General features: G+C 43.2%; 2 protein-coding genes across 2 annotated transcripts; one reads left to right on the plus strand and one right to left on the minus strand.

Annotated features, from left to right (window-relative positions):
* Nucleotides 1–22326: 22326 nt before the first annotated feature.
* Nucleotides 22327–162113, plus strand: tdrd12 (tudor domain containing 12). Its single transcript, XM_085991576.1, has 42 exons — nucleotides 22327–22503; nucleotides 32054–32134; nucleotides 32805–32969; nucleotides 33738–33874; nucleotides 35513–35632; nucleotides 41853–41908; nucleotides 42296–42381; nucleotides 44233–44446; nucleotides 45193–45373; nucleotides 48646–48728; nucleotides 49562–49650; nucleotides 57495–57608; nucleotides 59293–59478; nucleotides 79173–79329; nucleotides 85664–85791; nucleotides 88841–89032; nucleotides 95598–95726; nucleotides 98250–98367; nucleotides 98900–99036; nucleotides 100634–100836; nucleotides 102063–102165; nucleotides 106795–107009; nucleotides 111160–111370; nucleotides 112204–112296; nucleotides 113203–113375; nucleotides 117396–117521; nucleotides 117682–117801; nucleotides 120086–120227; nucleotides 123572–123707; nucleotides 129802–130017; nucleotides 131842–132025; nucleotides 140604–140662; nucleotides 140804–140996; nucleotides 144686–144761; nucleotides 146455–146552; nucleotides 146755–146882; nucleotides 153398–153452; nucleotides 153587–153700; nucleotides 153784–153937; nucleotides 158266–158338; nucleotides 160094–160199; nucleotides 161923–162113. The coding sequence occupies exons 2-41, from the start codon at nucleotides 32111–32113 to the stop codon at nucleotides 160189–160191; spliced, it is 5286 nt and encodes a 1761-aa protein (XP_085847702.1). The 5' UTR covers nucleotides 22327–22503; nucleotides 32054–32110; the 3' UTR covers nucleotides 160192–160199; nucleotides 161923–162113.
* A 9415-nt stretch (nucleotides 162114–171528) lies between these two features.
* Nucleotides 171529–280566, minus strand: slc7a9 (solute carrier family 7 member 9). Its single transcript, XM_085991577.1, has 13 exons — nucleotides 280379–280566; nucleotides 264215–264383; nucleotides 239987–240134; nucleotides 230297–230539; nucleotides 229687–229812; nucleotides 209135–209234; nucleotides 208835–208879; nucleotides 198765–198888; nucleotides 192861–192964; nucleotides 189333–189429; nucleotides 183811–183960; nucleotides 180077–180251; nucleotides 171529–178187 (listed from the first exon to the last, which is right to left on the minus strand). Exons 2-13 carry the CDS (start codon nucleotides 264341–264343, stop codon nucleotides 178126–178128), a joined length of 1503 nt encoding a protein of 500 aa, XP_085847703.1. The 5' UTR covers nucleotides 264344–264383; nucleotides 280379–280566; the 3' UTR covers nucleotides 171529–178125.
* Between the last annotated feature and the right edge of the window lie 7792 nt (nucleotides 280567–288358).

Here is a 288358-nt window from a genome sequence, read left to right on the forward strand (position 1 = left end):
GAAGATATAGATAGGTGGCAGATGTAATGTGTGGATAAGTGTCAGGTAATACATTGTTTGAGGTAAAACAATGAATGGAGATATACATTTAATGGAAAGACACTAAAAGGTGTTGATGAGTACAGACACCTGTACAGATACATAATGCCATGAAAGTGTGAGTGCAGGTATAGAAAACTATAAGAACATAAGAAATAGGAGCAGGAGTAGGCCATTTGGCCCCTCAGGCAAGCTCCGCTATTCAATAAGATCATGGTTGATCTTCTACCTCAACTCCACCTTCCTGCCCGATCCCCATATCCCTTAATATCCAAAAATCTATCGATCTCTGTCTTAAATATACTCAACGCCTGAGCCTTCACAGCCTCTGGGGTAGAGAATTCCAAAGATTCACCGCCCTCTGAGTGAAGAAATTTCTCCTCATCTCAGTCCTAAATAGCCGACTCCTTATTCTGAGACTGGGACCCCTGGTTCTAGACTCCCCAGCCAGGGGAAACATCCTCTCTGCATCTACCCTGTCAAGCCCTGTAAGAATTTTATATGTTTCAATGAGATCACCTCTCATTCTTCTAAACACTAAAAAGGGCTAACAGAAATTTGGGTTTTATAAATAGTAGGCTACAGTATTAATTGGGTCCTCCATTATAGAAAGTACATTAAAATCAAAGAAAGTGTTCAATGTTGCTTGACTGGTATCATGCCAGGCATAAGAAACTATAGTTACAAGGACAGTTACTGGGACCATTTCTACTGAATCAGAGAAGGGTAAGTGGGGATTTATTAGAGATCCTTAAAATTGAGAACATTGAGAAGATTTGAGAGAGTGAATAGGGAACAATTATTTCCTCTGGTTGGGAAGGTAGCCATAAGTGGCCATGAATTTAAAATATCACCAAGTTACTGAGGAGAAATATTAAGCTAAATCTCTTTACATGGAGAGCTGTTGGAGGATAGATTGTTTGTCCACAGGGAGTGATTGAGGTAAAGATCATTCCATCTTTTAAGGCAAAACTGCATATTTGAAGCAGAGAAATATTCAAGGCTATGGGGAGAGACTGGGGCAGTGGCATTAATTTTGGATTTCTCCAACAAAGCCATCACAGATATAATGGGCCGAATTGCCTCCTTCTGTGCTGTAAACTTCTGGTTCAATGATCTGTTCTTAATGATTCCTGCTGTGCATCCTGAACTTTGTTGTGACGTGCTATCTTCAAAACACAAATTTTGTTACATTTTTTGTAAACTATAGAGCATTTAATAACTTTGGAGTGCAGCTTGGCACAGAGTGAACAACTGGTAGTCTGGTAAGTGTGGGAGTGAATCTTAAGGGTAATCTCTTTTTGATAAAATCTAGTCTTATGTGCTTGCAATTAGCATTTAACTTAAATTTACTGTTTTAAATTTTAAGTTTCTTCCAGGCTTGGGCAGGGCTAAACAAGCTCTGCACTGGAGAGTGGGTGGGGCTAGTTAATTAATTAACTGGTCTAATCTGGTTCTGCAACTGCCAGAGAGCTGACTCATAAATCTCAGCAGTATAGATAAGGGAGGTTGGAGTGCAGTTTGTCACGAGTGCAGCTTGGCACAGAGTGAAAAACTGGGAGTTTGGTAAGTGTGGGAGTTCGCTGAAGTGGGGGAAGGAGGTGCTTGCTTTTCCTAACTTCTCCGCAGAGCGGCGGTGGACCTGAGCGGGCGCGGGAGGCCGAGGCCTGAGAGCGGGGATAAAAGCATCAGCAGACCTGCATCAACAAGAGAAAATGGCAGTGTGACGTCACAGGTAAGTGATTGGTAGCGACTGTGGGCTAAGTGTTAAGTTAACATATAGCATATAACTAAATTTAATTCAATTAATTTAAGAAACTAAATTAGGTAAATAATTTGATTAACACTAAATGAATTAATTAAATAAATTAAATAATGAGAGAACAGGAGATGTGTTGCTGCTGCAATATGTGGGAGCTTGTGGACATTTTTGTCCTGGGCGACTACATCTTCAGTAAGTGTCTGAGGCTCGAGCAACTTCGGCTCCGAGTTGAGGAGCTGGAGTCCGAGCTGCAGACATTGCGAGACATCAGGGAGGGAGAAAGTTACCTGGACCTTTTGCTCCAGGAGGCGGCCACACCCCTTAGATTAAATACTTTAGAATTGACACGTGGTCAGGGACAGGAGGGTGTGACTGCGAGTGAGGCAGGTACGGGGATCCAGGAGGTAGTATTGCAGGAGCCTCAGTCCCTGCACTTGTCCAATAGATTTGAGGTTCTTGCAACCCTTGTGGACAAGTGTGGGGACTGCGGGGAGGATGAGCAAACTGACCACGGCACCATGGTACAGGAAGCCGTTCAAGTGGGGGGAGAAAAAAGGAAGGCGGTTTGTACTAGGCGACATTTTAGTTAGGGGAATAGACACTGTTCTCTGCAGCCAGGAGCGCGAGTCCCGAAGGCTATGTTGCCTACCTGGTGCCAGGGTAAAGGACATCTCCTCGCAGCTGGAGAAGTACTTGGAGTGGGAGGGGAGGATCCAGTTGCCGTGGTCCATGTAGGTACCAATGACATAGGTAGGACAAAAAAAGAGGTTCTGCTGAGAGTTTGAGCAGCTAGGGACTAAATTAAAAAGCAGAACCACAAAGGTTATAATCTCTGGATTATTACCGGAGCCAAGAGCAAATTGGCATAGGGTCAATAGGATCAGGGAGATGAATGCGCGGCTGGGAGAAGTGGGTTTCGATTCGCGGGTCACCGGCACCAGTACTGGGGAAAGAGAGCTGTTCCGTTGGGATGGACTACACCTGAACCATGCTGGGACCAGAGTTCTAGCGAATCGAATAACTAGGGAGGTAGATAGGGCTTTAAACTAAATAAGGGGGGGGGGTTCCCGGTGGAGAGAAATCTAGAATGCTAAAGAGAAAAGACAAGAGAGCAGTACAGGAAAGTGACTGGGTTAAGGAAAACCAGATTATGTCAGGAAGGGACAGAGTGTACAAACAAAGGAGTGCACTAACAAATAGGGTCCGGGTAAGAAAAATTGGTAATAAGACAAATAGGGCCATAGTACAAAAAATGTTAAGATGTCTAAAAATGTTAAAAAGACAAATCTAAAGGCACTGTATCTGAATGCATGAAGCATTCGTAATAAGGTAGACGAATTAACAGCGCAAATAGATGTAAATGGATATGATATAGTTGCAATTACGGAGACATGGCTGCAGGGTGACCAAGCCTGGGAGCTGAATATCAAAGGATATTCGATATTTACGATGGACAGGCAAAAAGGAAAAGGAGGTGGGGTAGCATTGTTAGTAAAGGATGAAATCAGAGCAATAGTGAGAAAGGATATTGGCTCAGAAAATCAAGATGTAGAATCAGTCTGGGTGGAGCTAAGAAGCACCAAGGGGCAGAAAACATTGGTGGGAGTTGTCTATAGGCCTTCAAACAGTAGTGGTAATGTAGGGGACGGCATCAAACAGGAAATTAGAGATTCATGTAACAAGGGTACTACAGTAATCATGGGTGACTTTAATCTACATATAGACTGGCCAAACCAAATTAGCAATAATACTGTGGAGGATGAATTCCTGGAGTGTGTACGAGATGGTTTTTTAGACCAGTACATTGAGGAGCCAACTAGGGAACAGGCTATCCTAGATTGGGTATTGTGCAATGAGAAGGGGTTAATTAATAATCTTGTTGTGCGGGGTCCTTTAGGGAAGAGGGACCATAACATGATAGAATTCTTCATTAAGATGGAAACTGAAGTAGTCCAATCTGAAACTAGGGCCCTAAATCTAAACAAAGGAAACTATGAAGGTATGAGGAGTGAGTTGGCTATGATAGATTGGGGAGCTTCATTAAAAGGCATGATGGTGGATAGGCAATGGCTAACATTTAAGGAACGAATGCATGAATTGCAACAGTTATACATTCCTTTCTGGCACAAAAACACAAAAGGAAAAGCGGCCCAACCATGGCTAACAAAAGAAATTAAGGATAGTATTAGATCCAAAGAGGAGTCATAAAAAGTTGCCAGAAAAAGTAGCAAGCCTGAGGATTGGGAGCAGTTTAGAGTTCAGCAAAAAAGGACCAAGAGATTGATTAAGAGAGGAAAAATAAGAGTATGAGAATAAACTTGCAAGGAACATAAAAGCGGATTGTAAAAGCTTCTACAAGTATGTAAAAAGAAAAAGATTAGTGAAGACAAATGTAGGTTCCTTACAGTCAGAAATGGGAGAATTTATAATGGGGAACAAGGAAATGGCAGAGCAACTAAACAAACACTTTGGTTCTGTCTTCACGGAAGAGGACACAAATAACTTCCCAGAAATGCTAGGGAACCAAGGGTCTAGTGAGAAGGAGCAATTAAAGGAAATTAGTATTAGTAAAAAAATAGTGCTGGAGAAATTAATGGGACTGAAAGCTGATAAATCCTCAGGGCCTGATAATCTGCATCCCAGAGTACTAAAAGAGGTAGCCAGGGAAATAGTGGATGCATTGGTTGTCATCTTCCAAAATTCTATAGATTATGGAACAGTTCCTGCAGATTGGAGGGTGGCAAATGTATCCCCACTATTTAAAAAAAGAGGGAGAGAAAACCGGGAACTACAGACCGGTTAGCCTAACATCAGTAGTAGGGAAAATGCTCGAGTCCATTATAAAGGATGTGATAACGGGATTAGACAAAGTCAACATGGATTTATGAAAGGGAAATCGTGTTTGACAAACCTACTGGAGTTTTTTGAGGATGCAACTGGTAGAATAGACAAGGGAGAACCAGTGGATGTGGTGTATTTGGATTTTCAGAAGGCCTTTGATAAAGTCCCACATAAGAGGTTAGTGTGCAAAATTAAAGCACATGGGATTGGGGGTATTATACTGGCATGGATTGAAAATTGGTTAACAGACAGGAAACAGAGAGTAGGAATAAATGGGTCTTTTTTGGGTTGGCAGGCGGTGACTAGTGGGGTACCACAGGGATCAGTGCTTGGGCCCCAGCTATTCACAATATATATCAATGATTTGGATGAGGGAACCAAATGTAATATTTCCAAGTTTGCTGACGACACAAAACTAGGTGGGATTGTGAGTTGTGAGAAGGATGCAAAGAGACTTCAAGGCGATTTAGACAAGTTGAGTGAGTGGGCAAATACATGGCGGATGCAGTATAACGTGGATCAATGTGAAGTTATCCACTTCGGTAGGAAAAACAGAAAGGCAGAGTATTATTTAAATGGTAATAGATTGGGAAATGTTGATGTACAAAGGGACCTGGGTGTCCTTGTACACCAATCACTGAAAGCAAACATGCAGGTGCAGCAAGCAGTTAGGAAGGCAAATGGCATGTTGGCCTTCATTGCAAGAGGATTTGTGTACAGGAGCAAGGATGTCTTACTACAGTTATACAGGGCCTTGGTGAGACCACACCTGGAGTACTGTGTGCAGTTTTGGTCTCCTTACCTAAGAAAGGATATACTTGCCATAGAGGGAGTGCAGCGAAGGTTCACCAGACTGATTCCTGGGATGGCAGGACTGTCGTATGAGGAGAGATTGGGTTGACTAGGCCTGTATTCACTAGAGTTTAGAAGAATGAGAGGGGATCTCGTGGAAATGTATAAAATTCTGACAGGGCTAGACAGACAGGGAGGATGTTTCCCTTGGCTGGGGGGTTCTAGAACGAGGGGTCACAGTCTCAGGCTATGGGGTAGGACAAATAGGACTGAGATGAGGAGAAATTTCTTCACCCAGAGGGTGGTGAACCTGTGGAATTCTCTACCACAGAAGGCTGTGGAGGCCAAGTCATTGAGTATATTCAAGAAGGAGATAGATAGATTTCTAAACACAAAAGGCATCAAGGGGTATGGGGGAGAGCAGGAATATGGTATTTAGATAGAGGATCAGCCATGATCATATTGAATGGCGGAGCAGGCTCGAAGGGCTGAATAGCCTACTCCTGCTCCTATTTTTCTATGTTTCTATGAAGTCATGAAACAAATCATTAAGATTCATATAAGTGTGCTGCTGCTTTTTGCATTTACTCCTCTGCTTCCCTATTTTGTTCCTTCACCCAAAATTAGTCACTCCTGACAAGATCACCTGATGTGAGCGGCAGGACCACCAGTTTTGAGTCAGCAGCAGGAATTTGACTAGTAAGGCTGTGGGGCTATGTTATGGAAGGAGCATGAGCAGAGAGGCCTGGGCTGGCTGTAGGAATTGGAACAGAAAAACAGCAGGACCTCAGCAAGGCACGCAACATTAAATACAAGAATAATTTTGAAAAGACCAACTTTAAAAACAAGCCATTTACCTGCAGTAACTAAGACAGAAATCTCATCTGAAAGAAAATGTCAGGCTTGCATTTGTGAGAAAAGGCTTATTTCAATCGTTTGCTAATCTGGAGCAATCATCAGTGCCCAATGGGGAAAGTAAAACAACTCAATTCAAGTATTATATGGAGTAGCTGAGAGAAGACTGGAATGGCATACTGGACCATTCTCTGCCACTTTAACCCCTTTAATAATATAATAAAAGCAAAGTTTAACAATCTTCATAACTGAACTTTAAAAATAACTCAATACTGCTGAATGTACAAAATTAATTTTGTATGCGAGTAAAAAAAAATGTAAATAAGCCAGAATCCACACTCTTTGCTCTAAAGTCTAGATTGTTCTTGTTATTTAAATGTGTGTTGCAACTAATATATAAAAACATTTTATGGTAGTCCTAAAATCCACAGTAAAATTTTTACTGAAACATCTTGAAATAATAAAAAGATTTTTGAATTGGAAATGCCATTTACTGTGATAATTTCACTGATTACACAAATTCTAAATATACTGTTCTACCAACTGAACTGTTGATAACTGCTTAGGAGGTACTCATAAGGCAAGGGGATTGTCCTGAGGAGACCGGTTTTATCCTGAAGAAGAAGTAATTAGCAAGTCTAATAAAAAAGCCATGTCGGACCATAACATCTAAAGCTATTGACGATCCAGCAAATGCTAAAAAAAAATCATAGTGAACAAGATCAGTGGAAATATGAAGATTTTGCGAGGGACAGTTTTAGGAATATAAGATCATAAGCGTGTACAAGACAGGAAGATATGATTGTGGTAGAGTTTGAAAAATACCATACGTTACCCCTCAATCTTTCTCTGCCATATATTTACCCAGTTCTCCTTTGAATTTGCCATCCCACTGGTACCACGTATTCACCACTTCCTGTGTTGATCAGTTAAACCTAAACTGCATATTCACCTTCCCTCTTCTGAACTTGAGCCCAATGTTGGCAACTAATCAGTTAAAATCAATGTGGTTTGCTGTAAAGAGTACATATACTGTGCTCATGCTGAGCACATGATGGAAATGTACTGAGTACTGTTAGGCTATAGTAGTTACGAATCATTAACTCTCATCTATAAAAGGAATGAGCAAATAAATAAAAACAGAAAATGCTGGAAATACTCAGCAGGTCAGGCAGCATCTGCGGAGAGAGAAACAGAGTTAAGGGCTGGAATTTTCACTTTGAAATGAGTGTGGGTTTGTGAGCGGGCGGGCAGTTAAAAGCGCTGAAATTGACAGCACGTCAGGAAGCTGCCTTCATCCCACCAATTTCCACCTTTAACTCCGGCGCGTTTCTCAGCATGCCAGAGACCTGCTCGGGAGAGGTGGGCGACCTAATTCAAGTATTTCAGAGCTTGTTAACAGACTATTAACAAGCTTTTTAACATGATGTTATAGCTTTTACTGGGTGTGCACGGGATTCACAGGCTTCCTGAAACTCACCTGTCACAGCAAGGCGAGAGCTGAGCGGCCATTGTGTGAGTTGAACAACTGACAGTTGAAATAATCACATAAATATTCACACCTCACACTTGCTTCCTTGCCTAAGGGAAAGGCTCTTGCTGACATTATTGGTACAGAGAATTTGCTTTCAGGAGTTTGCAGATGATTTCTGCAACCTCGGAAGCCACTCTCACTACATTGGAGGATTGTGCCTCTGATCTCCACCTTACCTGGCACCTATCAGATCAGCATGGGTGCCGCTTATGCTGTTTCACCTTGGGCCTCAGATTCGGACCAAGATGAGCCCCAGCAGCAACAACGGCAGCAGCAGCCTTCTCCTCACTGACTTGCTGCTCCACAAGGGAGAAGGGATGAGCACAGGGGTGCACCTCGCCGGAGACGATACCCCAAAACAGGATAAATAGTCAGAGGATGAGCTTCCTGGACATGACTGAACAGCAGTGCCTCAGGAGGCTCAGACTATCACGTCAGGTCATGGCAGACATTTGTAGCTTGCTGGAAGAGGACCTGCTGCCAAGTAGACCTGGTGGACACACCTTACCACTGGCTATCAAAGTCACCACTGCCCTCAACTTCTTCACCTCAGGCTCCTTCCAGGATCTCGCAGTCAGCCGCACACAGATGCATCACCCAGGTGACCAATGCCAAGTTTCACAAGTCAGGCACTTGTGTGCACTTTGCCACTGATGAAGCCAATGTGACTGAGCGGGCACTCGGTTCTGCGGCTCTGGCTGGCTTCCCACAAGTGCAGGGCATCATCGACTGCACATGTGCCCATCAAGGCATCTCCCGATCACCCACGAGTGTTCGTAAACCATAAGGGCTTCCATCAATGTGCAGCTCGTCTGCAACCACAAAAAGATCATCATGCATGTGTGTGTCAGATTCCCAGGGAGCTGTCATGACTCTTTCGTCCTGTGCCAGTCCACCCTCCCTCAGCTCTACGCACCTCCGACCAGACTTACTGGCTGGCTGTTTGGAGACAAGGGCTATCCACTGAAGACGCGGCAGATGACACCCTTGAGGAGGCCAAGCAATGAGGACGAGGAGCGCTAGAATCAAAGCCACAGCACAGCCAGATGTGTAATAGAGCAAGCAATTGGGATGCTGAAGATGCGTTTCAGTTGCCTGGACAGTTCTGGAGGAGCCCTTCAGTACGCACCAGCCAGAGTCTCCAGAATGATCGTCGTATGCTGTGCGCTGCACAACATAGCACAGCAGCGAGGATTGGAGCTGCAGGAGGAGCAAGGCACAGAGCCTCGTCGGAGGAGGATGAGCAGGTGGAACATGAGGAGGAGGAGGAGGAACCTGAGAGGCAGATGGCACCAGCAGCAGCACACATTGCAGCGCGGAAGGCCCGGGATGGACTGATAATGGCACGACTTAGTTAAGTTGCACCAGTACACCCATATGGCACCCAGATGGTGAACCAAATTACCCCCCCCCACCCCAAACCTCCCCCAAAACCACACAGCAGTTCTAAAATGACCAAACCATTCCTGTCACACACACACCCATTGCTCGAGGTTAAGTAATGTCTTAACATTTCCTCTAACTGACAAGGCCACTTCACAGGTAGAAGGCAAAAATGGACAAGACGGGAAAGTGATGCAAATAAATGAATTTATGTGGCTCAAAAATACAACTGAAACTTAACCGTCTAACATTTTGAAACACACCCATGTGCATCTACAATTATGGCATTTTTCTTTTCCTAATACTTCTATGACGTGCACTCCCTGTGGCTTCAGCAGAGATAGAGGCAGGCTGCTCACTTCCCTGCTCTGACTGCTTAGATGCCTGTGATAAAAATGATAACTTCCGGGAAGTTATGTCATCACTTCCTGTGAACTATGAACTGTGTACATACCTCACTTCCTGTCATATGTCACTTCCTGTTGGACTGGTATAAATACTGGTCTGTTCAGTATTGTAAGAGGCTTCTACCAGAGGCATGGTAAAGACCTCTCTTGTGTATATAGTGTGTTTATAAGTTACTTAAAGCTTACTTTAAAGTTACTTGATGGTAAGTCTCCTTTTTCTTACATCAATTTAAGTAACTTAAATATTTACACTGACAAATACTAGACCTTCAGACAAACTCGGAAGTTAAGGATCCAGGGAACCACCCATCATGGAGAAAATCCTTAGACCTATTCGTCTGGACTTGGACCCGAATACACCAGCAGCTGGCAGGGTATGGAAGCATTGGTATCGTACTTTTGAGAATTTTCTGGATGAATGTAAAGCGGATGCTCCTGCTAAATTGAAGATACTTGTCAATTATGTGACCCCAAAAGTGTTCGAATATGTTGATGACTGGGATAATTACGAAGAGGTGATTCGGGCACTTAAGAAACTGTATGCGAAGACCCCAAATGAGGTCTATGCTAGACATCTACTGGCCACAGCCCGACAAGGGCCAGGGGAATCAATTGACGAATTCCTGCAAGAACTTCGCAGGCTCAGCGTAGATTGTAACTTTCAGGCAGCCTCAGCTGAGCTGTACCGCCAAGAAATGATTCGTGATGCTTTCATCTGCGGGATTGCCTCTCCATTTATACGCCAGCGTCTACTAGAAAGTAAAACACTTGAGCTACAAAAAGCTTTTGACCTAGCTTGTTCACTGGATTTGGCAAAGAGAAATGCAGACCTCTATCAGCTGCCCAGATCTCGATCTGCTGCTGTAGCTGCAACCAGACAATTCAAGCGGTCTCAGGTGAGCCCGATCATGGGGGAATCTAATTCTGATAATTCTGATGAAGAGGAGGACGACCCCACTTTAGCAGCCTCTTGGCAATCTAGGAAGGAATGCTTCTTTTGTGGAGATGCTTTTCACCCTAGGAAAACCTGCCCTGCTCGCAATGCAATCTGCAGTTATTGCGGGAAAAAAGGACACTTTGCTAAAGTTTGCCTATCAAGGGCCTCTATGAGGGCCAATCCAGCTAAGGCCTACCAAACTGCCCCAATTAGGGCCTATCAAGATGCTCCAGCTAGGACCTATCAAGCTTCCTCTCGAGCTCTCTCCCGAAGAAGCACACCGAGAGTTTTAGCCACTCTCTGTGCAACGACACCAATTACAGCTGCTTGCCCACAGAACCTGTCTCATGCAGCCACAAAAATTTCAATTAAAGGGCATACCTTGGATGCCTTAATTGACTCAGGAAGTACTGATAGTTTCATTAAGGAACAGATTGTTGCGAAATTGAAACTACATGTCTTCCCATTGGACCAGGCAATTGCGATGGCCCAGTCATCACTTAATACCAGAATCTCCGGCTTTTGTGTTGTTGATATGACACTTCATGGTCGTATGTATCCCTCCACCCGACTTTCGGTGCTCAAGGACTTATGTAGTGATCTCCTCTTAGGGCTGGACTTCCAAAAACAGCATAAGAAACTCACCATTGAGTTTGGTGGATCCAAACCCGGACTTACTATTTCTAATATACCGTCTAAATTACCATTTTGTGCATTATCAGCAGCTTCACTTGATGAACCCTCATTATTTGCCAGTATTCCGCCTCAATGCAAACCGATAATAACGAAATCGCGGCGCTTTAATCAGGAAGACCAATCTTTTATTGCGGCTGAAATCTCTCGACTTCTAGCAGAGGATATCATTGAACCATGTTCGTCGCCCTGGCGGGCTCAAGTCGTCATTGTCAAGAACCCTCTAAAACCTCACAAACAGCGACTATGCATCGATTATTCGCAAACCATCAATCAATATACCGACTTGGACGCCTACCCATTGCCACGCATTGATGATATGGTTAATAAACTGGCCGAATACAAAGTGTTCTCAACTTACGATTTAAAAAGTGCCTATCATCAGTTACCCTTGAAGGTCTCAGATAAGCAGTACACAGCCTTTGAGGCTAATGGACGGCTGTACCAATTTTGTCGCCTCCCATTCGGGGTTACTAATGGAGTGGCTGTCTTTCAACGGGCAATGGATGGCCTGGTTAAGCAGGAAAACCTAAGGGACACTTTTCCCTATCTTGATAACATTACCATTGCAGGTCACGATCAACAGGAACACGACTCCAACCTCCAAAAATTTCAGGATGCCCTCCATCGCCGTAATTTGACCCTGAATGAATCCAAATCTGTTGAGTCGCAACCGACCATCAACATCCTTGGCTACTGCGTAGGCAATGGTATCATTAAGCCAGACCCAGAAAGACTTCGCCCGCTCCAAGAGCTCCCGTCACCTAAGAATCCGGCTTCTTTACGTCGGGCTCTCGGTCTGTTTGCATACTACGCTAAATGGATTCCTCATTTTTCGGACAAAATCCAACCCTTGCTGCATGCTAGATCATTTCCACTGGGAACAGCGGCTGTTGCAGCCTTTAACCTTCTCAAAAAACAGTTGGAGAAAGCGGCTCTTCACTCCATTGATGAGAATCTCCCTTTCATGGTTGAATGTGATGCCTCGGAGGTGGCGATCTCGGCTACTCTGAATCAGGAAGGTCGTCCTGTAGCATTTATGTCCAGGACCTTACAAGGTGCCGAGCTACATTATCCTCTGGTTGAGAAAGAAGCCACAGCCATCATAGAGGCAGTACGGAAGTGGAACCATTTTCTAGCTCGCCAGCACTTTACATTGATCACGGACCAACGATCAGTCGCCTTCATGCTCGATAATCGAAAACGAACCAAAATTAAGAATAATAAAATACAACTTTGGAGGATGGAACTGGCCTCTTTTGGTTATACCATTCTCTATCGGCCTGGCAAGGAGAATGTGGCCCCGGACACCCTCACACGGGCATTCTGCTCCACTATGTCATCCTCCACTCTCATGGATGTCCACAATGGTTTGTGTCATCCTGGCGTTACGCGCATGCTACATTTCGTACGATCACGGAATCTCCCTTTTTCCACTGGAGATGTAAAGAAAATATGCTCAGAATGCCGGCTTTGTGCGGAATTAACACCTCAGTTCTTCCGCCCCTCAGATGGTATACTCATACATGCAACCCAACCGATGCAACGACTTAGCATCGATTTTAAGGGCCCAGTGCCCTCTTCAACTCGGAACACATATTTGCTCACCATGATCGAATATTCACGTTTTCCGTTTGCCTTCCCCTGCTCCAATATGCTGGCGTCCACAGTAATCTGCTGCCTTGAGCAGGTATTTTCTCTCTCTGGCATGCCGGCTTATATTCACTCAGATCGGGGTCCATCCTTTATGTCAAGGGAACTCAAGGACTACCTCTCAGAACGGGGAATTGCTACAAGCAAAACAACACCATACCATCCCATCGGAAATGGGCAGGTAGAGAGGTATAACGGTATCATCTGGAATTCCATACGTCTCGCTTTAAGATCTCGGGGCCTACCAGACCAGCAATGGGAAACAGTGCTTCTGGATGCATTGCACTCTATACGGTCCCTGCTTTCTACAGCCACAAATACTACACCTCATGAGCGGTTCTTTGGATTCCAGCGTCGCTCATTTCATGGGACATCACTCCCGTCATGGCTAACTACTCCTGGACCTGTATTACTCCGAAGATACGTTCGGACGTCTAAAAATGACCCTCTTGTAGATGAGGTCGAACTAACCGATGCCAACCCCACCTATGCAAACATACGATATTCCGACGGCCGAGAATCTACCGTATCATTACGGGATCTGGCTCCCTGCCCACCAGGACCTAGTGGGACATCGGGTGATGGCATTTCACCAGGAAACTCTTGGGACCTATCGGGTACCCCTCTCCAGGATCCTGATCGGACACCAACTAGCTTGGTGCCGGTAGAACCCCGTGCTCAAGGTTGCGACCCTCCCAGTACCGCGCATGAAAGTACTGATCCGCCACAGACCAGCTCTGCACCTCCCTCTGAACAGAGGCAGTCCGACTTTGAACCTATTGGGGCTCGTACTCGAAGCCATGATCTCCCCGACCCTTCACAGGGCAATCCAGGCCACAGACTCTGACCAATGGCCAACTGCATGTAAGCGGACCAGCGACCCTCTACGACGGGAATCCAAACGGGTGCGACTCTTCCTTGTTCGGCGGCTGCGGACCAAAAGGTAGACCACAGCCTCCTAATCCTGCAGGAGGGAAGAATGTGATAAAAATGATAACTTCCGGGAAGTTATGTCATCACTTCATGTGAACTATGAACTATGAACTGTGTACATACCTCACTTCCTGTCAAATGTCACTTCCTGTTGGACTGGTATAAATACTGGTCTGTTCAGTATTGTAAGAGGCTTCTACCAGAGGCATGGTAAAGACCTCTCTTGTGTATATAGTGTGTTTATAAGTTACTTAAAGCTTACTTTAAAGTTACTTGATGGTAAGTCTCCTTTTTCTTACATCAATGCCTTTGGAGGACGTCCTCTGGGTTTTGAAGCCTGTGAGGGCCCCGCCAAAGACTGCTTCTCCTGCACTTGTGCCGGAGCAGATTCGGCCATTGGGCTCAGAGGCAACATGTGGGGCTCTGACTGAGGGGGAGGCAACGGGGGAGAAGTGGGAGTGCTTTGAGCAGAGCCCCCACATCCATGTCCCTTCTCACCATCATCCCTCTTGTGGACCACCCACCCATCCCGGCTAGCATGGAGCTGGAGAGCACCTTGCTGTACATCAGTGGGGCAATGAACGCCAAAGTCTAGGTTTGTATCCCTCCTCGATATGCAATAAGAGCCTGAAAGCTGTTGTTCACAGCAAACATGTTCTCATTTGACTGGTGCATTTGCTGCTCCATGCAGGTGGCCATCCTTTCCATGGAACAGCACATCGTCGCCATCGCCTGCGACATGGTGCTGCTCATGTTGGAGATGGACTCCTCCATTCTCCCTACAATTGCACACATCACAGCTGAAAAGCTGCCAGAGCCTCCCGCATTTTTTTTGCTGCTCCTCCAAGATCATCCTCTTTGTCGACGCCCCCCCCGAGGTTCAGCATCGGCATCCAGCTGAGCAGAGCTCGGAGCGTCCTGCGCACTCCAACGAGGACTCTGCACTGCTGTCCCTGTCTTCACCATCTGTTCTTGCTCACTTGTGATCTGTGAGACACCAGTTGACAATGCTACTCTCCCTCTCACAGGACCCACCGACATGCGGGTATCTGCGCTGGTGCTGGGTGAGCATGGGTCATGTGATGGTGCACCCTCAGAGACTGGAGCTTCCTTTGAGGAGTCATCTTCCTCCTCTGGCTCGACAGTGGGGGGGGGGGCACTTGATGAACCTGTGGGAGAGTAAAGACATGAATTGGAATTGTTATGATAAGAATGTCTTAAGTTACCATTATGCACATGATCATATTTCACTTGCTGCTGACATCAAGTCATCATGAGTGACTGTTGTATGCCATGTGTCTATATATTTAATTCTGTCACCAGGTTGCTGGGAGGTCCGCCTCTCTCCATCGCCCACCGCTAGCAGCTCCGCAACTCCACTTATTTCCAGCGCCTCCTCCTCTGCTGCCGTCAATGGAGTGGTAATTGGAGGGCCACATCCGGTTCTCTACCTCTCCCTGGTGTTCTGCGCTCTCTTCTCCTGCAAGGAGGGAAACAAGAAAACTTTAAGTGAGAGTCATGAATGAGTGTAAGGGATGTATACATTACATCTGTAGAGGATGACTATGAGGGAGTGGTGTGACATTGCCGAATGGCCTCCTTCTGTGAGGTTAATTTCTAAGATTCTATGATTGCATTAGGATGAGGGTGAGTGTCAGTGGTGGATAGTCAGATGGGGATGTGAGTAGATGCAAAGACAGTGAGGGATGGGTGCATCTGCAAGGTAGGTTGGTGTGATTAGTGATGTGCAGTAGTAGGCTTGGGAAGGCAGAGTGATGGGGTTGGGGTGACACGCACATCAGGATGTAGTTGAATGTGACATTGTACTCACCTTTCCTGTCCTCAATAAATCATTAAATCAAAAGTCATTAAATCTCTTCCTGCACTGTATCCATGACCTGGTGGCAACAATCCTGCTGCTCACTTCATCGGCGATCTCCAGCCATGCTCTCTTGGTCTCTGCGGCTGGCCTCTTCCTCCTGTCACCAGGGAAGAGGACCTCCCTGGAGCAGGATTTTCAGGGAGGCATCACTGAATTTTGGCGCAGCCTTTTGGCGCTGAGCCTGCATTTTTCTTTACAAATCTTTAAACCTTTAGAATCAAACCACTTCCTTACTCTGACACCAACCACTGTCTCCCCCACCAATCTCTCCAGCACCTCCACCAACCTTCAACTGTCATCTGTGCAATGCTCCTTTAAATAGATGATATGAAGTTGAGCCGTCATCAGACCCGCTCCACTTAATTGGCCGGGAAAGCCGCATGACTTCAATTGGAGTACTTAAGTTAAAAAGGCACTGCAGAGTGCTAAAAGAACGTCCAGGAGAGCGATCTGCTACACAGCACCCCCGCACCCAACCCCACGGAAAAGTAAAGAGTCAGCCCAACGTTTCAGGTCGATGACTTTTCATCAGAACTTGTCAGACTTTATATCAGATTTCCAGCATCCGCAGTATTTTGTTTTTGTGTAGGGATGAGCACATACTTGAAGGATCGAGAAGTCAGAGCCAATGAAAAATGCTTAAGAATGTGAAAAACAAGGTAAAACCCAAGGATGGTACAAGAAACAGACTTATGAACGAGAATTGACTGGTTTTGGCAAAGGAGGAGACATAAGAACATAAGAACCAGTAGCTGGAGTTAACATTCATGTGAGCTATTGAATAATGCTAATGTATGCATTTCTGTACTAACTATAAATATGGGGCGGGGGGGGGGGAAGGGTTACAAGATCCTTATTCCAAGGAACCTTGCAATTACGTGCGTAGAGGTTCCGTGCAGAGCGTCATTATCACGTGCACGTGCCCCAATGGGAATCTTTTTTGTAAGTGAATGGACCTGATGTGCAAATGTCTTATTGCTGAACTACTAATAAAGTGCTAATTAGCCCACTCTCGGTGTCTGAATCTCATTTGAAATTATGCATTCCAAGAGTCCATATCGCCGTGTAAAGTTTATGATTAGGTCCAACGTGTTTGCTTCAATTTATGTAGCTTTTACAATCTTTAACACCTCCCTTGAGTCACTTTTTCACCAGTGTACACATGTCCAATTAGTAGCCTCCTCTGACAAAAATTACGTATTTTTGGCTGTAGTTTATAAGCTTTCTGTGTATTATGTGACATACCGTTTAAAAAAAATAATTTGAGAGGTATCACCTTCAAACTTGCTTCTGGATCTGAATTCTGGGAAATTGTGATGTTGCTTGAGGCATGCCTGAAACGTATCAGTAAAGCTGTAGACATAGCATCTGTGGAAAATATTACCCAAGTGCTAGAAATAGGGCATTTAATCAGTATCATAATATATTCAGAACATTAGCTTCTATGGATCTCATCAAGCCCCACCCCGAGACAGCTTTAACATACCTTTATATATGTGTTAATGTAGATGACCATCCATTGTACTAGCAATTGTTCGTGTTGCAGTGTGGCTTCTCAATGGAAACGACTGCAGATCAATGAATACAAGAAGTATAAGTTTTGACTATTTCCTTCCAATGTGCAATACTTTACACTTGTCTATATTAAATTTAATTTGCCAATGTTCTGCCCACTTACATATTTTGTAAGTTGAAAATGTTGTCTCCTACCTGAAACAGCAATTTGGTCAGGTCACCCTTCTTAATACTCCTTCTTTAGCCTGTTTTCCTTTTCTATGTTAAAAGTGCTATATAAATGCATGTTGTTGTTGAAATAAGAGTCCGTGTAATTGACAAGTAAAAGATATTTGGGTTTCAGTAAGTGAATAGATTTTTGATCCAAATTTTGCATGATCCAATGCATTTGAGGCTCGCATTAGAAGAAGAAACATTTTTCTCTGGATTTATTAATTTTCTATAATGAACAGAGACCCACTAAATATTAATATCTCTGACTTTTTGTTACTGGAATTTTTGATAAAAGATAAACTACATCTGTTCTGATGTAGGGTATCCATCTGAAACAATAGCCATTTTTGAAGAAGGGTTCGACCCGAAACGTCAACTCAAATTTCTCTCCACGGATGTTGCCTGACCTGCTGAGTTTTTCCAGCATTTTCTGTTGTTATTTTAGCCTTTCTTCATTTATGGGTGCTGAAGGATCTAGTATATAACGCATTTTCTTTTTATTTTATAAATTGTATCTCACTGTTTATAATATATGGCTTTCATTTATTTGTACCAAATGCTGTAATATGTCTAAACAAATTGGTCTTTAGTTACCGGTTAACTGATCCGTCAGAAGATTCCCTGTTTGCTCAAGCACAAGTTTACATGCCAAATTGCTGTTCTGGGTCGGAGACTACATTTTCAACTGCCAAAACAACTTTTTCTGCAAAATGAATTTTCCTTTTGACATTGTAGTTACAATATAACCACAAAATTAGCATTTTATTTTCACACAGACATAAACTAAGATTTGTTGTCTGTGGCATTTATATCTTAATATGGTTACTGTTAGTGCTGTGTGAGTCAACTTCTGTTGAGGAACTTTAGAGAGGTGTGCTGGACCAATATTACACTACATGCAGGCCACGCATAGTTTCTGGATTGATTTTCATTTGGTGCAGGAAGATTGCAGATCTTTACAGTTGATATTAAAGGGGCATATTTCAATAAAATCTATTTGGTGAGAGATCAAACATACAAACTGATTCTATTATAATAGCAAAATACTGCGGATGCTGGAAATCTGAAATAACAACCGAAAATGCTGGAAATACTCAGCAGGCCAGGCAGCATCCGTGGAGAGAGAAACAGAGTTAACGTTTCAGGTCTGGGACCCTTCATCAGGACTGGAAATGTAACAGATATTAAGCAGGTGCAGAGACGGGGGGGGCGCGGGGGGGGGCGCGGGGGGGGGGTGGGGTGGAAGGAATTGAAAGAACATGCTGTGAAAATATTGCAAATGGGAATGGCAAAATCATACTGCATGAAAAATGGGGGCAGGGATTATTATCTGAAATTGTTGAACTCTATGTTGAGTCCGGCAGGCTGTAAAGTGCCTAATCGAAAGATGAGGTGCTGTTCCTCGAGCTTACATTGAGCTTCATTGGAACAATATAGTAGGCCGAGGACAGAGAGGTCAGAGTGGGAGTGAAGTGGAGAATTAAAGTGACAGGCGACCGGAAGCTCAGGGTCACCCTTATGGACTGAGCAGAGGTGTGTAAGATTCGCAATTTTCAGCAAAAATCACGCAAGAAAACTGGATAAAATAAGACTGTTTATTGACCAAAGTAAGCTTGCACAGAAAAACCTTTGATAAAAGGGCATACAAAATGGCCGCCAGGCCCCGTGATCAGTTTCTGAACCATTTTATTTCTGTTACTGCAAGCCAGACAGGCTTGTGGATTGAAGACAGTAAGCCCGCGAAAGCCAGTATCTGGGAACTGAAACTCCGAGAAACAGCATACATATTCAATGGATTCTAAGTACAGGATGGGGCCCATCAAGATATGGGCGGACAATGCAAAAACACTTATACCCATTTATTGTACAAAGGAAAAACCGTTTAGCAGCCATCAAGGAAAATCTCCGGACCGATCAATATGCGAACCGAGCCACGGTGACAATGCAAAAGACATTGAAAGACATTATCGGCCAGGAAGGCCAGTTTAAGTTATCACCGGCTCCGTTACAAGACAAAACGCCCCTGCAGAGATTTCTGCCCGCCAAAATTAATACAAAGACAGGACTATGATTTGGCGGGAGATAAGACTGTCCCAAAAGAGTATAACTATGGATTGAAAGTCCATCTAAGTTACTTGGGATTTCGGGTTACTTGAGCAACTTCGCTTGACTGAACGACGGCTGCTTCTTCTTCTTGGACGACTTCAGATTTTCTCTTCAGGGACTTCTCCCATAAGGAACGAACGAAGGACGGACGGTGCCAGGATCGGCGCCTCTTCCACTTCGGCAGATGCGGCATCGATGAAAACGTTTTCGTCTTTTTAAAGACGGACGGTTTCGGTAAAAGGACACCGTGGTCGGTGTTCAGCCAAACAAGGCTCGGCCACGACGAGAAGACGACGAGGGTGGCCCGGGTACTGAGGTCGGGAGATCATCGACGACCCAGGCCGACGGAGAAGAAACCCTCTGGAAAACCGGCGATCCAGGCCGGCAAGATTCTTCCATGTGCATGCACTTCTTCAACAGCCTGCATCTAGGTCTGCTAAATGAACCCAATTAGTGGATCTCAACCTTGACGAGCGCTCATCGAGGCTGTGTCTACCCCACCACCTCGAGGGAAAGAAAACATCGACTGCGCCAGAAGTTTCCAAATCCACGTGACGACGGAAAGCGGTGCCAAAAGGCTGCGAACCCCCTTCTTCGCGATTTCGAGAGTGGTGAGCATGATCCCAGGTTCCCCAGGTCGAAACTTAGTTTAGGTATAGGGGAGGGAGTTAAGGGTAATTCGTAATGTGTTTCCCCTTTTACGATGTGCCGTGTGTTCCCCATTTCCATAGAGTCAAGTTCATAAATTTGTGCATGATTGTAGTTACTTTAATCTGTGCCTATGACATGTATTTTGTAATGCTTCAAACTGTTTAAAAATAAAAGCATCTATTTCGTGCTATTCAACCTGGTCTATTGAGTTCTTTCTCTGCACTACTGTTCTCTGCATCTAAGTCCAAGGTCTAGAACCGTAGGGGGAGTGGGTCGAACCACTCAAGGGTAATTATTGCACGAAACCTGGCAGGAGACCAGAACGAGCAAGAGAAACCCCCTACAGGTGTTCCGCAAAGCGGTCGCCCAATCTGCGTTTGGTCTCCCCTTATCCTCACCTTTCACCCCACCAGCCTCCACATTCAACGGATCATCCTCCACCATTTCCGCCACCTCCAACGTGAGCCCACCACCAAATACATCTTCCCCTCACCTCCCCTTTTAGCATTCCGAAGGGACCGCTCCCTCCGCGACACCCTGGTCCACTCCTCAATCACCCCCAACAGCCCTTCTCCTTCACCTGGCACCTTCCCGTGCAAGCGCAGGAGATGCAACACATGCCCTTTTACCTCCTCCCTTCCCACTGTCCAGGGCCCCAAACATCCCTTCCACGTGAAACAGCGATTTACTTGTACTACTTGCAATTTAATATACTGTATTCGCTGCTCACGATGCGGTCTCCTCTACATTGGGGAGATCAAACGCAGATTGGGCGACTGCTTTGCGGAACACTTCCGTTCAGTCCGTAAGGGTCACCCTGAGCTTCCGGTCGCCTGTCACTTTAATTCTCCACTTCACTCCCACTCTGACCTCTCTGTCCTCGGCCTATTACATTGTTCCAATGAAGCTCAACATAAGCTCAAGGAACAGCACCTCATCTTTCGATTAGGCACTTTACAGCCTGCCGGACTCAACATAGAGTTCAACAATTTCAGATAATAATCCCTGCCCCCATTTTTCATGCAGTATGATTTTGCCATTCCCATTTGCAATATTTTCACAGCATGTTCTTTCAATTCCTTCCACCTCACCCCCCCATCTCTGCACCTGCTTAATATCTGTTACATTTCCAGCTTTTTCCAGTTCTGATGAAGGGTCCCAGACCTGAAACGTTAACTCTCCACAGATGCTGCCTGGCTTGCTGAGTATTTCCAGCATTTTCTGTTGTTATTACAAACTGATTCTGTTCCTCTTGGAACCTAAATATTTTTTTAAAAACATACAGTATATCAGTATAAATTACTGAAATCAAGGCAATTATTCAACATGCCTTCCATCCAACATGCTCATGATTTCCCACAAAAGTCATCCTTATGGCCTCCTTGAATGAGATTTCTCAATTATTGTCACACTGTGGGTAGATTTGTGTTGTAGTCCCATGATCCCCCAGAACTGAACAGGGCTGTCTTATCTAATTCTTTATGCCTGACTTTGGTGGCAAGGATCGGGGCTTTGGTTTCCTTATGAGCTAAATTTGGTCCCAGCACCAAAAAATTCTGTTCTAGCCCACTGTAATACCTAATCACTTTATGGGAGCTAGAGAATAAAATTGTTTCCTGTACTAAATTAGATAATACGTACAATTATGTAGACGGACAGCAACGTCTTTTTTGTTTTACATTTATTGTGCAGCAAACATCATAGCTAGGAGTGCTGATTTGTTATTCAGAATTAGATCCACAGAGAAAGTGGCATTTTCACAGCATTTGGGCCTGCTTGTTGAAAACTGCAGTACTTTAACCAGTAAATTGTGCCACACGAGGTAAATGTAAAATTTGCAGGATGTCAGATTTTCTCACCAAATCAATTGCCCCAATCATAATAGAATATCGTTATAGCCTTGTATTTCCATGCATACTGCTTTTGAGTTGGTTTCAAGGTCTCGAAAATTCAAAATGAATTTTAAAAAAAATAAAGCAACAGCCTCACAATATACCACACGTGTTGGGAGCCAGGCAAATGCTGCAGTACAATGAAGAGAATGGAGATTCCTATTGAAGCAGTGGAGATTATTTCGATCTGTTAAGAGAAGTATTTTCCCCACATCAAAGTCCTACAGCCACTCTCGCACCAGCCAGATTGCATTAACCGGTTAGCAGTACCTGTCAACGAACCTAAAAGGCCACACAACATGGTCGAAGATCCTTTGAGAAACAGCGCAGGCGCATAGGGAGTCAGGTGCGGCGCTCGGACTCAGTTGGTGGTAGCGAGGTGGGGGGAAGCGACCGAGTATCTTCAAGGTACAAGGTGAGTTTCATTGGATGAAGGGACGATGGGGGTTTAAAATTGATTGGGAAAAAAACATTAATTTGATCATTTGTACTGTAAAGCGTCGGTTTTATTGTGAACTTTTCCCTCTGGGGGAGGTGAGTGAGCTGCCCTAGTCTGTAAAGTGGGCGGATGGATGGATAGGCCCGCGGGGCAGAGGCATTGGGATAAAGTGAGGAGGACGAGGGGCCCGGTAACTTACTTGAATTTGTTTTTGCCCAAATGGGCAACTTATTTCAAGTAGTTTGTAATATGTTCGATTTTGTTTTAAAAATGGAAAAAAAGCCTCTTCATTGGTCTTTACTTGATGGGGTTCTCAGATTCTATGTTGATAAGTGCTGGACTTTTTGTGGGATGCTGCTGTTTTTTTTGTTAGAAAACGATGCAAGTGAATATGGCCGTTGCCTGTGCTCTTGCTTAAAATGTGAAAACTCGATACTTTTTAAATAAATGACGAGCCAACCTCCAGTGGCATTGAACAGGCGGAATCAAGACCAAGTGTCGTCTTCCAGTGAGGTTAAAGGGTGGGAATAATTGGATCAGGATGTGCAGATGTCATTGTCGCCATTTTAAAGTCCTATATTCGGTCCTTGTATATTTACATATAAAATCAAAGTGTTATTATATATTATTTATAGTGAAATAGCAAAACTTAGCAATTTGAGAAGTAGAGTTGGCTGAAGCTTAGAAGTTTGTGTGTGTGCAGTATAGGTTAAGGAGCTGGGGAACACAAAAGTACAGTAGCACCACAGGTCACAAGTTTGCATAGGTAGTTTGTATAATAAATGGGGATATAGAATTTATAATGAAAAAGTTGACACAGGAATTGAGTACAGACATAAAGGCCTGGATTTTTGTGCTCAGCGATGAACAAATGCTTGCAGCTGGCCACAGACTTTTTGTAGGCTTTTGCGCCGCAACTTACGGTAGTTAGAGATCCTTTTCAGCGTGGCGCCATCAATGGGGGATCTGGGACCTGTGTGAGCAGGGTAAACAACTGCGTGTCTCTTCAACCAACTGGATTGAAGAAACCTTACTGAGACATGCAGAGTCTAAACCAGGAAGTGTAAGTTAATTCAATGTAAAATCATGTACAGAAAGTGAAATAAAGAGAAGGAAAGAAAGATGGGATTAAGAGAGATAAGAGACAGAAATTTAAAAAAAAATCTCCAACAATAACTAAAATTTTAAGGAATGAGACTCCACACTTGTAAAAGTAAACTTTCAGTGCCAGAGAGATTTACTTGTTTTAATGCCGAATTTGTTGGCGAGATACCGGAGTAGTGAAGCTTCTGGAGGAGCCGGGCAACTTGGACAGCAACTTCCTGATTTCCGCATTTAACTGCATGTGCGGACGCTGGAAGTTGCTGCCCGATTTATTGCATAATAAGGGTGAGGCTATCTCGCTGTATTCTTACCACAAAATCCGGGCCAATACCTTTTGATCTATATTAGTAGATAAAATAACGCTGTAATCCGATATATGAACTTGCTCAAACATAGAAACATAGAAGATAGGAGCAGGAGTAGGCCATTCGGCTCCTCGAGCCTGCTCTGCCATTCAATGCAATCACGGCTGATCATCCAAATTCAGTACCCTGTCCCTGTCTTCTCCCCATATCCCTTGATCCCCTTAGCCTTAAGAAATATATCTAACTCCTTGAATATACTTAATGAATTGGCCTCCACTGCCTTCTGTGGTAGAGAATTCCACAGGTTCACCACTCTCTGGGTGAAGAAATTCCTCCTCATTTCTGTCCTAAATAGCTTACCCCTTATCCTTAGACTGTGACCCCTGGTTCTGGACTCCCCGACCGTCGGGAACATCCTTCCTGCATCTAGTCTGTCTAGTCCTGTTAGAATTTTATATGTTTCAATGAGATCCCCTCTCATTCTTCTAAACTCCAGCGAGTATAAGCCCAATCGACCCAATCTCTCCTCATACGTCATTCCTGCCATCCCAGGTATCAGTCTGGTGAATCTTCGCTGCACTCCCTCCATGGCAAGAACATCCTTCCTCAGATAAGGCAACCAAAACTGCACATATTTGAATCCTAAATCACAGAAGGAGGCCATTCGGTTCATCGTACCTGTGCCGGCTCTTTTTAACAGCTATCCAAACAATCCCACTCCTCCGCTCTTTCTCTATAATTTTTTGCCTTTTCCAAGTATAAACTCCTTTTGAATGTTACTATTGAATCTGCTTCCAGTGCCCTTTCAAGCTGTGCATTCCAGATCATAATCACTGGCTGCATGAAAAAAATTCTCATCGTCCCCTGATTATTTTGCAAATGATCTTAAATCTGTGTGTCCTCTGGTGACCGCCGCTCCTGCCAGTGGAAACAGTTTCTCCCCATCTACTTTATTGAAACCCCCTCTCACTAACTTTGAACACCTCTCTTAAATCTCCCCTTAACCTTTCCTGCTCGAAGGAGAACCATCTTGTAGTGATCAATAGCATGTCATTCTATAGTGGACACTAGGTGGAGCTGTGTAGAGCTGTATATAGCTGTATGTTTAAGACTACATTACCCATGAGGCACTAGGCTACCCAGAAGGCAACAGTCAAGATGGCAGCCTGCACACATGGAAGCCTCTACAGATACTGTACCTAGAGAACGTGTACTGAATAAATGACTAGCTAGAAGCTAGCTGTGTTCATAATAAGAATGTAGTTATTAATGAACATAACATGGTACCAGGGTGGTGAAGATCTGCTGAACATTGTGAAAAGCGACATGGAGAATTTGAAGCCACCAGGAGGTTTGAATCTCGAGGGAAATGTCGACTACAATTGGCGGATTTTTAAACAACAATTTGAACTCTACATTGCAGCCATCGGATTCGGTACGAAGCCAGACGCAAGGAAGATAGCGTTGCTGCTTACGGTTGCAGGCCCACAGGCGATAGAGGTATTTAATACATTTGTATTTAATCCAGCGGAGAACAGAGAAAAATTAGAAGATGTGCTAAAAAAATTTGATGCACATTGCTCTCCCAAAAAGAATGAGACGTATGAAAGATACATCTTCCGTTCTCGGACACAGCAACAAAATGAGACTTTTGTTAGCTTTATAACTGATCTGAAACTGAAAGCACAGACATGTAATTTCTCTGAGCTCAAAGCATCCATGATTCGTGACCAGATTGTGTTTGGTATTCATGATAAAAAAGTCAGGGAACGTCTGTTGAGAGAAACCGAACTAAATTTGGAAAATGCAGTGAAAATATGCAAAGCCAGCGAGCTAGCTCGAAATCACGCGAAGACTTTCAGTGAAATCAATAATGATGCGAATGTAATGAGTGATAATGCTGCTGTCGGTGCTGTGTCCTACAAGGGGAAGAAACGTGGGCAGAACAGAAATGAAAAGCAATCGGAGGATGACATTTTTAATTGTAAACGCTGTGGTTACAAACACCAGTTAAGACAATGCCCAGCGTTTGGAAAAATGTGCACAAAGTGTAATGGAAAGAATCACTTTGCCAAACAATGCTTTTCAAAAGTAAAAACGACGAAAGGGCAACGAGTTAATGTGATTGAGGACACTGATGTAAGTGAGAGATTTTTTGTAGGAATGGTGTCATGTGACGATATCAAAAAAGATACAGAAAATGTGCAGCCCTCCGAAATAGACAATGCTGAACATAAAGTTAATGCAGTAAAAGGGGACAAATGGATGACCCCACTGCAGATAAATGGAGCATTAGTTACATTGAAACTGGACACTGGGGCAAAAGCAAACTTAATCAGTATGAGTGACATTAACAATATGAAAGAAAAGCCCAAAATACAGAAAAAGTCAGTACTACTGAAGGACTATAATGGACAGAAAATAGATAGCTTAGGTGTATGCAGACTTAAAGTGACAGTCAAAGACAAAGTGCATCATCTCATGTTTTCTGTTGTGGCTGAAAGGCTTGATTCACTACTGGGTGACAAAGCTTGTGAGGACTTAGAACTGGTTAAAAGAGTCTACCGTATAAACTGTGCCATAAGCAGACCAGATGACTCGGTGGATTCTGTAGTGAATAATTTCCAGGATGTGTTCAAAGGATTTGGAGTTCTACCATTCATTTACAAGATCCAGCTAAAGTAGGATGCTCAGCCAGTGGTACATGCTCGACGAAGAGTTCCAGCACCCCTGCATGACCGGCTCAAGAATGAACTGGACAGAATGACCACACTAGGAGTCATCAGGAAAGTCAAAGAGCCAACAGACTGGGTTAACTCTATGGTATGTGTGAAGAAAAAGAACAATGATCTAAGAATATGCATGGATCCAAAGGACTTAAATGCAAACATAAAACGTGAACACTACCAGATTCCCAAGCGAGAAGAAATCACCAGTGAAATGTCAGGTGCCAGATACTTTACAAAGCTCGATGCCTCACAAGGATTTTGGCAACTAAAACTGGATGAAGAGAGCACCAAATACTGTACCTTCAACACACCATTTGGCAGGTATTGTTTCCTCAGAATGCCTTTCGGGATAATATCTGCATCTGAAATCTTTCATAGAGCGATGGAACACATAATTGAAGGTCTGGAAGGAGTCCGGGTCTATATTGATGACATCATCATCTGGGGCTCCACACTGAAAGAACACAATGAGCGACTGACTAAAGTGCTACAGAGCATACGCCGGAATGGACTGAAGCTCAACAAAGCCAAGTGTCAGTTTGGCGTCCAGGAAGTCACTTTCCTAGGAGATAATCTATCTGGTAAAGGAATAGAGCCAGATATGGAAAAAGTAAACGCCATACTCAAAATGCCCCGACCCACTGACAAAAAAAGAGTGCTACACATCATGGGGATGATAAACTTCATTGGAAAGTTCATTCCTAACTTGTCAGCCAAGACAGCCTGTCTGCGAGACCTGCTACATAAAACAAATGAGTTCGCATGGACAGAAAGACATGAACAAGAGTGGATAAACCTCAAAACAGTGCTGACAACCACACCTGTACTCGCCTTCTTTGACCCAACCAAAAGAATCAGCGTCAACGGATGCATCAAAAGATGGCCTAGGTGCGGTCTTGCTACAAGCAGATGGTGAAGATTGGAAGCCTGTTGCCTATGCCTCCAGGCCCATGACTGATACTGAGTGTCGATACGCCCAGATTGAAAAGGAATGTCTAGGCTTGGTAGTTGGACTAGAAAAGTTTCATGGCTACATATATGGACTTCCCACCTTCACAGCTGAGACAGACCACAGCCCTCTGGTTGCCATCATAAAAAAAAAAACCTGAATGAGATGGCTCCAAGGATTCAACGACTCATGATGAAGCTGCAAAGATATGACTTTGAACTGATCTACACACCAGGCAAATACATAGCGTTAGCAGATGCACTATCCCGAGCACCCACAATGAGTCATGTGAGCTCTACTGAAGAAGACGTGGATGTTCATGTGAGTATGGTCACTGCTGCGCTGCCCGTGTCAGACACAAAATCAAAGCAACTAGCAGAAGAAACAGTAAAAGATACAGTATTACAAACAGTAATAGAGAACATTCATCATGGTTGGCCAAAAGGTTCCTGTCCAAAATACTTTCACAAGGTCAGAATTGAGTGTCGCAAGTGGACTATTACTAAAACAGAACAGAATAGTCATTCCACAGGCTCTACGTCAAGACATGCTCAAAAGGATTCATGAGGGACACCTCGGAATTGAAAAATGCAAAAGGAGAGCAAGAGACACTGTTTATTGGCCTGGCATAAATAAGGACATTGAGAACATGATCGGCAAATGTGAGACATGTCAGAAACACCAAAACAAACAAGCAAAGGAACCAATGATAGTAGCTGACTTACCAACAGCACCATGGCAAAAGGTTGGTATGGACCTTTTTCATTTAAATGGTAAAGACTATCTAATAGTAATTGACTACTATTCTAACTATCCTGAGATGGCGCTGCTCTCGAGCACCACAGCAAGCAGTGTCATAATGCATGTGAAATCCATCTTCGCCAGACATGGAATTCCCAGGATTGCCATTAGCGACAATGGTCCGTGCTTCAACTGTAAGGAGTGGCAACAGTTTGCAGCACATTATGACTTTCAGCACATCACATCCAGTCCTTTGTATGCTCAGTCAAATGGTAAGGCAGAGAAAGGTGTTCAAGTTCTCAAGCAGCTACTGAAGAAAGCAAGTCTGATCCTTATCTCGCCCTGCTGAGCTACCGAGCCTCACCTTTAGACTGGTTCTTCACCTGCTGAACTACTAATGGGTCGCAAGTTGCGCACCACGCTACCCTGCTGTGCAAAAGAACAGCAAAGTGAGGAACTGAGACAGAGACTTCAACTGTTAAGGCTGAAACAGAAATCATACTATGACAAGTCATCCAAAACTCTAAAACCATTGACAAAGGATGATGTTGTCAGGATTGAGGATCCAGATGCATGGAACAGGAAAGCTATAGTTCTTGAGGAAGTAGGACCAAGGTCATACACTGTTCGAAGTGAGGAAGGACAGATTTTCAGGAGGAACCGCCGTTCCCTCCTAAAAACACAAGAGACTATTCAAGACCAGATTGATGACAATGCCGCAACTGCATCTTGTCATTCACCGCCAGAACAATCTCATGAAGACACATCAGACTTACCCGTGTTGAGAAGATCCACATGTGAAGTAAAAGAGCCTGATAGACTTAATCTTTGAGTACAATGTAAAGCTTTGAAAATGTGTTGACTGTTTTGAAAATGTTTGTTTATAGAGCACTAACAAAAGTGTTACTGATATTATCTTTATTGTTTTCTTGAAAGTTGATTGATATTGATTTTGTTAAACCTCAAAGAAAGGGGGATGTAGTGATCAATAGCATGTCATTCTATAGTGGACACTAGGTGGAGCTGTGTAGAGCTGTATATAGCTGTATGTTTAAGACTACATTACCCTTGAGGCACTAGGCTACCCAGAAGGCAACAGTCAAGATGGCAGCCTGCACACACGAGCACACATGGAAGCCTCTACAGATACTGTACCTAGAGAACGTGTACTGAATAAATGACTAGCTAGAAGCTAGCTGTGTTCATAATAAGAATGTCTAGTTATTAATGAACACTGAAGTCCCTCCCCACAACCATTTTGGTAAATCTTCCTCTGCCCCTTCTTCCCAGCCCTTGACATCTTCACCAGTGATGCCGGTTCAAATAATGACTGCCATCTTTAACAAGACAGAGGAGGAAGGAGGAAGATGCAATACAAAGTGAAGACTTTGCAAAATTAGGAACATCAATGAATTTTTATTTTTTCGATCTCCTCTCGAAGTAAAAGTTAGATTTTCGACAGCAAAGGCGGGAAAAATCACACATCCTTCCCACGGCTCTTTAACGACGGAAGGGGGGGGGGCGGCTGGAATCTTTGTATTTTAAAATCTAATGAAAGGGGGAACAGCAGCCACCTTCAGAAAACAGAAACCCTGTTCAGATTTTAACCCGAACACTTTAATGAGACAACCGAGCCGAATTTAAAGCGAGGGGAGTAACAAATTAACATTTTTTCCAAAAAAAACTGTATTCACTCTTAAGGGACTCGAAGCAAGATCTGAAGCCATAGTTTCAAACAAGGATATTAAAAACTGAGGAAAATTTTATTTTTTTGTATGGGTGTTTAAAATTTAAAAAAAAGGATGTGAAGGAAAGAGCAGCACACCAGCCTGCGCCGACCAGTGAGGCAATATTATCATGTTTTTTGGAGATTGCTGTTTTTGTCAATGAGCTCTCCTGGCAGCTTTTTGCTGTTGCTTTTTTTTGCATACACCTGGCAGCTTTTGTTTTTGCATTCATTTAAGGTTTTGAAGTTCATTTGTGTTTATATTAATGTTGCATATTTCACCAAATTCCACTCCTTTCACGACACCTACATTATGAAATCAACTTCACAGTGATCATAAAATTATGGATGAGAAAAGTCATTTGGCCTGTATTAGTTCATCCGTCCAAAATGATCCTGAAGTCCCATGATTGCAGCATTCAATTGGTTTTTAAATGATTCCAGGATTTTTGCTTCCGCTGCTCTATCTTGGAGTTCATTCCATGTATTGATCACTCTTTGTAATTTTCTGGATTTACATTTTCCATACTGTTTGCTATCTTATACCTCTGAGATCACCTTCGACGACTTCTTTTCAGGCTGAAAAGCCCACGTTTTTCCAGTCTTTCATCCGAACTCTGATCTCTAAAACTTGGGATCAGTCTTGCGGCCCTTATACAATGCTTGAATGCCTCCCTTGTGTCTTGGTGGCCAGAAATGGGCAGACACATGGCAGATGAAATTTAATGTAGATAAGTTTTGGTGATGCATTTTGGAAGGAAGAATGAGGAGAGGCAATATTAACTAAATGTTACAATTTTAAAGGGGTTGCAGACCTCGGGTTCACACATACAAATCTTTGAAGGTGACAGGACAAGTTAATAAGGCTGTGATCCTGGGCTTTATAAATAGGGTACAACAGCAAGGAAGTTATGCCAAACCTTTATAAATCACTAGTTAGGCCTCAGCTGGAGTATTTTGTCAAATTCTGGGCACCACATTTAGAAAGGATGTCAAGGCCTTGGAGAGGGTGCAGAGGAAATTTACCAGACTAAAACCAGGGATGAGGGTCTTCAGTTATGTGGAGAGATCAGAGAAGTTTTCCTTAGAGCAGAGGTTAAGGTTATGGAGAGATTTAAAAGTGGTGCTCAAAATTATGAGGGGTTTTGATAAGAGTAAATAAGGATAAACTGTGTCCACTGGCAGGTGGGTCGTTAACACAGATTTAAAATAATTGGCAAAAGGAAGATGAGAATTTTTTTTTTTACGCTGTGAGGTGTTATGATCTGGAATGCACTGTTTGAAAGGGTGGTGGAAGTAGTAACTTTCAAAAAGGAATTGCATATATACTTGAGGAAAAAATATTCAGGGCTGTGGGGAATGAACAGGGGAGTGAGACTAATTTTATAGCTCTTTCAAAAAGCTGGCACAGTCCCTATCGGCTGTATAATTCTGGTATGCAAGGGATGGTATAACCAGAGAATTATACAGTTTGAGCATGATTTCTGACTTGTATTTTACTGTTTTGGTTATATAAACATTCTGTTGGCTTTGTTGATTGCTGCTCTGCATTGGTTGATCATGTTTCTTTCAACTTCACCCTGAGATATTTCAACACCATTTAAGGAGTATGCTGCACTCAAATCTGATGGCAGTTTGGCGGTGGGGTGGGGTGGGGTGGGTGGGGGAAAAAGAGTAAAAACATTGGAGGTTGGCAACCTCACTGGAGATGTGCGGATGGCTGCTGTATAAAGTCAACGTTGGATGCTGGCAGAGGGGTGCCATTGAAGTCGCCATAAAGCTGAGCTGACCAGTTGTGTTAATCTCTCTGGCAGGTCCAATGTTGTATGCTTACCCAAACTGAACAGAATATCTCCATTCACAGCTGTAACAGTATGTGCTGTCCTATTCGCTCTGTTGAATTACATTTCTAACATTTTAAGAGGTAAAACAAATGTGATAAATGATGTGACTACATTTTTTTTGTTTTCAGAACAGGATCCTTTTTTTCTTAAAGAAGCATTTGAAATTTTGTAGTATTACACAGAAGATGATTGAAATTTTCATTATAAAGGTAACCATAACTATTGTATAGATCATGTCTATATCTCCTTGTATTGGAAGACTGAAGTTCAATTTTAACTCATTTTAGGATTGAATTCTCCAGTCCTGCCTGAGATGGCTGGGACAGGATTACCCCTACAGTACTTGTATGCAGTGTGTTGACATTTTAATCTCATTAATTATATTTTGATGCCTCCATGGATTTTTTGGGGGGGAGGAATAAGTAATAAAAGTGCAGTATACACTTATGAGAATCAATGTTATAACGTTGATATCTGTTTCTCATAACTAATGCACCATATGGGGTAATGTTTTGTTTGCATGCGCTCCTGGTTCAAAGCCTTGTCTGCTGGGAGCCCATGTTGGGAAACTGTATTTGTGTAACCCATGATTTTCAGTCCCATGTACCTTTTTGTCAGTTAATTTAGTGTTTGGAAATGGCTTATTCTGCAAACAACATAATTTTCAGTCTATCATCCTGATGTTAGGCCCTAGTAAAAATATAAGCTAACTGATGCTAATATACACGTTGCTCCAGTGTGATCTGACGGGAATAATTGATCACCAGTAGGTGTACATCCAATGTCAACTTATTTGCAGTAAATCAATTTTTTGTTTAAAGTTAGTAACTTTAGATGCATACTGAAAGTTAATAGTACACTAATTTTGTGTGTGCTTAGGTGGAAGATCCTGGCTGTTTCTGGGGGAGAATAACAAATGGCTTCAGTGACCTGGTAGAAAATGCAAATCAGTATCAAAGATTGGAGGAAAAGATGAACCAGCTCTACCACAGAAGCCACGAAGAACTGGAAGAATTTGAACTTCCTGTTCTAGAACAAGGACAGGTAATTGTTGATTGCTTTTGTATGCTTTGCCTAAGAATATTATAAGCAAGAGAAAATGGATATCTCAATTTTCATACCAGTAAATTTTCTGCTGCATAATCTATGCTGACAGTTCAGTGCACTACTGAAGGAGTGTTGCAATGTCAGAGGTGCTATCTTCAGATGAGATGTTAAACTGACGCTTTGTCTGCCTGCTCAAATTGATGTTATAGATCTCATGGTATTATTCGAAGAACAGAATTCTCCTGGTGTCCTAGTCAAAATCTTCAATCAAGCAACACCACCAAAACTGATTATCCAGTCATTCATCTCATTTACTGTTTGTGGGGCCTTGTTGTATGCAACCTTGGCTGACATGTTTACCTACATAACAGTGACTGACTTTCAAAAAGTTATTCATTGGTTGCAAAGCACTTTGGGACTTCCTGAGGGCGTGATAAGATGCAAGTTCTTTCTTTACTTTTAAAGGAACTTTTTATACTTGTATATATTCTAACTAACTGTAAGTTAGAATCTATTAAAAAGAACTTCCATTATGTTCTGGGCTGCCTTTTGATTCCTTCCAGTGAGCAAATGATGAGATTTCAAGACAGTTCTCATCAGCGGATTATGGTGTTCAAAAATAGTAAGGATAAGTAAAGCTCCAGTAGCATTATTTTAACTCCATCAAATTTAAGCTTAAATGTGTAATTACTTGAATAATCCATACAAAATGATGGTGCTTATGTCTCTTCTAATTGCATAATGACTTTTTTTCTTTCGTTGCAGATTTGTGCTATTTACTGCCATGAACTGCAATGCTGGTGCAGGGCAATACTAGAATCTCTTGTATCAAGTGGAAGTACTTATCTTGCAGAGTGCTTCCTAGTTGATTACGCAAAGCACATTTTGGTGAAAGCAAAGGAGTAAGCATTAACTATCCACTATACGCTTGCACTGTTGCTTGATTAAAAGCACACATATTTTACTAAAGCAATGGTCTATTAATAAAACATTCCAATTTTTAAAATTAATTTTGATATTTATCAAGGTGAGACTTGTTAGTGCTGAGGAATAGAGCAAGCACTTCCTGACCAGTGGAGGGGCTTCTTTAAGTGGGAAGGAGTGCGCATAAAAATTGACACAAATAAAGCTTATAAAGGCTGTAACTGTTCAAGTTGATCAAATCAAGGGCCTAATGAATACATTTTGTGAAAATTGTATGGTATACATTTTGTTCTTGGGTATTTTAGATGACTTAAAATAATTCTGGTATGGGGATATCGCTGCATATTTACAACCTAACTTGTTTCTAATGCTCTGAAGAGCTAACTAAATTGAGGGTTACACAAGCAGTAACTTCTTTCATGTCTAATTTAGAGCATAACCAACTGGTTTAAACTCCCACAAGTAAAACTCACCCAAAAAATTAGTTATTTTTGGAAGCTACTCTTGCCCTATATATTGGTACAGTTGAATTCTGCACAATTCAATAAAGTATTGGTACCTGCTGGACTAAATGCACTGATCTCTTCAGAGCCTTTCATCCAAGAGATGAAGCGAAAGAATGTGATGTGGTGTGCATTTATATATGGTGCAAGTTTGGGCATGGAACTAAACATTTATTAAAACAATAGGATCTTGTGACTTTCCTTCTTCTTAGGCAGTCCCTCGGAACCGAGGATGACTTGCTTCCACATTAAAAATGAGTTCTCAGGTGACTGCTGAGTCCAATGCGGGACCTACAGTCTCTGTCACAGGTGGGGCAAACGGTGGTTGAAGGGGCGGGTGGGTGGGGTGCTTGGGTTGACGTGCGTTCCTTGCGCTTGGCTTCCGCTTGCTCCCGGCGAAGAGACTCGAGGTGTTCGGCGTCTTCCCGGATGCTTCTCCTCCACTTTGTGCGGTCTTGGGCCAGGGATTCCCAGGTGTCAGTGGGGATGTTACACCTTTTTCAAGGAGGCTTTGAGGGTGTCCTTGAAGCGTTTCCTCTGCCCACCTGGGGCTCTCTTGCCGTGCCGGAGCTCCGAGTAGAGCGCTTGTTTTGGGAGTCTCTTATCGGGCATGCGGACAATGTGACCCGTCCATCGGAGCTGATCGAGCGTGGTCAAAGCTTCGATGCTGGACATACAATTTGCCCATACTATGTAAGGTATAACCAGTGAAGTTGTGTGGGAATATTCAGGAATTTTATTTTGTTTTATGTCCATTACTAATAAAGGATCTAAACAAAATGTAGCCCCTAATTTGCCTTTATATGTCTACCAAAACCATTGCAAAGAGGTCTTTTTCTTTTGTAGTTAACATACCGATCTTTTTCAGATTACTATCTGCCAAAGTTAGCTTCAAACACTGATAGGAAGTAGTCTCTAAGATTGTCACTAATTTTGTGCAGCTAGATGGAAGTAGTATATATTCATCTGCTGTGACACTTATTGTTCCCTTTGGTACATGAATTGTCTTTTAAACCACAGTTTGAGTTGTTTTAAATTGAAATGTTAACTTATATGTCATTCCCCCCCCCCCCCCCCCCCCCCACAATCAACACGTTCTATGTTTCTGTTCAGTGTGCGAAGAGCAGTTGATGCTTTTTGGAAGCTGCCATATCGTGCTAAAAAGTTCACATTGTTTGGTATACAGCCAATGACATTGCACATTGATGTTTGTGAGGAGAAAGCAAACATTGGGTGAGTGTGAACATTGCAAAATATTAACTAATCTATGCATTTTTATATACGGTGAAACCCGCATCCAAATGTACAGTTTTAAGTTAAAATGTTAACTTAGTTGTAGTAACCAGTTAATTAATCCACTTGAGCCTTTTTTAAAATCAACTGATGTCCATTATTGGAAGATGTTGATGGACTGTGTATGTTAATTCTTCAGTTTATTTAGCTGATCTCATGACCTTGCTCATGGGTAGTCTGGTATCTAGTGTTTCCTCTAATTTTTTTTTGTACTGAGCGGACCACGACCTCCTTTTTTCGTTCGTGAGCAAATTTTAAAACAACAACAACTTTTACAACAACCGCAACCACTTAAAAGCATATATACAGAAATGCCATATTACCATCCTACTGTCTCAAATCATGAGACATCGGACAACGTTCTATACAAGTTTAACATAACTTCTCTGCTTTTGAATTCTATTCCTCTAGAAATGAACCCCAGTGCTTTATTTGCACTTTTATGGCATGTGTTGCTATTTTTAATGATTTGTGAATCTATACCCCTAGATCCCTTTGCACCTCTACCCCATTTAGACTCTTTATTTTCCAAGGAGCAGGTCGCCTCCTTATTCCTCCTACCAAAATTTACCACCTTACACTTACCTATATTGAAATTCATTTGTCATTTACATGCCCATTCTGCAAGTTTGTTTACGGTAGGATTAATTAAAAGCTTTTAGTTCGTCATGTACAAACACTATTTAATATAAAATTGCTCGTCAGAAATGACTGGGATATAAAAGAACTGCATAATAATGCATTAGCACTTCAGAAACGCCACTCAGTTACACGGTTATGCATCGACAAACAATCCAAAAGCCCAAGGTGAGCTGAAAGAGGCGTATCTATTCGTGCAATCTGTATTAATTTTAAAGTTTTCAACGTATTAGCCCATTCCTCATGTCACTATAGCAATGGCTGCACAAGCAGCAGGAGCAGCGGCTTTCCTATGGCGCTGACGTGCTGTACGTCCACATAAGTAATTAGAATACTAATCACAATGCAACCAGACAACCAAGTATTAAAAAGAATTGAACAGAAACGGGTATTTGTATTTCCAACTTCAATCACTTTATTAGTAAACGTTGACTTATTGAACCAGCACACCCCCATGTAACATGTCTCTGTCTTTCTCAATAAACAAACAGTAGTTTCTTCTGAAGTAACTTCCTGCAATTTTTATATATCATTACATAACTCGTGTTTCTACAGGTAGACTATCCTTTATCCGAACTTCCGAAAACCTCTCAAAACCGAAAGTTTTTTCGTTCAGCGTAAGTCGTGCGCATGACATGACCAGAGTGGCGCACGACTTACGCTGAGCAGGGCAGAGGGTCACAGAGTTCCCTCCTGGGCAGGAGATTGCAGGCCGAGCCGGGCAGTGTGAAGGAGGTACCGGGAGAGTGAACCCAACAATACAGCGGCCCGTCCGATAGCTGCAGCGGCCTGTCCGATATTCTTTTCTCCCCCCGCCGACCCCCCCACCGACGCCCACCCCCGACAAATTTCCCAGTCTTATAAAATACCTTCTGAAATCCGAAATTTTCCGAAAACCGAAACACGGCTGGTCCCAAGGTTTTCGGATAAAGGATAGTCTACCTGTATTAACACTCCACTAAACGTTTAATAGGAAATTTATGTTTACATTATTCATAGTTGAAACTTGTTTAGATGAGGGGAAAAATTGATTTTTGTTTCTGTTTCTTCCAAAATCATATTCAAAACTTCGGGGGGGTGGGGGGAAGGTGTTTTTAACATTCATTTTTGGTGAACAGTTCATTAAGAATCTTTAAATTCTGACAGAAGAAGTAGCTCCAAGTTTCTCTTACCCTCTTCAACGCTGTCATTAAACATACAACAAAAAATAATAAAATAAACTCTAATTCCAAATGGAGCTCAAATAAGAAAGTGAATGAAGTGGTTAAACTTCATAAAAAGGCAGTGAGGTTATCTATCCTTAGCCTTGGCGATGACTTGCTTAGTTTTGGAGAAGTTGTTTCCTCTTTTTCTGCTGCCGTTTCCTGCATCTCTCTCAGACTCAGGTCTTCTTCTTGGGCAGTCCCTCGGAACCGAGGATGACTTGCTTCCACATTAAAAATGAGTTCTCAGGTGACTGCTGAGTCCAATGCGGGACCTACAGTCTCTGTCACAGGTGGGGCAGACGGTGGTTGCAGGGGCGGGTGGGTGGGGTGCTTGGGTTGACGTGCACTCCTTGAGCTGCCTGCGCTTGGCTTCCGCTTGCTCCCGGCGAAGAGACTCGGTATTCAGCGCCTTCCCGGATGCTTCTCCTCCACTTTGTGCGAACTTGGGCCAGGGATTCCCAGGTGTCGATGGGGATGTTACACTTTTTCAAGGAGGCTTTGAGGGTGTCCTTGAAGCGTTTCCTCTGCCCACCTGGGGCTCTCTTGCCATGTCGGAGCTCTGAGTAGAGCGCTTGTTTTGGGAGTCTCGTATCGGGCATGCGCACATGCGCACAATGTGACCCGCCCATCGGAGCTGATCGAACGTGGTCAAAGCTTCGATACTGGGGATGTTGGCCTGAGCATTAACACCGACGTTGGTGCGCCTATCCAGCCAATGGATTTGCAGGATCTTGCAGAGGCAGCGTTGCTGATACCTCTCTAGTGCTTTGAGGTGCCTGCTGTACATGGTCCATGTCTGAGGCATACAGCAGGGCGGGTATCACTGCTGCTCTGTAGCCCATGAGCTTAGTGCCGGGTTTGAGGTCCTGGTCTTCAAACACTCTCTTCCTTAGGTGACCGAAGGCTGCACTGGCACACTGAAGGTGGTGTTGGACTTCGTCGTTGACGTCTGCCCTTGTTGACAGTAGGCTCCCGAGGTATGGGAAGTGGTCCACGTTATCCAAGGCCTTGTTGTGGATTTTGATAATTGGGGGGCAGTACTGTGTGGCGGGGGCAGGTTGGTAGAGGACCTTTGTCTTACGGATGTTTAGTGTAAGGCCCAGGCTCTCTTATGCTTCGGTGAAGGTGTTGACGATGGTTTGGAGTTCGACCTCCGAGTGAGCGCAGACGCAAGTGTTGTCTGCATACTGTAATTCGACGACAGAGGATGGAACAACCTTGGATCTGGACTGGAGACGACGGAGGTTGAACAGTTTCCTGTTTGTTCTGTAAATTAGCTCCACTCCACCGGGGAGCTTACTGAGGGTGAGGTGGGGCATTGCAGCAAGGAAGATCGAGAAGAGCGTTGGTGCAATGACACACAGCCTTGCTTGACCCCGGTTCGTACGTGAATTGGGTCTGTGGTGGAATCGTTGGTCAGGATCATGGCTTGCATGTTGTCGTGAAGCAGGCGGAGGATGGTGACAAACTTTTGAGGGCAGCCGAATTTGAGGAGGACACTCCATAATCCCTCACGGTTGACAGTGTCGAAGGCCTTTGTGAGATCAAAGAAGGCCATGTACAGTGGTTGGTGCTGTTCCCTGCATTTCTCTTGTAATTGACGTGCGGTGAAGATCATATCCATTGTGCCCCTTAGTGGGCGCAATCTGCATTGTGACTCTGGGAGGAGCTCTTTGGCCAGTGGGAGAAGGCGATTGAGGAGGATTCTTGCGATGACTTTCCCTGTGGCAGACAGCAGGGAAACTCCTCTGTAATTACCACAATTGGACTTGTCACCTTTCTTGAAGATGGTCACAATTGCGGCGTCTCTGAGATCCCCTGGCATGCTCTCCTCCTTCCAGATAAGAGAAATGAGTTCATTTTTTTAACTCTTGAGGTACAAACAGGGGCACAAACTTTTCCCCTCTCATAACAACATGATTTAAATAACCCTGATACTCTTTCAAAAAGGGGGCTAACACCTCATAAAATTTAACTGGAACGTACCGCCGGACAGTCAACATCACTTGCCTGTATTTTTTCTGAATTTATAAACAGAATATTCTCATTCTTGTTTCTCCAGGGGACTCTCTCTTTCTTTCCCCCCCCCCCCCAAAAACCGGCCACCAGCAGATCCCCTGACCTCCGCAAGGAGCGCACAAAAGCATAGCCCAACTGGATACTGCGTATGTGCAGCTCCAGTATACCGTGAGCCGGCACCGAAGGCTGCAAAGGCAAATGATCACAGCACGGGGAAATGTCCTGCTGAAAGGTCAAAGTTCGAGGGAGAAAACCAAACCCCTCCCAGCATTACACAGCAACCATCGGAACACAATCTTCAAGAGCTGCAGTTGGGTTCTGAGGTCACAAGACTCGCAAATGACTGTCTGGATTCCCGGGGCCATTGTGTATTGGGCCCCTCCCCTGCTGTAACTGCTGTCCAGTTCGCTGTGCAGCATTTTAATTGAAGTGCGCGGGAGCTCGGGGATCAGCGCACGTATGCGCACCCGCCCACCTTGGAGGAAACAGTACTGGTATCTGGAGCATGGTTGTAATGTTATTGGATAAATTGGCCTGTTGCGTTAAGGCCACTGCTCAGAACCTTCTAAGGAAGTGTTTAAATAGTTTAATCAGAACTTAATTATTGGTGTTGGAAATTGGCCAAGACTGGCAGCTATTTGGCTCCTCTTTGTTATCTCAACAATTTGCCCAGGCCATTGTGGGGTTAAAAAAAAGCAAGAAATAACTGAGAAAATTAAAGGAAAACTGCAGATCTGAAATAAAATTAAAAAAATATATTCTGGAAATACATCAGTCAGCATCTGTAAAGGAAAAGGTCTGTTGTTATTTCAGGTCTTCAACTTGCCCTTTTCCCTCCACGTCTCCATGAGAAGCAATAAAAATATGGTTTCTAACATGAAAGCAGAAATTAAATAATTCACAACATATCAAGCTGACCTGTGCACATGATTTTTGTGTTTGAAATGTTTCTTGTGATTTCTATATTAAAAGCTTGGGGCTTGTTTTTCACTGCTTCCCCAAGTGCCTCAATGAAGAGACTAAAGCCAACTAGCTGACTCTCAAAATGCACCAATGTCTCAGCCTCACAATTCCCATTCTTTGGATAAACAAAAACATATCTTCTGATTAGAGATCGGATCAGAAGGGAATTCTTTTGAGCATGTGCCATCACAATTTGCTGAGTTCTTATTACTATTAAACAAGTGAACCCTGCTCTGCGCTGTAGTCTTGTTTCCTCCCGCCCCCAGCTTTGTTCTTCCAAAGTTATTAAATGGGTAAATTCTTAATTCTTCTCGCAGTATATAAATTTTAATTTTAAGATTCTGGCCCCCACTCCATGCCCTTTCTCCTCTGTGTTGCTTCCCAGCCTATTGTACTTTGCACTCCAGCTGAAAATGAGACCATGCTAACCATTGCAGCTGCACTCTGGATCAACTGTAAGCAGTGCAGTGGGCAAAATCTGAATGTTCAAAAAAGAAAAGTTGGTACCTTGATACCTTCAGAGAGCAGCTAATTATTTATATGGCAGGTAGTGCTTTGGGCTAGATTGGTATTGAGCATGACTAGGTGAGGGGCACTGGGAACACTTGAGACAATTTGGAGGAGCTGATGCCTTGAAAAGTTGGAGAAGAGCCTGTTGGGAAGAGCTCCACCTAAGAGCGGCTACAAAGATATCCTCAGTCATGATGTCTTAAGTGTATTTCGTGGTTTCATTCCATCAAGGCTTTGGGACCAATGCAAAAGATTATCTCATTGGCTCACTCTATCCCCCTCACAACCCCATGGAAACGGGACAGGGGTTATGATTTTGATAAGAGATGGCAGCGGAACAGTAAGAAAACTGAAAGAAGCAGGACTGATGATTTTTCGTTCCTACAAGGAATTGTATCCCCTTTCCAAAGATTATGCTGGATCATTCATATATGGACCTAATTTCCTCTTTCTAAACAGCATGCTGCCATAATCAGACAATTTATTATTGGTATATGACTTTCATGGTATGAATTTGACATGTTTCTGGGAGACAGCAATTCTCACCACTGAGTATCTTATTAATCCAGAATCATCTCAAATGTTTTTGCACAATTTGAATCTTCTCAAGAATCTATAGTAATGTAGACTATTATACAAGAATGTTTTCATCAACTTTTTACATCTTATTTCTAAAGTGCAACACCATGTCAAAAATCTAATTTAGGAAATAGGATTTTATTGGCATCTTTTTCTAAAAACGTTTCCCCTCCTTCCTATATTTTGACTCATGGTCTCATTGTTGTTCTAAAAATGCAAATTGGATTTTTTTTGTGACTTTACAGCCCAGCAGTAAAATGGGATAGTGCTGCAGTACAGTATTTCCAAAAAATGTCTCGAGGTAAGGTTTTTTCTTTTTCTGTTAAAACTGTGATCAAACATTAAGATCCTTAGATGAAGTAGAGAGTGTGTTGTAATTGAGTATTCTGCTAATCGTTGGTGACCCAATGCAAGCAAATTTTGTATTCAGAGGGTGTTTTAAAAAGCTATTCCAAAATGGCCTTTATCCCAATTATCCATATCGCAGTCCACAAAACTGAAACATTGAAATATATAATTGCGAGCATTTTGCTAAGAAATACAAGGGGGCCCGAGTGTGGTAGTAAACATAGTTTTAAAAATTAGTTTTGGCTTTACAGCTCTGGTGCATTATACAACGTGGATAGATTTAAATATGATTGTTACCTTGTGGGAATTTCCTAGTATAATTTTTTTATTGTCTTAACAGAATCTGAAATTGGTGAGGCAAAATTACACGGTGTTGCTGGGGATACCTTGGCAGTTCAATTATATCTCACTCTAAATGATGAAAAGGTAAACTGTTAATTTATACAAATGGCTGTGCAATAAAAGTTGGATTTCCTAATTGAAGGAAATTATTATTGACAAGCAATTAATTATGCCGCACCTCCATTTTAATAACATTTGGAATATTTTATTCACTTTTTTGTTCTGTAAATGCTGAAATTACGTCACTCTTGTGATTACAGCCTCCACTGTTTATATCGGGTGCGTTGGTGTCAACGTGATTTCCCCGCTATACGTGGTGGACGCTGTAACCGAGAAAATGAAAGAGCACTCGCCTGTTTCTAAGCGTGGGGCCCAGTGTCCTCGAGTACCTGACGGCTGAGATTATGCAGCTCGCAGGCATTGTGATTCTTATGTTCATTAATAAATAGACATTCTTATTATGAACACAGCTAGCTTTTGCTAGACACTTTTATTGAGCACATGTGGACTAGGTACAGTATCTATAGAGGCATCCATCTTGACTGCTGCCTTGTGGGTAGCCTAGTGCCTCATGGGTAATGTAGTCTTAATATACATACAGCTGGGTAGTGTAGTCTTATATATAGCTCTACACAGCTCTACGGCTCCACCTAGTGTCCACTATAGAATGACATGTTATTGATCATTACAGTGATGTGGGACAACATGTCGTCATTCATCATCCACTGTAATGAAGGGGAGCTCAATAAAGTGGCAAGAAGGGCTCTCAGGAGTTTTAGTGGTCCCAGGGAAAACTGGAGGCAGCGATGCTGCTGTTGCTTATTTGAAAGAGTACAAGCAGTTCCAATTATGCAGTCATTATAAATGAGCAATCAATTTCTTCTCTTGTCCTTAAATAATGTGAAAGGACTTAATGGGAATCCCACTTTAAAAAGGTGCGAACAGCTGAGGCGAAAAAGTATTCTGCTTGAAATGCCGGAAATAGTCGGCACACGTAATACGTTTTAAGCGGCACCTTTGTAATTGACATCTATGGCAATGGCAAATGGTTAGCGCCATTTGCACGATATAGGCGGCTGTCCAAGATAAGCGCGGACGGTGTAAATGGCGGGGACTATATCTCAATTGTAATGGCTAATTCAACACAGGATTTGCCCATTATATTGGTTATTCAGTAACTGGAGACTGTTTTAGATTGGTTTCAAGTAGACCTTGCACAGAAAATAGACTTTAAAAAACATGTATTTTCACTTTCTCAATCCATTGGGATTGGGGAGGGAAGGTTACAAAATTAATGTAATTTGGGGTAAAATGTTTTACTGAATTGGAAAAATGGACTTATTTCTGGGACAGCCGAGACTCTTGACATGTGTATCTCTTTTCAGCCTCAGTCTAGGATTTAATGACTACAGCATAAAACTGTCCATGATTTGATATGGCAGCAGGGTGAATAATGTCACTCTAGTATATTATGAAAATGCTCTCCAAGTTGCTGTGAAAGCACATTATTGTGACAAAATAGGAGCTTTACTTCCATCTAAACTAGGCTTGCTGAGTGCAAGATATGGCACAAAACAAAAAAACTGATAAGCACTGGTTTGACTCGGCCTCATTTTTCACATTATACAACACATACCATTAAATCACTGCTTTAGAATTAATGAATAGGGGATGCACTTCCTGTCAAATTTTGAAAACTGGAAGGTTTGTGGACAGGAAGTGCATGCCCTATACAAGATTTTTTTTTTTTAGCAATGAGCTAAACTTCATCCCACGCATATGACTTTGATCAATATTTGGTGTATTTTTCATGCCTTTTGCAATGATTGTAATCTGAATTTATGCTTTTGCAATGATTGTAATCTGAATTTATGAGCTGGATTTCTTTGAAATTCAAGTTTTTTTGGACGATGTTAAAAATGTTCCTTTTTATAGGTGTGTCTGAATGATGATCTAGTAGCAAAATTATTTGCATGTTACATTTCACCAAAAAAGCAAAATCTGGTGAAAAGCCTGAATTCATCATCAGAAGTCTCTTCAGTACCGTGCCTGAAGAACGTAGCACCAGATAAGAAGACTGTTGGCCATGCAGCTTTAGCTCTTTGGTCTGAAATTGTGCAAGGGACTGCATTTACAATATTAAACCAAGGTGAGACCAATCTCTTGACTCTTCTATTACTTTCTTGTTTTTCATACCTTCTGTCCCCGTTTTGAAATATTTTTAAAAATCATATTTCGTCAATTGTAAGAAATTTCTAAATGTCTTTTTGCTTGAAGTCACTATTTGTTTTAAAACTACATTCTACTTATGCAGGTTATGCAGCTTCACTTCTGTCATCAGACTTTTTTTTACTGGTCACTTGGTATGTGCACTTAATCGTTAATGCTTACCACTTTAACATTACATTGCCTTCTTGCAATACTAGGTCCTTGGTAACTGGTGTGGTATACTGCCTGATATCTTGTAGATGGACTAGTATGAGGCGTGAATTTATGTCCAACTGCCTTTCTCAGTGATAGGCTTATATTTTCCCTTTTTTAATATTTAGTGGAGGTGTCACTGTCTCTTCCAGGCTTTTTTCCACAATGGCACTGTCACATCAGACAAGCTCCCATTCCCTATCTGGTGTACTCTTTACTGGCACCATGGATGTATACTCGAAACCACAGGCACCCTGTTTCCGTTAGGACATGATATGTCAAAATTTATTTCATTTAAGTGACTGCACTGTCTGAAATGGCTGTGGACTCTAGCTTGTTGCAATTTATATGAAGAAAATCACCAAGGAAATCATTGGGAGCTCACCCTCCTGATATTTTGGAGTTCCATAGTAAGTTTACCTTGTATCTTTATTGTGAGTTAAATATATTTGGACTTCCTAACTGTTTCTGTAGGTTCTGCTGGCCAAGAACCAGTTGCTCAATGTCTACAACCCCAAGAAAGCATATCCTGGGAAAATGCAAATAAACAATGCTGCAAGACACCTGCTTCATTATACAGCAGAAGTTCAGTAGAGCCACTCAGAAGTTTTGCCCTTTGCCCTTTGGAAAAACAATCAGTTTACAAGAAAACAAGGTATTTGTATGTATATTTCAATTCAGCTTTCCTCTGCTAATAAGGATAATTGCATAATAGTTATATGCTCCATGAAAATGTATATTGTGCATCCTGTGGTACTGCTCATGGTAAAACAGAACATGTATTTTATAAGGGCAGGGACATTATCCTTTGCAAAATGTAGTGTATTATTCTGTTTCTAAGTGTAGGTGTGTGCTTTATTATTGTTATATAAAGCCTTACTAATGGGGTCCTTGTACTTTTTTCAAGTGTGACAAATTTGCATCAGTGTGGTGCAATAGAAATTCACGCGTATGCAGAGTTTTTATTATAATAGCAGATATTCCATTGAATTGCTCACAGTAAGTTAAATGGTATGTTGTCCGCTACTATATGTATGCTGATGACACCCACCTCTATCTCTCCACCACTTCCCTCGATCCCATGACATTAAGCTATGGATGAGTGAAAATCTTCTCCAAGTGAACATTCGGAACATGGAAACCATCATATTTGGTTTTTGCCGTGTGTGCAATATGTATAAGTCACATCTTAATATATATTGAAGGCAATTTTAACCTTTAACCTTAAGATCTGCTTAGAGTAAACAGCCTCTAATTGAGCTGAGCCAGGTCCACCAATTACAGCCTGTTGCCAAGTTGCATGTAGGTGCACTTGAGCAGACAAATAATACATGAAGCATGATATACTGATTCTGTATTTATAAAATATTCCTTCCAACTTGCTATGAGTAATGCCATGAGAAATCGGTTACATATGGTGTAATGTATTAAAAGTTTTTAGACTTTCTGTTTGTATCATGCTTTCTTCGTGTGTAGTGATTTGTCTGTCATGCAGATACTGTCATGCCATTGGTGTTTTTTTAGATGTAAGCTAACATTATACTTGCCTATTTCAGTCCTTCAAAACCTAGGTTGTGCTATGTACCACAACTGCGGCCCTGACTAGATCCTTTCTCTTTTCCCAAACCCCCAGTGTGTGTGTGTGTGTGTGTGTGTGTGTGTGTGTGTGTGTGTGTGTGTGTGTGTGAGATATGGCTTTCTTTATGTATCTGTCTCTCGTCATGTGTGTGTGTGTGAGATATGGCTTTCTTTATGTATCTGTCTCTCGTCACAGGTGTCAGCTATTGGAATGCTTTTATTTTCTAAATATTAAAATATGGGTGATTGCCCCAATCTTCACATAAGTAGATAAACTCCTTTTCCCACCTGCATTCTCTTCACTTCTCTTCATTTAACAAATTGCTCTAAACTTAATGGCAGCACGGTGGCATAGTGGTTAGCACTGTTGCCTCACAGCGCCAGGGACCCGGGTTCGAATCCGGCCTTGGGTGACTGTCTGTGTGGAGTTTGCACATTCTCCCCGTGTTTGCGTGGGTTTTCTCCGGGTGCTCCGGTTTCCTCCCACAGTCCAAAGATGTGCGGGTTAGGTTGATTGGCTATGATAAAAATTAAAAAAAATTGACCCTTATTAGGGGGATTAAATACGTGGGGTTACAGGGATCGGGTGGGATATGTGTCGGTGCAGGCTCGATGGGCCGAAATGGCCTCTATCTGTACTGTGAGGTTTCTGTGATCAGTTTCATTCCCAGTACTGGCCCTTAATAAATAAATTTGCCTTGATAACCTCCTATCCTTAAAATATCATCCTCATGTGCATGGGAAATTCACTCATGCTTTATAAATGACAGATGGTGTATAAAGCAAAGCTACACATGAGATGGTTCCTCGTCCTTTTTAAAAAAAACTTAATTGGGTTGAATTTTGAAAGTTTATATTTAAAATATATATAAGAGTCTGTCTCTCTGGCTATACAATCAAAAGTTATAGAGCGTACCTACACATATGTTATCAAAAGAAAGCTCACCATTAGGGGACTCTTGTAGGCGTATTTACTTTTTGGTCGGACAAAAATTGTTCGCACATTATACAAAAAACCTTCAAAATTCCACTCATTATCCACTCATTAGCATTGACTGACGTCAAGGTCGACCAATCCTGTGCTGTGATGATTGACCAATCCTACAGTTCAGCCACCTGATGGTTGACCAATCTGTGTGTGTGTGGGCGGGACTAACCATTCTCAGCTCAGGGATCTGGCAGCCATTGCCTCAAGCTGAAAACCCCATTGCCTCAACCTAAAAATATGCTCATCGAGGTTAGTATCTTTTTTTGAAAAAGATTTACCAAAAATGTTTTATAAGTACTTTAACTTTCATCTTTGAAGGTATTAAAAGCTACAAATGTTTAGGTTAAAAAACACTGGAAAATACCCCAGCCCCGGGGCCTAGGCTTCTCCAACTGCCGACAGCCCAAATCCAGTCCCAGGCTCCCAGCCCACACGTCGACCAGGCCCAAAAAAGCCCTGCAACGCGGGGCTCCCCTGCTAGTTTAAAATAAATTCCCATATCCTTTAAAATTTTTCTTGGTCAAATATTCAAAGCTATTATTGATTTTGGTTCCTTCACATTTCCTGGTAGCAGAATAACTTTCTGCATGAAGAATAATTCTCTTAACCTTTCCCATTGTTCATTTAGTACGGATCTTAAATTTAAGCCCTCAAGTTGATCATTTTCAATGACCAGCTAAAATAGGTTTTCGCTAATTACCTTTTTCAAAACCCCTCATACTTTTGAACACACCCAAATCCCCTATTAGTCTTCTCGGTTCCAGTGGAAAGAGCCCCAGTTTCACTAGTTTCCCCTCATTACTGAAGTTTCTCATCTCTGGCATCATCTTAGTAAATCTCTTTTACACCCTCTCCACCTTTCCTAAAGTAGGGCATCCCAAACTGGAGACAGTATTCTACCTGTAGCTTACTCAGTGATTTGTATAGTTTGAGCATGACATCTTTATTTTGTACTCTGTACTCCTTTTTATAAAACCTTACCAGAGTCCCATGTTTTTTTTAACAGCTTTATCAACTTGTTCCCTCCACTTTTAAAGATTTATGTATCTGAATCACCAAGTCTCTGTACTTTAAAAAAAAAAAAAAAAGTTTTACCATTTAGTGTATATTTCCTTCTCATTTTTCACCCAAAATGTATTGCTTCACATTAAATTTTATTCAATACCTAGCTGCCTAATCTAATAAACCTGTCTGTCCTCTTGAAGTTGTTCACTGTCCTCTTCACCGTGCGCTCTCATTTTGTTTTCATTTCCAGCTATCGTGGTATGAATTTAGGTGAATCTGCTGCCATGTATTGTTCACCTCTCACCCCCCCCCCCCCCACTGAACAGAAAAAAAATAACATTCCTTTTTAAACTTAGGTTTTACCTTGGTGATGAAATACGAAAGGACAGGAACTCCTCCACAGTAATGCAGACATGTGATGAACCATCAGCTTCTACAAGTTATGTATTTATCACTGTAATGTTAATTCAGTTGAAAATAAATCTTTGTGCAATAAAATAAACTCTTTTTCAGAACTAATACACTGTATAAACTTAATTTTGGTTGAGGTTTTACTGTAAAAAGATATAGTTCATCATTTAAAATTTACTATCTGCTTCCGTATTGGACAAGGGAGTTTATTGAACAAGGGAGTTTATCCATTGAACAGCTGAGCCATGAACAGGAAACTCCCAGCTCTGTGCTAAGTACACTGGGGCAGCAGGAAGGCTGCTATAGTTGACTTCACTGCCATGGAGTTAGGGAGTGGAACATTGGCTGGGGTTCCTGCTCCTGAAAGCCATGCAGCAGTCGCTGCTGGATGTGTGCATGTGTTGATGTTGAGAGAGGATCAGAATTGTATTGTGCTGTGTTTAAATATCCTGACAACACACTCTGTCAAGACATATGCAAAAATGATGGCCACTCTGACAGGGTAATGGAGGGTGACCAACATATATGGAACGCAAAACCAGCAACGAGTCCGTACCCTTTGGAAAGCAAGGAAGTAAATTGGTGAGAGAAGGGGCACTGCACCACAAAAAAAAATGTAAATGCTAAAATATTGAGAGAGTACATTGGTTCTAATGTCTATTATTCCCTGCATCTTTTATTTGTGATGGAAAAAGTAAATTGTATATAAGAAAGATTTATAAAAGCAGCCTAGGAATATTCATGCTAATTACTTTGTTCATTTTGTCACCCACATGCATTAAGATTTAATGGGGGGTGAGATATTTTTTATTAACATATATATATATATATGCATTGTTCATTAAGTGTGTCCATTATAAGCATTTATACAATTGTTTTACAGACTCCTACAGTTTCTAAACCCAGATCCATTGAACTCAAAAGGTGAACTTGAATTTCATGTACAGCAGGTAATTTTTAATGCAGTGAAGATTATCCACATGCTCACTCAAGAGCTTCAATTTACAGGAAATTTTCGAATAACCGGAACGCTCTATCCACTGGCAAAATTCAGGAGTTGGTTCAGATAACTTTTTTTTACTTTTAGTTACTTTTTTTCTCCATTTGTGGCTGTGCAAGCGTGTAGCTGAAGCTGTTGCTAAGCTACAGAGACGCTTGCAACTTGTGCCGATTGTTTTGAAGCTGCAACAGGGTTTGTTGCTTTACAGAGCTCTGTATCTTTTACTATAGCGTTCTGTTATCCGGCATTGTTGATGGACCGGCACCAGGTTGGTCCCGTCCGTGCTGGATACCAGAAAGATTCCTGCAGTTGATTTTTTTGAGGCTATTGGTAAGCACAGTCTTGTATGTTTCATGTATTTGATCAGAGATGATGTCTACACTGAAGGACTAATGATTGTAATTGTGGAAAGTTTATTGAGTGATCCACAGCTGACTACTGAAAGATAAGTGTATATTATTTGATGGAGAAACTTTTGACCTTTCTTGTACCCCGCCCCCCCCCCTCCCCCATCACCTAAGGCTTTAGGATGGTACATATTACTGCTGTGAAATATTGAGAGTGGCTCTCGCCGTTATTTCTTTATTTAAAAGGTACATTTATGCTTCTATTTTGCGTTCTACCAATTATGTTTTCTTTCTTTGTTCCTGGGATATGGGCATTGCTGGCAAAGCTAGCATTTATTTCCCATCCCTAATTGCCCATGAGAAGGTGGTGGTGAGCTGCCACATTGAACCGCTGCAGTCTGTGTGGTGAAGGTACTCCCACAATGCTGTTAGGGAGGGAGTTCCAGGATTTTAGCCCAGTGACGATGAAGGAATGGTGATATATTTCCAAGTTAGGATGATGTGTGACTTGGAGGTGATGGTGTTCCCATGCGTCTGCTGCCCTTGTCCTTCGAGGCAGTACAGGTCACGGGTTTGGGAGGTGCTGTCGAAGAAGCCTTAGAGAGTTCCTGCAGTGCATCTTATAGATGTTACACACTGCAGCCACGCTGCGCCAGTGGTGGAGGGAGTGTAATGTTTAAGGTGGTGGATGGGGTGCCAATCGTGCGGGCTGCTTTGTCCTGGATCGTGTCGAGCTTCTTGTGTTGATGGAGCTGCACTCATCCAGGCAATTGGAGAGTATTCCATCACACTCCTTACTTGTGCCTTGTAGATGGTGGAAAGGCTTTGGGGAGTTGGGAGGTGAGACACTCGCCGCTGAATATCCAGCCTCTGACCTGCTCTTGTAGCTGCAGTATTTATGTGGCTGGTCCAGTTAAGTTTCAGGTCAATGGTAACCCCCGGGATGTTGATGGTGGGGGATCTGGCGATGGTAATGCCGTTGAATGTCGAGGAGTGGTGGTTAGACGCTCGCTTGTGTTGGAGATCGTCATTGCCTGGCACTTGTGTGGCGCAAATGTTACTTGCCACTTCTCCGCCCAAGCCTGAATGTCGTCGAGGTCTTGCTGCATGAGGACGTGGACTGCTTCAATATCTGAGGAATTGGGAATTGAACTGAACACTGCAATCATCAGCGAACATTGCCACTTCTGACCTTTATAATGGAGAAAAGGTCATTGATGAAGCAGCTGAAGATGGCTGGGCCTAGGACACTGCCCTGAGGAGCTCCTGCAGCGACGTCCTGGGGCTGAGATGATTGACCTCCAACAACCACAACCATCTTCCTTTGTATGACTCTAGCCAATGGAAAGTTTTCCCCCTGATTCCCATTGACTTCAGTTTTACTAGGGCTCCTTGATGCCACACTAGGTTAAATGTTGCCTTGATGTCAAGGGCAGTCACTCCCACCTCACCTCTGGAATTCTGCTCTTGTCCATGTTTGAACCAAGGCTGTAATGAGGTCTGGAGCCGAGTGGTCCTGGCGGAACCCAAACTGAGCATTGGTGAACAAGTTATTGGTTAATAAGTGCTGCTTGATAGCACTGTCGACGACACTTTCCATCACTTTGGTGATGATTGAGAGTGGACTGCTAGGGTGATAATTGGCCGGATTGGATTTATCCTGCTTTTTGTGGACAGGACACACCTGGGCAGTTCTCCACATTGTTGGATAGATGCCAGTGTTGTAGCTGTACTGGAACAGCTTGGCTAGAGGCGTGGCTAGCTCTGGAGCATAAGTCTTCAGCACGACAGCCGGGATATTGTCGGGGCCCATAGCCTTTGCTGTATCGAATGCACTCAGCCATTTCTTGATATCACGTGGAGTGAATCGAATTGGCTGAAGACTGGCTTCTGTGATGGTGGGGACCTCGGGAGGAGACCAATATGGCTCATCCACTCGGCACTTCTACCTGAAGATGGTTGCAAACACTTCAGCCTTGTCTTTTGCACTTGCCTGCTGGGCTCCGCCATCATTGAGGATAGGGATATTCATGGAACCTCCTCCTCCCGTTAGTTGTTTAATTGTCCACCACCACTCACAACGGGATGTGGCAGGTCTGCAGAGCTTTGATCTGATCCGTTGGTTGTAGGATCGCTTAGCTCTGTCTATAGCATGCCGCTTCCGCTGTCTAGCATGCATGTAGTCCTGTGTTGGAGTTTCCCCAGGTTGGTATCTCATTTTTAGGTATGCCTGCTGCTGCACCTGGCATGCTCTTCTGCACTCCTCATTGAACCAGGGTTGATCCCCTGGCTTGATGGTAATGGTAGAGTGAGGGATATGCCGGGCCATGAGGTTACAGATTGTGGTGGAATACAATTCTGCTGCTGATGGCCCACAGCGCCTCATGGATGCCCAGTTTTGAGCTGCTAGCTCTGTTCTGAATCTATCCCATTTAGCACGGTGGTAGTGCCACACAATATCATGGAGGGTGTCCTCAGTGTGAAGACAGGACTTTGTCTCCACAAGGACTGTGCTATCAATACTGTCAATGACCGATGCATCTGCGACAGGTAGATTAGTGAGGACGAGGTCAAGTAGGTTTTTCCCCACGTGTTGGTTCTCTCGCCACCTGCCGCAGGCCCAGTCTGGCAGCTATGTCGTTCAGGACTCGGCCAGTACCGAGCCACTCTTGGTGATGGACATTGAAGTCCCCCACCCAGAGTACATTCTGTGCTCTTGCTACCCTCAGTGCTTCTTCCAAGTGGTGCTCAACATGGAGGTGTACTGATTCATTAGCTGAGGGAGGGCGATAGGAGGTAATCAGCAGGAGGTTTCTTTGCCCATGCTTGACCCAAAGCAATGAGAGCTCATGGGGTCCAGAGTCAATGTTGAGGACTCCCAGGGTCACTCCCTCCCCACTGTATACCACTGTGCACCACCTCTGGTGTCCTGTTGGTGGTACAAGACATACCCAGGGATGGTGATGATGGAGTCTGAGACATTGGCTGAAAGGTATGATTCTGTGAGTATGACTTATGTCAGGCTGTTGCTTGACTAGTCTATGGAACAGCTTTCCCAATTTTGGCACAAGTCCCCAGATGTTGGTGAGGAGGACTTTGCAAGCGCGACTGGGCTGGGTGTGCCGTTGTCGTGACCAAAGTCGATGCCGGGCGGTCCATCCGGTTTTATTATAATTGTTTTCCGTAGCAATTTTGTACAACTGAGTGGCTTGCTAGGCCATTTTAGAGGACAGTTAAGAGTCAACCACATTGCTGTGGGTCTGGAGTCCAATATAGGCCAGATCAGGTAAGGACGGCAGATTTCCTTCCCTAACAAACCAGATGGGTTTGTAACGACAATCTGGTAGTTTCATGGTCACCATTACTGATCCTAGCTTTTTATTCCAGATTTGTTTAATTAATTGAATTCCCCAGCTGCTGTGATGGGAACTCGCATCTCTGGATCATTAGTCCAGGCCTCTGGATTACTAGTCCAGTAAGATAACCACAATGCTACCGTACCTGTACAGTGCTTATGTAATAAATTGTGATGTAATTACAATGGGGTTAACAAAATATCTTTGCTTCCTTCATGCTGTTAAAAACTAGAACTACATGATCTTTCCTTTTACACCACGTAAATTAAAGTAACTGACCCTGTTCGTTTGTGATTGAGTGTCCAGTGGTTGAACTAAACATACTGATCTCTGAAGGGCTCCATCCCAGATGTGGAAGTAGAAGGAGCTGTAGTTAAATGTCCTGTTGTGATTGGAGTAGAGGCTTGAGAAGCAGGGGAAGGAAAGATTGCTAATACTGTGGCTAATGTCTCGTGTTGCAGAGCTGTGTAAAGATTAAGAGAGATGTGAAGAGGAGTCTTGCATTGGCAATCCTGGTAAGGCCATCAAATTTGTTCCAGCATTACATTTAGTTCTAGGAACTATGCTGCTGGCATTGACCTGTTCAACCATCTGCCTTCACTGCTGCTGGTTAAATCTCCGGGGCACCTATCGCCCATCTGAAGGAATGGGGACGTCACGGCAGTCTTGGTGAATCGGGGTGCTTTGGCCTGCTGCCTCAGTGACGAGCTGTCCACTGACCGTCTCCCCTTTTTAAGGACTGTAGGTTGCCTTTAAGTGGCAGCAAGCCCGCAGGATTCCCCGTCCCTCAAACAGCAAACTGCCAATAAGCAGTATGATTAAAAATAAAAACAGAAAATGCTGGAAATACTCAGCAGGTCAGGCAGCATGTGTGGAGAGAGAAACAGAGTTAACGTTTCAGGTCGATGACCCTTCGTCAGAACCTGATCATCCACCTGAAACGTTAACTCTGTTTCTCTCTCCACAGATGCTGTCTGACCTGCTGAGTATTTCCAGCATTTTCTGTTTTTATTTCAGATTTCCAGCATCTGCAGTATTTTGCTTTTGAGTTGTTGTAGTAGTATGATTAACGTTGGCAGCTTGCCTGTTTTAGTTAAATGAGGCCCAACCACTGAAATTGATTGGGCCTCTTACCAATGTTATCGGGTAGGAAGAGCAGTCACCCTGCCCACCATCCAACGAATATGTGCCAGAAATAAATTTCAGTCCGATAGTGTGTGTATAGCATAGATGCACTAGGATGATACCAGGGATGGTAAACTATAGTTATTAGGAGAGATTTCCGATACTAGGAATATTTCCACTGGAGTAGAGAATTGTAAGAGGAGCTCTAATACAGGTCTATAGCAGAAAGTATATCACCTACTCCACCCTGGATAGAAGTGTGCCTCTTGATGTTACGTGATAGGTCTGTTCCCTTCCTGCTGGGTGTTTCATAGAAACATAGAAGATAGGAGCAGGAGTAGGCCCTTCGAGCCTGCTCTGCCACTCAATGAGATCATGGCTGATCATCCAAATTCAGTACCCTGTCCCTGCCTTCTCCCCATATCCCTTGATCCCTTTAGCCTTAAGAAATATATCCAACTCCTTTTTGAATATATTTAATAAACTGGCCTCCACCGCCCTCTGTGGCAGAGAATTCCACAGGTTCACCACTCTCTGGGTGAAGAAATTCCTCCTCATTTCAGTCCTAAATGGCTTACCCCTTATATCCTTAGACTATGACCCCTGGTTCTGGACTCCCCAGCCATCATAAACATCCTTCCTGCATCTAGTCTGTCCAGGCCTGACAGAATTTTATAGGTTTCGATGAGATCCCCCCTCAATCTTCTAAACTCCAGTGAGTATAAGCCCAATCGACACAATCTCTCCTCATACGTCATTCCTGCCATCCCAGGTATCAGCCTGGTGAATCTTCGCTGTACTCCTTCCATGGCAAGAACGTCCTTCCTCAGGTAAGGCGACCAAAACTGCGCACAATACTCAAGGTGCGGTCTCACCAAGGCCCTGTACAGCTGTAGCAAGACGTCCTTGTTCCTGTACTCGAACCCTCTTGCTATGAAGGCCAACATACGATTTGCCTTCTTAACCGCCTGCTGCACCTGCATGCTTACCTTCAGCGACTGGTGCACAAGAACACCCAGGTCTCTTTGCACTTCCCCTTCGCCTCTCGCCTCAATTCTTCTACACTAAACAGCCTGAGCGCTCATCCTTTACACACCAGAAAGCGGAACTACACACAGCCTAATCCAATCAGCACGTACCACACTTACTTCCCTTGTCCCCCTTAATGTCCCTGTTCTTGATCACACCACCACTGTGCATGCAAGCCTGCATCAGTCAGATTCCTGATCATGTCCTGTCTTCCTCGCATTGTAACTGAGGTTTGTTCCGGCTTCCATAGCAGGATAGTTTGCTGACTCTGCTGTTCTCTATACATTAGCTGCTCACTATGTTCGTTAAGTATAAATGCTATCACCAAGCTTTTGAGCAGATTAATCCTTTCTTACACTCTTGCCACAATAATGATGCCAGCTTATCTAAAAGCATGCAAGGGGATCAAGATCTCCCTGCAAGATGTTTTTGGTCCAACATTACAAATAGAGTTTTGAGGGACAGGAACTGGAAGAGTTCTGACATGGTGATAGTACAGGCATAGTAGGGAGATTTATTAAGGGTACCTCATGATATATCTATCAGACATTGCGGGGTTAAATACATGAAGGGGAAATTGTTGTAGTACTTTATTGGCCCAGTATGTCCAAGACCATGTTTGGGGTTTATAGGACATTACTACCGTCAGAAATGAGTAAACTGGGGAATCGCAACGAAACACTGATGCATTCCCTACCTATTATCAAATCTTGCAAGTATATCAGTGCCAAATAACATAATCTTGATCCACCCATATTATCCTCAGATGAATGCACTGGTAGTGCAGTTGAATGGCATATTAACTCATGTGCTGTGTGCATACATTGAGCAGAATCCCAAGTACTGGGATAAAATATTTATTTGCTTACAGGTATCCCAAATATCTACAGGATTCTGGTCATTTAAATTGCTATACAGGTGCCATGCTTGTGGTTTGTTAACTCTACACAGAGAGGCATGATCAGGGAATATCTACTAATTGCAGAAGTGTAAAATATGTCCTTAAATTGAGGGATGACCTGACTAGATTGACTAAATACAGCAGAGAATCCAGATTTCACATAGGGCTGCCAGCAAAGCTGGTATTGCGCAGTGACACAGATGGAAGTCCAAATAGGCCAGAGCATACTAATTCTGCTGCCAGTGAGATATATCAAATTACAGGCCCACTGGGCAAGTCCTTTTATACAGTGGTGTTGTTTTTTCTTTTTATATTCTTAATTCTCCACTGTGTATCCCCATTTTAAGAAATTGAACAAATGTGAATTTTGCATAATTTCATAAAGACTGAAGCCAATTAAGATTCTGGTTTTTGGGGAGAGTCCTTTGCACTTCTAACGGCTGGTTGCTTTTATTTTCTGCAAAGTTATCCCAGGTTTTTCAGAGTGAAAGGGTGCTTAGAATCCTCATTGTGTGACACTTTTCCACACTATATATGCTTAGAATACTAATCAGTTTGTGAATATTACTAGTGATGTATCATGGATTTCTTTAGAATGTGAGCTTTGTTCCTATAGTTCTTCCTAGTGCCAGGAGTTTATCTGACTTGCATTCTTTAGCCTGGTATTTGATCTCTTCTTGTGTAGACCAAGTTTAGTTGTATAGTCAGATTATTCGTGAAGTACATTTTTTAAAGGTGATGCAAAATAATTGAGTCATATGGCTCTTGGAGCAGCACAGATTGATCAGCACTATCCGGGTCTGCTTCTGAATAAAATAAGTGGTATTGTTGTCCATGTAAACTGGTAGTTGTGTCCTTCAGCAATGAGAAATGTTTTGTCTTTTCTATTTATAAAAAAAAAAAAAAAAAATACTGCAATGACTTCTCATTGAACCAATATATTTTCACTGTTGAATGTTGATTTCTGTATTTTACTTAATTTAAGTTTGAGTAAAACCTTAGTTTTATTAGATTCAATGTTGTTAATTCTTTTTAGCAATCCCAGAAAATGACTTTTGACCCATGGAATGGAGTCTTGGTGCATTCAGTCATCAAACTGAATCCCTGTAGAAGCATGGAAATGGCACCTCTTTCTCTGGATTTGAAAAAGGTACAGTTTAACACCACTAAATGCAAATTAGTTTGTACAGAAATTTAACAACTTTTAAATTGGAATAAATCCTAAACTTAGTTAAGATGTACAAGTATTAACGCAATACAGGACCCATACTGCACCAAGTTTTTTTTCTCTCTGCCAAAAGTTAGTGCATGTAATATCTCTCTCAACATTCTCCTTTATTCCACCTTAGCTTGGCAAGTTCTCAACTATTACCTGTAAATGCGTTTTTATGTTGAGTTATGCAAGTTTGGCAATTTATTTAGGCTAACTCCAATCCAAACACACAACAGGACTAATTATTTAGTGATATCAGATTGAGACACTTGCTTTTCACTTCCATACAATTTAAATAAGGGCTTCTTTGTCTATATCACCAATTGGTATTTATTCCAGAAACCCTGAATTTGAACCAAATTATTTTTTTAATGTGTTGTGTGCTTAATATATAGCAACTATGTTTGGGCAAGTTCATCCCCTCCCTGGCTGCTCATTCAGACTTCAAACAACGTTGGCATTATGTTTAGCCCCGGGTTGAGCTTCAAATCAAGTATCCTATCCATTACGAAGGCCACTTATTTCCACCTCCACATCATTGTTCATCTCTGCTTCTCCCGTGTCTCCACTACTGCTGAAACCTTTGTCTGCATCTTTGTCACTACTCAACTTGACCTCCATCCTTCATGAACTTCAAATTGTTCGCATTCTGCATCCTGTCCTGCACGAAGCCCTGCTCACTTCTCACCCTGCATGTTTGTTGACCTACATTGATTTCTCATTCCCCCCAATGGTTCATCCACCTTTACAAATCCCTCCATTGCTTCATTCTACAATACCTCTGCAATCTTCTCCAGGCTTAAATCCCCTCGCATGACCTTTGATTCTTTGACTCTGGCCTCTTGTGCATCTGTGTTTAGCACTGCTCTATCTTTGATGGAAGAGTCTTCAGTGTACATTAAGACTCCTTCCCCAAGCCTATCTGCTTCTCCACCTCTGCCCCACGTTTAATAGCCTTCCCAAAATGCATCTCTTTTGACTAAGCTTTTGGTTACCTCTCCAAACTGTCCCGAAAGCCTCAGTGCCCATTCCTTTGTTCCCCTGTGAAGTGCTTTGAGATGTTTTTCTACATTAATGGAACTATTTAAATGGTTGTACTTGCCATCACCAGTGTAAACCTCTAACTACCTTGACTGTACAATGACACCAGGAAATATATTTATGTACTCAGTTGTGAACATATAAGTTCTCTTGCAGTTTATGCTAATAGTCAAAAATAACAAAGTGTTTGCCTTGGGCTAACAGAATTTCACTATTAAAGGCTTTCCATTGTTATTAAACTGCACATCTTGTTTTAAAAAAAAATTATGGACTTTTTCTTTCAAGTTACAGTTTTTTTCTTTATATTTATGCAAAATGTGTTTTTTACATTTCCCTTTGATCCAAATTGCCTTGCATCCCTCTGTAGTGTCCCAGGTCAGTTAATTGTCACAAATGTGTGCCTCCTATAGCTTATTTCAGTGTACCATGCACTGCCTGGGAAATGTTTTAACTGGTGAGTGAGATTGTGTAGCTGCAGAGTAAATTGACAGATTATTTGTAGAATTAGTTATTTTACCCATCATAACAAATCATGGAATGTGGCTCCTTTACACAATTACCTGCTTTGTTTTATCTCAAGGAACTGTGCAAGAACAAATTTGTTGGTCCAAATATTGTGCAAGCTTACTGTTGGCCTGCTATAGGTCGTGGTTGTGACTTAGTTGCCGTATCACAGAAAGGAGGTGATCCTCTTTTATACATCCCTCCATTGTTGACGTTTCTACAGTTACCATCCATGTACAGCTTCCAACCCAGACGAAATTTGGTAAGGACCTTAGTGGATTGCATGTTTGTCTGTCTTTTTTGTTTTAATGTTAGTGCTTTCGATTTGTTTTGCATCCTGTCCAGAAATATTGACACTAGGTTATACTTAAAATTCAATTTATAGAATTTAATGCAAAATATGGATCTTCCAGTAGTTAATATATGGTATTTAACTAGGATTAATAAAGCAGCCTCACCGTCATGCCTACTCCCACCCTTTCCCCAGGTGTGTTTCTCTTCTCACCTAAAAGCTGAGGTTAGTTATCAGAGCTACTTTGCCTATTAATATAGAAACATAGAAGATAGGAGCAGGAGTAGGCCATTCGGCCCCTCGAGCCTGCTCCGCCATTCAATGCGATCATGGCTGATCATCCAAATTCAGTACCCAGTCCCTGCTTTCTCCCCATACCCCTTGATCCCTTTAGCCTTAAGAAATATATCCAACTCCTTCTTGAATATATTTAATGTATTGGTCTCTACTGCCTTCTGTGGTAGAGAATTCCACAGGTTCACCACTCTCTGGGTAAAGAAATTCCTCCTCATCTCTGTCCTAAATGGCTTACCCCTTATCCTTAGACTGTGACCCCTGGTTCTGGACTCCCCGACCATCGGGAACATCCTTCCTGCATCTAGTCTGTCCAGTCCTGTCAGAATTTTATAAGTTTCAATGAGATCCCCTCTCATTCTTCTAAACTCCAGCGAGTACAAGCCCAATCGACCCAATCTCTCCTCATACGTCATTCCTGCCATCCCAGGTATCAGTATTCAAGGATACTTTTCATAATATTTTTGTAATTGTTAATAAAACCCATTTAAATTCAAGTTGATGTAAAAGAACGAAGATGATTTCCTGGATGGAGTGGAACATAAGAGCACGAGTGAGTCAATCCATGCCAATCTTTATTAGTGCTGGTATAATGGAATAGGAAATGCGAGGTATAAAATAGTAAAAACAGCTAGCTAATTAAATAACCTTCAAACATTTATAGTCAACAAATTCCATAGTGTCAACAATACCAGTTTCTTTCAAATGTTGGATTTCATCATCTTGAAATTGTTCAATTTAGTTTTTTGGCATACTTGTCCTGGACCTGGCTTTGTAAAAATGATCAGGTCCTTTTGGCTTTGTATAAAGATCTTCCTTTATAGTGTTAGAACACTGTAGTCTTCTATTTACTGTATCTTTGAAGCAAATACTGTGGCCCTGAATTTCAGATCTGAGGCTTCCTGCAGGCGGATGCCTCCAATCAGCAAAAAATCTACGAATCTAACTGCTGGTCCAGGAGATACAGAGGCTTCTGATCCTGGGCCTCTCCTCTTGGAAAGGCACACGGAACTGTCAAAAGTATGAATGGGGATGACTACAAAAATGCACCAACACACTGAAATAAATAAATAAAAACCATTACATATATAAAATTAATTAAAATGGCATTTAATTAAATATGTTAAACAAATTTAAGTTTTTGCATTTTTAAAAAAATGTTTTAACAGAGCTCAATATAAACTTACCTTATTGGACAGGGTTTTTAATTTATAAATGAGTGATAAAATCTTATTTTTCTATTTTTTAAAAACTCTTATGCTGGTAAAAGCAAGCTTTACACCTGCTTTTACCAGGCGTAAGAATTCTATGGCTTTTCAGTGGGCGAAGTTGAGCAAATAGCGCAGCTCTCCACCCGCAGAGGCACTTTTCCTGGGCGTGCGTTGGATCTGTCGAGAATTCTTGACAGATCGCAAGTTCCGGGTTTCAGCGCATGCGCTTTGCATGCCCAAACCTGGAACTTGCGCGGCCCCTATGGGCGCGTACGCACCCATGGGGGTCGGAAAATATGGGCCACTATGTCACTCTTGTGGCACAAGGCATAGTTGGAAATTTTACCCCATACTAAAGTTTCTGTAGATATGATACTTTCGATTTGTGGACTTAACACACCCCTGGTTTTCACAGATTCTTCTGTCATCATCTTTGATTCTTTTAAAGTTCTGTATTTGTAGAGAGCAATTTTGCTTCATTTAATTATCCTTCCTATTCTGATAGATTACAGGAGAAATCAGCAGCCCCATTTTTTTTAGAAGTACATATTAATGCATAGAAGTTACAATGCAGAAACAGACATTGGACAAAACCAGTCCATGTCTGCATTTACCCTTCATGCAAACAGCTATATCTTCATGCCCTTTTTATTCATCTATCTATCTATCCAATCCAGTCTAAAATATTGACACGGGTTGATATTAACCCCCCCCCCCCCCCCCAAAAGACGGGCGGGAGGAAGTCTGGGGTGAGGAGGGTTTAAACCCTAAAAAATGGGGATGTGTGTGAGGTGTGCGTGTGTCCTGTTTTGGAGAGGTGGGACACGTCAATGTCATTTGAATCAAGCTCGCACCGTGCAGCTAGGAGCCTGATTTAAATTTAACAGCTAGCGGGCGGGTTTTCTAGGGCTCTGGAAACCCGACAGTGAAAGGGATGCGGGAGCTGCCGGCTCAGGAAGGTAAGTGCTTTTTATAGCACTCCCTGTGGGTCAGGAGGAGCAGGAGTGCTCTCCGGCCTGCTCCGCGATCAACCTCCCAACCCCGATCTCCGACCTGCCCCGCAATCGACCTTCCCTTCAACCTCCGACCGATTTGCCTGTAATAGTGTGAGACTGTGGAATTCACTTCTAGGGTTAGCGATTGCCAGGGTCCGTCTCCAAGCAGCCCAGCTGTGAGCTCCTGCCGCTGGTTTTCATAGCCAACTACCCTGTCCAGTTTGGCTGACTGCCGGGCAGGAAACGGAAGAAAAAAATTGAGGTCCTGGCGTTAAATTCGGCAGGACCTCTGCGTCCCCGGCCTTGTCAGATTTCCCCTCCGGTACCGCGCTCCTCGTACCCTCCCAACCTTTCCTGTATATAGCAGGGCCATAGGTTCTACCTCAACCAGTAACCCTAGAAGTGAATTCCGCAGCCTCTCAGCTCTCTGTGTAAATATGTTTCTCTTGCTCTCTGTTCTAAACCTCTTGTATTTAATCTTGTAATCATGCCCCTCTTTCTAGACTCCAACTATGGACTTTTTGAGACTTTAAAACAGAGTAAGCATTGTGAGTGACATAGAAACATAGAAAAATAGGAGCAGGAGTAGGTCATTCGGCCCTTCGAGCCTGCTCCGCCATTCAATATGATCATGGCTGTGATCCCCTCTCTCTATCATATTCCCGCTCTCTCCCCATACCATTTGATGCCCCTTGTGTCTAGAAATCTTATCTATCTCTTTGTTAAATATATTCGGTGACTTGGCCTCCACAGCCTTCTGTGGTAGAGAATTCCACAGGTTCACCACCCTCTGAGTGAAGAAATTTCTCCTCATCTCAGTCCTAAATGTCCTACCCTGTATCCTGAGACTGTGACCCCTCATTCTATATCCAGTCTGTTTAGCCCTGTCAGAATTTTATACGTTTCCACGAGATCCCCTCTCATTCTTCTAAACTCTAGTGAGTGCAGGCCTAGTCAACCCAATCTCTCATACGACAGTCATGCCATCCCAGGAATCAGTCTGGTGAACCTTCGCTGCACTCCCTCTATGGCAAGTATATCCTTTCTTGGGTAAGGAGACCAAAAACTGCACACAGTACTCCAGGTGTGGTCTCACCAAGGCTCTGTATAACTGTAGTAAATAAATGGTAACATTATTTCCCTCCACTTCATTTGGGGGGACTTTAATTACCCAAATATTGATTGGAATAATGCTAGGGTAAAGGGAAAGGAGGGGGAGGATTTTCTGAAATGTGTTCAAGAGAATTTCCTTGACCAGTATGCTCTTGGCCCAACAAGAAAGGAGGCATTGCTGGATCTGGTGCTGGAGAATGAGGTGGGCCAGGTCGACCAAGTGTCTGTGGGAGAACACTTGGATACGAGTGATCCGCGTATCATTAGATTAACAATGGAGAGGAGCAAGGAACAATCTAGAGTGGAACTTCTAAACTAGAATAGGGCTAACTTCAATAGGATGCGAAAGGATAAAATGCCAGGGTAAAATGGAACCAAAGACTTGCAGGAAAAACTGTAACAGAATAATGGGTGATCTTTAAGGAGGAGATGTTCCAAGTACAGGCTAGGTACAGTCCAACAAAAGGGAAGGGTAAGGGAACCAAAGAAAGGGCTCCTTGGATGTCGAGGGAGATAGAGAAGATGATGAAACAAAAAAAGAGGGTGTATGATGCATGTCAGATGAATCCTTCAAGAGAGAACCAGACCAAATACAATTAGTTGAGAGGGGAAGTGAAAATGAAAATAAGATTGGCAGAGAGAGAATATGAGAGTAGAATGGCATTTAACATAAAAGGGAATCCAAAAATCTTCTACCAGAAAGTAAACAGTAAGCAGGTAGTAAGAGGCGGGTTGGGGCCTATTCAAGACAAAGAAGGTGATATATGATTAGAGGCGCAGGGCAAGGCTAGAATACTCAATCAATACTTTGTATCGGTGTTTACTAAGGCGGTGGATGCTGACAAAATATCGGTAGAAGCGGAAAAGGTAGAAGCAATGGAAGGGGTGAAAATTGATAGACAGGATGTACTAGAAAGGCTGGGTATGCTTAGAGTGGACAAGTCACCTGGTCCAGATGGCTTGCATCCCAGGTTGCTAAGGGAATTGGGGGAGGAGCTAGCGGAAGAGCTTGCCATAATTTTCCAATCTTTCCTAGATGTGGGGGAGGTGCCTGAGGATTGGAAAGTGGAAAATGTGACCCCATTGTTCAAGGAAGGGTATAAGGACAATCCTAGTAACTAAAGTTTTAGAAACAATAATCAAGGAAAAATTAGTGTGCACTTGGAGAGGTTTAAGCTAATTAAGGAGAGCCAACACGGATTTGTAAAAGACAGATCGTGTTTGACTAATCTAATTGATTTTTTTGATGAAGTAACAGAGGATTGATGAAGGGAATGCAATGGATGTTGTCTACATGGATTTTTGGAAGACGTTTGACAAAGTACCACATAGAAGGCTGGTTAACAAATTTGAGGCTCATGGAATAGGTGCGTCAGTGGCAGCTTGGATAAGGAATTGGCTTAAGGACAGAAAACAGCGAGTTGTGGTAAATGGCTATTTTTCAGACTGGAGGATGGTAGACAGTGGCGTTCCTCAAGGGTCAGTGCTGGGGCCACTGCCTTTTTTGGTATATATAAATGACCTGGATATTGGAATACAAAGTAGAATTTCTGAATTTGCCGATGACACCAAACTTAGGGATGTGACAAACAGTGAGGATGATAGCAATTGACTGCAACAGGACATATAAAGGCTAGCAGAATGGGCAGACAAGTGGCAGATGGAATTTAATACAGAGACGTGTAAGGTGATGCATTTTGGCAGAAGGAACAGGGAGAGGCAATATACACTTAATGGCACAGTTTTAAAGGGTGTGCAAGGACAGCGGGACCTGAGAGTTAATGTGCATAGATTCCTGAAGGTGGCAGGACATATTGAGAGATTGGTTAGCAAAGCATATGGGATCTTGGGCTTCATAAATAGAGGTGTTAAGTACAAAAGTAGAGAAGTTATGCTGAAATTTTATAAAGCGCTGGTTAGGCCACAACTGGAGTATTGCATCCAGTTCTGGTCACCACACTTTAGGAAGGATGTGAAGGCCCTTGAGAGGGTGCAGAGGAGATTTACCAGAACGGTTCCAGGGATGGGGGATCGTCGCTACAAGAACAGGTTGGAGAAGCTGGATTTGTTTTTATTTGAACAAAGGAGGTTGCGGGGTGATTTGATAGAGGTGTTTGAGATTCTGACGGGTTTGGATAGGCTAGACAGGGAAAGGCTGTTCCCACTAGTTGATGGTACAAGGACAAGGGGACACAGATTTAAGGTTTTGGGCATTAGATACAGGGGGGATGTGAGAGAGAACTTTTTTACGCAGCGAGTGGTGAGAACCTGGAATTCGCTGCCGACAGAAGTGGTGGAAGCGGAGACACTCAATGTTTTCAAGGGGAGACTGGATAGGCACTTGAGGGAAATAAACTTGCAGAGCTACGGGGGTAGAACAGGGGAATGGGACTGACAGGATTGCTCTACAGAGAGCCGGCACAAACTCGATGGGCCAAATTGTAGTGTCCGTGTGTAGATAAAGACACTGAAGACAGGAGTTGGTTCATAGGTACTTACTAAGCAAGTCTGGGGGGGGTTCTAAAGGATATACACAATACACAGGCTTATATAGCCCAAGTGGCAATTACCGGCATTACGCACACCTGGGGCTCTTAAAGGCACATACACCACAATTGCTCTTAAAGGCACATACACCACAATTCCTCCCCTTCTAGCTAACTAGTACATCATATTTTAAGTAATTATTAATTACATGTTATATGCAAAATAATATACGTTGCTGTATTAATTAATTATAAGTTAGTCTCTCAGGAGGCTTCCTGACTCGGTCCGGATAACGCCTCGGGGGTGTAGTAGTTTCTGGTGGTGTAGTAGGTTCTTCTGGCAAGGCTGATTCGGCTTGAAGGCCAGTGTCGGGTTCATTGGGTTCCAGTATCACCGGATCGGAGGTAGATATGGGTATCTCCACTTCATCGTTACAGGTATAGCGTGGTGGTGTAGGTTGTCCCTTTTCGGATGACTTGATGATTTGGTCAGCATGGCGCCTTATTATGCTTTCTCCGATGTCCACGGTATACATCAGTGGTCCTAGTCGTGTGCAGATAGTTCCAGGCTGCCATTTCTCGGTACGGTAGTCCCGGGCCAAAACCGGTTGGCCTATCTGGAAGGCCCTAGTTGGCCTTTCATTCATGCCCTGAAACTGCCGGTTCTCCACGTCCCTTCGGATGTTGGGCTTGACCAAATCCAGCCGGCATCTTAGGTTTCTATTGTAGAACATCATGGCGGGAGTTTGGTTTGTAACCATATGTGTTGCATTCCTATATGCAAATAAGAAGTTATCCACCTTGTGCTGAAGTTTTATGTCTTCATTACCCATGGCCTTTATGGCCTTCTTAAAGGTCTGGACAAACCTTTCAGCCAATCCATTGGTGGCGGGATGGTATGGGGCGGACGTGTAGTGCTTTACCCCATTGTTCTTTAAGAACTTTCTGAATTCTTCGGACACAAATTGCGGTCCATTATCAGAACATATCTGTTCCGGCAGCCCATTCCTGGCAAATATGGTCCTTAATACTGTGATGGTTTTTTCCGTGGTGGTGGAGGACATCTTTATTACCTCCGGCCACTTGGAGTGTGCATCAACTGCGATTAAGAACATTGAGTCCATAAATGGACCAGCAAAGTCGATGTGCACCCTTTGCCAGGGAGATGAGGGCCACTCCCATGGATGTAGAGGGGCCTGTGGCAGAGCATTTTGGACCTTCTGGCATCCTAGGCAGCTCTTGGTCATGTCTTCGATGTCTCCATCGATACCTGGCCACCATACAAACGCCCTAGCTAGGTTCTTCATTTTCACTCCACCCAGATGCCCCTCGTGAAGCTCCTTTAGCACTTTATCCTGGAGTTTGGGTGGAATCACCACTCTGGATCCACACATCAAGGTTCCTCGGCACACTGACAGCTGTTCTCTTCTTTGCGAGAATGCTGGCAACAGTGGTTCGCCATGTGCTGGCCATCCCTTCATTGTTAAATCGTAGACCCGTGAGAGAGAGTAGGGTCATTTCTTGTCTCCCTTTCAATGGCAGAATTTGTCACCGGTAGACATTCCACTATGGTAGAGTGGAATATCTCTACTGGGTCTACTGTAGGTGCCTCTTCTATCGTTGGCAACGGCAGGCGCGATAAACCGTCAGCATTCCCATGCTGTTTTGACCCTTTGTATTCAATGTTGTATTGGTGTGCCCCTAGAAAAAGGGACCACCTCTGTAGTCTTTGTGCCGTCATAATGGGGACACCTTTCTTAGGGTTGAATATGGAGATGAGGGGTTGATGGTCAGTCAGCAAGGTAAATTTTTGTCCGTGTAGGTAATGGTTGAATTTCTTCACTCCCCATACCAGGCTGAGTGCTTCCCTGTCTATCTGGGAATAGTTACGCTCAGCTGAGTTCAATGAGCGTGACGCAAAAGCTATCGGCCGTTCCGAGCCATCAGGGAATCTATGGGACAATACCGCTCCTATGCCGTAAGGGGATGCATCGCACGCCAGTCTGATTGGTAGTGATGGGTTGTAATGAGCCAAAACTTTCTCGGATGTGATTAAGTCTTTACATTTATGGAAGGCACGTTTACAGTCTTCGTTCCATTTCCAAATCACTCCTGTGTGTAGAAGATCATTAAGAGGGTGTAGAATAGTTGATAAGTTCGGTAAAAATTTATGATAGTAATTTATTAATCCCAGGAATGACCTCAATTGTGAAACATTTTCAGGTGCTGGGGCTTTTATAACTGCTTCAATTTTTTCAGGTGACTTATGCAACCCTTCCTTATTAATTATGTGGCCACAATATGATATCTGATTTTGGAAAAATTCGCACTTGGGGCGATTTGCTCGTAGGCCCCGTTCTTTCAGCCTAGTGAGCACCTGCTCCAAATTGGCAAGGTGCTCGTTGTCGTTTTCTCCTGTTATAAGGATGTCGTCTAGGTAGCACTGAGTCCCCGGAATCCCTTGCAGGACTTGCTCCATAGCTCTTTGCCAGATAGCTGGAGCTGATGCTACTCCAAAAACCAGTCGATTGTACTGGTACAGGCCTTTGTGTGTGTTTATTGTGAGATACTTTTTAGAGGTCTCCTCAACCTCCATCTGTAGATATGCCTGTGCCAAGTCAATTTTTGTGAAACGTTTTCCTCCGGATAGTGAGGCGAAAATATCTTCTATCCTCGGAAGAGGATACTGTACTGTGTGAAGGACCGGGTTTACAGTCACCTTAAAGTCTCCACAGATGCGAATTTTTCTCTGTTCCTCAGAGTTATTTTTCAATGCTTTTTTCATGACTGGAACGATGGGTGTTGCCCATTCACTCCAATCTATTTTGGATAATACGCCTGCCTTTTCCAAATTCTTCAGCTCTGCCTCGACTGCCGGACGTATTGCGTATGGCACCGGTCTTGCCTTAAAAAATTTTGGAATTGCTGCATCTTCCACTTTTATTGAGGCGGTGATGCCTTTCAAGGTTCCTAGTTTCTCTTGAAACACTTCTTTGGCGTTGGCCAAGATGTCTTTTAATCGTTCAGGTATGATGTCATCATTGTTTTTTTCCTTACTGGTCACCGTCAGTGCCTGAATGGAGTGCCAGTCTAAACGTATCTTCCTTATCCATTCACGTCCCAACAACGGTGGACCACCATCTTGTAGAATGTATAAATACAACTTTTGTATTTCTTTGCCGTTGTATACCACAGGCACCTTTATTTTTCCTTTGGGGTATACTTTCTGCCCCGTATATGTTTTTAAGATAATGGATGTGTCTTTTAGAGGTATATGCGAAAATAGCCTCTCGTAATCTCGTCGATTTATTACGGTTAGAGCTGATCCTGTATCTAGCTCCATTTTAACTGGGGACCCTGCTATTATGAGGGTAACCCAAATGGTCTGGTAATCTTCATTGGCAATTACATTATGTAATTTGAGAGAGCTTAGTCTCTTGTTCCCGGAGTCGCTATCGCTCTTCTGGTCTTTGGAGCTACTGTCCGTCATCATTTGTACCTTTCTGTGCTTTTCCTTATTGATTCTTTTCCCGTTAGTGGATTTTTTATTTTCAGATCGGCATACACGTGGAATGTGTCCCATCTTTCTGCATCGCCTGCATGCTTTTTCTTTGAACCAGCAATCCCTCTGGTCATGGTTGGATCTGTCGCAGCGATAACATCTCTTGAAACCCCGTGTCATTTCATGGGTGCCGAAGTCCTGTGGCCTTTGCTGTATATTTGCTGCTCGTATTGCACTGAAAGCCTTGTCCAGTGTTAAATCTTTTCCAGAAGATACCTTTTTTTTGTGTTTCTACACTTAGGGGATCGCAGATGAATTTGTCTTGCAGAGAATCTGCCAGTCCTGCCTCGAATTGGCAGTGTAGGGTATCAACAATCTCCTCAAAATTCTTGTCCATCGGTTCGGCTGGAGTGATTAAGTTGCGTAACAGCTTGTATGTTTCTACGCCCATTAGATCCAGAAGCACTGAAGTTTTTTTTTCATCTTCTATTCCATTTGCGGTGCAAAACACCTCCACCCTTTCTACATATGTGGTCCAATCCTCTATCTTGTTATCAAAAACATCAATATTGCCAAAGTTAGGCTCTGTTTCGTTATCAAAAGCATCAATATTGCCAGACTTAGGCATTTCAAAAAAAGATATGGCGCTTTCCACGCTTTTTTTTTTTCTCTGCAGCAACGATATGGCGCTTCCTGCGCTTTCCCGCCGCTGCTACCGATAACAACGCTGTTTTACTGTGGTTTCCGTTTATTCACTGTTGGAGACTCGTTCCCGACGGAGGTCTAAACGCTGACCTGCTTGCCGCGCCGGCCGTCTCCCGAGTGCACCCTCCCAGTCCGTTATTGCTTGCCTCCGATTTCGCTGCTTGTCTCAGCTGTAGAGCCCGCCGCTGGAGCCCCAGCCTGACGCCCAGGAAGGATTAGCGCAGTACCTGCCACCAGCTTGGCCAGCTGGTGAAACCACAGTTTCTATTACTTCCTTGAGTCTTCTGGACGCTGGAGGAATCGATGTCCTTGAGGTGCTGCCGAATTGCAGGTAAGTCCGTTTCCACTTCGTCGCCACTGTAGTGTCCGTGTGTAGATAAAGACACTGAAGACAGGAGTTGGTTCATAGGTATTTACTAAGCAAGTCTGGGGGGGGGGGGGTTCTAAAGGATATACACAATACACAGGCTTATATAGCCCAAGTGGCAATTACCGGCATTACGCACACCTGGGGCTCTTAAAGGCACATACACCACAATTGCTCTTAAAGGCACATACACCACACAAATGGCCTCCTTCTGTGCTGTATGACTAATTGTCTCCTGCAGTATAAATACTATGTCCGAGGGTTCTTGCCAGAGTTCTTTGCTTCCTTTTTGCTGTTTTCACTCCTGAAACTTTTGTTAGTTAACTTTGTGTTCATCTGTTTTTGGACGTTTAATACAGTAAAAAATGAGAAATTTGACTTCAACTTCTGTCTTAGTGTAACCTTTCTCTGTGCAAGCTGAACTTTTGTAATCTTTGTAACTTTGCTGCCAGAACAGTTTATTTTGCTTCATTGCAGTCTTGACTTCCCTAATCTATTGAGGTATTACATAAGAACATAAGAAATAGGAGCAGGCCATACGGCCCCTCAAGCCTGTTCTGCCATTCGATAAGATCATGACTGATCTTCTACCTCAACTCCACTTTCCTGCCCTATCCCTTGATTCCCTTAGTATCCAAAAATCTATTGATCTTATTCTTGAATATATTCAATGACTGAGCACCCACAGCCCTCTGGAGTACAGAATTCCAAAGATTCACAACCCCCCTGAATGAAGAAATTTCTCCTCATCGCAGTCCTAAATGGCTGACCCCTAGTTCTAGACTCTCCAGCCATGGGAAACAGCCTCTCAGCATCACCCTGTCAAGCCCTCTAAGAATTTTACACGTTTCAGTGAGATTAGCTGAAACCCAAGCACTGTTCCTTGCGGCACCCCACCAGTTACAACCTGCCAACCTGAAAATGACCCGTTTACTCTTGCTCTCTGTTTTCGTCCGTTAACCAATCCTCAATCCATGCTGATATATTGCTCCCAATCCCATGAGCCCTAATCTTGTGTAACAACCTCTGGTGTGGCACCTTATCGAATTCCTTCTAAAAATCCAATTCTACTTCATTCACTGATTTTCCCCTTATCAACCCTGTTCATTACACCCCCCAAAAAACTCATAGATTTGTCAAACATGATTTCCCCAGCAACTGAAGGCCCTGAACACTACCTTCATAATCTGCATAACAAGAGCAATTCTGGGTCAGCAAATGCTAACTTAATTTTTTGAAGTGGTCAACACATTATTATCCTTTGTTCCATGTAGTGGTATTTGTTTTATCTCCAGTAGTAAAATCTGCATCAGTTATTCTTTATTTACTGCTCTATTACTCCCAAGTAATTATGATTTGTAAGTATATTGTAAAATATACATTCCCTTTTGAGCTAACCTCAGCTTTCAGTGCTTGTCAGTTTGACTGCAGTGCCTTTAATATCTGTCCCTTTCAAGGCAACAGTTTATTTGTGTTTCATAGAATCATAGAAATTTACGGCACAGAAGGAGGCCATTCGGCCTATCGTGTCTGTGCCGGCCGAAAAAGCTATCCAGCTCTTGGACTGTAGCCTTGTAGGTTACGGCACTTCAAGTGCATATCCAAGTACTTTTTAAATGTGATGAGGGTTTCTGCCTCTACCACCCTTTCAGGCAGTGAGTTCCAGATCCCTCACCACCTTCTGGGTGAAATAATTCTCAACGCCCATCTAATCCTTCTACCAATTACTTTAAATCTATGCCCCCTGGTTATTGACCTCTGTGCTAAGGGAAATAGGTCCTTTCTATCTAGGCCCCTCATAATTTTATACACCTAATTTTAAGTCTCCCCTCCAAACAAAATAACCCCAGCCTATCCAATCTTTCCTAATAGCTAACATTCTCCAGTCCTAGCAACAACTTCGTAAATCTCCTCTGTAACCCCTCTAGTGCAATCACATCTTTCCTGTAATGTTGTGACCAGAACTGTATGCAGTACTCTACCTAGCTGTGGCCTAACCAGTGTTTCATACAGTTCAAGCATAATCTCCCTGCTCTTATATTCTGTGCCTTGGCTAATAAAGGAAGGTATCCCGTATGCTTTCTTAACCACTTTATCTACCTGTCCTGCTACTTTCAGGGATCTGTGGACATGCACTCCAAGGTCCTGCTGTTCTTCTACACGTCTCAGTATTCTACCATTTATTGTGTATTCCCTGCCTTGTAAGCCCTCCCCAAATGCATTGCCTCACACTTCTCCAGATTGAATTCCATTTGCCACTTTTCTGCCCCCCTGACCAGTCCATTGATATCTTCCTGCATTCTACAGCTTTCTTCCTCACTATCAACCACATGGCCAATTTTTGTATCATCTGCAAACTTCTTAATCATGCCCCCTATGTTGAAGTTTATATCATTGATATGTACCACAAAAAGCAAGGGACCTAGTACTGAGTCATGCGGAACCCCACTGGTAACAGCCTTCCAGTCACAAAAACACCTGTCAACTATTACCCTTTGCTTCCTGCCACTGAGCCAATTTTGGATCCACTTTCCCTTGGATCCCATGGGCTTTTACTTTCCTGACCGGTCTGCATGTGGGACCTTGTCAAAAGCCTTGCTAAAATTCATGTAGATTACATCAAACACACTGCCTTCATTGACCCTCCTGTTACCTCCTCAAAAAGTTCCATCAAGTTAGTCAGACACGACCTTCCCTTAACAAATCCATGCTGACTGCCCTTGATTAATCCGTGCCTGTCTGACTCACGAATAATACTGTCCCTCAGAATTTTTTCCAATATTTTGCCACCACCAAGGTTAGACGGACTGGCCTGTAATTACTCTGTCTGTCCTTTTCTCCCTTTTTAAACAACGGTACAACATTAGCAGTCCTCCAGTCCTCTGGCACCACACCTGTAGCCAGAAAGGTTTGGAAAATGATGGTCACTCGGAGCCTCCGCTATTTCCTCCCTTGCTTCTCTTAACAGCCTAGGATACATTTCATCCAGGCCTGGTGATTTATTTACTTTCAAAGATGCTAAACCCTTTAATATTTCCCCTCTCACTATGTTTTTCCTCATCTAATATTTCACACTCCTCCTCCTTAACTACACTGTCTGCATCGTCGCTCTCCTGTGAAGACAGACGCAAAATATTCATTAAGAACCATACCCACGTCTTCTGCCCTCACACACAGGTTACCTTTTTGGTCTCTAATAGGCCCTACTCTTTCTTTAGTTATCCTCTTGCTCTTTATGTATTTATAAAACATCTAAGGCATCTGTAGTCCAAAAAATCTTGACATTGAAGAAGCTGGGTTCATAATCAAAATGAATTATTCCCTGATTGAAACTTTTTGTACCATTTTTAAAGATTGCTCAACTGGAGATCTACTTCCTGGCACCACTGTACGATTTCAATGGGATATTGTTTGAGTTCCAGGGGTTATAGCAGTGTGAAACATCCGCGAAGCTGAGATCTTTGTGGATAGCACATTAACGAGATGGTCACACCGCAGGAAAAGCGTGCACAGGCAGACAGGAAATGGGTGACCGCCAGACAGAGTAAAAGAACTAGGAAGGTAGTGCAGGAGTTCCCTGGGTCAATCTCCCTCTCCAACAGATTTTCCGTTTTGGATACTGATGGGGGAGATGGTTTCTCAGGGGAATGCAGCAAGAGCCAAGTCCATGGCACTACGAGTGGCTCAGCTGCACAGGAGGGGAGGAAAAAGAGTGGGAGAGCAGTAGTGATAGGGAATTCTATCGTGAGGGGAACAGATAGATGTTTCTGTGGCTGCAGACGTGACTCCAGGATGGTATGTTGCCTCCCTGGTGCCAGGGTCAAGGATGTCACTGAATGGCTGCAGGGCATTCTGAAGGGGGAGGGCGAACAGTCAGAGGTCGTGGTTCACATTGGTACTAACGACATGGATAGAAAGGGATGAGGTCCTGCAACAAGAATTTAGGGAGCTAGGTAGCAGATTAAAATGCAGAACCTCAAAGGTTGTAATCCCTGGATTACTCCCGGTGCCACATGGTAGTGAATATAGGAATAGGAGGATAGAGCAGATGAATGCATGGCTAAAGAGTTGGTGCAGGAGGGAGGGCTTCGTTTCCTGGATCACTGGGTCTGTTTCTAGGGAAAGTGGGACCTGTACAAGTCGGACGGGTTGCACCTGAACCGGAACGGGACCAAAATCCTTGCGGGGAGGTTTGCTAGTACTGTTGGGGGGTTTTAAACTAACTTGGCAGGGGGATGGGATACGGAGTGGAGCTATAGTAGGGGGTGATGCATAGCCAAATATAGAGGAAAAAACAAGTCGGCCTGGAAGGCAGAGCAAATATGTAACTGCACAAGGGAGTATGGCAAGGCTGGATGGCATTTATTTTAATGCAAGGAGTCTTGCGAGGAAGGCAGATGAATTGAAGGTGTTGATGAACACATGAGTATGATATTGTTGCTCTCACAGAGACATGGTTGAGGGAGGGGCAGAACTGGCAGCTCAATGGGTATAGAATCTTCAGGCGAGACAGAGGGGGGTGTAAAAGAGGAGGGGGTGTCGCAATATTAATCAAGGAGTCAATTACTGCTGTAAGGAGGGATGATATATTAGCGGGTTCCTCTAATGAGGCCATATGGGTAGAACTTAAAAACAAAAAGGGGGCAAGCACTTTGCTGGGAGTGTACTATAGGCCCCCTAACAGTCAGGGGGAGATGGAGGAACAGATATGTAGGCAAATCTCAGAGAAATGTAGAAATAATAGGGCAATAATAGTAGGGGATTTCAACTTCTCCAATATTAACTGGGATAGTCAGAGTATGAAAGACTTAAAGGGTGCGGAATTCTTAAAGTGTATCCAGGAGAGCTTTTTGAGCCAGCATGTAGAAAGTCCTACAAGAGAGGGGGTGGTATTGGACCTAATTCTAGGGAATGTAGCTGGGCAAGTGGTAGAAGTGTCAGTAGGAGAGCATTTTGGTGACAGTGACCATAATTCAGTGAGATTTAAGGTAGTCGTGGAAAAGGACAAAGAAGGAACGGAAATAAAGGTTTTTTGGGGGAAGGCCGATTTTTAACATGATAAGGCGGGATCTGGCCAAAGTGGACTGGGATCAGCTACTTGTAGGAAAATTCACATCAGAGCAGTGGGAGTCTTTCAGAAAGGAAATAGAGAGAGTACAATGCCAACATGTTCCCATAAAGGTCAAGGGTGGGACCAACAAACCCAGGGAACCCTGGATGTCAAGGGAGATACAAGAATGGATTAGGGAAAAAAGGGCGGCTTTTGGCAGATACAAAGGACTAACACATTCTCCCCGTGTTTGCGTGGGTTTTCTCCGGGCGCTCCGGTTTCCTCCCACAGTCCAAAGATGTGCGGGTTAGGTTGATTGGCTATGATAAATTGACCCTTAGTGTTAGGGGGGATTAAATACGTGGGGTTACGGGGATAGGGTGGGATATGTGTTGGTGTAGGGGTTACGGGGATCGGGTGGGATATGTGTCGGTGCAGGCTCGATGGGCCGAAATGGCCTCTATCTGCACTGTGGGGTTTCTGTGATTTCTGTGAAAAACAGTGGAAGCCCTAGAGGATTATAAAAAGTGCAGGGGGGTACTTAAAGAAATTAGGAGAGCGAAGAGGGGGCATGAAAAAACACTGGTGGGCAAATTAAAGGAAAATCCCAAGGTGTTTTAGAAGTATATTAAGGGCAAGAGGGTAACCAGGGAAAGAGTAGGGCCCATTAGGGACCAAAGTGGCAATCTTTGTGTAGAGCCGGAAGATGTAGGTGAGGTTTTAAATGAATATTTTGCATCTGTGTTCACTATGGAGGACAATGTAGGCATAGAAATCAGGCAGGGGGATTGTGATATAATTTAACAAATTAGTATTGAGAGAGAGGAGGTACTAGCGGTTTTAGCGGGCTTGAAAGTGGATAAATCCCCAGGCCCAGATGAGACATATCCCAGGCTGCTGTGTGAGGCAAGGGAGGAGATTGCAGGGGCTCTGACACAAAGTTTCAGAACCTCTCTGGCCACAGGGGAGGTGCCAGAGGACAGCTAACGTAGTACCATTATTCAAGAAGGGTAGTAGGGTAAACCAGGGAATTACAGGCCAGTGAGCCTAACATCAGTGGTAGGGAAATTATTGGAAAAAATTCTGAGGGACAGAATTAGTCACCACTTGGAGAGGCAAGGATCAATCAAGGATAGTCAGCATGGCTTTGTCAGGGGGAGATCATGTCTAACCAATTTGATTGAATTTTTCGAGGGGGTGACTAGGTGTGTGGATGAGGGTAGTGCAGTTGATGTAGTCTCAGGATCAGAATCTCGGCCGATCATCTCGTTTGGTGAATTGCCCACTTGCTGTCTAGTGTGGGACATCTAATTTAGGGTCCTGGTTTCTTGGTCATATCCATACCCTTTAATGTGATGTGATAGACGTCACGGGTTTGGGAGGTGTTGTCAAGAAGTTTTTGCTTTTTAATTTACCAGTTTTTGTAACATTTTAAAATTTACGCTTATATACTTCTGGCATGAGTTCAAAAGCAGTGAGAATAGCTTGTTTTACTGCATCATAAGCTGCATTGCACATCAGATCTATTGAAGAAAACTCTGCTAATTTCCTCATCATTAAGTAATGGTATTACCTATCTCCCCATACTTCAATCTCCCACCTATGATGGCTTCAGTTTCCTTAAATATCACTCTACATACCAGTTATGATTTGAGTGCAATACTTTTTCTTGTGCGAAGGTCTGCTTCAACAGACCAGGCTAATCAACTTGAATCTGATAATGTTAGGGTCACGTACGCAGGTGTTCTCCATCATGGTGATCTGGTTCCATCCCAAGATCGCTGAAGATGAAGTCTAGTAAATAATTTTCCTTGGTATTCTCTAGCATGTGGTGTGATAAAATAATCATTAATAATATCCACAAATATTTCAATTCAGCCCCACTCAATACTTTTCTGTTCTCTAAGACGATTGAATGATTGGTTAATTAAAATCCTCCCATTACAGGTACAGTACCTAATTCTGTAGCCCTTTTTAATTTGTGCACAAAGTGCTCCCTCCTGGGTTAGCCCCCTAACCTGGAGGCCTATACCAGGTGTCAGTGATCAATTTAGGACCAACTACTTAAACCAGCTGTGCCCAAATTGCTTCAGCTCCTCCCTGGAGAACTGTTTTAGCCAGATATCTGGTGAGACCAGGTGGACCTGTGCTGATGCTTACCTTTATCCCAACTGAGCTCTGAGGTGAATGAACTTTTAACCAAGGGAGACCCACCTCTCGCCCCTTTATGTTGATGATCTTGTAGGGATCTGCCATATTTGGGTTGCGGCCGTTAGGCAGACACCTATTGAACTTATTGCGGGAGTTCACTGGAACAGTTAAACAATTTCAGGGCCCTAATGTTTGTGATTGGAAATAACAGGTCTCTAATCTGTCATGATCCTCTTCATTAAAATTTTGAATAAGTTTAGATTTACTCAAGTTATTTTATTCAGAGTTGGGTGTTTAATTGTCTGGGACCCCACTCAGCACGTAAACACCTCTCTCTGCAGGCTCAAATGATACTGATCTCTTCAGCTTCCACCTTGAGTTTGCACCATTGCTTTTCAATCTCCAGTTTAAGCACTTCTAACTGGTTTGCGTGGAGCCTGGTTGCTAGCGAATTCTAACTTTGTTTTGGCTTCCAGTTTGATTACTATGGTCCTAGGATTGATGTAGAACATAGTTCCAATTAGAACAAAGAGAATTCTGTGGCTGTTTGTCAAATGAAATGTAATTACCCTGTAGGTGCAGAACAAAGGAATTTCTCACCAGTGAGCATGACAAGTAATGATTGAGTACATTGCATTTATTTCTAAAATGTTAATTTTGCCTTGTGGACGAATGACATGGCCTTTCCATCAATTCTGAGCTTAGGGGCTACTGTATTGCAGTTAATTTCCATGATGTTATACAAGGACTTTGAATGATCAAAATCCTTATGGACCACTACTGGATAAAACTAAATTGTTTTGTCAACAGTTGTTCAGAGGCATGACTTGAGATTTTTCTCTAATTGGGTTTGTAGTCAAAAGTGCCACTGTAATCCTCTCTTGCAAGTTAGTGGGACTTTGGGACCCCACCTTTTTGGAAGCTGCTAGTATTTGTTGGATGAGCCACAATTTCTTCCAGTTAAACATTAGAAAGGCCAAAGCTGTCGTCTTTGGCCCCAGCCACAAACTCCGTACCCTTACCACCATTTCCACCCCCCTCAGGCACTGTATTTGGCCAAACAAGACTGTTCGTAACCTCAGCGACCTGGTCGACCCCCAGCTGAGCTTCCGACCACAAAGTTCTTCAATCCTGACTGCCATAAAATAGGCCAAGATTTTAAAACTACATTTGCCAGTGAGATTAGGTAATGATTTCTGCACAGTAAGTTTCTTTCTCACATTTGCTAATGCAGAGATCAGAGCACTACTGACTGACTGACTGACTTTTGATAGCTTTCCTACTGATTTTACCTAATTGAACTGACACATCTATTCTTTTACAATCTAAATTAGAAACTTTCAATAGAATTATACTGCAAAACTGTATAACCTTTGTGATTTTCTTGCCTGCATTTCTTTTTACACGCTTCCTAGTGGACTGCTCCAGACATTTAGAAGGGTAGGAAATGGAATGGAGGCAGGCAAGTAAAAGATTAAAATGTGCAGGGAGGAAGAGGAAGGAAAATTCTCCCTGTCCATTGGGCAAGTTCTTGAGGGCTCCAGAGATTTACTGGATTCTGGGATGTGTAATAGTAAGTTGCGTTTCTAGTGTTAACATCAGTGTTAATTTTGGGGTTCTCATCTAAGGGAGTAAAGGTTAAGTAAGCTTTAAGGCAGATAGATGAGTTTTGATACCTGGGGTAAAGCATTAACCTGTAGTTTTGTTTAAATTTAAAAAAAAAAAAATTAAAAAAAATGTTTTATGCAAGTACTGTTAACTGAACAATATTTTTTTTTTTTGCATGGTAGCCATTAGCAATAATTGTATGCCCTGGACAACAGAAGGCCCATTTTGTATGCCAGATCTTAATGGACTTAACAAGGTTTTCTCGACCTCTTTATCTATCGTTGGTTTTGGTTGGACAAGATCCAGAAGAAACTAAGAAAATAAAGCTTGTCAAAGGATGTAAGTGTACCATTTATAGCAGATTGATTCTAAGCAACTACGGGTCTTTGACGAGAAATAATACTATGCAAAATCTAATGGCTCAGATTTTGCGGTGGTAATAACGACGAAACTGTCAACATTCACTGTCATCACCCCTCTGAAACTGACCGTAGCTTCAGGATTTGCGCAAGCGCAGATAAATACAGAAATCCTGAGGTTGCAGGTAGCCATTTGCTACTCTGCCACGTGCTGAGCTGTGGAACTCCCCGTATACTGCAATCGGTGAAATCAGTTAAACTGACAAATGTAAGCTTTTCCGATCTAATATTGCTGTTAAACACCCCATAAAAAGTTAATCCTTGTTGGAATAGTTGTAACTGGGGTTGTAACTGTGTATTAACTGCTGAACAACTGTTCTGGTCCTGAAAATCTAATTTTATATTTGTGGAATGTCACATTTCTCAATTACTAGATTTTTAAAATAATTTTTATTTTTTGTAAAGTTTGTTTGTTATTTCAGCTTCTACCTTAACCCAATGTGTGTGTCCCAATCTTTATTTCGCTCTCTTGTCAATTCACTTAAAAAAAAATTTATAATCGCTGCTTTTTATTTCCTGGTTTGCTGTCTGAGAATTCTTCAAAGTAATTGGCTGGTTAGACAGCTGGATGACATCACTGCTGCAGTACGCTAGGGATCCCCTTTTGACAGCGCTACAATCAAATTAAGGTCGATAAAGCTCAGGTTTTCGCCACACAGATCGCGAGGTCTTTGTGGGCAGCTTTCTTCAAGGTCAGCGGCAAGCGCCATCGCTTCGCCACTGACCGCAAATTCCGGGCCAGTATATTCTATTTTCTGTTAGTGAGTAATTCCTTTCTATATGGACTCTTGTAATGGCATCACTTCAACTGGAGTACCATTTGGTCAACTGTAGTAATGGTCTTTTCGAGGACTTTTCTCTTCCTCCTGTGCTTTAGCCAATCTATTTGAAATTTTACACTTCCTTCTTTAGTTTCTGTCCCTTGGTCCCAATTACATTGTTTTAAAGACAATAATTGACATTTTATATCATTTTATTCAAATCAGTCTCAAAAATCCCAGTTAATTTTCCAGTGTGTTGACTTTTTGTTTAAAGGTACATGGTAGTGTAGTGTAATGTCACTGGGCTAGTAATCCAGAGGCCTGGACTAATGATCGAGACGTGAGTTCAAATCCTACCATGGCAGCTGGGGAATTTAAATTCAGTTAATTAAATAAATCTGGAATAAAAAGCTAGTATTAGTAATGGTAACCATGAAACTATTGGATTGTCGTAAAATCCCATCTGGTTCACTAATGTCCTTTCGGGAAGGAAATCTGCCGTCCTTATGTGGTCTAGCCTATATGTGACTCCAGACCCACAGCAATGTGGTTGTCTCTTAACTGCCCTCTGAAATGGCCGAGCAAGCTACTCAGTTGTAACTAACCGCTGCAAAACATAATAAGAATGAAACCGGACGGACCACCTGGCATCGACCTCAGCACCGGCTACGGACAACGTAACAGTACACCCAGCCCAGTCAACCCTGCAAAGTCCTCCTCGCCAACACCTGGGGAACTGTGCCAAAATTGGGAGAGCTGTCCCATAGACTAGTCAAGCAACAGACTGACATAGTCATACTCACAGAATCATACCTTTCAGCCAGTTTCCCAAACTCCAGGGGTGGTGGCACAGTGGTATACAGTTGGGAGGGAGTGGTCCTGGGAGTCCACAACATTGACCCCAGACCCCATGAAGTCTCATGGCTTCAGGTCAAGCATGGACAAGGAAACCTCCTGCTGATTACCACCTACCGCCCTCCCTCAGCTGATGAATCAGTACTCCTCCATGTTGAACACTACTTGGAAGAAGCACTGAGAGTAGCAAGAGCACAGAATGTACTCTGGGTGGGGGACTTCAATGTCCATCACCAAGAGTGGCTCAGTAGCACCACTACTGACCGAGCTGGCCGAGTCCTGAAGGACATAACTGCCAGTCAGCGCCTGCGACAGGTGGTGTGAGAACCAACACGAGGGAAAAAACTACTTCACCTCGTCCTCACCAATCTACCTATCGCAGATGCCATGACAGTATTGGTAGCAGTGACCACCGCACATTCATTGCGGAGACAAAATCCCGTCTTCACACCGAGGACACCCTCCATCGTGCTGTGTGGCACTACCACCGTGCTTAAATGGGATAGATTCAGAACAGATCTAGCAGCTCAAAACTGGGCATCCATGAGGCGCTGTGGGCCATCAGCAGCAGCAGAATTGTATTCCACCGGAATCTGTAACTTCATGGCCCGGCATATCACTCACTCTACCATTACCACCAAACCAGGGGACCAACCCTAGTTCAATAAGGAGTGTCGAACAGCATGCCAGGAGCAGCACCAGGTGTACCTAAAAATGAGGTGCCAACCTGGGGAAGTTGCAACACAGGACTACATGCGTGCTAAAAAGCAGAAGCAGCATGCTATAGACTGGGCTAAGCGATCGCTCAATCAACAGATCAGATCAAAGCTCTGCTGTCCTGCCACATCTCGTCATGAATGGTGGTGGACCATTAAACAGCTAACGGGAGAAGGAGGCTCCAGGAATATCCCCATCCTCAATGATGGTGGCGCCCAGCACATGAGTGCAAAAGACAAGGCTGAAGCATTTGCAACCATCTTCAGCCAGAAGTGCTGAGTGGATGATCTATATCGGCCTACTCCTGAGGTCCCCAACATCACAGAAGCCAGTCTTCAGCCAATTCAATTCACTCCGCATGATATCAAGAAACGGCTGAGTGCACTGGATACAGCAAAGGCTATGGGCCCTGACAACATCCCAGCTATCGTGCTGAAGACTTTTGCTCCAAAACTAGCCACACCTCTAGCCAAGCTGTTCCAGTACAGCTACAACACTGGCATCTATCCGACACTGGAAAACTGCCCAGGTATGTCCTGTCCACAAAAAGCAGGACAAATCCAACCCGGCCAATTACCGCCCCATAAGTCTACTCTCAATCATCAGCAAAGTGATGGAAGGTGTCATCGACAGTGCTATAAGCGGCACTTACCAAAAACCTGCTCACTGATGCCCAGTTTGGGCTCCGCCAAGACCACTGCTCCTGACCTCATTACAGCCTTAGTCCAAATATGGACAAAGGAGCTGAATTCCAGAGGTAAGGTGAGAGTGACTGCCCTTGACATCAAGGCAGCATTTGACCAAGTGTGGCATCAAGGAGCCCTAGTAAAACTGAAGTCAATGGGAATCAGTTGGGGCGGGGGGGTGGAAACGCTCCACTGGCTGGAGTCATACCTAGCACAAAGGAAGATAGTTGTGGTGGTTGGAGGTCAATCATCACAGCCCCAGGACATCCCTGCAGGAGTTCCTCAGGACAGTGTCCTAGGCCCAACCATTATCAGCTGCTTCATCAATGACCTTCCCTCCAACATAAGGTCAGAAATGGGGATGTTTGCTGATGACTGCACAGTGTTCAGCGCCATTCACAACTCCTCAGATAATGAAGCAGTCCATGCCCACATGCAACAAGACCTGGACCAGGTTCAGGCTTGGGCTGATAAGTGGCAGGTAACATTCGCGCCTTAGAAGTGTCAGGCAATGACTGTCTCCAACAAGTGAGAGTCTAACCACCTCCCCTTGACATTCAACGGCATTACTATCGCCGAATCCCCCACCATCAACATCCTGCAGGTCACCATTGACCAGAAACATAACTGGACCAACCACATAAATACTGTGGCAACAAGAGCAGGTCAGAGGCTAGGTATTCTGCGGCGAGCATCTCGTCTCGCCTGACTCCCCAAAGCCTTTCCACCATCTACAAGGCACAAGTAAGGAGTGTGATGGAATACTCTCCACTTGCCTGGATGAGTGCAGCTCCAACAACACACGAAACTCAACACCATCCAGGACAAAGCAGCCCGCTTGATTGGCACCCTATCCACCACCTTAAACATTCACTCCCTCCACCACCACCACCATCTACAAGATGCACTGCAGCAACTCGCCAAGACTTCTTCAGCAGCACCTCCCAAACCCGCGACCTCTTCCACCTAGAAGGACAAGGGCAGCAGGTGCATGGGAACACCACCACCTCCAAGTTCCCCTCCAAGTCACACACCATCCTGACTTAGAATTATATCGCCGGTCCTTCATCGTCAAAATCCTGGAACGGCCTACCCAACAGCACTGTTGGGAGTACCTTCACCACATAGACTGCAGGCTGCTCACCACCACCTTCTCGAGGGCAATTAGGGATGGGCAATAAATGCTGGCCTTGCCAGCGATGCCCACATCCCATAAATGAATAAAAAAAAGTCTACACTGTATGTAACCATTAATCTCGGCTAATAAAACGTTGTAATGTAACAAACAATTTCCCGTTATAAAGAAAAGGCCAAAGAAAAAGCATGAAATTCATAGAATGTTTGCAGATATTCTGTTTTTAATGCTTCGCCTTCTAATTGGTATTTGGCAGTGCACTCATTGCATCTAAAATAAAATAGCTAAAATTGCATTAAAATTTTTTTGTTTAAAGTGAAACTATGGCACTGATATTTACTGGGGCGAGATTTCCAAGTGTGGGGGAGGGGTTCTGGTCGGGCGTGGAGTTTTAATTCCACGGCATGCGTGTTTGTTTTTAACAGGTTCCCCGCTCGGAAGCCAGCCTGATTGTCAGGCTTGGCTCCCTGTCGGGCAGGGAATGTTGCAGAAGAGGCTGCAGCCGAGAGAGCAGGTAGGTTTCGTGCTGCTCGGGGAAGTGATTGCAAGGAGTGGGTACAGTGTGGTTTGGAGGGTCGGGGGATGATCGCAGGGGGCGTTGGAGAGAAATCGAGGGCAGAGATGCGGGGGGGGGGTCAGGGAGAGATTTTGGAGGGAGAGATGGGGGGGTCATGTGGGGGTATCGGTGATCGCACTGGGGGGGGGGTGCAATTTTCACTGGGTAGCTCGTTGGGCTGGGGGGGGAAACTCTCCTGCTCCTCCTGGCCCACAAGCAATGCTTTAAAGGCACTTAACTGATGGATCCGGCCTTCCTTGCCTCCTTTTACCTGCTGTGTCTCCTGAGGCCCGGGAAACCTGGCTGACTGTGGTTAAAAATAAAAATACTGTTAAATTGGAGGCTCCTTTAAAGGTTTCAATGACCAGCCCTTCTCCTGGAAGCGGATCAATTGCCCATCCCTTGTCCCACCTCCGTTAAAACCGGAATTGGATGGGTTCAAGGCAGGTTGGGGACCTGTTTCTAATTTTTAGCATTTTAACTTCCCATCTGTTTTTGGGGGTTAAACTTACCCCCAGATATATGAATATTGGATAACCCACTTAAGTATATTCTGCTCAGAAATATAAAATATTCTGTGGTTGGCTCTTTTTCTGTGAAGTTATTAATTCTGATCCAAATGTGCAGTTGTTTTGCTGAACTTAGTTAAATGTTTGAGGTATTTAGATGGGGAATGACAGAGATGAAAAACTTTAAAGAAAACAGATGGAGAGTTATATAACCTCAATTTGAGGCTTACAGGCTTGGTGCCAAGGCAGTAGGGAAATGAAAATGATGCTGGGAACCTGAATATGGGCATCATAGTGAGGCAAGCAGGAAGAGGTGAATAGTTTTTTAAAACAAAATATTATTCTGAATATTGAAAATACAATATAATTATTCCTATAATTTTGGCACCCTTTGTAAGTGTATTTTTCTAATGAGTAATTTAGAAAGTACTGATAGAAATTAGAGTATAGAATAATGTTTTATGTGTGTGATATATATCTTGTATGTGTGTAAAACTTTAGTTATGTACAATTTTTTGAGTTCTGTTGGACAGACTGCTGGCTAAAAAAAAAGGTAGAATCTGAATGAGACGTCTGAGTAATCTGTTGTACTTTTGTAGATTTTACCCGTTTAAAGGCTACTTATCCATATCTGTTAATATAATAATCAGTTCCTGATATAAGCATTATCTTGGTAAACTGAATTTGCTGTTAACAGAAAATTATAATCTAGTACAGGTATTACATTTCATTGAATAAGCAAAATGGTTCCAGCAGAGCAATAGATTGATTTTTGGAGTTGTATTTTGCTAAACTTTTTTAAACTAAATTTTGTACAGTTCATTTTAAATAAATTATGAACAGCTACTTAAATCACAAAACTGATGTTAGTAAACAAATCTATTGATAGCACCACATTTTAGTGATTACAAAATAATACTTTGGTCGAATATGGATTTTTCCTCATAATAACAATTATTCATGGTGCAGTACTTAATGTCTCATTGTTGCTGAAAATTTTTCAATCTTAACTTTAAAACATAAATTTAATTGCAGGTGATGTAGTTGTTACTACTCCGCACAGTCTTGTACGGGTCCTTCAAAGACACTGCCTATTTTTCATTAGACTCAGCCATTTGGTATTGGATGGAGTTGATATGCTATTTGATGAAGCAATGGATGAAGTGAGTAGTGTTTTATTCAAATAGGTAGACTATTAGTCAAAATTCTTAATGTTGATTTGATTATTTGGTTGCAGCATCATTGTTATTGAGGCTAAACTTTTACAGGTTTAAGATTTTATAATTTCCTTGTAAACCCACCAGAGGACCTGAATTAAGCAGTGTGGGGCACATGATCTAAGGATAGATTTTTTTGACTTTGTGTTTAGTAAAAAGATGTATATTAAGAGGTACATTAGTTGAAAGACCAATGTGAGAAGCCATGGAGCAGTGGGCATCTGGGTTCATGCCTGTGACTCTAGATGTTAGACATAACTGCACTCCTGATTGCAGCCTCTCCTCTGTGTAGAGGTGCTGAAGAGAAGGTAGGCACATTTCTGCAGAAAGAAAAGTTGTAGAGTGCTCCCTATATTGTGCACATCCTCTTAATTGGCACAAAGCTCCACCGTGGTTGTTTTTGGCCACTATTGGTGCATGGCTTAGAGGGACAGAAGAAAAAAATCATGGGTCCTCATTGAACATAGATGTAGACATTTCCTGCATGATGAATTTTTAACATTGGTGTGGTATTGACAGGTCATAGGCTTGTTTTCCACTGTGGAAAATGGAAATTTGGACTGCTTCTAAAATCCCGGAATAGACATCTGCCTCAGACAGTGAAGCCCTACCAGTTTTTCTGGGAAATTAAGCTCACACTGATAGGCATCTGGAATTGTAATTTCTGTTGTGATTCCGGGATTCAATCCTGCATAACTTGGTGTAGGAAATGGGATCATTATTTACTTTGGTAGGGTACGGAAGTATGCCCGGTCGGTACACATTAAAACTTGGAGGTGGGGAAGACCAAAGTATTTAAGATGGATCAGAACTGCTGCTTTCTGTTTCTCTTTAACTCACCGTCATTGACATTGTTGATGGTAGCATTTTTGACTCAGAGATTCAAAGTAAAAATGAAAGAACCAACCACTATAACAATAAAATATGCAAACTTTTTGTAACAACATATGGAGGGAATAATTTTTTTGGGCTGCGACCTTGTTTAATGAAGCAATTTGTGTATTCTGCAGTTAATAGAATGGGTCACTTCTGTTATTAAACCAGTCTTGAGCACTTTTATCCTGTTATGACTGAAGCAACTGCTTTTCCAATACGTATATTCAGGGCATCGAAGTAACTGACTATAAATAAAAACAAAAAATGCTGGAAATACTCAGCAGGTCAGGCAACATCTGTGGAGAGAGAAACAGAGTTAACGTTTCAGGTTGATGGCCTTTTGTCAGGATGGTGCTGCCTGACCTGAGTATTTCCAGCATTTTCTGTTTTTATTTCAGACTTCCAGCATCTGCAGTATTTTGCTTTTGCATAACTGACTATACATATCATTTCATTAGTCATGAGAAACCTCTACATTCAATTTGATTGTAATGCAGCCACTAGTTTTACAATCTGATTAAACCTTTCAGAAGTTAGGATCATGTCCATGCATTTCAGATCAATAACAGTTTTCCTGAATGGAGATTTTTTTGGGCTGGTATATGTTCCAACCTAGAAGGTTGTTTCATCATGTCCTACAATTCAGAATTGTACTATGATCTTGTCCACATCCTCTCTGGCATTTCTCTGACCTGTCACTTTTCACATCTTCTGAGACGGACAAAGTAAAAAGTACAAGCTCTACAATCTTGTACCAGTACAGTAATGTCAGACGAAGGATTTAGGGCCTGCTATCTTCAGTATCTGGGCAACTTGTGGATGGAATGGGGATCACGCTTTTAGTTCCCTCCGTTCTTCAGTCGGGGGGAGTGCAGCTTCTTGGTGATGGCAGCAAAATTTATGCAAATCTGCCAGGCATTTCTCAAAATCCCAGGGAGCTGGTCTACCAGATGGGAAGGTAAATGTGTAAATGAGAGCAGGAAGTTACAAAAGGTACTTGGACAGTCTAGGTGAGTGGGCAAAACTATGGAGTACTGTGCTCAGTTTTGTGTGTTGAACCTCAGGAAAGATAGTTGCATAACCTTGGTTTGTATTCCCTAGTTTTTAGAAGATTGAGGAGTGATGTAATTGAGGTAGTTAACATGATAAAATGATTTGATGGGGAAGAAGCAGAGAAACGATTTCCTCCAATGGAGGAATCCAGACCAAGGGGGCATAATCTTAAACTTGAAGCTAGGCCATTTAGGAGTAAAATCAAAAAGCACTTTTCCCCACCAAAGGTAGTAGAAATCTGAAACACTTTCTTCTTCCCTGCCCACAAAGGATGCTAGGTCAGTTGACATTTTCAAGACTGAGATCAATAAAATTTTGTTAGCTAAGGGTATCAAGTGATATGGAGCAAAAGTGGGTAAATGGTGTTGGGGTACAGCTCAGCCATGATCTAATTCAATGGTGGAGTAGGCTAAAGGGGCTGAATGGCATATTCCTGTTCCTCTGGAAGGGGATCTCAGTGGTAGACATGACTTTTGTGGCAATCCACTTTAACAAATATCTGTTTAAATTTTAGCATGGTTTCAAAAGTTGTCACTTCAATCCCTAATGTGGTTATTATATGTTAGTGGTTGACATCTCCATGCTTTGGGGGCTTATGTGCAAAAATTGGCTTGCTTCTCAATAAACCACATCCAGTATAAACAATAGCAGTTTCCAAGTCTTTTTCACCGGTAGTCATGTCTAGTTATAGAATTACATTTTGCTCCTTTAAAAAGTTGCATGTAAGTGTAACTTGCTTGTATCACTCCTCTTGCGTTACTTACTTGTATCACTTTTCTCCTGTTCCCTATCCCAGCGAGGGACTTAACCAAGTTATTTTACCATTGGTGAAACTTCTACATTTTTACAGAAGGAAAGTTAATTTAATTTCTCTCTAGTGCAAGTGCACTGTTAGTTGTTAGTAACTTGTGTCACAATTAGATTTGTTTATTTTGCTTTGGGCTTCATGTTTCTAGATGGCCATTGGCAATGTGCAATTTCATTGTGAATATAAACAGGTAAATTATAGAAAAATAATTTTCCAGATACATAATGGAAACCTAATCCTGATGTATTTTAAACATAGATGACTACTATCTTGCAATGCTTCAGGGAAGCTACTAATGTTCCAGAGAGGCGGTCGACCCCACAACAGCTCATAGCTGTTGGAAAGCATTGGACAAAGCAAATGAAAAATTTAGTAAAAGAAAATCAAAGTGATCCTTATGTTGTTATAACAGCCATGGAAGAAGCTGCACTGTATGGAAATGTGCATCAGGTTTGTACTTGTGAAACCCGAGTAGGTCTGAGATGGTTTGATTTTAATGCTGTGTTCATCTGACTGTAGTTAGATGAGAGTTTATATTTTTAAAATGTAGATCTTTGTTTTTAAGTCATTACAGTAGATTAAAATGTTGTGTACTCCAACATATTAAAGAACCACGGTAAAATTAGGTTGACTTTTTTTAACTCTTTTTTCTTTATAGAACATGTAATATTAATTCTTGCCTTAATTTCTCACACAATAGGAGGTTCGTATGTATCTTTCATCATGTTTTAACTCTTCAAAATATGTTAACCCCCATACAAGCTTGATCTTATCTGTATTCTTGCCTTCAGTTTATTGTCAATGCAATTATTATTCTCGCCCTCGGTATTCTCTGGGATCATCTTAGTCATTTGCCCAATTACACAAGCTCTTATTCAGTCTAGTTATTTAGCGGGGTTTATAACTCGAAGAAAAAAATCAAATGGAAGCAGTATCCAACCCCGCCGCCCCCCCCCCCCCCCCCCAATTCTTTTCTACCATAATTATACCTGCACACACAGAATGGGTGGAACTTGCAACTTGGCAGTGGCATAAAAACTGGCTATATTTGATCGACCACTCATTATACACACTGCCTGATTATCTTTTCACTGGTTTTACATCCCCGCCTTATTTTGAAAATTCCATTTATTTACTTTTAGCTGAGCTTATTTTTCCTTGGTGCTTAATTCTCCCTGAACTGTTAGTCTCTTCCTTTCCCAGGACCTCAAAACGGTGGAACTGCTTAACTCCTTGCAGCTTCCCTTGCTATTATTTACAGACTATCAAAACCCTTTGGCATCACTTGAGAGCTGCTACTTCATTTTACATTATTTTCTCCTTTACTTTCTGGAGAAGGGCTTTGACTCTTCATGTAGGTTTCTGAATATTTTTTGAAAAAGATGTCTTCTGTCAGTTGAGATCTTGGGGCCCTTCGGTGTATGTTGAAAGACAAATTGAATTCTGTTTTTAACAGTCCAATTTGATAAAAGTATTGGGTACCTCTAAGATCCAATGACACTCTGCCAGCTGAGCTAGTAGTTAAAAAGGGGCTTGTTGCTTAACTAGGTTTCTTATTGCAAACTCTTGTTGATGAGGGTTATAGAAGCTTGATTCTTCGAATAAGTTTCTGAAATTTTAAGAGTTATTTAGCCCATTATTAACATTCTATAATAATTATGTTGAAGCATCTTCCCAGTTAGGTCCAAGTTCCTTGACTGTTGAAATAGAGCCTTTTCTGTCCGTCCAATTCTGTATCTTGTAATGGTATTCCAGTACTATTGTAAATGTCCAGTGATGCAGAGACACAGAGTGTCCACAGCGCCTGGTCTGCACTTGAGGCCTCCATAATCAGCACCTGTGAAGAGACGCTCAGTCACTCGACCAGGAAACACCAAGACTGGTTCGATGAGAATGTCCAGGAGCTAATAAGCCACAAGCGCAGGGCATTCCTGATCTGGAAACAGCAACAGAACTCGAGCAAGAAAGCAGCTGTACAGACTCCTGAAGGCCGAGGTCCAACAAAAAACTTGTGACCTAAAGAACAGATAGTGGGTGGAGAAAGCGCAGGAGATCCAGCAGCTAGCCGACAACCACGACGTGCGTGGATTCTTTAGCGCAGTCAAGACCACCTACGGCCCAAGTACCCAAGATCCTACCCCACTGCAGGCCAAGAACGGAGAGGTACTCATCAAGGACAGAGAGGCAGTCAGTGCCCGCTGGAAGGAGCACTTCGAAGATCTCCTTAACCAAGACTCTGTCTTCGACGCGAGTGTCCTCAACTCCATCCCGCAGCATGCTACCCGCCACCACCTCAGCACAACCCCAGCCCGGCATGAGGTTGAAAAGGCCATCCGACAACTGAAGAACAACAAGGCCTCCGGAGCAGATGGAATCCCCGTCGAGGCACTAAAGCATGGTGGAGAAGCACTATTGGCGCGAATACATGAACTTATTTCTCTTATTTGGAAGGAGGGGAACATGCCAGGGGTGATGAGTCCGATTGCAGTAATTAAGGAGGAGTTTCCCTACTGTCTGCCACAGGGAAAGTAATCGCAAGAATCCTCCTCGATCGCCTTCTCCCAGTGACTGAAGAGCTCCTCCCAACATCCCAATGCGGATTCGGCCCACTAAGGGGCACAATGGACGTGATCTTCACTGCGCGTCAAGTACAAGAGAAATGCAGGGAACAGCACCAACCGCTGCACATGGCCTTCTTTGACCTCACAAAGACCTTCGACACTGTCAACCGTGAGGGATTATGGAGTGTCCTCAAATTCGGCTGCCCTCAAATGTTTGTCACGATCCTCCGCCTGCTTCGGTGACATGCAAGTCATGATCCTGACCAACGGACCCACCACAGACCCAATTCACGTATGGACCGGGGTTAAGCAAGGCTGTGTCATCGCACCAATGCTCTTCTCGATCTTCCTTGCTGCAATGCTCCATCTTGCCCTCAGTAAGCTCCCCGCTGAAGTGGAGCTAATCTACAGAACAAACGGGGAACTGTTCAACCTCCATCGCCTCCAATCCAGATCCAAGGTTGTCCCATTCTCTGCCATCGAATTATAGAATGCAGACGACGCTTGCGTCTGCGCACACTCTGAGGTCGAACTCCAAACCATTGTCAACACCTTCATCGAAGCGTACGAGAGCATGGGCCTCACACTAAACATCCGTAAGACAAAGGTCCTCTACCAACCTGCCCCCGCCACACAGTACTGCTCCCCGATTATCAAAATCCATGACGAGGCCTTGGACAACGTGGACCACTTTCCATACCTCGGGAGTCTACTGTCAACAAGGGCAGACGTCGATGACGAAGTCCAACACCGCCTTCAGTGTGCCAGTGCAGCCTTCGGTCGCCTGAGGAAGAGAGTGTTTGAAGACCAGGATCTCAAACCCAGCACCAAGCTCACGGCCTACAGAGCAGTAGTGATACCCGCCCTCCTGTATGCTCAGAGACATGGACCATGTACAGCAGGCACCTTAAAGCACTGGAGAGGTACTACCAATGCTGCCTCCGCAGGATCCTGCAAATCTATTGGCAGGCTAGGCGCACCAACGTCGGTGTTCTCGCTCAGGCCAACATCTCCAGCATCGAAGCTTTGACCGTGCTCGATTAGCTCCGATGGAGGGGCCACATTGCCCGCATGCCCGATACGCGACTCCCAAAGCAAGCACTCTACTCGGAGTTCCGACACGGCAAGAGATCCCCAGGTGGGCAGAGGAAACGCTTCAAGGACACCCTCAAAGCCTCCTTGAAAAAGTGCAACATCCCCACCGACACCTGGGAATCCCTGGCCCAAGACTGCACAAAGTGGAGGAGAAGCATCCGGGAAGGCGCCGAACACCTTGAGTCTCTTTGCCGGGAGCAAGCGGAAGCCAAGCGCAAACAGCGGAAGGAGCGCATGTCAACCCAAGAACCCCACCCACCCGCCCCTTCAACCACCGTCTGCCCCACCTGTAACAGAGACTAGGTCCCGCATTGGACTCCTCAGTCACCTGAGAACTCATTTTTAGTGTGGAAGCAAGTCATCCTCGGTTCCGAGGGGCTGCCTAAGAAGAGAAGAAATGTCCAGATGACTTGCACCTAAAATGAGATGAATTTTACTTCCATTTAAACAGGTCAACTTTTCAGGCTTGTTTCGGGTATCAGTTAGACAGAGGTTTCCTGAATGGTCCCAAAAGGATGCAGTTCCAAGCCTGGGTATGTGCATTGGGAGAAGGGGTTACTCTTTCCTCCCCTGCTTCAGAATTATCAATACTGCAATAATCTTACAAATCTTAAGCTGGATCCTGTGATTGTCACTATTTGGTTTATTGCTCTATAAGATTTATTTACATTTAATAGCTGTAATAAGCCTGATGCTAGTTTCGCATTTAAAGCACATGATATTGGAGTGTGAAAGCTTTTTTCATGGTTTGATATCCCACTTTGAAATTTAATTTTGTCATTCCTCACCTTTTGAATGGTATGGCTACCTCCTTAGAGCCATAAGAAATTGAATTTAATTTTGGATATTTCGGGTATTCTTGAGATAATGTCCACATCTTTTACCAAGATTGCCATGTTAAAAAAAAAAAAAATCAACGACTCTTGACCAGGAAGCATTACCAACAGTAGTAACTTGATCAAATCAAAGCTATGCTCCCCTTTCCAGTGAGTGTCGTAGAAAGATACTGCAGGGCTTGAGAAAGTTGGTGGGTTAGTGACATTATCAATCTGCTACCCAATGTTTGCCTGTAGTCTGACATAATGGGCAGTGAAGATGAGACTATTTAAAAGCTGACCTTTTCTTCCTCATTAGTATATGCTTGATACTTCTTGCACTTTATATAGGTGCAGTTCTGTTGTATTTTGGGAAATAGTGTAGAAGAGGTGATTTTGTTTGTGATATTTTGTGTTTTGACGAATAGTCCCGTAAAAGTCAAGGATGGGACCAACAAGCCCAGGGAACCTTGGATGTCAAGGGATATACGAGAATGGATTAGGAAAAAAAGGGGGGCTTTTGGCAGGTACAAAGGACTAAAGACAGAGGAAGCCCTAGAGGAGTATAAAAAGTGCAGGGGGATACTTAAAAAAGAAATTAGGAGAGCGAGGAGGGGCCATGAAATAACACTGGCGAGCAAAATAAAGGAAAATCCTACGGTGTTTTATAAGTATATTAAGGGCAAGAGGATAACTAGGGAAAGAGTAGGGCCCATTAGGGACCAAAGTGGCAAGCTGTGTGTAGAGCCAGAAGATGTAGGTGGGGTTTTAAATGAATTTTTTGCATCTGTGCTCACTATGGAGAAGGACGATGTGGACATAGAAATCGGACAGGGGGACTGTGATATACTTGAACATATTAGCATCGAGAGGGAGGAGGTACTAGCGGTTTTAGCAGGCTTAAAAGTGGATAAATCCCCAGGCCCGGACGAGATGTATCCCAGGCTGCTATGTGAGGCAAAGGAGGAGATTGCAGGGGCTCTGACACAAATTTTCAGAACCTCTCTGGCCACAGGGGATGTGCCAGAGGACTGGAGAACAGCTAATGTAGTACCATTATTCAAGAAGGGTAGCAGGGATAAACCAGGGAATTACAGGCCAGTGAGCCTAACATCAGTGGTAGGGAAATTATTGGAAAAAATTCTGAGGGACAGAATTAGTCTCCACTTGGAGAGGCAAGGATTAATTAGGGATAGCCAGCATGGCTTTGTCAAGGGAAGATCATGTCTGATCAATTTGAATTTTTCGAGGGGGTGACTAGGTGTGTGGATGAGGGTAGTGCAGTGGATGTGGTTTACATGGATTTCAGTAAGGCTTTTGATAAAGTCCCGCATAGGAGACTGGTCAGGAAGGTAAGAGCCCATGGGATCCAGGGTGCCTTGGCACATTGGATCCAAAACTGGCTTAGTGGCAGAAGGCAGAGGGTGATGGTGGAAGGTTGTTTTTGTGACTGGAAGCCTGTGTCCAGTGGGGTACCGCAGGGATCAGTGCTGGGCCCCTTGCTGTTTGTGGTCTACATTAATGATTTGGATGTGAATGTAAAAGGTATGATCAGTAAGTTCGCAGATGACACGAAAATTGGTGGGGTGGTAAATAGCGAGGAGGGAAGCCTCGGGCTACAGGACGATATAGATGGGTTGGTCAGATGGGCGGAACAGTGGCAAATGGAATTTAACCCTGAAAAGTGTGAGGTGATGCATTTTGGAGGGACTAACAAGGCAAGGGAATACACAATGAATGGTAAGACCCTAGGAAAGACAGAGGATCAGAGGGACCTTGGTGTGCATGTACATAGATCCCTGAAGGCAGCAGAACAGGTGGATAAGGTGGTTAAAAAGGCATATGGGATACTTGCCTTCATTAGCCGAGGCATAGAATATAAGAGCAGGGAGGTTATGATGGAGCTGTACAAAACGTTGGTAAGGCCACAGCTGGAGTACTGTGCAGTTCTGGTCGCCACACTATAGGAAGGATGTGCTTGCTTTGGAGAGGGTGCAGAGGAGATTTACCAGGATGTTACCTGGGCTGGAGCGCTTCAGCTATGAAGAAAGACTGGACAGACTGGGGTTGTTTTCCTTGGAGCAGAGAAGGCTGAGGGGGGACCTGATTGAGGTGTACAAAATTATGAGGGGCATAGATAGGGTAGATAGAAAGGAACTTTTCCCCTTAGTAGAGGGGTCAATAACAAGGGGGCATAGATTCAAGGTAAGGGGCAGGAGGTTTAATGGGGATTTGAGGAAAAACTTTTTCACCCAGAAGGTGGTTGGAATCTGGAACTCACTGCCTGAAAGGGTGGTAGAGGCAGGAACCCTCACAACATTCAAGAAGCATTTGGATGAGCACTTGAAATGCCATTGCATACAAGGCTACGGACCAAATGCTGGAAAATGGGATTAGATTAGACAGGGCTTGATGGCCAGCGTGGACGCGATGGGCCGAAAGGCCTCTTTCTGTGCTGTATAACTCTGAATGTAATCCAACAGCAGAATATTTGAGAATTATTTTTGCAATAACAATTTGTTGATAAAATGTCTTCATTATTAGGTCGTGCAGCTTTGTTTGGACTGTGAGAAAACATCATTGTTGCTGACCTTGTTGGATTTCACCTCTGAGATTTTGCAAAAGACTATAATCTTTACTAATTGCGCTGAGGATGTGGATCATGTGTTTAAAGTAGGTAGTTATGGTTAAGATGTGCGTTCACTTCTTTGGGAGCTCACAAGTTAAGATTAAATGTATGCTTCTGTCAATGGGGTGGAATCCTGTTCTTGGGCAGTAAAGTGCCACTGTGTACATAAGTGTTGTGCAAACCTTTTCAGTTTAGACTTAATGCAATGATGTAAATTGTGTTGAGCCACTTGTGTGTAATAGTCATGACAAAAATAATGCATGGTTCTTCCGCCCCTTGTCTCTCTGTGAGCACTTTGGACTGAAGGCTGCTTTGACAACATTAAAATTGCAAATATATTTTTGCTGCTTACTAGTTCAATTTTAAATTGCAAAAATATTCTTTATGCCACTTATTTAAATTTTAAATATGTATAATGCTAAAGGGAATACTATGTTTTGTATTTACTAAATACAAATTTTAATGATACAAATCAAGGCTGGAATATATTGGTGAATGATCTGATCAGTCATTAAAAACAATATTTATAAAATATTTTACTACTACTGAAAATTAATTGTAGCTGTCCGTTCCAATACTGCGTGCTACATAACGTCAAGTAAACTACAATTATCATCCTCATTGGAAAGAATACAAAAATATAAAATGCACATAATCTCATTATATGCCATGTAGCACTAAGTAATCTGTCACCAGCATGGGGAAGAAAGGTGACATAAGACACTTTTTTTGAGTTGACATTGAAAGCACTTGGGTTCCCCATCCCTACTTTATATAGTGCATAGTTCTGCAAACAAAGCTCAGTTAATTTTCTTCTACTGACAAAGTGCTGTAGAAGAGTTCTTGCCACCGCCCCCCCCCCCCCCCCCCCCCCCCATATTAAGAAAACAATTATCTGGGGCAAGTACAGGGGACTAGGACTGAGTAAACATGTGTTTTGAGAACCAGCACAATGGGCCAGATGGATTTCTTCTGTGCTGTAAAATCTGATTTCTATCTAATTATACTGGCCCAGAATTTGCAGTTGTAATGATGAAACTGTCAGCGCCCGCTGTCATTACTGTGTAAAACTAACAGCAACTACTGGTGTCCGCACATGCACAGTTAATCGTAGGAATCCAGAAGTTGCTATCAGTGATACCCTGCTCCTCCACAGGGTGCGCTGTTGCAGTCTTTGCAGGTGCAATCAACACAGAATCAGTGATTTGATATGAACGTCAACTTTTTACACACTATTCTCGCTGTAAAAACCATTGAAAATGTTGAGCCTTGTTGAATGAGGTGTAACTGAATTTTTAGCACCATACTAAGTCATAATTACTGCTCAACAACCTCTCTGGCCCTGAAAAACTAATTTTATAAGCGTGGAGTGTCATTCCCTCTAGCATTTAAAAATTCCATGATTTTTAAAATAATTTTTATTTTAAAGTTTGATATTTCAGCTTCTACCTTAATCCCATGTGCATGTCCCAATGTTTATTTCACTTTCTGTAAAATGATTAAAAAGTGGATTATAATCCGTGCTTTTTACTTCCTGGTTTGCTCGCTGTGAGAATTCTTCAGTCTGATTGGCTGATCAGCCTGCTTAATGACTTCACCGTTGCTGGACACCACAGATCCCCTATAGATGGCACGAGATTGAAATTATTTTCGGAATAGGGGAAGTCGATGCTCTAGAACCTGCTAAATCTTTGGGGGCAGCTTTTTTTCAAGATCAGTGGCGAGCGCCGTCCCTTTGCCACTGACCACAAAATCCAGGCCATTATCTTCATTTTAAATTAAGACTTCAGTGGATTTAAAGAATCCCATGGCACTATTTGAAGAAGAGCAGGGAAGTTCTCCAACAAATTGGCCAACATTTATCCTTCAACCAACACCACCAGAACAGATTAACTGGTCATTGATCTTTATTGCTGTTTGTGGGACTTTGCGCTGCACACACATTTGCTTCCATGTTGGCCTGCATATCGGTGACTACATTTCAAATGCAGTTCATCGATTGTGAAATGCAATCTACACAAAACCAGAAAATACTGAAGTATAATTTATATTTTATAACCAAATTAAGGGGAAGCTAGATATGTACATGAGAAAGAAAGGAATAGTAGGATATGCTGACCGGGTTAGATTTAGTTGGGTGGGAGGAGGCTCGTGTGGAGCATTATCACCGGCATAGACCAGTTGGGCTGGATGACCTGTTACTGTACTGTAAATTCTATGCAAGTTCATTCTTTTTCTTTTTTTAAAAATTTCTCTTTCAATGTTTTCTTTTTGTCATTCGCTGGCTTTCTGTGCATTAAAAAAAATATAATAAAGGCGTATGGATTTCTGGACATGTAGAGACTCATTTTTTGCTATAGTAAATATGGTACAAGGCAAAACATCTCACCTGGTACTCTAGCTGAGGGAATATGAAATTTGTGAGGTGTAGTTTAGCTGCCAGATAGCTGAATCTAAGACTGTCATAACTATAAGTAAACTTCTGTGCTACTGGGTAATTTAAAAATTGTTGAACTTAATTAAAAATATAGCCTATTGAGCATCTTTTGGTCACAACTCTCTTCTAGGCTTTGGACAGTAATTCAAATTTCTGCATGAAAGCCCATGAAGGGATGAGCTTACAGGTTAGCAATGTAATGGAAGAGTGGAGTAAGAAATTCAGCCCTGGCACACATGTAATATTAGGTGAGTATTTTAAATACTGAAGTTTTAAAATATGCACAGAATATACACAGTTTAAACGTATGCATTAATAGAAATGTTTGTATTTTACAAGTTGCAGGAAAAATTATTCTTTTTGTACAAATTTCCATAAAACCAGACTACAAATGGGAATATAAGTCCCAGATCAGTGGTTACCATGTACAGGATGTTCTACAGGTTTAAAAAATAACCCATTCACTAACAGGAATACATGTGGTTGGGTTAAGGAATCTTTATTCCAGTCTTGGAGCCAGTTTTCCATGAAAGCATTGTGAAACCTGAATATTTAAAAATATTTTTTTGTTTGGTACTTGTTACCGTGAAAGTGGAATGGTACATGACAATCAAATATTGCTATGCCACATTGTTAACCCTCTAGGAGGCCCACACATCATAATATTATTGGTTGTTCAATGTTGGATTCAGGGTGCACTTTGCATAATAATACACCATACATTTTCTAATTCATATATCCCAAATAGAACTTTGTTTTAAATATTTATTTCCCTAACAGTTACAACTGATGACTGCCTCAAAGCCTTGGGAATTACAGATGCCACCTGTGTAATCCATTATGGTTTTCCTCGTTCTCGGAAGATATTTGGAGCTCGCCTATGTTGCATGGTTGACAATTTTGATAATATTGTGGAGGTACAGTGAATTGAGGAAAAATGTATTTTTTAATTTAAAATGCAGAAAAATATCTGCAGATTTTATCATTGCTGAGAGAATTAAGATTCAGCAGTGTTTTGTGGGATGTTCTGTTTATTTTGTGTACTAGTTCTAGTTGACTCTTAAACCTTCGCGGTGTTTTGGCTTGAAGACTACTGTACTATGAACCAACAGGTGATTGTAGAAGTAGACAATTTGAAGTGTTAAGTATGAAACTTTGCCTTGTTTCTATTTTTTATTCTGCTGGCAAAATTTGAAATTCTGAGCTTTTATAAATACTCAGGTTTGTCTTGAACAATTTCAGTCTACATATTTTGCAAGACAATTTAGTGTTTACCAGTCCAAGTCACTGCCATATTTACTGTTGCCACCACAATGTGTTGTAACATTGTAGGGGCCTAATTTATGTTCCTGTTTTTCTCGAAGTCGGCACAATTTTGACAACTGCTTCTGTTGTACAATTTCAAATCTTAAACTGAGAGAGCTTCTCAAGTCCCTGTATCCTTATCACATTCTATATAAGGCTCCTATCCAAATGACACTAGTAGTAAATTAGTGTCTATGCTGCTTTGTGCCACACCTCACTCTACACAGCCACTAAAAAATTATCTTAGGCTCAGACAATTCTTTTTATGAATTTTGTTCGTGTTGGACTCTTTCCCATTGGATACATTTATCAGAATCTCAGAGGTGAGGATGTGGTTCCAGAAAAGTTAACTGTTCCACATCTTTTGTAGCGACCAGCTGAAACCCCAAAATATGAAGGAAAGCAGACTTTGTAACCACCCCATACTAGTCACCTACCCACTACCAACTCTAGTACCTACAACGTGCCAGTTCCCTTCCTCCATCATTCCTCAGCTGGAAGAGGGCTCAGTAAAAGTAGCTTAGCTCTTTAGCTGACCGTGTTATATCTGCCTTGGGAGTTCTTGATGCGTTCCCTTTCTCAACCAACATCCCTCGCCTTAATGAGCACAAAAATTCAGCAATATTTTTAATGAAAATTGTCCACTAACTAGTTGCTCCTGTTAAAATATTAATTGGGCAGTTATTTGTATGAACTGACACCTTTTTTCCAAAATGTAATTGTACAGATCACTTGAAACTTCCATGTTTGCAGAACAAAACCATGTGAGAGACATCTCATTGCACAGCCTGCTAATATTCATCTTCTCCTGTCTGACGTACCTCAGAGTCCAACATAGCTTACATTCAAATTGTTATTTTTATTGTACTTAATTTCCATGCCTCAGTATCATCAGTGCTACTCTGAAATTGGCTGGGAAGGTGCACAAGAGGTTATAATGGGTTACTCTTTTTTTGTGGGTTGAAATTTCTTGGTAGTTAATATAACTACAGTTTATACATTATCCGTGTTAGTAAACTGGTTATGGGAGAATTGAGTGGGGATGATGTGGATTTCATAAGTTCACATCAGACTCTTAAGTAATTTTTGGCACGTGTACTGTGAAGTGTTTAGTTTTGGCTAGCACCTTAAAGCAATGTGTAGAATCTTTAGTGCAAATTAAACTTTTTTTAAAAATTATAAGATACAAAAATGTTCTCTTAACACTAGGGATCAACTCTTCAAAGTCAGTCAATCATACTAATGACTGACAAAAATGCACTGCAGACAGCTTCCATTCTGCACTACCTGGAAAGAACAGAAGCTAAAATTCCTACAGAACTATATAAATTTATTTCTGACTTGAATAAAGAAGATGACATTTGCTATGACAAATCTTTATGTAAATACCTTAAAGCACATGGAATCTGCAGGTAAGCACTTAGCAATAGTTTGCTTTGTAGATTTAAGGGTAGTGGGGAAAAAATCTAGGGAGCTACAGTGACCAGGCTGCTTCTTCATTGTTTGGGCAGAGATTTCCAGTTGCACTAATATATCATTTTTTGTGGGAAAGATCAACAAATTAATTGGTTTACAGCAGATGTATGGCTGTGGACCAGACTAACCTGAAAATCCAAGAGTTATTTAAGCTATCAAATAGTTAGTATAAAAATTGTATATTTGATTCGGGATATTTTTCACTTTGTTGACTTAGGCGTGATTCCTGGTATGGGAATGAAAACTTGTTAAACACAGTTATAATCCTCTCTCATTTTCCACTGAAAGTGATCGACTGGTCAAGTGGTGAGAGCTGGGGCAGGGTTTGCTGTGGATTTCTGCTGTATGCTCAATTGACAATTATATGAAAGAGGGACTTTGATGAATTCTATCAAATTTGAAATTCAGTGGCAACAGTATATATTAAGTGGATAAACTAGGAAATCGCATATGGTATTTGTTGTAAATAACTTCAAATTCAGATTGGTACAGGACAAAATTAAATATGTGTACACAAATGACTTCATTGGAAAATGTGCAAAAGCATTCACTGACAATGTTCAGTTACTGTGAGCCCATTCTTAACAGGGCAAATCATTTAGGTACAGGGATGGAAAATGCATTTATCCCCAATTAACCTCCCTAATGCTAATAAGCACAAAAATTCACCAAGAATTCATTTTTTTTGAGACGTGCATTCTCCATAGCTGCATGTGGTAGAGTATTAATTCTTAAGCCGGTTGTTCAAAATGCTATACCGTATGCTCCAGTATCACAGCAGAAGTTTACTACTGATACACTTTTGGCCTTCAGTAAGAAGCTTTACTGTAACAGGTGGAAGCTAATTTGTCCTGATGCCACAAAGCAAATGGAGGATTCCACTCCGTGTAGCATCCTCACTTGAATCTTAAATTACCATCTTTTTGATTAACGATTCTAACCCAGTTGCATCAGAGTACACATATCCACATCATGAATTTTTTTTACCCCCCTCCAAAGGATTTCCTACCATTGCACTCATCATGCTGATACATCAATGTGATGTACACCGGAATTCTCTTCACGGGCAGCTACATGATATAATAGCCAACTTTGACCATCTGTATCAAATTGATAAAATTGTGTAAATACTTTTACTTTAATGTGTCAATGTTCATTTCAGGGATAATAAAACTTGTACAAGTCGTCATAAGCTTCACCTAGATGTAGACAAACCACGGTGCCTTTCAGGTGAAAAGAAATTGCCTTCTACAGGATACATTGAGGTAAAATTGCTTGTGATTTATTTCAGTGCCTTGTCTTGCCGGTTTTAAAATTTTGCTTCTTTGAACAGTTTTCACCTTTTTGTTTAGGATTTGTTTATCTGCCATTAGAAATATGAGGATTATCTCTACAATATAATAGTGTAACAATTAATGACTACCTTCACAGTAGTAGTACAGCTGCATCTTTAAATCCAGTTAGAAGCTAATATTTTGTAATTCATATGATATGTGCTTCATCCTATCTAAGCCAGGCAGCTAAAGAAACTTAGATTTAATGATTTTTTGATGTGCAAAACAAACTTTCCACATCTTCTTGATGTAGTGAATTTCTTCAATGATCAGTATGGTCCTTTACATCCGCACAGTTGCAATAGGCGGGTTTACCTTAATGAAATTTACGTTATATTTGAGATAATACACTTTTATGAATGCCATAAACACTTCCACTAGTGTAATTGTAGATGTTGACTATAAAGACCTTTTTATGCAGCAGTATTTTATTCCTTTGTTTGCAACCATGAGAACTACCAATCCTATTCTCAACCTCTGTTGATGTCTCTTTTACCCGTTAAGGTTTGCATAAGGGACTTAAGTTGCTTCAGCCTCTATCTTTATGTTTAACAAAAAATACTAAGATCTCACCCCATTAGCTCAACCCTCTGGGAATATTATAAATAATAGTCATGTTTGCTTAATTCATATTCGGCCTTTTTTTGGGGGGGAGGGGGAAGAAAAGATTTACAATCCAAGGGAGACATTGTTACCAACATTTAAAAGGAGTGTGTCTTCTTTAATCATGTCTGTTGGCAATGTGGATTTACTGCTGTGGTACGTGTTTAAACATTTTTTAAAAATACTTCATTTGGAAAAGTGAAGATCCTTTTGTTGCAGTTCAGACTTTTCCAAATTCAGTTATTTATTGGGCAAATGGCCTGGCAGTTGTTGTAATTATCCTATTTAACTGTACTACAGCACACTTGAACTTTAGTATTCCCACCCTGTCTCCTGACAATTAGAAGACGAAAAATAACAAATTATGGGGGAGAAATTGGGTGAGTAGCGCCACCTGTTAGCACCTAAAGAGGCAGTCAGTGGCTGTAGCGCCACTGGCTGCGTCTCCCGCGATATTCAGTAGGGGCGCTAATGGTGGCGTTGGGCATTTGCGCTGCGCCGCCACCGATGACGTCATCGGTGTGCGCAGCGCCCCATTCGTGCCCCGTTCGCGATATTTGGTAGCGAACGGCGCAGTTGCGCCGTTCGCTACCTGCGCCCGGTTCACGGGGCCTTACTGTGCCGGCAGCGGCGCAAGTTAAGGTGGAGGTGCGGGGCGGCCGCTTTTTCGGCGGCCGCCTGCCAGCACCTCCGTCCCCGGCCTCCTAACCAACCCCCTCCCCCCCCCGCGGCATTGCCGGCTGTTTCCCGAGAGCCCGGCACTTCTCCTTGGTGCCGGGCTCATTTGCCGGCACTCGCGAGCGGGGATCGCGCTGTTGCAGGCACCTCCCCCTTAACAGTGGGAGGAAGGCCTGCAGTACCGCAGTGTGCCGTGCCGCAGCATGTGGCGCTGCGGCACGTTGCGCTGCGATAATCAGTTTCAGCGCCCTAAGAGGGACGCGGAGCGCCTCGAGCCTCGCCCCATGTCCCTCGAGGGGCACTGAAACTGAATTTCTGGCGATCGGTATTACTCCGATTGCTGCGCTAAATCCTGCGCTCAGGCGACTTTTGCGCCACTTTGGCGCCCCAACCCAATTTCTAGGCCTATGTGCCTACTTCGTATAGGCTAAAACTATTAATTGAATTTATTTACAATTGATGATTTATATAAGCAGATATCAATACATACTATATATCACAATTAGCAATTTAAAATGATCTCATAGAATTTGTCTCAAACAGGAAATTTTCTGTATTTTTAAGTTGTGAAATTGAATTCAATAAATCCGGTAATACGTGGGCTAGCACCAGAAAGTGCCATTTACCCCAACAACAACAACTTGCAATTATATAGAGCCTTTAACATAGTAAAACCTCTCAAGGCACTTCACAGGAGCGTTATCAGACAATATATGACACGGAGCCACATAAGGAGATATTGGGACATGTTGCCAAAAGCTTTTAAGTAGGTTTTAAGGAGTGTCTTAAAGGAGTAGAGCAAGGCGGAGAGGTTTAGGGAGGGAATTGCAGAGTTTAGGGCCTAGACAACTGAAGGCACGCCCACCAATCGAGGGGCGAAGGAAATCGGGGATGCATAAGAAGCCAGAATCAGAAGAATGAAGAGTTCTCTTGAGGGTTGAAGGGCTAGAGGAGGCTAGAGTTAGCGAGGGGCAATTCCATGGAGGATTTGAAAACCAAAAATAGATTATCTGGTCATTATCTCGTTGCATTTTGTGGGACCTAGCTGTGCCAAATTTGCTGTTGCGCTTGCCTGTTACAACAATGACTACAATTCAAAAGAACTTCATTGGCTTTTAAGTGCTTTGGGAGGTCCTGGGTTGTGAAAGGCTTTTAATGTCTATTCCTGCCTTCCTTCCTCTCTCCCTCCGAAGCATGAAGTAGTTATCCTTTGTCAATAGCAGGTAGATGTGCCAAGGCTTGTAGATATCATTGGTGGTCTAATGATAGGAGTTGTCAATATAGCTCAAATATCTGCTGGTCTCCCTGACATGCCTTTTTTCATCTTGTACTACCTGAATCATGAAATACTGTATTTGGGATATAGACGACCAACTCCTATCGTTAAATGTACCTTCACTTGGGTCGCATCATAGGACTCTGCATCTTGCACTTAAATAGCTTGTGGATCCCTAAGCTCTCTTGAAAGTTGGTATTGAAAGAGCTCCTTTTCATGTGTCCTATTTATCACCTGTTGTACTGATTAAGTCCGTAATAATGAACATTTAGGGGTGGTTGTGGGGGGGGGGGGGGGGGTGGATTATGACAATACAACAACAACTGATGGGTGAGCGGGACTTGGTGCGAGTTAGGGTACGGGCAGCAGAGTTTTGGATGAGATCAAGTTTACGGAGGATGGTAGGTGGGAAGCTGGCCAGGAGAGCATTGGAATAGTCGAGTTTAGAGGTAAAAAAGACATGGATCAGGGTTTCAGCAGCAGATGGGCTGAAGCAGGGGCAGAGTCGGGTGATACGGAGATGGAAGTACGTGGTCTTGGTAATGGAGAGGATATGGGGTTGCAAGCTCAGCTCGGGGTCAGATAGGACGCCAAGGTTGTGAACTGTCTGGTTCAGCCTCAGACAGTGGCCCGGGAGGGAGATGGAGTTGGTTGCTAGGGAATGGAGTTTATGACAGGGACAGAAGACAATGGCTGCGGTCTTCCAAATATTTAATTGGAGGAAATTTATGCTCATCCCAAATAAGTAACATGAGAAGTCCGAGACAGTGGAGGGGTCGAGAGAGATGGTGGTGAAGCAGAGCTGGGTGTTGGCAGCGTACATGTGGAATGTCCTGTTGTTTTTTTCGGATGATGATGCTGAGGGGCATCATGTAGATGAGAAATAGGAGGGGGCTAAGGTTAGATCCTTGGAAGACTTCAGAGATAACGGTGCGGGAGTGGGAAGAAAAGGCATTGCAGGAGATTCTCTGGCTATGACTGGATAGATAGGAATGGAACCCGGCGAGGGCAGTCCCACCCAGCTGGACAACAGAGGAGAGAGGCGTTGGAGGAGGATGGTGTGGTCAACTGTTTCAAAGCCTGCAGACAGGTCTAGGAGGATAAGAAGAGAGTTCACCACAGTCACACTCGCATAGGATGTAATTTGTGACTTTGATCAGATCAGTGCTGTGGCAAGGGCGTAAACCTGATTGGAGGGGCTCAAACATGGAGTTGCGGGAAAGATGGCCATGGATTTGAGAGGTGACGACACATTCAAAACCTCCTATAGTGAGTTAATAAAAATTGTCCAAAAATATATTCCAAAAAATCTCTAAATAGAAACAGGACAGTGCTTAAAAAGTAAATGCTACAAAAGCATAAACACCCAAAGGTCTGTTATTTCCCCCTCCCTATTTAAGAGCTTCCCTTCTCATTCAAAACCAGCTTTGAAGCCTGGTGCAAAAGCTGGAAAATAGTTCCTGCGATTCATTTAAATATTTTTGCAAGCATCCTGGAGCCTTAATGAGACAATAACATGAAATGTCCACTAGTTATCTCTTCTTCTTAGGCAGTCCCTCGGAACCGAGGATGACTTGCTTCCACATTAAAAATGAGTTCGTAGGTGACTGCTGAGTCCAATGCGGGACCTACAGTCTCTGTCACAGGTGGGGCAGACGGTGGTTGAAGGGGCGGGTGGGTGGGGTGCTTGGGTTGACTACTAGTTCTCTACTGCACAAAGTGCAGCTGGCCAGAAAATCACAAGCAGAAGAAATCTGGTGCAAAACATCCCTAAATCTGCTTTCCCAATTTTCTAAACCCCAGCATCAATTCTGCCCCTGCATACCTGACATAGCTATTAGGAAAATCTACTATATATTTTGAAGTTACCAAAGACAAAAATTTCTATATTGGTCACACTCTTGCAAGGTATATGGTTGGTCTCTTGACTGCAATCTTTATATTGAGGTATAATTGTGTAACAAAATAATTTACTCATATATGTGGAATTGAAACTTCTCTAGATTATTGCAACATGTGTCCGTGATGCTTCGAGCTATTATGGTAGAATAATACATCACAAAAATAAATGGGAGAATCCTCCCGTTTCAATGGAAGAGGACTATCTGAGGCTTTTGAAAGACATGGCTGATTACTACACAGAGGAGAACAACAGGAAACCAGTAGAGCAATTAGAAGTGTCTTCTCTATATGGACTAGAGGAAGAAATATATAGCAGGTAAGGCAGCAAATTTTATTTTTGTAGATGGCAGTAAAACTCAAAGTAAATTAACAAGGGAATAATAATTGTTCAGATTAGAACATTTTTACATCGGGTATTTCAAGAATATGTTATGGCTTCTGAGATTTGGTGAAATAATTATCTAAAATTATGGTGCCTGAATATAGTTTATGTCGTGTAATTTGAAGATAAGCGTGTTGGATTAAATTTATTAAGATTAAATCTGTCAAACTACAGGTAGACTATCCTTTATCCGAAAACCTCGGGACCAGCCGTGTTTCGGTTTTAGGAAAATTTCGGAAGGTGCGCGAAAACACTTCGGTTTTCAGAGGTAATTCGGTTTTCGGGAGTGCGGATAAAGGATACACTATCCCTTATCCAAAAATAACGACTATAAATACTGTAGTTACAGGGATAAATACTGTAGTACAGTTTATTTGTAAGGAAAACATTCAGTAAAACTTCAAACATGTACAGGTACAAACTAAGCTAAATACCTGTACATAAACATGCAATAAAGGTACATTACATCTGGCTTGAGGATCTTGGAGACGATGGTACATCAGCGTTGTCATCATTGTCATCAGGTTGGAGTTGGACATCTGAAGATGGGCCAGGAACAGGATTCTCAAGTGATGAAGCAGCATTACATCTGGCTTGAGGATCTTGGAGAAGAGGGTACATCAGTGTTGGCATCATTGTCATCAGGTTGGAGTTGGACATCTGAAGATGGGCCAGGAACAGGATTCTCAAGTGATGAAGCATGACTACGACAGACGGCCTTTTTAAAGACTTCTTCCAGTGTCGTCTGTCTCATTAACATTGGTTTCTGTCTAAGCAGTCTCTCTTTAATTGAGTAAACTTGCATAATCTCTTGCTCACTGATAAATGCACGTTTTTCAAGGCCAGCAATTAACTGATCACACATTGTCACCATATCGTCTATGGGGATTTTTTCACCTGTGTTCACAATGTCATCATCATCATCACTACTGTCCTCATGCTTGTCTTTATTTAACACCATTTCAGCAATTTCCCCATCACTCAATGAATTCACAACAGGTGCATCATTGTCGATGTTCAGCACTTCTTCGATGTCAGCTTCCTCTAACGTATTTACACTTTCGGATGATAAACCTTTGGCGTAAGTGAGGAGGTTTGATATCATCATCTTCTCCTGACTGACAGGAAATCCTTCAAACTCGTCATCTGCAGGTCCATCTTCATGAAACATCGTTGAAGGCCAAAGTCTGTGCCAAGCATTTGTTAATGTTGGTTTGTCAACATCGTTCCAAGCATTAGCAACTGCATAAATGGCATCCTTAACATTGAATTCTTTCAGGAAGCTTTGGATTCCTTTGCCTCTGTTGATTGCATCAAGCATAGAGTTCAAAAAAACGTCTTTATACTTGCTCTTCATGGAGCGTAAAATTCCTTGGTCACAAGGCTGTATTAAAGATGTCACATTAGGGGGAAAGTTAATGCCGAAAACATAACTTTTCACAAGAAGTTCAGGAGGGGGATGTGCGGAGCAGTTGTCCAGGAACAATAAAATTTTGCAGTTTTCTTCCAGTCCAACTTGCCTGCAATGAGCTCGTGTCGCTGGTACGAAGTGGTTATTGAACCAGTGAGAAAATATTCCTCTGGTTACCCATGCTTTCCTGCTCGCATAATAATGCACAGGTAAATTGCATACACCTTTCAAACATCTCGGATGTTGGCTTTTTCCAATCACTACCAACTTTAACTTGTGTGTGCCTGCAGCATTGGCACACCCAAGAACAGTCAACCTGTCCTTAGCATCCTTAAAACCTGCTGGTGCACTCTCATCAGCCGTTGCTAATGTTTTTCTAGGAACGTAGCGCCAGAACAGAGCTGTTTCATCAGCATTGTAAATTTGTTCAGGACCGAGGTTTTCATCCGATATTATTTTTGCAAACTGATCTATGTAATTTTCAGCTGCTTCATGATCAGCAGAAGCTTTTTCACCACAGATTTTCAGATATTTTACACCATGACGCTTCTTAAATTTATGCAGCCAACCTTCTGAATATTCACACTCAACTTCAATGTTCAGTTCTTCATGGTATATTCTAGCTTGCTTCATGACCATCAAACCAGTCAGTGGCACACGTTCACCTCTGCGTTGTCGAATCCACTCAATCAGCACACGGTCAAGATCTTCATTTTTTGCCCTATGCAATGTTTTCCTAATTTTCATTAGTTTATGGTCATCACTGTCAGTGTAAAATTTCAACAACTTGTCTTTCTGTTTCTTTAAGTCATATACGGTGGTACTTCCCACACCATATTCTTCAGTAAGATGTCGCACAGACACACCACGATCAAGCTTCTGCAATAACTCCACTTTCTGCGATATCGATAATGAGTGATGCTTCCTTCTCTGCTTCTCACTGTTATCCATTGGGGTATCTGCAGCTCTTTTTAGCATTTTCACAAATTGTTAAAAGCCAGCAAATATCTAAGAGAGCAGCAAATATCACACAGAGCAGCATAACACCTGCGTGGGTCAAGCATCGGCAGCGTCGGGTCATGCTTTGCGCCACTTTCGGCTGTCAGAGGTTTTCTGGTTTCGGATGTGCGGATAAAGGCTGGTACACTATCTCTTATCCGAAATGGGGTGGGGTTCGGCGGGGGTGGGGTACGGCGTGGGGGTCGGGTTCGGTCGGGGGTGGGGGTCGGCGGGGGTCGTGGTCGTGCGCATTTCGGTTTTCAGAAGTCATGCTTTGCTCCTCTTTCGGCTTTCAGAGGTTTTCTGGTTTCGGATGTGCGGATAAAGGCTGGTACACTTACGCTGAGCGATTTCGGTTTTCAGAAGTGCGGAAAAATGCTACACTATCCCTTATCCGGCTAGGCCTGTAAGTCGTGCGCCACTCTGGTCATGTCGTGCGCACGACTTACGCTGACCGAAAAAGTCTTCGGTTTTTAGAGGTTTTCGGTTTTCGGAAGTCCGGATAAAGGGTAGTCTACCTGTATTGATATTCTCAAACAACTTTTTTTTAAATGTTTCTTAAAAATTGTAATTTATATCATAATGGAGAAATTTCACACTCCACAAAGTTAAAATTAGTTTTTCAGGGCCATAACGTTTATTTAGCAGTCAATACGCTGTTAAAACCCCAGTTACACCTAAGCCAGCAAGGCCTAACATTTAATAGGGTATTAACCGTGATATTACCACGGAAATGCCCAAGTTTTCATCAGTTTCACTGATTGCCGGCCATGGCGGGGGGGGGTCGGTTTCAAAGGGGTAATAACTGCGAAGGCTATTAGTTCGCCGTTATTACCCACTGTAAATTACGGCCTTATATATTTGTCCCAGTATGAGTTTAGTGCTTGTACAGGATTGTTGTTTAACAGCTGAGTGTAAAGCACCACAAAGATGAGTCACTGGGAAGAAAGCTCCCAGGGAGCAGGATGGCTGCAGTTCGTCGGGGGAGAGGAATCCGGGGGCTGCAAGGTCAGGGGTCAGATCTGGAGGGAATGAGGTCTGACCGCTACTAATGAGGATATGAAATGAGGGAGGGCAAGGGAGAGAATGGTGTGCAGTGGAGATGGCAGATGGTTACCCTGCCAGCCTGGGTTAGGCAGGTGGGTCTGATCACTAAGCTTGAGGCCAGAACACATGGAGTGGGTAATCCAAAGCCCTCAAATCAAAATTGGGCAACCTCAAATGGGTTGTGAGCAGGGGTAACTGCTGCAAATATCTGAGGTTCTAAGCGCCTCAATAATTTAATTTAAAATACTTGAAAATGCTGGGGAATACAACCCAAAAATCAGGTGAAAAATTAGTGGGTGGATCTGGGTGATTTATGATGTAGTGCCACCTGAGGGAAAGAATTCTGGAATTACAGTATTACAGATAAATTATTTTTATGATGATGCTGACAGTGTTGACGTAGGGTTTTGTCATTATAAAATGTTGACATAAAGTGTGACTCCAGAAATGTGACGCAAGAAATAAGCCGAATGTGGACTAGAAGTGTGCATATCACACTCAACGCTCTAATATATTAAATATAAAAGATTCCTCGGTCACTGCCTCTCTGAAACAAGTAGCTTTAATTATTTTCAAATTCAGAACAATTATTTTATGATCAGTGATATGTTCTGTTATGCTTTTAAGGGTGCAGTTAATAGCATTGCCACCGAAAGCTGAAAGTGCCCTTCTCAGTAATGCAGGAGTGAAATACATCGACAGTGGTCAAACTGGGCAAGTGATGCAGAAAAAGCTGCTCGAGCTACCTGCCAAATTTCAGGTTCTACCACCACAGGCTGTCGAAATTATTATATGTAGAGTGAAACCGATTGACAATGAAATGGATTGGAATCCACAGGTAAGCAGTCAAAGTTTCAAAGTTTGAAAAACTGCTTTACAACATTTATAGGTCCATAATTTTCACTTGATGCTCAAAACATTTTGTTGGGCAATTTTTAGTAGAAATAGTGATTCCCTGCTGATAACATCATCGTGTCTTGATGTTTTGTACCACAGAGTGATGTAATGTGATTTAATGACAGCAGTTCTCCAAAGGAGAAGTCCTTCATTCCACTGAACTGTCTGTAGCAAACACTTTTGCCGGGTGATGGGAATAGCATCTACTTGGTGGAATTGACAGATACTTAGAAATGGTTGCCTACCCATTAACTGCCTTGGTTGCAGTTGGGTGTGTTACATAAAGCGAGCTAAAGGGGAGGAAAATACTAAATGTGAAAGGCAAGAAAATAGTTTTTTTTTTATAATATTGTTAAAAATACTGCTAATACTGGCTAATTGCTGTAGTTGCTAATGGTCTTGAACAAGCAATCAGTAATACAAACTGAAGAAGTTTAAAGCTATTGAAGAATTTAAAAAAATTAAAGTCATTCACACTAGGAGACTGAAGGCAGAATGGGTTAGCACATTGGCCTGGAATTTGTGATCAGCGGTGAAGCAAAGGTGCTCACCGCTGGCCCCGAAGAAAGCATTGATTTTGGAAAATGAGAAATTAAAGAATTAACCCATTCAAACTGCAAGCATTTTGGATGTCCACAATGAATGTTTGATTTGTTTTCTTGGTATGCAAGTAGTTTGGGACACAATTGCCTACTGTATGAATTAGCCAGCGGCAGAGAAGGGTTTGATTCTGTGTGTAGTATTTGACTTAAAACTTTGTCTGATTTTTAACAGGTTTCCAGATTTATTAAACAAAAGATCAGCAATAAATCACATGAAGCCAAAATTGTTCTTGCACTTGGTAATACGCTGTGGCTGAATCCTGTGGTAAGTATGAGAAATCTCAATACTAAATGTACTGTTCCAAATGTAAACTTATTTTATTGTTTAAATGAATGGCTGATGGCTTTTTCCTCATTCCTACTTAACTTGTACACATATCAGAGCAATTATGTTTACTTCAAATGCTTAATGGAAAGTGTAATTATATAGAACCATAGAATTTGAACAGAAGTCTTGGAAGTCAATCAGGTGTTGAAAAAACTAGTTTGAAAGATTTAATCTTTAATGATTGGGAAGTGGAACTGATGAATTTAAAAAAATTGCAGCAATGGATGGTGGGAGTCCAATGGAGATGGCTGGCGCTGACAATTAGAAGACAGGAGGCACTGGCCAGATGATAGAACATCATAGGGGACCAGGAAGTAAGAAGGATAGCCAGTAAAAAGAAAAACAAAAAGTAAACATTTGACTGCAGCAAACTCTCAAAATTTGAAGAAACAAATATATAATAAAAGGAAAATGACTGATGAAGTTGGGTGGGAAGAAGAGAGAGTTCAGAGAATGGCACCACAGTATCACCTACCTAGTGCTGAGAGTCTACAAGTACACTTTGACGGACAACTGTTGACATTGAAATTGCCATTATAAATGTTTACATATTGTAAATGTTGACATAAAAGCCTTACTCAAAAATTGTGGCAACGAAAAAGTTCCGAGACGGGAAGTGTTCGACAGACGCAATATCTTTTTTATATTTGTGTGTACATGTGCTTGTAAAATGTGTTCAGTGTAGCAGGTAACCTCTACTGTATGCTTTAGCTACTGAAATAAATCACAGTAGATAAAGTTTGATATAGTATTGCAACTTTATCAAAACGAAATGATGTATTTTTGCAACCATTGTGCAAATCAAAGGAGTTTTTATGGTTGATGTTAATATTTCCTGTTAAGGTACACTTGACTAAACTAGCTGATCTGAAAACTACAATATTAGAATATAACATTCGCTCAGAAATCATTACTTCTGGATTTGGAACTGATAATGCAGAGCACATTGAACGGCTGAAAGATCTCTGCAGGACAGCTGGACTTAGTTTACCCGATGAGAATTCTCCCCAGAAGGAGTAAGTTTTTTACAACATTAAAAATGTCTTCCCAATCAATCTAGTTGTACTCTAGTATTTTAGAATGAATTACAATCATTCAATTTAACATGGGAAACATAGTTCTTCATTCAGCATCTTCTGCACCAGGAATGTCGAACCCAATTTACATGGTGGGCTCGATCTGACATCCAGGCACTTGACATGGACCACATTCAGCAAAAGTTATTTGGACATACTGGGGTAGAAATTAGTATGTGTTTCGCCCATTTCTTGGGCGTAAAATGGATGCAATGTATACCAATTTCTGGGCGTGAGGTTTGTAGACAGACCTGGTGGCTGCCTGAAATCAGCGTATGGATCAAGTTAAATATGCACAGAAGGGTCCTGCACCTATTTCAGGACCCTCCTGCCAAATGTGTGAAAAACTAGGTGGAGCATGCGTTATGCAAGTTCCGACTAGTTTTTCCAATTCTACAGTGGGCTAAACTGCGGTCCTTAAAGGCCACTGAAGTATTGGTTGAAATTTTTTTTTGCTTCTCCTTCTGTGGAGTATGATGGGGCAGGAGTGCTCCTCCCAGCTGCACAGCACCATTGTGGGCCACTGCCAGCCCGTACCCGGCCCTTCAGCTAGTCATGCTTCCTGAGCACAGTGAGAATCCTCAGTCTCCGTCCCCTTGTTCTCCATTTGCCCACCAGTGGAAACGATCCTACACTATTTACCCACAATAAGGACCCCAGATTTCACTCACCCCTTTACTGGCTGCACCGCTCCTACTCGCCACGTTGCTGCTGAGGCTCCTGAGTGAAGATCCATCCAGAACTAGTCCAGCGCAGTTTTAGAAATTGGAGGCAGCTGTAGATGGGCCTGGTTGTCCGGCAAGGCAAAGATCAGCACCCATCTTTCTGTTCAAAGACAGAGGCTATGCCCATTTGCAGTAAGAGCTGCAAAAAGGAATACGAAAGGAAACTTGAGAGGGATATTAAGATTAACACACAGTTTTTACACTTGTACTCGAAGAAAAACGGTAGTCACGGGTAATGTGAGCCCTTTAAAAACAGATGCGGGTAATATTACAAATGAAAATAAGGAAATGGCGTACTTGTTCAATAATGACTTGTCAGTCTTCACAGTAGAGGAAGAGCATAATGTACCTGACATTCCAGGGAAATTAATTAAAGATTGGCACTCACTAAAGTTAACGTAAGCAAGGAAACCATATAGGAAAAAATAATGGCACTAAAGACTGACAAATCCCCAAGACCTGATGATTTCCACCCCAGGGTTTTAAAGAAAGTAGGTGAGGAAATTGCAGATGTTTCAGCTATAATCTTCCAAAGCTTTCTCGATTTCAGGAATTGTTTGTTTAAATCGGAAAATTGTAAATGTAACTCCCATTATTTAATGAGAGAGAGAAACCAGGAAATTGTAGACCTGTTAGCCTAATGATCTGTTGTGAGGAAGTTATTGTAATCTATAATTAAGGACAGAGTGACTGAGCACTTGAGCTGATTAGAGAGAGCCAACGTGGATTTGTAAAGGGTAGATCATTTCTAACGAACCTAATTGAATTTTTTGACAAAGTAACTAAAGTAGTAGACAGGGAATGTCTATGGATGTAGTTTATATGGACTTCCAGAAGGCATTTGATATGGTTCCACATAAGAGACTGTTAACTAAAATTAAAGCTCCAGGAATTGAAGGCAAAATTATTGACCTGGTTTGGAGATTGGTTAGGCAATCGCAGACAGATAGTAGGAAAAATGGCCAGGTACTCCAACTGGAAGGAAGTGACTAGTGGCAACCTACTAGGATCTGTGCTAGGGCATCAACAATTCACTATATTTATTAATTAATGACTTGGATATTAGAGAGCCATATATCATAGATTGGTGGTATAGTATTGTAGACTGGAGCATAAAATTACAAAAGTACGTTGATCGAATAAGTGTGTGGGCGAATCTGTGGCAGATGGATTTGAACACAGATAAGTGTGAGGTCATCAATTTTAGACCAAAAAAGGATAGACCTGAGTTATTTTAATGGTGAAAAGCTAGGAATAGTGGAGGTCCACATAGATTCAGGGGTCCATGTACATGGATTAATAAAATGTAGTAGTCCGGTACAAAAAATAATCAAAAAGGCTAATGTAATGTTAGCCTTTATAACTAGAAGGCTAGAATATAAAGGGGAGGAAGTTTTGCTACAGCTGTACAAAGCCCTGGTTAGACCACATCTGGAGTACTGTATACAGTTCTGGACACCGCAACTTAGAAAGGATATATTGGCCTTGGAAGAAGTGCAGCGCAGATTCACCAGAATGTTTCCAGGGCTCCAAGGGTTAGATTATGTGGAGAGATTACATAAACTAGTCTTGTATTCCCTGGAATGTAGAAGGTTAAGGGGTAATTTGTTTGAGGTTTTTTAGGATTTTGAAAGGAATTGATAAGGCAGATAGAGAGAAACTTTTTCTGCTGGTGGGGAAAGTCTAGGGTAAGGGGACAGAACCTTAAAATCAGAGCCAAGCCATTCAGGAGAGAAGTTAGGAAACGCTTCTTCCTGCAAAGTGTGGCACTCCATCCCACAAAGAGCAGTAGATGCTACCTCAATTAAATCTGAGATCGATAGATTTGTATTAAACAAGTGTATAAAAGGATATGGAGCCTAGGCAGGTGGATGGATTTAAGATACAGATCAGCCATGATCTCATTGAATGGTGAAACAGGCTCAGGAGGCTGACTGGCCTACTCCTGTTCCTATGTCAATCTGGAAGTTGGATGTTCTCTCCTCTTCCTGGACATGAAGCTTTTTGTAAGTATTTCCTCTTTCTGATTCAATATGTAGCTCAAAAGATATGAGCTGACTGAACAAAAGTATATAGATAACCCTCTATTAGTTACAAAAATTCACAAGGGATGTCATAGCCCTGAGCAGAGCAGGATCCTTCTGTCTCATAGGAGGGAATCTCATCACAATTGGATGAAACCCAGAGATGTTCTGGTTGACTAGGTTATTGAAACATGACAACTATTCAATCAAACTAAACATTCCATTTTGTCCTCGTACAAGACCTTGGTTAGGCCTCAGTTAAAGTCTAAACTGTGGCACCGGTCTTCATATTGTATAGCAATAGGAAATCACATGCAGCATTACCCAACTGAAAAAGTCATGATGTCTTTTCATGTGTGTGCTCGTAAATGGTTTCCCCAGAATCTATCAAACTAGGCTATCATCCATAGTGTGCATGGAGGATGGATGTAGGTTTTTTTTGAAGTTGATATATTTTGTTAGGATGACCTATTAAATTTTTGCTCTCATTTTTTGCAAATTATTTTCTCTTGAATTTTTGTGAGACATTAGCCATTGCCTAACCAAGAAAGTAATTTTAAAAAAACTTGTTACCTGGTCTTTCTCGATGCTGCTTTTGCACCAGCTGCAAGAAGGTGTATGAGTGTGGCATAAGTTCATTAATTTTTATTCTTTTAAAATCTCCAACACTTGGGGAAAACACCTCCACAACAACTCAGCTGAGATCAGAAACTCACTGTGAAGGAGGAATCATTCGATAAAACCCACATCCTAACGTGACCATGCTGCACTATCTGGTGAGATTAGCTCAGTTGGTAGTGCGCCCATCACCTTAGGATCAGAAGATGTGTTCAAGATTTTGTGCTCGTAATCCAAACGGAAACTCCAATGCAGTGATGAGGTAGTGTTGCATTATTGGAGGTGCGATGTAAAGCCAAAGTCCTCTTTTGCTGTTCCAGTAGGTCAGACAGACGTGACACGGTGCCAATTGTCCTGGTCAGTGTTCCTCCCTCAGCCAATACCAACAAAAAGCATTAGTGTCACCTCACAACTGTTTACAGGACATTGGTGAACAGAATGGCTACCATGTTTGCCTACATAAGTAACTGCAGTTAATAAGAATGTGCTGCTTCAAGAATTTTTTTTTAGTCAGGGAATAAACTGATCAAATGATTTCTAATAGTACATCTGTGAAACAAAACTTGGTGCAAATGTTCCAATTTGTTTTATAGGCTACTTTGTGGTAAAGATTTAAAACATGCCATTCTCAAGAATGATGGAAATTACCATTCAGTCGTCATTTCAGAATTTTCTAGTCCGAAGCACTTCTATGTGCAGTTAGTAGCAACTCGGGAAGAGTGAGTAAACAAGTCTTGTATTACTACAGATAATTAAGAATTTGTAAAAATAGTTTTCCATATACTGTGTATATATTTTTATATATATATATTACATGCACACACATCACTGTTTCTGAAATTGAACAAATGGCTAAAGATTATTTTTCTCTACTATCAGACTGTGTGCTTTAGAGGATGAAATTAACCGAAAAGCAATGGAAACGGAAACATTCATTTCAGGCAGTTATGTGCCAGCTGTTGGTGACGTATGCTTGGCACTTAGTGAAACAGAGAACAGGTACTATCTGATGTCTTTATTATAAACCTTTCTACTGTAGCTTTTTTTTGTCTTGCCAACAAGTGAATGGGTCTAGTGTTCTGCTTTATTCTTCAATCATTATAGTTCACATCATAAAGGTAGCATTACCCAACCCAACAGGAGAATCACAGGGATGTGTTTAGTCCTTTATGAATTTTATAAGAAAACCCTGAAACTTAAAAAAAAAAAAAAAAAACCTTTAATGGATTTACAGATTATTTTAGGATCCATTCATATAAGGTATTTTGAGGCGAAGATGAAATTGAATTTTTTTTTTAAATCTCCCAGTGACCGATTGAGGATACAAACATGGGTCTTGGCTATTTGTGTAGTTCCTTATTCACCATCAAAGGATTCTTTTATGCTGGAGGGAGACAAACATGGGAGAAACAAGTCCCAGATGTGAGTCTGAATTCTTCTAAAGAGGAGCAAAATAGATCACTTGGGAGTTGTTTTAAGAGCCAAGCCAGAACAACATTCTACAACATTCTGACCCGATTTCACAACTACTGCGAGAAATGCCCAGTGTTACTGAAGCGCAAATCAAATTTGGCTTGTGCTTCCTTTTGTTGCTTTTTTCCTTCCTCTTTTCCCTCTTCCCCCACCCATCCTTAATTTATTTTTGTACTTTGCTATTTTTCTTCCAGTTTAATGCATGTGGACAATTTCATTTTGTTCAATGATTCTTTTCTGTTTCTTATCTCAATTTCTGTAGATGTTTCAATTTTCCTTCTACCAATTTTACCTTTTTGCCTCTTCCTGTGTCATGTACCTTCATTACATTTTATGCCACTCTGCATCATGGAAATTGTTGCGTCTCCAGCCTAGCATTTGGGTGGCTGCAGGAGCCAGAAGAAAGGCTAGGATAGTGGATCATGCCTTTTCTTGAGTCACTGAGCATTCCAGCTTTCTTTTTGTAGGTTACAGTACAGACACATATCACTGAATTCACAAGATCAAATTTATGGACTTCCAAATCTGGTAACGATAAAAGATTGTACGTTACCAGCCTACAAAGTAGTACTTCCCTTGGATCAAGATGTCCTGCAAGCCATCCTTTATCTCTTAAAGGCATTATCTGAAAATAGGCTTTCCTTAAAACAGTCTTGCATTAATATGGATTGTGCCCTTTCTCAAGATTCTTGACAATACACAGTATTTGGTATCCGATTTCCCTTTCAGGGGGTTGGAGATAACAACAAATCGTGCCTTTAATGTAGTAAAGCATCCCAGGGCACTTCACAGGAATGTAATGACAAAAATTGACTTCAAATAAAAGGAGGAGATATTAGGAAGAGGTAGGCTTTAAGGAGTGTCTTAAAGGAGGAAGAGTGGTGAAGAGGATTAGACAGGGAATGTCAGAGCTTAGGGCTTTGACCGCTGAAGGCACAGCTGTCATTGGTGGGCTGAAGAAAGTGGGGGATACACCAGAAGCCAGAATTGGAAGAATGCAGAGATCTTGCAGGGTTGTAGAGCTGGAGGAGATTACAGAGATAGGGAGGGACGATGCCATGGAGAGATTTAAACATGAGGATGAGAATTTTAAAATCGGGCCTTGGTGAATCAGTGGGATCCTCTTTAAGTGTGCTGGTCTGGCTCCACTTACATAATCAACTGCCATTTCAACTTGAGGCCTGAATAGGGGAGCTGTGGTGGCTTCTCTGCCAGGCCAAACCTGCCGGGAACAGCAGCCAGGGCCAAAAGTTTTTTTTTTTTTTTTTTTTTAAAAAGGGGGTTTTTGGTTTCCTTATGGGGCAAGAGGAGCAGGAGTGCTCCTCCGAGTCCCACAAGGTAACCTGAATCTCCACTACCCCGGACTTCCTCCCCTGACTGGGATTTCCCTCCCAGAACACTTGCCTCGTGTCGGTAGGTTGCCCATGATCTCGGGTGGCGGGCTCCTGCCACCAGATTTTAATAGCCCGATGGGTGATTCCCAATGAGTTCCTTGCCATTTTGGTTGGTAAGTCAGCATGCTGATAAGGCCCAGCCCTTAAAATTGGCCAAGCTTGCCTATTGCCCCACCTGGTCAGGCCAGCTGCTCTCCTGGCCATGTTCCTCCCCAGTAGTTAAAATCGAGCCTATTGTCTCAGTCCAAGTCCACCCACTGTCCTGAAAGTTGATATGGGCCTCAAAAACTTGATTTTTTTCTGAAAGAATAATGCCTTGATATGATACAGATGCCGAAAAGTGAACATTTTTGCAGTGTCTTGTACTTTCTCTTCATTTGGAAAAACTAATCGTCAAGTTTTCCTTAAAATTTCAGGTGGCATAGAGTGAAAATCTTGTCAGTTGTCGATTCTAACAGGAATTATCAAGTGTTCTTTGTGGATTTTGGGTCATGCAGCTGGATTTCTCTGAACAAAATTCAGCCTTTAGTAAAAGATGCCCTTAAGCTTCCTTTTCAGGTCAGTTTAATTGTTAATTAAAAGGCATTTAACAAAGGATGAATTGTTAAAAATAAATTGCAGCTAAACGTAAATTATAATGTTGGAGCAAGTAAAAGGTACTTTTAAGCATCAAAGCTTTACACAAAAGTGTGAATGTAATCGGAGAGTCCAGCATTACTTAGCACATTTTAACCTTTTGGAGATGGTGATGTAATTGATTTTAAATGGTGCCTTGCTATATATGAATCTTTGTTTTTAAAATGAGTCCAGTATTAATGTGCCAGAGTTTCTTAAATATGTTTTTCATTTTTCTCCCCTTTCCCCCTCCCCCCATTTTATCAATCCTATCCAGGTCCTTTTGGATCTTGTATTATCACGATTCTCTTCTCTTTAGTTTAAAGAACTAGTAAATGTTCATTTCATTTGGCCTCTTCCTTGCCTTCCCCATCTCAATCCTTTCTAAATTATTCCATTTGTTTATCTGCCTTCTGTCTTATCTAAGCTCAGTACTGCTTTAACCAATTATACCTAGCCCATCTGAACACAGCAAATGGCATTTCACAAAACTGAAATGAGTAACTCCTAACATTTTGAAATCATGCAGTCTTTCTCTTTCTGACGTGTATTTAACTTGTACTTTCCTTGAGCGTTGATTAAAGTTGACTAAAGTACTTCCATTTTAAGTATTTAGCTGATCAATATAGCTGCAGTGAAAATGACTTGACTCACCGTTTGTGTTTTTCTTAAAATATCAGCTATTTTAGGAGGAAAATTTCTGTTGGATTCCATACCATATTGGGAACAAATGCTCTTATCTACAATGTTTTTATTTTGTACACATTGAAATGTTGTTCAATTATTTTTATGCATAAAAATATTTAAAGAAAAATGGAAGAAAACATCACAAATGAACGTCTGACTATTGTGCTCTGTTTTATCATCATTCCTTCAATGAAGGCGTTTCCCTGCTCGTAATCCCTTCCCATTTAATTATTAGCTGTGCAGTGATGTAATATAAGTGCTAAGAGGAGGGTTTGGACCTTTGAATCCTACATGCTAAGTTTTTGGTTCTGGTGATAGTCTGTGGAAGTGAATGTTCCCATGAATCTCCATTCGACTGGCTACAGAGCAAACGTGTGTGACTTGTAAATGATGCATAGTATGTATAAGGAGGAGAAACCTAAATACTGTACATTAAACAAAATGGTAAAACAAGAATGTAAAATTTTAAATTTGTGCACCTACATTTGACACTTTTACAATATTAATCAAATTCTATTTTTAAAGAAATAAATATATTTTGGTCAGCCAGAAGTATGACGAGCATGGAAACTGATTATCATGTTTAAGAGTCTCCAATTTTAAATGACTGCAAAATCTAGTCCCCATAGTGTAGGGATTCTGTTTGCCCAATGTAGAGTGTATATAACCTTTTCCCTGTACGGACACATCCCACTTACCCACGACCAGAGGGCTCCGGCACAGGTTGGCAGAGCCAAAGCTAAGAAATTCCCAAGTGTGCAGAAGAACTGCTAGAGTTTAACCAGCTAAAACTGTGCAGCTTACCAGAGCAGTTTCCCACTGCTTGCCTAGCTAGGACCACACTACCTGTTAGAACTTTAGGCTGCAAGACTATCTAGAGCTAAGTAGGAAGAATCCTAGCCGTATACATTGAAAAGTCTACACTTCCGATTCTATTAGTGAGCCAGTCAGGCCGGACTGTTACCAAAGTGCCCTGGAGTTCTAAGGACCTGCCAACTCGGATATCTGATTCCAAGTCTGCCATTGAAAATTCCCTTGGTGTAACAAATATTAAGCAATTTTTTTTCTTGGGTTAGCATGGTAGTGAATCCTTCCAATTCAGCCACAATTCTTAAGGATTTAAGAACCAGCTTCATTCAGAATTATGTCGGTTTACTGTACATGACTGCTATGTGGTTGCTTCCTGTTGCAGACAGAAGTTTTGATTTTGAAGTGACTGTTGGATAGAGCTCCTTCCTCATTGTGTTTCTTTAGGCATGATCACGGAAAATCATGAATAACTCAATGGTATAATGGTTGTACTTCTATCTATCCAGTCATAGCCAGAGAATCACCTGCATTGGCTTCTCTTCAGCTCCTGCAATGTTACCTCTGGAGTCCCCCAAAGATCTATACTTGTCTCTCTTTCTCCACCCCCCCCCCCCCCCCCTCCCCAAATCATTTCTCACCTACATGCTGCCCCTCGACGACGACATCTGAAAACACATCGGGTTCCATATATCTGCTGATGACACCCAACTCTCTCACCACCATCTCTCTTGACCCCTCCACAGCCTCTGATTTGTCATGCTGCTTGTCTGAAATCCAGTATTGGATGAGCAGAAATTTTCTCCAATTAAATATTGGGAAGACTGAAGCAATTGTCATCATTCCCCGTCACAAACTCTGTTCCCTCGCTACTGAATCCATCCCCTTCTCTGACTACTGTCTGAGGCTGAACTAGACTGTTCGCAACCTTGGCATCCTATTTGACCCTGTCCCTGATCTGAGCTTTGGACCCCATATCCCCTCAATCACCAAGACTACCTACTTTCACCTCCGTAACATCGCCTGTCTCCGCCCCTACCACAGTTCATCTGCTGCTGAAACCCTCATCCATGCCTAGACTCGACTATTCGAATGTTCTCTTGGCTGACCTCCCACTTTGAACCCTCCGTAAACTTGAGCTCATCTAAATATTTGCTGCCCATATCCTAACTCTCACCAAGTCCTGTTCAGCCATCACCCCTATGCTCGCTGACCTACATTGGCTCGGTCTGGCAACACCTCGATTTTAAATTTTCATCCTTGTTTTCAAATCCCTCCAGGGCCTCGCACCTCCCTATCTCTGTAACCTCATCCAGCCCTACAACCCTCTGAGATCGCTGCATTCCTCCAATTCGGGCTGCTTGCACATCCCAGATTTTCTACGCTCCACAATTGGCGGCCGTACCTTCAGCTGTCTAGACCCTGAGCTCTAGAATTCCTTCCCTAACCTATCCATCTCTCTCCTCCTTAAGATGCCCCTTAAAACCTATTTGACTAAGCACCATATCCTTTTAGTTTCTTATGTGGCTCGGTGTCAAATTTTGTTCGATAATTGCTCCTGTGAAGCGCTTTGGGATGTTTTACTACATTAAAATTGCTATAAAAATGCAAGTTATACAGACAAATTTTAAAAGCAACTAAATGTCCTGTATATTGAATTCTTTTAACCTTTTTATCTATTTGAAGTGCTAATCTTGAAGCCATTAAATTGTTTAACTGTGGCCATTTAGTTTTATATAGATGATCATGATTGTAGATTAATGTAGCTGCACTTGATTATCTTGGTATTGCAGGCGATCTGCTGTTCACTATTTGGTGTAGAGCCTGTGGAAGAAAACTGGAACCCAGAGATTAAAAAGTTGGTATGGAATACTTTTCAGGACAAGGAACTCCAAGCTAAAGTCATTGAACAAAATAAAAATGATCCAAGTGAGTTGTATTGAATTGTTGCACCTGAAAATATACAAAATTATAATTTAGGCAGATGAAGTTTCTTCAAAAATTTTCAAATTGGATTTAGTACCATTATTGGTGAAACTTCACGAAACAATGGTTACTAATGGGTTGAATTTGTTATTTCCCCCCCCCCCGTAGTTAATTTTGAATCTTGGATTTCTTTTCTGAAAATGTGCACAAGGACCAGAATTTTGACTTTTGGACCGGTGGGAGGTGTGGCTGGGGGGCAGTTTTAACTCCACAGCGTGTGTGTGACATCACGGACAGGCTCCCCGCCCGGAAGTCAGTCTGATTGACAGGCTGGCTTCCAGTCGGGCGGGGAACGCTGGACAAGAGGCCGCAACCTCAGATAGATGCGAGCCTCGACCTGGGGGGGGCAGGGGTGGTGGGAAGGGGAATCAGATCCCTAATCCTCCTGTATTAACTACAGCCCAAATTGGGTGTAATCTGCAAATTTTGAAATTGTACTTGATTCCCGAGTCCAAATCATTCCTATAAATGGTGAACAAGAGTGGCCCAGCACCGATTCTTGTGGAACACCACTTCCCACCTTTTGCCAGTCTAAGTAATTACCTTTTAACCCCTACTTTCTGTTTTGTAGCCAGCTTGCTATCCCCTCTACAACAAAAAGAAAATACTGCAGATGCTGGAAATCTGAAATAAAAACAGAAAATGCTGGAGATATTCAGCAGGTCAGGCAGCATCTGTGAAAAGCGAAACAGAGTTAACTTTTCAGGTCGATGACCTTTCGTCAGAACTCTGAGTTCTGATGAAAGGTCATCGACCTGAAAAGTTAACTCTGTTTCTCTCTTCACAGATGCTGCCTGACCTGCTGAGTATCTACAACATTTTCTGTTTTTATTATTGCTATCCCCTCTGCTACTTGTCCCCTGACTCCACATGTTTTGACCTTAGTCATGAGTCTACTATGCAGCACTTTATCGAAGGCATTTTGAAAATCCAAATTTATTCCGTCTACTGCATTACCCTTATCTACCCTTTTTATTACTACTTCAAAGAATTTGATAAGGTTGGTCAAGTATGACCTGTCCCTTTGAAATCCATGCTGACTACTCTTTATTATATTTTTAGTTTCTAGATGTTTTCCGAATAAGGATTCCATTATCTTTCCTACCACCAACATTAAGCTAATTGGCCTATAGTTCCCTGGACTTGTTCTATCTCCCCTTTTAAATATAAAAATCACATTAGCTCTCTGCCAGTCCTCTGTTACTATTCCCTTTTTTTGATTTTTTAAAAATATATGTAATAGTGCCTCTGCTATCTCTTTCCTAACTTCTCTTAATATGCGTGGATGCAATCCAGGGGTTTTATCCTCTCTAAATTTGATTAGTTTATCAGTAATCTCCCCCCTTTCGATCTAAAATGTCTTTATATATTTTTTGATCTCTTCTAATGTCATGTCCACTATGTTAGTCTCCCTGGTAAATATCGAGGCAAAGTAATTATTTAATATTTATGCCATTTTGCTGTCTGTACCTGAGAGTTTATCGTGTGTATCATTTAGTGGCCCTATCCCCTATCCTGAGTTTTCTTTTGTTATTTGTGTCTGTAGAATACTTTAGTATTTCTTTTTATATTCCTAAATAATTTAATTTCCAAGTTTCTCTTTGCCTTCCGAATTGATATTTTGATTTTCCTAACCATTTCGTATTCCCTCTTGTCATATCCTTTGTTGTCTATGTACTTAGTGTATGCCTTTTTCTTTTGTTTAATTTTGCCATTATTTCTTTATTCATCCATGGTGTGTCATTACTGGCTAGTTTGTTCTTGCTTTTTAGTGGGATATATTTCTCCTGGACCCTCTTGATCACTGTTTAAAAATGTTTCCCACTGCTGTTCTATCTCTGTTTGTCAGTAATTTTTTCCAGTTTATTTTCCCTAGTTCCATTCTCATCCCCTTTAAAATCAACTTTTTTCCAGTTTATTAATTTGCGTGAATGCTAGTTAGACCACAGCTAGAGTACTGTGTACAGTTCTGGTCACCATATTACAGGAAAGATGTGATTGCACTAGAAAGGGTACAGAGGAGATTTATGAGGATGTCTAAGAGCGTTAAAAAAACAAGCCTGAAGGCTTTGTGTCTTAATGCGAGGAGCATTTGTAATAAGGTGGATGAATTGGCTGTGCAAATAGAAGTAAACAAATACGATTTGGTTGGGATTACGGAAACATGGCTCAAGGAAGGCCAGGACTGGGAACTCAACATCCAGGGGTATTCGATATTCAGGAAAGATAGGCAAAAAGGAAAGGGAGGTGGGGTAGCATTACTGGTTAAAAAAGGGATTAACACAATTGTAATGAAGGACATTAGCTCTGATGAGGTGGAATCTGTATGGGTAGAATTGAGAAATACTAAGGGGAAAAAAACGTTAGTGGGAGTGGTTTATAGACCTCCAAACAGTAAGGCTGGAGATGGCATTAAAAGTGAAATTAAAGAAGCGTGCAATAAGGGCACAGCAGTCATCATGGGTGACTTTAATCTACATAGATTGGGCCAACCAAATTAGTAACAATACTGTGGAGGAGGAATTCCTGGAGTGTTTACGGGATGGTTTCCTGGACCAATATGTCGAGGAACCAACCAGAGATCAGGCCATCTTAGACTGGGTATTATGTAACGAGGAAGGATTAATTGGCAATCTTGTTGTACGAGGCCCCTTGGGTCGGAGTGATCATAATATGATCGAATTCTTCATTAAGATGGAGAATGAAGTAGTTGACTCGGAGACTAGGGTCCTCAATTTAAATAAAGGAAACTACGATGGTCTGAGGAGCGAGTTGGGTAGGATTGATTGGGGAATGGCACTCAAAGGGTTGACGGTGGATAGGCAATGGCAAACATTCAAAGACCAAATGGATGAACTACAGAATTTGTTCATCCCAGTTTGACATAAAAATAAAACAAAAAAGGTGACCCAACCGTGGCTAACAAGGGAAATTAGGGATAGCATAAGGTCCAAGGAGAGGGCATATAAATTGGCCAGAAAAAGCAATAATCCTGAAGATTGGGAGCAGTTTAGGATTCAACAAAGGAGGACAAAGGGATTAATTAAGAAAGGGAAAATAGAATATGAGAGTAAGCTTGCAGGGAACATAAAAATTGACTGTAAAAGCTTTTATAGATATGTGAAGAGAAAAAGATTGGTGAAGTCAAGCATAGGTCCCTTGCAGTCAGAATCGGGGGAATTTATAATGGGGAACAAAGAAATGGCGACCAACTAAATACATATTTTGGTTCTGTCTTCACAAAGGAGGACACAAATAACCTCCCAGAGATGTCGGGGAACATAGGGTCTGATGAAAGGGTGGAACTGAAAGAAATCAGTATTTGTAGGGAAATGGTGTTAGGAAAATTGATGGGACTGAAGGCCAATAAATCCCCAGGGCCTGATAATCTACATCCCAGGGTACTTAAGGAAGTGGCCCTAGAAATAGTAGATGCATTGCTGGTCATCTTCCAGAACTCGATAGACTCTGGAACGGTACCCATGGATTGGCGGGTAGCTAATGTCACCCCACTATTCAAAAAAGGTGGTAGAGAAAAGGCGGGGAATTATAGACCAGTAAGCTTGACATCGGTAGTGGGGAAAATGCTAGAGTCCATTATAAAAGATGTAATAGCAGAGCACTTGGAAAGCAGTGACTGGATCGGACAAAGTCAACATGGATTTACAAAAGGTAAATCATGCTTGACTAATCTACTGGAATTTTTTGAGGATGTAACTGGTAAAATAGATAAGGGAGAACCAGTGGATGTGGTGTATTTGGACTTTCAGAAGGCTTTCGATAAGGTCCCGCATAAGAGATTAGCGTGCAAAATTAAGGCACATGGGATTGGGGGCAAAGTATTGACTTGGATAGAGAACTGGTTGGCGGACAGAAAGCAAAGAGTTGGAATAAACGGGTCATTTTCCGAGTGGCAGGCAGTGACTAGTGGGGTACCGCAAGGATCGGTCCTAGGACCCCAGCTGTTCACTATATATTAATGATCTGGATGAGGGAATTGGATGTAATATCTCCAAATTTGCAGACGACACAAAGCTGGGTGGGAGGGTATGCTGTGAGGAGGATGTCGTGAAACTCCAGTACGATTTGGACAGGTTGGGCGATTGGGCAGAAACATGGCAAATGCACTATAATGTGGATAAATGTGAGGTTATCCACTTTGGTGGCAAAAACAGGAAGGCAGATCATTATTTGAATGGCAATAGATTGGGAGAAGGGGAAGTGCAAAGAGACCTGGGTGTTCTTGTGCACCAGTCGCTGAAGGTAAGCATGACGGTGCAGCAGGCGGTTAAGAAGGCAAATGGTATGTTGGCCTTCATAGCAAGAGGATTCGAGTACAAGAACAAGGATGTCTTGCTGCAGTTGTACAGGGTTTGGTGAGACCGCACCTTGAGTATTGTGTGCAGTTTTGGTCGCCTTACCTGAGGAAGGACGTTCTTGCCATGGAAGGAGTGCAGCGAAGATTCACCAGGCTGATAGCTGGGATGGCAGGAATGACGCATGAGGAAAGATTGTGTCGATTGGGCTTATACTCACTGGAGTTTAGAAATTGAGAGGGGATCTCATCGAAACCTATAAAATTCTGTCAGGCCTGGACAGACTAGATGCAGGAAGGATGTTTCTGATGGCCGGGGAGTCCAGAACCAGGGGTCATAGTCTAAGGATAAGGGGTAAGCCATTTAGGACTGAAATGAGGAGGAATTTCTTCACCCAGAGAGTGGTGAACCTGTGGAATTCTCTGCCACAGAGGGCGGTGGAGGCCAGTTCATTAAATATATTCAAGAAAGAGTTGGATATATTTCTTAAGGCTAAAGGGATCAAGGGATATGGGGAGAAGGCAGGGACAGGGTACTGAATTTGGATGATCAGCCATGATCTCATTGAATGGCGGAGCAGGCTCGAAGGGCCGAATGGCCTACTCCTGCTCCTATCTTCTATGTTTCTATGTTTGCAAGGACTGGAGAATTTTAGCAATGAGGATAGGCTGGGTCTATTTTCTTTGTAACAGAGGAGGCTGAGGGGAAATTTAATTGAGGTGTATAAAATTATATGGGGCCTAGATAGAGTGGATAGAAAGGACCTATTTCCCTTAAGAGAGAGGATCAATAACCAGGGGGCATAGATTTAAAATAACTGGTAGAAGGATTAGAGGGGAGTTGAGAACCTTTTTCACCCAAAGGGTGGTGGGGGTCTGGAACTCATTGCTTGCAAGGGTGGTAGAGGCAGAAATCCTCCTCACATTTTAAAAAATACTTGGATATGCACTTGAAGTGCCGTAACCTGCAAGGCTATGGAACAAGAGCTGGAAAGTGGGATTAGGCTGGATAGCTCTTTTTCGGCCGGTATGGACACAGTGGGCCAAATGGCGGCCTCCTGTGCCATAAATTCCTTTGATTCTAAGATAGCTCATAGAGCCTTTTTAAATGATAACGAACTAGAAGGTAGTCTATTCTCCAGCCATCACAGTCTTTATCTTGCTATCAAGATAGACTTAAAATTAGTTGGGCCTCCTTCCTTTGGCCTTTCATACCGGACAAGTTGGTTTTTCTGCTTGTATATAAAGTATATACGGTATATGCAACCTCCTGAATGATGTAAGTAAGTAACAAATCTTTTCGGTTATTTGTCAAAATGTTTAATCCTTCTCAGAGTACCTTTCCTGTCTCCCTCTGAATCTTTTGATTTGAATATACTTTTATATCTGTTTTTCCTATTCAATGGTGCATGCACTTACAAAGCCTAGAAATTATAATTTTGCAATATTAATGGACAAATGCTTAATATGTTTGTATGAAATTCCTTTATTCACTTTTAGCACTGGTTAACCAGTTTATTTTAAATGAGATAACGCCTCCGCTAAAATAACAGACAGAGGAATGCCATATTAATGTATTAAGCATCCATCTGCTAATATCAACTATTTCTAGGCTATACTTCATAAAATTATTGGGTTTGTTCATTATAATAAAGGTTATGTCAATTCTATTATGTTGGCATGCTCCCCTTGTATTTTCAAGAGCTTTCTTTTTCTTTGCAGCTAGTGCTGGATGCTACCATGTCGATTTGCAAGATCCCTCTAATGCATGCTTTGTGAAACAGTCAAAATGCATTATATCTAAAGAACAAGGACAAGGTCGAGGGACACGTGCAGCTTTAAACCAATTGTTTCCAGTGGAAGCTGTAAAAAATAGTCAAAGCAGCTCCATTTCATGCCTCTGTTCTTTTGTCTGTGCACTTTTAGGAGATCAAAATTGTAAGTGTTGATGCCCATAGGAACATAAAGTTAGTAAACTGCTCTGGGTTTTTCTTAAAGCTGAAAATGTCAAAATGTTGGCCAAATGTAATTTACCTAAGATGTAATTTAACATATACTACAGGAAACTCTTTTTACCAGCACCTAAATATCCGGAAATCTCTCTTAACCGGCAAAATTCAGGAGTAGGTTCAGGTAAGTTTTACTATATATTAGTGGCCGTGTAACCGGGGTTCCTGCACCTGCCGTGTACAGTGCTCTCGTACCTTGGTAAGTATACCTCTCTGTAATCCGGACTTTTTGATCAACCGGCACCACGCCGGTCCCGTCGGTGCCAGATAAAAAAGAGTTTCCTGTATTATGGTATCAGCATAGTGTATGGTAATATTGAGACTGAAAACAATAGTAATTTTAAGAGGAAGTTGAACAGACATTTGGTGAGAAAATCAACTCTGCCCCTGCCTAAGCTCATCTGCAGCTGAAACCCTCTACCATGCCTTTGTTACCTCTAGACTTGACTATTCCAACACTCTCCTGGCTGGTCTGCCAGCTTCCACCCTCCATAAACTTGAGCTCATCCAAATCTTTGCTACCCGTATCCTAACTCGCACCAAGTCTCGTTCACCCATCATCCCTGTGCTTGCTGACCAAAATTGGCTCCCAGTTTGGCAACGCCTCGATTTTAAAATTCTCATCCTTGATTTTCATCGCTCCACCATTGGCAGCCGTGCCTTCAGCTGCTTGGGCCCTAAGCTCTGGAATTCTCTCCCTAAACCCCTCCGCCTCTCTTCCGCTGTCTCCTCCGCCCTCCTCTCCTTTAAGACGCTCCTTAAAACCTACCCCTTTGACCAACCTGTCCTTGTATCACTATGTGGCATGTTGTCAGATTTTGTCTGATAACAGTCCTGTGAAGCCCTTGGGATGTTTTACTACGTTAAAGGCACTATATAAATGTAAGTTCTTGTTATGTATTCTTAGTTTGAACTCTGAATAATCTTCAAGTCTGTGCAAGAAAAACTTTTAAAAGAATTAGTAAATCAGGCAAAAGTTGTGTTTGTAGTGCTATTTTCCAGTCATCTCCTGTGGCATTGCTCAGTGTGGTTCAATTTGGAAATTAGGAACAGGAGTAGGCCATTCAACCCCTCAAGACTGTTCTGCCATTGTTACATCATGGCTGATCTGTATCTTAACTCTATCTACCCATCTTGGTTCTGTAACCCTCAATACTCTTGCCTAACAAAAATGTTATCAATCTCAGTTTTGAAATTTTCAATTGACCTAGCCTCAACAGCATTTTGGGGAGAGAGTTCCAGTTTTCCACTACCCTTTGTGTGAAGGAGTGCTTCCTGACATCCTAACCCTTTTAACCCCAGTATCATTCTGGTGCATCTGCACTACGCCCCCCTCCAAGGCCTTGCCAAGGTGTGGTGCCCAGAACTGAACGTGGCGCTCTAAATGGGGTCTACCCAGAGCTTTATGTAACTGTAACATAACTTCCACCCCCTTTGTATTCCAGCCCCCGAGAGATAAAGACCAACATTCCATTAGCCTTTGAACTTATATTTTGTACCTGTCCACTAGCTTTTAATGATTTCTGTTGGATTGCAGCATTTTGTTTGAGAAGTAGGTGCAGGGAGGGTGACAGGTGGGTTCCAGCTATGACATTTAAGTGTTTTTCTTGAAACCAATTAATCAGAAAAAGTGACTTTATATGTGGTAGTTGTATTAACTCTGAATAACTTGCTTTGTGAAATAACGTAAATGCATCACTTTGCTCCAATAAAATCTAGCATGTTTGTAATGGTTTGTCTTTTTATTTTAAAGCATCTTCATTAAGAACCACAATAGTGGAGGAACTCAAAAACCTCGTGCTGCAATATCCTGCAGACAGTGCATCAGAATCTGGTTGTTTACGCTACTTATGCAGATTGCTAAGGTTCCTATCTGTTCCAAAAGAACAAGCTGATGTAATAGTTGCAATGACTCATTTGGCCAAGATGCAAGTAAGGTGAGACTATTTTACTCAATCTCCCTTGGCAATTCTACATGTTCAGTTGGAGAATATGGATAAATGTAATCATGTTCTGAAATAAGTATTTAATTTTGTTTAAACCCTTATTTTGGACATTAGATATTTCAGATACAGAGTAAACCATGGTGGATGAGTAAAAGATTTATAGAATCATAGAATGGTTACAGCACAGAAGGCGACCATTTGGCCCATCGAGCCCGTGCCGGCGTTCTGCAAGAGCACTTCAGCTAGTCCCACACCCCCACCCTTCCCTCGTAGCCCTGCAATTTTTTTTCTTTCAGGTACTTATCCAACTCCCTTTTGAAAGCCGTGATTGAGTCGGCCTCCACCACCCTTTCAGACAGTGCATTCCAGATCCTAACCACTCGCTGCATAAAAAAGTCTTTTCTTATGTCGCCTTTGGTTCTTTTGCCAATCACCTTAAATCTGTGTCCTCTAGTTCTCGACCCTTCCGCCAATGGGAACAGTTTCTCTCTATCTACTCTGTCTAGACCCCTCATTATTTTGAACACCTCTATCAAATCTTCTCTGTTTACGGAGAACAACCCCAGTTTCTCCAGTCTATCCACGTAACTGAAGTCCCTCATCCCTGGATTAATTCTCGTAAATCTTTTCTGCACTCTCTCTAAGGCCTTCACATCCTTCCTAAAGTGCGGTGCCCAGAATTGGACACAATACTCCAGTTGAGGCCAAACCAGTGTTTTATACAGGCTCGTCATAATTTCCACGCTTTTGTACTCTATACCTCTATTCATGAAGCCCAGGATCCTGTAAGCTTTTTTAACTGCTTTCTCAATCTGTCCTGCCACCTTCAATGATCTGTACACATACCCCTAGGTCTCTCTGTTCATGCACCCTCTTTAGGATTGTACCCTTTAGTTTATATTTCCCCTCATTCTTTTCTGCATTAAATTTCATCTGCCATGTGTCTGCCCATTCTACCAGTCTGTCTATGTCCTCTTGAAGTCTATCACTATCTTCCTCACTGTTCATTATACTTCTAAGTTTTGTGTCATCTGCAAATTTTGAAGTTGTGCCCTGTACACCCACATCCAAGTCATTAATATATATCAAGAAAAGCAGTGGTCCTAGAACCGACCCTTGGGGAACACCACTGTATACCTTCCTCCAGTCCGAAAAACAACCGTTCACCATTACTCTGTTTCCTGTCGCTTAGCCAATTTAGTATCCATGCTGCCACTGTCCCTTTTATTTCATGGGCTTCAACTTTGCTGGTAAGCCTATTATGTGGCACTTTGTCGAATGCCTTTTGAAAATCCATGTACACCACGTCAACCGCATTGCCCTCATCAACCCTCTCTGTTACCTCATCAAAAAACTCGATCAAGTTGGTTAAACACGATTTGCCTTTAACAGACCCGTGCTGGCTTTCCTTAATTAATCCACACTTGTCCAAGTGACTGTTAATTTTGTCCCTGATTATCGTTTCTAAAAGCTTCCCCACTACCAAGGTTAAACTGACCAGCCTATAGTTACTGGGTTTATTTTTACACACTTTTTTGAACAAGGGTGTAACATTTGCAATTCTCCAGTCTTCTGGCACCACCCCTGTTTCTAAGGAGGATTGGAAGATTATGGCCCGTACTTCCGCGATTTCTTCCTTCACTTCCCTCAGCATCCTAGGATGCATCCCATCCGGTCCTGGTGGCTTATCTACTTTAAGTACAGCCAGCCTTTCTAGTACCTCGTCTTTATCAATTTTTATCCCATCCAGCATCTCCTCTACCTCCTCTTTCACGATGTCTATGGCAGCATCTTCTTCCTTGGTGAAGACTGATGTAAAGTACTCATTTAGTACCTCAACCATACCCTCTGCCTCCGTGCGTAGGTCTCCTTTTTGGTCCCTAATCGGCCGCACCCCTCCTCTTACTGCCCGTTTACTATTTATATGCCGATAGAAGACTTTTGGATTACCTTTTCAGCAATTTGTGGGACCTGGTGGCTAGATCGTGCAATCGCAGGATGATGTGCTTCTCACTATAAAATAGTAGTTATTCCAAAGCCCATCACTGTGCCATCTACAGGAGTAACGTATACTGCAGCCGAGATACTTGAATATGTACTCACTATTATTATTATTGAGTTCTCAATGAAATGTACGGCCCACATACCAAATTATTACATAGATTAAAAAAAAATCATAATTGAGCCAATATGTTAGAGCAATTTGTGTTTATTATTTCTAAGTTTGTAAATATAATTTTTTTTTAAAAGCACACACATTTCTCATTTTCTCTTTTAGTTCTTTGCCCAAGTGACCATTCTTCATATGAGCTTAGACAATGAATGTTGGCAAGCTATTTGACTACAGTGGTGGAGGGTATCACAGTTGAGTCTAATCCTAGTCTTACCCAGAGTCCAAGGTGCACTTTTTCAGCAGCAACCACTGGACAGTGATCAGGATTTTGAACCTTAACTGATTCCTCCCTCCCCAACCCAAATGTATGAAGGCCATTTGTAGCACCCGTGCTGCTGTCTTGACTGTGAGCTCCCCAATTCAAAACAAACCAGGATTGATCTGTATAACTCTGTTACCAACTGAGCCCTCGGGAACCACTTGTTATCCTTTTTTAACACTGGCACAATGTAATGAGTCCACTTTGGCATTTCCTTTTCTTTTTCTTTGTATTGATTCTAACCATGCACCATACCTCAGCTGAGAGGAATGGCGGACAATCTGCACATGGACTTCTTTCAATTCTGCTCTTTAACTGACCTCTAGATCAAGAGTGTTCATTTTTTTTTTGTCTTTATGGGCCACTTGGGTGCATACAGAAGACCCTTGTTCAAGATTCAAGATTATTTCATTGCCATATGTAACTAGTACAATGGAATGCTTACTCCCCACTCACTCCCACAATATAAATATAAAAAGCAAAAGTAAAAACAAGTATAAATATAGAAACAATAAGCAAATAAGTATAGCAATGACAGTCCAAGTTGCAGGATATGATGAATAGTGCAAAAAGCCTCTATTACCACTGGAAATAATAGTAATGTAATATGATAAGTATATGGTAGTATAAGTATAATATCTATCTATTATATAAATAAGTATAAGTTAAAATGCAGTGTGCAATGTACAAATGAGTTATAAGTTAAGGTACAAGAGTCCTATGTGCACACAGTCCAGTGATCAAGAATGTTCTTGTGCACTCACGGTTCATGTGACATACAATTCCAGGGTGGGGGGGAGAATGTGACTATGATACAGGAAACTTTCGATTAACCGGCCCCTAAATAACCGGAACGCTCTATCCACCGGCAAAATTCAGGAGTCGGTTCAGGTAACTTTTTTTTACTTTTAGTTACTTTTTTTTACTCTATTTGTTGCTTTGCAAGGGTGTAGCTGAAGCTGTTGCTAAGCTACAGAGACGCTTGCAACTTGTGCCGATTGTTTTGAAGCAACAGGGTTTGTTGCTTTATACGGAGCTCTGAGCTCCGTATCTTTTACTATAGCGTTCGGTTATCCGGAATTGTTGATGAACCGGCAACACGTCGGTCCCGTCCATGCCGGATACCAGAAAGTTTCCTGTATGTGGGGCAGTGTGGTTAGCAGTTCAGTAGGCGCACTGCCTGTGAGTAGAAACTGTTCTTGAACCTGCTGGTCCTGGTTCGGATGCTGCGGTACCGACGGCCGGACCGCAGGAGGGAGAACAGTTCGTGCCCAGGGTGATTGGGGTCCTGGATGATGGAGCGGGCCTTGTTCCGACACCTGGTCTGGAAGATCTCCTCGATGGGCGGAAGTGCACACCCGATGATCTTTTCTGCCGTCCTCACAACCCTCTGGATGGCTTTCCTGTCCTGTGCAGTGGTGTTACCATACCACACATTGACACCACCCGTCAGGACGCTCTCTCTGGTGCCGCGGTAAAAGTTCACAAGCCACTGTGTGCTTATGCCGCATTTCCTCAGGCACCATAGAGGGTAGAGGCGCTGGTGTGCCTTCTTCAGCATGGCCTCAGTATTGTGGTTCCAGGCCAGGTCATCGGAGATCTGCAGGTAAAATGCAATGTTTAAATTAACAGTTGCATTAATTTGAATATATCTCAAGCAAAAGATAATAACAGATCTTAGTGGACTAATTTTGGATATATCCAACAATGAGGCAACTGTTTTAAGAGCATCCTATTCCAAACCTCCAGACCCATGAAGTACAAATGGAAGAAATCAGTAACTAAGAAATTTGACCTACTCTCTAACATTCCGGAGGACGGGAAGAAACTCTCCTTGGGGGCAGGGGGTAACTGTGAGCTCAAATTTGAGTCTTACTGCACCACTCAACCGTCTGATCTTTTGATTTAATATAGAGTACTGCCATCTGTTCAGATGGCTAAAAGTGTCGTTTAAGTATTTCAGGAGAGGAAATAGTAGTTATTATTCCTATCTAATATATAGTGGCAGGTGTTTTCTGGTAATTGGCTGCAGATTATCACTTGAGTAATGTACAGTGAGTTTTGTCCAAATCATTGACCCTTCAGAGAAAGACATCGGATCTGAAATTGCAGTCGGAGGCTTCCCGTGGGCAAATGCCTCCAAACCACAAGTAAAATCCGTACTTACCTGATGGCCCGGGACCTACGAAGACTGGTGCTCCTGGGCCTGCGTAAAGGCCCACGTATCCCGGGGTGCATGTGGTTCGCAAGCGTCTCTGGGATCACGTGGGTCGGCCCAACAAAAAGGGAGATTCCCATGTATGCTTATGGGGATTCCATTTATGTATGGAACCCCCATAAGCATAATGGGAATCTCAAAAAATACATTTTCACACAGCCTAATTAAAAATAAATCACCACGTTTAAAATTAATTAAAGTACTATTTAATTAAACATTTATACCCAAAATGTAATTGTTTGAAAAATAAATTTAAACATTTTTAAAGGGGCCAAAAATAACGTAAACTAATTTTACTTGGAAAACAGTGACAAGATCGGACAAAGTCAACATGGATTTACAAAAGGTAAATCGTGCTTGACTAATCTACTGAAATTTTTTGAGGATGTAACTGGTAGAATAGATAAGGGAGAACCAGTGGATGTGGTGTATCTGGACTTTCAGAAGGCCTTCGACAAGGTCCCGCGTAAGAGATTAGCATGTAAAGTTAAGGCACATGGGATTGGGGGCAAGGTATTGACTTGGATACAGAACTGGTTGGCAGACAGAAAGCAAAGAGTTGGAATAAACGGGTCTTTTTCAGAATGGCAGGCAGTGACTAGTGGGGTACCGCAGGGATCGGTCCTTGGACCCCAGCTATTCACAATATATATAAATGATCTGGACAAGGGAACTAGATGTAATATCTCCAAATTTGCAGATGACACAAAACTGGGTGTGCGTGTGTGCTGTGAGGAGGATGTCGAGAAACTCCAGGATAATTTGGACATGTTGGGTGATTGGGCAGAAACATGGCAGATGCAATATAACGTGGATAAATGTGAGGTTGCCCACTTTGGTGGCAAAAACAGGAAGGCAGATTATTATCTAAATGGCAATAGATTGGGAGAAGGGGAAGTGCAACGAGACCTGGGTGTCCTTGTGCACCAGTCGCTGAAGGTAAGTATGCAGGTGCAGCAGGCGGTTAAGAAGGCAAATGTTATGTTGGCCTTCATAGCGAGAGGGTTTGAGTACAGGAACAAGAATGTCTTGCTGCAGTTGTACAGGGCCTTGGTGAGACCACACCTTGAGTATTGTGTGCAGTTTTGGTCGCCTTATCTGAGGAAGGATGTTCTTGCCATGGAAGGAGTTCAGCGAAGATTCACCAGGCTGATACCTGGGATGGCAGGAATGACGTATGAAGAGAGATTGGGTCGATTGGGCTTGTACTCGCTGGAGTTTAGAAGAATGAGAGGTGATCTCAATGAAACTTATAAAATTCTGACAGGACTGGACAGACGAGATGCAGGAAAGATGTTCCCGATGGTCGGGGAGTCCAGAACCAGGGGACACAGTCTAAGGATAAAGGGTAGACCATCTAGGACAGAAATGAGGAGGAATTTCTTCACCCAGAGAGTGGTGAACCTGTGGAACTCTCTATCACAGATGGCGGTGGAGGCCAGTTCATTAAATATATTCAAGAAGGAGTTGGATATATTTCTTAAGGCTAAAGGGATCAAGGGGTATGGGGAGAAAGTACTGAATTTGGATGATCAGCCATGATCGCATTGAATGGCGGAGCAGGCTCGAGGGGCCGAATGGCCTACTCCTGCTCCTATCTTCTATGTTTAAGGTTTTTGAATGTTTAAATGATTTTTAAACTTTTATTTTAATACTTATTTCCACCCGTACGTTGGTAAAAGAAGGCTTGCTTTTACCAGGCGTAAGTGTTTCGTGGGCATTCATTGGGCAGTAGTTCGGCAAATAGCTCAACCCTGCGCCAGAAAATGTCCATTTCCTTCGGATTCGTACGGGCATGCGGAAACCCGGAACTTGCGGGGCACTTATGGTCACAGGCCCGGGAAAATCCGGGTCAATGGTGTCCGTTGCATACAGCATCCTAGCTGCCTACGTTCAACGTGACTCTAACCTTGGCAAAAACGAGACAAATTGTGCACCCAATTCTTCCATTTAGTTTTTCTTAAATTATACATTGGAATGATTACATGGCAGTGTTCTCATTTTAGGCTTCCGATGACAGTTCACAGTTCAAATTTCTACAATGCAATCCACAGCCTCCACAAAGGGTTCACTTGGGATATTCCCTCTTCCAAGTTCAAGTGGGCTGCTGGACACTTGAGTAAAATAAAAGCTGTTTAAGATGCAGCAAAAGGTTAGCAAATAATATAGCAGGCTTCATTCTGCATACAGCAGAGCAGAAAAATCAAGTAAGTAGCAAGTTTCACAAACAATAATGTTTTCAGCTACACGACTGGAATCATTTTTATTGCTACAGCCTCTTCGGGTCAGGCAATATGGACTTTGCAATACCACATTATTGTTTGCTAACAGTTTGTCCATTCTTTTGTCACTTGTACAGCTTGAGAGAAGGAAGCAGAGAGGGTCTGAGCTCACTTGTGTCTTTGTTGAAACAATCTAAAACTAATCCCACTGTCCCACCTTATCTGTGCAGTCCTGTATTGTCCTCTACTTCAAATATTTATCCAATTTTCCCTTAAAATATGCAACAGCCTCTCCACCACTCTCTGGCAAAGCATTCCAGGCTCCAACAACCTGTAGCATAAAAAAAATTATCCTAACCCCTTTCATTTGCTTGGTGACTATTTTAATTTGATGACCCTTTCTAACTGACTCCCTAGCAAAGGAAGTTGGCTTTCCCATATTTCTCAAATGAAAGAGGGAGTGGCAAATCAGGGGAGAGCAGAGCTTCTATCTGTATTTTGTACATAAGGCTGAGTCATAAGCTGTAGTATTAAATTGATGACAGCCACAAGATAGCTTCCTTTCCTGTAGCCCATTCCCTTGGTGTATAGTGTCCAGACCTTCAAAGCTGCCTATGATTACTCTATTATCAACTGCAGGACCTGGGCTTTTGTTTGGTCTAGCAACCTTGTCACCTTTGTATTCTTGCATTGGTGGCTCGGGAATCAAAGCATACTTCTAGGGGCTTATGATGATAGTCAACACCTGCTCCAATGGCTAAGATGGTCAATTTTAAAGTTTTCCTAGTTTCTCACGGTTTTTTATTGTATGTGGAATCTTGCATTTTGTTTCTTGGTGTTTCTAAAGTATCTAAGCCATAATAGGCCAGATTTTGCTGTGAAACTAACGGCGCTCACTTTTATTGATGTGCAAAATGGACTGCACATGCGCAGTTAAATTTGGAAACCCGGAAGTTGCTGTCAGAGATGTAAGCTTCCTGAAAATACCATCTCACCGTCTGACTTATCATTCAAATGTATTGAACGGCGTGAAGTTCCTGTACTTAGCTTATAGATAGGGAATAAACTCGCAAAAAAAGTTAGGGCTTGTCCATTCCAGTTTAAGTACCCTTTTAACGGCATAATGTCTTAATTACTACCAATACTACTCTGCCATTGAAAATCAGCTTTTAATTATTATTGGAGATTGAATTTGTTTTTTGACAGTTTCTTTTTCTTTCTTATCTCTCTTAGATTCCCCCTCTTTTTATTTGGCTTTTCTATACCTGATTTGACATTGAATTCACTATTCTAACTGACCCTTCTGGTTCAGACACTGCACGTCTCATTACCGATTCTTCAATCTGATTGGTTAAGGAGATACATAGTTGCTTGCCCTGGTCACACAGGACCCCTGAGACCTGTAGAGGGCTCTGTGCCATTTGGATGTTTGGCTGCCAGTAAGTAAACCGTGCAAAACCCCATAGAAAGTCTATGGGCAAGTGCAAGTCTAACGAACAGCTCCGTCCGTTCACTTACAGCAAAATCCGGCCCAATAATTTTCCCTCACAGAATGTCATCTGATAAGATCATTGACGTCACTCCTGGGTACTCATATTTCTATTTTGTAAAAATCTTCATAACATTCTGAAACATTTAAATTGCTCTGAGTTGATGTTTTTTTAGAATTTATTTTTCACTCGCCTTATTTGTTGTAGCGATCTGGGTGAAATCAAAAAAGAGAAAGGAATTTATGTACTCATGAACCTACTTCAAGGTGAGAACAAATCCATTTCTACTTTGACTATTAATATAGATTTCTGACCATCTAATTCACAGAATTTTGTTCAAAGTTATCATTTAAATTCTCAAAATTGATGGAACCATTTTCACTTCTCTGAAATCTCTCTGGTTTTAGGCGTAACCAATGCAGAACTACAAGAAAGCGTATGTGTTGCACTTGGGATTCTAGCTGAAAACAGTGACCTGTGCTCAGCTATTATTGATGCCGATGCATTGAAGCACCTTTGCCATTTATTGAAGATGCCAGTTGAAAATAATGTATGGGAAGCTATTGTTGGAGCTTTAGCTGCACTTCTTTCTTCCAGCAGGTATAAAGGAATGATTTAGTGGCATCTTCCTTATAGTGTAATGGCAATCCTAGAAGAAAATTCACAAAACCATAACACGGAGGAGATTGGGATTCAGGTTAGAAAGGAGCATTCAGTGAATTCAAAACTTTACCTACCTATCTGCAAAAGAAATTCTGAAGATAAGCAGACAGGTTTGCTGTAATTTGTCCAAAAATAGGTTTCCTTGAGTAAATTTTAAATTTGCATATCCCAATTGAGCCATTCAATTAATCTCTTCCCTCTCTCCTTCAGCAAAGGAGGACAAATGGATTAATTAAGAGGGGGAATATGAGAGTAAGCTTGCAGGGAACATAAAAACTGACTAAAGAAGCTTTTACAGATACAGTATGTGAAGAGAAAAAGATTGGTGAAGTCAAGCGTAGGTCCCTTGCAGTCAGAATCAGGGGAATTTATAACGGGGAACAAAGAAATGGCTGACCAATTAAATACATACTTTGGTTCTGTCTTCACAAAGGAGGACACAAATAACCTTTCAGAGATTTCAGGGAACATAGGGTCTAATGAGAGGGAGGAATTGAATGAAATCAGTATTTGTAGGGAAATGGTGATCGGGAAATTGACGGGATTGAAGGCCGATAAATCCCCAGGGCCTGATAATCTACATCCTAGGGCACTTAAGGAAGTTGCCCTAGAAATAGTAGATGCATTGCTGGTCATCTTCCAAAATTCTATAGACTCTGGAATAGTTCCCATTGGATTGGAGGGTAGCTAATGTAACCCCACTATTTATTAAAAAAAAGGTGGTAGAGAGAAAACGGGGAATTATAGACTGGTAAGCCTGACATCAGTAGTGGGGAAAATGCTAGAGTCCATTATAAAAGATGTAGTAGCCGAGCACTTGGAAAACAGTGACAGGATCAGACAAAGTCAACATGGATTTACAAAAGGTAAATCGTGCTTGACTAATCTACTGGAATTTTTTGAGGATGTAACTGGTAGAATAGATATGGGAGAACCAGTGGATGTGGTGTATTTGGACTTTCAGAAGGCTTTCGATAAGGTCCCGCATAAGAGATTAGCGTGCAAAGTTAAAGCACATGGGATTGGGGGTAAGGTACTGACTTGGATAGAGAACTGGTTGGCAGACAGGAAGCAAAGAGTTGGAATAAACGGGTCTTTTTCCGAGTGGCAGGCAGTGACTAGTGGGGTACCGCAGGGATCGGTGCTAGGTCCCCAGCTATTCACAATATATATTAATGATCTAGACAAGGGAACTAGATGTAATATCTCCAAGTTTGCAGACGACACAAAGCTGGGTGGGCGTGTGTACTGTAAGGAGGATGCCGAGAAACTCCAGTATGATTTGGACAGGTTGGGTGATTGGGCAGATGCATGGCAGATGCAGTATAATGTGGATAAATGCGAGGTTATCCACTTTGGTGGCAAAAACAGGAAGACAGATTATTATCTGAACGGCAATAGATTGGGAAAAGGGGAAGTGCAACGAGACCTGGGTGTCCTTGTGCACCAGTCGCTGAAGGTAAGCATGCAGGTGCAGCAGGCGGTTAAGAAGGCAAATGGTATGTTGGCCTTCATAGCGAGAGGATTCGAGTACAGGAGTAAGGATGTCTTGCTGCAGTTGTACAGGGCCTTGGTGAGACCACACCTTGAGTATTGTGTGCAGTTTTGGTCGCCTTATCTGAGGAAGGATGTTCTTGCTATGGAGGGAGTGCAGCGAAGATTCACCAGACTGATACCTGGGATGGCAGGAATGATGTATGAAGAGAGATCGAGTTGATTAGGCTTATATTCGCTAGAGTTTAGAAGAATGAGAGAGGATCTCATGGAACTTATAAAATTCTAACAGGACTAGACAGACTAGATGCAGGAAGGATGTTCCTGATGGCGGTGGAGTCCAGAACCAGGAGTCACATTCTAAGGATAAGGGGTAAGCCATTTAGGACTGAGATGAGGAGGAATTTCTTCACCCAGAGAGTGGTGAACCTGTGGAATTCTCTACCACAGAAGGCAGTTGAGGCCAACTTATTAAATATATTCAAGAAGGAGTTAGATATATTTCTTAAGGCTAAGGGGATCAAGGGATATGGGGGGAAAAAGCAGGGACAGGGTACTGAATTTGGATGATCAGCCATGATCTCATTAAATGGCGGAACAGGCTCGAGGGGCCGAATGGCCTACTCCTGCTCCTATCTTCTATGTTTCCTTATCTTTCTTCCCTCCCTCCCACCTAGTTTTATGCCTTCTACCCTCCCTCATCTTATCTTCCTTCTTCTTACCTCCGTCCTCCTTTTCTTTCTCCTTCTTACCTCTGTCCCTGTTACCTTCCTCCTCCCTCCATTGCCCTCTGCTAATGAGGAATAAAAGGATAAATTTGAATTAGGTATATGTTGTAAAATAAAGTGCTTTATTTTCATTGTTTTACTATGAATTTACTTAAATAGGAGTTTCCAATGTTCTTAACAGTAAGTAAGTTTAATATTCTTGCTTTTTCTTTCTGGCTGATTTGTCTCCCTTCCTCTTGTGAAACTTCAACTTACTGCTGAAGTACAGTTTCATAAGCACTGAATGCCCTCCAGTACTCCTGAGAGTTACTGTTCATTTGTGAGCCATAGTAGTAAATGTTAGCAGGAGGGAATCTCAGCCAACATTGATTCTGTCCTCAACTGACATCAATGTACTTCAGTTTCCCCTAGAGGTTGTTAATGATTCCGTTAGACCAGATGGCCCATACACTAGCGTACTGAAGGAGCCTTGGCAGGAAATTTAGGTACATTACTTAATGGAACTCTGAAGATCTAGTTGATTTGGCCTTTCAGGAAACATTTGATGAAGTCTCAAAAATAAAATAAGAGCGATGGAAATCCATAGTAGAACATGGAACTGTACAAAAATTGAGTGCTCATGAAAGGTACAGCGTTAGATTTTAACGGGCCACCCCAGCGTAAACGGGGCATTAGTAACCCCGAAAATGGCTTACCAACCCATTTAAGCAGGCACTTCGGCCGCTGTCACTGACAGAGCGACCTACAACTGAGTAGCTGGAGCGCTCGCCTGATTCAGTGGTTAAACCCTTTTCCTATAAAAATCGGAAACCTATACTTGTACCATGGATACTATGGCTATAGTATCAGCTAGCCATCCAGCTGAAGAGTCCAAAAAGTAAATTTTTATTTTTATTCTTGTTAGGCCCTCCTGGCTGAACAAAAATAACCTGAGCACTGCCACACCGGATGATCAATTTAAACTTGTCGCTAAGAGAGTGAGGAGAGAGGTTAGGAGCAATTTTATTTATGCAGAGCATGGAATGCTTTGCAACAGGGAATAATTGAGGCAGAGACCATTACATCTTTTAAGGAAAAATTGGTTAAATATTTCCAGCTGAGGAAAATATAGGGCTGTCAGGAAGAGCAGGCCACTGGGATTAGTTTTGGATTGCTATAGCAAAAAGCTGGCACAAACAAATTGGGCTGAATGGCATCTATGTGCTGTAAACATCTTTGTTTCTATAGATGGAAATCAGTGGTCTCCTGGTCCTCTTCTCTTTTGGTCCTTTTCTCTTCCCACCAACCCTGCTTACATGGGAAATTTCATGATTTGTGTTTTGGAATTTAAAATCATCATGACATAGTTTTATTTGAGAATAGTTTAACATGATATTGCATGCACATATATGTCATTTTTTTCAGGGTTTGTGAAGAAGATGAAGAGCAACAGATTGTCAGTCATCTTTGTACAAAGATTCAGCAATCCTTAAAGGATAAGGTAAAATCAGAGATGATAAGGTTTGTGTGAATAATTTGCAGATACAGGAAACTTTCTGGTATCCAGCACAGATGGGACCGACGTGGTGCCGGTTCATCAACAATTCCGGATAACCGAACGCTATAGTAAAAGATACGGAGCTCAGAGCTCCGTATAAAGCAACAAACCCTGTTGCTTCAAAACAATCGGCACAAGTTGCAAGCGTCTCTGTAGCTTAGCAACAGCTTCAGCTACACCCTTGCACAGCAACAAATGGAGTAAAAAAAAAGTAACTAAAAGTAAAAAAAAGTTACCTGAACCGACTCCTGAATTTTGCCGGTGGATAAAGCGTTCCGGTTATTTAGGGGCCGGTTAATCGAAAGTTTCCTGTAGTCTGAAATTATGTCATTTAAATTCAGATTATGGGTGAGTTTTACAAAACACTTGTGCCATTTGGTTAGTTTCTGAGCCTCATGATACTGTAATGAAAACTGATATTTAGCTCAAAAAATTGTGGCACACCAAGACCTAGTTGAGTTATGTGTGACAACCTACTTAAAGGAAAAGTCCAAGGTCCCAATCACTTTCGGCTTAATAATATTCTAGAATTTCTGCTGTCAGAAAATAGATACTGGAGGGTCAAAAATGCTTTGAATAGGCTTTTAATTAGATGCATTTGTTCATCCTTGGATATCTCCTTTTTTGTCTGTGTAGTCTGATCTCTGAAAGCATTATTTTCCTTAATGGTCAAGTTGACTGTGCAGTTTCCCTCTCCTTTTAGATGCAGCGCAATAGAGTGGACATACTGAAGCCCTACTTCCATGTCACACTAGTTTTGATTAGAAAGAGATGGGAAGAAAGAACTTGCTTTTATATAGTGTCTTTCATGTCCTTGGGACATCCCAAAGCGCTTCACAGTCAATGTAATGTGAGAAATGTTAGGATTTCCTTACTATTTCTCAAACTTAATCTCTAACAGAAGTACTTTTGAAGTTGAGTCACTCTTGTAATGTAGGTAAATATGGCAGTAATTGGTGCACAGCAAGGTCCCACATACAGCAGTGAGATACATGACGAGATATTGGCTCAGACCTGTTTTTAAAAAAAAAAAAATTAAAAAAAATATGCATTTACCTGGTGGCCTGGGAGGTATGGAGGCTTGCGATCCTAGGCCTCTCCGGGTACGCGCGGGCAGAGGCCCGCATATCCCAGGGACGCATGCGATTCGCAAGCACCCCTAGGACCACGTGGGCCGGCCCAACCAATAAAAGAATGGGGATCACTTAAAAAATACACGAACACATGAAATTTTTTAATTTTATTACATATTTAAAATTAATTAAAATGCCAATGACAGATCGCAAGTTCCGGGTTTAGCGCATGCGCTTCACATCCCTAAAAATGGAACCTGCGCGTACACACCTCGTAGGGGTTGCAAAATACGGCCCAATCTGTTTTAGTAGTATTGGTTGAGGGATAAATTTTAGCCAGAACACTGGGAGAACTCCCCTGCTCCTCTTCAAATAGAGGGATCTTGTACTTCCACCTGAAATGATAGACGGGTCTCTGTTCAATGTCTCAACTGAAAGAATCCACATCCGACGGTTCAGCATTCCTTCAGTACTGCACTGAATAATGCCAATTAACATTCAAATTATATGTAAAGATGGTATTCTGATAAACTCAAATCCTTTTCACATGTGTTCTTTGTAAGGTTTTGGAAAACATTCTGAGGGTTTTGTGCCATCTCAGTGGAAGACCCCAGAGCCTGAATTTAATGTTAGCAAGTGGACTTGCTTTAACTATTGACCGGTATGTAATGTTACAGCATCTGTAAAATGTGTATACTTCTGCATGAAGAGGTACTGTAGAAGCTACAAACAAGGAAAAGATGTAAAACAAGTGATTTTAGATGTAGCATCACAGCATATGATTAAGTACATTCTTGACTTTTTTTATAGCAATTTGATCTGCTATATGGGAATTTAACTAAGTGTTTTCTTGACTGTTTTAGGCTGTTATCGAGCACATCTAGCAAGAGTGTTTTATATAAAGTTGCAAACAATTTGAAGTTTTCACTCGCCAGTTTGCAAAATTTACATTGCCTGCAAAATGGCGCAGCCTCTTGTGAAGGAAATACTGGTATGGTTTTACCTTGGTAGACAACTTTATACCATTTGATTTTGTTATTAAATAGAAATTGTTCTATATAGCTGAAAGTTTTTCATGGATGTGTTTTTAAAATAAAGTAAGCAGTAACATTATTTTTTTGTCAGATGCAGCGTTAATGATGCCGGTTTGATAAACTTAGTTTTTGCTGCAGTTTTTTAAAAAGCTGTACCACTATAAACTTTTATAGGGTATTTTTCATTGCACAACCACTTTGGGAAAATTCCAGGTCCTGAAAATTGTGAAAAGCACCCATTTTATATTGCAGAACAATTTCTTCAGCAACCACTTTAAAACATGTCAAATGTACAGCCTCTTGCACTGTTCCAACGAAGCTCAGCGTAAACTCGAGGAACAGCACCTCCTCTTTAGATTAGGCACTTTACAGCCTTCTGGACTCAACATCGAGTTCAACAATTTCAGACTATAACCTCTGCCCCTATTTTTTCACATGGCAGCTGTTGATGATTCTGCCATTCCCATTTACACCTCAAAAAGACTCATCTTTTGTTTCTTAACTTGTCCCATTACCATCACCTTTTGCCTTGCACTATCATCCATTTTGTCTTTTAATCTCTCCTGCATTCCATCCTATCACAGACCTTCCCTTTTGTTCTTTCCCCGCCCCTTTCCCTGCACTTGCTTAAAATCTGTTACATCTCTAACTTGTTCCAGTTCTGACGAAAGGTCATTGACCTGAAACGTTAACTTTGTTTCTCGCTCCACAGATGCTGCCTAACCTGCTGAGTATTTCTAGCATTTTCTGTTTTTATTTCAAATGTACAGCTGTTGTAAAATCAAATTTAGTAATCATGTCACTGGTAGCCATAATTTCACCAGTGTCTGGGAAGGTCAGTAAAAAACAGTGTACATTTTACTGTTTTGCTGGTCTATACAGGTGGATAGAAACATAGAAGATAGGATAGGAGCAGCAGTAGGCCATTCGGCCCTTTGAGCCTGCTCCGCCATTCAATGAGATCATGGCTGATCATTCAAATTCAGTACCCTGTCCCTGCCTTCTCCCCATATCCCTTGATCCCTTTAGCCTTAAGAAATATATCCAACTCTTTCTTGAATATATTTAATGAACTGGCCTCCACCGCCCTCTGTGGCAGAGAATTCCACAGGTTCACCACCCTCTGGGTGAAGAAATTCCTCCTCATTTCAGTCCTAAATGTCCTACCCCTTATCCTTAGACTATGACCCCTGGTTCTGGACTCCCCGACCATCAGGAACATCCTTCCAGCATCTAGTCTGTCTAGGCCTGACAGAATTTTATAGGTTTCGATGAGATCCCCCCTCAATCTTCTAAACTCCAGTGAGTATAAGCCCAATCGACACAATCTCTCCTCATACGTCATTCCTGCCATCCCAGGTATCAGCCTGGTGAATCTTCGCTGCACTCCTTCCATGGCAAGAACGTCCTTCCTCAGATAAGGAGCTTAGCCCACTAGTGGTGGGGAAGATTAGCTATCTCTAGCACCAAGCCCACATTCTACTTGTGTTGCCATCAGGGTTGGTTGTGAAAAGCATCTTTTCTGGTATGCATAGCCTCCAGTGGCAGCAGTGCCACCAAATTTATATTACTGGCTTACTGCTGTAAATGCAACATTAGTGATAAAGTTTAAAATCTCCAGTGGAAGCATTTTAAGATATAAATTCAATAATATTGCCCTTATTGTTGAAGCCTTTTTAAAACTTGATTAGAAACTGTAATTTAATGAAATTTGTTTCAGCTGTACCTGTTGGATTAGTTACGTGGAAAAAGGAAACTGCTATTAAGTACTTTGAGTATGGAATACTTAGCCCTAGAACCTTGCTGTATGTTGGCTGTTATATGAAGCGCTCCTCTCTAGAACTAGAAAGCATTTTATTTAATGCTGACATTGAGTCCCAGGATGTCATACAACTAGAACTGGTATTCATTTTGTTTGGAAACGCCAGTGCTGAATCACAGAGGCAATCCACAGGGTTTTGCTTGGCTAGTGTCAATAGGGTTGTGGTAAACCACTGTTATACCTGCCTGTGTGGGTGTTTGTATTCCACTGCGTACATGTCTGTACATGCCTCGGCTGACTCCTCCCACGAGTCCAGGTATAAAGGTGACTGCTCCACAGTCCCTTTGTATTCTGGACTGGTCGACCACTCGAGGCACACCTTCATTCTCTTGTTAATAAAAGCCTGTTAGTTACTCGCTTAACCTCAGTCTTTTGAGTAATTAATAGCGCATCAATTTTATTAACAAGATTTTTTTATAATGGAGAAGATCCTCACACCAGCATGCCTGGACTTAGACCATCGGGAGGCGGACGCATCCACCAAGTTTGCTCACTGGCTTAGGTGCTTTGAAAGATTCCTGATCGCCTCCGCTGCAACGGTCAAATCGGATGAGGACAAACTGGATGTCCTGACCTCCAAAGTGAACCACCGAGCGTACTCGGTCATCCAGGACGCGACCTCGTACACGGCTGCTCTCAAGCTCCTCGAGGACCAGTACACGCGCCCAGTGAACGAGGTGTATGCCAGGCACCTCCTGGGGAGTCGTAAACAACAACCTGGGGAATCGACCGAGGAATACCTTCAGGCACTGTCTGTGCTTGGCCGGGCCTGTGGTTGTAAGGATGTAAAGGCCGCCGTGTACACCGAGGAACTTATCCGGGACGCTTTTGTAGCGGGCCACAGGTCCAATTACACCCGACAGCGACTGTTGGAGCAGAGTGACCTCGACCTCAACAAGGCCTCTGAACTCGCACTATCATTGGACGCAACCTACCGGGGCATGGATGCCTACTCCTCTGCACCGTGGACGCCGCGGGGAACGACAGCCTGGGACACGGTAGGACTGTCTCATAGCGCCGTGCCACCCCAGCCACATCCCAGCAACGGCCCAACTACCGCAGCAGTGTCCCAAGGCCAGAAATGCTACTTCTGTGGCCAGGCCAAACACCCCAGAGCGCGCTGCCCGGCGAAAAATGCGATCTGCTCGGGCTGCGGGAAGAAGGGACACTACGCCAGCGTCTGCAGGGCTAAAGCCACCCCGAACCCCAGCAGCGCCGCATGTGGGCCGTGCGGGCCGCCATCTTGGGCCTCCCCAGCCATGTGCGAACCACCGGAACAGCAGCCATTTTGGACGCCTCCAGCCACATGGGGATCATGGACGCCGCCATCTTGGACGCCAGCCGGGACGCAGCAGGCCCTCAACACCGCCTCATCTGATACCCGCAGCGACACACCGACCCCTACGCTGGCCTCCGTTACGCTGGACCAAGCGAGACCGCACCAACTGGCCCGGTCCACAATGGACATTAAGGTAAATGGTCACGAAACAACCTGCCTTTTTGACTCTGGGAGCACGGAGAGCTTCATCCACCCCGACACGGTGCGGCGTTGCTCTCTCCCAGTCCTGCCTGCGCACCAGCGGATTTCTATGGCCTCCGAGTCCCAGTCGGCGGACATTGGCGGCTACTGCGTGGTGACACTCTTAGTAGACGGGACTGTGTACGATAATTTTAAACTTCTGGTCCTGCCCCACCTCTGCGCTGCCGTTCTACTGGGGTTAGATTTTCAGTGCCACCTTAAAAGTGTTACGATGGTGTACGGTGGACCCCTCCCCCCACTCACAGTCCGCAGCCAGCAGCTTCCAAATTGCCCGCCGCGCACCAGGTGCAACCTCTCCACACTCAGAGTCACCCCCCCCCCCCACTGTTTGCTAACCTCACCCCCGACTGTAAGCCCATCGCCACAAAGAGCAGGCGATACAGTGCCGGGGACAGGGTTTTCTTTAAAACCGAAGTGGAGCGGCTCCTGAAGGAGGGGATTATTGAGGGCAGCACCAGCCCCTGGCGAGCCCAGGTTGTGGTCGTTAAGACCGGCGAGAAGCAGCGCCTGGTCATCGACTACAGCCAGACAATAAATCGCTACACCCTGCTGGACGCTTACCCACTCCCCCGCATAGCTGATATGGTCAACCAGATCGCGCAGTACCGCGTCTTCTCGACCATTGACCTGAAATCAGCGTACCACCAGCTCCCTATCCGCCCTGAGAACCGCCAGTATACTGCCTTTGAGGCAAACGGCCGCCTCTATCACTTCCTTAGGGTTCCCTTTGGCGTCACCAACGGGGTCTCCGTCTTCCAAAGGGAGATGGACCGGATGGTCGATCAAAATGCGTTGCAGGCCACTTTCCCATATCTGGACAATGTGACCATCTGCGGCCATGACTTGCAGGACCATGACGCAAACCTCTCAAAATTCCTCTGCACCGCCCAACTCCTGAACCTGACGTATAACAAGGAGAAGTGCATATTCCACACAACCCGCCTCGCCATCCTTGGCTGTGTTGTGGAACACGGAGTCATCGGTCCCGACCCCGACCGGATGCGTCCCCTTATGGAACTCCCACTGCCTCAAGGCCCTGAAGAGGTGCCTAGGGTTTTTCTCCTATTACGCCCAGTGGGTCCCCTACTATGCGGACAAGGCCCGTCCGCTGATCAAGTCCACCTCTTTTCCCTTGACGGCAGAGGCCCGCTTAGCCTTCCACCGTATCAAGGAAGACATTGCCAAAGCCACCATGCACGCAGTGGACGAATCCATCCTCTTCCAGGTGGAAAGCGACGCCTCCGACTTTGCCCTGGCCGCTACCCTTAATCAGGCGGGGAGACCCGTGGCCTTCTTTTCACGAACCCTCCAGGGCCCGGAGACCAGACACTCCGCTGTTGAGAAGGAGGCCCAGGCTATTGTGGAGGCTGTGCGTCATTGGAGGCACTACCTGGCCGGAAAACGATTTACCCTGCTCACTGACCAGCGTTCAGTTGCTTTTATGTTTAACAACAAGCAGAGGGGCAAAATCAAAAACGACAAGATCTTGAGGTGGAGAATCGAACTTTCCACCTACAATTACGAGATCTTGTACCGGCCCGGGAAGCTCAATGAACCCCCGGATGCTCTATCGCGTGGCACCTGCGCCAGCGCGCAGATCGATAGACTGCGGGCCCTCCACAATGACCTCTGCCACCCGGGGGTCACCAGGTTCTTCCACTTCATCAAGGCCCGCAACCTGCCTTACTCCATTGAGGAGGTCAGGACCATGACCAGGAACTGCCAAGTCTGCGCTGAGTGCAAACCGCACTTTTATAGACCAGACAGGGCTCACCTGATAAAAGCCACTCACCCCTTCGAGCGCCTGAGCGTTGATTTTAAAGGGCCTCTCCCCTCCTCCGACCGCAATGTGTACTTCCTCAACATTATTGATGAGTACTCCCGTTTCCCGTTCGCCATCCCCTGCCAGGACATGACCAGTGCCACGGTCATTAAATGTCTGAATGACCTCTTCACCCTGTTCGGTTTCCCCAGCTATATCCATAGCGACCGGGGCTCATCGTTTATGAGCGACGAACTCCGCCAGTACCTGCTCGCTAGGGGTATTGCCACAAGCACAAGCAGGACCACCAGTTACAACCCCCGGGGGAACGGACAGGTGGAAAGAGTGAATGCGACAGTTTGGAAGGCCGCCCTGCTAGCCTTAAAGTCTAGGGGCCTTCCGACCTCCCGCTGGCAGGATGTGCTCCCCGATGCGCTCCACTCTATTCGGTCACTGCTCTGCACTGCCACTAACGCCACCCCTCATGAGAAAATGTTTGTCTTCCCAAGGAAGTCCACATTGGGGACATCGCTACCACCATGGCTGACGTCCCCAGGGCCGGTCCTACTGAGAAGGCACGTGAGGACCCATAAAATGGACCCCCTGATCGAGAGGGTCGACCTCCTCCACGCCAACCCCCAGTATGCTTACATTGCGTACCCGGACGGGCGGGAGGACACAGTCTCCATACGAGACCTCGCACCCTCGGGGGCCCCAGTAACCCACTACCACCCCCCACCCCCCATGATCCAATATCCAACCCCAGCAGACGGCACGCCTGGGCCCCGCGACCCGCTCGACACCCACGAGGACTACACACCAGTGCCCTAGCCTACGCGGGACTCGACGCCGGAAGCTTCACTACCCCTGCCGTCGCCACGTCGATCACAGCGGCAGACAAGACCTCCGGAGAGACTCCAATACACAAACTTTTAATACACTTCACCCCGCCGGACTCATTTTTAAACAAGGGGTGAATGTGGTAAACCACTGTTATACCTGCCTGTGTGGGTGTTTGTATTCCACTGTGTACATGTCTGTACATGCCTCGGCTGACTCCTCCCACGAGTCCAGGTATAAAGGTGACTGCTCCACAGTCCCTCTGTATTCTGGACTGGTCGACCACTCGAGGCACACCTTCATTCTCTTGTTAATAAAAGCCTGTTAGTTACTCGCTTAACCTCAGTCTTTTGAGTAATTAATAGCGCATCAAGGGTGCATCCATTTGACTTCATATACAAAATAGAATTGCCAAGAAATTGAAAAATGATTTCAAACAGTTATTTAGTTTCTAAGGATTTTGCCACAATTAATGTATATTTTAAGATGTATTATTTTTTGATCACAGGTATTAAGGATGCCCCTGGAGAGAAAACAAGTCAGTCAACAACGGGTCATAAAAGGTTATCCATATTGATGATTAAGTGTTCAAAATCTACAACCTAATTGTGCAACTTGGTTATATAATTCAAACAAAATTTTAGGTTTTTAATTTGACTTAATACTTTAAATTGGCATCTTTCATATATTCCTGCAGCTTTCACCCTGAAGTAAAGTGGCATCAGAAGGAAGACCGTCTTATACTAAATGTAAAGTTGCAAAATTTTACAGAATATTCATGCAAATTTGATCATTGCAGAGTAATATTCAGGTAAAGGTTAAGTAGAGTGTGGATTATTTGCAAAGAAAATTATCGCCTTTGATTTTTATCTGACGCTTCATATTTAATTGCAGTGCCTCTGTTGGTGCCAAATCATACGTGGCAGACTTGGAACTTCAAGGCAGTATTTTAGAAGGCAAGTGCTCATGTGTCATTAAAAGTGAAGAGCCTGTCATAACACTGTTCAAAGAAGAGAAAGGTGTATGGAACAGTTTGCTGAAATTCAAGGTAATTGTAGTGAAATAATTTTGTTCCAAGTTCTGTTACACCAAATGAATGGATGGTTGTATACATATGCAGTCTTGAAATACTTAGCTGTGGTCCTCTATGTTTAGAAACAGCAAACAAAAATAGCCTTGAATGTCTAATTCATCCTACAGCTATTACATGTTCTGAGCTGTGAAAATCGACACACAGTTAGTGCTCACCAAGGAACTTTTTTGCCACTCATCTTTCCTTCCCCATTCAGTATTCCCTGTTGTAATTGTATTGGAACTAAATACCTGGAGTTCTGATTTCAAATGGTGTTACTTCTAATCTACATTGATGTGCAGTTCATTAATCCCTGTGCATTTCACATTTGCACTCTTAATTTGCATTTATAACGTGCAAGAGTGAAATACATGGAGATTATGGGCCCCATTGATCTTGGTTCCTTAACTAGCTGGTTTTACAGAAACCTTGAATCTAGTTTTGTAGGTAAATGTGCAAATTGTGAAAACAATTATGGTTAATGGGTTGCAGATTAAAAGATTGGTATCAACTAATACTATTCATATTCAGAACACCAGGTTTTGATTATTACTACTTAACAACTGGCTGCCATTTAACATCTTGTGGCTTTGCCCAGTTAGGTGAAAATAAGGCAAGGCAGCTATTATTGCAAAGCAGTGCATGCAGAAGTTCTTTTCAACTGTTCTAAAAAGCAGTTTTTTTCCCAAAACAATGCTACCAATTTAGTGCTGCTTTTGAATTTGGTTGGGTTTGCCATAGGCATGGGTTTGAGGTCTATGATAACACATGCAAAATATTTTTGTTTTTCTGTTCACATTTTATTTTAATCTGGGAAAAATTGCTAGTGTCTGGTAAAAAGAGGGGACTGCACAGGTGAATGGGTGATTGATAAAGAAAAAGGCTTGTAGGGTGCTATAGTGATAGCTGTTTGCTGCTAACACTATGCCATAGCCACTGTGGTGATAGAACCAAGCAGAGACCAGGCAACAGTAACGATGATACCCAGGAACATCTTAACCTCTGGTAGTGAGCTCCTCTTAAAGGTCATTCTTCTTGTTGGACTTCTCAAGACAATATTAATTTTATTCTACCTGGATGGTACTTGATAGGCCTCAAAACTCAAGGATATGTGAAAGTACTCAGATTTCTACTACATCTTCTGTCCTTGTCAACCGCAAAGGTACAGCTACAGGATAAGTGTAAACTAGAATATGTGTTCCACCAGCTCTTTAATGGAGGCATGAGGGGCGGGTTTAAACTAATTTGGCAGGGGGATAGGCACCAGGACGAAACCTTCGAGAAGAGAAACAAGGTGCACAGAGAGGCAAATTAGACAGTGATCATAATATCATTGGTGAGCTGCAGGCACGAGTCGCTACATGGGACTATGATATAGTGACAGTAACAGAGACCTGGCTCAAAGAAGGGGAGGACTGGGAACTTAATATTCCTGACTACAAGGGGTATAGGGAAGAGGAAAAAGAATGTGGGTGGCATTATTGGTCAGATACTTTTGCAGCACTGGAGAGGGATGATGTAGGTGAGGGACCAAAGACTAGTCTAATTGGTTGGAATTAAGGAACAATAGAGGAGCTATTACGCTACTGCGTGTATACTATAGGTCACCAAATAGTGGGAAGGAAATAGGCAAATTACAGAAAGATGCAAGAATTGCAGTAGCAGTAATGGGCATCTTTAATTATCCTAATATAGACTGGGATAGTAACAGTGTACAGGGCAAAGAGGGGGAGGTATTCCTGAAATGTGTACAAGAGAACTTTCTTGATCAGTGTGTTTCCAGCCTAATGAGGAAGGAAGCAGTGCTGGATCTAGTTCTGGGGAATGAAGTGGGGCAAGTGGAGCATGTTTCAGTTGGGACAGTGATCATAATATCAGGTTCAGAATAGCTATGGAAAGAGACAATAAAGTGTAAAAATACTTAACTGGAGGAGGGCAAACTTCAGTGAGTTGAAAAGGGATTTGGCCCAGGTGAATTGGAATCAAAAATTGGTAGGCAAAACAGTAACTACAAAGAGGAGATGGTTTGAGTGCAGAGTAGACACATTCCCACGAAGGAGAAAAGAAGGGCATCCGAAGCTAGAGCTCCCTGAATGACTAAAGATATAGAGGTTACAATGAGACAGAAAAAGGAGGCTTATGACAATTGGAAGGTTCATAATGCAGTAGAGAACCAAGCTGAATATAGAAAGTACAGAGGAGATCTAAAAAAGGAAATAAGAGGGGCAAAGAGAGAGTATAAGATATAGGGAAGTAAGGGTGGAAATTGCAGACTCTCTGGCCACAATCTTCCAATCCTCCTTGGATATGGGGGTGATGCCAGAGGACTGGAGGATTGCTAATGTTACACCCCTGTTTTTAAAAAATTGGAGAGGGATAAACCTGGCAACTACAGGCCAGTCAGCCTAACGTCAGTAGTGGGGGAACTTTTAGAGACAATAATCCGGGACAAAATTAATTGGCATTTGGAAAAGTATGGGCGAATAAATGAAAGTCAGTACGGATTTGTTGAAGGCGCAAAAATCGTATTTGACTAACTTGATCAAGATCTTTGATGAAGTAATGGAGAGGGTTGATGAGGATAGTTCAGTTAATGCTGTGTATATGGACTTTCAAAAGGCATTTGACAAAGTACCACATAATAGACTTGTTAGACAAATTAAAGCCCATGTGAATTAAAGAGACAGTGGCAGCATGAATACAAAATTGGCTCCGGGACAGAAAGCAGAGAGTTGTGCTGAATGGTTGTTTATCAGACTGGAGGGAAGTATATGGTAGTGTCCCCTCGTCTTCCTTCTGTGCTGTATTATTCTATGATTCTTTGAGTGGATGAAAAACCATCGGGTAATATCTCATTCTGTGTGGAGGAGTGTCATACAATTGGAGTTGCCACAATGAACAACAATTCAATTTACATAGTTCCTTTATTGTAAAACATGTCCATAGATGCTTTGCAGAAAGTATATAAATATGAATTCAATGCATTTAAGGCTACAGAGATTTTCTTGTATTATATGTGGATTGCCTTTATTGTTCAATGTAGCGCTTTTATATGAAAGAAACACTTCTTGTTAGATTTCGTTGGCTGTTTTTAAATTTGCTTTTGCGCCATGTTAGTGCCAGCAGCTCCTGCCTTGCTAAGCTGGCAGCAGTCTGAAGTAAACTGGCCAGATTCATTCAAGTTGGCAACAGAAAGGCCTGTTTTTTTAACTAGATTTTCCTGGCATGCGTCTTTATTGAATCGTCAAGTTTACTTTCGGGTTGCCACTGTGTACTAACACAGCACAGAATTTAACAGCAATTATTTAGTCAATAAAATAGGTTTGCATCTAGAGTTTACATGAGGCTATTGCACTCGGGCAAATAAACCGGGATAGTAATCAAAAAAAGGAAATCGCATCAGTTATCATTCGGCTCCCTTTTTTACTTATACTCCCAATATGTCCTTTCTCCCACTCGATATCTTCCCCCTCTCTCTCTCTCTCTCTCTCTCTCTCTCTCTCTCTCTCTCTCTCAGACACTGGGGCGGGGGGAAAGAGAAAACCAGATAGACACTAGGACAGACAGGGAGAGGGGCAGGAGTTTGTACATGTTACAAAAAGTAGTTATTCTACATCATCCATGTTCTTGGCTACACTGCATGATGAAACTAGAGCCACTAAGGCAATCGCTTGTTCTATTCATATTCTTGTACCAGAATTTATACACCAAATTTGTGGCTGTAATGGGGAAATTCAGACAACTAGTTCGAAGCCTTTGAATTGCATCACTTCTAATTTGACTTTTGTATCCTTTTGCCTTCAGCTAACTACATAATTAAGAAATAAAAACAGAAAATGCTGGAAAACACAGTCGGTCAGGCAGCAATGTTAACTGTGTTTCTCTCCCCACCGATGCTGCCTGACCCGAGTGTTTTCCAGCATTTTCTCTTATTTCAGATTTCCAGCATTCACGTCATTTTGCTTTTGTTACATAATTAAGAAGCCTTATTCTGGATTGTTGCTGTGCTGGCTCCATTATAACACTTCAGAAATAAGTGCTTTTCATGCTGCCTGTTGAAATTGCCTTATTTATTTAGTGGCCTGATTCGAAACCCTCCCTCCATCACTACCCTGCACTTGAGCCTTTAAGGCGATGATGTTTGCAGCAAGGTTCAGTGGGCTGTATATACTGAGCACTCTGGTTTCCTTGGAAACTTGGAATACCACTGCACATATACTATTGTGCAGGCAAGGGGATTATGTTTAATGCACATCAATCACTAACACCCTTACTATATGGGTTTCAACTGCATTTTCTTTCAGAATCCAAATGTCACTTTTGATTTCAACTATTTCGAGGAATCGACGGATAATGTATCTCTTCCAATTTGTAATGGTAAGATTCTTCATAGGAAAGAACATCTAAGGAGTATTTTTGTTCACGCACTGCCCTATTTTATACTGTGAAATTTAAGGTACACTTAGAAAAAATGTATCTTTTTTATTCAAATAAAAAGAATAACTTCACTTTTAACTACTCTGACCAAAATAATCCTCTTTTGCGTACGTTACCCATTTATTGGATATGTTCTTCTACATCCACCCCCTGCCTCCAGTGTCCTGAGACAGATAATTTAGAGAACTGTTATATCCCTTTGAGTTGGGGATGTCTACACAATGTAAGTTGAGTCTTCATTTCTCAAATTGTTGGAGTTCAACACCCATGTAGAATCTCATGTGGGAAACAGTTAGGGCAAATGGGTGTTGTAGAGAAGGGTTGAAAGTTGTGTATCCCAAGGGTCAGTGTTAAAATCAGTTTTATTCTTTATGTATATAGATTATTTGGACTTGGGGATTGGGAGAAAAACCTCAATTTGCTGACAACATTAGAGTAGGGAGATTGACAAACTGTGAAAAGGACTTTTTAAAAAAAAAAAATTTTTTTTTAATAATTGGGGAAACTTGAGTTAGCGGAATGTGTAGACAGGTGAAAGATGCAAATTACTGTGGACATTTATGCATTAATACATTTTGGGGGGGGAAACTTGGTATACACTCCATGGAACACTGCTGAAGAGTGTAGATGAACACCAAGACCTAGGGATTCAAATACATAATTCTCTAAAAGTGTGCAAGTTCAGGTAAATAAAGCCAGAAAAAAGGAAAATTGCATTTTGAGTTTTATAAAGAGGGGCATGAAGTATAACATTTCTACAAAACATTGGTCAAGCCAGTTAGATTACTGAATTGTTTTGGGAGACCCATTCTCGAAAGGATATCAAAGCCACAGACTATACAGCATAGATTCACCAGGATGATGCTAGGGTTGAGAAACTATAGTTATGAGATAAAAACAAAAAATGCAGGAAATACTCAGCAGGTCAGGCAGCATCTGTAGAGAGAGAGAATCAGAATTAACGTTTCAAGTTGTTGACTTTTCGTCAGATTATAGTTATGAGGAAAGACCCAAGATGCTGGGACCATTTTCACTGGAACAGAGAAAGGCAAGAGATTTAATAGAGGATTTTAAAATTCTGAAGGGTTTTGATAGTCAATAGGGAAAGATTATTTCCTCTGGTTGGGAAGTCAACGATGGGGGGTCATCAATTTAAAATTGTCATAGAGTGAGGAGAGAAGTTAAGAGAAATTACTTTATGCAGAAGATAGTGGAGCCATGGAATGCTTTGCCACAGGAAGTGGTTCAGGCATCTGTGTTGTAAACCTAAGGGATTTAATTTTTCTTCTGTTCAGGCAATGACTGTCTCATCATTCAGAAAATGTTTCTTTTTGGATGATTAGCCTTTTTAGGAGGTAGAGTAGTTCTTACTATTTCAATTTAGAGAAGGTTCCTGTAGTTTTTTTAATGCTGCTGTTGCATCTATAGTATTGGTGCTATCAGAAACAGTTGGTTCTTTCTCCTGAACACCACTAAATATGCACCATGTTGCATTGACTGGTCAGAAGGTAGTGGACATGGAACAAATACCTGAACAGGAGTATAAATGGACCTATCAGAGGGCGGTGGTCTTTGTCCTTGAGTCAGGAAATGATCTTTCCTACTCCCAACATTTATCCAGAGCCTTAACTTGTGACTGACTGTCACTCTCTTAGCATTGTAAGCTGAAAGTATCCTCTTATTCTTTGTTGATAGATATTAAAAGAAAGGGGCATCAAATAATAACAGAACCCATCATCGATGAATGGAATAGTTTTACCAGTGCTAATGACAGTTCTGAAGAAGATTACTGAAGATTCAGGTATATACCCCGGTTAAAAGTTTACGGTCCTGCATTAAATATTCTCTCAGGTACATTGATGCTTGTCACTGCTGTAAAAGGGCTGCATTTTTGCACTATGGGGTGTTCCCGTATAGCCAATATCCAACTATAAAATAGCATTACCTAGGAGTATAACTATAGTATCCCCTGGGGTCCAAACTGGATATTCATGTATTTCCTATTTTCAAAGGCAGACCAAGCAAACACTTCATAAGACAAGGCCAAATACAAACTGTTGAGCTGTTTTATTTCATAGTCAGTGAACAAACAGAGCAATGGTTAAGATCGGATTCATTGAGTTCAATCAGTACAACTTGTCCTCGCGCAATAATACAAAATAATAAACACAATACGCTTCCCCACATCAGTGGGTCACCTTACTTGACTGAAACAAAATAACTCTGAACTGCCCTCCTGCATACTAAACCTGAGTCTGGCCAAAGCTTGCTCTCCTAGCTTCTGTTTGAAGACCTGATTGACTACCTGTGTATCTTTTTTTTATAACTTTGTTTTCACTGTTAAAGGATCAGCGAATTCTCAACACAATGGCTCGATTACTGAGACAGGCTACCAAATTGCTTTTTATAGTCTGTGGGCAGCAACATCAAAGCTTAGCTCACCATCTATCATTTCAGTGGCTTTTTTTTAAAAAGGTGTGTGAATACATTTTAGAAACCCAATACAGGAAACTTTGTGCTATCCGGCACCCACAGGACCGAGCTGCTGCCATTGCCTCAAAACTGCCGTACTCTCCAGAGTTAATGTTAAGAGATACGGAGATTCTTATCTCCGTATTTGACAACAAACACTGTTGCTTAGCAACAGCTTCTAAACACTTGGGTCTGGCCTGCAAGCCTCTGTAGCTGAAGCTGTTGCTATAGCTACAGACCTTGCACAGCTTGACTGTTCAAACAAAGCAAAAAAAACAAAGAATAAAAAACGACGGCTGATTTTTGCCGGTGGCTCCAGATTGCCGGATAGCTCACCTCCGGATAGCACAAAGTTTCCTGTATTCAAAAGTAACTTTTTACAAGTCCTTTCTATAAAAAAAAAGTCAAAAACTCCCAAAGCATGATAGATTCACAAAGAAAATATGATGTTTTGATAGTTCAGGTAAATACAAACACTGATCTGCATTCAGAAAATTATCATGGAGTGTCAGAATAAATATGAGCATTTTGACAAATGTATTTCTTATTTGTTCAACCTTCACAAACAAATAGAAAAATTCCTCCACACCACATTGGAAAATCACCTCAGTATATTGTCAGCATGTAGAGATTATTTTAGGTTTCACTCCTCTAGCATATACTTAATGGATTCTGGGTTCACCCAGGAAAAAACACTCAAGATATATTGAGCTATTTCACCTATGCCTAGGAGTGTGGATGACACCTAGTATTGTTTGGAGTAGCAGATTTTCGGCAAAAGACAGCTAGTTAAATTTGCATAACACCATTATAAAGCAGCATCTCAATTAATATATTAGTAATTCTTATCCGTTGCATTGTATTTCCCCATGAGCTACATTCTTCCATGTTACGCAGGTAATTAGAGAAAATTTATAATGATCCCTTAGTCATCTAAATGTCATAGTAATAGTAAAAGAAACAAATATTTAAGTAAATTTTGCTTCAACAGTTTCACATTAACATGGTAGCTACAATTCTGGCCTCACTTTTTTTGCCTTTTTTTTCTATAGATGTAACTGAAGAAGGTCTTCTGGACAAACTTCTGCTTGCAGCCTTTTTTCTCCTTTTCACAAAATACCCTAGAATTTATCAGTGTTGTCATTTCCAGCTACCACACTAATGCAGCCTTCCATTTTGTATTTCAAGATTATTCTGTTTCCAGATCACAGTTGAACTGTTTCTAAATAAATTTAGAACAATTGTCTTTTGTTTTTTGTTTCTTCCAATTCAATTTTCACCCTATCCAAAGGATTTGATAGCTGTGGGGAGAAGAGGTGAGGAATAAATTTGTTACAAAGCACTAATGTTTCACCTATGTAAAACTTTGCCAGATTTGAATCAAACTTTGAATGCCCTCCCTCACTTTTTGAAAAGGACTTGAGGATGAGAAGAAATAACTTGTCAAGTTCAGTAAAAGTTGGTGACATGATGGTATCAGTTCCCACAGATGTATTGAAAGAAAAGTTAACTGTGGCAAATAACAAGTCTTTGACAGCATTACTCTTCTCCCTCTGCAAGGGGGTGACTGACTTCATTCAAGCAACACTAAACTGAACTATTTTAGACAATAGTCTGTGAAATACTAACCCCATCTGTTCAATCCTTTTATTTGTAAAGAGCTCCAATTTTATTCAAACATATTGCAAACAGCCAGCATTACTGTACAAACTTGTCCACTGGTCCAGTTCTTATGATGAATTGAATTTGTCCCACGTTATTTGCTGTAGTGTTAGCAGAGGTTGGAATATTCAGACTTGGATACCAGCTTTCAAAGCATTAAAATATGATGTATATGAAAATCCAATGTCTAGTGCATATGTCATATTTTGTTACAGATGCGAACAGCCAGTCATTAACCAGAAGCCTAACATTTACAAGCAGCTGACAATTGCTCTGCTTGAACAATACAGTTTGTAAGCAGCTACAGTTACCTGTATTTGCCAATTTAATTCAGTTTCACACAGTGAGCACTAGAGCAATGGCTTTAAAGGGACAGGCCAGGTTAGCCTAAACATCTCGGTTATGCTGTAGACATCAGACTATACATGAGCAATGCCACAGGGCATCCACTCATTACTATCACGCCCTCACTTTTTTATTTTACAACTGCTAGTTTTAATGCCAACCTCTGAAAGCCCTTACCCACACCCCTGCGCATTGCACAAAGAGGAAATGTCCCACACCAGCTGTAGAATCATTGAATTTGCAGCACTTTCATTTTTCTACCATTGTACCTGTACTAGGGCTAGCTGTTCAACTGAGTCGATCTACTCCAATCCCATTTCTCTATTCTTTACCTGTATGTTTTTACAATTTTTAAATGCTTGTCCAGTTCCTTTTTAATTGATCTAGAAGTTTCCACCTCTTTATCCACTTGTTATAAAGAATTCCACGTTCCAATGATACTTTGTGAAATAATTTAACTTCAGCTTTCATTCTTCTAGTGATGGCCTTAAGTACATATTTGTGGGCTGGATTTTCATTGAGGAGGCGGGTAGGAGGCGGGACTAAACTTTCAGGATTGTAGTCCCGCCTCCATCGAGTTGTAGCCAACCCACTCGATTTTGACTTGATTGACCTTGTTGAGCCTGCCCAGCGGGCTCAGCAGGCCAATTAAGGGCCACCCGGCAACAGGTGACGTCACAGATTGGTATTTCATCTGTCAAGACCTTTTGACAGATGAAATATCAGCGTTTGACAGCTGTTTGAAGCTGTCAAACACTGACGATCTGTAGTTAATTCCTTCCTCTCAGGATGATTTAGAGATCTCTCCGGAACAGAAAGCTGAATGCTGCAATTTTTGACAGATCGCGGCCATTCTGCTTTCTGTGCCGGTGAGATGAGGGACTCCCGAGACCTGAAGGAAGGAAGGCTGTAAAGGTAAGTAAATGTAAGTAAAACTTCTTTAAACACACTTACCTCTGCACACATGCACCCATCACTCACCTGAACACCGGACATCTCGACCCCTCCAAGCCCGACGGCCCGCCTCGCTAACCTGGCGTGGTTTGGAGCTGTCGGGAATCCCACACTTCAAGAATGAAAATAGGGATTAGGCTAAAAACTGCATGTTAACAGGCAGTTAATTGGCACTAATCCCCTTCCTGCCTCGGGGAGGTGGGTCCCAGTGCAGGTCAGGTACCCGCCTCCTTTGAAACTGGCATGGAGGCGGGGTGGGATGGGTTCGTGCCCGCCCCCCCCCCCCCCCCCCCGATTTCAGGATTTTAACCCCCCCACACGCCTCCAATCCCACTTCCACGGCCCAATGAAAATCCTGCCCGTGGCCTCTGAAACAGCCAGTTAGTGCCGACCTATTTATCTGGAAATTCTTGCAGATCCCCTGTACGAGACCATGACTTTAACGCAACAAACTTTTTCTGCATATCTAATTCTTTGGTCACACAAAATGCAGCATTAACACTTTTAATCACAGAATCACAGAAACCTCACAGTGCAGATAGAAGCCATTTCAGCCCATCGAGCCTGCACCGACACATATCCCACCCGATCCCCGTAACCCCTACACCAACACATATCCCACCCTATCCCCGTAACCCCACGTATTTAATCCCCCTAACACTAAGGGTCAATTTTTTATCATAGCCAATCAACCTAACCCGCACATCTTTGGACTGTAACTATGGTTCACAAGAACTTTAATTTTACCAAAGAAGCGCATCTCAAGTGCTGCTGCTCTACCTTACCCTGGCTGCCTGAAGGTGGAGGAAGTTCCCAGCTGATTTTACGGTCTTTCCTCCACTCACTGTTACATTCCTCAACAGGCTTGATTTCAATAAACTACTGTATTAGTCATACTGTTTATCAGGAAACTTTGTTTTTGTAATTATTCAGAGAAAGTCGCTGACAATCTAATAAAAATATTCGCAAATAAGTAATACTAGGTGCAAATGTTGGGACCTTGAAGGTTTCATAATATCCTTCTGGTTAGGCTCGAACCGATTTCTTAACTTAATGAGAAAACCACTTCAAATTTCTATATTGAAGTGCTCAAATGTAATTGTATCTCCCGTTGTAAGCAATTCCAAGAGCTTATTATTGAGCAGAGTATTTGATTACAGCACCAGCTGGTAACTTCATTCACACTCAAGTGGTCAGGAAAAGTCAAAGCACCCACACTTTATACACATTAAAATTCAAGTGCCAGTGAGTCAGGGACGCAGTCTCTGATTTAAAGAGGTGATGTATCATATAACCCTTTGATTTCAAAAAGCAACTTCTCTAGGACGAGCATAAATACATCAAAAGTTTTTTTTAATGAAATGAACACCCTTTACAGTATGTAATTCGTGTACTACAAATTGTATTTAAATAGCCCCAACTATTTAATTGGAGCTGTTACAACTGAGAAAGAAAGAACTTGCACTTTTGAAGCACATAAATACCATTTTTGGGTTGAATTTTTTCCCTCTGCAATGTGAAGGATAAGTCTCTGGATATCCTGAAGCACTTCAGTGAATTACTTTTTAAGGGATTATAGTCACTGCTGCTATGTAAGCAAACACACACTGATTTTCCGCACAGCAAGGTCTCGCAAATAGCAGTGAGATCAATGACCAGCCAATCTGGTTTTCGCTGCGTCAGTTGAGGGACAAATATTAGTCAGGACACAGAGAGCTCAGGGACCTAAGCATGCTAATTTATAAAATCTATTAAAAAAAAATATTTTCAATTATGGTTGTATCCTTTATGTATTAATTCCATTCAGCTAGCCTCAACAGCTTTTTTGGGGGGGGCGGGTGGGGTTCGGGGGGTGACAGTTCCAGATTTCTACTATCCTTTGTGTGAAGAAATGCTTCCTGACTTCACCCCTGAATGGCCAAGCTTTAATTTGAAGTTTATGCCCTCTTGTTCTGGACTCACACACCAGAGGAAATAGTTTCTCTCTATCTACACTAACAAATCCTGTAATCATCTTAAACACTTCAATTAGATCACCTCTTAATCTTCTACACTCAAGGGATTACAAGCCTACTCTATGCAACCTGTCCTCCTAATTTAACCTTTTAGCCCCGGTATAATTCTGGTGAATCTATGCTGCACTCCTTCCAAAGCCAATGTATCTACCTGAGGTGAAGTGCCCAGAACTCAATGCAGTACTCAAAGAGGCATATGAAGTAGTACATGGACCCCTAAATTTGTCTGCTGTTCTACAGTTCCTAGCTTCTCACCATTTAGAAATTACTCTGTTCTATCTTTCTTGGGTCCAAAATTAATTACCTCACACTTCCCCACACTGAACTCCATCTGCCACAGTTGTGCACAAGTCATTTAATCTATCAATGTCACTATGCAACTTTCTTGCCCCATCTACGGGACTTGCTGTGCCACCTAACTTCGTGTTGGCAGCAAACTTGGATATACGGCTCTCTATTCCTTCATCTAAGTCATTGATAATGCAGTGAAAATCTGAGGCTCCAGTACAGATCCTGGGGGACACTTATTGTCACATCCCGCAAATTGGAGTACATACCCATTCTGCCTACTCTCTGTCTTCTATATCCTAACCAATTCCCTACCCGTCTCAATAGGTTGCTTCCAATCCCATACGCTTTCAGTTTGCTAACAATCTCTTGCATGGAACCTTATCGAATGCCTTCTGAAAATCCATATACACTCCCTTACCTACCATGTTAGTGACCGCAAAAAATTCAACTAGGTTAGACAGACATGACTTACCCTTTACATATCCATTCTAGCTCTCTGATCAGTTCATATTTGTCCAAGTTCTCAGTAACACAGCTGTAAAGTAAAGCTCACTATTATTTATGCTCAGTGGTAGTGTGCCTTTTTTTCTCCTTCAGTTTTTCTCCCCTCTTACCTCACTTGCTGCGGTGAAGTTTTATGGGTAGTGATCTTATCTGATACATTGGCCCAGAAATTCGGGTCCGAACGCGTGAGTACGCACGGGGTCCGAACGCGTAAGTACGCAAGGGGTACTCGCGCATAGGCCCAACGAAAGTGCCGGTTTCGTGCATGCATTGCGCATGCGCGGGAAACCGGCACTTCCGTTCCCCTGAAAGAAGGAAGGTGGAACGCGTGCACCGGAGAGGCAGCACGTGCGCATCGAACTTAGGTTTTTTTTGCAGGTTTCTCCGGGAGGGCAAGTCTCCAGCAGTTACACTTTTAAAAAGCAGGCACAAGGCCTGCTTTTAACAAGGTAAGTGGTGAATTAATTAAAATTAAAACATTTTTTCCACAGGTTTATTATTTTTAAATACTTTAAAGAAAGGTAAGTTTATTTTTAGCCCCGTTAGAAAATGTAATTAATTTTTTCAAAAATTTAAATTACTGTTTAAAATAGTTATTTCATGTAATTTATAGTTATTTTAAAAATGTGATGTTTTTAAAATTTATTTGAAGTTTTAGTGATGTTTTGGGGCTTTTAGTATTTATAGGTTTGACAGCTCTTCCTGTCAAACTTATGAATGAAGCAATCCCTGCTACCATTGGCTCCCCATGGCCCACGTGATCCCAGGGGACGCATCGAACTAACTGCGCCCCTGGGATGCACGAGCACTGCGCGCCGGTAGTTGGAGGAGGCCCAGGATCAGAATCCCACGCGGGCCCACAGCTCAATGGCCGGCGCGCTAGGTAAGTGCAGGTCGGGGGCTTGCACCCGCGGGAAGCACCCGCGGGAAGCCCCCGACCCGAATTTCTGGGCTAGTTTATGCTAAGAAAAAGGTAAATCTGGAAAATTCATTTAAATTGCAAGAGTAGGACAGGAAACACAGGTTCCAACTAGTAAATGAATGGGCTCCCACGTAAAGGCGAAAACCCTGCAATAATTTAAGAACCAATTGGATGTTGTAAACGGGGCACTTTAGGGTGATTCTTGGTGGATGAAGTGAGAGAGGCCTAATGGCCTCCCTCATTTGGAATTATCTTTTAGGCTGGTTTAACTCAATCCAGATTGGTTAACAATTGGTAATTTACTCAGAGGCTACGAGGATAGTTGATGCATAAAATGGAAAAATTCACACTAATCCGTATCTCAGAAACCTGAGTGATGACTGCCTGCCCTTAATTCGTGGAGGATCTTTACAGCCAACAGTGATCAGATTTCTCTCTAGGCTGGGTCCATACCCGAGTCCCAGAGGTGAAGTAGTAATATTGTAATATATTGCGCTATTTGGGATTCCTTCCAGTATCCTCTTTATATGCTTTTGTGGCGGTACCACTGGTTGTCCCTTACATTGAGACACATAATTCCCTTTAACTTACCTAACTGTATGTACTTAACTTACTTATGTATGTATAACTTACCTGTTGGGCCGTTGCCCCTTTAAGAGGCGACCTAACGCGCTGACGTCACGCATCACGTGACGCATGCGCGCCGGCCGCCAACACAGCCCGGCCTACTGCGACTTCGGCCGCATCGGCCAGCCGACGGGAGCGACGCGATCTCCCGCTCCCGCGGCAAGCACCGGCACAGCCTGGCCTCGCGACCTCAGCCTCAACGGCCAGCCTCCGTACCGGGGAGATGCACCGATGCAACGGCGCAGGTCACGTGACCGCCTAAGCGCACGCAAACGTGCTGACGTCACGACGCGGTCACGTGATGCCCAAAGCGCGGGAACACACAGCAGAGCGTGATGACGTCATCACGCTCCCCACAGGACTGCGAACTCCGTCCTCGTGGAGTCCCCGCTGGGACAAGGCCTACACCACGGTGCTCCTACAGTCAGCCATCTTATGCTATTTCACCTGCTGTAATTAGCCTGTTCCTGTAAATAAACAACTTATTTATAGTTCGTCGAAGTCAAACTCTCTTATTTAGTGGCGATCTACACGAACCGCTACACTTTGAAATTAAAATAAGCTGAAAAAAATCTTTGAAGCCACAGAAAATGATATGCAATAGTATATGGTTATGTTCTTGGAATTGTATTGGGAATCCATTTACAGCACAGAAACGGGCCTTTCGGCCCAATTGGTCTATGCTGGTGTTTATGCTCAACACGAGCCTCCTCTTCATCTAATTCTATCAGCATATCCTTTCTATTCCTTTCTCCTTCATGTGTTTATCTAGCTTCCCCTTAAATGCACTTATGCTGTTCGCCTCAACTACTTCTTGTGGTAGCGAGTTCCACATTCTTACCACTCTTTGTAAAAGGAGTTTCTCCTGAATTCCCTCTTGGATTTATTGATATAAGTTCTATTTTGACTCATCCTTTGTTCATATTTGCCAACTATGACTGCTTTATGAAAAAGTAAGCCTAAATATCCAGCAGCACGTTTAACAGTTGCTTATATGCTCAGAAATTGAATCTGCTTTTCTCAGAGTGCAGTCATGTATTGTGGTTATCATAAGAGCTTGACCAACAGGACACTGTATTTGTACAAGCCTGGTGCTGTTTTCAAGAGCAGCAGTATATTATAGCTGATTGAATCCCTTGCACTCTCCAGTCTTTCAGAAGTGACCTACGTAATGCAAATATATTGAAGATTCTCAAATTGAAACTAAGGGAAACTATTTCTGCATCAAAGTTGGAAGGTACTGTAGACTGTAAAAGCTTACCATATTTTTTAAAGGCACAGAAATCTGTTTATAATTGCCAACTATGATTGCTTTATGAAAAAGTAAGCCTAAATATCCAGCAGCATGTTTAACAGTTTAAAATTGCCCATTCAGAAGGGACAGAAAATATTTGCATTTTACTGATGCTGCAAGAAAATGATATATGTATGTAAATGTAAACTTGAATAACAATAACTGGTTTTGAATATTTACTTCTCCATTGGTTATATGATTTGCTGCATACATCTTTAGTCAATTTCAAGGGAATATTCTGAAAAATCAAGTAGTGCAGCACAAAATACTAAAGGAATAATGTCATAAAATAGATGTTAATAAAGAAGGAAAATAATTTACATAGTAGTGAATGAGAATAGGTTTGGAACAAGGATATTAAAATGATGAAAGAGGAGAAATGAGAATAAAAAAATATATTTTAGGAGAGAAGACAAATCATCCCAGGGTATCAAGTGTCTCAACTGTCTATTGTGACAGCCAACCAATATGTCAAAACAACTACTGTGAAAGTTCATAAAAGACTGCAAGAAGTAATGTGCAAGCTATATGAAAAAATAATAGGTGCAGGAATTTCTTTGTTTTCTGCATTCTTATGGACTTAGGTTTTCAAATGGAGGTTCTTAGAATCTAGGGATTCCAAGGAGATCCGCAAGGTCATCAAATTTCTGTGCTTAATTTTTTGCAATTGTTTACTTAGCATGGTATTTCTGGGGAGTTAAGACAGGCTGTCCCAAGGACTGTCAGTATTTGCAGGAGTTTTCCATACAGAAGTTTGAAAACTTAGATGTAGTTAATCATACAGTTGTTAACATTCATTGTTTGGTGTATTTTCATTACCAACTTTTTTGAGAATAAAAAGAAATGTAATCCTCGTGTGGAGTAAAACGAAAATTAATTTATATTTTCCTGTTCAACATCAAACATATTTTAATAGAATATTGGATCGTTCTCATGAAGAAAATTATATTGTGTCTTGCAATTCATAACTGGGAGATTTGTGGGAGAGAGTGTGTAACTTCCAAATTCTTTCCTGTAAAAAATAAAAAGACATTCTGACCCTGAGCTTCCGGTCGCCTGTCATTTCAATTCACCGTTCCATTCCCACTCAGACCTCACCGTCTGCGGCCTCTTGCATTGTTCTACGGATGCTCAGCGTAAACTCGAGGAACAGCACCTCATCTTCCGATTAGGCACTTTACAGCCTTCCGGACTCAATATCGAGTTCAACAACTTCAGATCATAACCTCGGCCCCGATTATATTTTTATACTTTTTATCCACACTTTTGGTTTGTGCCTTTTCCTTTTTTTTCCTCTCTCCCACATGGCAGCTGTCTTTCACTCTGCCAGCGCATTTCACACTTCATCTAGAGCCATTGTCTGTTTCTTTACCTGTCCTATTACTATCTCGTCTCACTTTGAATATCTCTTAATGTCTCTTCTTTCATCCCCTCCCCCCTTTTCCCAGCCCCCAAACTGCCCTTTGTTTCATTTCCTGCCTTTTCTCTCAGTTCTGTAGAAGGGTTTCGACCCGAAACGTTGACTCTCTTTCTCTCTCCACGGATGTTGCCTGGCCTGCTGAGTTTTTCCAGCATTTTCTGTTCTGAGTTTTTGGTGATGTTCATTGAGGGAAGGATGTTGGCTAAGACCCTGCACTTCATAGGATCTTTTACATCCACCTGTAATACAATAAACGATTTTACAGTACTGCATGAATGAGTACATGCAAAGTTTTGAGCATGTGCTTAGCCAAAATTATTTTCTTGTTGAGTGGGTGAACAGTATGCTTTGGTGATTTGCCCGTCATAATTTATTTTTGACCTAGTAGTATTTTGTTCACATGTTCATTGCCTGATAAAGATGACAGATCAATGAGACTCCGCTTTCCTTAACACATTTTGAATTATTTCCTGTTCTAAAGCCGATGAAAATTCTGAAGATTCAGAACAAAACAGCAAATAGTTTCTCATTGCCAACAACCAAAATGATTAGTGACAATTTAACAGCAGGTGGCAGTAGAGTATGGCAGCAATCCACCTTCTACAAAGTGATTGGATAAGCAAATGCAGCTCACCTTTTAATTCAATCTGGAAGCATTTGAATAACATTACTGTAGATGATGCATATTAACTGTAGCTACATTACAATATTTGTCCCTTAAATTGTTAGATAATTACTGCTGACATAGAAATAAGCATACAAAATTCAGAATTTTGTCAGTTTCAAGTATAATCTTAAGGTTAAACTGAACATACCATGGATAAGGCAGGATATACAGCTTGGAAAATCTGAAGAATGTGGGTCACTTAAGAGACTTGTGCAAAACCCCATTTGATCAGCCCTGTCACTGATGTTAACAAGAAAGTCTGCACGAGTACAAAGCGATTCTTCTTTCTTTATACTCACACCAAACTTTTTCTTAAGATCAGCTTGACTTTACATTAGAACCGTCTAAAATTATAGAAGCTTCTATTAACACTCAAATTATCCCTCATTTTGAAAGTTCTGGCCTAATCCATGATTGGTAGTATGGTTTTTGCAAGACGATTGCACTTGTATTCTTGTTTCCTATGTTGCAACCTCTGGATCTCTGCTGTTAAACACTTTGAATCATGTGTCATTGCTTGGACATCTCCAAAGCCATTGAGAGCATCTAGAATAATGTTTATCTAAACAATTTATCAAATGGCCCCCACCATTCATGTCTATCTCTTTGTTTCACAAAACACCCTACCTTTAACTTATCTTCTGGTGTTGTTTTCCCATTAACTTGGGGATTTCCCACAACTCAGCCACCTCTCCCACTGTGTTCCATATTCAGATTTATGATCTTCACGTTTTTGCTAATGACTTCACTGCTCATCAGATTGCACGGTATTAGTGCTCACAGCCTTCAGTTCTCTTAACTGAATTATGACACCTATATATCCTCGTTTTCCTTCAATGGCCAATAAAAGTTTTGTTTCAGTAAGTTTTTAAAAGGTTACAATTTTTAAATTTCCTTGTTCTGCCCTGAATGTACAATCCTCTCTACCATTATGTCCCAGCATACACCCTCTACTTCTCCAACTCTGATTTATTGAGTTGCCCCCTCCCACTGCTCCACCATCAATGGCAGAGCCTTCAGACACTATGGGGGTGATTTTAACCCTACTCGCTCAGCAGAAACTTGGCGGGTGGGCAGTTAAAATCGCCCTGGCTCTTACCTGTCCGAAAGCTGCCATGATCGCAACATCTGCAATTTTCACCTGCTCTCCTAAGCAGGCAGCAATGACACGCACCCAGACCCAACATGGTTCTTCTTCACATGCATGTTGCAGCCCGATTACATAATTGAGACCCGACTGTAATTTTAACTCCGACCTGAGCGGGGACTCCACCTGAAGTTAAAATCGGGGCCTATACTGTATTCCAGAATTCACTTAGGAAATCCTTTCTGTTTTGCCACCTGTCTTCACACCCTTCAAAAACTTCCTTTTGAAACTTACTTTTTCAATCTCACCTTGGTTATCTCCAGTAACTTTATTCCAACTTCCTGCTGAGTGTCTTTAAAATATTTATTACATGAAGCCTCTTGCAAGTCAAAGTAATAGATACTGCCTCTTAACTTTCATAGTTTCCTTACTTTTAATCCTTCTTCATCTCTTGGCATTCAAACATCACTATCTTCTCTGACTGCCAGTACAACTCCCACATTTCCTCCATTACCAAAGCTACCTCCAAGAAGCTTAATTTTCCTCTTGTGCCAAATGCTTTTTCCCACTCAAATCTTAGCTCTCTTTGAAGCCCAAATCCATTCAAGACTTGAATATAACTCCTATATTGTGGGGAGGAGGAGGTGGAGACATCTTCTAGAATCACTGCAGGATAGGATACAAGAAGATGCTTAATATTTGATGGGTGCTCCCTTCTAACCTCTATCTCCAAACTCTCTGTGTTGCAAACTTTCTATCTTTATTGTATGAATACAATTGCCAGTGCTTCCATGAACTTCCTTTGTTCCTTCTAAGTTTTAAATATGCAGGTGCTACATGCTCTTCCTCATCCTTACATACCCACTGCATCTCCTACTCTAATTGTATGTTAAGTGCTGAAAATATAATGGATTGTCAGGCCGCTAACTCATTAAAATGTATACTCCATGAAATAGAGTTCAGTGTGATCACTAACCTTTGTGTCTTTTGCACATTACAATTGGGATAACCAGATTTTTAAATTTTTGCTTTTCCTTTCTCATTTTAGGATCAAATGCCTTTCCCTGATTAAATGATGTCTCCAAATAGTTTATATAATTATCAAAAGCAAATGAAAACGCTTAAACACCATATTTGTTGTAGAGGTTAGGAGGTGTGTAAGGGTGATTTACTCCCTCTTGGGAAATACTTGATTTCTACTTGGTGGATTCCTTTGACACTACAGTAACGATCAAAGCTTCCTATGAGGGAAATTAGGATGGTAAATCTGGCTCCATCACTTGACAATGGTACACTAACCAATAAGGGTACCCTTCAATACGAATTTTAATAAGATACACAAACACATAAGCATCACATTGCAAATCGATTTTGTAAAATTCGTATCAATTATTTATATATATATATATATATATATATATAATATATATATAAAATTGGTATATTTTCAAGATAGTTGCACACAATAGCATTTACTTGCATATTACTATGAATGTTAAATTGCAAAAATAATTAACAACTTGTATTTATATAGCGCCTTTAACGTAGTTAAACAGCCCAAGGTGTTTCACAGGAGCATTATAAAACAACATTTGACACTGAGCCACATAAACAGATATTAGGGCAGATGATCAAAAGCGCTTTTTTTATTCGTTGCTGGGATTGCAAGGCCAGCATTTATTGCCCATCCCTAATTACCCTCGAGATGGTGGTGGTGAGCCGCCTTCTTGAACCGCTACAGTCCATGTGGTGAAGGTACTCCCACAGTGCTGTTAGGGAGGGAGTTCCAGAATTTTAACCCAGCGGCAATGAAGGAACGACGATATATTTCCAAATCAGGAATGTGAGAGACTTGGAGGTGATGACATTCCCATGTGCCTGCTGATCTTGTCCTTCTAGATGGTAGAGGTCGCGGGTTTGGGAGGTGCTGTCAAAGAAGCCTTGTTGAGTTGCTGCAGTGCAAGGTACGTCGGTGGTGGAGGGAGTGAATGTTTAAGGTGGTAGATGGGGTGCCAATCAAGCTTTGTCCTGGATGATGTCGAGCTTCTTGAGTGTTGTTAGAGCTGCACTCATCCAGGCAAGTGGAGAGTATTCCATCACACTCCTGACTTGTGTCTTGTAGATGGTGGAAAGGCTTTAGGGAGTCAGGAGATGAGACACTTGCACCAGAATACCCAGCCTCTGACCTGCTCTTGTAGCTGCTGTATTTATGTGGCTGGCCCAGTTAGGTTTCTGGTCAATGGTGAACCCGCCCCCCCCCCCCCCCCCAGGATGTTGATTGTGGGGGATTCGGGGATGGTAATGCCGTTGATTGTCAAGGTGAGGTGGCTAGACTCACTTTTTGGAGATAGTCATTGCCTGGCACAAATGTTACTTGCCACTTATCAGCCCAAGTCTGAATGTCGTCCAGGTCTTGCTGCATGTGGGCATGGACTGCTTCATTATCTGAGGAGTTGTGAATGTAACTGAACACTGTGCAATCATCAACGAATACCCCCACCTCTGACCTTATGACGGAGGGAAGGTCATATATGAATCAGCTAAAGATGGTTGGGCCTAGGATGCTGCCCTGAGGAACTCCTGCAGCGATGTCCTGGGGCTGAGATGATTAGCCTCCAACAACCACAACCATCTTCCTTTGTGCTAGGTATGACTCCAGCCAGTTTTCCCCCTGATTCCCATTGACTTCAATTTTACTAGGGCTCCTTGATGCCACACAGTCAAATGCTGCCTTGATGTCAAGGGCAGTCACTTCACCTCATCTCTGGAATTCAGCTCTTTTGTCCATGTTTGGACCAAGGCTGTAATGAGGTTTGGAGCCGAGTAGTCCTGACGGAAACCAAACAGCATAGGTGAGCAGGTTATTGGTGAGTAAGTGCCACTTGATAGCACTGTCGATGATACCTTCCATCACTTTGCTGATGATTGAGAGTAAACTGATGGGGCGGTTATTGCCTGGATTGGATTTGTCCTTTTTGTGGACAGGACATATGTCGGCAGTTTTCCACATTGTTAGGTAGATGTCAGTGTTGTAGCTCTACTGGAACAGTTTGGCTCGAGGCGCAGCTAGTACTGGAGCACAAGTCTTCAGCACGACAGCCGGGATGTTGTCGAGGCCAATAGTCTTTGCTGTATCTAGTGCTCTCAGCTGTTCCTTGATATTGCGTGAAGTGAATCTAATTGGCTGAAAACTGGCTTCTGTGATGGTGGAGGCCGAGAGGGATCGTCCACTCGGCACTTCTGGCTGAAGGTAGTTGCAAACGCTTCAGCCTTGTCTTTTGCACTTGCATGCTAGGCATCGCCATCATTGAGGATGGGGGATGTTCATGGAGCCTCCTCCTCCCGTTAGTTTAATTGTTCACCACCATTCACAACTGGATCTGTTGGTTGTGGGATCACCTAGCTCTATCTATAGCCTGCTGCTTCTGCTGTTTAGCATGCATGTAGTCCTGTGTTACATCTTCCCCAGGTTGGCACCTCATTTTTAAGTACGCCTGGTGCTGCTCCTGGCATGCTTTTCCACACTCCTCATTGAATCAGGGTTGGCCCCTTGGCTTGATGGTAATGGTAGAGTGAGGGATATGCCAGGCCATGAGGTTACAGATTGTGGTGGAATACAATTCTGCTTCTGTTGATGGGCCACAGCGCCTCATGGATGCTCAGTTTTGAGCTGCTAGATCTATTCTGAATCTACTCCATTTAGCACAGTGGGAGTGTCCTCGGTGTGAAGACGTGACTTAGTCGCCACAAGGACTGTGCAATGGTCACTGCTACCAATATTGGACAGGTGCATCTGCGACAGGTCGATTGGTGAGGATGGTCAAAGAGGTCTGTCTTAAAGGAGGAAAGAGAGGAAGAGATGTGGGAAGGTTTAGAGCGAATTCCAGAGCTTAGGGCCTTGGCAGCTCAAGGCATGGCCAGCAATGGTGCAGCAATTAAAACTGGGGATTCTCAAGAGGCCAGAATTGGAAGAGCGCAGATACCTTGGAGGGTTGTGCGGCTGGAGGAGATTACAGAGATGGTGAGGGGCGAGGCCACGGAGGGATTTGAAAACAAGGATGAGAATTTTAAAATCGAGGCTTTGCTTAACCAGGAACCAATGTAAGTCAGTTAGCACAGGGGTGATGGGTGAGCGGGACTTGTTGCAAGTTAGGGTACAGGCAGCAGAGTTTTGGATGACCTCAAGTTTATGGAGGGCAGAACGTGGGAGGCCAGCCAGGAGTGCATTGGAATAGTCCAGTCTAGAGGTTACAAAGGCATGGATGAGGGTTTCAGCAGCAGATGAGCTGAGGCAGGGGCGGAGTCGGGCGATGTTACGGTGATGGAAATAGGCAGTCTTAGTAATAGCGCAGCTATGTGGTCGGAAGCTCATCTCGGGGTCAAATATGACACCAAGGTTGCGAACAGTCTGGTTCAGCCTCAGACAGTTGCCAGGGAGAGGGATGGATTTGGTGGCTAGGGAACGGAGTCTGTGGCGGGGACTGAAGACGATGGCTTTGGTCTTCCCAATATTTAATTGGAGGAAATTTCTGCTATTCCAGTACTGGATGTCAGACAAGCAGCCTGACATTTTAGAGACAGTGGAGGGGTCAAGAGAGGTAGTGGTGAGGTGGAGCTGGGTGTTGTCAGTGTACATGTGGAAACTGACGCTGTGTTTTTGGATGATATCGCCAAGGGGCAGCATGTAGATGAGAAATAGGAGGGGACCAAGGATAGATCTTTGGGCAACACCAGAGATAATGGTGTGGGAGCGGGAAGAGAAGTCATTGCAGGTGATTCTCTGGCTATGATTAGATAGATAAGAATGGAACCAGGCGAGTGCAGTCCCACCCAGCTGGACGATGTTGGAGAAGGATGGAGTGATCAACCGTGTGAAAGGCTGCAAACAGGTCGAGAAGGATGAGGAGAGATAGTTTACCTTTGTCACAGTCACAAAGGATGTCATTTGTGACTTTGATAAGAGCCGTTTTGGTATTGTGGCATGGGCGGAAACTGATTGGATGGATTCAAACATGAAATTCCGGGCAAGAGGGGCACAGATTTGGGAGGTGACAACACGTTCATGGACTTGGGAGAGGAAAGGGAAATTGGAGATGGGGCAGTAGTTTGCAAGGACGGAGGGGGTCAAGTGTATTTTTGAGGAGAGAGATGATGACAGCTGATTTGAAGGAAAGGGGACCAGTACCTGAGGAGAGAGAACTGTTCACAGTATCAGCTAACATGGGAGCCAGGAAGGGAAGTTCGGTGTTCAGTTTAGTGGGAATAGGCTCGAGGGAGCAGGAGGTGGGTCTCATGGACAAAATGAGCTCGGAGAGGGCACATGGGGAGATGGGAGAGAAATTGGAGAAAGATGTTTGTTTTTTCGAAGATGTCAGGAAATATATTACAGCTTTCTCTGCCCCTTGCTTCCATGTCTAGTACCATAAAATATTAAAGGAGTGAATTAAGAGTGAGATGACGGGTACTTTTACTGTTCAGTCTCTGCTGGTACCACCTCCATTAACAGCTGCAGATGCTTGGTAATGGGCCCTGGAAATAAAATTTAAAGGTTACTTTTTCATCGAAACAGTCACCTACAGTCATGAACATGATGGGGTCTGATGCAATCATGCAAAGACATTTTATACTTTCACAGTTACTCATGTATTAAAACTTATACGGTGCTTTTGTTGATAAGGAGGTGAAATATAGGCTGTATATGAACATATGAATTAGGAGCAGGAGTAGGCCACTCGGCCCCTCGAGCCTGCTCCGCCATTCAATAAGATCATGGCTGATCTGATCTGAGGAAGGATGTTCTTGCCATGGAGGGAGTGCAGCAAAGATTCACCAGACTGATACCTGGGATGGCAGGAATGACGTATGAGGAGAGATTGGGTCGATTGGGCTTATACTCGCTGGAGTTTAGAAGAATGAGAGGGGATCTCATTGAAACATAAAATTCTAACAGGACTAGACAGACTAGATGCAGGAAGGATGTTCCCGATGGCAGGGGAGTCCAGAACCGGGGGTCACAGTCTAAAGATAAGGGGTAAGCCATTTAGGACAGAGATGAGGAATTTCTTCACCCAGAGAGTGGTGAACCTGTGGAATTCTCTACCACAGAAGGCAGTTGAGGCCAATTCATTAAATAAAAGGAGTTAGATATATTTCTTAAGGCTAAAGGGATATGGGGAGAAGGCAGGGACAGGTTACTGAATTTGGGTGATCAGCCATGATCTCATTGAATGGCGGAGCAGGCTTGATGGGCCGAATGGCCTACTCCTGCTCCTATCTTCTATGTTTCTATGATTACTCCACATTCCCGCCTACATCCGATAACCTTTCACCTCCTTGCTTATAAAGAATCTATCTACCTCTGCCTTAAAAATATTCAAAGACTCTGCTTCCACCGCCCTCTGAGGAAGAGAGTTCCAAAGACTCACGACCCACTGTGTGAAATACACACCCAACAAAAATGTAAAACATCTTGTGCAGCTGAATATATTCTCAAATATGGTTTTCTTCAAATTCATTTATCGAATAAGACGTGCTATCTGCTGAAATTCTATCTTATTTTACTCATAATAGAAACAGTACTTGGTAAATTAGTCAACAAAAAATATTTTTTGCTTTTAGTCTAAGATTCCTCTTGGATAATCTAAGTTATTCATTGAAATATTTACATTTGTCAACACAGCTCTGCATGAGTGTTTTTATCGAGCTTGGATCTGGGTTACTCCTAATAGAGTCCAAATGCTAGGTCTGAAAAGGAAGGTGAAGTTTGTGAGAGAGGCTTTACTACCAGGAAATACTTTTGTTACATGATATGAATCATTGTGTGTCAAGGAATTCTGTCACAAAATCCACTAGACCATTTCAATTCCCGCTTGATGATGTCACCAAATAGTTTTTTATAATTTGACAAATGCAAATGCTTCTTAAATCTTTTTTTAATTTAAAAATAATCATCTGCTCAAAAAAAATCACTAGCAGGCCTAAAACCAGCAGCTGAAAAACATGGTGACAAATAACCAGTAACAAAGTCGTTTATTTATATCTCCTTGAGCCATTTGATACTCTTGGGTCTGTGGTCAGCTAATCTGAGCTGCCTGCTGGGAAATTGGCAAGAACAGCATAATGACAATGTCTCACCTTGTATTTTATAGGAATGTCCTGGCCAGCCCGAGTTCAAAAGCAACGCACAATTCACTAGCTTTATCGTGGAATTCAGTTTGTTGCCAAATGCTTATCCAACTTGGATCATTAAGTTTAAGTAATAACACTAAAAGGTACATACTGGACTACTTTTCTGATTTTATAAATCGCAAATAAGCCCAACTTGGAATCACTTCACATTCTGTTTGCTTTGAAACTTGTCTCTAGTTCTCAAGTTAAGTAATAATGAATACATTAAGCAACAAATATTTACTACTTACTCATTATTCTGCGAGTCCAGCTGACGCGAAAGTAAATGAACAGGACGTAAAATATCAGTCCTCCCACAATAAATAGTGCACAATATAGGTATGCCCAGTCTGGGGCACCAATGATTGGAGCGATAACCAAGTAGATAGCGGCAAGAGTCACCACAACTGGAACAACTATGGGGACCTGAAATGAGAATGCACACTGAGATTTTAACAATACAAACCTGGGAGAGGTTTGAGGTTTTTTTGATCAGCCTGCTTTCTGACATGCAGAAACCCATCACCATGTTCAAGAGTCTCCAATTCAAGTTACTGAGAAATCTATAACCACCTGTAGACTTTCTGTTTGTCCTATGTGGAGTGCACACACTATCCCTGTAGGGACACATCCCACTTAAGGCCAGAGTTTAGGTGCAGGTTTGCAGAGCAAAGGCTTAGGAAACAAGCATTCACAGGGATACTGCTAGCATTTAACCAGCTGAAACCATGCAGCTCACCACAGCAGATTACCGGATAAGCTTTCACAAAGTATAGTACAAGTTCAGTGTGTAATTTGGCCAGTTCCAAAGACCTATGAATATAATGAGCAGCCCTACATTCTATTATATTTGTAAGAGATTGTTTACTTGGGACTATTTGAACAAAGTTGCAGTGTCAACAAAAAATCATAAAATGTCTAGTTGCACAGTACTAAATCATGGGGTAATATGTGGGTCGGGGAAAGACCATCACAGAGAGCCATTAACAGAGACCTGGGAGCAGTTTGCATACCCACCTTCTCAAGTGAGTAACAATATTTGGTATAATGAGACCCAGAGAGGGGAGAAGACGCAGCATTTAAAAAAATAATAGATTGACTTTATATAATAAGTCCATACACTGTTCCCTGTGAAAGAAGACCTGTACTGGTCTCCTGTACTCTGTGTTCTCAATAAAGGCAATAATAAGCAGACTGCCGTGTATCTACTCAAACTGAGGCTAAAAGTGCTAAGGCAAAAAATATTATGGACTGATTTCAATATGAATCCAAGTTTTACAGAAGCAGTAAGAAGGATTATAAACGAACAATAATTTGGAGGATGAACTATGGGAGTGTGTGGCAGTATGTTCACAAGTACATATATTCAGTACAAGGAAATTCAGTACAAAACCTTCCATTAATTGTATTGTGGACTGACAAAATGCATTAAATTATTCATAATTTTCCACTATATCAGAGGAGTTGTACAGCCAGCTTTATTCAATATTGGCAATGCTCAAAAATACAATAAAATTATTGATGCTTTTTTTCCTCCCCTCCCCCTTTCCCTGCCTCGGCACCTGCTTAAAATCTGTTACATCTCTAACTTTTTCCGGTTCTGATGAAAGGTCAACGACCTGAAACATTGGGCTGGATTTTCTCAGTGCCATGGAGGCAGAAGTGAAAATAGAAGAAGTAAAACTGCTTATCGAGCACCTACTGGCAATGGAAGGTGATGCATGTTGATAAATTGAAGGCACTAATTGTGGGGAAATGTGTAGGGAAATCATGTGTAGATTATATTTGATAAATCTCTGAGCATTTGGATTTACTTCACTGATTGCTGTACACATTGTAGGAGACAAATCTGGAACTCTTGAATTGTCAGAATATTTCGCCTGGGAAACATTAAATTATTTTTTCTGAGGCCCTGCTCTGTTGACTGGGCCTTGGATGCAGCAAGCAGCTTATCAGAAAATCATGGGTTCACTTGCCTGCAATTTCAGTTTTAGATAACAGCTGAGTAAGCCCTGAAAAATTGATTTTTTTGTATTAAACAATTTCACCTTAGTGAGATTAATACATTTATAATAGCTCTCCCTATTTAATTTGTGAATTTATCAATTCACTTAGCCTCTTATACAAACTAATTGAGCCTAGTACAGGGTATGCAGCATATATTCTTTGGCAAATTAAATTATAACTACTACTGTGTTTTGTACAGCATTCAGCCCAACTGCCAATATTATATACAAAAGCAAAATACAGGAAACTTTCGATTTACCGGCACCTAAATAACTGGAAATCTTGGTTAACCGGCAAAATTCAGGAGTAGGTTTTACTTCATATTGTATTTGCCTTCCTCCATCTGTTGCTGTGCAAGGGTGTGGCTGCAGCTGTTGCTAAGCTACAGAGACACTTGGAACTTGTGGCCATTGTTCTACACTTGTTGCTAAGCAACAGAGTTTGTTGCTTTATACGGAGCTGTCAACTCTCCCTATCTTTTACTATAGCGTTCGGTTATCCGGAATTTTTGATGAACCGGCACCATGTCGGTCCCGTCCGTGCCGGATTAAAAAAAAGTTTCCTGTACTGTGGATGCTAGAAATCTGAAATAAAAACAGAAAATGCAGGAACTGCTCAGCAGGTCAGGCAGCATCTATGGAGAGAGAAACAGAGTTAACATTTCAGGTTTTTCACCTTTCATCACAACTTTTAAACAAGTCTAGAACCAGCTTTTGTGTTTTTTACTTGTCCCATTACCACCCACTTTTGCCTTGCACCTTTATCCCTTTTGTCATTTAATCACTCCTGCCTTCCACCCTATGACAGACCTTCCCTTTGGTTCTTTCCTCCCCTCCCCCTTTCCCTGCCTCGGCACCTGCTTAAAATCTGTTACATCTCTAACTTTTTCCAGTTCTGATGAAAGGTCAACAACCTGAAACATTGGGCTGGATTTTCTCAGCGCCATGGAGGCAGGACTGCCAGTAAAGTAGCAGAAAGTGGGGGCGGATGGCAAACCCGTACTCCATCTTGCCTCCATGTCCTTTTGCCAGGAGGTGGGAAGATGTGCTGCTTCAGGTCCCGTCTCCTGGAGGTGGGAAAGGGATTAAATCCTTTTAACTGTCTGTTAACAGGCAGAAAAAAGGATTAGTCCCATTTCACTTCTTGGGTGATGGCTTCCCGACCTTGGCGAATCCCACTGGGTTGGAGGAGTCGAGTAGGAGGTCTGCGGGGGTTGGAGGAACCTGAAAGTAAGATGTAGAGGTGAGTGATGGGTGCAAGTGTGGAGTGGTAAGTATGTAAGGTGAGTGTTAAGTGTTAAAAAATGTTCACTTACCTTGGTTTCTGCCTACAACCTTCATCCGCTCTGGGTTGGGAGTCCCGACATCTTCCTTGTCGATTTCACAGACTGGCTGTTGGATACACCGAACCAACAGTCATCTGAAATCTACAAAGTTGAAAGGTTTGATGAGTCCTGAACACAAGGACTCATCAAACTACAGAGAATGTCAGTGTTTGACAGCTTCACAGAGCTGTCAAACGCTGACATTTCTTCTTTCAAGAAGTCTTGACAGATAGCATGTCAGGCGTTGACGTGCTCTGTCAGTGACTTCTTCCCTAATTGGCCTGCTGAGCCCGCAGGGTGGGCTTAACCAGGTCAATCGGGAAAATCCCGCTGGTTGGCCAGAAGATGATGGAGGTGGGACATAGACCCGACAAGCAGCAGTCCAGCCTCCAACTCGTCTCCATTGAGAAAATCCAGCCCATTAACTCTGTTTCTCTCTCCACAGATGCTGCCTGACCTGCTGAGTATTTCCAGCATTTTCTGTTCTTATGCCAATATTATACACTGTTTAATGGGGAAAAAAACTTTTGTGAGCAAAAGCCCACTGAGATTAAATGGGGTTCCTGAAAAATAAATGTAAATTTTAATTGGTAAAAGTAATGTCAGTCCACATAGTTACATTCGTATAGAAAAGAAAGGCCACAAAAATCTAACCTTTACTGGTCTTTTCAGATCTTTTCTTGTAAATCTCATGACGATCAGTGACAATGTAGTCAGTCCATAAAAAATCCAGGAAGCAAAGCTGAAGTAGTTTATAAGAGTGTCGATATCTGCTGGAATTATGTAGATAATAGCTAGAATGCCCTGAAAAATAGAGTGAAGCATTAAACAATTAACTGACTGAAGAGTAGTTACAGATTGTATTTACATATATTGTATTTACCAGGATTTTTTTCAGAAGCTGTTATGTGATTCTAAAAAGGAACAGAGGTTGAAACGTGACATACTGAGGGCACCGTACTGCAGGTGCTAGTGAGTCCAACATTCTGATCAAGCTAAATTAACAAAAGCAGCAGGGCATTTGACTATCAATAACGGTAGGACTGGAGCAGGGTCAGCTTCAAGAAGTGCATACACTGTAGCTGTCTGCCAGCTCCCAAGGCAAACTCCACAGCTATCTAAGCAGTGCAAGAAATAGGTATTGGTATCTAAATTCAGGGAAGTTGGTCCATCCTACTAAAGATTTTGGTACCCCTGATGCTGAACTAAATGGGATGTATTGAGAGATAAAAACAGAAAATGCTGGAAATACTCAGCAGGTCAGGCAGCATCTGTAGATCTTAACCTCTCTAGATCTTTTCATTGCAAACTGCTGGTGTGACATCAGCCATCTCAATTTCTCTGCTCCTCTCACTCACTCCAACCTACCCCTCTCTGAATTTGCAGCACTCCATTTTCTCAGATCCAACCCCAACATTGTCATTAAATCTGCTGACAAGAGTGGCACTGTCGTCCTTTGGCGAACCGACCTCTACCTAGTGGAGGTTGAACACCAACTCTCTGACATCTCCTCCTACCTCCCCCTGGACCATGACCCCACTACCGAACATCAAGCCATTGTTTCCAAGACTGTCATTGACCTCATCTCCTCTGGAGATCTTCCCTCCACGGCCACCAACCTCATAGTTCCCCAACCCTGCACAGCCTGCTTTTACCTCCTTCCCAAGATCCACAAACAGGACTGCAACACCTGCCCTTTTACTTCCTGCCCTTCCCACTGTCCAGGGCCCCAAACACTCCTTCCAGGTGAAACAGCGATTTACTTGTACTTCTTGCAATTTAGTATACTGTATTCGCTGCTCACGATGTGGTCTCCTCTACATTGGGGAGACCAAATGCAGATTGGGTGACCGCTTTGCAGAACACCTCCGTTCAATCCGTAAGTGCGACACCGAGCTTCCGGTCGCCTGTCACTTTAATTTTCTGCTCCACGCCCCCTCTGATCGCTCCATCTTTGGCCTCTTACACTGTTCCAACGAATCTCAACGTAAGCTCGAGGAACAGCACCTCATCTTTTGATTAGGCACTTTACAGCTTTCTGGACTCAACATTTGAGTTCAACAATTTCAGACTATAACTCCTGCCCCTATTTTTTTTCTCTCTTTTTTTCTCTCACATGGCAGCTGTTGATGATTCTGCCATTGCAATTTACACCTCATCTAGTGTCATCTTTTGTTTCTTAACCTGTCCCATTACCATCTCCTTTTGCCTTGCAACATCATCCCTTTTGTCTTTTAATCTCTCCTGCCTTCCATTTTATCACAGACCTTCCCTTTTGTTCTTTCCTCCCCTCCTCCCTTTTTCTGCCCCTACACTTGCTTAAAAATCTGTTACATCTCTAACTTTTTCCAGTTCTGACGAAGGGTCATCGACCTGAAACGTTAACTCTGTTTACAGATGCTGCCTGACCTGCTAAGTATTTCCAGCATTTTCTGTTTTTATTTCAGATTTCCAGCATCTGCAGTATTTTGCTTTTGTATTAATGTATTGAGAGATCCCAATCTTAGAAGAAAGTGTCCTTTATGGCAACATGATGATGGATATGCAGATGAACCTTAACTGCTACAGACAAGTTTGTAGTCGCATTCTTTTGGCTATTGAAAAGATCAGCCTATCCAACCAGTATTTCCATCAATACGGACTTTCCCAGCATGTAAAGGTATCCACTTTATAAACTTGTAGTGCAAAGTGAAAAAGGTTTGTTTGTTAGTGCTAAAACCATGAATATATCTATTGGTTGTAACATTTCTGCCATCCTGGTTCAATTAAAGGTATGCTAATTGTTGTATTTTGGGATTTTTGATTTTAACCTAGGAGGAATTTTGGGTAATTGATAATAAAACCCTCCTATTAAGTTAAATTTGTCTTGCAATGGATTAAATCCTCAGAACACCCAATATCTGGGAATGTGAATTAGACCAATTTTTCTGAGACAATTAGGTCAATTAACATCTCCCAGAAAGGAAATTGGGTGTAATATGTTGCGATGGCTTCATTCATGTGAGCTCAGAGGGAGGTGCTGCCACGGACACATGCCTAGGAGGGCGGTAACCAGCCAATCCTCAGATGGAGAGCTGAGACGGGTCAGCAGTCAAGCCTTTGGTTTTCTGTCCAGCTAAGAAACTGTTTCCAATCCAGAAAAGAATCTGGATTGGAAACAGTCACAGCGGTGCGATCGCTCTAAGGTTAAAAGCAGCCAGCTCAGCACTTGTAAAAGTAAAGCTAGGTTTGTACTAAGGGCTAAGCTTGCACGATTTGTTATTTTTTGATGTTACAAGGATTAATAGAGATTACAATGAATTTCACTGAAGATTGTGTTCAAGGGGTTTTCAGTGTTGAAAATTGTAGCACGGATCAAGATCTATCTTTTAGCTTACTGATAATCTACTTAGCTGCCTTCAGTATTATCTCATAAACAGTTTGGGCCTGAAATTCCAGGGTCTCCGCTTTACTGCTGGAAGAGTGGTAGGTCAAAACCTCTGGCCACCACAGAGCACTGATGGTAACTCATCTAAAATCGTGGGGACAGGGTCACTTTCATATTGCAACTAGGTGGCCTGTGCCTGTAGAGGCCCCTGATCAGGTATTTCTGAGACCTGGGAAGGGCAAAGATAAATATGAACAAGAATTTTTGAATATTGAAGGAGAAGGCTTTCATACCAGCAATCTTGGTGCCTATTTAAGGCCAGTATGGGACCTATACCTCCGCTCAGCAAGCATATGTCCCACAGGTGGTATAACTGGGAGAAATTTCTAGTGTAGCTTAGGAACACCCCAACCCCCGCTAAAACTGTCTGCAGATATTGGGGTGGGCGCAAGCAGGAGACTCCCCAGTCTGTTGATCAGAATTTTTGATGTAACTTAAATGGAATGGAAACCATGCAGATCTGAATTCTTGATCCCCAACCCCTGATGGATGATCTGCCAGGTTGGACCATCCCACCCCCCCCCCCCCCCCCCCAAAAAAAAGATTTTTGGCCCCATAAGCTTTTTTTGTAGGATATTCATGCCAGATGTACCTTACATAAAACTGCCATGCTGTTTACATTAATTTCAGATTTCAGTATGTATTGTTAGTGAGGTCTGTGCTTTGATGGTGATCTGCTTTTTCTTACTTGCCATGAGGGGGAAAATGTTTTTTCATAAAGTTGAATCTGAAAGAATCTTATTTTCTTTATGTACTGCACATGTTTCTTCCATTAAGTACCACTTTATTCCCTTTTTTGTTCTGTATGTTCAGAATGCTAAATGGCTTATTTTCTATTGGATCAGAATTTTTGAGCAAACTCACTACAAAAGAGTGGAATCTAATCTATTGCCTTATTTTACTCCATCAGTGGTCAGGAAAGGATTGGAGCCAATTCTACCTGTGTTATGCCACCTTATGATGTGCAGATAAATTCAGAGAGCAACTTCTGTGGTTTCACTATGTTTTATCTAACCGCTTAAGATAAGCATGTATAGCTGTAGTTCAAGCCTGATCAGAGAAGCCCAACCACTCTTTTTTTTGCAGGACTTGCATATAATGGCCCTGAATTCGCGATCAGTATGAATGCGTACTCGCAGAGCATGCCGTCATATCGCCTTTGAAATTGACCGCAAGTTCGGGATTTCCGCATGTGTTAAATCCTGAACTTCCGATCTGTCCGGTTCCGACTCCGCATTGGCTGTGCTGCACGTTTCACCTACCCATTGAAATCAACATGCTGGCGAAAAGTTGGGCTAATTGCCCACCTACTGCGCATTAATTACCCTGAAAATTTTTAACACTGCTGCAAACAGGCGCAGGAGTGTGAAAATTGTATAATTTTGAACTAGGTTTATGCTACGGCCCATAAAAAGCATCCTAATCGAGTTTTATGGTTTTGAGGACACCGTCAGTAAAAAGTATCTCAAAACTTTTCACTGTTTGATCGAATTCCATTAATCTTGGTTTGTGTATTAAATACTATTGCAATGATCGTAATTTATTAATAAAATAGCATTTCTGGCTGCTAAATTATTTTAAATGAGGTTTTTTTAATATCCAGCAATTTAAAAGCCGAAGCCTGACATCAAATCGTTTAATGTAGCAAAACTAATGCCAACCAAAGAAAGATGCTTAAGCCATCTTTTGGAAAGTGCAGTGTGAACAGTAAAAAAAATAAAAATAAAATAAAACCAGGTCAGCTGCTTATATCGACTTTCTGCAAAGCTTAATGCTGTCCTATCGGAGATTTCTATGTTTCCTGATCGGTTAAGAGTCAGGAAGTGAAAGGAGCGCTGCCCCACATGATCCCAGGTTCGCATTCATACAACGGTGCGTCCCTCGGATCCGTGGGCCGCTACACTGCTCACAACTCTGCAGCGTTTGAAAGCAACTTAACGAAGTGTGGCTTTCGTTCGGATGATGGCGGCGTACTCCTTAGCTGTGCCACTGACCGCAAATTCAGGGCCAATTTATTTCCATGTAGAGGTCGAATGAATGAGGAAAGTTAGTTATCTACTAAAAGTATAGCTTTCCACATTCGTTAGTCTTCACTTTTCCATCCATCTTTCTCATCTGCTTAACTTTGTAATAAAAATTTATTGTGCAAATGTTAGATTATCTCATTGTCCTTCGTGCTCTGGTACCTCCTCTAGTTACACAGTGTGGTGTGAAGTGTTTAACTTTTTTTCCTCGTTGTTCAAGGCAGTATTCATTCTTCTGTAGACATTGAACTGAATTCAGGATTTAGAATCATGCCTTCATTTGGCGATGTAACATTTTTACTATACAGCAGATCACTGATTCCCTGCCCATAAATAACAATTTCCAAGCACTGCTATTGTTAACTGTAGGCATCAGACAATCTCAATATACAATAGAAGGAAGTCTGTTTAAGTTGCTCTTTGAATGTATTGCATTTCACAACACTACCATAGAACACCAACAAATGGCACTTACAGTCAGTTGCAGGTGCTGGGCTACAATATACAAATGTATAATTTTCACTCACTACATTTTCAGCAATTTTAGACACTATCTAGACTGTTTATGAAATTTTTATTGTAAATAATGATGGTGGTCTTCCATTACTGCCACTGCTGTGGATACACAAACGGCTTACTATCATTCTGACATTCATCATCTTAGTACACTAGCACCAGGCTATCCTCATTTTTTGAAGTTGTAAATGAAAACATGAATTACTTACATTGAACATGAGAGCTGGTGAAGGTGTTAAACGTTTGATGTTGATGTAAGACAAAATCTTAACCATATGACCCTCACGAGCTGTGACATACGTAAGTCTATTAAGAAAAGATGAAATCAAAACAGCTCTCCAAACGCACAAAGGTATTTAAGTTTCGGCTATCAACTAACTTTAATGATCCAAAAAGCTTGAACGAGAATATTCTGTACAGACAGATAAGGAGCACAATGCATCGGTGTACCAATGTGCTGAATGAGTGTGTGCGGGAAAGTGAGTCTGTGCCTGTTTCCTATGTAATATTAGCAGAGAAGGAAGGTTTCATTTTTTTTAAAAGAGGAAAGTCGATCTATTTCACTCTCTTACACCTCCTAACAGATACTCCCAGAAGCAGATTGTCTGGCTGAGCCATTGGGTATGATTTGAAGTATGTGCTGAACCAGAGAGAGGGATAAAAAAAAAAAATCGAGTTGATAACTGGGAAAGTTGGAGGATGCAGTTATTTGGTAACATATAAGATATGTGATCTTTCCTCATAGGGAACTTTTTTTTGACAAAGGAGTCCTCTTAATTCCTGGTTGAATAAATGTACCCAATGTGGCACAATGTAATTAAGCTGTTTTTGATTAGTAAACTTAATACAGTATATTACAAGAAGTACTCTCCCCCTTATCTTTCTGAATAGTGTGAACAGGAGGGAACGTTTGATTGCAGATTGCGATCAGCTGTGTCAGTGTTGGAGCATTTCCCTGTTGCTGAGAGTCTTTGTGGAGTTGCTCAGTGTAGAAGAGGTTGTTTTCCTGCACTCTGACCACTACAGTTAAAATTAGAATTACCGGAAAAAAATTAAAATATCCACCTGAAGGAATCCATTACACCTGTGGCAGTGGACTTTACTCCCCTCTCCAAGCAGATGGCTGACTTTGTACAGTGGGTCACAATTGCATCTCCTATATTAGACATTGATTGATTGATATGGCCTCCTGCAATGATGCATGATGTCTCGACTATCCCTGAAGCTGAATACCAATCAGTTTATCTCGACACAGCCGCTTCAAACCTCAGCTACCAGATGTCTACCCTATCTTATAATTCTATTATATCAGAAATTCCCCAGCTGACTTTCCTTCATGTAGACTATCCTGGTTGTAATGTAGAGATTACACTGCATTCAAAGAATGAGAAAGACTGCGTGACCTGTCATTACATACCTTGCAGGGTCTCGTGCATTATTTTAATTGAAGAAACATTTTTTTAATCCAGGTTCCACCCAACCAACCCCTCAATCTATTATTTTCAGGGTGGTGGGACAGGGGGTTGAGGGAGCTGGGGGGGGGGGGGGGAATGTTGCACTGTCTATATTATCATTTTACTGCTCAGATGTCCTATATTTGAATCAACTTGTGTATCAGACTATTCACCGCAGGGATCGGTGCTAGGACCACAGCCACTCACAATATATATTAATGATCTAGACAAGGGAACTAGATGTAATATCTCCAAGTTTGCAGATGACACAAAGCTGGGTGGGAATGTGTGTTAGAAGGATGCAGAGAAACTCCAGTATGATTTGGACAGGTTGGGTGATTGGGCAGATGCATGGCAGATGCAGTATAATGTGGATAAATGCGAGGTTATCCACTTTGGTGGCAAAAACAGGAAGGCAGATTATTATCTGAACGGCAATAGATTGGGAAAAGGGGAAGTGCAACGAGACCTTGTGCACCAGTCGCTGAAGGTAAGCATGCAGGGGCAGCAGGCAGTTAAGAAGGCAAATGGTATGTTGGCCTTCATAGCGAGAGGATTCGAGTACAGGAGCAAGGATGCCTTGCTGCAGTTGTACAGGGCCTTGGTGAGACCACACCTTGAGTATTGTGTGCAGTTTTGGTCGCCTTATCTGAGGAAGGATGTTCTTGCCATGGAGGGAGTGCAGCGAAGATTCACCAGACTTGATACCTGGGTTGGCAGGAATGACTTATTAAGAGAGATTGGGTCGATTAGGCTTATATTTGCTAGAGTTTAGAAGAATGAGAGGGGATCTCATGGAAACTTATAAAATTCTAACAAGACTAGACAGACTAGATGCAGGAAGGATGTTCCCGATGGCGGGAGAGTCCAGAACCAAGGGTCACAGGCTAAGGATAAGGGGTAAGCCATTTAGGACTGAGATGAGGAGGAATTTCTTCACCCAGAGAGTGGTGAACCTGTGGAATTCTCTACCACACAAGGCAGTTGAGGCCAATTCATTAAATATATTCAAGGGATTCGATATATTTCTTAAGGCTAAAGGGATATGGGGAGAAAGCAACGACAGGGTACTGAATTTGGGTGATCAGCCATGATCGCATTAAATGGCGGAGCAGGCTCGAGGGGCCGAATGGCCTACTCCTGCTCCTATCTTCTATGTTTCTATTCTAGGCTTGGAGTGCGAATACAGCTTGCGGAGGATTCTTTCCAATATCCTTGCTATAGGTAGTGTTGGGATTCCCCCAGGTCTCGTTTGATAGTCTGGGCTAGACTATATATTTAAAGAGAGATTTGTCACCCTACCTGATTAATTTCCACACTGTCAGAAATGGACACCAGGGCCCCAATACTTACGGGGGGGGGGGGGGGGGGCTGGAAATGCCGAGAACACAGTGGTACTGCTGAACTTAACGCCAGGACCTCTATCATTTCTTTACTCTGTTTCCCACCCAACAGCCAGCCAGCCTGTCAATCTGGAAAGCCAGTGGTAGAAGGTTGCAGCTGAGGAGTGTTGGGGATGGTCCCTGGCAAATGGGAAACATTGGTTGGTGGAGGGGAAGAGAGTCGACTGGCAATTGGGATGGAATGGGGACTAGGAAACATTGTGGGTTGACGTGAGGGGTGGTGGGGATTGGACTGGCAATCGGAAGGGAGGGGGAGCGGGAATCATTGCGGGTTTGGAAGGGTGGGGGGCGGCTGATCACAGCAGAAGATCTGCTTGAGGGGTGGCGAAGCACTCCTGCTCCTTCTGGCACATGAGCAGTGCCATAAGAAGCACTTGCCTGCTTGATCTGGCTGCTCCTGCTTCCCTTTAGCTGCCGGGTTTCCTGAGCTCTGGGAAACCCGGCCGGTCAGTGTTAAATTTAAATGGCTGCCAAAATATCAGGAATGGAGCCTCATTTACACATAATTATGAACCCACGTCTCGAGCGGGTTACTTGGACTCCCCCAAATCCGCGCGGCTAAATTGGAAGCAGGTGCGTTCACGCTGGTTTGGGGTTGGGCTTTGTAAATTTGCTGATTAAACCCCTCTCCTGCCCATTGTGCAGGTGTTAAAAATTACCCCCTCCCTCCCTAAATGTAAGCATTTCCCCTCTGAAAAGGAGGGGTTAAAAAGTCAGAGCACCTCATCTTAGACTACTGAAGCTAGCTCATGAGTAGCATTTGCAGTGCTCTAGAAGTAGATTACCTGTACATCCCCTGAGCCAGGGACTAGTATGGTACAATGGAATCTAAACCAAAAGTGCATCTTCGTTCTTTGTTTTAATAAAAAGTATCTTTTACCTGCCGGCTGTGAAACAGGAACCATTTGCAGCTCCAAAGGTAGAAAATACAACAAAGAGTGGAACTATCCAAGAAGCCGGGGTGAGGACCCGATCACCAAAAGTCTGTTAGAATAAATAAATGATGGATAATGTCACAAATTTTCTTGTTACAGTGGCAAAGAATTTTGAGAGATTTATTTTCAGATGTAACTCTAGTTAGTGAGATATGTCATCAAGTTTGTGGGTTTCTCTATAGACTTAAAAACACCATTGGAACATTATGTTAAAAATTCTCATCCAAACAACTTGTAATTCATGTGTGAAACATTCTTTGAATCATTTCCCTTTTAAATCATCGTTTATCCTTATGCACGGTAAGCGGAAACTTCATTAAACATACTTGTGCGTGATAATTGAGACTTTGCTGATGAAAAATGGGAGCCCATTTATGTTGCAGTTTTTAAGGTGACTACTTGCAACTGACTTTGTGCGGCTCAACATAATATCCTTTAACTGAAACTACCAGACCAGCTGGGCTTCATAAGTTGGAGTTTTGACACTGGCAGCCCACGGCAGTGTTGGAAAGATATTACGAGCCTGGCAACTTTTTGAGCATGTTCTCAAATCCATTTGTAATTGAGAAGATCTATAAATAGATCAAGATCATTACTGGGTAACATATATTTAGATCCTAGTTATTATCTGCGCAGACTCTCTATGGAGGAACCATTTGGTTGATTTGGCTATGATAAATTGACGCTTAGTGTTAGGGGATTAAATGCGTGGGGTTACGGGGATAGGGTGGGATATGTGTCGGTGCAGGCTCGATGGGCCGAAATGGCCTCTATCTGCACTGAGGGGATTCTGTGATTCTGTGATTTGACCTGCTTATGGGAATGCATTTTATTGGACTTCTGTTATACTGAAACCTTTCTGCATAGGTGGAAACATGATCCTGATTTGCTCCTTTGGAGTATAATGATCGGTTCCTGTCCTCAATCCTACTGAACACTTCTGTGACATATTAGACAGTAAGGAAAAGAGGGAATTTCATGACAAAATCAGGAAAGCTTGACAATGTTGTGAGGAGGAGCAGGTTACAAATCCAGTTGTAATGCACATCTCTGCATGCCTATTACAGAGCTATTGGGATATAACGGTTACATTTTGTAGATTAAACATTTTCTGTGCAGGGCTAACACATTCAGGTAGTTAGAGTTAGGATAATGTTCTAATACATTTTTAGTTCAACCCTTCTAATATCTACCCTTCTTATCCAAATATGCTTTGAACTGCAGTGTTTTTCTGAACTATTACATTCTATTGTAGAATGTAACTTTTCATTGGTATAAAACTACATAAAATGCTGAAGTTCACAATCAAAGATCAAATTATCTTAATAAATTTTGACTAGTTGCATGTGATGAAATTATTTTTATATTGCATTTTACTTTGCACACTTGGGAAACCTTGATATGGAAAGATGGGTAAGATGATCCATGATTATTTCACTTTTTAACTTAATTCAGCTATGACTGTCAGATTAATGCTAAACGTGTTCATCCCCTCTTTACCATAGAATTGTATATTAGGATAAGAAGGGAGATTTAAAACAGACATTGGGGCCTTACAATTTGTATATATGAAAGAATAGATTTTACTTATTGACTTGAAGTAAATAAAGATGCTTTCCAATCAGACATTCCCAGAACACACAACCATTAAATCATTTACTTACTCCATGTACCGCAATTGATGTGAACTGTGATCATAATTTAATTTTACAAGATAACTAAACATTAACGAGCGTATTTGTTAAAAAAAGTCTATGATTTATGACTTCACTGGCAGCATCCTCTTCTCTAATGTAGCAATAAAGGAGGAGACAGTAGTGATATTAGATAGGTTAAAAATAGATAAAGAGGAGGTACTTAAAGGTTGGCAGTCCTCAAAGTGGAAAAGTCATCTGGTCCAGATGGGATCCATCCTAAGTTACTGAAGGAAGTAAGGGTGGAAATTGCAGACTCTCTGGCCACAATCTTCCATTCCTCCTTGGACAGGTGGGGGAGTGGGAGTGGGGTGGGGGTGGTGCAGGGTGCTGCCCGGGGAGTGGAGGATTGCAAATGTTACACCCCTGTTTAAAAATGGGGAAACTATTAGTGACAATAATCTGGGACAAAATTATTTGGAAAAGCATAGGCTAATAAATGAAAGTCAGCATGGATTTGTTAAAGGCAAATTGTGTTTGACTAGCCTGATCAAGTTATTTGATGAAGTAACAGAGAGGGTTGATGAAGATAGTGTGGTTGATGTGTATATGGACTTTCAAAAGGCGTTTGACAAATTACCACATAATAGACTTGTTAGCAAAATTAAGCCCATGGGATTAAAGGGATGGTGGCAGGGATACAAAATTGGCTAAGGAACAGAAAGCAGAGAGTAGTGGTGAATAGTTGTTTTTTAGACTGAGGGAAGTATACAGTGGTGTACCCCAGGGGTCGGTATTAGGACCACTGCTCTTTTTGATCTATATTAATGACATGGACTTGGGTATACAGGGCATAATTTCAAAGTTTGCAGATGATACAAAACTCGGAAATGTAGTAAACAATGAGGAGGATAGTAACAGACTTCAGGAGGACATAGACAGACTGGTGAAATGGGCAGACACATGGCAGATGAAATTTAAAACAGAAAAGTATGAAGTGACACATTTTGGAAAAAAATGAGAGGCAATATGAACTAAATGGTACAAAAGGAGGTATAGGAACAGAGAGACCTGGGGGTGTATGTACACAAATCTTTGAAGGTGGCAGGATAAGTTGAGAAGGCTGTTTTTTTTAAAAAAAGCATACAGGATCTTTGGCTTTATTAATAGAGGAATAGAGTAGAAAAACCAGGAAGTTATGCTAAATCTTTATAAAACATTGGTTAGGCCTCATCTGGAGTACTGGGTACAATTCTGGACACTATACTTTAGGAAGGATGTCAAGGCCTTAGAGAGGGTGCAGAAGAGATTTACTAGAATGCTACCAGTCATAACGGCACAGAAGGAGGCCATTCGGCCCATCGAGTCCGTGCTGGATGAGAGACTTCAGCTATGTGGAGAAGCGGGGGTTGTTCTCCTTAGAACAGAGGAGATTTGATTTGAGGTGTTCAAAATCATGAATGGTTTTGATAGAGTAAATAAGGAAAAACTGTTTCTGGTGGCAGAAGGATCAGTAACCAGAGGACACAGATTTAAGGTGGTTGGCAAAAGAACCAGAGGCAACGTGAGGAAACATTTTTTTACACCGCGAGTTGTGATCTGGAATGCACTGCCTGAAAGGGTGGTGGAAGCAGATTCAATAGTAACATTCAAAAGAGAACTGGATAAATACTTGAAGGGAATAAAATTACAGGGCTATGGGGAAAGAGCAGGGGAGTGGGATTAATGGGATAGCTCTACCAAAGAGCCGGCACAGACATGATGGGCCGAATGGCCTCCTTCTGTGCTGTATCATTCTATGATTACTTCTGAGCACATTTTTTAAAACAAGTATACATCACTTACCAGATTTGGATGCCTCCCTTCCCCAGAATAATGCAAAAATCTTTTTTTTTTCTCTATACCCTTGTGCATTTCCAAAACCATTCACTTTTTTAACTGTAAGTGCCTGGGACCTTTACCATTCTAAGAACTTGACCTTTCATTTTCAATATAGTTTCATTAAATATTGCCTGTGCACCAGAAACTATTAGGACAAGTTGTTACATTTCTGCATGTAGCATAGTGTCGGGATTATTTCATATAACCTTTCAACAGATGGTATTGCTTTTGGCTCTTTTACACCATTGTCTCATTCAATGGCCCAACAACAGTTTCTGTAAGCAGACCATGTCCATTATTATCTGAAATCTATATCTTTTCACTTTCTGCTCTAGCAGTGTATGACCCAGGGGTTCGTAATTGTATTTGCAGTACTACTATTGGATTAAACACTGCCTTGTGCTAGACTATCATGTTCACATCTGTCAGGCAAATTACGCACAGATCAATGATTTAACTGGCCAAAACAACAATCATAATTAACTAAATCAGATAAGGTTATGAAAAAAAGAGAATCAAACAATCCTAAAGGGGGTGCATGAACAGAGAGACCTGGGGGTATATGTGCACAAATCGTTGAAGGTAGCAGGGCAGGTTGAGAAAGCAGTTAAAAAAGCTTACAGGATCCTGGGCCTCATGAATAGAGTAATGAGTACAAAAGCATGGAAATTATAATGAACCTGTATAAAACACTGGTTCGGCCTCAACTGGAGTATTGTGTCCAATTCTGGGCACCACACTCTAGGAAAGATGTGAAGGCCTTAGAGAGGGTGCAGAAAAGATTCACGAGAATAGTTCCAGGGATGAGGGACTTCAGTTACGTGGATAGACTGAGAAGCTGGGGTTGTTCTCCTCAGAGCAGAGAAGATTGAGAGGAGATTTGATAGAGGTGCTCAAAATCATGAGGGGTCTGGACAGAGTAGATAGAGTGAAACTGTTCCCATTGGCGGAAGGGTCGAGAACCAGAAGACACAGATTTTAGGTGATTGGCAGAAGAACTAAAGGGGGGACATAAGGAAAAACTTTTTTACTCAGTGAGTGGTTAGGATCTGGAATGCACTGCTGAAAGGGTGGTGGAGGCCAACTCAATCACTGCTTTCAAAAGGGAGTTGGATAAGTACCTGAAAGAAAAACATTTGCAGGGCTACGGAGAAAGGGTGGGGGAGTGGGACTAGCTGAGGTGCTCTTACAGAGAGCCGGCACGGACTTGACGGGCCGAATGGCCGCCTTCCGTGCTGTAACCATTCTATGATTCTAACTAGAGTACAAAATATCTATGATTGACAACATGCAATTCACCAGCGGTTAACAAAGTCCTGAGTAAATGTTAATAGCCTGCCTTATTGTGAGGCTTGGTAACATCATGATATCTCAAGCCATAGCTCTCCGTTTCATGCTAAATATTTAAACCAAAGGCTCAGAGCTTTTTAATCAGAACAGTCTTCAAAATGAAGCAAGAACTAAAGAACAGCAGACCCAGGCTTTTATCCAATTAATATCTTTGGAGTAGTGCAAAATTGGTTTGAAGTAGGAAAACAGATGTTTTTTAAACAACATTATCAAAGATACAATGGGATTATACTTCATAAATTTAGAACAGTGTACAACCATTTTACAGTATACTGTGTATTAAACCAAGGCAAACATTGCATACACAAATTCCCAGACAAATACAATTGTCATTTAAATGTTATGCATATCATGTTTTGCACTGCCAGGGAGACATTGTTTTGAAAAGCAACCATGATGTTAAATAGAATGAGATGGCTGAGCTCGCTGAAGTACAACCTGCAGGGTCAATCTGACTATTGCAATAATTGAAATCTCCAGAACAGGTCACTTTTCACAATGAACCCTTGACTAGCCACTGCTATCTGTGTTCTTAAAAAAATTAATGTTTCAGGATTTTTGACACACAAGATTTGGAAAAGCAAAGGGTCAGTGTAGCCTACTTATAATTTTTCTTGTCTGCGAGGAGAAAACTGAAGTTAGTGAAATTAAGGTGAGATTTGATTATAACTGTTACTCTGTACGTTCACATGCTGTCAGTAAAATATCTAAAGTAGACACAAATTTTGTAACGCTGGACAGTCATAATCTGTGACTACAAGCTAAAAAGGCATGGTCAAATATTGGGTGTGAGCTATTCAGTAGGGCTTAAATACAATTAATCACAGTTACTATCAAAAGTGTCTTGCATACCCTTGAAATCCTACAGTCGTCTTTTGACCATACATTAGAAATAACATGTCTGGAAAGAATTTCCCAATAGAATTCAGCAATTCTTATATTTCTGTAACTTGAGGACTGACTAACAACTAAAGAGGTACTTACCACAGCAACAGCAGCAGACTGAAGCAGTTCAGCGGGAGTCATCACGGTGAAATATGCAATATTAATCAGGATGTAACAAACCATGACTAAAGGAATACCAATGATGATGGATAGTGGTAAATTTCTGCCAAACACAGATTATCAGCTTCCATTAGAATAGTTAAAAGCTTCAAACCTTGCAAATTATTTCCTTATATAATTCAATACAGTACCACCAAAAAAGTGTTCATGCACATTTTAATCAACAATAGAATATAACAGTATAAATTTGGCAAATTATGTATTCCAAGTTAACAACTGTAAAATTGTCTCCATATTCATTTCTGCATCATTTCTGCAGTAATAGTAGGGGGATTTCAACTTCCCTAATATTAACTGGGATAAAATTAGTGTGAAAGACATAGAGGAAGCAGAATTCTTAAAATGCATTCAGGAGAACTTTTTTAGCTAGTACGTAGCAAGCCCAACGAGAGGGGACGGTTCCCTAGTTTTAGGGAATGAAGCTGGGCAGGTGGAAAGGGCATCAGTGGGAGAGCATATTGGTGGTAGTGATCATTATTCAGTTAAATTTAGGGTAGTTATGGAAAAGGACAAGGATGGACTAGGAATAAAAGTTCTCAATTGGGGAAAAGCTAATTTTACTAAGCTGAGAGGTGACTTAGCCAAAATGGACTGGAGACAGAAACTTGAAGGTAAATCAGTGTCAGAGCAGTAGGATGCATTCAAGGAGGAGATAGTAAGGATTCAGAGCAAGTATGTTCCCTTAAAGAAAAAGGGTGAGACTAACAAATCTAGAGCTCTCTGGATGTTAAGGGGCTTACAGGGTAGGATAAAGAAAAAAAGGGAAGCTTATGACAGCTACCGAGGACACAATACTGCAGAAAGCTGAGAGGAGTATAGAAAGTGCAGGGGTGAAATCAAAAAGGAAATTAGGAAAGCAAAGAGAGGGCATGAAAAAACATTGGCAAGTAAAATCAAGGAAAACCCAAAGATGTTTTATAAATACATTAAGAGCAAGAGGCTAACTAAAGTAAGAGTAGGGCCTATGCAGAGCTAGACAGGTAGCTAACAACTTGATATCTTCCCATAAAAATCACAAAGCTTGACTTTTCTTGTAAACTTTACTGAAAGATTCTTATTGTGAAACTGAAATACAATACAGAAATGGAAGCACACATTAGTATACAAGCACATAACTGATATGCATACACAAATTTAGGTACACCTGAGCAACACAGTACATCTGGCATGTAACTTACCAAAACACGTGGAAACACAGCTTACTGTGAATATACATTTAGCAAACTGAAAGGCATTCTTGTTAAATTAGCCCTGTACATAGTGCATCAAAATACAGCTACAAGTTAACCAGCTAGACAGAGAGCGAGCACTTCACGGCTAGCTGTGTAAGTTTGCTTACAAAGAAAAGTTACAAACTACACATTTTCTGCAAAATATAGTGTACACCAATCATCTATAACATTCTCAAGTACGTACAGACAAATAGTGTCCAAGGCTGGAGCATAACAAGAAAATAACTTCCCAGACCATGTGTGGCTGCAGGTCTGAGATATACAGTAGTTTACTTTACTGCGCTTTACTGCACTTGCTAGGTACCAAATATCCACTCGGTGGCAGCACACAATGGGAATTGACCCAAATTACTCAAACCCCTGAATTAACTAGAAAACTAACATAAATTCCTAAAGAAAGGCAGCACACTCCCCGCTTGGTACAATTCCATTGTACCACTACAGATACAAAATAAAACCTAAAGAAAACGTCCTTTGGCTGCAAACGTACTCAGAATCCTTTCTCTAGGTTTCTTCAGAAAGGAGGACTACAATCTCTGAGACTGGCCTCAGAAACACTTTGACAGTACCCTCCTTGACAATCTTCACCTCCACCTTGCGGACCCTCTTGTCCCTGCTTGGCAGAGTTTTGACAACCAGTCCCACTGGCCATCCATTTCTGTGTGCTTGGCTGTCTTTCAGCAAGACAACATCTCCCACTTTGGCATTTGGCTTGTCTTCTGTCCATTTCCTACGGCTCTGTAGGGTGGACAAATACTCTCCTCTCCATCTCTTCCAAAAAGTGTCTGCAAGACACTGGACTTGCTTCCCGTGCAGCTCAGCCATGTCAAAGTTTCCAGAGGGGGCTGAAATAGCACTCCTCTTTTGAGTCAGGAGCATCGCTGGGGTGAGGACTGCAGGCATGTCTGGGTCGGTGGACACCGGCACCAGGGGTCTTGGATTCATGATCGCCATGACTTCAGCCATGAGAGTGCTCAAGACGTCGTGTGTGAGATGAGTGGGTCCCGTCCGAAGCAGCATAGCATCTAGAATACGCCTGGCAACACCGATGAGCCTCTCCCATGAACCGCCCATGTGGGATGAATGCGGGGGGTTAAACACCCACGTGCATCCTTTCTTTTGGAGATAGCTTCTTACCGCTGCATCGTCCGTGTGGATGTCCAACTCCTTACAGGCACCCACGAAGTTAGTCCCTCTGTCGGAGCGGAGAAGTTTGGCTGGACCACGGATTGAGAAAAACCTCCTCAGGGCACTGATGGTTAGGAAAGCTTTGTCATCCATGGGTAGTGTTGGTTTGTCATCATCCTTGGACCTTTCAAACACTGAGCATCCTAGGTTGTCTATGCTCACAGTGAGGCCTGCCTCTTCCTCACAGGCAGAGGAGGTTGACCTATGATGCTGCGTCATGCCATCGTAGTCTTCCTTTACCTGGATCCTATTTGGGCATGGGCTGAGAAAGGATGTGCGACCATTGTGCAACATGTTTGCTTTATATACGTTGACATCCGCTGGTTTGTGGACTGTTCCCAGGCAAACTCCACCCACGAGGACCCATCCCAGGTCAAGCCGCTGCACATAAGGAGCATTGTGGGGCCCGTTGATTTGCTCACACACCTTGTGCACCCTTAAGATGTCTCTTCCCAAGAGCAGGAGGATTGGAGCGTCCGGGTCCACAGTTGGAATCTTGTTGGCAACTGGCTGTAGGTGGGGCTGATGGTGTGCGACCTCTGGGGAGGGAATTTCCATCCTATCATCTGGCATCATGTCACACTCAATTAAGGTGGGGAGGGGAAGCTGTAGTTTCCCATCCATGGACTCGATCATGAAGTTGCCAACTCTCCTACCCGTAGTCTCTGTTGTCCCTGAACAGGTTTTTAGCGTGTACGGAGCTGCGCTGGCCTTGACTTCAAAGAGATTGAAGAATTCTGCCTCCGCTAGAGACTTGTTACTTTGCTCATCAAGCACTGCGTCCATCTTGATTGCCTTCTCCTTTCTCCCTGCATAATATGCTTTAACCAAGCAGATTTTGGAGCATGAGTGTGGGCTGCTTGCATTTCCACAAACCTCTGTACACTTGGAGGTGACTGAAGAAGATGTGCTTTCACTTTGCTCCCCGCTATCCTCTTTGTCAACCGCAGCACTCTCAGTGGTTGAAGGAGGAGGACCTGGATGCAGGGCTGCGATGTGTTTTTCACTGTTGCACTTGATTGTCGCCTTGCAGTCTTTTGCCATGTGCAGAGTCGACCCACAACACCTGAAGCAGATGCGATTCTCTTTCAGGTATGATTTGCGCTCATCAATAGGCTTGCCTCTAAAGCTTCGACACTTTTTGAGTGGGTGGGGCTTCTTGTGTATTGGACACTGACGATCTGGGTCATCCACTTTATTCCCAGCAGAACTGGATTGGTTGACTGGGGGTTCGGCTGGAACATCTGTTTTGTGCACGCTCACAGAGGCTTTGTTGCTGTACTTTGTGGGTTTCTCTGTTCTCGAAGGAGTGTGACTGCTGGAGGTGGAGAAAGTGAAACTTGGATCATTCCTCACCTTTTGCCTGTTGGACGAACCTGGAGAAGAGAGAGAAGGGAGGAAATGCTACTCCGTAGTCCTCCTTGTACTTTGATCCCTTATCTATCCATTTCTCTTGAAGGTTGTAGGGGAACTTTTCCACTGTTGGGTTTACCCCACGAGCTGTATCCAAATACGAGAGGCCTGTCAGGTAACCTTCTCCCTTAGCACACTCCAGTTCGAGGAGAATGTCACCCAGTTCTCGAAGCTCGACATTATCTTTGTTGGTTAGCTTCGGAAAGTCCTCAATCTTCTTAAGCAGTGCATGTTCAATGACTTCTGGTGTCCCATAACAGTCTTTGAGACGTTGCCAAACCAGGTTGAGGCCTGCTGTGGGATTGCGGACGTGCGCTGAGCGAATTCTCCTCGCCTGTTCTGACGACTCAGCTCCGAGCCACTTTGTCATCAAATCTAGTTCTTCTCTGGCTGACAGATTCAAGTCCTTGGTGGTACTTAAGAAGGATGCTTTTCATGACCAATAATTTTCAGGACGGTCATCAAATTCTAGAAGACCTGAACTTAACAATTCTCGGTGGATGAGGTACCTAGCGAGGTCTTGTGCACCTTCTGGCTCGGGTGAGGACTGCTTGGCTGGATTGGCCGAGTGCTGTGGAGGTCTCTGCAGGTAAGTCTTACTTGTTTCTTCTCTTTTAAGCTCAGTGTCTCCGAAAACAGGCTGTTTGTTACTGTGGTGAGTAGCTGGTTCTGCTTCGAGATACCTGGATGTTTCCTTGAAGAACAATTTGGAGTGTTGTTGGACATACTCACTTGTATGTTGCACTGGACTGAGGGGCTGTTCTGGAACATATGGTTCATGGCTGTGCTCCCCGCCTTCATTCTCCTCACCAGCTTCAGCTTCAGCGGCAGCCCTCTGGCTTTGGAGAATGTGGAGACTGGCGTCGAGGTCAGCTCTCTGCTTCATCACACTAGCGTCGAGGTCAGCTCTCTGCTTCATCACACTAGCTTCTTTTTCAGCGAAGGACAATTGAGCCTGGGCAGCTTTTGCCTTGGCATGTGCTTTGGTGGCTGCAGAAGCTGTCGATGACGATGGTCTGCTGGACCGCCGAGATGATCTAGAGGATGCTTTAGAGGACTGTGACTTGGCATCATTTGCTCGAAGAGGCTCATGCTTCTCGGTTGGCTGGTCGACGTCCTCTATGGTATATTGTCTTCCTGAGCGTAGACTCATGGTAGCTGAGTGGTATCTTCTTGTGCCTGAGCCCGCTGTGCTGTTGTCTTTTCACTATTCTGCCCTTGCAGCGCATTCCTATGCCGAGCTAGACAGGTAGCTAACAACTTGATATCTTCCCATAAAAATCACAAGGCTTGACTTTTCTTGTAAACTTTACTGAAAGATTCTTATCGTGAAACTGAAATACAATACAGAAATGGAAGCACACATTAGTATACAAGCACATAACTGATATGCATACACAAATTTAGGTACGCCTGAGCAACACAGTACATCTGGCATGTAACTTACCAAAACATGTGGAAACACAGCTTACTGTGAATATACATTTAGCAAACTGAAAGGCATTCTCTTTAAATTAACCCTGTACATAGTGCATCAAAATACAGCTACAAGTTAACCAGCTAGACAGAGAGCGAGCACTTCACGGCTAGCTGTGTAAGTTTGCTTACAGAGAAAAGTTACAAACTACACATTTTCTGCAAAATATAGTGTACACTAATCATCTATAACATTCTCAAGTACTTACAGACAAATAGTGTCCAAGGCTGGAGCATAACAAGAAAATAACTTCCCAGACCATGTGTGGCTGCAGGTCTGTGATATACAGTAGTTTACTGCACTTTACTGCGCTTTACCGCACTTGCTAGGTACCAAATATCCACTGGGTGGCGGCACACAATGGGAATCGACCCAAATTACTCAAACCCCTGAATTAACTGGAAAACGAACATAAATTCCTAAAGAAAGGTAGCACAGGGCCTATTAGGGACCATAAAGGTAACCTGTGTGTGGAAGCGGAAGACATGGGTATGGTTCTTAATTAATACTTTGCGTCTGTTTTCACAAAAGAGAGGGACGATGCAAACATTGCAATCGGAGGAGTAGTGTGAAATATTAGATGAAATAAACAGAATGAAAGAGGAAATATTTAAGGGGTTTAGCATCTTTGAAAGTGGATAAATCCCCAGGCCCGGATGAAATGTATCCCAGACTGTTGAGAGAAGTAAGAGAGGAAATAGCAGAGGCTCTGACCATCATTTCCCAATCCTCTCTGGCTACAGGTGTGGTGCCAGAGGATTGCTAATTGTTTAAAAAGGGGGAAAGGGATAGACTGAGTAATTATAGACCAGTCAGCCTAACCTTGGTGGTGGGAAAATTATTGGAAAAAATTCTGAGGGACAGGATAAATCTTCATTTAGAAAGACATGGATCATCAGGGACAGTCAGCATGGATTTGTTAAGGGAAGGTCATGTCTGACAAACTTGATTGAATTTTTTGAGGAGGTAACAAGGAGGGTCGATGAGGGTAGTGCATTTGATGTAGTCTATATGGATTTTAGCAAGGCTTTTGATAAGGTCCCGTATGGCAGACTGGTCATGAAAGTAAAAGCCCATGGGATCCAAGGCAAAGTGGCAAGTTGGATCCAAAATTGGCTCAGTGGCAGGAAACAAAGGGTAAAGGTCGAAGGGTGTTTTTGTGACTGGAAGGCTGTTTCCAGTGGGGTTCCGCAGGGCTCAGTACTGGATCCTTTGCTTTTTGTGGTATATATCAATGATTTGGACTTGAATGTAGGAAGTATGATTAAGAAATTTGCAGGTGATACAAAAATTGTCCGTGTGGTTGATAATAAAGAAGAAAGCCGTACTGCAGGAACATATCAATGGACTGGTCAGGTGGGCAGAACAGTGGCAAATGAAATTCAATCTGGAGAAGTGTGAGCTAATGCATTTGGGGAGGGCTAACAAGGCAAGGTAATACACTATAAATGGTAGGACACTATAAATGGTAGGACACTGGGAAGTGCAGAAGATCAGAGGGACCTTGGAGTGCATGTCTACAGATCCCTGAAGGTAGCAGGACAGATAGATAAGGTTATTAAGAAGGCATATGGGATACTTGCCTTTATTAGCCGAGGCATAGAATATAAGAGCAGAGAGGTTATGCTTGAACTGTATAAAACACTAGTTAGGCCGCAGCTAGAATACTGCGTGCAGTTCTGGTCACCACATTACAGGAAGGATGTGATTGCACTAGAGTGGGTGCACAGGAGATTTGTGAGGATGTTGCCTGGGCTGGGGAATTTTAGCTATGAGGAAAGATTGGATAGGCTGGGGTTGTTTTCTTTGGAACAGAGGAGGCTGAGGGGAGACCTAATTGAGGTGTGTAAAATTATGAAGGGCCTAGATAGAGTGGATAAGAAGGACCTATTGCCCTTAGCAGAGGGGTCAATAACCAGGGGGCATAGATTTAAATTAATTGGTTGGAAGTTTAGAGGGGATTTGAGGAGAAATCTTTTTCTGGAATCTGGAACTCACTGCCTGAAAGGGTGGTAGAGGCAGAGACTCTCATCACATTTAAAAAGTACTTGGATATGCATTTGAAGTGCCATAACCTACAAGGCTACGGACCAAGTGCTGGAAAGTGAGATTAGAATAGACAGGGCTTGATGGCCGGTGCGGACGCGATGGGCTGAAGGGCCTCTTTCTGTGCTGTATAACTCTACGGGGTCGATTTTCCTAAAGCTGTCGGGAAGGAGGCGGGACTACAATTTTCATGTTTTAGTCCCACCTACATCGATGTTCGGCCAATCCACGCGATTTTCCCTTGATTGACCTTGTTAAGCCCGCCCAGCGGGCTCAGCAGGCCAATTAAGGGCCACCCGGCAACAGGTGACATCACAGACTGAAATTTCATCTGTCAAGAGGTGTTGACAGATGAAATATCAGTGTTTCACAGCTGTTTGAAGCTGTCAAACACTGGGAGTCTGACTTCTAACCTGAGTCCTTCTACACAGACTCAGTTAGAACTGTCACCGGCAATGAAAGCTGCAGGCTGTCACTTTTGACAGATCGCAGCCATTTTGCTTTCAGTGCTGGCTGAGTGATGGACTCCCGAAACCTAGAGGAAGAAAGGCTGTTAAGGTAAGTACAGGTAATTTAAACTTCTTTACACACTTTAGACACACCAAACACACTTACCTTTGCACTCATGCACCCATCACTCACCTGAACACCGACATCGCGACCCCTCCAAGTCCTTCAACCCGACGGCCCGACTCCTCTAACCTGGCGTGGTTTGGAGCCATTGGGAATCCCACACGACACCCCTCAAAATAGGGATTAGGCTAAAAACTGCCTGTTAACTACCTGTTAACAGGCAGTTAATTGGCACTAATCCCTTCCTGCCGCGGGTCCCAGTGCGGGGCGGGTACCCGCCTCCCCTGAAACTTACGTGGAGGCGGGTTTTGGGCAGGATGGTGTCGGGACCCCCGAAATTGGGATTTCCCCCCCCTCACGCCTGAAACCCCACCTGACGGCTCCAGGAAAATCTACTCCTATGACTCTATGATACAAAACTTTAAGCTGCTTTATTTCACAGACCACAAGTGAATGTGCAGAATACAAGTTATGATCAAATCTCACTTTAATCCCACTAACTGCAGCTCTTTCCTCATGAACTAGAAAAATAGTAGGCATACACCACACTATCTCTATTAGATGGCTCGTTTAAATTTTCCTGATCAGCCTTCTGATCCTGACCGACCCTGGGCTTGAGAAGAATGTGTTTTCCCGTTACTGGGCTCGGCTTCCTGCCCAGACCTAGCTGGCTGGCTGGCTGACTGCCCATGTGTCCCTTTGGCCTTTTCTCTCTGTCTTCCCAGCCAGTAGCAGAGCAGACCCTCTGACTTCTTCCCCATTGTGATTTGCCAATTGACCTGTAATAAAACCAGCTACCTCTCCTTCCCCCCCCCTTTCGGTTGTGGGATCAAAGGAAACATCTCTTGCTATTCTGAAAATGAGTATGGGCCATCCTCGCTTAATGGGTTTATGATCAAACAATCGACCCTCGCTGTCTCAGTTTGAAGTAGATAGTCAGCCACAACATCCCACAAACTGGCTCATCTAGCTTTAATACTTACAGCCTGTGGCTTTTTAAAAAAACCTATGTGAATTCACTTTGTTTTAAAATGCAACATATATATACCTTAAATCCTTTCCGTGAAGAACAAGTTCAAAAATCCAGAAACATGGCACATTATCTACATTCAATTTTCTCAATTTTTAAAATAAGGTCCATTTTGTGGGTACCCATGCTATATACGCAGGAACAAATGGTCTTATTAGCTGTCCATCAGTATAAAAAGGGAACTCCTCTGTACCTGTGTAAGTCCGGATTAGAGGATGTCAGTCTTTCATTTGAGAAGTAAGACCAGCAATTTGTATTTAGCTCTTGCTTCCATACTGAACAAAATTTCTTCCTACCACCACAAGTTCCTCCTGACTAAAATGTTAATTCTTATAGTTGAAGAACAAACTTGCATTTAAATAGCATCTCATCATATCTCCAAGATGTCCCAAAGCACTTCATAACCAATAAATTACTTTTGAAATGCAGTTACTGTTGTTATGTAGACAACACAGATCGAAAATGAGATGAATGACCTGTTAATCTATTTGTATTGCGATTGGTTGAAGGAGGAGCAATATTTAGGACACTGGGAGAAAAATCATGCTCTTCGAATGTTGGTATGGGATACTTTATGTCCAACTAAACCACTGGAACAGGCAAGAGAGCCTTAGTTTAACATCTCATTTAATTGACATCCTCTGATGCTGTAGCAGTCCATCAGTACTGTCATGCTAGATTATATTCTCATATATTGAAGTGGCTTGAACCCTCTAATGATTTTGCACTATTAATGTTGATTGTTGTTGTGTAGTCCAAATGTTTTTTTAAATTTCCTATGCATTTTATCATTTTAGGAACATAAGAATTAGGAGCAGGAGTAAGCCATACGGCCCCTTGAGCCTGCTCCGCCATTCAATAAGATCATGGCGGATCTTCGATCTCAATGACACTTTCTCCCCCCGATCCCCATATCCCCCGATTCCCCTAGTGTCCAAAAATCTATCTCAGCCTTGAACATACTCAACGACTCCAGGCTAAGATAGATTTTTGGACTCGTGAGGAATCAAGAGCTGTAGGACTTTCTTACCTGTTGGGATTCTTCAGTTCCTCTGTGATAAAGTTGAGCTGATTCCTAGAAAAGACAGATGTAAGCATAATATGAATCTTTAATATTAACAATGAATGAAATTTGTTTCCTGTGCCAGATTACTTCAAATATTTCTATTATAGTTTAGAGATTATAGTTTTTAAGCATTTAAAATTGATGGGGATTATTAGTAAAAATTTATATTTTAGTGTATTGCATTAAGAGTTAAGCAGTTGATATCTACACAGTATCCATTGAGTCATAATAAAATAGAAAAACATGACTATGAAAGTCTCTTACCATCCATCATAAGCCCAAAGTCCATTATAAAATGCCAAACTAATAGAACCAAAGGAGGTTTGAGCTCCATCAAAGGAATTTTTAAAGTTCTGTGTATTTCCTGCAAAGATGAATAGTGCATTATATCCCAGAACTTTGATTTGAATGCTTGACTGATGCATTGTTTGTAACTTAAAGACTCACTATTATCACTAGTAAATTAGCTACAGTCATGCTGACTATTGAATAATTTTGCTCTGAATAGTACCTTATTTCTTTTGTAATTTGAGATCTTAATCCAAGTCTGTAGCCGATTAATCTGCAGTATTTCTGAGTTTATAACTAAAATATTCAAGTTAGTTGGAAAATTGCTAAAAAAAAAATGATGAGTAGCTACAAAGGTACATCCAGACATTTTTTTCAACATTTCAGAAAAGCTCTTGTTAAGTAATCATTAACAAACCCTTCTCTGTTACAATGGACATTAGTGATATTGGATAAATCATTGAATAAACTGATGTTTGTTTTTAGAGGCTTGCACTGTAGTTCATTAAACTGTTAGTCCAGTTCACCCATCACCCCTGTGCTCACTGACCTACATTGACCAGTTAAGCAATGCCTCAATTTTAAAAATGCTCATCCTTGCTTTCAAATCTCTCCATGACTGCCCCTTTCTATCGCTGTAATCTCCTCCAGCCCTACAACATAGAAACATAGAAAAATAGGAGCAGGAGTAGGCCATTCGGCCCTTCGAGCCTGCTCCACCATTCAATATGATCATGGCTGATCCTCTATCTTAATACCATATTTCCGCTCTGTCCCCAAAACTCTTGATGCCTTTTGTGTCTAGAAATCTATCTATCTCCTTCTTAAATATATTCAGTGACTTGGCCTCTACAGACTTCTGTGGTAGAGAATTCCACAGGTTCACCACCCTCTGAGTGAGGAAATTTCTCATCTCGGTCCTAAATGTCCTACTGTAGGAGTCGCTGGAAATCAACAAACTGCGAGACTTTCGTAGCAGCAAAGAAAAACGCATGTTAGCTTTATTAACTCTTCGCATGGACTGAGGTACTCGACCTCGTCGCGGGGCTATAACGTCATCTCACAATCGACGACTCTTAAAGGGACCCTGCCCCGATAACCCAACCAAGTTCCGTACATAACGTGGAGCGATAACAACATTAGCTATACATAATGAATTGTGTTACTGTCCCTATGTGGTCTCCGCCACATACGTCCCCCCAGAATTCACTAGAACTGGCAATGTCAGTCGTTGAGGGGCCTGGATCACACAGCCGAAACGCCTCCTTAAGTCCGGGGCAGGGACCGGGGGGGTCGCAGGAGGGTTCCCGGGCGCTCGGTGGTGGACTGAGGGTGCAGAAGCTGGAGGTTGGCCCTGCCGCGGGGGCTGAGCCAACCCAATGGGTCGGTCCAGATCCAGGTGGGCCAGCTTAAGATGGTCCACGGAAATGTAGTCCGGCTTACCGCCGACATCCACCACGAAGGCCTTGTCCCCGGCTTCCAGGACGTGGAATGCTCCGTCGTAGGGTGGGTGAAGAGGTCCCCGGTGGGCGTCGTGGCGGACGAAAACGTACTCCGCCACACGAAGGTCGGGCGGAACGTGGGACTGAGGGAGACTGTGCTGTGACATGGGCACCGGCGCGAAAACTTTGGCGTTGTCCAGGAAGGCAGACCGCTGACTGGCTGCGGACCAAGGGTCCGTGGCGTTGGGGACGAAATCCCCGGGAATCTGCAGCGGCTGCCCGTCGACGAGCTCGGCAATCGAGGACTGGAGGTCCTCCTTGGGTGCGGTCCTGAGTCCCAGCATGACCCACGGGAGTCTGTCGATCCAACTGTCGTCCCGGAGGCTGGTCTGGAGCGCGGCCTTCATGGAGCGATGAAACTGTTCACACAGCCCGTTAGCCTGAGGGTGGTATGCCGTGGTGCGGTGGAGTCTCAACGCGAGGCCTTGGGCGACAGCGTTCCAGAGCTCCGACGTGAACTGGGGCCCCCGGTCGGAGGAGACTTCAGATGAGGCGCCGAACCGGGCGACCCAAGTGTTGATGAACGCCCGAGCCACATCAGCGGACGTTGTTGACGACAGCGGGACGGCTTCTGGCCATCGGGTGGTTCTGTCGACCATCGTGAGGAGGTGGGTGAACCTGCGGGAGGGCGGCAGGGGCCCCACCAGGTCCACGTTAACACGGTCGAACCGCCTCTCAGGCACCGCGAAAGGTGCCAACGGGGCCTTAGTATGGCGATGCACTTTCGAGCGCTGGCATACCACGCAGGTATTGGCCCAGTCACGAACGTCCTTCTTGAGCCCGTGCCAGACGAACTTAGCCACCACCAGCTTCTGTGACGGCTTCCTGCCCGGGTGGGAAAGGCTATGGACGGCGTCGAAAACCTGCCATCTCCACCCATTGGGCACGACGGGGCGTGGCTGCCCAGCGGAGACGTCGCACAGGAGCGTGGTGCCGGCATCGTCAAATGCGACGTCCGCTAACTGAAGGCCCGTGACAGCCGTCCTGTAGGCCTGGACGTCCGGGTCGGAGGCCTGGTCGGCCGCCATGCGGGTGTAGTTGATGCCAAGGTTTACGGCACTGGCGACGGCCCGGGAGAGACAGTCGGCGACAGGGTGTCTTTCCCAGCCACATGCTGGATGTCCGTCGTGAACTCGGAGACGAAGGAAAGCTGGTGTTGTGTCTCCTTGTGTTCTTATTACTATGTAATACAGACACTTTTAACTCATTTAGTTTACGACTTTCACTCAGTTGTATTTGTAATGTATACAACATTGAAGGGTCTACTTTGTTTTGCGGATGTACATCCTTAGTTGCGAGCGTATATAACAGACGCGTATCTATTTGTATAGTCAGTGCCGAGGTTCCAGTTACCCAGTAAAGATCACTTGAAGTTACTCTCAGTCTGTGTTGCTTTATTATTTTATGTAGTTGTGTATAGCGGTACAAACACAACAAATTGGCGACGAGAATTATGAACCTACGTCTTCCTATTCTGGCATCGCATCCAGAGGACACTGAAATTTGGAAAAAAGGAGCGAGAAGGTAGAGAAAACGGAGCACGCTTGCTAAGCTAGGCAGGGGATACATAAGTCAAGTGAAAAGTGCACAGGACTTGCATGACGCTAGCTAACTAGTAAAGAAAGAAAAACGGGTTTGGAAAAAAGGCGATGATTGGCACTATTGCAGCATTTGATAGCAGCATTGAAGACTGGGCAACTTACATTGAAAGAGTGGAGTTGTACTGTGAGGCTAACGGAGTGGAGGTAGAAAAGAAAGCCACTGTTTTGCTGAGTGTTATGGGCGCAAAGACATACGGGCTGCTACGTAGTTTATTAACACCTGAAAAGCCAGCAAACAAAACATTCAAACAAATAGTGGACACACTCCAAGACCATTTAAGCCCCAAACCACTGCTCATAGCCGAAAGATTTAAATTCCATAAACGGAACCAGAGCAAAAATGAAAGCATTTCTGAATATTTGGCAAAGCTGCGCAAATTATCAGAACATTGCCAATTTAGAGTGGGCTTATCAGGCGCATTGAGGGACAGATTTGTGTGTGGCATGCAAAATGAAAGCACACAAAAGAAGCTCCTGCTTGAAAAAGACCTCACATTGGAGAAGGCTCTAAGTATTGCAATATCAATGGAAGCAGCAGAACGTGGCGCTTTAGAAATTCAACAAAAATCCCTGGAATATTCAACTAATAAAATGTCACTGAAACAAGAAAAGAAGTGCTATCGCTGTGGCAAAATGTCACATGACCACAATGACTGTTGGTTTAAAGATAAAGACTGCAGACGAGGGCACATTGAAAGGGTCTGCAAAGCAAAGAAGAAGCCGAAAACTGATACAATACAGAGTAACAAAAAGGTACATCAAGTGACTGAAAACAAGAAACCTTTCAAAGAGAGATACAAGAAGGTACACTACGCGACTGGAGACAGTTCAGATAAAGAAAAAAGTGACACAGACTCCGAGGAAGAGGATCTGGCTTGTCTAAAACTACACAGTGTGAAAGAGACAGGGGATCACAGAATAATATGGGTTACTCCAGAAGTGGCAGGAGTTAGGCTGAAAATGGAGTTGGACACAGGCTCAGCTTTAATAGTGATCTCTGTACATGACTACAAACGACTGTTTTCACACATACCGCTAAGGCCAACTGAAGTACTGTTAAAGACATACACAGGACAAAGAGTGTGCCCCAAAGGTAAAATAAAAGTGACAGTGACATACAAAGAAAAAAAAATACCGCAATTGAACCTCTATGTAGTGGAAAATGGAGGACCACCATTGCTGGGACGCGAATGGCTCAGGAAAATACAGTTGGATTGGCACACCATCCAAGCACTGTTTGTGTCAGCAAAGGAGGACAGCAACGCAACTCCTGTGAGACTGTCAAAAATACTCTCTGACTCTCAGGAAGTGTTCAAGAAGGGAATAGGAACACTTAAGGGCATGAAAGCAAAAATTAAGATTGAGGACAACGCAAATCCAAAGTTCCACAAGGCCAGACCAGTGCCTTATGCAATTCGCCCTTCAGTAGAAGCAGAGCTGGAGAACTTGGAGCAGTTAGGGGTCCTGTCCAAGGTGGATTGGAGTGAATGGGCCACACCTATAGTTCCAGTGATGAAGAAAACCTCCAGCACAAAACCAGGAAAGCCAAGAAAAGTGCACATCTGTGGAGACTTTAAAGTGACTGTTAACCCAGTCCTCCACACAGTACAGTACCCATTGCCTCGCATTGAGGACATCTTTGCTTCCCTGTCAAGAGGGGAACGCTTCACAAAGATTGACTTGGCCCAGGCCTATCTCCAAATGGAAATTGATGATGCATCAAAGAAGTACCTGACAATAAATACGCACAAAGGCCTTTACCAGTACAATCGGCTGGTATTCTGAATAGCATCAGCTCCTGCAATCTGGCAAAGGGCAATGGACCAAGTCCTGCAGGGGATTCCAGGTACTCCGTGTTATCTTGATGACATCATCATTACTGGCAAGAATGACAACGACCACCTTTCCAACCTCGAACAGGTGCTCATCAGGTTACGGGAGTATGGGCTTTGAGCGAACCGAGACAAGTGTGAGTTTTTCAAAAAGGAAATCTCATACTGTGGACATGTGATTGATAAGGACGGTTTACACAAGTCTCCAGACAAGATTGAAGCTGTGATTAATGCACCAACACCTGAAAATGTGTCTCAGTTGAGATCATATCTTGGACTGGTGAACTACTATCACAAGTTCTTGCCCAACCTATCAACAGTGTTACATCCACTAAATGCACTGCTACAGACAGGGTCAGAATGGAAGTGGAGTGACAGCTGTGAACAAGCTTTTCAAGAGAGTAAAAGACTCATTACTTCAGAAGAGGTGCTAGCTCACTTTGACCCATCCTTACCTATTCGACTGGCATGTGATGCTTCACCCCATGGCATTGGTGCTGTGTTGTCACATAAGTTCCCAGACGGCTCAGAAAGACCAATAGCCTTTGCCTCAAGATCATTGACTACAACTGAACGCAATTATGCACAGATTGACTGAGAGGCCCTCAGCCTTGTGTGGGGAGTCAAGAAATTCAACCACTACTTGTATGGTCAACAGTTTACACTGTTAACTGACCACCAGCCTCTCGTTTCAATCTTCAACCCAAGGAAGTGCATTCCAGTGATGACGGCACAACGGCTACAGCGATGGTCACTCTTCCTAGGGGCTCACCTGTATGACATTGAATACAAGGGGACCAAGCAACATGGCAACGCCGATGGTTTGTCACGTTTACCACTGCCGACCTCAGAGAGAACTACAACAGTTGACTCAACAGAGGTATTTCACACAACAATAGTTGAGCAGCTACCAGTGACAAACTCCCTCATTGAAAGAGAAACACGCAATGACCCTACATTGTCAAAAGTTTATGACATCACTGTGAAGGGATGGCCAGCGCATGGTGACTCATTGTTTCCAGCATTCTCAGCTAGGAGGGAGCAATTATCAGTGTGTCGGGGAACACTGATGTGCGGCTCACGAGTTGTGATTCCTCCCAAGCTTCGTAACCGAGTGCTAGATGAACTGCATGAAGGCCACTTAGGTACGGTAAAGATGAAAAGCCTTGCCCGTGGATACGTGTGGTGGCCGGGAATTGACAAACAGATCGAGGACCTGACAAAGAGCTGCTCAGGATGTCAATATGTCCAGAACGCACCACCACAAGCCCCTCTCCATCCATGGGAATGGCCCTCATCACCATGGCAACGTGTGCACATCGACTTTGCTGGACCGTTCATGGACTCCATGTTCTTGATTGCAGTCGATGCACATTCCAAATGGCCCGAGGTCATTAAAATGAAATTAACCACATCTGAAAAGACCATTTCAGTTCTGAGGACCATGTTTGCTAGAAATGGCCTACCAGAACAAATCTGCACAGACAATGGACGACAATTTGTCTCTGACGAATTCCAAGGGTTCATGAGGAAAAATGGAATCAAGCACTACACATCTGCCCCGTACCATCCAGCTACAAATGGCTTGGCAGAAAGATTCGTACAGACTTTCAAGAAGGCCATCAAAGCAATGTACAGCGAGAGTCTACCACTGCAACACAAAATAGACAATTTCCTCTTTGCTTATCGGAACGCAGTACACGCAGCCACTAATCAGACTCCAGCGATGATGTTTCTGAACAGGAACCTGAGATCTCGCATGGACCTTCTTAAACCGAATGTACGTCGTGATGTAGCAAACAAACAGTTCAAACATTTGAATGCTAAGCCAACAAGAAGCTTCAGTGTGGGACAGTCAGTTCTTGCTCGTGATTTCCGGATGGAAAAGTGGCAACCAGGGACAATATCCACAAGAGAGGGACCACTGATGTATACTGTGGATGTGGGAGAGAACGTTTTGAGACGTCATGTGGACCAAATTCTGGATGTTCAGGTGGAAGACACCCCTATACCTCGCCCAGACTCAGCTGACATGGAAACAGACACTCCTGATTCATCAGCATCAGCACCAGCCTCATTCACAGCTGAGAGCTCTACCTGTGCTGATAGCTCACCTGATGCAACTGTACCTGTACAGTCTCATTCTCCAAAGCAAAAGAGTCTGGAGAGACGTTACCCAGAGAGGCAGAGGAGGCCTCCCCAGAGACTTGACTTGTAAAAGGGCTGTTAACAAAATAAAATGTTATGTTGGAATTTGAATTTTGTTACTTTTAAGAAAACCAAAAGGTTACTGTAAAGACAGGCTCTGTATGTTAATTATAGAAATTTTGCGTTAATCTAAAGGGGGAGGAAGTGTAATGTATACAACATTGAAGGGACTACTTTGTTTTGCGGATGTACGTCCTTAGTTGCGAGCGTATATAACAGACGCGTATCTATTTGTATAGTCAGTGCCGAGGTTCCAGTTACCCAGTAAAGATCACTTGAAGTTACTCTCAGTCTGTGCTGCTTTATTATTTTATGTAGTTGTGTATTAGCGGTACAAACACAACAGTATTCTTGCTTTTATGATGTTGCTGCCGCATGGTGCGGAGTGATACAAGATGTCCGACCTTGCACTGCGCACTGCCTTTCACAGTGTGCCACATAGCAATATAAATACAGTAACCAAAGTATTTCCATATAACGATGTAACAAGTAGTTCCATTTAATGAAGTAATAATATAACAATGTAACATCCCTCTTTATCAAAAAAAAATAAAACATGAAATTTAATTTAATTAAAAAATATATTATATCTAAACTATTATTATCAAATACAAAGAATCGTGAGTTTTCTTTTCTTATTCGCGATATCGCTCAGGTGGTTGGATATTGTCCCTCCATCTTGTGGATTTGGTGGTGACCACTCCTCTCTGCGGTGTTTTGGTGTGTTCCGCTCTTGTTGTTGCTGTCACACTTGGAGTTGGAGTGTGCATGCTCGTGGTTGTTTGATTTGTTGCGCTTGTTTCTGGCATTGTACTGCTTGTGGTAGCTGGTGTTGTCAATGTTGCTGATGTTGTCTGCTGCTTAACCAGTTCAGGTGAAGGTCTGATGTGGAGTCTATTCCATCTGTATTGGATACCAGGTTCGGTCTCTACGAAGTAGGATCTTGGAGTATAAGCTTTTCCAATGACCTTGGCTGGATTCCAGGTTTTCAACACCGGGTCTTGCACATGCACTGATTGCCCATTGAGCAATTCTGGTAGCATCTTTGCATGTTTGTCGTAATGTTTGCTCCCTACGACTTGTGCTTCTGCCAGCTTCTGTCTGAAGTCCTCCTGGTCCTGGGGAGGATATATTTTTGCTGGTAGGGTAGTCTTAAACTTCCTCCCATTCAGTAATTCTGCAGGTGATTTCATGTCTGCTTTCAGTGGTGTTGATCTGAGTGATAGGAGGGCAAGGTCTTGGCCTTCCCCCATCTCACTGCTTTTGATGAGCGCTCTCTTGACAGTCTGGATCTGTCTTTCGATGAACCCGTGTCCCCTTGGGAAATGTGGGGATGAGGTTACTATTTTGAACCCATACTTTTCTGCCAGAGCTCTGAATTCACTCGATGTGAACTGGGTTCCATTGTCACAGATTTCCAGGATTCCTTGTTCAGCAAACAAGCTCTTTGCGATTCTGGTGGTAGTTGTGGCTCTCGGATCTTTCATCCTGCTCACAAAAGGAAACTTGGAATAGTAATCTGTCACTATGAGATACCATTCTTGATTGCACATGAAGCGATCTGCCCCAACAGTGTGCCATGGTCTTGACGGTATTTCACTAGGTATCATCTCCTCTTTCTGTTGTGCATTTCTGTATTTCTGGCATATACCACATGCAGAAACCATCTGTTCGATATTTTTGTACATGCCTATCCAGTATACAGCTGATCTGGCTCTCGGCTTGCATTTCTCCATTCCCATGTGACCTTCGTGTATTAGATGGAGAAGTTCTGTCTGCATCGTCTTTGGCACGATGATCCTCGATCCAGCAAGGAGAATACCGTCTTCTATTGCGATGTCGTCTCTAATCGTCCAGTATTGACGAATTGTCACCTGTACCTGCTGGATTCTCTCCGGCCACCCCTGTATCACTTGTTGTGTGGATAGTTGCAATTCCTCATCTTTGCTAGTCTCATCTCTGATTTGACTGAGCTTTGTAGGGGTAACACTCACTAGGTGGTGGATTTTTACTGTTAGACCCTCCACCTCGTGTTTCTCATATGGTGACAATCGAGACAACGCATCATTGCCTTTCCTGGCTTATATTTAAGCGTGAAGTCGTAGCTTTGGAGCCTTAGAAGTAGTCTTTGCAGTCTTGCAGGTGCTTTGCACAGATTCTTCTTGTAGATCTGTTCTAGTGGACGATGGTCACTCTCTATTGTAAACTGCCTTCCATAAAGGTATGTATGGAATTTCTCGCATCCATACACTACTGCTAATAGTTCTCTTTCTATGTTGGCGTATCTCGTCTCGGCTGACGTCAAGGCCTTTGATGCGAAAGCTATTGGCTTTGCTTCCTGCACAAGAGCTGCCCTTAGTCCTCTGGTAGAAGCGTCTACTTGTAGAGTGACTGGTTTTCTTCTGTCATAATATGACAGACTTGTTTCTTTGCACAACAATTCTTTAAGTTGTTTGAAATTCCTTTCATGTGATTCAGACCACTGGTATTCGGCATCTTCTTTCATTAGCTCTCTGAGATTTGTTGTATGTTCCGACATGTTTGGGATGAAAGAACTCATGTATTGGACCAAGCTGAGGTAACTCCTCAGCTCTTTCTTATCTTTGGGTGGTTTCATTTCAGCAGTCGCCGCAATCTTCTCAGGACTTGGCTTGACTCGACTCCCTCTGGTGTGTAAATCATACCGAAGAATTGGCATTCCTTGACTTTAACTATGCACTTATCGGCATTTAACTTGATGCCAGCCTTCCTGGTACGCTCCATGGCCTCATGTAGGTGCATATCATGGTCTCTTTCATCTGTTCCATAGATCTGAATATCATCAGCTATTCCTATAGCTCCTCCACAGCCTCTGTATGTCTTGTCTACTTTCTGTTGAAAGATATCTTGACTGACCTTTAACCCGAATGGTAGCCGCAGGAATTTGTACCGCCCAAATGGTGTGTTGAATGTTGTCAGTGTTGTTGATTCCTCATCCAACTTCACGTTCCAATATCCATTTCTGGCATCTAGTTTTGAGAAAACCTTGGCTCCTGCCAGTGATGGCGTAATCTCCTCTAGCGTTGGGGTGGGATAGTGGTCCCTCTTTATCGCCTGGTTTAGATCTTTGGGGTCCAAACATATTCTGAGACGCCCGTTTAGCTTTTCTTGTACCACAATTGAGTTTACCCAGTCTGTGGGTTCAGTGACCTTTACGATCACTCCCTTTTCTTCCATCTCCTTTAGCTCTCTTTCAAGCTTTGTCTTCAGCTCAATGGGTACTTTTCGTGGAGCACGGGTAACGGGCTTTACCTCTGGATCGATGGTGATGTGGTCGGCGGGAATCACGAGCGGCAGAGCGGGGCTATAAAAGGCCCCAAGAGACCAGCTAAGGCCTCACAGCGTCGGCGGGAAACTCCAGCGGCAGAGCGGGTCTATAAAAGGCCCCAGAGACCAGGTAAGGCCTCACAGCGTCGGCGGGAATCTCGAGCGGCAGAGCGGGGCTATAAAAGGCCCCAGAGACCCAGGTAAGGCCTACCAGTCTCGGAACTCGGAAGGAAGGAGACAGGTAAAAAGTAATCCAAGTGTGACGTCACCAGAAAGTGGGTAAGTGATTGGTTGGTGAGTATTTCTCCCTTTTGAAGCTTAAATCTCTTTGGTTTATAGTTTCTAAGGTGTGATATTCACCATCTAGAATCGGGGCAGAGGGTATTTAAGAATAATATTAATAAATTTAATTAATTACATAGAATGGGAGATCAGGTGATGTGTTGCTGCTGCAATATGTGGGAGCTGGTGGACACCATTGATGCTCACGGTGATCACATTTGCAGTAAGTGTTGGCTGCTCGAGGAATTCTGGCTCCATGTTGAAGAGCTGGAGTCCGAGCTTCAAACACTGAGACACATCAGGGAGGGGGAGAGTTACCTGGACTCTGTGTATCACGAGGTATTCACACCAATTAGCTTAATTAATTCAGATGTAGTCCGTGGCCAGGGTCAGGATGGTGTGACTAGAAGTGAGGCAAGTACGGGGATCCAGGAGGTAGTGTTGGAGGAGCCGCAGCCCTTGCACTTGTCCAACAGGTTCGAGGCTCTTACTCCCTGTGAGGTTGGGAACAGGGACTGCGGGGAGGATGAGCAACCTGGCCACAGCACCGTGGAGCAGGGGGCCATTCAAGTGGGGGGAGTTAAAAGAAATGTTGTAGTGGTAGGGGATAGTATCATTATGGGGATAGATAGAGTTCTTTGCAACCGAGAGCGACAGTCCCGAAGGCTGTGTTGCCTGCCCGGTGCCAGGGTTAAGGACATCTCCTCTGGACTGGAGAGAAACTTGGAGTGGGAGGGGGGAGGATCCAGTTGTCGTGGTCCATGTTGGTACCAACGACATAGATAGGACAAGGAAGGAGGTTCTGCTGAGGGAGTTTGAGCAGCTAGGGGCCAAATTAAAAAGCAGAACCACAAGGGGTCTGGATTATTACCTGAGCCACGAGCGAATTTGGCTAGGACAAATAAAATTAGAGAGTTAAATGCATGGCTCAAAGACTGGTGTGGGAGAAATGGGTTTTGCTTCCTGGGACACTGGCACCAGTACTGGGGCAGGAGGGAGCTGTTCCGTTGGGACGGGCTTCACTTGGCCAGTGCTGGGACTAGAGTCCTGGCGGATCATATAACTAGGGCTGTAGAGAGGGCTTTAAACTAACTAGTGGGGGGGAGGTTCCGAGAGAGCAAATAATAAAAATGACAACAGAGAAGGTCATAGACTTAGGTAGCAGTGGGGAAATTGAAAACCAGAGTGTGTCAGGAAGGGGCAGAAGGTATGGAGTAAAAGGTAAAGTAATAAAAAGGGCAAAAGCAGGAACTAAGTGTCACAAAACATATTTGAAAGTTCTCTATCTGAATGCACGTAGCATTCGTAACAAAATAGACGAGTTAATGGCACAAATAACTACATATGGGTATGATCTTGTGGCCATTACAGAAACATGGCTGCAGGGTGACAATGCCTGGGAATTAAACATACCAGGTTATTTAACGATCAGGAAGGACAGGCAGGAAGGAAGGGGAGGTGGGGTGGCTATGTTAATAAAGGAAGGAATCACTGTAATACAGAGAAATGATATTGGGTCAAAAGACCAGGATAATGAAACAGTTTGGGTGGAGATAAGGAATAATAAGGGGAAAAAAACACTAGTGGGCGTAGTCTATAGGCCTCCGAATAGTTGCAACTCTGTTGGACGGAGTATCAATCAGGAAATAGTTGAGGCTTGTAATAAGGGAACATCTATAATTATGGGGGATTTTAGCTATCATATTAATTGGACAAATCAAATTGGGCAGGGCTGCCTTGAGGATGAGTTCATTGAGTGTATTAGGGGTGGGTTTCTTGAGCAGTATGTAACTGAACCGACCAGGGGGCAAGCAACCTTAGATCTGGTCCTGTGTAACGAGACAGGATTAATTTTAAATGTCCTAGTAAAGGATTCCCTTGGAATGAGTGACCATAACATGGTTGAATTCCATATTCAATTAGAGGGTGAGAAGGTTGGATCTCAAACAAGCGTGCTAAGCTTGAATAAAGGAGATTGAAGGTATGAGAGCGGAATTGAGTAGAGTGGATTGGGAAAATAGATTAAAGGGTAAGACGATACATGATCAGTGGTGTACATTTAAGGAGTTATTTTACAACTTCCAAAAAATATATATTCCACTGAGAAGAAAAGGGTGTAAAAGAAAAGACAGCCATCCGTGGCTAAGTAAAGAAATTAAGGATAGTATTCGACTAAAAACAAGGGCATATAAAGTAGCCAAATCTAGTGGGAGGATAGAGGATTGGGAAAACTTTAAAAGACAGCAAAAAATAACAAAAAGATTGATTAAGAAAGGGAAGATAGATTATGAAAGTAAATTAGCAAAAAATATAAAAACAGATAGTAAGATTTTTTATAGTTATATAAAAAGAAAAAGGGTGGCTAAAGTAAATGTTGGTCCCTTAGAGGATGAGACCGGGAAATTAATGGTGGGAAATATGGAGATGGCAAAAACACTGAATGAATATTTTGCATCAGTCTTTACAGTAGAAGACACTAAGAATATCCCAGCACTGGACAAACAGGGGGCTATAGGGGGGGAGGAGCTAAACACGATCAAAATCACTAAGGAAGTGGTACTCGGTAAAATAATGGGACTCAAGGTGAATAAATCACCTGGACCTGATGGCTTACATCCTAGGGTCTTGAGGGAAGTGGCGGTAGGGATTGTGGATGCATTGGTAATAATTTTCCAAAACTCCCTGGACTCAGCAAAGGTCCCGGCAGACTGGAAAACTGCTAATGTAACACCCTTATTTAAAAAGGGCAGTAGACAGAAGGCTGGAAACTATAGACCGGTTAGCCTAACATCTGTGGTAGGTAAAATTTTGGAGTCCATTATTAAGGAGACAGTAACAGGACATTTGGATAATCATAATTTAATAGGACAAAGTCAGCATGGTTTTATGAAGGGGAAGTCATGTTTGACAAATTTGCTGGAGTTCTTTGAGGAAGTAACATATAGGGTGGATAAAGGGGAACCAGTGGACATAGTGTATTTAGACTTCCAAAAGGCATTTGACAAGGTGCCACACAAAAGATTATTGCTTAAGATAAAAAATCACGGGATTGGGGGTAATATTCTGGCATGGATAGAGGATTGGCTATCTAACAGAAGGCAGAGAGTTGGGATAAATGGTTCATTCTCAGACTGGAAATCAGTAACTAGTGGTGTTCCGCAGGGGTCAGTTCTGGGTCCCCAACTCTTTACAATCTATATTAACGATTTGGAGGAGGGGACCAAGTGTAACATATCAAAGTTTGCAGATGATACTAAGATGGGAGGGAAAGTAGTGAGTGAGGAGGACATAAAAAACCTGCAAGGGGACATAGACAGGCTAAGTAAGTGGGCAGAGATTTGGCAGATGGAATACAATACTGGAAAGTGTGAGGTTATGCACTTTGGCAGGAAAAATCGTAGAGCAAGTTATTATCTTAATGGCAAGAAACTGGAAAGTACTGAAGTACAAAGGGATCTGGGGGTCCTGGTGCACGAAACTCAAAAGGTTAGTATGCAGGTGCAGCAAGTGATTAAGAAGGCCAATGGAATGTTGGCTTTCATTGCTAGGGGGATAGAATATAAAAATAGGGAGGTATTGCTTCAGTTGTACAAGGTATTGGTGAGACCGCACCTGGAATACTGCGTACAGTTTTGGTGTCCATACTTAAGAAAGGACATACTTGCTCTCGAGTCAGTACAAAGAAGGTTCACTCGGTTAATCCCGGGGATGAGGGGATGGACATATGAGGAGAGGTTGAGTAGATTGGGACTCTACTCGTTGGAGTTCAGAAGAATGAGAGGCGATCTTATTGAAACATATAAGATTGTGAAGGGGTTGGATCGGGTGGATGCGGGGAGGATGTTCCCGATGATGGGTGAAACTAGAACTAGGGGGCATAGTCTTAGAATAAGGGGCTGCTCTTTCAAAACTGAGATGAGGAGGAACTACTTCACTCAGAGGGTGGTAGGTCCATGGAATATGCTGCCCCAAAAAGCTGTAGAAGCTACATCATTACATAAATTTAAAACAGAAATAGACAGTTTCCTAGAAGTAAAGAGAATTAAGGGTTATGGGGAATAACAACAGAAAATGCTGGAAAAACTCAGCAGGTCAGGCAACATCCGTGGAGAGAAATTTGAGTTGACGTTTCGGGGAGCGGGCAGGAATTTGGACATGAGTCTAGGTTCGGATCGGTCATGGCCCTGTGGGTAGCGGAGCGGGCCCAGGGGCCGTGTAGCCTGATCCTGCTCCTATTTCGTGTGTCTAATTCTGTTAGATTCAGGAGATGGTTCTGTGATAGTGGATTGGCGGTTAGGATCAGATCAGCCATGATCTTATTGAATGGCGGAGCAGGCTCGAGGGGCCGATTGGCCTACTCCTGCTCCTATTTCTTATGTTCTTATGTATTGGAAATCTCCAAAACATCCCACTGTGTCATCGAAACATTCCGGATACATGTCTATCTGATTTGTGGGCGATTCTCCAGCGGGGTGTTGCTGTCTATCCTCAGTGACGTTTCCGTCAGCTCGTGATTCACTGAGATCGAGAGCAATCTCAACTTCTCGCAGCTGTTTAATCCCAGGATCGCTGGCCCCTCAGTGTCGGTGACATAGAACATGCAGTTGATGTTCTTTCTTTTATGTGTCCCTTTGACAAAGGTTATTCCGAGTTGTTTAATCTCACTCCCCCCGTATGCTGTCAGCGTGACATTACTTGCTTTTAAACAACCCTTTTGCGGGTAGCCATCTTCTCTCAAGTTTTCGGGAAAGATCTGCTGGTAGTCTCAATGGGAGAATGTTGCTCTGAGCTCCTGTGTCCAGTTTCAACTTTAAGTTGATGGTTGTGGGCTGACCTTTGACCCTCTTTTCGATTGGATGATGGTGTGCAATTCTCTCTTCGGAGTATTTTCCGCTCTGGACATCTCGTGAAGCTGTACCTTTATGGTTTCAATGTTTAGTGTATTGTCATGACCATAATCATCATCATCCTGTTCATCCATGGCATGGATATTGTGTTTCTTTCTCTGGTTCTGCTATCTGCCTTTGTTTTTGACGTATGTTCCTTCTTTCTTCGTTCTACACCTCTTTTCCCAGTGGTTTAGTTTGCCACATGCATATGCTGGACATTTCTTCCTGTCTGTATAATCGTGCGGTCTTCCACAGTTTCTGCACGTTTCTCCCGTTGTCATGTGCATGTCTTTGTGTGTTGTACATTTCTCTCACGGTATCCACTCTGTTGTCCGTCTCAGAAGCCGTCCACATGTCAGCCGTTTGAGAAATCAATGTTCTCATTTGCTGCTTCATGGCTTCATGAGCTCTCGCAGTATCTATAGCCTCTGTTATTTTGAGCTTTTCTTTCCCTATCAGGGCTTTTTGTACCTCTGCATGCGCTGACCCCATATCAGCTGGTCCACAAGCCTTTCCTCCATTTCCTTAAATGCACAGTTGCTGGCTTCATTTCTCAGCCTTGTCAGGAAATTATCAGCTGTTTCACCGGATTCCTGTCTTAGACTCTGAAATTTGTATCCATGTATATGGTGATTGGATTTAGGCTCTAGATGGTTGCTGAATTTCTCAAAGATTGTCGCAGGGTTTTCCTTTTCCTCTTCAGTCAAACTCCAGCTATTATTCAAATTTAGACCTTTTTCTCCCGTCCACAACAGAATGTAACTAACCTTTTCTTCGTTGGCAGTACCCTTCAGGAAGCTTTTGAATGTAAGGTCACATTTCTGTTTGAACTTGCGGAATGCCTCTACTATATCGTTGGCTTCCCAGTTCATGAGGGGTTGCATTTGCACAGTCAGTGCAGTGGCAGCCGCCATCTTAGTTGCCCGTACGATTCATGCTCAATCACCACAGACACCGGCACTCACGATCAGCTCATATATTCACTTTTTGTCTTATTCGTAGTTCGTATGGCACAAGTTGTACTCACTTATACCGCTGCCACCATGTTGTGTCTCCTTGTGTTCTTATTACTATGTAATACAGACACTTTTAACTCATTTAGTTTATGACTTTCACTCAGTTGTATGCTTACTTTTATGATGTTGCTGCCGTATGGTGCGGAGTGACACAAGATGTCCGACCTTGCACTGCGCACTGCCTTTCACAGTGTGCCACATAGCAACATAAATACACTAAACAAAGTAGTTCCATATAACGATGTAACAAGTAGTTCCATTTAACGATGTAATAATATAACGATGGAACAGCTGGCGCTGCTGACGGGCCGACCACGGCTCGGAAACTTTGGCCATGGCGAAGGTCAATGGCTTGTGGTCCACGAACGCCATGAACGGGCGGGCCTCCAGCAGGAAACGGAAGTGTCGGACGGCGAGGTAGAGGCCGAGAAGCTCGCGATCGAAGGTGCTGTACTTCCGCACGTTGGGGCGGAGCTGCCGGCTGAAGAAGGCGAGCGGCTGCTAGGTGCCGTTGACCCACTGTTCGTGGACGGCGCCGACAGCATAGTCCGAAGCGTCAGTGGTGAGAGCGATTGGCGCATCAGGCAACGGATGCGCCAGCATGGTCGCGTTAGCCAGGGCCCTTTTCGTGTCCGTGAAAGAATTGGCCATCTCCTCGGACCAGTCGACGGCGAGCTTGCCTTTGATGGCCTCGTAAAGGGGCCGCATAAGCTGGGCTGCCCGGGGAACGAAGCGATGATAAAAGTTCACCATGCCCAAAAACTCCTGCAGGGCCTTCACTGTGAGGGGTCGCGGAAAATCCTTCACGGCCTCCACTTTCGACGGCAGTGGCACCGCCCCGTCCTTCATGATGCGGTGCCCGAGAAAGTCGATCGAGGACAGCCCGAACTGGCACTTGACCAGATTGACGATTAGGCCATGCTGGCTGAGGCGTTCGAAGAGAGTCCAGAAGTGGGACACATGCTCCATCCTGGAGGCGCTGGCGATGAGAATGTCATCCAGCTAGACAAACAGGAATGGCAGGTCCCGTAACACGTTGTCCATTGGCGTTGAAAAGCCTGAGCGGCGTTTTTGAGACCGAATGGCATGCGGAGGAATTCGAACAGCCAGAACGGGGTGATCACCGCGGTTTTCGAGACATCCTGCAGCCGGACGGGGACCTGGTGGTAACCCCGAACGAGGTCCACTTTAGAGAAAACAACTTTCCCGGCCAGGCGGGCGGAAAAGTCCTGGATGTGTGGAATCGGGTAGCGGTTGGGGGTCGTAGCGTCATTGAGGCGCTGGTAATCGCCGCACGGGCACCAACCGCCGCCTGGTTTCGGTGCGATGTGGAGGGGCGAGGCCCACGGACTGTTCGACTGGCGAATGATGCCGAGGCGCTCCATCGTGTTGAACTCGGCTTTAGTGATGGCGAGTTTCCCCGGGTCGAGGCGCCGAGCGCGGGCGTAGACAGGCGGACCGGTGGTCGGGATGTGGTGTTCTACCCCGTGCTTGGTGGCGGCGGATGAGAAAGTGGGCTTCGTGAGGTTCGGGAACCCGGCGAGGAGGCGGGAAAACTCGTCGGAGGCCGAGAGTGCGCTGGACAACTTCGTCGTGCCGGAACTACTGAGCGAACACGGGAGCGAACTGAAAGTCTCAGCATTGACGAGACGTCAGTTCTTGACGTCCACCAAAAGGCCATTGGCGCAGAGGAAGTCAGCGCCGAGAAGGGGGGTGGACACTTTCGCTGTAACAAAGTCCCAAGCGAAACGCTGCCCGCCAAAACACAGCGCCACGCTCAGTTTCCCGAAGGTACGGATGGAACTGCTGTTGGCGGCTTCGAGGGCGGAGCCGTTGCTCCCCCCCCCTGTTTGTCTACGGTTGACGCGGGCAGGACGCTCACCTGGGCACCCGTGTCACAGAGGAAACGACGTCAGTAATGAATAACAGACTACCTGAACGGCCGACAGCCATGGTAGCTAATGAGTGGGCCTTCGCGTTTCCCGACGCGGTAAAGCTGCACGGGGCCTGGCCCTTCTTAGCTTTGGGGCCGAACTGCGCGTGGTAGAAGCACATGCTTGGGGGCTGCTGCCTTTGGGCTGTGGCGGTGGGGTCAGGGCCCCGCAGTACTGTTGCCCGGCGGAGAAAAATTTGTCGGCCTCCTTGGCCAGGTCGCGGAAATCACTAGTATGAGAGTTGGCTAAAGCCGACCGTGCCTGCCCTGGCAGCTGTTGTAGGAACAGTTCTCTGAAGAGGAAGCACGGCTTGTGCTTGCCCAGGAGGGTTAACATGTGGTCCATCAGTTCTGAGGGCTTGGAGTCGCCAAGCCCGGGTAGAGAGAGAAGCTGGCGTGCGCGCTCGGGTTCAGTTAGTCCAAAAGTCTCTAGGAGGCGCGTTCTCAGCGTCGCAAATTTGTGGTGCTCCGGGGGGGTTCTCGAGCAGGCTCACGACTCTGGCCGTGGTGGAGCTGCCAAGAGCAGAGACGACGTAATAATACTTCGTGTCGTCCACAGTGATGTCCCGGAGTGCAAACTGAGCCTCGACCTGGGCGAACCAAGCGGCAGCCTGTCGTTCCCAAAACTCCGGTAATTTGAGAGAAATGGTGTTCGCCGCCATCTCGGATAAAGTCTTTGGAAACGTCCAAAAGAGAAACGGTCACCAATGTAGGAGTCATTGAAAATCAACAGACTGCGAGACTTTCATAGCAGCAAAGAAAAACGCGCGTTAGCTTTATTAACACTCCGCATGGTCTGAGGGACTCTGCCTCGTCGCAGGGCTATAACGTCATCACACAATCGACGACTCTTAAAGGGACCCTACCCCGATAACCCAACCAAGTTCCATACATAACGTGGAGCGATAACAACATTGGCTATACATAGTGAATTGTGTTACTGTCCCTATGTGGTCTCCGCCACACTACCCCATATCCTGAGACTGTGACCCCTCGTTCTAGACCCCCCAGCCAGGGGAAACATCCTCCCTGCATCCAGTCTGTCTAGCCCTGTCAGAATTTTATATGTTTCAATGAGATCTCCTCTCATTCTTCTAAACTCTAGTGAATACAGGCCTAGTCGACCCAATCTCGCCTCATACGACAGTCCTGCCATCCCAGGAATCAGGCTGGTGAACCTTCGCTGCACTCCCTCTATGGCAAGTATATCCTTTCTTGGGTAAGGAGACCAGAACTGCACACAATACTCCAGGTGTGGTCTCACCAAGGCCCTGTATAACTGTAGTAAGACATCCTTGCTCCTGTATTCAAATCCTCTTGCAATGAAGGCCAACATACCATTTGCCTTCCTAACTGCTTGCTGCACCTGCATGTTTGCTTTCAGTGACTGGTGCACAAGAACACCCAGGTCCCTTTGTACATCAACATTTCCCAATCCATCACCATTTAAATAATACTCCGCCTTTTTGTTTTTCCTGCTGAAGTGGATAACTTCACATTTATCCACGTTATACTGCATCTGCCATGTATTTGCCCACTCACTCAACTTGTCTAAATCGCCTTGAAGCTTGCACCAGTCGGGATCAATGTTCCCCCCTAAGGTGCACAGGCCGTGCACCAGTCCAGATTAATGTTCCCCCTAAGGTGCACAGGCCACTCACCAGCTGCTGCCGCTGCAAAAGCAAATTTGAAGGGAGTGCGCATCAAAAACAAATTAGAGGGAACATTGCTGCTTGTGTGGCTAAATGTCAAATTCTGTTTGATTTACATTCCTGTGAAACGCCTTGGGATGTTTAACTATGTTAAAGTAGCGATATAAATGCAAGATCTTGTTGTAGTCATGGGGATGAGCAGTTTTTTTTAAGATCACAATAAGGGTAAAGGGGACTATTTAATTTAGCAGAAAAATTTGAATTTAATGTAACTTTCTAGTTATATATTTATTGCGACATATCCCACCTTGTGCCAGTAGAACAATTCCAGCTATAATGATGACGGCGACAATCAGCAGTTTGGCAACAGTTAAAAAATTCTGAACATGGTTAGCCAGCTTGACACTGACCGAGTTCACTAGTGTGATTAAAGCTGCAAAGGTAAAAAAAAAAGAAATAGTTCAATAATCATAAAAGGGGTTGAATTCAAATTTAGCAAACTCAAAGCAGTAACTACAATATGAGATTTTTAATCGTAAAACACATTATCTATAATCCTACTGTTCCAATTTTAAATCTTACTCTGTTACATAATTCCATTTTAAAGAGCACAGCAAATATGACTAGTGCTTTAAGATTAAATCCTGTCTGAATTACAAAAGCATATAAATCATTGGGAAGTCACAATTTCAGTTTAAAGCTTTTTTTAAGCATAAAATTCAATTTAAATCCTAGTATATTTTAAATACGTGAAATTATTTTGGCTTAGTTGCTCTGTCTTCAGAACTTTGTCTTACTGTGAAAACATCACTTACGGAAGGATGCTCACGATTCAATCCGATACCTTTTCAGTTTTTATAAATTGCCTGTAGATATATTTGTTTAAAAGAGCCCTGTGTGTGAACAATAATACTTACTAATAGCAACTGCAGCAAGGCATTTGATGGCAACCTGTGGGGGCACACAGCCAGGATAGAAGGGAGTTGCTGCGTATTCAGCAAAACTCAAACAGATTATAGCAAATGAAGAGGGTTTTACAACAATTATAGACATCCATGAGTACAGGAATGCAGGAATTGGACCAAATGCTTCCAGGAGATATGAATATTCCCCTCCGGATTTAGTGATCATTGTTCCCAGGTCAGCATAACACAGTGCACCTAGCAAAATAGGAAATGTACCATCAGAATCTGCATTTCATAATATTACATCTTACAAAGAGTCCCTTACGTCTTGGAATATATTCCAGATAAATTCAAACTGTTCACAAGAATACCAAGTCTGTTCAAAGATTGAGAACTTATTTAATTCTTAGTGGCATATCTATTACTGCAGTTCATATTTAGAAAATACCATTAATTACTATAATATGGATTAGTTTAATTTAATTGTTTGTGAAAGCGTAGTTAGTCTGAGATATTTTTCATATATGTACAGAAGTAAAATCACCTCATTTACCCGTGTCTTTCTGAGGTGTATTATATCAGAGGATTCCAGCGATCCCAACAATGCTGTTAAGTTAGGATGTTTGGCATATATGTATTTATCAAGTGCAAATTTAACATAGCACCTAACGGGCATTATTGTTTTTAGGGAATATATATAGATAGTGCTGAACGGTTGTTTTTCAGATGGGATAGAAGTATACACTAGTGTCCCCCGGGGGTTGGTATTAGTATTATGTCCGTGTGTAATTGAGACACGGACTGCAGGAGTTGGTTACAACAGGTCTTTACTGAGTGGAGACAAAACTGGAACTACTATGCAAAGTTACTACACAGGCTTATATACAGAGGTGGCCACTACTGGTACTGCAGTATACAGGGGCTGCAGAATATAGTTCCTTATGCAAAGTACATACACTACAATTCCTCCCCTTTTTAGTTAAACAGTACATAACATTCGATTAATAATTAAATAACATATTTACAATTACAGTTGCTATATACATTAGCTGAAGTTAAGCAATTATAAGTTCAGTCTTTGAGGAGGCTTCCTGATTCTGTCTGGATAACGCCTCTTTGGGGTATCAGGTTCTTCTGGCAAAGTTGAGTCGGGATCAATGTCGTTGTTTAGTTCGTCTGCTTCCAATATCCCCGATTCTGAGGTAGATGCAATTGGTACTTCGGTTTCATCACCAGGTGTATCGGATCGTGGTGTGGAATTGACGTTTTCCAGTGACTCTAGAATCTGGTCAGCACGGCGTCTTACAATGCTCTCTCCAACGTCCACGGTATACATGAGAGGTCCTTGCCGTGTGCAGATCGTTCCTGGCTGCCATTTCTCTGTGCGATAGTCCCGGGCCAAAACTGGTTGACCTATCTTAAAACTCCTGGTCGGCCTTTCATTCATATTCTGAAACTGCCTGTTCGCCACATCTCTTCTGATGTTTGGCTTAACCAAATCCAAGCGGCATCGTAGTCTTCGATTGAAGAACCTCATGGCTGGAGTTTGGTTGGTAACCGCATGTGTCGCATTCCGGTAGGCAAACAAGAAGTTATCCACCTTGTGTTGTAGGGGTATGTCTTCATTACACATTGCCTTGATAGCCTTCTTGAATGTTTGAACGAACCTCTCAGCCAATCCATTGGTGGCTGGATGATATGGGGCGGATGTGTAATGCTTAACACCATTGTTCTTTAAGAACCTCCGGAACTCTTCAGACACAAACTGTGGTCCATTGTCGGAGCAAATCTGTTCAGGCAGCCCATTTCTGGCGAATATGGTTCGTAAGACTGAGAGTTTTTTCTGTGGTGGTTGAGGACATTTTTATTACCTCTGGCCACTTTGAATGTGCATCCACCGCAATTAAAAACATCGAGTCCATAAATGGACCAGCAAAATCAATGTGCACCCTTTGCCATGGAGATGAGGGCCACTCCCAGGGATGTAGAGGGGCTTGTGGTGGGGCGTTTTGGACCTTCTGGCATCCTGTACAGCTCTTGGTCATCTCTTCGATTTCTCTATCGATTCCCGGCCACCACACAAACGCTCTGGCTAAATTCTTCATTTTTACCCCTCCCAGATGACCCTCATGAAGCTCATTGAGCACTCTATCCTTCAATTTGGGTGGAATTACTACTCTGGATCCACACATCAAGGTTCCTCTGCACACTGACAGCTGTTCTCTTCTCGGCGAGAATGCTGGCAACAGTGGTTCGCCATGTGCTGGCCATCCCTTCACCATTAAATCATAGACCCAGGAGAGTGTCGGGTCATTTCGTGTTTCCTTTTCTATGTTTGCATTCGTCACAGGTAGACATTCGACTATGGTCGAGTGGAATATCTCCACAGGATCCACTGCAGGTGCTTCTTCCACCGTCGGCAACGGTAGGCGCGACAATCCATCAGCATTCCCATGCTGTTTAGTTCCTTTGTACTCGATGTCATATTGGTGTGCCCCTAGGAAAAAGGACCACCTCTGTAGCCGTTGTGCTGTCATTATTGGGACGCCCTTCTTAGGGTTGAAAATGGAGACAAGAGGTTGATGATCAGTTAGTAGAGTAAATTTCTGACCGTGCAGGTAGTGATTGAACTTCTTCACCCCCCACACCAGGCTGAGGGCCTCTCTGTCAATCTGGGCGTAGTTACGCTCAGCTGAAGTTAACGAGCATGACACAAAAGCTATCGGCCTCTCTGAACCATCAAGGAATTTATGTGACAGTACCGCTCCAATGCCATAGGGAGACGCATCACACGCCAGTCTTGTCGGTAGTGATGGGTTGTAGTGAGCCAATACTTCTCTTGAAGTGATTAGGTCTTTACTCTTCTGAAAGGCCCGCTTACATTCATCGCTCCATTTCCATGCTACTCCAGTTTGTAGTAGGGCGTTCAGTGGGTGCAGAATTGTGGACAAATTCGGCAAAAACTTATGGTAGTAATTCACCAATCCGAGAAATGACCTCAGTTGCGACACATTTTCAGGCGCTGGAGCCTTAACTACCGCTTCAATTTTGTCAGGGGACTTATGTAACCCCTCTTCATCAATCACGTGGCCACAATACGATATCTGTTTCTTAAAAAACTCGCACTTGGGGCAATTGGCTCGTAGCCCATGTTCTCTTAGTCTAGTGAGCACCTGCTCTAGGTTGGCAAGGTGTTCACTGTCATTTTCACCTGTCACTAGGATGTCGTCCAAGTAACACTGAGTCCCCGGAATCCCTTGCAGGACTTGTTCCATCGCTCTTTGCCATATCGCCGGAGCTGATGCTACTCCGAATACCAGTCGATTATATTGGTAAAGACCTTTGTGAGTGTTTATCGTGAGATACTTCCTAGAGGATTCTTCAACCTCCATCTGCAAATATGCTTGTGCTAGGTCAATTTTTGTAAAACGCTTCCCTCCAGATAGTGAGGCAAAAATATCTTCTATCCTCGGGAGAGGATATTGTACTGTGTGAAGGACTGGGTTCACAGTCACCTTGAAGTCCCCACAGATGCAAACCTTCCTTGGCTCCTCAGACTTATTGTTTAACGTTTTCTTCATGACAGGAACGATGGGTGTCGCCCACTCGCTCCAGTCTACCTTCGATAACACGCCTGCATTCTCCAGATTCTCCAGCTCTGCCTCGATGGCTGGGCGAATTGCATACGGTATCGGTCTTGCTTTGAAAAACTTGGGAATTGCATTCTCTTCTATTTTTATCGAGGCGGTTACGCCTTTAAGAGTTCCCAGTTCTTGTTGAAATACCTCTTTGGCGTTAGCTAAGATTTTTGACAATCGTCCAGGTGTGACGTCGTCATCCTTTTTACCAGCCACCGTCAGTGCCTGAATGGCGTGCCAGTCTAAACTTATCTTTCTGATCCATTCACGTCCCAATAACGGTGGTCCACCATCTTGCAGTATGTACAGATACAATTTCTGTATTTCCTTGCCGTTGTATTCGACAGGCACCCTTATTTTCCCTCTGGGGTATACTTTCTGCCCCGTATACATCTTTGAGACAATGGATGTCTCTTTCAAGGGTATGTGTGAGAATAGCCGCTCATAGTCTCATCGATTCATGACAGTCAGGGCTGATCCTGTATCCAATTCCATTTTGACTTGGGACCCTGCTATCATGAGGGTGACCCAAATGGTTCGGTGATCCTCTTTTGCGATTACGTTGTGAAGTTTGAGACAGCTTAGTCTCTTGTTCCCGGATTCACTATCGCTCTTCTGGTCTTCGGAACTACTGTCCGTCATCTTTTGTACTTTCCTGGACTGTTCCTTAGTAGCCTTTTTGTTGTCGTTAGTCTTCTTCCCAGACCTGCAAACTCGTGCAATGTGTCCCATCTTTCTGCATTGCCTGCATATTTTGTCCTTGGACCAGCAGTCCTTCTGGTCATGGGTTATTCTGCCGCAGCGATAACATTTTTCAAATCCCCGTGTCATTTCGTGGGTGCCGTATTCCTGTGACTTTTGCTGTATTTCCGCAGCTCCCCTTGCTGCTGCTTCGTACGATACTGCCACCACGCTGAGAGCCTTATCTAGCGTCAGCTCTTTCTCTGAGAGTAACCTCTTCTGGGTTCCTTCACTCAGGAGTCCACAGACAAATTTGTCCCGTAGAGTATCTGCCAGTCCTGCTCCGAACTGGCAGTGCTTTGATAGCTTGCGTAGTTCCGTAAGGTAATCAGCATTGCTCTCATCTTTATGCTGATTTCTCCTGTGGAATTTAAATCTTTCTGCTATCAGCAGCGGTGTAGGATTTAGGTGTTCCTGTAGGATATCAACAATTTCGTTAAAACTCTTCGCCATCGGTTTGGCTGGAGTGATCAGGTTCCGCAATAGGCTGTACGTTCTTGCGCCCATTAAGTTTAGTAGTACCGATGCCTTTTTCTCATCGGCTACTTCGTTTGCCTTGCAATATACTTCGACTCTTTCCACATACGTGGCCCAGTCTTCTATTGCATTATCGAAGGCAGTGATATTGCCAGTCTTCGGCATCTTGGAAATCTAAGATGGCGCCTCCCGCGCTTTGCCTTCTTCCCCGCTGGATTAAGATGGCGCCTCCCGCGCTTTCCGTCTTCTCCGCTGCTGCTAGCGCTGTTGCTGGCGTTTTTATGCCTTGATGGCGACGCCCTATGGTCTTCGCACTTCCCCCCGCGCTGCTGCTAATGCCGCTCTCCGCGGTTCCCGTGGCAAACTGCAGCTCTTCGCGGCTTTCTGCGCTTCTAATTTCTTTTATTTTCCCGTCGTCAGAGCAACCCTACGGGACACTTTCCTTCCTCTTCTCGGGTCTGTACGCTGCCCGGCTTCGTAGCACCGGCTGCGCCCTGTGTGCTCCACCCTCTCTCTCTCTCTCCTCTTCCCGACAACGCTGCTCGGCCCTGTTGAAAAGCCACCCGATCGAGCTCTAGCCCGCCGCAGCCCAGGAAGGATCAGTGTACTACCTGCCACCAGCCCGATTAGCTGGAACACCATAGACAGGATAACCAAGCCCCGCTCTCGACAGCCTCTCCTGCAAATCTTCAACTCCGATGAATCAGAGGCGGTTGCCCACGGTCGACGCCCGTTTCTTCTGTTTGTTTTTTTTTCTTTCTTCCTTCCGGCCTCGACCTCTAACAACTTCGCTTCAGGGATGGATCCCCATGAGGTGGTGCAGAACTGTAGGTAAGTTCGGATCTGCTCGTCGCCAGTATTATGTTCGTGTCTAATTGAGACACGGACTGCAGGAGTTGGTTACAACAGGTCCTTACTGAGTGGAGACAAAATTGGAACTACAGGTAGACTACCCTTTATCCAGACTTCCGAAAACCGAAACCCTCTAAAAAACCAAAGGTTTTTTCGTTCAGCGTAAGTCGTGCGTACGACTTACGCTGAACGAAGAGGGTTCCGGTTTTGGAAGTTCGGATAAAGGGTAAGTCGTGCGCACGGCCCCCCGCCGGCGCCGACCCCGACCCCCACCAACTTAGGCTGAGCGTCAGCGTAAGTCATGCGCACGACCCCCCGCCGACCCCCCCCGCCGGCCCCGACCCCCCCGCGGACCCCACCGGCGCCGACCCCCCCCCCCCCGCCGACCCCCCCCGCAGACCCCGCGAACCGCTGACCCCCCCGCGGACCCCGCCGGCCCCGACAACCGCCGACCCCCGCCGGCCCCGACAACCGCCGGACCCCCGCCGACCCACCTTCCGAAATCCGAAATTCTCCGAAAACCGAAACTCGTCTGGTCCCGAGGTTTTCGGATAAAGGATAGTCTACCTGTACTATGCAAAGTTACTACACAGGCTTATATACAGGGGTGGTCACTACTGGTACTGCAGTATACAGGGGCTGCAGAATATAGTTCCTTCTGCAAAGTACATACACTACAATTAGGACCACTGCTCTTTGATATATATTAATGACCTGGACTTGGGTATAGGTGGCATAATTTCAAAATTTTCAGGTGACACAAAATTTGGAAAATGTCATACACAGTGAGGAGGATAGTAATAGATTTCAGGAAGACATAGACAGACTGGTGAAATGGGCAGACACATGGCAGATGAAATCTATTGCAGCGAAGAGTAAAGTGATGCATTTTGGAAGGAAGAACAAGGAGAGGTAATATAAACGAAATGGCACAATTTCAAAGGGGGTGCAGGAACAGAGAGACCTGAGGTTCACATACACAAATCTTTGAAGGTGGCAGAACAAGTTCAAAAGGCTTTTTTTTTTTTTTAATGCATGTAAGATCCTTGCCTTTATAAATAGCGGCATAGAGGACAAAAACAAACTAGTTACACGAAACCTTTATTAATCACTGATTAGGCCTCAGCTGGAGTATTGTCTCCAATTCTGGGCACCACATTTTTGGAAGGATGTCAAGGCCTTGGAGAGAGAGTGCAGAGGAGATTTACGAGAATGGTACCAGAGATGAGGGACTTCAGTTATGTGGAGAAGCTGGGGTTGTTCTCCTTAGAGCAGAGAGGTTAAGAGGAGATTTGATTGAGGCATTCAAAATTATGAATGGTTTTGATACAGTGAGTAAGGAGAAACTGTTTCCACTGGCAGAAGGGTCACTACCAGAAGACACAGATTCAAGGTGATTGGCAAAAGATCCAAAGGGGAGATGAGAACTTTTTTTATGCAGTTGTTATGATCTGGAATGCACTGTCTGAAAGGTTGGTGGAAGCAAATTCAATAGTAACTTTCATAAGATAATTGGATATATACTTGAAAAGGAAACATTTGCAGGGCTATGGAGAAAGAGCAGGGGAGTGGAACAAATTGGATAGCTCTTTCAAACAGCCGGCACAAGTACTATGGGTTGAATGGCCTTCTGTGCTGTATGATTTTAGGATTCTAACTGCACTTGTGCATGTAAAATGGAACATGTTTTCTGTTTAGGACAGCACACCCCAAGCCAGGTACAGCACAGGACAGATGTAAAACAGACCTTCACCTATATCACCCTGCAATGATTTTCAACCTAGCATCAGAATAAGCTAACCTCCACACCTTATTTATCAGAGTAACCTTTTAATTTTCCAGACTGCTCATTCTGTCCAACTGTTCACTCAAATGACAATAACTCAATAAATGCTAATTATTTCAAATTTGCAGAAAACTGGGCTGAGATTAGCCAAACCAATTTCACTTAGACTTTATTAGCCATCAAACTGTCTACTCCAAGTTCACACTGAAGCCACAGTTTATAGTTATCCTACGTGAACCTATGCAATCTCTGATGAATTGGGCTCTCCAAACTCATTCCAAATGACAACGGTGGAATATGTAAATTTTATTTGCATATACGTCTGCAGTGTTTCAGTGCCACACTGATTAGCTTATTGCTAAAACAGCAGTGATGAAGGGCTGCACAGCTAGACAGTAATTACGTAGGAATTTTCTCCGAACTGAGAATTATTTTTTAAACAATAAACTGGTGCTCCATGCACAATGCATAGTAGTATTACGATGTGGGTTAGTATCTGAATTGCAGATCACAGCTTGTTCGTCAGGGAGGTACCAAGCCGAAAGTAGAAGCCTCTCGTAAAGAAAGAGGGAACATCAAATTAGGATGTTCTTTGCAAAGCTCCTAGAGTAACCAAGGCTTGGAAACAGGTTGAATTCCCATCATCTTGACTTGGAAACCATGCACAGCATATAGAAGTGTTTGAAGTTGCTTAAATGTCACCTGGAACAACTGTTCTCTGTGAATTGTCATGCCAAAATTCATCAGTACCAAATATTGGCCCGGAATTTGCAGTCAGCGGTGAAGCAAAGGCGTTCTCCGCTAGCCCCAAAGAAAGCTGCCCACAAAGATCTCGCAATCTCTGGCAAGAATTTTGACTTTCTCGACACATAAGTCAGATCAGTGTAGGATAGTGGGGAAGCCCTAGTGCGAGCTGCTGTGACGTCAACAAGCTGTCTAAGCAGCCAATCACAATGCAGAATTCTCACAGACAGGGAACCAGGAAGTGAAGAAGCTCCTTTTATTCTGACTTTTTTAAATGTTATAGAGAGCCAAACAAAAATTGGGGCTCCCACATGGGGAAAAGGTAAACCTGAAATAAATATGAACAAACTTTTAAAAGATAACTTTTTTAAAGTTTCTTAAAAATTGTAATTTTCATCAGAATGGAGAAATTTGACACTCCACAAAATTTAAATTAGTTTTTCAGGGCCATAACCTTTGTTTAGCAGTCAATACGCTGTTAAAACCCCAGTTACACCTAATCCAACAAGGCCTAACTTTTAATGGGGTATTTAACAGTGATATTACCACGTAAATGCCCAAGTTTTCATTGGCTTCACTGATTTCCCTAATTATACTGATTGCCAGCTGTGGGGGGTGGGATGGGGGAGCCACAGCGCAGCCAGTGTCGGAGTAATGAATGACTGACCGCAACTTCAGCATTTCCACGTTAGGATGCGCATGAGCTTAATCCTGAAATTGGGGTCAGATTCAAAGGGGTAATACCTGTTTTTCACTGTTGTTACCCACCACAAATTCCAGGTCATTAAATATAATTCCATTGCTGCTGGGTGTGCTGCATTAGCTTGGAATTCTCGGATGGCTGTGTCTTTTTATATATACACTGGGTAGGGGAGCAAACTCTTGTGGGACTAGAGCTGTGTACGAACAACAACATGGTTAATGCATGGGAAGTTTTGAACCAATTAGAAGATAGCATGGGTAAATTTATGCTACTTTTCTGAATTCTTTTACAATTTTTATGTGTTTATTATGTACAATTGTATATTTGGGTTTGAGAGTGAGGAACTATTGTGGTGGCTGAAAGAAGTTTCAAAATGTTGTTTGAGAGATTTTATTGGTTCATCTAGGATTTTTTTAATTGCAGGTAGTGATTTTTGTTTGATAGTGTTCATTTTTAGTGACATGGAAATTTTAGTCATGCTTCATGCCCTACGGAAAAAAAAACTTCCCCACACTTTATGGACATGTTACACCTGCGGCAGATGCAAAACTTTTAATTACAGTATACAGATTATTAATTCTTTCCAAGTCTAATTATATTTTTTCTTCAGCTGTTGCAATATGACAATTATTTTTTGACTATGTTATTAAAAAGGAAAAATGTTACATTTCCAAAGTATAATATTATTATTTCTTATTTTGTAGATGGTTAGAAAACCTGAGTTCTGAAACAAATTTAACAAAATGTCATCTGTTGCTTACCTAACGTTGCTAGGACTCCGCAAGCTGCCCAGACAGTCAAACAAGGTCCCACTGCTCCAGTATTGGATAAAACAGATTTAGGCGAGATAAAGATTCCTGAGCCAATCATTGTCCCTACAATGAGACTGATACCACTGACCAAGCCAACCTTTACATGGAGGGAGAAAGAAAAAAAAACTTTTAACAAGAAAACATATAACGAGAAAGGGTCATTTGGCTCACTTTGTCCACAGTTCATGTAGAATTTTGGACTATATCTGACCTATTTAAAACTCTTCAAAGAAAGTTCTGCATAATTACTCCATGAAATGCCCATAGATAATCAAGAAAGCTTCCAGTATATTTATTCACCCCAGTTATAAAGCCATGAATCTCGTACATAATTTTTAAAAACGTTTAATTAATTTGGCCTCCAATTTTTAAAATGTGTAAATCCGAGCCCCAAAGTCTGTTTTACTCCTTTTTAAAGTTTTACCATTTAGTCTATATTTCCTCTCCTTTTTCTTAATCCCAAAATGTATTCACTCACCTTTCTCCACATTAAATTGTATTTGACATCTATCTGTCCAATCCATAAAGCTCCTGGAGTCACTTATAATTCTTTTCACAGTTAACCATTTTGTATCATTGGCAAATTTTGATATTCTCTATACCCAAGTCCAAATCATTTATCTAAAATAAGAGCAACAACCCCCTGCGCAACTCTAATTGCATCCCTCCAATCTAGAAATACCCATTAACCACTATATTTTGCTTACTTTCCATTGGCCAACTTTCTAAGCTGTGATTTAGTTCCATATCCAGCCAGTAGTTATTACATAGAAACATAGAAGATAGGAGCAGGAGTAGGCCATTCGGCCCTTCGAGCCTGCTCCGCCATTCAATGAGATCATGGCTGATCATCCAAATTCAGTACCCTGTCCCTGCCTTCTCCCCATATCCCTTGATCCCTTTAGCCTTAAGAAATATATCCAACTCTTTCTTGAATATACTTAATGAACTGGCCTCCACCACCCTCTGTGGCAGAGAATTCCACAGGTTCACCACTCTCTGGGTGAAGAAATTCCTCCTCATTTCAGTCCTAAATGGCTTACCCCTTATCCTTAGACTATGACCCCTGGTTCTGGACTCCCCGGCCATCAGAAACATCCTTCCTGCATCTAGTCTGTCCAGGCCTGACAGAATTTTATAGGTTTCGATGAGATCCCCTCTCAATCTTCTAAACTCCAGTGAGTATAAGCCCATTCGACACAATCTCTCCTCATACGTCATTCCTGCCATCCCAGGTATCAGCCTGGTGAATCTTCGCTGCACTCCTTCCATGGCAAGAACGTCCTTCCTCAGGTAAGGTGACCAAAACTGCACACAATACTCAAGGTGTGGTCTCACCAAGGCCCTGGACAACTGCAGCAAGACATCCTTGTTCTTGTACTCGAACCCTCTTGCTACGAAGGCCAACATACCATTTGCCTTCTTAACCGTCTGCTGCACCTGCATGCTTACCTTCAGCGACTGGTGCACAAGAACACCCAGGTCTCTTTGCACTTCCCCTTCTCCCAATCTATTGCCATTCAAATAATAATCTGCCTTCCTGTTTTTGCCACCAAAGTGGATAACCTCACATTTATCCACATTATAGTGCATTTGCCATGTTTCTGCCCAATCACCCAACCTGTCCAAATCACACTGGAGTTTCACGACAGCCTCCTCACAGCATACCCTCCCACCCAGCTTTGTGTCGTCTGCAAATTTGGATATATTACATCCAATTCCCTCGTCCAGATCATTAATATATATTGTGAACAGCTGGGGTCCTAGGACCGATCCTTGCGGTACCCCACTAGTCACTGCCTGCCACTCGGAAAACGACCCGTTTATTCCAACTCTTTGCTTTCTGTCCGCCAACCAGTTCTCTATCCAAGTCAATACCTTGCCCCCAATCCCATGTGCCTTAATTTTGCACGCTAATCTCTTATGCGGGACCTTATCGAAAGCCTTCTGAAAGTCCAAATACACCACATCCACTGGTTCTCCCTTATCTATTTTACCAGTTACATCCTCAAAAAATTCCAGTAGATTAGTCAAGCATGATTTACCTTTTGTAAATCCATGTTGACTTTGTCCGATCCTGTCACTGCTTTCCAAGTGCTCTGCTATTACATCTTTTATAATGGACTCTAGCATTTTCCCCACTACCGATGTCAAGCTTACCGGTCTATAATTCCCCGCCTTTTCTCTACCACCTTTTTTGAATAGTGGGGTGACATTAGCTACCCGCCAATCCATGGGTACCGTTCCAGAGTCTATCGAGTTCTGGAAGATGACCAGCAATGCATCTACTATTTCTAGGGCCACTTACTTAAGTACCCTGGGATGTAGATTATCAGGCCCTGGGGATTTATCGGCCTTTAGTCCCATCAATTTTCCTAACACCATTTCCCTACAAATACTGATTTCTTTCAGTTCCACCCTTTCATCAGACCCTATGTTCCCCAACATCTCTGGGAGGTTATTTGTGTCCTCCTTTGTGAAGACAGAACCAAAATATGTATTTAGTTGGTCAGCCATTTCTTTGTTCCCCATTATAAATTCCCCCGATTCTGACTGCAAGGGACCTACGCTTGACTTCACCAATCTTTTTCTCTTCACATATCTATAAAAGCTTTTACAGTCAGTTTTTATGTTCCCTGCAAGCTTACACTCATATTCTATTTTCCATTTCTTAATTAATCCCTTTGTCCTCCTTTGTTGAATCCTAAACTGCTCCCAATCCTCAGGATTATTGCTTTTTCTGGCCAATTTATATGCCCTCTCCTTGGACCTTATGCTATCCCTAATTTCCCTTGTTAGCCACGGTTGGGTCACCTTTTTTGTTTTATTTTTATGCCAAACTGGGATGAACAAATTCTGTAGTTCATCCATTCGGTCTTTGAATGTTTGCCATTGCCTCTCCACCGTCAACCCCTTGAGTGCCATTCCCCAATCAATCCTACCCAACTCGCTCCTCAGACCATCGTAGTTTCCTTTATTTAAATTGAGGACCCTAGTCTCCGAGTCAACTACTTCATTCTCCATCTTAATGAAGAATTCGATCATATTATGATCGCTCCGACCCAAGGGGCCTCGTACAACAAGATTGCTAATTAATCCTTTCTCGTTACATCATACCCAGTCTAAGATGGCCTGATCTCTGGTTGGTTCCTCGACATATTGGTCCAGGAAACCATCCCGTAAACACTCCAGGAATTCCTCCTCCACAGTATTGTTACTAATTTGGTTGGCCCAATCTATATGTAGATTAAAGTCACCCATGATGACTGCTGTGCCCTTATTGCACGCTTCTTTAATTTCCCTTTTAATGCCATCCCCAACCTCCGCCTTACTGTTTGGAGGTCTATAAACCACTCCCACTAACATTTTTTTCCCCTTTAGTATTTCTCAATTCTACCCATACAGATTCCACCTCATCAGAGCGAATATCCTTCATTACAATTGTGTTAATCCCTTCTTTAACCAGTAATGCTACCCCACCTCCCTTTCCTTTTTGCCTATCTTTCCTGAATACCGAATACCCCTGGATGTTGAGTTCCCAGTCCTGGCCTTCCTTGAGCCACATTTCCGTAATCCCAACCAAATTGTATTTGTTTACTTCTATTTCTTGTAGTATGCCATCTCTCTCAAAAAGCAGATTGAGAGGACGAAAATCATGTTTTGATGATTATTATGTGCATAGGTAATCACGTTCTGACTCATTCCAAACAATCTGCATATTTGTAAAATAAAATCCTTGCCTATTTAGGTAATCAAAGGTATTGGCTCTAAAAGTCTGCAATGAATCATGTCTCAGTGTAAGTGCCAAGATAAGCCTGCCAAGAACCTCTGCTGCTGAACCCAGTGGATTTTCCATGATCATGTAGAGGTTCCCTAAAATGTCTGCCAATAGTGGGTGCCTGTACCACTAGGGGTGCATCTAGATTGCCCACCCATTGAAGAGGCCAGAACGTCCAGCTGAAGAGTGCCTGGTCTGGCGAGGGGAGATGCCAGACCCTCCCACCAAAGAATAACTCGTTGCCTTCTCAGTCCCCTTGCGTTTTTTTTTTTTAAATTCCACCATTTTTCTTTGGGGGTCCATGCCACAACCTCAGTCTGGATCTCCAGGTAGTTCCCTGTTCTGACTGGTGTGCCTACACCATCGCTACACCAGGTCACATTGAAGGTTCAGGATACAGGGACTCTTGATATAGGGAATCTCTAACCACTCCTCTGTCAGGATTTTGAGCAGATGGAAGCTCTGCCCCCGAAAAGTCATCCCAAAACCCGGTGTATCCGAGTCCTGGCCTAGTTTGCGGCCTTATTGCATACACCTGCCAAAGTTGCAAAGGGCTGTCGATTTTCAGGGCCAAGGTATGGGTGCACATATTTTAACAAGATGTGGCGGTATAAAGTATTGCTGGAAATCTGGCTCAGTGTAAAATTCTTGAGTGGCTAATTGCTGGGGCTATGCTCTCATCAGCAATGCATCAGTGACCTGCTGTATATAATTAGTCACAGCTGAATGAAAAATCCTTGCATAATCACTGCCTGGAGTGAGAGAAGATTCATTCATGATAGCAGTTACAGTGACAGCTACTGGACAAGCAGACATGATTGCAAAATCTGTCTGCAGAACTTGGAAATCTATTAGAACTTTTCTATGAAACCACTATCACCTTAGACACTTAGAATCATATATTGTCCCCCTTTGACTTGAGACTTGGTTATTTTATATTTATATTCACATTCACCTTTTTCTTCCATAGTCCATCTGCTGTTATAATGCAGCAACCCATAAAACCAAATATTCAGTCAATGAAGTATATTTTAATCAGTATTGTAATGTAGGCAAATGCAACAATCAATTTGACAGGTCCCACAAACAGTAATGAGATCTGTAAGGTGTTTAATTGAGAGATAAATATTGGCTCGAACACCAGGTGAACTCCCCAGCTTATTTTCAAATATTGCCATTGTATCTTTTAGGTCCACCTGTACAGCTGGCAGGGTCTCGGTTTAATGCCTTATTAAAAAAAAAGCACTTCTGACAATTCAGCATTCCCTCGGGACTGCTTTGAAGTATGAGCCTAGATAATGTGCTTAAGTCTCTGGAGTGGGACTTAAACCCACAACTTTCTGAATCAGATGCAACAGTGCTACCATTGAGCCAAGACTAACACTACTATTGTCTCATCTCCTGGTGCTGGTGGATTCCAAATTATTCCAGTTTCATCACACTTCCAGCAGAATTGAATTCTGCAAACCAGCAATGATCATACTTTTGTTAGTATCCACTCCACATCACAACTGGGCAATACATTTACTAACAATTACAAATTGAATTATGTGGGAAATTTGGAGTGTTACAGTTTGCAATTTCCAATATAAATAAGGCATTAGTTAAGTCACTAAAATGGCTACATCAAAGCATTATTTAACACTACTTCAACTGGGCCTTAATCAGACTTGTGCACAGCACTGGAACATTAGTTGAACACTAACTTGAGCTTAATTTAATTTATTCCACCCATTAATTATTTGTTAAATTGCTGTTTATTTTACTGAGTAGCAATGTGTAATGCTTGCTATTAACTCAAATTGCTACATGCAAATTAATGCTATTAACAGCCCAGGTTGATTTAATGCCAAAAAAATCAATGTTGCAGTAAAGGCTAATATAGCACCAACAATAAGTACATAGAGGACATGAGATTTTTCTCCTTATTCTACAACTTAAAAGTTGATAGCAACGTTAAGCTATTAAATATTAACTGGTCAAAGACACAAAACTGATCATCTTCTGTTGTATAGAGATCTGCCATCTTAATGTACCTATTTTTTTTAAATTCTTTTAATGGGGGGTGGCCGTTGCACACCAGCTACCACACGGTGTAGTAGCTGGTGTGCAACAGCCACCCCACATTAAAAGAATTCACGCACAGGCATCTTCCACCCTTTAAAATGAAGTTCGGGACCTGGAATGTCAGGACCCTCATGGACAACCCCAACAGTGACAGACCGGAACGCCGTACTGCTATCATTGCCCGGGAGCTCAGACGTTTCGACATTGACATCGCCGCCCTAAGTGAGACCCGGCGGGCAGGGGAAGGCCAGCTCAAGGAGCAAGGTGGTGGTTACACCTTCTTCTGGAAAGGCAAACCCGAAGAAGAACGCCGCCTCCATGGGGTAGGCTTCGCCATAAAAAATGAACTGGTCGGGCATCTCAGAGACTCCCCTAGTGGTATAAACAAGCGCCTCATGACTCTTTGACTCACCCTAGCCCAAAACCAGTGCGCTATGGTCATCAGTGCATTCGCCCCAACACTGGAAGCCACAGACGAGACCAAAGAGGAATTTTACTCCAGCCTCAAACAATCCCTGTCCCGAGTCCCAACGGGTGACAAGCTGATCCTCCTTGGCGACTTCAACGCCAGAGTTGGAAAGGACACAGACCTCTTGGGGAGGTGTGATCGGCAGAGAGGGGGTAGGGAAAGCCAACTCCAACGGTACCCTCCTCCTGTCGAAATGCTTAGAACATGGCCTCGTCATAACCAACACCTTGTTCCGTCAGAGAGACAAGTACAAGGCTTCATGGCAGCACCCTCGTTCCAAGCACTGGCATCTGTTGGACTACGTCATCGTCCGAGTGAGGGACCGCAAGGACGTCTGCATCACCCGTGCCATGATAGGAGCTGACGACTGCTGGACAGACCACCGCCTAATACGCCCTGTCATTTCCATCAATGTAGCCCCAAAACAGCGGCGGCAACAGAAACAATGCCGCAGGAAAATTAATGCTGGAGCAAAGACCCCGCTAAGAAAGCCCTATTCAGCCTGCGCCTCACAAACAACCTGACGACTCCCAGTGATGCAGAGACACAGAGTGTCCACAGTGCTTGGTCTGCACTCAAGGCCTCCATAATCAGCACCTGTGAATCTGTCACTTAACCAGGAAACACCAAGACTGGTTCGACAAGAATGACCAGGAGATCCAGGAGCTAATAAGCCGCAAGCGCAAGGCATTTCTGATCTGGAAACAGCAACAGAACTCAAGAGCAAGAAAACAGCTCTACAGAAGCCTGAAGGCCGAGGTCCAACAAAAAACTCGCGACCTAAAGAACAGATGGTGGGTGGAGAAAGCGCAGGAAATCCAGCAGCTAGCCGACAACCACGACATGCGTGGATTCTTTAGCGCAGTCAAGACCATCTACGGCCCAAGCAACCAAGGTCCTACCCCACTGCGGGCCAAGAACGGAGAGGTACTCATCAAGGACAGAGAGGCAGTCAGTGCCTGCTGGAAGGAGCACTTCGAAGATCTCCTTAACCACGACTCTGTCTTCGACACGAGTGTCCTTAACTCCATCCCACAGCATGCTACCCGCCACCATCACAGCACAACCCCAGCCTGGCATGAGATTGAAAAGGCCATCCGACAACTGAAGAACAACAGGAGCAGATGGAATCCCCGCCGAGGCACTAAAGCATAGCGGAGAAGCACTACTGGCGCGAATTCATTAACTCATTTCTCTTATCTGGAAGGAGGAGAGCATGCCAGGGGATCTCGGATGCCGTAATTGTGACCATCTTCAATTAAGGTGACAAGTCCGATTGCGGTAATTACACAGGAGTTTCCCTGCTATCTGCCACAGGGAAAGTCATCGCAAGAATCCTCCTCAATCACCTTCTCCCAGTGGTCGAAGAGCTCCTCCCAGAGTCGCAATGCAGATTCCGCCCACTAAGGGGCACAATGGACATGATCTTCACCGCACGTCAATTACAAGAGAAATGCAGGGAACAGCACCAACCACTGTACATGGCCTTCTTTGATCTCACAAAGGCCTTCGACACTGTCAACTGTGAGGGATTATGGAGTGTCCTCCTCAAATTTGGCTGCCCTCAAAAGTTTGTCACTATCCTCCGCCTGCTTCACGACGACATACAAGCCGTGATCCTGACCAACGGTTCCACCACAGACCCAATTCATGTACGAACCGGGGTCCAGCAAGGCTGTGTCATCGCACCAACGCTCTTCTCAATCTTCCTTGCTGCAATGCTCCAACTCACCCTCAGTAAGCTCCCCACTGGACTGGAGCTAATTTACAGAACAAACGGGAAACTGTTCAACCTCCGTCGCCTCCAGTCCAGATCCAAGGTCGCCCCATCCTCTGTCATCGAATTACAGTATGCAGACGATGCTTGCGTCTGCGCTCACTCGGAGGTCGAGCTCCAAACCATCGTAAACACCTTCACTGAAGCATACGAGAGCATAGGCCTTACACTAAACATCCATAAGACAAAGGTCCTCTACCAACCTGCCCCCGCCACACAGTGCTGCCCCCTGATTATCAAAATGCACGACAAGGCCTTGGACAACGTGGACCACTTTCCATACCTTGGGAGCCTACTGTCAACAAGGGCAGACGTCGACGACGAAGTCCAACACCGCCTTCAGTGTGCCAGTGCAGCCTTCGGTCGCCTGAGGAAGAGAGTGTTTGAAGACCAGGACCTCAAGCCCGGCACTATGCTCATGGTCTACAGGGCAGCAGTGAAACCTGCCCTGCTTTATGCCTCAGAGACATGGACCATGTACAGCAGGCACCTCAAAGCACTGGCGAGGTATCACCAATGCTGCCTCCGCAAGATCCTGCAAATCCATTGGTAGGATAGGCGCACCAACGTCAGTGTTCTTGCTCAGGCCAACATCCCCAGCATCGAAGCTCTGACCACGCTCGATCAGCTCCGATGGACGGGTCACATTGTCCGCATGCCCGATACGAGACTCCCAAAACAAGCGCTGTACTCGGAGCTCCGGCATGGCAAGAGAGCCCCAGGTGGGCAGAGGAAACGCTTCAAGGACACCCTCAAAGCCTCCTTGAAAAAGTGTAACATCCCCACTGACACCTGGGATTACCTGGCCCAAGACCGCACAAAGTGGAGGAGAAGCATCTGGGAAGGCGCCGAACACCTCGAGTCTCTTCGCTGGGAGCAAGCGGAAGCCAAGCGCAAGGAGCGCACTTCAACCCAAGCACCCCACCCACCCACTGCTTCAAACAGCGTCTGCCCCACCTGTGACAGAGACTGTAGGTCCCGCATTGGACTAATCAGTCACCTGCGAGCTCATTTTTAGTGTGGAAGCAAGTCATCCTCGGTTTCGAGGGACTGCCTAAGAAGGGAGTAATGTACCTATCCAGTACAGTTCTACACTCCCTACATTGCAGCATCTAATTGTTTCTTAATTTTCACCTTCACCCTTTTCTCATAAGTCCATTCCAAATGCTGATCGTTCTCTATGAAGAAGTACCTCCTGATATCAATACCTCTCATTAGCTTGCACCTGTGTCCCCTTGTCCCACTCTCATGGTTTACTTTATAGTAGTATTCCTGATTAACCTTTTCCAAACTATTTACTATCTTATATGCCTTTTATAAGATCACCTCCCAGGTTTCTAGTCTTTCATAGAATCATAGAATGATACAGCACACAAGGGGGCCATTTGACCCATTGTGTCTGTGCTGACTCTTTGGTAGAGCTATCCAATTAGTCTCACTCCCCTGTTCTTTCCCCATAGCCCTATAAATGTTTCCTTTCAAATATTTATCCTATTCACTTTTGGAAGTTACTATTGAATCTGCTTCCACCACCCTTTCAGGCTAGGGTGACCATATTTTCTAAACCGAACCTGAGGACACACAGGGTGGGAGCACAGTGAAGTAGCCAGGACGGAAAAAGCAAACATTTTTGTTATTTTGATGCAAGCTGATTCTGCACAAAGCCGCGCCAGAACTTTCCACCTGAATAATGCAATCGCTGTTCACAGCATCTGCTGGCCGCAATCACCGACTCCTTCCCCCTCCTCACAGCCCGACACTCACCCACACCATCCGAGGCCGCAAAGCGCGCTCTGATCTGGCTCCCGGGGCATCCACACAGCTTGGCTCCAGCCACGGCTCATTAGTGGACCTCATTACTCGGACATTTTGGCTCCGGGGCCAATTTCTCTTCAACTGAATTTCGCAGGACTATCCGGGGATTCAGGGGGGCTGGGGGCAGAGCATGCATACTGCGGCCAGAGTGCGATCTCTACATAAATTAAAGTCCCTCAGTGAATCCATCCCTTCTACTGGTTGAAAACAGGAGATTGACATCCCTCCCACCAATTGGAACCTGCCGCGTCGCACAGCCCCGCCCACTTTATTGACCGACCACAGGGCAGCTCGGGGGTCACGTGGCTCCTGACTTGAACCCATGCGTATTTGGGGACAGTTTCCTGATCTGGGGACTCTTCCAGGAACATTGTTTGCCCGGGGACACAGTCTCTCATCTAGGGACTGTCCCCAGAAAACTGGTAAGTATGGGTTCCCTATTTCAGGCAGTAGATTCCAGATCATAACAAATTGCTCCATAAAATAAAGTTTTCTCATGTCGCCTCTGGTTCTATTGCCAGTCACCTCAAACCTGTGTCCTCTGGTTACTGACCTTTCTGCCACTGGAAACAGTTTCTCCTTATTGTGCTGTAAATACTATGTAATACTCTAGTCCAGTCCAGTCCAAAGATGTGCGGGTTAGGTTGATTGGCCATGATAAAAATTGACCCTTAGTGTTAGGGGGGATTAAATACGTGGGGTTACGGGGATAGGGCTTGGGTGGGATGGCTGTCGGTGTAGGGACCGGGTGCTAGGGTTTGGATGATCAGCCATGATCTCGTTGAATGGCGGAGCAGGCTCGAAGGGCCGAATGGCCTACTCCTGCTCCTATCTTCTATGTTTCTATCAAAACCCTTCATGATTTTGAACACCTCTCTTAAATCCCCTTTTAACCTTCTCTGCTCTAAGGAGAACAACGCCAGCGTCTCCAGTCTCCACATAATTCAAGTACCATTCTTGTAAATCTCTTCTGCATTCTCTCTAAGGCCTTGACATCCTTCTTTCCTCTTATCTCACACCTAGGAAAAAAGATGAGGCTCATGGCTCTTACATAGAAGTTCCAACATGGAAACAGGCCATTTGGCACAACTAGTTTGTGCTAACATTTATCCTCTATGTGAGAAAATTATTCTAATCACATTTACCTACCTGTTTGCATATCCCTACAACCCCTTTTCCTTTAACCACCTATCCAATTTAATCTTGAATGTTGACAATTTATGTCTCAATCACTAACCCTGGAAGTGCATTCCACAGCCTCATAGCTCTGCGTAAAGAAATCTTTTCTGCTCTCTGTTCAAAATATTTTCCATTTACACTTGTTTCTATGGCCCCTCCATTCTTGACCCCTCAAATACTAGAAACAGTCTGCATTGATCTACCCTGTCCCATCCTTTCATAATTTTAAACACTTCTGTCATATTGCACTGTAATCTACATTGTTCCAATGAACATTGATCCAATTTTCCAAGTGATTCTTTGTGTTTGTATTTCTCATACCAGGCAGCATCCTAATGAATCTGCATTGTACCCTCTCTCAAGCCTCAATATTATTTTTTATAGTGTGAAGCTCAACTGTACACAGTATTCTGAGGTCTTATTAAGATTTATAGGCTCATCATTACCAATGTTCCCTCTAATATTTTTTTGGGTGCGCGGTCCCTTTAACAGACTGCGCGGCCCATTCAAAATTCTGGGCCTGCGCAAAATGTCTCATTGAAAAGCCGGTGATTGGCCTGTGCGAGACCACCAGACAGCGTAGCAGGAATGTTGATCATTACATATTGGTCCTGAAATTGCATTGTGTATGATGCCATGCTTTCTGAGTACACCATCGTATTCCCTTTGAAATTGACCACAAGTTCGGGATTTCTGCAGGCGCGACATCTAGAATTTGCAGCCCGTCAATGTACGCATTGACAGGCCATCCGCGCAGGCCACAAAAAAAGCAATTGCTGGCGCAGAGTTGAGCTATTTGCCCACCAACTGGCCAGCAATTGCGCACGGAAGTCTTATGGTTGATGCAAGCAGGCACAGGGCCTGTTTGCATCAGCGTAAGAGGATATCCAAACCATTAATTAAACATTTTCATATCATAAATTATGCACATACACTGTATGAAATAAGTTTATGCAAATATTGGCCCGGATTACAATTTTAATGATGTATTATCAAAAAGAGGTAGGGAAAGGGGAAAATTGAATGGAGTTTTTACAGTGTGTTCAGGGCTCCTTTTTTCTTACCCAGTACGTAAGAAGCCCAACAAGAGTGAAATCACTTAATGATCTAGTATTGGGAAATTAACCAGAGCAGATAAGAGAAGTAAGCGTAGGGAACATCTAGTCACTAGCAACCATAACATAATAATGTTTAAAATAATTATTGAGAAATACATAAGTAAGACAAAGACCAAAATAATAGTTTGGGGGAAAAGCTAATTTTGAGGGGATGAGACTGGAACTAAGGAAGGCAAACTGGAAAAAATTGACAGATAAAGAGATAGAACAGCAGTATGAAATATTTTAAAAGGTGATCAAGAGAGTTCTGCCAAAAAACAACAAACTAGCCAATAATGAAACACCATGGATCAATAAAGAGGTAAGGATGAAAATTAAACTAATGAGAAAGGCATACACTAAGTATATAGACCATAAAGGAGAGGATGACAAAAGGGAATATGAAGAGATTGGGAAAGAAGCAAACTGGAAAAACAATGAGGAAAGCAAAAAGGAATTACAAAATTTAATTATCAAGGAATATAGAAAGAAATAGTAAAGTATTCTACAGACACATAAATAACAAAGAAAAATGAGGATAGGGACAAGGTCATTTTGGGATACCTCTTAACCTTTACTCAAAATGTAATAGAAAAACATCGAGAAACCAAAAATATAATAAAGAGTAGTCAGCACGGATTTCAAAAGGGAAGGTCATGCTCGACCAACCTTATTGAATTCTTCGAAGAAGTAACAGAGTAGACCAGGGTAATGTATAGGTGTAATCTATTTGGACTTTCAAAAGTCCTTTGATGAGGTACCGCATAGTAGACGAAGGTCAGAGCATGTGGAGTCAGGGGACAGGTAGTAGAATGGACAGCAAACTGGCTACAAAACAGAGAGTAGGGGTTAGAGGTCGTAAATGTAAGATAGTCACTAATAAAACAATTAGAGAATTCAGGAGAAACTTCTTTACCCAAAGAGTGGTTAGAATGTGGAACTTGCTACCACGAGGAGTAGTTGAGGCAAGTAGCAAAGATACTTTTAAGGGGAAGCTAGATAAGCACATGAGGGAGAAAAGAATAGAAGAATATGCTGATAGGGTGAGATGAAGTAAGGTTCGTCTGCAGCATAAATGCCGACATTGACCAGTTGGGCCGAATGGCCTGTTTCTGTACTGTACACTTGATGTAACTCAATGTGACTGGATGTTTGAGAGGTACCAGTAGATTGGAAACAGGCTAATGTGGTGCCCATATTCAAAAAGCGTGACAAAACATACACAGACAACTATAGACCCATTATTTTTACTTCCATTCCATGTAAAATTGTGGAATTGATTATCAAGAGTAGACTTCAGCATCATTTGTACAACATAAGCTAGTTAATAGCAGTCAGCATGAATTCAGAAGGGGAATGTCTTGCCTGGCCGACTGCTCTTTCTGTGGCGATGAATATGACCACCACACTGAAAATTAATGGCACAGGCCCTTCAGGCACCCACTGGCAATATCTGTAATATCAGCCAAGCGGCAGTGCAAGTATAAATTCATCAGGTGACTGACGCACTTTACAGGGAAGCTGAGGAATTCATCACCGTTTGGATCACAGCAAGGCAACAGCGAAATAGGACTATGCAATTTTACAGGGTTGCTAGCTTTCCCGAGGTAAAGGGAATCAATGGCACCCACATTACATTAGAGTGCAGTTCCCAAAGTATACTCCCTCAAGAACATCCACAGGAAGGGTTTCCACTCCCTCAATGTACAGATTGTGTGACAGCATGCAGAGGATCCTGCATGTCAACCCCAGATATGCCTTCCACCCACCCTGCTCCTTTGGATAATGACCCCACTAAGAGTGGCCGGAACAGCAGCTCATGACTTCACTAGATTCATCACTGAGGACCATCAGGGTCTTGAAGGGATGCATATGCTGCCTGGACAATGCAGGAGGAGTTCTGTAGTATGTTCCAGATTGTGTGTCATATAGTTGCAGCCTGCTGTGCCCTTCACAATTTTGCCATTCAAAAAAGTCTGGACTTTGAGATTGCTGGCGAGGAGGCCCAGGCTCCTTTGGGGCCAGAACTACATGCAGCAGAGGCGGCGGCGGTGATACAAGAGGCGGCGAGGCTCAGGTAGGTTTAGCAATCTCCAAGCTCCGAGCTCAGAGGGAGGGAGAGAAGTAAAAAGTAATCAAAGTGTGACGTCACCAGAAAGTAGGTAAGTGATTGGTTGGTGAGTATTTCTCTCTTTTTTTAAACTTAAACTCTTTGGTTTATAGTTTCTAAGCTCTCTGTGGTGTAGCGGGGACTGTTGGTAAACCAGGGCCCTTAAGTATATCATTTAACTGTAGTGTAATTGGTGGGATTGATTTGATTTAATTTAATATGAATTAATTTAAGGGTAAGTCATCGCAGGAGAGCTCGGCCCAGTGGTGTGCTCCTCCTGCGCTATGTGGGAACTCAGGGACACTTCCTGTGTCCCTGACGACCATGTATGCAGGAAGTGTGTCCAGCTGCAGCTACTGGCAGACCGCATTGCGGCGCTGGAGCTGCGATTGGATACATACTGGACCATCCGCGATGTTGAGGACGTCGTGGATATCACATTTAAGCAGTTGGTCACACCGCAGGCAACGGTTGAACAGGCAGAAAGGGAATGGGTGATCAACAGGCAGAGTAGTAGGCACAGGCAGGTAGTGCAGGAGTCCACTGTGGACATCCCCCTCTCAAACAGATATACCACTCTGAATACTGTTGGGGGGGATGGCTTATCAGAGGAAAGCAGCAGCAGCCAACTTCCTGGCACCAGGGGTGGTTCTGCTGCACAGGACGGGAGGAAAAAGAGTGGTAGAGCTATAGTAATAGGGGATTCTATTGTAAGGGGAATAGATAGGCGTTTCTGCGGCCGCAAACGAGACTCCAGGATGGTGTGTTGCCTCCCTGGTGCAAAGATCAAGGATGTCTCAGAGCGGCTGCAGAACATTTTGGAAGGGGAGTGTGAACAGCCAGTTGTCATGGTGCATATAGGTACCAACGATATAGGTAAAAAATGGGATGAGGTCCTAAAAGCTGAATATAGGGAGTTAGGAGGTAAATTTAAAAATAGGACCTCAAAGGTAGTAATCTCAGGATTGCTACCAGTGCCACGTGCTAGTCAGAGTAGAAATAGAAGTATATTTCAGATGAATATGTGGCTAGAGGAATAGTGCAAGGGGGAGGGATTCAAAATCCTGGGACATTGGAACCGGTTCTGGGGGAGGTGGGACCAGTACAAACCGGACGGTTTGCACCTGGGCAGGGCTGGGACCGATGTCCTAGGGGGAGTGTTTGCTAGTGCTCTGGGGGAGGGTTTAAACTAAGATGCCAGGGGGTTGGGAACCTGAGCGGGGAGACAGAGGAAAGGGAAACGAGGATAAAAGCAAAAGATAGGAAGGAGAAAAACAAAAGTGGCAGTCAGAGAAATCAAAGGTTTAAGTCAAACATGGCCACAGTAAATAATAATTCTAAAAGGCCTAAGAGCATTAAAAAAACAAGGAGCATTTGTAATAAGGTGAATGAATTAGCTGCGCAGATGGAAGTAAACGAATATGATTTGATTGGGATTACGGAAACATGACTCCAGGGTAGCCGAGGCTGGGAACTCAACATCCAGGGGTATTCAATATTCAGGAAAGATGGGCAAAAAGGAAAAGGAGGTGGGGTAGCATTGCTGGTTAAAGAGGGGATTAACACAATTGTAAGGAAGGATATTAGCTCTGATGATGTGGAATCTGTATGGGTAGAACTGAGAAATACCAAGGGGCAGAAAACATTAGTGGGAGTGGTATATAGACCTCCAAACAGTAATGCGGAGGTTGGGGATGGCATTAAAAGGGAAATTAAAGAAGCGTGCAATAAGGGCACAGCAGTCATCATGGGTGCCTTTAATCTATATATAGATTGGGCTAACCAAATTAGTAACAATACTATGGAGGAGGAATTCCTGGAGTGTAAATGGGATGGTTTCCTGGACCAATATGTCGAGGAACCAACCAGAGATCAGGCCATCTTAGACTGGGTATTATGTAATGAGAAAGGATTAATTAGCAATCTTGTTGTGCGAGGCCCCTTGGGTTGGAGCGATCATAATATGATCGAATTCTTCATTAAGATGGAGAGTGAAGTTGTTGACTCGAGACTAGGGTCCTGAATTTAAATAAAGGAAACTACGATGGTATGAGGCGCGCATTGGGTAGGATTGATTGGGGAATGTCACTCAAAGGGTTGACGGTGGATAGGCAATGGCAAACATTCAAAGACCACATGGATGAACTACAGAATTTGTTTATCCCAGTTTGGCATAAAAATAAAACAAAAACGGTGACTCAACCGTGGCTAACAAGGGAAATTAGGGATAGCATAAGATCCAAGGAGAGGACATATAAATTGGCCAGAAAAAGCAGTAAACCTGAGGATTGGGAGCAGTTTAGGATTCAACAAATGAGGACAAAGGGATTAATTAAGAAGGGGAAAATAGAGTATGAGAGTAAGCTTGCAGGGAACATAAAAACTGACTGTAAAAGCTTTTATAGATATGTGAAGAGAAAAAGATTGGTGTAGTCAAGCGTAGGTCTCTTGCAGTCAGAATCAGGGGAATTTATAATGGGGAATAAAGAAATGGCAGACCAATTAAATACATATTTTGGTTCTGTCTTCAAAAAGGAGGACACAAATAACCTCCCAGAGATGTCGGGGAACATAGGGTCTGATGAAAGGGAGGAACTAAAATAAATCAGTATTTGTAGGGAAATGGTGTTAGGGAAATTGACGGGATTGAAGGCCGATAAATCCCCAGGGCCTGATAATCTACATCCCAGGGTACTTCAGGAAGTGGCCCTAGAAATAGTAGATGCATTGCTGATCATCTTCCAACATTCGATAGAATCTGGAACAGTATCCATGGATTGGAGGGTAGCAAATGTTACCCCACTATTCAAAAAAGGTGGTAGAGAGAAAACGGGGAATTATAGACCGGTAAGCCTGACATCGGTAGTGGGGAAAATGCTAGAGTCCATTATAAAAGATGTAATAGCAGAGCACTTGGAAAACAGTGACAGGATCGGACAAAGTCAACATGGATTTACAAAAGGTAAATCGTGCTTGACTAAGCTACTGGAATTTTTTGAGGATGTAACTGGTAAAATAGATAAGGGAGAACCAATGGATGTGGTGTATTTGGACTTTCAAAAGGCTTTCGATAAGGTCCCACATAAGAGATTAGCATGTAAAGTTAAGGCACATGGGATTGGGGGCACGGTATTGACTTGGATAGAGAACTGGTTGGCAGACAGAAAGCAAAGAGTTGGAATAAACGGGTCTTTTTCCGAGTGGCAGGCAGTGACTAGTGGGGTACTGCAGGGATCGGTCCTTGGACCCCAGCTATTCACAATATATATTAATGATCTAGACGAGGGAACTAGATGTAATATCTCCAAGTTTGCAGACAACACAAAGCTGGGTGGGCGTGTGTGCTGTGAGGAGGATGCCGAGAAACTCCAGTATGATTTGGACAGGTTGGGTGATTGAGCAGAAGCATGGCAGATGCAATATAATGTGGATAAATGCGAGGTTATCCAATTTGGTGTCAAAAACAGGAAGGCAGATTATTATCTGAATGGCAATAGATTGGGAGAAGGGGAAGTGCAACGAGACCTGGGTGTCCTTGTGCACCAGTCACTGAAGGTAAGCATGCAGGTGCAGCAGGCGGTTAAGAAGGCAAATGGTATGTTGGCCTTCGTAGCGAGAGGGTTCGAGTATAGGAACAAGGATGTCTTGCTGCAGTTGTACAGGGCTTGGTGAGACCACACCTTGAGTATTGTGTGCAGTTTTGGTCGCCTTATCTGAGGAAGGATGTTCTTGCCATGGAGGGAGTGCAGCGAAGATTCATCAGGCTGATACCTGGGATGGCAGGAATGACGTATGAGGAGAGATTGGGTCGATTGGGCTTATACTCGTTGGAGTTTAGAAGAATGAGAGGGGATCTCATTGAAACTTATAAAATTCTGACAGGACTGGACAGACTAGATGCAGGAAGGATGTTCCCGATGGTGGGGGAGTCCAGAACCAGGGGTCACAGTCTAAGGATAAGAGGTAAGCCATTTAGGACAGAGATGAGGAGGAATTTCTTCACCCAGAGAGTGGTGAACCTGTGGAATTCTCTACCACACAAGGCAGTAGAGGCCAATTCATTAAATATATTCAAGAAGGAGTTGGATATATTTCTTAAGGTTCATGGGATCAAGGGATATGGGGAAAAAGCAGGGACAGGGTACTGAATTTGGATGATCAGCCATGATCTCATTGAATGGCGGAGCAGGCTCGAGGGGCCAAATGGCCTACTTCTGCTCCTATCTTCTATGTTTCTATCACGATGACCTGCACTAAGAGGATTCTTCAGTGCCTACTGCAAGGGGCATCAGGCCACATCTCATCACTGAAGTCTTCTCTTCTGTGTAACACAGTGTACCTTTGACGACAGGGACTAACCTCCTTCTTCCCCACTATCAAATAAATTCCCTCAATCTACTACATGAAAATACATCAGTCCTCTTTGCCCCTACATGAGTGATTAATAATCATCAGCTGAGTAAAAAGAAGTCAGTACCGAAGAAGCACATTCTTTCCTGTATTACTCTAACCTCCGTGTGTAATAAAACATAAAGTCGGTACATGATCTATTATTACAATGAAGTCCAAGGTAAATACAAGCCAACCAATTCTTTCCTAACACCAGGCTTTCTCGGAGTGGCTCCTTGTGCCTTTGTTTCAGCTATTCAAATACTTCTACATGTAACTTGAGCAGCCAGCACAATAGGTGGTTGGTTGCTCATGCTCTATAAAAGGGTTACAAGACTGAGGTGGTCTTCCTCTCATGACAGCTTAGTCCTGACAGGGAGCCATTGCTGGCAGAATCTCTAGAGCTTGTTCATTGGCAGCCTGATGACACTTTCCCTGTTTCAATGGCGTGATGTTCTGAGGGGGAAGGCCAGAGGCCTGGCAAGTGCTGCTGTCCTAAGAGATGGCAGTATCGGGCAGGTTTACTCCAGCCATTCCACTGATCAGCTGGTTGTCTGGTCTAATGGCAACTATCAGCTCTGTGGCAATTCCTCATCAGGTGTTTAAAGGGGAGATGGCCCTTCCAGTGGCCTGCTTCTTGTGGGCATTGTGGGCCATTTTTCCTGCAACAAGATTGAATTAATGTAGGCTAGCAATTGAGGAATGTGTACCAAGTGACATGGGAGTTCTGAAGTAAAAAGATTAAGGGGATCAGCCTGCACTCTAATTTCCATGCACTCCAGCAAACGCCACCCATTTTCCACAGGATTTATGCTAATCATTACTCTAATAGATATACATATGAGCTGACCCAGGAAACTTGTGTAAGTACCACTACAGACCACTGGCAGCTGCAAATCTTTTTCATTGGAGTAAAAGCATTGCGGCTCACCTTGTGGAAATTCACCCATCATGTGCCTATTATGCTTCAGGAAATATCTATCCCATTAATTACTACATAACCAGGCCTATGTAACCTGAACTTTTCCCTGTGTCTATTCGCGTGCACACTTTGGCTGCCACTCCGGATCCGAGCTGTTCATTTCTTTTTCCACTTTTTCTCCCCCTTTTCCTTTTCTCTCTATCCCTCCCTAACTGCTCTCTCCTGTCGTCATGCCTCCTTTCATCTCTCCTCTGTCAGATACACTGCCCTCCCAAATCCCTATCCCAATCCTTCATTACTCTTCGACCTTCCTACTCTCCTGCCGCCATCCCTCTTAGATAAGCCTACAGCTTCCCTCTGTGCCTCTCTTAACATCCTACGAAGGGCCCATCGAGGCACTCGTTGCTGCTTCCTTAGGAGCAGCAACCCCAACTGTCCCGTCTTACTCTCTCGCCAACCTTCCCGCCCAGTGAGTCCGCTGGGGGCTAATCTTGTCAATCTCCTCCCCGTCCAACTCATCCCTCCCAGCACTGACCCTGTGGACGGTGGCAGTGGGTCAGCCATCACCGACCCTCTCCGCATCTTCCTCCAGAATGTCCGTTCACTTGTGAACAAGGCCCTTGCCATCCATAAGCTTATCATGGATGATTGTATCGACATCATGGCCCTGACGGAAACTTGGTTGAGGGGTGATGACACTTTACCCTTAAATGAAGCCTCCCTGCCTGACTATACCTTCCACCACTTGCCCCGCTCAGACCACCGTGGTGGCAGTGTGGCTCTCATCACCAAATCACACCTTGGTCTGTCCCCCTACTCCTCTGGCACTTCCTCCTCCTTTGAGCATCTCACCTTATTCCACCCCTCTCACCTCTCATTTAAAATTCTCGTTCTCTACCGCCCACCCAAGCACCATTAAAATGTTATTACCAAGATATCTTCACTGCTTTCCTCCCTCAGCCTCTGCACCGAGTGACTTCTCATCCTCGATGATTTCAACTTCCATCTCAATTCATCATGCTCTCTCTCCTCTGAGTTCACTAGCCTCCTATCCTCCCTTAATCTCTCCCTCCATGTAAACTCCCCAACCCATATTCACGGCCACCCTCTCGACCTTGCCATCTCTCGTGGCCTCGCTACTCCAATCGTGTCAATCGCAGATAAGGCCATCTCTGACCACTTTCGCTTTCCACCCACATCCCCCTCTCCCCGCCCCCCCCCCCCCCACCCCCTGTGTCCACCCCTGGAAAAAACTTTCTCCCAACTCTCTTACAACTGTACTAATAAAATCCCAACTGTCCATCCATTCACCACAACATTTCTGCAGCTACCGATCTGCTCAACCACACCCTCACCACCACATTTGATGCAATAGTCCCTATTAAAACAATTACTCTCTCTCACCCTGGCTGTTCCCCCTGGTACAGCCCTCATCTTTGCTCCCTTAAGTCCAAGGGATGCAGACTTGAACGGATATGGCGGACAACTGGTTTAGCCATTCACCACCAGATCTGGCTGGACCACATAAAGCATTATCGGGTCTTGCTCTTGTCTGCCAAAATTGCTCACTATTCCAGAATCATTTTGGAAAGCAAAGATAAACCCTGGCTTCTATTCTCTACTGCTAACCGTCTTCTTAAACCCCTTTTCCCCCATATCCTCCATCCTCACCTCTGACAAGAGTGAGGAGCCCATGGAGTTCTTTGTCTCTAAGATTGAGACCATCCGTTCAGCTGCCTCTGCCACTGCCCTTCCTTCCCTTAGCTCACCAGGCCAAACTTCCTCTAAGGTTCCCTCCTGCCCTAGCCCTGAACGCACATCTTTCTCCATTTTCTCTCCGATCTCCCCTCATGACCACTCCACGCTCATCTTGTCCATGAGATCCACTTTTTGCTCCCTCGACCGTATTCCACCAAACTGCTGACCACCCAACTTCCTTTTCTGACTCCCATGTTAGCTGATATTGTTAATGGTTCACTCTCCTCAGGTACTGTCCTCCTCTCCCTCAAATCTGCCGTCATCACCCACTCCTCAAAAAACTAACCCTTGACCCCTCCCTCCTTGCAAACTACCACCCCATCTCAAGCCTCCCTTTCCTCTCCAAGTCCTTGAATGTGTTGTTGCCGCCTAAATCCGTGCCCATCTTTCCCACAATTCCATGTTTGAATCCCTCCAATCAGGTTTCTGCCCCTGCCACAGTACCGAAACAGCGCTCATCAAAGTCACAAATGACATCCTTTGTGACTGTGACAAAGGTAAACTATCCCTCCTTGTCCTCCTTGAATTGTCTGCAGCCTTTGACATGGTTGACCACTCCATCCTTCTCCAACGCCTCTCCACCGTCATCCAGCTGGGTGGGACTGCACTCGCCTGGTTCCATTCTTATCTATCTAATTGTAGCCAGAGAATCACCTGCAATGGCTTCTCTTCCCGCACCCGCATCGTTACCTCTGGTATCCCCCAAGGATCTATCCTTGGCTCCCTCCTATTTCTCAGCGACATCATCCGAAAACACAGCGTCAGTTTCCACATGTATGCTGACGACACCCAGCTCTACCTCACCATGACTTCTCTTAACCCCCCACAGTCTCTAAATTGTCAGACTGCTTGTCCAACATCCAGATCAGGATAAGCAGAAATTTTAGCCAATTAAATATTGGGAAGACCGAAGCCATTGTTTTCGGTCTCCGCCACAAACTCTGTTCCCTAGCCACTGACTTCATCTCCCTCCTTAACATCTGTCTGAGGCTGAACCACACTGTTCGCAACCTTGGTGTCATATTTGACCCTGAAATGAGCTTCCGACCACATATCCGTGGCATAACTAAGACCGCCTATTTTCACCTTCGTAACATCGCCCATCTCCACACTTGCCTCAGCTCATCCGCTGCTGAAACCCTCATCCATGCCTTTGTTATCTCTAGACTTGACTATTCCAATGCGCTCCTGGCTAGCCTCCCACGTTCTACCCTACGTAAATTTGAGTTCATCCAAAACTCAGCTGCCCATGTCCTAACTCTCTCAAGTCCAGTTCACCCATCACCCCTGTGCTCGCTGACCTACATTGGCTCCCGGTTAAGCAACGCCTCGATTACAAAATTCTCATCCTTGTTTTCAAATCCCTCCATGGCCTCGCCCCTCCCTATTTCTGTAATCTCCTCCAGCCCCACTACCCTCCGAGATATCTGCGCTCCTCTAATCGCTCAACCATTGGTGGCCGTGCCTTTGGTTGCCTAGGCCCTAAGCTCTGGAATTCCCTGCCTAAACCTCTCCGCCTCGCTCCCTCCCTCTCCTTTAAGACACTCCTTAAAACCTACCTTTTTGAACAAGCTTTTTTGTCACCTGCCCTAATTTCTCCTTATGTGGCTCGGTGTCAAATTTTTTTTGTCATCATACTCCTCTGAAGTGTTTTACTACGTTAAAGGCGATATATAAATGCAAGTTGTTGTTGTTGTTCTGTGAGAATACAAAATGTTAAAGGATAGTGTCCCATGACTTGCTTTGTTTGGATGATGGGCTGTACAACTTCAATTCAGAAGCTCAATTCAAACTAATCAAATTTGTAAAGGACACTCGACTGGTGGAGGGGCGGGGAGGGCGGGGGTTGGAGTGGGCGGGCGGTTGTGCAATAGAATTGGAAGAAGCAGCCTGGGACCTAAACAAAAAAGGAGTTAAATAAGATCTGTAAACTGACAGAACAGTGACAGATGGAATTCAATACTAATTAAATCCAGGTATTGCACTTTGAAAGAAAACCTGATGCCATATGTACATTATAGATGGTTATTGTGTAGAAATAGCTAAAGGTGAAATTGAAAGGGATCTGGGGAATGATGACAGATTTTGCACTTAATGTGAAATCACTGTGGAGTAGCAATAAACAAAGTGAATAGAATGCTAAGTCAATACAATATAAATATAAATCTTATGCTAAAAGTGCATTGATCAGACCCCATCTTGGGTTTTATATTTAGTTTTGGTTTCCAAGACATAAGGAACACATTCAAGCCAAAATGACAATGTGGAAAGAGCCATAAGACTGATCTCTGGCATCCATGAATTGAGAAGACTAGAGAAATTGGCGTTCTTGAAAGGAGGTGACTGAGTAGGGTCCCTTTTGAAGTATACAAAATAGATAAGGTAAATCCAAAGCACTATTTCAAAGGTAGGTAGCATGGACAAAACTGATGTCAGGAAGAAGTTCTTCACAAAAAGAATGGTCAATACTGAGTGGTTTTCTGGGTTGGATGATATGACATGAGGAACTGAGAGTTTATTCTGCACTGATGAAGTTAGATGAGAAATTTGGCCTCCTTCATCTATATTTATGACATGGAAGTTGAACTATATTCAGACAGTGAAGATTACAATGGTGAAGGAGGTACTGCAATATTTTTTCAATTTTATGTACCTGCAAAGAATGAACATTGCCTGTAATATAGATAATTGTAAATAAGAGGTTTGACTGGCTAAAAAAAATCAAATCTGTGCTAGTTCCTCAGCAATTTATATTGGGTAAACGTTCTAAAAGAACTCTCAATCCTTCACTATCTTGTTGGGAATAGTATACTTGCCTGTTGCTGTAGAGCCGTATTTTTTGGTTCATTCTGTTTGGTGTCCTCCGACTCCATTTTGACAGGTGCTAGATTCCCATTCGTCAGTTCTGTATTAATTTTCCTCTTTCTCAGATTATCCTCATCCATTTTCACTAGTTTCTCAACTCAAGAACAATTGTTGAAGTACCTGTAGGATTAAAGGTTTGCCAATTATTAGGAAATAACCATCACAGGTAGAAATAGTCAATGCTTTTAAAGGCACTGGAGTAAGTCAATATCGTATAAATGAGGATGATCTGCTAAAAATGTATTGGGCAGACCACAGCTTAGGTACTATTTCTCATTCTTGGACTGTGGGACTGGTGCTTTGCATTTTCACATTTCAGGAGCAGACAACATCACCAGATCTTTCTCATTATATATTCAGGGTACACTCCCAACCTGGATTGAGCTTTCCACCAAGAGTACACTCAGTGGGCTTCTTCAAGGGCTGCAGCTGTAAATTAAAGTTGCAATGGCTTCTTTCTGCAAGGAGACAATAGGCAGGAATTCACTGCTGTTGAAGAATGGCACTGCAACTACAAAGAACATGTTCTTCCACCGATACAACTGCGGAGTTTCCCCTTCAGGCAGTGGGTAGCAGAGTTGCCTTCTTTGGCACTGAAGGACAGCCTCCAGCAGAAAAATGGTGCAAAGTGCATGGGAAGATGTGATGGAAAGGGTGAAGCCAGCTGGGTGCAGATAAGAAAGAAGTATCCAAACATCAGAAAATCCACAATGTGATAAATGACCAGATAATCTCTCTTAGTGATGTTGGATGAGGGATAAATAATGGGCAGGACACCGGGGATAACTCCCCTGCTCTTCTTTGAAATAGTGCCCGCGGGATTTTTTACATCCACCTGACTGGGCAGACGAGGCCTTGGTTTAACGTCTCATCTGAAAGACGGCATCTCCGACAGTGCAGCATTCCCTCAGTACTGCACTGAGGTGTCAGTGTAGATTTTGTGCTCAAGTCTCTGGAGTGGAACTTGAACTCACAACCTTCTGACTCAAGCAAGAGTGCTACCCACTGAGCCACTGCTGATACCTTGGATTGGTGACTTTAAATTTCAAACATAGGGCCAATTTCCAAACACTGTTAGCAAACGTACAACAGTTTTCCTAATTTTTAACATTGCTACTTTAAGCAACAGTTCACAGGTGCACTGTATGACCATACAAATAGACGGGCTCCAAACTGGAAAAACTTGCATCCTTAGGAATTGAAAAACTGATAAAACAATCAGAAACTATTAGTTGATTGATTACATTGTCACTATTGTTACCTTCATATTTCCGTGAACTTATGTAACACAATCCTGTTGGAGCAGACAGAATTTTAGTTTGTTCATCTCATTTAAAATAAAATGTATTGTTTCCTAATCCTATCTCAAGAACACAAAAGGATATACTACAGATTAAATCCCAAGATTATGTAAAATCATTTATCCCCATTTTGTGTTTGAGAGGTGTTCAATACCCCTTCAAGATTACCCTTATTTTGTTGCTTCTTTGATTAAAACGTGATAGTTTTGACCTGGGGTTAAATCAATACAGTCCAATCACAAGATGCCTCCAGTTTTTGCCATAGAAATGGCCCTCCACTATAACCTTCAAGAATGCAGCCCCTCCAGTTGTTTTCTTGGACCACAGTCACACAAGATTCAAAAGGGTGCACTTAATTTCCTAATGGCTATTCATTACGAAACTTAATCCAGTACACCCAGGCTGAATTAACTGTTGTAATTTTTTTTTTAAATGGACCAAAATGAATGAGACCAAGCAAGACTACCTTAAATCTCTCAAGCGTTTGGGGCACAATCTTAAGATGGACTCCATTAATGCCTTGAATTTTAATTAGGTTTTCTTAGATATCAACTGTTTTTATGTTCTCTGATACTTAACATAACAACTCTGGTTACCCTAATTATACTGAACATTCACTCCTATTTACTCTGATGCATTTTAAATGATTGATTCCCTGTTATGGGTGTTGAACTCAGAAGCAGCAATTGTAACGTGACAACCCTGTGTCACATGTCCAGCGTGTTTACATATTTACTCAGTGTTCTGCAATGGCCACCTGCAGACAACCAGTGTTCATAATTTAATCATTTGATCAGGTACTGGGTCTGAAAACTCACATCAGGTAGCATTAATGATGTTATGTTCATTAATAACTAGACATTCTTATTTTGAACACAGCTAGCTTCTAGCTAGTCATTTATTCAGTACACGTTCTCTAGGTACAGTACCTGTAGAGATGCAGCCTGTGTGCTCCTGTGTGCAGGCTGCCATCTTGACTGCTGCCTTGTGGGTAGCCTAGTGCCTCATGGGTAATGTAGTCTTAATATCATACAGCTGGGTAGTGTAGTCTTATACATACAGCTATATACGGCTCCACCTAGTGTCCACTATAGAATGACATGTTATTGATCATTACATCCCCCTTTCTTTGAGGTTTAACAAAATCAATATCAATCAACTTTCAAGAAAACAATAAAGATAATATCAGTAACACTTTTGTTAGTGCTCTATAAACATAAACATTTTCAAAACAGTCAACACATTTTCAAAGCTTTACATTGTACTCAAAGATTAAGTCTATCAGGCTCTTTTACTTCACATGTGGATCTTCTCAACACAGGTAAGTCTGATGTGTCTTCATGAGATTGTTCTGGCGGTGAATGACAAGATGCAGTTGCGGCATTGTCATCAATCTGCTCTTGTATAGATTGAGGTCTCCTTGCAATCTTTGCTGGGAGAGGGTTTCAGTGTTTCCTTCGCTCTTCATGCCATAACTCTCAATGTAGTCAATGCACTCTAGAAAAACTGCTGGCAGCTGGATCCCATCATACAGCATAGTCCTCTCAGCAGCCTCGGCTAATGGAACACCAAAGATTGGCCTGAGGGAAGAAGGAGTATCCACCGGAACTGCTTCCTGCTCTGGTGCAGGCTTCTTCTTTTTCTTTTTCTCTTTCCACTGCTTAACAACATCTGCTGCGGTTATATCTTTGGACTTTTCCTCCTTGTGTTTTTCCTCTTTGTGCTTTTCTTCCTTTGGCTTCTCTTTGACCTTGAAGTCTTTTTCTTTCTTCTTGGAGAAACTAGGCTTTTTGAAGACATGGATACCCTTTGGCCTTTTCATCCTTGATGGGCTCTCTGCTTCATCACCTGAGTCATCTGGTCTGCTTATGGCACAGTTTATACGGTAGACTCTCTTGACCAGTTCTAAGTCTTCACAAGCTTTGTCACCTAGTATCAAATCTTTCAGCCACAACAGAAAACATGAGATGATGCACTTTGTCTTTGACTGTCACTTTAAGTCTGCATACACCTAAGCTATCTATTTTCTGTCCATTATAGTCCTTCAGTAGTACTGACTTTTTCTGTATTTTGGGCTTTTCTTTCATATTGTTAATGTCACTCATACTGATTAAGTTTGCTTTTGCCCCAGTGTCCAGTTTCAATGTAACTAATGCTCCATTTATCTGCAGTGGGATCATCCATTTGTCCACTTTTACTGCATTGACTTTATGTTCAGCATTGTCCATTTCTGAGGGCTGCACATTTTCTGTATCTTTTTTGATATCGTCACATGACACCATTCCTACAAAAATTGTCTCACTTAAATCAGTGTCCTCAATCACATTAACTTGTTGCCCTTTCGTTGTTTTTACTTTTGAAAAGCATTGTTTGGCAAAGTGATTCTTTCCATTACACTTTGTGCACATTTTTCCAAACGCTGGGCATTGTCTTAACTGGTGTTTGTAACCACAGCGTTTACAATTAAAAATTTCATCCTCCGATTGCTTTTCATTTCTGTTCTGCCCACGTTTCTTCCCCTTGTAGGACACAGCACCGACAGCAGCATTAGCACTCATTACAATCGCATCATTATTGATTTCACTGAAAGTCTTCGCGTGCTTTCGAGCTAGCTCGCTGGCTTGGCATATTTTCACCGCATTTTCCAAATTTAGTTCGGTTTCTCTCAACAGACGTTCCCTGACTTTTTTATCATGAATACCAAACACAATCTGGTCACGAATCATGGATGATTTCAGCTCAGAGAAATTACATGTCTGTGCTTTCAGTTTCAGATCAGTTATAAAGCTATCAAAAGTCTCATTTTGTTGCTGTGTCCGAGAACGGAAGATGTATCTTTCATACGTCTCATTCTTTTTGGGAGAGCAATGTGCATCAAATTTTTTTAGCACATCTAATTTTTCTCTGTTCTCCACTGGATTAAATACAAATGTATTAAATACCTCTATCGCCTGTGGGCCTGCAACCGTAAGCAGCAACGCTATCTTCCTTGCGTCTGGCTTCATACCGAATCTGATGGCTGCAATGTAGAGTTCGAATTGTTGTTTAAAAATCCGCCAATTGTAGTCGACATTTCCCTCGAGATTCAAACGCTCTGGTGGCTTCAAATTCTCCATGTCGTTTTTCACAATTTTCAGCAGATCTTCACCACCCTGGTACCATGTTATGTTCATTAATAACTAGACATTCTTATTATGAACACAGCTAGCTTCTAGCTAGTCATTTATTCAGTACACATTCTCTAGGTACAGTATCTGTAGAGATGCAGCCTGTGTGCTCCTGTGTGCAGGCTGCCATCTTGACTGCCTTGTGGGTAGCCTAGTGCCTTATGGGTAATGTAGTCTTAATATCATACAGCTGGGTAGTGTAGTCTTATATATACAGCTCTACGGCTCCACCTAGTGTCCATTATAGAATGACATGTTATTGATCATTACAAATGACACTAATTCAGTTCAGACCCAAACAGAGAGGCTGTAGGTCCCAGTCCAGCACAAGAAACCAGGATTTCCCAGCACCCTGCATTATGCAGAGCATCGCAAACACATTACTGCCCATAGGTCTTCTCCCATGCAGATCACTGGACATGATGAGAGAGTGCCCAGCAGCAGAGGCGTGACTGGTATAAGCATGATGAGCCTGCTCTCTCTCTGGGCGATGCCATATGTGGCCCATATAGCCCCCTCTTCCTCTTTAAATGTCAGTGGATGTGCCAGAAAATGGGCTGGATCATTCAATCACTTCAGCAACGGACATCACAGAAGCAGTTGCTGAGCCAACTGATGAATGAACACAGAGGTACAGAGCTATCTCATCTCATGCAACTCCCATTGAGATCCAGCAGCCAGCCACCTCACTTACTCCACCTACTGAGGAAGACCTACTGAGGGAGCACCGGGTTAGAATCCAGAAGACACGCATCATATACTGTCACTAAGGAAAAGTATCTGGTAAAGCATACTAAGCACTCTTAGAGTATTAAATTTGCTTGCAATTTACTACTGTACCTAGGGATTTTTCTTCTGATGGAGCAGAATAAGGTATCAACAGATCAAAGGAATGGCATTCATGGTAGCTGAGTTGGTGTTGCTGAGGCTGTATGGGGCTACTGTTAGTACATTGGGCAAATCAGGTACTTAAATGAAAGTCTCGTCTATGGAAGCCTGGTGCACCACACTTCCTGACTGCAAAAGTTTTTCAGCAGTGCTGTTTTCTGTGAGTGTCCTGCTCTGCCCTTGGCTGCAGGCTCCTCCTCCTCTTCCACATATTCCATGGTTAGGCCTCACTGGATAGCAAATTGGCGCAGCATGCAGCAGACAACGATAATCTTAGAGACACTGTTACCATAAGTCCATTGATCTGTCCAGACATCTGAAGTAGTGCTTCAAGCTACCTCTAGTTTAATAATTATCCAGGTGGCCTCCTACAATTCATTGCAGCTTTGTTCAGGTGAAGTTCCTGGATGTCACAATGATGTCAAGAGCCAGGACTGAAGAGTTTAGTCGTTGTCTCCTATGAGCCATCCTTCCTATCTACCTTCTCCTTCAAAGGGATGCTAGTATTTTTACTCAAAATTGTTTGGCAAACCTTTTTTGTTTGCTGAATACTCAGTAAAATGACCCAATTTGCATCAAAACTGTGGTTGCATCATTGGCATGTGATGTCGTTACTGTCCTGTTCCTTTATCCTTTTGAGTGATGTAAATAGTGTACAGCTTCTTGTATGTTAAAAAACATGACCAGATATTTAGTTTAGTATTAAGGACTAAGATATATATGCAGCACCACAACTGGCAGGAGGGTGTGAAAGGTTACATTGGTAGTTTCCATTATAAATGTGGATATAGTAATTTATAATGGAAATAGAAAAATAAGGATGTGATGTACAACTATAAAATGGGAGCAGAGTTATGCCAGCATGCTCTAGCCCAATTATCCCCTGCCTCTAACCCTGCTCCATTTTAAGACTACACTTGGGCTCACCTTCCAGTGTTCATTGCTCACGAAGAGTCAGATGATTGCTGTTTTATTACAAGTGTTTATGCCATGTAGGGGATAATAGTCATTGTTAATCAGGGCCACTGACTAACAACGACTGAATAAATCAAATTCCATTTTTATTAAATGGGATTCTGGGATTTTCTTTAGGGATTGAATTGCATAACTCCATCAGTTATTCTGTGAAAACTGTAAATACGTGTTCTTAATTGTATATATATATTCCGTTACCTATGCATATTTAATTTTTAGCCCTCACCATTTTTAAAGTTCAGAATACACAGGAAGAGTGTGTGCTAGATACATCAATTGGAGATAGATCTCTGGGGCCTGGAAATTTAATGCCGTGAGCTGCACCACTTTTACACCAGTAGAAAATGAGTTGTGTCCAACAATGCTCTGGGGAGAATTTCTTCGGTCAGCTCATTTGCATATTCATTGGCATAATACGTGTTTAAAGCAGGAGTAAGTTGTTGGTGCGCACAGAAATTAGAATGCAGCCTTTATAAAGCCAGAAATAACAACAGAAAATGCTGGAAAAACTCAGCAGGCCAGGCAACATCTGTGGAGAGAAATTAGAGTCGACGTTTCGGGTCTAACCCTTTTTCAAAACTGGAAAGGAAATGAAATAGATCGAAAGGCAGGGCTGGGACGGAACAAAAGAAGTGAAGAGACATTAAGAGGTATTCAAAACGAGACGAGATGGTGATAGGACTAGTGGAGACAAAAGACGGCTCAGATTAGGTGTGAAATGTTCTGGCAGAATGAGAGACAGCTGCCATATGGGAGAGAGAAAAAAAAGGAAAGGGTGGGGGGAGGGAAAAACCAAAACAAAGGGGTGGATAAAAAATATAAGTAAAAATGTAATAGGGGCCGAGGTTATGATCTGAAATTGTTGAACTCAATATTGAGTCCGGAAGGCTGTAAAGTGCCTAATCGGAAGATGAGGTGCTGTTCCTCGAGTTTACGTTGAGCTTCCGTGGAACAATGCACGAGGCCAAGGACGGTGAGGTCCGAGTGGGAATGGAGCGGTGAATTAAAATGACAGGCGACTGGAAGCTCGGGGTCACTCTTACGGACTGAACGGAGGTGTTCCGCAAAGCAGTCACCCAATCTGCGTTTGGTCTCCCCAATGTAGAGGAGACCGCATCGTGAGCAGCGAGTACAGTATACTAGATTGCAAGAAGTACAAGTAAATCACTGTTTCACCTGGAAGGGGTGTTTGGGGCCCTGGACAGTGGGAAGGGGGGAGGTATAGGGGCAGGTGTTACATCTCCTGCACTTGCACGGGAAGGTGCCAGGCGAAGGGGATGGGGTGCTGGGGGTGATAGAGGAGTGGACTAGGGTGTCTCGGAGGGAGCGGTCCCTACGGAATGCTGAAAGGGGAGGGGAGGGGAAGATGCATTTGGTGGTGGGATCACTTTGGAGGTAGCAGAAATGGCGGAGGATGATCCGTTGAATGTGGAGGCTGATGGGGTGAAAGGTGAGGACAAGGGGAACCCTATCATGGTTCCGGGAGGGAGGGGCAGGGGTGAGAGCAGAAGTGCGGGAGATAGAACAGACACGGTCGAGGTCCATGTCAACCACGGTAGAGGGGAATCCTCGGTTGAGCCAGTTCTGGCTAACGATTGCAGCAGCAGTGGGAAAGGAACAGTGCATCGTTCAGTGCTTTGACTATCAGCTAACTTGACTGGATGGGGGGAATATCCAAGTGGTCAATTGTGCTACTTTTATGACAATGGAATAGGATTTGCTCCTGGCCATGGCCTGGTGAGGTATTTAGACAAGAATTTCCTGGGTCAGCTCATTTGCAAACCCTTTGGGGTAGAGATTGATGTAAATCCCATTAAAAATGGGGGTAATTTGCTGGAGCACATCCTTTTAAAAAGATTTTGCTACCTGAACACTTAACCAGCAAACTGAGAACACGCATGTAAAGAAGGAGCAGTTCTTGGCTCACTCACTTGACTGTCAACTAAATTCACTGAATGTCTCATCAATCTTTTTCTGATTCTTTGCAAGAACGTCGATGATGTATTCTGCTGGACCAAGCAGCCAAATAAGGACATGGCACCCAACCACAGAAGAACCACCCAGAATTTCACAGACTCAGACCTACAAGCCCTTCTTGAGGAAATTGAGTTAAGGAGGACAGGCTATTGGATGTCTATGCCAGAAGACTTGGCAGGAATCTCACTGGTGCCACTTGGAAGGAGGTGACACTGGCACTGAGAGGCAATTCTTTCACTCCTGGCACTACAAACCATTTCCGTAAGAAGTTCAATGATCTCAGTAAGGCAGGCAAGGTGACATAACAGACAAACTTCCGTTTCTTCCTTGCCCACCCTGAGCAGCACCACATTCTTCAGCCTTTAAAAGGAACACTGGTATAACTAACACTTCACAGGCACTCTGGTTAAGGGGTGGGGGGGGGCGGTTGGTGGATGCTAGAAGCTAAGCTCTAACTCAGGATCTTGCACTATGGTCACTCAGCTCCCCTAACACCAATTACTTACATGCACAACCCTAAAACCCCTTGTTTCGCTTTAACAAGCCAATACCCCTACATCTCTGACTTCAGCTCTCCCATGCCACTTGGTATACACTCCTCAACTGCTAGCCTTTCCCTCATTTACTCAATCTTATTGCTGCAAAAAATGCCACACCAGGGCAATCCCACCTTAAAACAACTCGCATCCTATGAGCAGAAGCTCATGGGAAGGTACTGTGCTCTTACCTAGTGTAATAAATCTGACCCTGACACCTTACGGGTGGTGACGAGACTCTTTATTGAGGTGATCAAACCAAACACAAATTAAGACAATTACAATGCTCGAGCAATAGTTATAAGAAAGAACAATATTACCCCATTCCCTTCTTGAGTAGAGCCGTAACCGACCGGTATTCTCTTCTCCTCTGTAGCTTAACCTCTACTACTGACATCTTACTTAGAGTCATATACTCATACACTTATACTGTGCTTCCAGATCATGGCAGCTGCAATACATGCTGCTGTCTCTCAGGGCTTTCAGGATGCCATTACACCAGCCAGCCTGTTGATCAGTGGGAACACAGATTCAGGGCCCAGTGGAATAGCAATATCTGATGGTGATCGGCCTGATACTGCTGTCTATCAGGACAGCAGCACATGCTAGGCCTCCGGTCTTCCCCCACAGAGCACCACATAGAAACAGCTTTCCATCTCCTTCTTGATTGCTTTAATCTAAAGGAGATAATGCTCGCCTATTCTTAGCTTCTACCATCCACAGATCCACTACAGCAAGTGGGTAGAGGAGGAAGAACATTAGCACAGAGATCACTACCTCTTTCTCAACTATGATGATAAGGAAGAGGATGATGAAGAGGGAGATGAAGTCAGAACCAAACCACCCATGAGTTCTGCACAGACCACAAAGAGTGCTTCATATAACTTCTCGGGAATAATAATGTCTTTTTGCAATTTTACCGCCAAACACAATAATATGCCTCCCTTTCTCCAACACTTCTAGCAAAGGATAATCATACCCCTGTAGGAATTAACGAATTCCTACGAATAACTGTGATCGACACAGAAGAACAATCAAACAGGTCTTTACTCAACGGAGATGCCACGAGGACTGCCTGGGCAGTCCCGTGGTTTGCGACGGGACGTCATCGCGTTTGCCCACGCTCTTAATGGGGCCACGCCCCGTACATGCAAACTCTATATACAAAGCACAGTAATGCCTAACACAATGGTACAGGTTTAGGCTGGTGTTAGAACATCGTTAAAGAGAATTATATACAGTTAGCCAGAGTCATTCAGTGGTTCTGCCACATGCGCCCCCCCCAGAATTCGCTTTAACGGACAAAGTCAAATGGTGAGAGGGGTCTGACAAGCCTGTCAGAACGACTCCTGTACTCTCGAGGCAGAGGCGGCTGGCGGTCTGGTGGGCGGTTGCACTTGGTCTGCCGTAACGACGACGGGTGGCCGACCCCGTCTCGGCGGTTGTGTTGTCTCGATGGGGCGGTCGAGGTCTAAATGTGCTGGCTTTAAGCGGTCGACCGAAATGTGGTCTGGTTTACCACCGACATCTACCGTGAAGGTTTTGTCCCCTGCTTCCAACACGCGGAAGGGACCGGTATATGGGGCCTTGAGCGGATCCCTATGTGCGTCATGGCGAATAAAAACGTATTCAGCCTTGTGAAGCTCCGTGGGAACGTGTGACCTCTGCGGCCTGTGGTGCGAAGTGGGCACTGGTGCGAAACATCTGGCCGCCTCTTGGTGACTAGCAAGCTGGGCGGAAGTGGACCATGGCTCCGTCAATGTTGGTAGGAAGTCCCCTGGGACTCGCAGCGGCTGACCATACACAAGTTCCGCTGATGAAGAGTGAAGATCTTCTTTGGGGGCCGTGCGAAGGCCCAACAGGACCCACGGTAGCTTGTCTGCCCATCCAGCGTCCTGGAGGCTGGCCCTCAGAGCAGCTTTCATTGACCGGTGGAAGCGTTTGCAGAGGCCATTCGCCTGTGGGTGGTAGGCTGTGGTGCGGTGTAATTTGACACCGAGTCCTTGGGCCACTGCATTCCTGAGTTCGGAGGAAAACTGCGGTCCCCTGTCTGACGAAATATCTGTGGGCACTCCGAAACGGGCGATCCAGGAGGAAATGAACGCCTTGGCCACGTCCGCCGAAGTAGTGGATGACAGGGGGACAACCTCTGGCCATCTGGTGGTGCGGTCAACCATGGTCAGGATGTGTGAAAAACCATGGGAGGGTGGGAGTGGTCAAAACGTCGCTCCGGAACTGTGAAGGCGGCCAACGGAGCTTTGATGTGGCGCTGTACCGTGGCCTTTTGGCAGACCACGCAGGTGTTGGCCCAGTCGCGGACATCTTTATGCATGCCATGCCATACAAATTTCGCTGACATTAGTTTCTGAGAGGCCTTCATTCCAGGGTGTGACAACCCATGTATGGCGTCGAACACTTTGCGGTGCCAGACGACCGGCACGACAGGGCGAGGATCCTGTACGGAGACGTCACACAACAGCGTGGTACCTGCCGAATGGAACTTGACGTCGGCCAACTGGAGGCCAGTGATGGCCGTTCTGTAAGCCTGGACTTCCGGGTCTGAGGCTTGGTCCGCTGCCATGAGGGCGTAGTCGATGCCCAAATGAACCGTATTGACGATCGCGCGGGAGAGGCAGTCTGCCACCAGGTTGTCCTTACCGGCCACGTGCCGTATATCCGTGGTGAATTCGGATATGTAGGTCAGTTGACGCTGCTGTCGGGCTGACCACGATTCGGCGGTCTTGGACATTGCAAAGGTCAGCGGCTTATGGTCCACAAAGGCGGTGAAAGGACGTCCTTCCAGAAGGAACCGAAAATGGCGGATGGCCAGAAAAAGGGCGAGCAACTCCCGGTCGAACGTGCTGTATGCTCTCTCGTTCTGCCGTAGTTGACGGCTGAAGAATGCCAACGGCTGCCACGTCCTGTTCACCCACTGCTGTTGCACGGCACCGACTGCGTAGTCCAACGTGTCGGTGGTGAAGACGATGGTGGCTCCTGGCAGCAGGTGCGCCAGCATAGTCACGTTGGCTAAGGCGCTTTTGGTGTCGGCGAACGCTCGGGCCATGTCACCCGTCCAGTCTATCGGGTTCTTACCAGTCTTGCCCTTGAGGGCCTCGTACAGGGGCTGCATGAGTAGTGCCGCCTTAGGCACGAAACGGTGGTAAAAGTTTACAGTGTCTAGGAATTCCTGCAGGGCCTTTATGTTCTGCAGGCGTGGAAAGGATGTCACCGCCTCTACCTTCGAAGGTAAAGGAACCGCTCCCTCTGAGGTGATGCGATGTCCCAGGAAGTCAATTTGGTGCAGGCCAAACTGACACTTGGCCGGGTTGATAATCAGGCCGTGTTGGCTGAGGCGTCGAAAAAGGGTGCGTAGGTGACAGGTATGTTCTTCCTTAGTAGGACTGGCAATTAGAATATCATCCAGGTAGACAAAGAGAAACTTGAGGTCCCGCAGCACGGAGTCCATCAGGTGTTGGAAAGCCTGGGCAGCGTTCTTTAACCCAAACGGCATCCGTAAAAACTGCGGTCTTCTGGACGTCTTGTGGATGAACTTGGACCTGGTGGTAGCCCCGGATGAGGTCGACTTTTGAGAACACGGTGTTCCCTGCCAAATGGGCAGAGAAATCCTGGATATGGGGGATCGGATACCGATCAGGAGTGGTGGCGTCGTTTAGTCGTCGATAGTCGCCGCATGGCCGCCATCTGCCGCCAGGCTTCGGGATGATATGGAGGGGTGAAGACCAGGGACTATTCGACCGGCGAATAATCCCTAACCGTCCCATGGTTGCGAACTCCGCCTTTGTGACCGCCAGCTTGCCAGGTTCCAGGCACCGGGCCCACGCGTAGACCTTGGGGCCGTTGGTGGTGATGTGGTATTCCACACCATGCTTCGTGGCTGTGGAGGAGAACGTGGGTCTTATCAGGTCGGGGAATTCGCTGAGCAGGCGAGCGAACTCATCGGGAGTCGGGAACGCACAGGAGACGGTGCGTGACGTAGTGTTACTGTGGTAACACGGAAGAGAATTAAAAGTTGTTGCGTTGATCAGCCGCCGGTTCCTAACGTCGACCAGGAGGCTGTTGGCGCACAGGAAATCAGCACCAAGGAGGGGCTGGGAAACTTTGGCCGTAACAAACTCCCAGTGAAAATGTTGCCCCCCGAGGCACAACTCCACTCGCCGTCTGCCGAAGGTCCGAATTGTTCCGCCATTGGCCGCTTCAAGGGCGGGGCCATGATTCCCCGTCTGCACATCGAGGGTGGACGTGAGTAAAATGCTGCACTGCGCTCCGGTGTCGCACAGAAAACGACGACCGGAGAGAGTATCAGTGATGAACAGCAATTTTCCCGCGTTGCCGATCGCCATCGCGGCCGCGGGGTGCCCGTTAGACCCGTTCCTCGGTGGTCGCACTGTCAGTTGTTGTTTTTTTTTGGTGAAAACTGCAGGGAGGGCGGCAACGCCTCGCCTTCGCGCCGAACTGCGCGTGGTAGAAACAGCCCATCAGGCTGACGAGCTGGGGCGGCATCTGCGGGGGATGGGTGCCTCGTGGCGGCGCAGTACTGCCGAGTTACAGCGAAAATTTTGTCAGCCTCCGCAGCGAGTGTTGCGCAGTCTTCAGTTTCAGATCTGGCCAGGGCAGCTTGTACCTGTTCAGGCAGTTGGCTGAGGAAAATCTCGCGGAATAGGAAACATTCCCGTTCTGAGCCCAGGAGTGTGAGCATTTGGCTCATCAACTCTGAAGGCTTGAGTCCCCGAGCCTGGGCATGGCGAGTAATCGATGGGCGCGCTCTGATTTTGTGAGCCCGAAAACCTGCAGTAACCGCGCTTTGAGGGTTTCATACTTGCGCTCCGTTGGGGGGTTTTCGAGGAGGCTGACGGTCCGAGAGGCGGTAGAGCTGTCGAGTGCGGAGACCACGTAAAGATACTTGGTCTGATCCGCATCGATGTTCCTCAGGGCAAACTGGGCCTCGACCTGAATAAACCACGAGGGCGCTTGCTGCTCCCAGAACTGCGGTAGCTTTAGCAAAACGGCGTTTGTTTCCATGCTGTGCTCTTCTTTTGTGAAAACGTTCACAAAAACGGGGTCACCAATGTAGGAATTAACGAATTCCTACGAATAACTGAGATCGACACAGGAGAATAATCAAACAGGTCTTTACTCAACGGAAATGACACGAGGACTGCCTGGGCAGTCCCGTGGTTTGCGACGTGACGTCATCGCGTTTGCCCGCGATTTCCCACGCTCTTAAAGGGGCCACGCCCCGTACATGCAAACTCTATATACAAAACACAGTAATGCCTAACACCATTGTTTACAGGTTTAGGCTGGTGTTAGAACATCGTTAAAGAGAATTATATACAGTTAGCCAGAGTCATTCAGTGGTTCTGCCACACCCCATTTATAAAATTAATTATTGACTGTCCTGAGCCATATGTTGCTATATCATGGGGAAGTCCAGGCTTTAACATTGCATTTTCTCATCATCAGACACGGGTAACTTCTCGATCATAGAGTAGATTCTGGGAAGAATAGTATCAATGTAGTTGCGGTCTGTCATCACTGCTCCTCCACAGGCTGTGCTATGCCGCCCCCCCAGCCAGCAATCAGTGTAATCTCTCAAATCATGGAAACTGACGAAAACTTTGGTTCTTCCACGGTAATTACACTGTTAAATACCCCATTAATATTTAGACCCTTTTGGATTAGATGTAACTGCGGTTTTAACAGCGCATTGACTACTAAACAAAGGTTATGGCCCTGAAAAACTCATTTTAATTTTGTGGAGTGTCAAATCTATCCATTTTAATAAAAATTAAAATTTTTAAGAAACTTATCATCTTTATTTCAGGTTTGCCTTTTCCCATATGAGAGCCCCAATTTTTGTTTTGCTCTCTCTAGCATTTTTAAAAAGTTAGAATCAACCCACTTCCTGGTTCACTGTCTGTGAGAATTCTGCGCTTTGATAGGCTGCTTAGACAGCTTGTTGACATCACAGCAGTCATTCGCTGGGAATCCCCATTAACTTACGTTGATTTCAATTGTGTCTCGGAAAACCCAAGCTTCTCGCCACAGAGATCTTTGTGCGAAGCTTACTTCAGGGCCAGCGGCGAACACCTTTGCTTCGCCACTGACCGCAAATTCCGGGCCAAAATATTTTTCTTGCTGTCTTTGGATTTCCTCTCTCCACACCATTCCCTAATTAACAGAGTAGATGAGCAACTTATTCCAGGCTGCTGGAGCCACTTTGGTAGCAAGTCGCCAGAAAGTACAACAGCAGAAAAAGTTAGAAATACACAGCAGGTCCATCGGCGTATTCATTTCCTGCACTTTCTATTTTATTTTCAATCTTCAGATTTTCTTTTGATTTTTGCTGGCACCAGAGAGCAGCCTGACTTGAGTTGCTCTTTGACTTTTGCTCTCTCTCCCCAAACACTCGAGGAGTAACCTTCCAACTTTGCACTTCTGACAGGGTGTGGTGACTGCTTTTAAACGAATGGTCAGAAAATCGTGCACAGTGTGTGTGCCTGAACTTCTGATAGTGCTGCGAGTGGGCGAGGCACCTTGCCACAAACAATCAGAAAATTACTCTGCAGATGTCTCAATAGAATTATTTTTGGTGTAAATTGACAAAGTAAAATTCACTTTTAAGTATAAATAATATTGCAACTGTGCCTGTTTTTGTTGGTCTCACTGCCTAGAAAACAGGCTCTGGTATCACACTGCCACAGTTCTATCACTCAACCTGCAATGAAAATGGGAGCCTTGCTGGAGTGACAGGACTGCTCCTCCATTTTTCCATTGAATTGAAATATTTCCAAATTAAATCTGAAGTTTCAACTCACCTGTTCCCGCTCTCAAAATCACTCAACACACAAATAAGGCACTCTCAAGTGGCATGGGATGGCATTATACTACCCTCTCAGAAAAGCAGTCTCTTTCATCTCATATGATACCAAAGCGGTATTGTTTAATAATGCAACATTATTTGGGCGTAATGCTTAAGCCAGGAGAGCAGCGAGTCCCTGTCCAGTACCCCACAACCCTGTGTCATGCAACTGAGCTGCAGGACACCCGCACTGAGCCTCCGCTACGTCTTACGGTCATGGAAGCATTAAAAAAAACAGGTGATGCCGGTAAGTTAAAATATAGTGTTTTCCTGAGAAACTAGCGGATGCTGGGGTTAAAACTCACAAACCCAATTTTTATTAAACTGCTGATTCTTTTAAATGATTTTTGTAATTAAAAAAAAACCACTTCAATTCACAAAATCCTACCTTAGTATTGAGCAGTCTCTTCTTTTACCTTGGAAATGAGAAAAGAACTGTGCCTGGAAATCTGTTTTTCTAAGTGCACAATAGGATTGTCAAACCTGTAGCTGTTGTTTACCAACTCCTCTGTAGATGCTGCCAATGAGAGATGTCTGAACTGATGTGTTTTCTGCAAAGGCTGATTGCTGCTGACTCAGTTCTCAGGTCCTACTTTGCAAGTGTAGGGTTACTTGTAAAGTAATGATTAATCAAAATGGGTACATTTCCACACAGTCATTAAGTTTTTGTTTTGCTGAAGGGCTCTGAAGATAGAAATGAAGCAAAACCTTCTTTCATGCTTGCTAAATTAATTTGCCTTACCTATATGTAGTTTTAAGGTAAGTCTTTTTATGGACCAATTTGCAAGGTTCCAGCTATATTCATTTCTAAATGTTATTTTTATGGAGCGAGACTAAGCCCTTGTAGCATATTGAGAAACTGAATCTATATCCATTATTATCTGCATTACTCACCAGAATCCACAGGTGAATTGAAGTCTAAAGGTTGTTGTGCAATGGAAGCCGCTCCGAGACAATTCTGCGTATGCAGCAATTTCAAGAGTCTCCGTGAAAGTGTGCTGAGGTCATTTCGTTAAAGAGTGATATGACTAGATGAAATGGTATGATTGTGCGATGTGGTTTGTAGTACCAAATGCCACCTTCATACTATTAACTACAAGATTATTCCTGGCCAAGTTTGTATTTGTTTGTTCTGCACTATGGTTAGTTTAGTATTTAATGCAATGGTTTTGTAAATTGACACATGTACAGTAGAGATTTTTTATCTAAAAGGAAAATAGATGCACTTGAAAAGGTGTAGAGACATCAGATTGCTAGTGTGTCTACGCCTGTACTCTTACCGGTGTAAATGCCATAATGTTAGTGAAGATACTCTGATACTGTATAGGAAAACCGATCCAAATTTCACCAGGTCTAAATGTTCCCATGTCCAAGTTTTTTGGTTAATCTACATCAGTTTGATTCAGGTGCTTTACTGCAGTCCATCTCTATGCACAGTGATTGAATCAAGCATCCATATACACGAGTATGAACTATTTTTAAATAGGCAGAGCTGGCTTTAGGCACCCATGAAACCCACAGCTGCGACCGTGAGTGGGAGGAGGGGCTCAAACAGTGGGTTTCTGCTCAGCCTGCTCTTGTCACTCCTGTAACAAAACAGAATGAGAATTTGTAAGCTGCATTTTCGGAATATTAAAGAGACAGACATTGTTTACAGAATGGATTTAATCCATCCAGCCATGTGTTTTCAAGGGTATCTCTTTTTCTTCCCCAAACCATGACCGTATGGTGAAAGCAAGTTTGTGGTTACCCCTCGCAGTCAATCTGCACATACACGAGATAATTACAGACTCCTGAATTTATTGGCATTCCACTTTCTCATGGCGAGAATCATTCCTCTTTCCTCACCTAGCGCTGCGGTCAGAAACACAGACACAATGGCCCGTATTTTCCGACCCCCACGGCTGTGTACCAAGTGTGTACGCACCCGTAGGGACCTCGCAAGTGCCGGTTTCAGGCATGCCAAGCGCATGCGCTGAAAACTGGCATTTCCGATCAGTCAAAAATCCTCTTGACACGTCTGCCCGGGAAAAGGGCCTCTGCTGATGGAGAGTTCCGCTTTCTGCAGAACCTCCGCCAGTTGAAATCCCTTAAAAATCTTACGCCTGCTTTTACCAGCATAAGAGTTTTAAAAAGTAAAAAAATAATTTTTTTTCACTCATTTATAATTTAAAAATACTTTAAAAAAGGTACATTTATTTTTAGCCCTGTAAAAAACTTTAATTTTTTTCCAAAAAATTAAATTATTCTGGTCATCCCCCTCTCAAACAGATATACCACTTTGGATACTGTTGGGGGAGATAGCTTACCAGGGGAAGGCAGCAGCAGCCAACTTCCTGGCACCAGGGGTGGTTCTGCTGCACAGGATGGGAGGAAAAAGAGTGGTAGAGCTACAGTAATAGGGAATTCTATTGTAAGGGGAATAGATAGGCGTTTCTGCGGCCGCAAACGAGATTCCAGGATGCTGTGTTGCCTCCCTGGTGCAAGGGCCAAGGATGTCTCAGAGCGGCTGCAGAACATTTTGGAAGGAGAGGGTGAACAGCCAGTTGTCATGGTGCATATAGGTACCAACGATATAGGTAAAAAAACGGGATGAGGTCCTAAAAGCTGAATATAGGGAGTTAGGAGGTAAATTAAAAAATAGGACCTCAAAGGTAGTAATCTCAGGATTGCTACCAGTGCCACGTGCTAGTCAGAGTAGAAATAGAAGGATGTTTCAGATTATTATGTGGCAAGAGGAATGGTGCAAGGGGGAGGGATTCAAATTCCTGGGACATTGGAACCGGTTCTGGGGGAGGTGGGACCAGTACAAACCGGATGGTTTGCACCTGGGCAGGACCGGGACCGATGTCCTAGGGGGAGTGTTTGCTAGTGCTCTGGGGGAGGTTTTAAACTAAAATGGCAGCGGGTTGGGAACCTGAGCAGGGAGACAGAGGAAAGGGAAACAAGGATAGAAGCAAAAGACAGGAAGGAGAAAAACAAAGGTAGCAGTCAGAGAAATCAAGGGTTTAAATCAAACATGGCCACAGTAAATAATAATTCTAAAAAGTCTAAGAGCGTTAAAAAAACAAGCCTGAAGGCTTTGTGTCTTAATGCGAGGAGCATTTGTAATAAGGTGGATGAATTAGCTGCGCAAATAGAGGTAAACGAATATGATATGATTGGGATTACGGAAACATGGCTCCAGGGTGGCCAAGGCTGGGAACTCAACATCCAGGGGTATTCAATATTCAGGAAAGATTGGCAAAAAGGAAAAGGAGGTGGGGTAGCATTGCTGGTTAAAGAGGGGATTAAAACAATTGTAAGGAAGGATATTAGCTCTGATGATGTGGAATCTGTATGGGTAGAACTGAGAAATACCAAGGGGCAGAAAACGTTAGCGGGAGTGGTATATAGACCTCCAAACAGTAATGCGGAGGTTGGGGATGGCATTAAAAGGGAAATCAGAGAAGCGTGCAATAAGGGCACAGCAATCATCATGGGTGACTTTAATCTACATATAGATTGGGCTAACCAAATTAGTAACAATACTGTGGAGGAGGAATTCCTGGAGTGTATACGGGATGGTTTCCTGGACCAATATGCCGAAGAACCAACTAGCGATCAGGCCATCTTAGACTGGGTATTATGTAATGAGAAAGGATTAATTAGCAATCTTGTTGTGCGAGGCCCCTTGGGTCGGAGCGATCATAATATGATAGAATTCTTCATTAAGATGGAGAGTGAAGTAGTTGACTCGGAGACTAGGGTCCTGAATTTAAATAAAGTAAACTACGATTGTATGAGGCGCGCGTTGGGTAGGATTGATTGGGGAATGTCACTCAAAGGGTTGACGGTGGATAGGCAATGGCAAACATTCAAAGATCGCATGGATGAACTACAGAATTTGTTCATCCCAGTTTGGCATAAAAATAAAACAAAAAAGGTGAATCAACTGTGGCTAACAAGGGAAATTAGGGATAGCATAAGATCCAAGGAGAGGGCATATAAATTGGCCAGAAAAAGCAGTTAACCTGAGGATTGGGAGCTGCTTAGGATTCAACAAAGGAGGACAAAGGGATTAATTAAGAAGGGGAAAATAGAGTATGAGAGTAAGCTTGCAGGGAACATAAAAACTGACTGTAAAAGCTTCTATAGATATGTGAAGAGAAAAAGATTGGTGAAGTCAAGCATAGGTCCCTTGCAGTCAGAATCAGGGGAATTTATAATGGGGAACAAAGAAATGGCCAACCAATTAAATACATACTTTGGTTCTGTCTTCACAAAGGAGGACACAAATAACCTCCCAGAGATGTCGGGGAACATAGGGTCTAATGAAAGGGAGGAACTGAAAGAAATCAGTATTTGTAGAGAAATGGTGTTGGGGAAATTAACAGGATTGAAGGCCGATAAATCCCCAGGGCCTGATAATCTACATCCTAGGGTACTTAAGGAAGTGGCCCTAGAAATAGTAGATGCATTGCTGGTCATCTTCCAAAATTCGATAGACTCTGGAACAGTACCCATGGATTGGAGGGTAGCTAATGTTACCCCACTATTCAAAAAAGGTGGTAGAGAGAAAACGGGGAATTATAGACCGGTAAGCCTGAAATCGGTAGTGGGGAAAATGCTAGAGTCCATTATAAAAGATGTAATAGCAGAGCACTTGGAAAACAGTGACAGGATCAGACAAAGTCAACATGGATTCACAAAAGGTAAATCGTGCTTGACTAATCTACTGGAATTTTTTGAGGATGTAACTGGTGAAATAGATAAGGGAGAACCAATGGATGTGGTGTATTTGGACTTTCAGAAGGCTTTCGATAAGGTCCCGCATTAGAGATTAGCGTGTAAAGTTAAGGCACATGGGATTGGGGGCAAGGTATTGACTTGGATAGAGAACTGGTTGGCAGACCGAAAGCAAAGAGTTGGAATAAACGGGTCTTTTTCCGAGTGGCAGGCAGTGACTAGTGGGGTACTGCAGGGATCAGTCCTAGGACCCCAGCTATTCACAATATATATTAATGATCTAGAAGAGGGAACTAGATGTAATATCTCCAAGTTTGCAGATGAGACAAAGCTGGGTGGGCGTGTGTGCTGTGAGGAGGATGCAGAGAAACCCCAGTATGATTTGGACAGGTTAGGTGATTGGGCAGAAGCATGGCAGATGCAATATAACGTGGATAAATGCGAGGTTATCCACTTTGGTGTCAAAAACAGGAAGGCAGATTATTATCTGAATGGCAATAGATTGGGAGAAGGGCAAGTGCAACGAGACCAGGGTGTCCTTGTGCACCAGTCGCTGAAGGTAAGCATGCAGGTGCAGCAGGCGGTTAAGAAGGCAAATGGTATGTTGGCCTTCATAGCAAGAGGTTTCGATACAGGAACAAGGATGTCTTGCTGCAGTTGTACAGGGCCTTGGTGAGACCACACCTTGAGTATTGTGTGCCGATTTGGTCGCCTTATCTGAGGAAGGATGTTCTTGCCATGGAGGGAGTGCAGCGAAGATTCACCAGGTTGATACCTGGGATGGCAGGAATGACATATGAGGAGAGATTGGGTTGATTGGGCTTATACTCGCTGGAGTTTAGAAGAATGAGAGGGGATCTCATTGAAACTTATAAAATTCTAACAGGACTAGACAGACTAGACGCAGGAAGGATGTTCCCGATGGTCGGGGAGTCCAGAACCAGGGGTCACAGTCTAAGGATAAGGGGTAAGCTATTTAGGACAGAGATGAGGAGGAATTTCTTCACCCAGAGTGTGTTGAACCTGTGGAATTCTCTACCACAGAAGGCAGTGGAGGCCAATTCATTAAATATATTCAAGAAGGAGTTGGATATATTTCTTAAGGGTAAAGGGATCACAGGATATGGGGAGAAAGCTGGGACAGGGTACTGAATTTGGATGATCAGCCATGATCTCGTTGAATGGCGGAGCAGGCTCGAGGGGCCGAATGGCCTACTCCTGCTCCTATCTTCTATGTATCTATGTATTTCAAATATTTAATTTAATTTAATTTTAACTAATTTTAATGTGATTTAAAAAAATTATTTAATGTTTTTGTGTTTTTTGAGTGGTCCCCATTCATACTTTTGACGGGTCTAAGCTGAGAGACTTGTCAAAAGTATGAAGGGAGATTCCCTTCTTTGATTGGTTCCCCATGGCCCCCGTGATCCCAGGGACACTTGCGAACCGCCTGCGCCCCTTGGATACCTGGGCCCTGCGCATTTCGTAGAGCAGAGGCCCAGGAGCGGAAATGTTCGGACCTCCGGAACCCTCAGGTAAGGGTGCAGATTTTTTCCAGATCGGAGGCCTCCGCACGCAGGAAGCCTCCGATCGGAAAAAACGGGCCATTGTGGGTGCAGGCACAAAGCTTTATTCCCCAGACAGCTAGTTCCTAAGGCTGCGTTCAGTGACATCACTTGGTGTAATTAACAAGATTTGTATTTGCACCGCCAGGAAGTGGGAGGACAATAATCACCCAATATTTGTAATGTGTAATTTGATGCAGTCCACACTACCAAGTGGGACTGTACAAGAGGCACAACTCTGGGGCTCTTTCATTGTAGTTCTGTGGGATGTTAATCGTACCTCCGGCACTTACCAATGCCTTCAGGAGAGATGGTGAGAAACCCCCTGTGAGAATAAAATATGACCGCATAATAAAGCTGTAGAGTGACAGTACTGCATTGAAGTTCTCTGCTGACGTTCTCTACATGGCTAAGTGCAGAACTTAACAATGTAAAGCGCTCCTGGCTGGCCTCCCACGTTTTACCCTACGTAAACTTGAGGTCATCCAAAACCTGCCAGTGTCCTAACTCGCACCAAGACCCATCACCCCTGTGCGCTCTGACTTTCATTGGCTCCCGGTTAAGCAATGCCTCGATTTTAAAATTCTCATCCTTATTTTCAAATTGCTCCATGGACTCGCCCCTCCCTTTCTCTGTAATCTCCTCTAGCCTCACAACCCTCTGAGATAACTGCGCTCCTCTAATTCTGGCCTCTTGAGCTTCCCTGATTTTAATTGCTCAACTATTGGCGGCCGTGCCTTCAACTGCCAAGACCCTAAGCTCTGGAATTCCCCTCTGAAACATCTCCGCCTCTCTTTCCTCCTTTAAGATGCTCCTTAAAACCTACCTCTTTGACCAAGCTTTTGGTCATCTGTCCTAATTTCTCCTTATGTGGCTTGGTGTCAAATTTTGTTTTATAACACTCCTGTGAAGCACCTTGGGACATTTGACTATGTTAAAGGCACTATATAAATACAAGTTGTTGTTGTTGTTCAACACAACACAACACAGCACAGCACTAACACTCGGGCCAGACTTGAGCAACTGAGTGATGCCACGCGTGTGCGCGACATCGGCCTGGCGGTGGTGTCAATATTCACTCCGAATTCTTAATGGTAGGAAAGGGCAGGTGGAAGTGCCTACTTTCTCATAACATTAATAACGCTGGAAAGTAAATTTGTGAGGTGCCTAGGCAGCTTTGCACTGAGCTGATTTCATTCCCCTGCTGCAGACTCAAACTGTATGAGGCACCCTCCTGGAGAAGGCCTCAACATTTAGCTTTACTGTTTTCTGGACTCAGATAGAGACGTGATTACCAAGTTATACTCTCTTTTGTGTTGACGCACATCCAAAAATGATTTGCACTGACACAAAGGTAGGAGAATAACTGCAGTCTTAATTACAAAATGGGAGCTAGAGATATTTTAGCTCTATTTTAATTTCACCCTCAAATTGACCAGTTTACATATGGTTTGTTATCCAGGTCATTTATATAGATTTGGTGACTATGTCTAGAAAATATTAATGTAACTTTTTCATCTTCACTTTTACCATGATATTTAACTTTTAGATTTACAACAACAACAACAACTTGTATTTATATAGCGCCTTTAACGTAGTAAAATGTCCTAAGACGTTGCACAGGAGTATTTTAAGACAAAATATTTGACACCGAGCCACATAAGGATAAATTAGGGCAGGTGACCAAAAGCTTGGTCAAAGAGGTAGATTCTAAGGAGCGTCTTAAAGGAGGAAAGAGAGGTAGCGAGGCGGAGAGGTTTAGGCAGGGAATTCCAGAGCTTAAGGCCTAGGTAACAGAATGGTTGAGCGATTATTATCAGGGATGCTCAAGAGGGCAGAATTAGAGGAGCGCAGATATCTCGGGCGGGGGGTGGGGGGGTGGGGTTGTGGGGCTGAAGGAGATTACAGAGATAGGAAGGGGCGAGGCCATGGAGGGATTTGAAAACATGGATGAGAATTTTGAAATCGAGGTGTTACTTAACAGGGAGCCAATGTAGGTCAGCGAGCACAGGGGTGATGGGCGAACGGGACTTGGTGCGAGTTAGGACACAGGCAGCCGAGTTTTGGATGATGTC

This window comes from Somniosus microcephalus, chromosome 6 (genome assembly GCF_052327205.1).
Source record: "Somniosus microcephalus isolate GS21.2 chromosome 6, FLI_Smic_1.0, whole genome shotgun sequence".
NCBI classification, from domain to species: domain Eukaryota; kingdom Metazoa; phylum Chordata; class Chondrichthyes; order Squaliformes; family Somniosidae; genus Somniosus; species Somniosus microcephalus.

Coding starts and splice junctions, on each gene's coding strand:
- slc7a9 (XM_085991577.1), bottom strand. CDS start 264,343: ATGGATGAGGATAATCTGAGAAAGAGGAAAATTAATACAGAACTGACG. Junction 189,430..192,860: donor TCCTGTTTCACAGCCGGCAG/GTAAAAGATACT, acceptor TTTTCTTAATAG/ACTTACGTATGTCACAGCTC. Junction 180,252..183,810: donor ATCTGAAAAGACCAGTAAAG/GTTAGATTTTTG, acceptor TTCTCATTTCAG/GTCCCCATAGTTGTTCCAGT.
- tdrd12 (XM_085991576.1), top strand. CDS start 32,111: ATGATTGAAATTTTCATTATAAAG. Junction 32,970..33,737: donor CTGTTCTAGAACAAGGACAG/GTAATTGTTGAT, acceptor CTTTCGTTGCAG/ATTTGTGCTATTTACTGCCA. Junction 95,727..98,249: donor ATGTGGATCATGTGTTTAAA/GTAGGTAGTTAT, acceptor ACTCTCTTCTAG/GCTTTGGACAGTAATTCAAA.